General features: G+C 38.6%; 30 protein-coding genes, 2 long non-coding RNA genes, 1 other non-coding gene and 4 pseudogenes across 60 annotated transcripts; 20 read left to right on the top strand and 17 right to left on the bottom strand.

The window, feature by feature from the left end:
• The first annotated feature begins 11,712 nt into the window (after positions 1–11,712).
• On the top strand, positions 11,713–15,199 carry LOC133743512 (F-box/kelch-repeat protein At1g74510-like). Of its 9 annotated transcripts, none has more exons than XM_062171477.1 (3): positions 11,713–11,900; positions 12,040–12,283; positions 13,038–15,199. In XM_062171477.1, exon 3 carries the CDS (start codon positions 13,052–13,054, stop codon positions 14,693–14,695), a length of 1,644 nt encoding a protein of 547 aa, XP_062027461.1. In that variant the 5' UTR covers positions 11,713–11,900; positions 12,040–12,283; positions 13,038–13,051; the 3' UTR covers positions 14,696–15,199. The 9 variants fall into 9 exon arrangements, with proteins under 9 accessions (XP_062027461.1, XP_062027460.1, XP_062027459.1 ...); XM_062171476.1 differs by having other exon boundaries at positions 11,713–11,907; XM_062171475.1 differs by having other exon boundaries at positions 11,713–11,940.
• A 9,081-nt stretch (positions 15,200–24,280) lies between these two features.
• On the top strand, positions 24,281–27,840 carry LOC133743629 (RINT1-like protein MAG2). Its single transcript, XM_062171625.1, has 4 exons — positions 24,281–24,669; positions 24,781–24,873; positions 25,554–25,657; positions 25,728–27,840. Exons 1-4 carry the CDS (start codon positions 24,375–24,377, stop codon positions 27,624–27,626), a joined length of 2,391 nt encoding a protein of 796 aa, XP_062027609.1. The 5' UTR covers positions 24,281–24,374; the 3' UTR covers positions 27,627–27,840.
• Positions 27,841–32,446: 4,606 nt separating this feature from the next.
• On the top strand, positions 32,447–33,626 carry LOC133746096 (transcription factor ILI4-like). The gene is made up of 2 exons (XM_062174260.1): positions 32,447–32,736; positions 33,238–33,626. Exons 1-2 carry the CDS (start codon positions 32,626–32,628, stop codon positions 33,400–33,402), a joined length of 276 nt encoding a protein of 91 aa, XP_062030244.1. The 5' UTR covers positions 32,447–32,625; the 3' UTR covers positions 33,403–33,626.
• A 6,323-nt stretch (positions 33,627–39,949) lies between these two features.
• Positions 39,950–40,958, bottom strand: LOC133746235 (pectinesterase 3). The gene has a single exon (XM_062174413.1). The coding sequence runs from the start codon at positions 40,820–40,822 to the stop codon at positions 40,109–40,111; it is 714 nt and encodes a 237-aa protein (XP_062030397.1). The 5' UTR covers positions 40,823–40,958; the 3' UTR covers positions 39,950–40,108.
• A 58-nt stretch (positions 40,959–41,016) lies between these two features.
• LOC133746236 (small ribosomal subunit protein uS4y-like) lies at positions 41,017–42,847 on the bottom strand. Its single transcript, XM_062174414.1, has 3 exons — positions 42,746–42,847; positions 41,941–42,322; positions 41,017–41,404 (listed from the first exon to the last, which is right to left on the bottom strand). The coding sequence occupies exons 1-3, from the start codon at positions 42,771–42,773 to the stop codon at positions 41,221–41,223; spliced, it is 594 nt and encodes a 197-aa protein (XP_062030398.1). The 5' UTR covers positions 42,774–42,847; the 3' UTR covers positions 41,017–41,220.
• A 2,491-nt stretch (positions 42,848–45,338) lies between these two features.
• LOC133746164 (microtubule-associated protein RP/EB family member 1A) lies at positions 45,339–48,974 on the top strand. Of its 2 annotated transcripts, none has more exons than XM_062174322.1 (8): positions 45,339–45,782; positions 46,502–46,570; positions 46,689–46,775; positions 47,201–47,307; positions 47,410–47,507; positions 47,638–47,714; positions 47,974–48,087; positions 48,511–48,974. In XM_062174322.1, exons 1-8 carry the CDS (start codon positions 45,675–45,677, stop codon positions 48,661–48,663), a joined length of 813 nt encoding a protein of 270 aa, XP_062030306.1. In that variant the 5' UTR covers positions 45,339–45,674; the 3' UTR covers positions 48,664–48,974. The 2 variants fall into 2 exon arrangements, with proteins under 2 accessions (XP_062030306.1, XP_062030305.1); XM_062174321.1 differs by having other exon boundaries at positions 45,341–45,782; positions 47,410–47,537.
• A 242-nt stretch (positions 48,975–49,216) lies between these two features.
• LOC133745197 (HVA22-like protein a) lies at positions 49,217–50,823 on the bottom strand. The gene is made up of 5 exons (XM_062173218.1): positions 50,593–50,823; positions 50,471–50,497; positions 50,219–50,341; positions 49,590–49,824; positions 49,217–49,466 (listed from the first exon to the last, which is right to left on the bottom strand). Exons 1-5 carry the CDS (start codon positions 50,652–50,654, stop codon positions 49,407–49,409), a joined length of 507 nt encoding a protein of 168 aa, XP_062029202.1. The 5' UTR covers positions 50,655–50,823; the 3' UTR covers positions 49,217–49,406.
• A 1,017-nt stretch (positions 50,824–51,840) lies between these two features.
• Positions 51,841–54,441, bottom strand: LOC133743757 (transcription factor bHLH47). 3 transcript variants are annotated; one of them, XM_062171788.1, is made up of 5 exons: positions 54,144–54,441; positions 53,729–53,806; positions 52,759–52,877; positions 52,489–52,616; positions 51,841–52,409 (listed from the first exon to the last, which is right to left on the bottom strand). In XM_062171788.1, the coding sequence occupies exons 2-5, from the start codon at positions 53,791–53,793 to the stop codon at positions 51,972–51,974; spliced, it is 750 nt and encodes a 249-aa protein (XP_062027772.1). In that variant the 5' UTR covers positions 53,794–53,806; positions 54,144–54,441; the 3' UTR covers positions 51,841–51,971. The 3 variants fall into 3 exon arrangements, with proteins under 3 accessions (XP_062027772.1, XP_062027773.1, XP_062027774.1); XM_062171789.1 differs by lacking the exon at positions 54,144–54,441 and adding an exon at positions 53,975–54,102; XM_062171790.1 differs by lacking the exon at positions 53,729–53,806.
• Positions 54,442–57,746: 3,305 nt separating this feature from the next.
• Positions 57,747–61,260, bottom strand: LOC133743862 (uncharacterized). Its single transcript, XM_062171932.1, has 10 exons — positions 60,987–61,260; positions 60,754–60,914; positions 60,593–60,657; positions 60,271–60,311; positions 60,062–60,150; positions 59,862–59,975; positions 59,294–59,371; positions 58,651–58,716; positions 58,275–58,355; positions 57,747–58,120 (listed from the first exon to the last, which is right to left on the bottom strand). Exons 1-10 carry the CDS (start codon positions 61,105–61,107, stop codon positions 58,013–58,015), a joined length of 924 nt encoding a protein of 307 aa, XP_062027916.1. The 5' UTR covers positions 61,108–61,260; the 3' UTR covers positions 57,747–58,012.
• A 5,236-nt stretch (positions 61,261–66,496) lies between these two features.
• Positions 66,497–68,449, bottom strand: LOC133745998 (transcription factor TCP14). Its single transcript, XM_062174152.1, has one exon. The coding sequence runs from the start codon at positions 67,999–68,001 to the stop codon at positions 66,718–66,720; it is 1,284 nt and encodes a 427-aa protein (XP_062030136.1). The 5' UTR covers positions 68,002–68,449; the 3' UTR covers positions 66,497–66,717.
• Positions 68,450–76,833: 8,384 nt separating this feature from the next.
• On the top strand, positions 76,834–78,380 carry LOC133745859 (cytochrome P450 98A2-like). The gene has a single exon (XM_062174023.1). It carries the CDS (start codon positions 76,869–76,871, stop codon positions 78,366–78,368), a length of 1,500 nt encoding a protein of 499 aa, XP_062030007.1. The 5' UTR covers positions 76,834–76,868; the 3' UTR covers positions 78,369–78,380.
• A 145-nt stretch (positions 78,381–78,525) lies between these two features.
• LOC133745860 (NAP1-related protein 2) lies at positions 78,526–81,756 on the bottom strand. Its single transcript, XM_062174024.1, has 10 exons — positions 81,530–81,756; positions 80,983–81,105; positions 80,855–80,905; positions 80,353–80,424; positions 80,131–80,241; positions 79,989–80,050; positions 79,816–79,876; positions 79,682–79,738; positions 79,525–79,569; positions 78,526–78,935 (listed from the first exon to the last, which is right to left on the bottom strand). Exons 1-10 carry the CDS (start codon positions 81,656–81,658, stop codon positions 78,849–78,851), a joined length of 798 nt encoding a protein of 265 aa, XP_062030008.1. The 5' UTR covers positions 81,659–81,756; the 3' UTR covers positions 78,526–78,848.
• Positions 81,757–83,085: 1,329 nt separating this feature from the next.
• Positions 83,086–95,917, bottom strand: LOC133706786 (glutathione S-transferase U9-like). 2 transcript variants are annotated; one of them, XM_062132327.1, is made up of 2 exons: positions 95,572–95,917; positions 83,086–83,481 (listed from the first exon to the last, which is right to left on the bottom strand). In XM_062132327.1, exons 1-2 carry the CDS (start codon positions 95,887–95,889, stop codon positions 83,101–83,103), a joined length of 699 nt encoding a protein of 232 aa, XP_061988311.1. In that variant the 5' UTR covers positions 95,890–95,917; the 3' UTR covers positions 83,086–83,100. The 2 variants fall into 2 exon arrangements, with proteins under 2 accessions (XP_061988311.1, XP_061988312.1); XM_062132328.1 differs by lacking the exon at positions 83,086–83,481 and adding an exon at positions 94,731–95,198.
• A 1,671-nt stretch (positions 95,918–97,588) lies between these two features.
• On the top strand, positions 97,589–100,015 carry LOC133745072 (uncharacterized). The gene is made up of 2 exons (XM_062173066.1): positions 97,589–99,249; positions 99,418–100,015. The coding sequence occupies exons 1-2, from the start codon at positions 97,589–97,591 to the stop codon at positions 100,013–100,015; spliced, it is 2,259 nt and encodes a 752-aa protein (XP_062029050.1).
• A 1,545-nt stretch (positions 100,016–101,560) lies between these two features.
• LOC133745071 (uncharacterized mitochondrial protein AtMg00810-like) lies at positions 101,561–104,190 on the top strand. Its single transcript, XM_062173064.1, has 2 exons — positions 101,561–102,441; positions 103,953–104,190. The coding sequence occupies exons 1-2, from the start codon at positions 101,561–101,563 to the stop codon at positions 104,188–104,190; spliced, it is 1,119 nt and encodes a 372-aa protein (XP_062029048.1).
• A 2,475-nt stretch (positions 104,191–106,665) lies between these two features.
• LOC133745070 (glutathione S-transferase U10-like) lies at positions 106,666–107,932 on the bottom strand (annotated as a pseudogene).
• A 279-nt stretch (positions 107,933–108,211) lies between these two features.
• LOC133707412 (glutathione S-transferase U9-like) lies at positions 108,212–109,612 on the bottom strand (annotated as a pseudogene).
• A 2,290-nt stretch (positions 109,613–111,902) lies between these two features.
• LOC133745068 (uncharacterized) lies at positions 111,903–113,828 on the top strand. The gene has a single exon (XM_062173063.1). The coding sequence runs from the start codon at positions 111,903–111,905 to the stop codon at positions 113,826–113,828; it is 1,926 nt and encodes a 641-aa protein (XP_062029047.1).
• An 11,113-nt stretch (positions 113,829–124,941) lies between these two features.
• On the bottom strand, positions 124,942–126,471 carry LOC133743259 (protein PHYTOCHROME KINASE SUBSTRATE 3-like). Its single transcript, XM_062171127.1, has one exon. The coding sequence runs from the start codon at positions 126,302–126,304 to the stop codon at positions 125,081–125,083; it is 1,224 nt and encodes a 407-aa protein (XP_062027111.1). The 5' UTR covers positions 126,305–126,471; the 3' UTR covers positions 124,942–125,080.
• A 98-nt stretch (positions 126,472–126,569) lies between these two features.
• Positions 126,570–130,768, bottom strand: LOC133743257 (probable methyltransferase PMT2). Its single transcript, XM_062171126.1, has 7 exons — positions 130,471–130,768; positions 129,131–129,761; positions 128,771–128,981; positions 128,197–128,479; positions 127,398–127,787; positions 127,205–127,282; positions 126,570–127,125 (listed from the first exon to the last, which is right to left on the bottom strand). The coding sequence occupies exons 2-7, from the start codon at positions 129,752–129,754 to the stop codon at positions 126,894–126,896; spliced, it is 1,818 nt and encodes a 605-aa protein (XP_062027110.1). The 5' UTR covers positions 129,755–129,761; positions 130,471–130,768; the 3' UTR covers positions 126,570–126,893.
• Positions 130,769–131,915: 1,147 nt separating this feature from the next.
• On the top strand, positions 131,916–133,688 carry LOC133745067 (pentatricopeptide repeat-containing protein At4g39530-like). Its single transcript, XM_062173062.1, has one exon. The coding sequence runs from the start codon at positions 131,916–131,918 to the stop codon at positions 133,686–133,688; it is 1,773 nt and encodes a 590-aa protein (XP_062029046.1).
• A 283-nt stretch (positions 133,689–133,971) lies between these two features.
• On the bottom strand, positions 133,972–136,106 carry LOC133743156 (uncharacterized). The gene is made up of 4 exons (XM_062170984.1): positions 135,860–136,106; positions 134,806–135,474; positions 134,622–134,720; positions 133,972–134,415 (listed from the first exon to the last, which is right to left on the bottom strand). The coding sequence occupies exons 1-4, from the start codon at positions 136,007–136,009 to the stop codon at positions 134,050–134,052; spliced, it is 1,284 nt and encodes a 427-aa protein (XP_062026968.1). The 5' UTR covers positions 136,010–136,106; the 3' UTR covers positions 133,972–134,049.
• Positions 136,107–136,210: 104 nt separating this feature from the next.
• On the top strand, positions 136,211–140,283 carry LOC133743155 (putative pentatricopeptide repeat-containing protein At1g74580). 7 transcript variants are annotated; one of them, XM_062170980.1, is made up of 5 exons: positions 136,211–136,355; positions 136,587–138,944; positions 139,223–139,297; positions 139,380–139,461; positions 139,662–140,283. In XM_062170980.1, exons 2-4 carry the CDS (start codon positions 136,664–136,666, stop codon positions 139,406–139,408), a joined length of 2,385 nt encoding a protein of 794 aa, XP_062026964.1. In that variant the 5' UTR covers positions 136,211–136,355; positions 136,587–136,663; the 3' UTR covers positions 139,409–139,461; positions 139,662–140,283. The 7 variants fall into 7 exon arrangements, with proteins under 7 accessions (XP_062026964.1, XP_062026961.1, XP_062026965.1 ...); XM_062170977.1 differs by having other exon boundaries at positions 139,366–139,461; XM_062170979.1 differs by having other exon boundaries at positions 136,240–136,355; positions 136,649–138,944; positions 139,366–139,461.
• A 1,411-nt stretch (positions 140,284–141,694) lies between these two features.
• Positions 141,695–142,957, top strand: LOC133707314 (probable carboxylesterase 18). Its single transcript, XM_062132872.1, has one exon. The coding sequence runs from the start codon at positions 141,793–141,795 to the stop codon at positions 142,816–142,818; it is 1,026 nt and encodes a 341-aa protein (XP_061988856.1). The 5' UTR covers positions 141,695–141,792; the 3' UTR covers positions 142,819–142,957.
• A 223-nt stretch (positions 142,958–143,180) lies between these two features.
• LOC133707312 (pentatricopeptide repeat-containing protein At1g74600, chloroplastic) lies at positions 143,181–145,914 on the bottom strand. The gene has a single exon (XM_062132871.1). It carries the CDS (start codon positions 145,904–145,906, stop codon positions 143,210–143,212), a length of 2,697 nt encoding a protein of 898 aa, XP_061988855.1. The 5' UTR covers positions 145,907–145,914; the 3' UTR covers positions 143,181–143,209.
• Positions 145,915–146,010: 96 nt separating this feature from the next.
• TRNAL-CAG (transfer RNA leucine (anticodon CAG)) lies at positions 146,011–146,091 on the top strand. The gene has a single exon. It is a non-coding gene; the product is annotated as a tRNA-Leu (tRNA).
• A 168-nt stretch (positions 146,092–146,259) lies between these two features.
• LOC133743059 (uncharacterized) lies at positions 146,260–151,704 on the top strand. 8 transcript variants are annotated; one of them, XR_009862917.1, is made up of 8 exons: positions 146,260–146,792; positions 146,990–147,683; positions 147,784–147,934; positions 149,031–149,139; positions 149,217–149,504; positions 149,658–149,705; positions 150,609–150,676; positions 150,813–151,291. It is a non-coding gene; the product is annotated as an uncharacterized LOC133743059 (long non-coding RNA). The 8 variants fall into 8 exon arrangements; XR_009862918.1 differs by having other exon boundaries at positions 146,272–146,792; positions 146,990–147,206; XR_009862922.1 differs by lacking the exon at positions 146,990–147,683 and adding an exon at positions 151,393–151,704 and having other exon boundaries at positions 146,287–146,792; positions 150,813–150,950.
• Positions 151,705–152,084: 380 nt separating this feature from the next.
• LOC133743499 (uncharacterized) lies at positions 152,085–154,117 on the bottom strand. Of its 3 annotated transcripts, none has more exons than XR_009863146.1 (5): positions 153,601–154,117; positions 153,357–153,522; positions 153,040–153,113; positions 152,902–152,930; positions 152,085–152,508 (listed from the first exon to the last, which is right to left on the bottom strand). It is a non-coding gene; the product is annotated as an uncharacterized LOC133743499 (long non-coding RNA). The 3 variants fall into 3 exon arrangements; XR_009863144.1 differs by having other exon boundaries at positions 153,357–153,485; XR_009863145.1 differs by having other exon boundaries at positions 153,357–153,478.
• Positions 154,118–158,797: 4,680 nt separating this feature from the next.
• On the top strand, positions 158,798–160,188 carry LOC133746234 (glutathione S-transferase U9-like). The gene is made up of 2 exons (XM_062174412.1): positions 158,798–159,209; positions 159,607–160,188. The coding sequence occupies exons 1-2, from the start codon at positions 158,889–158,891 to the stop codon at positions 159,985–159,987; spliced, it is 702 nt and encodes a 233-aa protein (XP_062030396.1). The 5' UTR covers positions 158,798–158,888; the 3' UTR covers positions 159,988–160,188.
• Positions 160,189–160,365: 177 nt separating this feature from the next.
• LOC133745066 (glutathione S-transferase U9-like) lies at positions 160,366–163,043 on the bottom strand (annotated as a pseudogene).
• Positions 163,044–167,709: 4,666 nt separating this feature from the next.
• Positions 167,710–169,156, top strand: LOC133746233 (glutathione S-transferase U9-like). Its single transcript, XM_062174411.1, has 2 exons — positions 167,710–168,096; positions 168,485–169,156. Exons 1-2 carry the CDS (start codon positions 167,776–167,778, stop codon positions 168,866–168,868), a joined length of 705 nt encoding a protein of 234 aa, XP_062030395.1. The 5' UTR covers positions 167,710–167,775; the 3' UTR covers positions 168,869–169,156.
• Positions 169,157–176,445: 7,289 nt separating this feature from the next.
• Positions 176,446–177,599, top strand: LOC133707204 (glutathione S-transferase U9-like). The gene is made up of 2 exons (XM_062132764.1): positions 176,446–176,812; positions 176,898–177,599. Exons 1-2 carry the CDS (start codon positions 176,492–176,494, stop codon positions 177,216–177,218), a joined length of 642 nt encoding a protein of 213 aa, XP_061988748.1. The 5' UTR covers positions 176,446–176,491; the 3' UTR covers positions 177,219–177,599.
• Positions 177,600–184,949: 7,350 nt separating this feature from the next.
• On the top strand, positions 184,950–186,093 carry LOC133741779 (glutathione S-transferase U10-like; annotated as a pseudogene).
• Positions 186,094–186,240: 147 nt separating this feature from the next.
• LOC133741780 (large ribosomal subunit protein eL34-like) lies at positions 186,241–189,042 on the bottom strand. Its single transcript, XM_062169501.1, has 4 exons — positions 188,887–189,042; positions 187,334–187,413; positions 186,582–186,691; positions 186,241–186,462 (listed from the first exon to the last, which is right to left on the bottom strand). The coding sequence occupies exons 1-4, from the start codon at positions 188,963–188,965 to the stop codon at positions 186,369–186,371; spliced, it is 363 nt and encodes a 120-aa protein (XP_062025485.1). The 5' UTR covers positions 188,966–189,042; the 3' UTR covers positions 186,241–186,368.
• A 2,584-nt stretch (positions 189,043–191,626) lies between these two features.
• Positions 191,627–193,960, top strand: LOC133744134 (pentatricopeptide repeat-containing protein At1g74630). Its single transcript, XM_062172276.1, has one exon. It carries the CDS (start codon positions 191,879–191,881, stop codon positions 193,808–193,810), a length of 1,932 nt encoding a protein of 643 aa, XP_062028260.1. The 5' UTR covers positions 191,627–191,878; the 3' UTR covers positions 193,811–193,960.
• A 202-nt stretch (positions 193,961–194,162) lies between these two features.
• Positions 194,163–196,705, top strand: LOC133744135 (uncharacterized). The gene is made up of 4 exons (XM_062172277.1): positions 194,163–194,497; positions 195,003–195,318; positions 195,705–195,864; positions 196,089–196,705. The coding sequence occupies exons 1-4, from the start codon at positions 194,318–194,320 to the stop codon at positions 196,558–196,560; spliced, it is 1,128 nt and encodes a 375-aa protein (XP_062028261.1). The 5' UTR covers positions 194,163–194,317; the 3' UTR covers positions 196,561–196,705.
• A 22,972-nt stretch (positions 196,706–219,677) lies between these two features.
• On the top strand, positions 219,678–222,064 carry LOC133707124 (myb-related protein 306-like). Its single transcript, XM_062132662.1, has 3 exons — positions 219,678–220,098; positions 220,521–220,650; positions 220,994–222,064. Exons 1-3 carry the CDS (start codon positions 219,966–219,968, stop codon positions 221,793–221,795), a joined length of 1,065 nt encoding a protein of 354 aa, XP_061988646.1. The 5' UTR covers positions 219,678–219,965; the 3' UTR covers positions 221,796–222,064.
• The last annotated feature ends 11,003 nt before the right edge of the window (positions 222,065–233,067 follow it).

Raw genomic sequence — 233,067 nt, 5'->3', positions numbered from 1 at the left:
TTTCGTCTATACAACTCGTTTTTGGGGCTCTTTTGAAAGACCCCTGTGGATTAACACAAAGACTGCTCGGAAAGTCCTTGTCAATTGTTGAACATTGTTTGGCGAGACCTTGTACATCAAACTATAACAGTACGTGAAATGGAAAGACCTGCTAAAGGTCTGACATTGTTGATTGAGAAATCTGCTCCTTAATTCATCACATCAATTGTCGGCAGCGTCTAGAAAGACATATAATAGAGCAATGACATGGTTTTACAAAGACACAGTTAATAAGCCAGTACAGAATTTCGATTCTTAAGTTGTATGCAAAGCCTAAGACACTTCAATTCGCATAAGGACTCTATTTCCAAAAGAAAAATTTATAGATTGTTATGTTATTATATTCGGGTGAGGTTCTAATGAAGACCATTAAAATGAAGACTTTATGAGGACTTTCTAATCAATGATTGTGAGACTCATTTTAATCACATTTCGACAAATTAACCATTAGATATTATTTATGCAAATTTTCAACCAAATTGAAAATCGTTAAAGCATTCATAATCGCGATTTATCATTTATGAACATGAAAGGTTCAGGTTTGACATATTTAGTTCGCCTATTGATTTAATCTAATTCAGTACCTTTTTTTTTTTTTTTTTTTTTTTTTTTTTAGAAAAAGGGCGGTGCGGCAGCCCTCAAGCCTTGATGGCATTGATAAAAGAAACTGTCGAATACAAGGGGGGGACAATAAGCCTAAACCCCTGATTACAATAAGTAGCTAGAGAACATCCTGAAATACTATCCCGAGTCTCTACTAAACGTTTGTACTCAACAAAGCACCAACTAGCAAAGAGCGCTCTACTGGCGACTCTATTTGCTTTAACTGCTTTAACGCAGCGGTGACACAACGGAAAGATAACTTGATCTGCAACTCGATTACAGCAAAGCATAATACCATACGCACAGTTTTCCCATCATGATGCCCCTAGAAACAACATCCAGTGACACTTAGTTTCACTCTGCTACTAAGAGGCAGCGACCATTTGCAATTGCAAGGAACTCGCCGCCTACCTAGAGCAAAACAGGCACACAAGGTGCAAAGACTGGCACACAGGCCACTGCCTCCAACCAGAACACGGTTAGAGGTTATTACCGGCAAAGCAACAACAGAAAAAAAACAACCAACAAAAGCAAAAGCAACTAAAAACAAGAGCCCGTCCAAGCAGTAAGGCCCAAGCACAGAGGCCCGGCCCAACCTCCACCTCCCGCAAGGAACCAGTGCCGCCCTCCTCCAAACTTGCTGCCAGTGCCCTCCGTCGTCACTACATCGCCGGCTTGCACCGCCACATCGCCGCAACGCATCTCTACGTCACTGCATCGCCGCACCACAAAGCCGGCCTCCCTAACCTGGTTGATGTCAGAGACTGAAACCCAGAAAGGGGCGAGCCAGCAAACGAGCTCGTCACAGCCCTGGGAATGAAGGCCCATCCATCGCCGAGCACCCTGAACCACCCGTGACGCCACAACCTGCCGCCAGCGAGCACCCGGTCGATGTTCCTTGCCAGATCTACCCCATGACCGACGAGGAGGAGATCTAACTCGATCTGCCCTATCCGTCGTCAAACCTTCGTCTGCCATCCCTGAGCCAAGCCTCCGCCAGAGAACCATGCCGCAAGCCCGGGCTATCCTCCTCTCCCGGGCCGGAACGCAGCGGCAGGGAGCCGGCGGCGTTCGGCCGGGAGAGGACACACTCGAAGACTCTCTCTCTCTCCTTTTTGCCGCGCGTGAGGCACGTTCTGTTCTAATTCAGTACCTTAACGTTTAGCAATTTGGAAGAAAATTTTCAAAAGTGATATACTCATGCATACCTAAACATATAACAGTCTATTTTCTGAAATGTAATCGAAAAGTGAGTATCTCTCAAACGTTGATTAGAAAATCCTCATGAAGTCCTCATTTTTATAGTTCTCAATTCTCATTAGAGCCTCACCCTCTTCTAGTATATATTGTTTATAGATTAAATACTTGTTACTCCCAATACTTTTCTCCTAAAAACAGTTCAGTCCCTGACCTTTTAAATTAAATAGTTTAGTCATTATTCTCTCTAATTCTCACACAACAAGTCCAAAATGAGTCCAAAATGACTATTATACCATTCCATTCATCTTTTTATCATTTTTCTCTCATTTTTTATGTTTTTTTTATATTATTTCTCTCTCTCTCTTTTTTTTTTTTTTTTTTTCTGCCTCTCTCTCTCTCGCCAGAGCTGTTCTTGGCCTCGGGTCGAAACCTTATTCTTCGAAACCTTCTTTTTCTTCAACTCATCATCCATAATCTATCAAATTGATAGCAATTGAGCCAATAGCCCAGAAGTAACACTCCATAGACTACAACAATTCAAAAACCATAAGCCAAATCTATGCTTCTCATCTGCAACATAACAACCAGAGCCAAACATCCAATCATAACCTGCATTTTTCACATCAAATTTCAAGTCAAACTGATTCCCTATAACTACATCAAGTCTTCTACATCACAACATTTCCATCATTCCAATTGGGCATTGTTCAATTACTTGACTCACAATTAGAGAGAAAGAAGGCGAAATGCTAAAGAAGGCAAAAGAAATTCAAAATTTGAATCGAAAAAAAGGAGATGAAGAAGAAAGGTGCTCACGGTGTCAGTGGGCTGAACCTTAATTTTGAAATGGCTGCCTTTGAGGGCCTTCAAATGCCTCGGAGATATTTCCTCTGCCGCCGCCTTCACCTGTGGCCAAAGCTTGGCGAGATTCGACCCATCTAGAAAACCCTTTCCCTTGTTTTCCGTGGACCCTTTCTTCTTTTTTTTCCTTCCGATCTTTAATTTCTGTTTGCGGGTCGAGCTGGGGAGGTTGGGGTGGCGAGAGTATAGAACTGGGGAGGTTCGGGAGCAGCTTGTCGAGATTGGCGAGAGAGAGAGAGAGCAGAAAAAATAAATAAAAGAAAGAGAGAAAAAGGATAAAAATAGGGAGTGAAGGGTATAATAGTCATTTTAGACTCATTTTGGACCTGTTGTATGAGAATTAGAGAGAGCACGGACTAAACTGTTTAAGTTAAAAGGTGAGGGACCAAACTGTTTTCGGAAGAAAAGTACATGGAGTAACAAGTATTTAATCCATTGATTATATTATACAAACATGATTTTTATGAGTTGCTCCAAGTGACAGACTACAAAAGTTTCAAACTAAATTTCTTTAATTTTTTTTTATGATTTTCTCAAATTGTTTACTCTAAAAAATTGCAAAAAAAAAAAATCTATTCAAGATTTTAAAGATCCGTTAGTTATACAATTGCTTAAAAATCATGATTTAGAGGTTTAAAATTCTAGTAAAAAAAATAAGAACCTGTGAATTTAATTTGCTAAAAAACTGTATGCTATTCCACTCTTTTGAGTAGAAAATAACAATCTCAGATTTTAAAAAAAAAAAATTGGTAAGGAAGTTTAGGAATTGAGAAATGAGAACTCACAAGATTGGAAAAACATATAAACATCTTTTGTATTTTTCGCATTTTTTTTTTAGTTTGGATTTTTGTTTTTGTTTGCTCTGCTTTATGCAGGCTTATTTGTGCATCGAGATGTAATATGAGGGATTTTCGAATCCCTCTAACTTAATCTAGTAAGGTCGTTTTATTAATATAACTTGATTCCGTTCCCCTAAAAAAAAAAAAAAAAACTCACTACCGTAACCTGGCCTGCATGGTAGTGTAGATGGCACCATTAAGACTAGGGATCCGGATTCTCTGCTATAATTTTAGTTGCTATGATCTGCTATAATTCGCATAAGGTGCTTCCACATCATCACAACTCAATCTAAGGGTTAAACATTAGTGTTCACATGAGTCTAGTTATGCCTCACATACACCAAATTCTATCACCTATCACCCTCCATTTTTTCTGTGCCTGAAACTGGAGAAAAAAATTTTCCAGGCATCCTCATATTATCTTTACCATAACTAATTGAAATCAGAGGAGGATCGGAGGAGATGATGGAGGTGCAGAGGCGGAGGAGAGTCTTGGGAGTGTTGCTCGTAGAGCTCATGTGGGTCGGAGAAGAACGAAACGACGAGGCAGAGCGTCGTTAGGAATTGATTTTGAGGGAACAATGGTGAATTAGGGTTGGGGAAAGGTGGGGCTTTGGGTGTAAAGGTTGAGGCTTTGGGGGTTGAAGAAGAGAGAGCGAGTCTACAACGAGTAAGAATGAGTTTTGGAGGGAATGGGTGGAGAGGTGGAAGAGATAGCATTTTGGAGAAGAAGATTATGAAGAAAGAGAGGCCTGATCGATCAACTTTCTTTATGGGTTTCAAATCCATAACTGAGACTTCTTCAATCTGGGAATTTTGTGCAGTGAGGAAAAGATAGGATCTTCAGTATTGTTCTACTCCTTTTGTGGAGTTTTGGATTTGATCTCTCTCTCTCTCTCTCTCCCTCTCTCTGACCTGATCCATTGTCTCTCTCTCTCATCTGATTGGGATTTTCCATTTCTATTTGGAAGATCGGAAAAGAAAATGCAAAATCAAAAACGAAATCAATATATAAACTTCAAATTTGTTTGTTTTCATTCTTTTGTTTTCTGGGTTTTGTTCCAACCTATTTCGTTGTCATTTCATAAGCTACCAACTTTCACAAAGCAATGGCAGATCCATCTCTCTCTGTCTCTAGTTACAGAGAAGGGGAGAGGGAAGGGAAGAAGGAGAAGAGGACACGATATGGTGCTTCAAGTCCACCAATGTGATTTTGTTAACTCTTTATTATTAGCCATTGGATTGGCTGATGCTGATGTGGCAGCCTAATAGCAAATTATAGCAGATCATAGCAAAAGGCAATTATAGTAGAGAAGCCGAATCCTAACACTAGATGGCCCCACACACTATGTGTGTGAAAATTGAATTTTTTTTTTTAATAGGCAGTGGGTAGTTTTTCATGGAATGATAGAAGTAGGGGTGGGCGCGGGTCGGGCCGGCTCAGTTTTAGGCCCAACCCGAGTTCAACCAGCATTGATCGGTTGGGCTAAAATTTGGACCGACAACTATTTTATAATGGATTGGGCCGACGTATTCGGGTTACCTGAATTTTCAGTTCGGCCCGGTGCGGTTTCGGTGTTTGTTGGCGACCGTGGCACTGTGCAGAATTGCAGATCGAAGGCTGGTTGAAGGTCGGCGTTGTGCAGATCGAAGGTCGAAGGCTGAAGGTTGGGCTCGACGTTGTGCAGATCGAAGGCTTTGCGCAGAAGTGCAGATCGAAGTCGAAGGTTGGGCTCAACGTTGTGCAGGTCGGCGTCGTTGCTAGGCGGCTTGGTCGGCGGCTGTGAGAGGGTCGTTTGAGTCTAGACCTGAGAGAGATGAGAGGCTGATGAGAACCCGAGAGAGAGATTAGGGTTTTCTTGAGAGGAATCAGGTACAATAGATTTTATGTGCAACCTGATTGCATCTAATGAGAATTCGACAACTAATTTAAATAAAAATTAAATAATTAATTATTCGGCCGGTTCGGTTCAGAGGCTGAACCCGGTCCCGAACCGGAAAAATTCAGTCCGGTTCGGAATAGAGAGTTTTTCTGCCGTATTTCGTCCGGTTCGGTCCCCGATCCTGTTTTCCGGGCCGGTTTGGCCTGTTTTACACATCCAGATCGGTTTATGCCCAACCCTAGATAGAAGTGTGTAGTTTGATTATCTGTTTCTCATTTATCTTTTTTTTTTTTCTGTTTATTTTGTAATTTGACTATATTACCCCTATCTGTTTTATGAGTTGTATAGTTTTTTAATATTTCATGGTCATTTTGGTACATTTTTTCTGTTTTGGCTAACAAAGCCTTTTCTATAGATTCGCCTGCGGTATTAAAGTCATAATTACGTGACCAATATCTTAGTTGCTGTTGAACTTCTTTTTCCGGATCTCTTTTCTGGTGGGCCAGTTGGTGGGTTTCGTACATAATAGATCTTTTCACATGATTAGATCTAATCATCTTGAGCTAACTTCCTCGAGAGAAGGCCCAATATGATATTTGGGCTTAATCTTGACCTGGGCTTCACAAGTGTCAGTGACCAGCTCATTTATATATTGCACAAAACTGCTAACCCTAAGCAAAGAAAGTAACCCGATCGATTTCTTCCCAATTTTCGCCTTGATCCAACTATCTAAGAACCCATGGTGTCGATCGTAAGCAATTAACAATCTTGAAGTCAAAGCAGGTTCGTTTTTGTGTAGTAGATTATGCCAAGTAATTGGGCCTTTCAGGAGAAAGCAATATCATCTTCTGCGCAAATTTGAAATCATTTTCCTGAACTAATCATTCAAAATTAAACCTTTACAGGGGAGAGGGTATGAGTATATTAAAACGAACTGTTTAACTATATTTCTTTCACTACTTTAGCAGATGAAAAATGACTTCAGAAGAATTACTAGAGTTTGTTATTAATTGTTCATATATATGCTGTCAAAAGACTCAAATCCAACGCTGTTCCATATATATATAGATATGCTAATATTTATTCGTGTGTGTGTGTATGCATGCAAAATCAGCTACTGATGTTCTTAACTTTCTCCAGTGTTTGAGATGGATCACTTTTTACTGATGAATGCAAAACTACACTAATTTGGTTGCCCCGGCCGCCTGTTGCGAGTTCTTAGTCTGCTCGACAATGTTAGCTTCCCTGCTGCTGGGGAAACTGTATCATACATTATTCACTTCTCAATATGGGATTGAATGAAACAAAGCTAACTGACATCTTTTTTGTACACAGATCTTCAATTCAGGTCTCATTTTATGCAAATATTGGATTCATTTTTGTCTTGTATGGTACATCTGCAAGTGGTTTTCTGATATTTGTTTCAGGTTATTGATTCCCAACTGATTGAAAAAGTCACTTATTATTCCCAGTTGTTCTAAATAATTCCAACTCTTACTTGTACGTTTAAATATCAATGAAAGCATATAAAGTATGACTAGCTAAGTAGCTATATATGCAAGATGCTATGCTCAGAACCCAGCAGGCATCTGTGATCTGTTAATTCTTCATAACTTTGTTAATTTATGTATAATTTTGTAAATTAGTTGCCTATATCTTGCACTTCCACAGTAATTATCTGTTTTAAGTCATCGTTATTGGAAGAAAAAAGTTATTAAAGTCCTGCTAATTTTATTCTTGAAGCACTAGTTGTATATATCAACAGAGACCACATAGCATCTGATGCAGTTGCTGACATTTAAAAGGTTCTTTCATTGATGTGGCCTCAATTTGCTAAATACGATTGGATCAGCTAGCAAGCGATATTATTTCTGAGATTAACCCCCGCAGATCAACTTGAAGTGAGCTAAATTGAGAATACCCCAAATCGAGTATTCAAACAGATCGAAGCCAACAACCACCCGACCTACCGCTCTAGATTAAGAGTCTAACAACAGAATGTACGTGCTTCATTATTTGCGATCATTTACATATGCTTGAAAATGTCTTCAAGCTGTAAACTGTTGATTAAGTCCTCAAAACAAAATAACAGACCAGGGGTTAACCTTCTGTGAATGATCTTTCATTACAAACGTTTATACCCATTTAACTTCAATCCTTCATATATACAAATTAGTTGTCCTATTTTTATATTTTATTTATGCACAAGTGAAGATCGTACATATTTTCGTGCATGCTTGCTATTGCTGCCATTTTAATATATATATATAGACCTGCTTCCGGCAAGAGAAACATTAGGAATTTAAAAAAACACAAACAAAAGAGTAAACGCTGAGCTCAATTTCTTATATATATATATATATATATATATATATATATATATATATATATATATATATATATATATATATATATACGAAAATGTTCTGAAGAGGACGTCCGCAACCCAGAAAAAGTGCGGACGTCCCTCCTTTCTCGGCGATCAAGCTCCGACGGCGGCGGGCCTCTTGCCGGACGGAGGCTACATGCATCCCAGACCAGTTTGCAGTGAAGACGAAGGCCAAAGAGATCGAGGTCGGAGGTCTGGGCAACGTGGTCGACTGCAAAAATGATAGTCCGATCAAGGTCAATTGGAAAGTGGTTACCGGCGAGTCCACCCGACTGGAAAGTGGTCCGGGATGTTCAGAGGGTTCGTTCGGCAACCGCAGCGCAGCCATCGCCGCCTTCTCGACGCCGGAGGAGGGACGTCCGCACTTTTTCTGGGTTGCGGACGTCCTCTTCATAACGGTCCTCTATATATGTATATATATATATATATATATATGCGCAGAGAATGAGAACCTTTCAGAAGCGTGAAGCAGTAATATATACGTACACATGCCACACTCTGATTTAGAGGGTCCTTAATTTAGCTCCACAATCATATTTCTTTATCTGTTCTGTGGTAGCTCTTGCCCTTTATAATGACCTAAATAAAGCAATGTCATTATCATGAAAAATATTGTTAATGTTCTTTGTGTACGGTGATAATGCTCTTTGTGTCATTTAAACCAATCATGCATAACCCTTTTGCTAGCTAAGACTAATTCTGCTTCTTCTTCTTTCCCAATCTAGTTTGATCGAGTACTCGTGAAGATGATTATGAATAATTGTCTGTGTTTGAACAATTAAGATTAGAGAGAGTTTATATAAGAGAAAGGCTGTTAATGATACAAAAAGTAAGTAATTAAATTTCTTGTGCTCTTCGTGAATTTGTGATGTGTTTATTTATTGGAATAGAGAATGAATAATGTCTTTAGGGCAGGACTATATTACATACCCTGTCACGTAAAGATGAGATAACTACACAAACATTCAAAGCATTAATAAAAGCGATCATGAACGATAAAAACATGAGAAAACGACCAAAACAAAGATCATTAGGTGAATTTAACGAATCATGCACTAATTAGGCCAAACATCTTATTAGATATACGTGGCAAGTACGTGGCAAGTTCAAATCTTGTAAGTTGTAACGTTACATTTAGATGGAATCTCATATATATAGTCTGACACGTATGAAATCTCATATGCAAAATCTTTCAATGATGATATTCAATTCTTACTCAGCACTAATTACATAATCTTCAGCGCCCATAACGGACATGATGAACGCGTAGAGAAAGACTTGCGTGGGGCACCCGCACCACGTGGCAATGCGGCAAACCAATCACTGCCTAGCAGGGGGGTCTTTTGGGTATTGTACATTTAGGGAGCAGGGGCATTTTTGGAAAAGAAGAAAAAAATTCTTTGTTCTGATTGGGTGGCCCTAAAGCCACGTGGTGGGGAAACCCCCACCTAAGAATTTCTCGAACGCGTATTGTAATAGTCATGAACTAAATAAGAGACAATTGACACGTGGTTTAATACGCCTGCAACAACCTAGTAAGTTTGCACTTATATTGAAACTCTTATATATAAAATCTTGTAATGAATCGAATTTCGTAGCAAATTATGAATACCAGCAAAAGTGAGTGATAAATATATCGTGACAAAACTCCAGATAAAAGTGCTCAACTTTGACTTAAAATATTAACAATCAAATTGTAATTCTTAGTCCACATACATCTCGAGTTTCTTCTACACGAAAAAAAAAAAATTCAAAGCACACCGCAATCAAATTCTGATGTGTGTGTGATTTTAATGAAAGATAACGTGTTACAAGCAACAATCATAAATGATCATTTACCCAGTTTTGAAGTTAATTAACCCCACTTGCCCAAACACTCTAAGAGATTGCCCACTTACCCAAACACTTTAAGAGATTATTTTCCTAATACCCAATTAATTCTTTTTTTTTATTTATTTTTGGGACTTTTTTGCTCTCTCCTTCTTTCTCTCACTTAAAGAGAGAAGTCATTGGAGACTTTGACGGACTCTGGTGACCTGTGGCCGGCCGCCGACTCCGATGACCGGAATCCGGCAACCGTTCACCGGAAATACAGATTCCGGCTACCGGATTCCGGCTTCTGAATTTATTACCCCCTAATAATACCCAGTAACCATATTATTGCCCCCAAGTAATATAACTATTGCCCCCAGTAGAAACATTACTGCTCCCTAATAATATGATTATTGTCCCCTAGAAATAAGAATGAGAAAAATGGATTGGTCTAAGTCCTACATTTCTCGTAAAAATCCACAAGCCCATTGAGCACTGACACATCACACATCTTCCCCAAACCCACATTGCATTACAAACCCATGCAACTGTCTCCCAAGTTCCAAAGCCGACGTATCCGAACAAGCATTGAGAAATGCACAGAAGGTAATCGAATTCGGCCTCCCCTCCCGCACTGCATTCAACATGAAGGCCAGTTTTTCAGTACATATCAAAGACACTACACCCAACAAAGACATCACATATCTGCTCGACCTTGACGACAATGGCATGAATTTGTTTTCAGACCACCGGTATATAAAGCAAACGGGAGGTCTTGAAGGTGCAGGCTAACTCTAAAGGCGAGGATCCGACTTCAAACCTGGTTGAGGTGGTGGAGGGCTAAGAGAATCCGAATACGAAATTGGAGGATGTTGGCGCCGGAGCTGGAGAATCCAGCGCAGAGCCACCGGCGATGATGATTCCCGGTCGGCCTGCGACATCGTCCAAGAGCCTCACCGCCTAAGAGCTCGACCGGAGCTTCACTGCCTATTTCGACGGCGCGTGCAGCTTCTCTACCGAAGGATCCTTGAGGTCGACGACGACGACGGCCACTGAGCCAACACACTGATAGGAGATTAAGAGTGAGGTGCGTGTGTGTGTGTGAGAGAGAGAGAGAGAGAGAGATCTCTGAAAAAGTAAAGTCAATGAAGACGTGCTGTTGATAGGGGCTGGTGGCATGATTTGTAATTTATTTGTTTTTGCAGTCTAAAAGCGTCGTGTCACTGGTGGTTTGGGTAAGTGGGCACAAACAAAAGTAGGTGGAGTGTTTGGGGAAATGTTGGGTCATATTTGGGTAAGTGGTCACGGCCCCTTTCCCTCCAAAAAGGATTCTTACAACATATTCACTAAATTAAAAGTATCTTCAATGAGTGATCAATAATGAAATCATATGTTCAACGTATGAGTTAGTGACATAACTACTCCTGTAAGTCGAGTTAGAACATCACAGATATATAGCTCAAGTTTGTGGTACAAGATGAGAGGACACCAGTACATACAATCAAAAACTTGGTGAATACGTGAACCTCAAAATGGATATCTTATATTGGGAGATGTAAGCAGTTTTAGTAATAGAACTAATTATCAAAATAAAAAAGATCGAGGAGACCATCACGTAAATATTGAGTTTTCCATAAAGAACATGGGGTTCTTACATAACACATAGAAGTAGAAATATTTTGAGTGAGAGATCAAAAATGAAAGCTCATGTTGTGCATATATAGCTCGGATTTCTTGTACAGAAACATAGACTCTTTTACAGTACGTACTCACAAATTCAGTGCATAAGCAAACACCGAAAGTAGATGTTAGACACACTAATAAATCCTAGTAACAGTTGAGTTAATTCCATTGACTACATTTCCTAACTCATGAAATATTCAGATTTTTTTTTTTTTTTGGGTTTATGAGAATCATTAACCAACCGTTTCTTTTCATGCATAGATTTTCAAAAAACTCTGTATCCTCCAAGATTCCAATTTCCAACTCATTGCAATTAGCCAAATCCAACCAAAAGCAATTTAAATCGATCACATCTGTAAAATCGAAACCAAACAAAGAAACGCCCATTAATACCAGGTTGCCTTTTAAGGAAATGGGCAAAGCTGCAAAGTTCTAAAACCAAACACCATTTTCATGACCCAACTCTGCATGCAAGCTAGAGACTTGTCTTGTGATTCCCATGGCCAGAAGTGGTGGCTGTTCTGGCGCCAGTGGAGATAGAGTTTACATAAAGTTCGTTACACGTGCAGAAACGGCCGTTGGCGGTTTCAGGTCTCAGGTCCTCCTCTGCCTCACCCGGCGAGTCTAGCCCGTTGAGACCCCACTACCTCCTCCTCCTCTCTCTCTCTTTTTTATTTTTTTTTATTTTTTTAAAGAAATTAGAATTAATTAACTTTGCTTTCTTTTGTAGCACTATATATAATACCCCATTATTATATACATTGCTCTTCCACACCAGCGAATATAACCAGCAAGCAAGAGAGAGAATCTAACAGGGAGAGAGAGAGAGGGGAAGAAGTAGTAGAGCTGGGGCACTCAACGCCTTCTTCTGACCAAAATCGTAAGCTTTCTCTGGCTTCGGTTTCTTTATGAGTCTGATTGTTTTGCTGCTTCTGTAGCTTTTTGGGGTGAGCTACCATTTGTTGTGATTGAAGGTGAGAGAAAATTGAAAAAGGAGTTGATGGGTTGTTAGATATTGATATGGAATTGTGTATGGATCTCTGGTTTTTGTTAAAGCGAGGTTCTTTGTATTGGGATTTGCTGCTGCATTAATATTTTTTTTGATTACAGTCTGTCATGTGGATAATTCATTTTCAATTGCTTATCTGTTTCCTGGAATTTTTTATTTTTTATTTTTTTTCTGTGTTGGTCTTTAACCCGGAGATCTGAATTGGGTAAGTTTCATCTTTGAGGATGGGATTGGATTCATGCATGAAGGTTTATGTTTTGTATTAAAATTTAGCAATTTTAGCTGCTATGGATGAGTGATGAAGACTTTATAGTTGTGTATATGGTTTTGATCTAGAATGCATTGTTGCATGTGCTTTTCTTGCCGAGAAATTTGGATATGTAGAGATATGTGTTGATACCCCCAATATACAGAAATAATCAATGGAAAGTTTGATGTTTTGCTGTAGATTCTATGCTCTGTGAAATGGGTATTCATGGTTTCTTGATTTGAATCTTGTTTGTTGGTCTGGGGGTATGTGATTTCTTGATTCAGTTCAAACTTCAAAGATTGGGAGGGTTTTTTTTTTTTTTTTTTTTTTTGGGGGTGGGGGGATTGGGTTTCCGATAAGTCAATCATGGTTGGTGTTGCATGTTGATTAACTAAGGTGTAGATTTCATTTTGTTCTCTGATTTATGTTCTTTTGATGGATAACAAAGGAAAGGTTTCTTTTGCGGCAGCCGAATTCAACAGCATGTTGGAGGGTCCTTCCTATCTTGTTTCAAGGCAGCTTCCAAGTTCCTGTGAGCAAGAGAGTCAGTGGATGTACAACACTCAACGTGTTCTTGATTTCTCGAACAGTAAGCGCCCACTTGAAGATGGGGAAGATGTGGCATTGAGGAAGGCATGCAAGCACGCAGATGCTGTTGACCGAGTGGAAGCAGTGATGGATAATCTTGCTCTTTCCCATGCCAAATCTGATCAGCCAAATGACCAGAATCCTGCTCTTTCCCATGCCAACTGTGACCATCCAAACGACCAAAATCTTGCCCCTTCCCATGCCCAATCTGACCAGCCGAATGACCAGAGTCTTGCTGATTCCCAGGCCCAATCTGATCAGCCAAATGACCAGAATCCTGCTGTCTCCCATGCCAACTGTGACCAGCCAAACGACCAAAATCTTGCTCCTTTCCATGCCCAATCTGACCAGCCGAATGACCAGAGTCTTGCTCAGTCCCAGGCCGAATCTGACCAGCCAAATGCCCAGAATCTTGCTCTTTCCGATGCCAACTCTGACCAGCCAAATGACCAGAATCAGGACGGGAACAACAATGACCCGACTTCACTATTCCACCAACTTGGAAGGGATGTCTCAATAAACTGTCTCCTTCGTTGTTCAAGGGCTGATTACGGCTCAGTTGCCATGCTGTGTAGGAGTTTCCGTTCTCTAATTCGGACTGGGGAGCTGTACACTCTGAGGCGGAGAATGGGTATTGCAGAACATTGGGCTTACTTCTCTTGTGCTCTCTCTGAATGGTGGGCATTTAATCCAGATCGTGGACATTGGATGCCTTTGCCTAAAATGGAAATAAATGGATGTTTTATGTGTTCAGATAAGGAGTCTGTAGCCGTTGGCACCGAACTTCTTGTATTTGGAAAGGAAATAATGTCCCATGTGGTTTACAAATACAGCCTTTTGACACACAGTTGGTCATCCGGCCGTTTGATGAATACACCTAGGTGCTTGTTCGCTTCTGCTAGCAGTGGGGAAATTGCCATTCTAGCTGGCGGTTGCGATCCATGTGGCAATATCTTGAGCACTGCTGAGCTTTACAATTCAGAAACAGGAACTTGGTTGACTCTTCCGAGCATGAATAAACCTAGAAAAATGTGTTCTGGGGTATTTATGGATGGAAAACTTTATGTCATTGGCGGGATTGGAGTGGGCAGCTCAAATGCACTTAGCTGTGGGGAGGTTTATGATTTGGAGAGGGGGACTTGGACTGAGATACCTAACATGCATCCTAGAAAAAATGGAGGGGCTGGAGCAACTGATATGCCTGCTACAGCTGAGGCACCTCCGCTGCTTGCAGTTGTAAATAACAAACTGTATGCTGCAGATTATGCAGAACAGGAGGTGAGAAAATATGATAAGGAGAGGAACGTGTGGGTTACCATTGGGAGATTGCCTGAGCGGACATCCTCAATGAATGGTTGGGGAGTAGCATTTCGGGCATGTGGGAATCGGTTAATTGTAATCGGTGGACCTAGGGGTTCCAGCGTAGGGCAAATTGAAGTCAATTCTTGGGTCCCTGATGAAGGTCCGCCGCAGTGGAACCTGCTCGCTATAAAGGATCGGGGAGGCTTTGTCTATAATTGTGCAGTGATGGGATGCTGAGGTGTCCCGTTTCCGTGACACCATGTACTGGCTGGAAGGGTGGAATTTACAATCTTCGCCTTTCAAGGAGTTTGGGTTCCAGTTCCTGGTTCCTGGGTAATTTCTGCCCTCAACATGGGAAAATTCAGGTTAAATTTAGAGTCATAGATACATTTACAGAAAGGTGGCCTGGAGAGTTAGTTTCCTTTTTTAAAAGTTTTTAATTTTACCTTTAGTGTGTTGCATCTCTTTTCTTTACCCCTTTGTTACCTTGAGAGCTTTTCAAAGGTTGTATCATGTAGAAGTAGCAAAGATGAATAAGCTGAAGTTCTGGTACATTTGTAGGTTGTGATGTCCATTTCATAAGTTTCATTGAAACATTGCAGAATTATGTAATGGTTCAAGTTTTCATTTTCTCAAGTTAATATAACTCTAAGTTCTCTTTTCCCCTCCCAAATAGGAGGAAGACAGACAGACTTCTGTTTCTGTTGTAAATGTATAATGTATCTTGATCCTCGAAGCTCGTATATGGTGTTTTCTGTTGCTCACCTGGTTTTGCAGAATCCGAATGGACCCTAAAAGTAGTTTAGGTGATTGGTTATTTTTTAAGATCTGGCTGAAGAGTAAAATTTGAATTTTCCCTCTACTTTTTCTTCTGTACTTGATTTCAGTCTTTTTATCTCCTCCATGATTGAGACTCTGAAGTAAAAAGATTTGGAACACTTGACCTGCTCTGGTTATTGCTAAAGTTGAATGGTTTGTGCGGATTTCACTCTCTTTACGGCCTGTAAGTTGTGAATGTGGTATTTCAGAGTACGTAAAAACAGGAACTGCATGGTGAAAAAAATTCCAATTGGTTCTGCAGCTAGCTCAGATCAAGTTACTGATGGGGAATATGGATCAGGTTTTCCCTCTTTCCTGTCTAGATAATTGCCTGCATGAAGCTAATATCTCATTTGATCTCCTGTGTTTGCTTGCATGTAATTTTACCTTATCATTATTACTTGTACTTTCCATATCAACCTCAGCACTGATCGCATTAGCAAACTAAATACAACCAATTTCTTGTCATTCCGGTCGTTTGCCACTGCATGACACTATTTTGAAATCCTAGAGATCTAGTTAAATCACCACACCGAGATGCAAATCAAGTTACTGGTGAATTTCATTTGGTTTGATGACTGCATTACTGTCCTTGTTCTTTCTTTTGGTTTGATAACATTTGTTGTGATTTAATATGATCTTTGTTTCTTATTTTAGGCTTCTTTTTTTCCCCTTTTTCCATTGCATAAGTTTATTGCAGCTTTGTTAAAATCTTTAATTCTCTTTCCTTGAGTACTGATATCTTCAGTAATGATGGTGTTCAAATAAATATGATTAATTGACACCAGAGCAGGGTTGTTTCTGTAATCATAGAACAGAAAACTAATAAACAGTATGAAATACAATACCAGAAAATTAAAGAAATGGTACATATGCTAATGACTAGTACGAACTGCTTGCTCATTTTGAAAGAGCTGCGGAGTTGTAGTTTACTTCAATGGTAAGTGATTCTGCTTCTTGTTAATCCCTAGGTCATAAGCGTTGACACATCCATTAATTTCTCAGACATGTTTTCTACTGCCATGACATTTGTTGCCTGGAAGTAGGAAACTTGGTTTCAAATGATGCTATGAGAGAAGAGGAAATGCCCAAGGGGAGAGATTTTTAATTTATATATATAATATATATATATATATTTTTTTTTCAGGGAAGTTATGTTCTTCTATGACAGTTGTGTCTAAGCAGAACTGCATGTATGAAACTTGGCTTCCGGTGAGGAATGTGTGCATTAAGAACGAGTAAAGGAAATGCCAAAGGAGCTTAGTCTGTTTTTACATGGAAATCTATTGAGCCTGAAATTCTGTTTCTGCATATGCATCAGTTACTTTCTGGCTTCTTGCTAGGATTTTCAGGCCAGAAGAAGAAGTGGGAATTTATTAAACCTTTTGGCACAAACTGTTCTAGCAGCCTTAGCAATACTATAATCTGGCATTTCAGGTCCTGTGGGTATAAATGTAAAAGTACAAGCCTGCAATCATTCAGACCTGTAAATATTCTTTTCCCTTTCCTCTTTCCCTTTTTTATAATTGGGTCCTTTGTATTTATCTTATTTTTCTATTATTGGGAAGTTATAAATCACATGGTCATGTTCTTCTTTTTATTGTACCATGTTTTACTGCCCCAGAGAAGAAAAGCACTTACTTCCCCTGGCTCTCTGCTCCATGGTGTACTTTTACCTGCAAAGAAAAAATTGAGTATAAATCTTTGTTGAAGGAGGAGAGCCACTCCCACTCCCACTCCCAGTCCCAGTGGAATCAGAGAGCAAAAGTACAAAATAGTATCCTGTATGAGGAAAACTGAGTCTGCGTTTCTGACCCTCTTATTGTTATGCCCGCGGACCCCATGAAAGAAGTGTTGCAGAGGTAACGTGGCTTCTGCTAAGCCTTATTAACTCAGTGTCTAATGTTTCCATCTTCGACTCCTCCACCCTTGTCTGTTTCCTCTTTGGCTTTTTTCTCTTACTCTGCCACTACGGGTGTGAAAGTTTTTGGAATTTGCCACTGGCAAATTGGTGTTATCATCCTGGTGATGTCATCAAGGACTCCATGCATGGCAGGTTTTCAGGCTTGCCAGAAAAAGGGAAGAAAAGAAAGGGAGGATCCTCTCCCGAAAAGAAAAAGAAAAAAGGCAAAACCATTTTTGAGCTGAAACAGTTGCTGTTAATTGCTAAAGAAGTTACTGCTGGGATCAGCCTTTCCTTATTTTGGTGCGGCCCTGAAAGGGACATTTTTAGAAAAAAAAAAAAAAAAAAAAAAAAAAAGGTAAAAGGGTTCACTATGTGATGTGATAGTGTGTTAATGTCTTTGGTGGATTAATGCACTCATACATCAAATGTTAAACTAGACCGTTGTGGGGTAGATGAGCCCGATTGTAGTGGTAGACGACTAACTCTTCTTAATCTACAGGCATGTCTTAGATACAGTCGCCTTATCCCTTGTTTTTTTATCCTCATTAGCCCCCGCCCAATCATCTGCATGGCAAGCTGGCCGTACTACATACTCATAATCTACTATTACAAGAAGTTGATTTGCTATTGCGAGGGTGTAATTTAGCCAAGGGGATGACATTGACATTGACATAGACAAAGGTTTAGGTTCCAATCTCTGTCACAATTACCAAACAGTCAAAAACATATCCCTATCAAGAAGCCTTTGATTTAGGTAAATTGGGGTGAGAAGAGAAGAGAAGAGAAGAGGAGTACATCATCAAATTGTACTATGCAAATGGTCTCCACCAACCACCATGGGAGGTAGCTAAAGCCTAAAGGGAAGGGTCAAAAGGAAGCATTACTGTGTGCCATAATATTATAAAATGTGTTACCCTTTGGTGCCCAATTGACATGTTTTGAGTGGTCCAAAGTGTTAAAGCCTAACATTATGCTGCAAATTTAGGTGCGTTTATGGATGGTGGGTTGGTTTATCTTGCACTATATAAAGGTAACATCTCTGACATGGGATAGCGTTTAAAATTAAGACGACACAACAGAAAGGGAAGGAGATTATCAACTAAACCTCTATGTTCTTGGTTCCCAATTTGCATGCTCAAACATTTTATATATAACTTTCCTAGTTTCCTATAAATATAGCCAATTAGTACTACCACTTTGGAAAGCAACAAAAATAAAAATAAAAATACCAACTTTAAAGGAGAGATTCCGGGTTTAAATATTCAATCAAACAAAAACAGTCTTTCGGGTTGTCCTAGAAGTTTCCATCTGTAACCGTTCTTTTTTTCTTCTCAAAAAAAAAAAAAAACAAAAATCTTTTTGTTATAAAGTAGAGAAAAGATGAAGAGAGAATAGTCAAGGAGGAAGTAGAAGTGTTCTCATTCAGTCTCATTAGCCTCCTTTATATAGAGGTAGAGTTTACATCAAAGTACACAACTAATGAGTATTTACGTGGACAGCCATATAGATAATAATATTTACAACACTCCCCCTTGAATATCCACCAATGAATGATAATATTGGACGCGCTTATTGTTGCCTCGTTAAAAACCTTGCCAGGTAACAAAAACCCAGTGAGAGAAAAATAACCCTGGTCGAAGGACAAAAAGAGCACAACGCGCATATGTCCTAGGTAGCATGCTTTTGGATGCTCCTCCTGATGAGAATCTCCCCCTGATTGTTGCAAGTCTCATTCATGTATACGATAAGCTACATGTATCATGTATAGTAGTTTGATGTGTCTATCACTGAAGTGAGACCATGTGTGCTTTGCATATAGGGGCTCATCACAAATTTTCATACCTGCAAAGTTTAAGAAATACCAACAAAGCTAGACGATTTTCAATAAGCCTTACCTCATATGATAAGGTTAGAAAACAATCTCATATGCTTAAAATCATACACAAAGTAATAGCTAAACAATATAAAGAAATTGACACATTTAACTTTGTATAGTTTAAAACATTGAAAAATCATCATGGCATACCTAGCCATACACATCAATATCTTTTCGTATTGATATGTCTCATATAAGCTCTTCAAGAGCTCTAAGTAATTCATAACTTTGCGAAAGTTAGAATATGTTGCAACATTATAATCATAATTCGAATTCGATTTCGTAGTCTTGTCATAGTACTCATTAAGGCAATTTAGATCTCGTTGACTAGAACGAAATGAGTACATATGAGCTAACTTTAGACTCTTTGATTCCATGAGTGAGCTTCAGGCTCTTTCAACCTTTCATGGACTTGCATTTGAATTATTCATGTATTTGAGTCCCTTGAGGATTTGATAAGCAATACGCTTACAATGACACTTTACTTTTGAGATTTTGCTTTTAGCAATGTGTCTTTAAGATCTTCATAATATACGATGACAATGTGCCATAAATCTCTCGTCAATATAACAACTATATGTAACACTGTATTTATAGAAAATTGTCATTCGTATAAGAGAACTAGAGAAGATGTTCACAATCTCATGTCTCTATAAATAGACATTGTGTCATAGTGATTTATCTTCACTTTTGATAAATACCCTTTTGTACCATGTAGGGTTAAAGGTCCAAGTATTTCATCACGTTTCAAATATTCAATTTCATTGGAATTGCCTCTTTCCAATTTGGCCAATAATATACTTTGTCGATATTCATAATGAAATGTGGTATAGCATCAATACAACCCTTAATGATTTTTGGTAGCTACCAAATGTAAATTATCATCGATGATCATTAATCATAGATCCCACACATTCTTATATGCATGCATTAGCTATAATAAGCTTATTGATATTGGGTACCCATGTCACTTCTGGGGCATACATTGTCGCTTCTAGGACAATCATCTCTCATAGATGAATCACGTAGCGAATGTGGATCTTTTTACTTATAATCTCGTGTATGAGCATTTATAGGGCTTGTATAATCTTCCCTGTTTTAGGAGCTTAAAACTTTAGACCTGGTGGATATAATCCACACAAATTCACGCCGTTATTCAAATGACAGTAATCTTTCCTCCCCCTAACGGCGGGAAGACTGTCTTATTTTGACCATGCTCAAAAGATGCGTTCAAAAATCTATCATTTTCTTTGGAGTGAAGATGCTTATTGGTTGGTGGCGAACCCAAACCAAGATTTAGGTCAAAACATGCTTTATTCATCAGCATCAACCATATTGATTTATTATTGTATCACTAAGACACCATTTCCTAATGGTGTACCTACATCCTCTGTATGTGTAGCCATATTAGGAGCTGTGATATTGTTTAATGACATTCTCTTCAGGAGAACCATGTCAATTGGATACATTTGCATCCCACAAATCAAATGGAGTCTACATTGTTTGTATTAATATGGTCGGTCTCAAGGACTTTAACCCAAGCAGATGCCTTTGCATTTAGCATATAATTTTGTCACTTTCTTTTATCAATTCACTAGTTTTGATATTTCTCGAAGTCAAAATGAGACGATGGATAAATATCTCACACAAATTCATATAGTTCTTCAGGAATAATATTTCTCCCCCTCATTGCAGGAGGATTGTCTCATTAAAGTGACAACTCGCAAATACACGGTAAATAAACAATTTGCTTGTGAGTAAGGTTAGCAGTCATCAAAACTTGTAAGTGATTCCATGCAACATGGTATACAAAATATGATGTAACCAGTCATGCCAAAATAGTGTATTTGGTTCAAGGAACTTCAGGTTCATGACATCATATGACTGAGTTTATTGCAGAAAATTCAATACAGTATATATCTGATGGCATAAAGTCTTCTCCAACCATATAGGAGGTAATTAATGCAACAGTATTTCAAATTTGGTAACATGATAGTAGCTCATTCGGAGCCATAGATCAATATCTACGACTCTTGATATGGGTGTTACCTTAGCTTCAGTAAACATTAATTGTGAAATATTGATAATTGGAATGGACCAAATTCATTTTGAACTGTTGGCCAAAATGATATACTCGAAAATTTCAAGTTGAAGACTATAATCCATAATAATAGAGTAACATTATCACGTATCACGTGGAGAACCTCAAGTTCTCTGTCACGTATATATTTATAGTCATAAAGAGGAGGAACTTCAGGTCCTCATATAATTGGAGATCCAAGAAACTTGAGAATTCGATTTTTTCCATTTTGTAACAACTTCTTGAGGAACATGACGTTCTAAGATAATCAGATTAAGAAACATTTAGTTTCAATGGAAACTCAAGAGGTTACAAAAATTTTCTCAAAACATAAAGTTTGAAGAGGACACAAATCAAATTTGCAAGAATTGAATAGTGGATCTCATAGGATATACACGAAGCTTCTGGTTCATGTTATACAGGTAAAACATGACGTTCAATTATTGTATTGTTGTTTGATGTAGATTAATAACATCAAATGCATTTTGAACTTCTGGCCAAAATGATTATTCGAAATATCAAGTTTAAACTTTATGACCATAACTTATGAGTGAAGGACTTTAGATGGTCATCTAGTTAGTTTGATCATGGAGGAACTTCAAGTCCTCATGTAATTAAGGATCAATGAACTACAGGTTCTGATCTCTTTTAATTACAAAAATTCACGATCACAAATTTGGGGTATACTCATACTCATTCGTCATAAACCAACGGTTAAATATCTGCTTACTTTTAAATTGGTGTCAAAATAATCCCCTCAAAGCTTCAGGTTTGAGGTTGACCCAGATTAAAACTTTATGATAAATTGTCTTATGGCTCGAGTCTGCACAATTAGAACTTCAGGTTCCAAGGTGGAATGCTTTAAGCAGACACAAAAGAAAAATGTATCAATCGACATATGAAAATTTACTCGAAACTTCTAGTTCGAGTTGACATAAAGTCAAATAAACTATGAATGAATTATATGTGTAATCGAAGCTTCAGGTTCGAATTTTTTTCTATGAACTGCAAGTTCAAAGATTTTGTAATTTGAACTTCGGGTTCAAATAAATTTGGTGCTCGAAACTTCAGGCTCAAGGTGACTAAAGTGAAGTTTTACATTCACTTTTTAACTAATTTGTATTTTGTACTCGAAGCTTTGGGTTCGAGTTTTTACTGTTAGAACTTCGGGTTCTACTATGTGGTACTTTGAACTTCTGGTTCAAATAATGTACACTCAAAATTTGGAGGTTCGAGATATCAGACTGCTGGTCCGTATAAAAAAAAATTACTTTAATGAAAGAAAAGAAATTAATAGAATGCGAGCAAATAAATAAAACAATAATGGAAACTTTTGGTTCCATTAATGAAGAGAATACACAGAACTTCTAGTCTGGTTCATGATAATCTTCTATCTCTCTTCAAATTACACAAGAACGTAATATTGTCTTCTGGACAAATTCTCTTTATAAAAAAAATGTTTAGTCAAGAGGCTTCTGGCATTGACTTGGTGTCCATCCTCGAACTACAGCTTCTGGAGGTGCTTTGAACCCCATTATCGAAAAAAAATTAGAGGAACTTCAGGCCCTCTTATAATTGGGGATTAAGATGAGTTTATATATTCGATTGTATAGCTCTGAGGATCTTCTGGCCCTCGTAATTGTATAAACTCTGAAAAGCTTCATGTCACAATTTTCCAATTTACATTTCATGACCCTAGAGGAACTTCAGGTCCCCATATGATCAGGGATCAAGCAACATGCGATTTTGATCATTGTATAATTCTGAGGAACTTCTGGCCCTCGTTAAGCTTTGAGAAATTTGGGGGTTCATACGATAATCGGATCAAGAAACTTTAGGTTTCGATCTCGTTGGATTACAATATTCATAATCACAAATGTAAATTGAAGGATTTAGAAAACAAATAAAATCCCAATCATAATAATGAAACATACCTGAATATATTTCCTTTGATGAGAGATTGACCGATATTTACATCTCGTATTATCACAGGAAATGATTTTCATATATACAATGGAATAGTAACATAATTATCATGCTAGAAGACAAATCAGTCGTGGTTTATGTGCTCCTGGCCATTGATAGTGGAGAAGGAGATAACAAAAAAAAAAAACTATTCAAAGAGTCCATACATGACGATTGATAAACAAATAAGATAACGGCAGCTTTGTAACAAAACAATATAAACAAATGGAATATCGGCCCGTGTATTGAACGATTTATTAGGTATAATAAACTTCGTAGCATATTAGACACATAATTATGTAACTGATATCATCTTATCAAACCAAACAAGAATAGTCATGATCATATATATACGGGTTGCTATATATAGGCATATAAGTGCATGATCTCCTGATGCAAATTGCATATCTAGAAGCATAGACAGGTAAATACTTATCATTCAAACAAATTTGCCTAATCATGATGTATCTCAAACATAATAAAGAAAACCCATGAAATAAAGTGATTCGCAGAAAACATAATAAGAGATTAGTGTATGTATTGAAGATCCACATCGTACGCAAGAATTGAAATTGCGTACATGCTGTTGTAGCATTCAAAGTGTGTGCAGATGTATAATCAAATTACAAGTACAGAAATATGAGTACACTCATAGATCAAGAGTATTGGTCAAAGCAACAAAGTTGCACCATCGAACTCGTAGATCATCATGGAGTTATTAGAAAAAGAAGAAAAGCAAAGCGTGCTGATAACGTGTTTTATAAGATGAAGAGAGAATAGTCGGGAGGAAGTAGAAGTGTTCTCATTGAGTCTCATTAGCCTCCTTTATATAGAGGTAGAGTTTACATCAAAGTACACAACTAATGAGTATTTACGTGGACAGCCATATAGATAATCATATTTACAACACTTTTGGGTTTATTGAGGAAGGTGATGACTAATGAAAGCACACAGCCAACTTAGACTTCCCCCTCATATGGTTCAAGTCTGAGGCCCAAGTCCACTTGGGCTTCTATTATTGAAAGATGTGAGGCCCAGGTCTATAAATATGGGCCAGTACCCAATCACAGAAAATAGAAGACGAGGCCCACTAGCTAAGACAATGGAAGATCAAGCCCAACTGTAAACGGGTTGACCCGAGAAACTCAGGATCTGGAAGTCAATTTTGAGTCCCTGGAGAGAAAGCAAAGCATATTAAGCCCACATTACCCTCACGCGCTCCGTTCGAATTTCGCCACGCGCACCACCGAACCGGAAATGGCTTGAAACCATGGACTCGGTGGTCCAGTCTCCGCTGCCTCAGGCGTCGGTCCTCTCGCCCTCGATCCTCTCCTTCCTCAACAACAAGCTCCGGACTGATCAAAATCTCAGCCAGGCTCCGACTCTCCTCTCGGAGCTCCAGGCCCAGTGCGGCGACTTGGATCAAGCCCTAATCGACCTCAATCGGAGCCTCGGATCCTCGCTCCTAGCTTACGCTTCCGTCTCCGATCGCGCCCACGGCTTCTTGAGCCTCATCGATTCGCAATTGACCGGTCTCGAATCTTCTACTCGCTCCCGCAGCTCGGGTTCGCTTATCTCACTTTGCTTTTTTCTATCAGAAGCTCTTGAATTTCGTTCTAGTTTTCGATTTTGGAACTGATTATGATTTTTTTTTTTTTTTTTTGGTGATGGTGTAGATGGAGAAGGAGGAGTGGAGCAGATATTGGGGGAGGAGCTGCCGGCACTGGCGAAGGAAGTAGCTAGGGTTGAGTCGGTGAGAACATATGCAGGTAAGTTTTTTGGACAATGAAGTGAATGGACTAGTTTTTGTTGCAAGCATTGGATTTGTTATGTGCGTAATCATTTTCGTTTTGATAAGGATGGTTGTTCAAGCCCTTGTAACGTTGAGAATTAATATCTACATTATTAATGCTTCAATTCTGTGTTCGAGAAGAGAATGATGAATGATAAACTTAATTTGCTTAGTTCCATTCAACTTGTCATTTATCTTGTAAATGCCGTCTCCGGTGAAAGTGGCGTTTGAACTCTTTTATGCTTTGTTCTGTTTTTTTAATGTACTTGTATGATTTGCATTGTGAATGCCTCTACTGTTCTATAGGTTGTGTAACCACAAATTTATTTAGGTAGTGATAGAGGGCTAAACTTGAAGAAAATGCGTGGAAGAATATCTGATCTGCATGATATTACAAATTACAATACTGTATTTGTTTAACAGCAGGAAACCTTATCCAGCCTCATTGTCCATCTTGTTCTGAATTGCCACCAATTATATTGTGATATATCGTGTGCACTTACTATAGCTTAGCCTGTCTTCCTTGGTTTTTTTTTTTTTTTCTTCCTTTTCCTTTTCCTTTTGCACTAATTATCACAAAGCATGCTCAATGTATAAGCGAAGTTTCTGACAATTCTTGGTCTTTTGTTTTTTTTATTTTGCCATTTTTCCATTCAGAGACAGCATTGAAGCTTCAAACTATGATTGGTGATATTGAAGATGCTGTATCTTCCACCATGAAGAAAAACTCATGGAAGCATTCCTTGAAACAGAATTCTGAAGTGAGCACCCTTTGCTTTTGAAAAAAAGTTTCTTATATCAATATCTTATGTAAAATAATGTTGTCTGCAGGAACTGCGTCTGGTTGCTATTAAAACCCTTAAACTGACAGAAGACATGTTAACTTCAGTTACAAAGACGCACCCTCAATGGGCGCATCTTGTGTCAGCAGTTGATCATAGAGTAGATAGGGCTCTGGCCATTCTAAGGCCCCAGGCTATAGCAGATCACAGGGCACTTCTTACTTCCCTTGGATGGCCACCACCTCTTTCCTCAACTCCAGATTCAGGGAGATCAAATGATGTTCAAAATCCTCTTTTCACAATGCAAGGAGACCTTAAAGACCAGTACTGTGAAAACTTTCTTGCCCTCTGCAGCCTACAGGAGTTGCAAAGACGAAGAAAATCGCGACAACTTGAGGGATATAATCGCGAACTTGCTCTGTACCAGCCACTTTGGGTGATTGAAGAGCTTGTAAATCCCATAGCATTGGCATCCCAACGCCATTTCTCAAAATGGATCGACAAGCCAGAATTTATATTTACTCTTGTCTACAAGATCACCAGGGATTATGTTGACTCTATGGATGAGCTATTGCAACCATTGGTTGATGAAGCAATGTTAACCGGGTACAGTTGCAGAGAAGAATGGATTTCAGGAATGGTATCCTCCTTATCGACATACTTGGCAAAAGAGATATTCCCAAAATACGCTCAACCCGATGAGGATGGTGTAATGGGTACTCAGGAACAGGCTAAAATATCTTGGCTTCATCTTGTGGACTTGATGATATCTTTTGATAAACAAATCAAGTCTCTGATAGAACATTCTGGAATCTTACTTTCATTTGAGGACGACGGTAACTTCGTAAAGGCTTCTTCTCTTAATGTTTTCTGTGATCGACCAGACTGGCTTGATTTATGGGCAGAGATAGAATTAAGTGATATACTAGATAAGTTGAAACTTGAAACTGGCGATGAGAGAAATTGGACAGTGAAAGTCCAAGGAGCAGGTCTTTTGTCTGACGCTGAAGATCACAAAGCTCCTGCAATTTCCAGTGCTTATCTTCGATGCCTATCATCTGTGGTTGATCGTTGCCGATCATTGCCTAGAATCTCTATGAGGTCAAGGTTTCTCAGATTAACTGGGGGACCTGTTATACACAAATTTTTAGACTGCTTACTCCTTAGGTGTCAAGAAGCTGAAGGTCTGACTGCCTTGACGGACAATGATGCTTTGATCAAAGTTGCCAACTCCATTAATGCTGCTCGCTACTTCGAATCTGTTTTGAAGGAATGGTGTGAGGACGTCTTTTTCCTTGAAATTGGGTCAAATCAATACGACCAACCAGGAATGTCAGTAGGTGAGCAAGATGGTAATGTAGATCCAGTTGAAGGTCTTGAAAGTGGTATTTTCTACAAAGACATTGTAAAGTTGGAGGAGTTTAGAACAGAGTGGGCAGAAAAAATTTCTGTTGTTATATTGAGGGGATTCGATGCTGAATGTCGAGATTATGTGAAGAACAGAAAACAGTGGCAGGAAAAGGGTGAGGACGGTTGGACAGTATCTAAGTATTTAGTTGGTGCTCTTGATTATTTGCAAGGTAAAGTATCGGTGGTAGAAGTAAATTTGAATGCAGTAGACTTTGTTGGGGTATGGAGAAGTTTGGCAGGTGGGATAGATCGATTGTTTTTCAATGGTATTCTAATGAGCAATGCAAAGTTTCACGATGGAGGAGTTGAGAGGTTTGGTAGGGATTTAGAGGTTTTATTTGGGGCATTTGGGGCTTGGTGTTTGAGACCCGAGGGTTTCTTCCCTAGAGTAAGTGAGGGCTTGAAGCTGTTGAAAATTGGAGAAGAGGAAATTCAAAATAGTTTGGCTGGAGAGACATGGATGAAGGAAAAAGGGATCAGACATTTGAGCATGGCCGAGGCAGAGAAGATTGTGAAGAGTAGAGTATTTACAAGTTGAGGGGCTCCCCAGGGGTTTTGTGCTGTACATGAAGAGAAACAATCAGCCATTTTGAGGAAAATTATTCAGTTCTTTGTAGTTGCAGATTGAGAAAACTATTGCGTTTAGTTGTTAAATGTAATCAAAACTTCTCAAAGATTGCTCATACATTTAAATGATAAATGTTTTCTTGAGTTTACAAACATATGGTATATACTCTTGCTCTATTTTGTTGTATCATTTTTCAATACTTGTCTGCATCGATGATAATATTTCAGAACTGAAAATCTACTCGCACATACTGAACGCAACAAGAGTGGCTGGATGTGGATCAATCTTGTTAAGACTTAAAAAGAGTATACTTGGAATTGAAGGTAACTTGGTTACTTGACATAATGCTAGGATCTAGCTTACACCATGCTGATGGAAGCAAGCTAGTTAGAGGAAGAAGATCCACTGTTGGCATCTGAAAATAAATTGACGTTTCATCAATCGATCTCCGTACCCTGTTCCCCTTCCCCACACCAGTGTCCCTCTCTGCCTAGCTACGAGAGCCACTAGGTTCTAGCTGTGCTCGTGCCGGTGAGGCGGTGACAAAACAAATGAACAACACTGTTCAATCAGCAACGATTAAAGTTAATTAGGGCCACTTCCTTCCTAGCACGCGGAGTGGAAAGGAACTCGATCCGGTTTGGTTTTACATTTTAATATTTTATTTATTATTGAAATTAAATTTGGATAAATTTATTTTGTGTTTAAATTCAGAATTTATTTTGAATTTTATTTTGTAACTCATGGTGTTTTTTTTTGATTTATTTTGGGTTTTAATTCTTGTAACCTATGGCTTTTGGTTACTACCCTATTAATGGTGGGGAGTGTCCTAAGAGCCTATAAATAGCACCATTTGTTGCATGCTAAAATATATCAAACTTTTACTCAACTATTCACCCATCAACATTCTTTCCAAAATCCCCAAAAAGAGTCTTGTGTGTTTTTTTGGCCAGAGAAAGATGTTCTTTTGGTGGAGCTTTGAGTTCCTCCAATTTGTGCAGATTGGCGTGAGCCATACAACTTGTTGTTGGGCTGTTGTATCCTGGAGGGGACAAGTCAAGAGATTTCTGGTGCACCGGCATTGTTCCGCAGAGGGCTTGAATCTCCTTAAAGAGAGCGAGATACCCGCGCCTCAGCCTTTTGTCAACGAGTTTCTTATATAGAAATTATAATTTTATTGTAATTTCACCAACACAAGGTCTTTTGAGGCAATTCGGCCAACATCGGGTCGAGGAGGTGTTTAATTTCGAATGAGAGCGATTAGGTAACCCGGCCTGTACCAGTACTCGATCTGGTTGGAACCGCCCTGGCCTGCTCGTCAAGCGGCCATGCCCCAAACAAATAGATCGAGTTTCTTCTGACATGCATGTGTTTTCCATGCAACTAGTCCATCGATCGTCCTGAAGAACTTGAGTCACAGATCGATCTATATATTCATCATGCTATAGAAGGTAATAAGCTTGGTGCATGAGCTATGAAATATATTAAACGTGTCTACTATTAGCTAGACTGGTTGGAGGAATTCCCCAATCAAGATAATTAATCGACCTACCCTGCTGCTCGATCTCAGTCCAAAAGAAAGAGCCTAGCTAGCTACTATTCGATCCAGCAGAGCATGGACCACCTGGACAATGATATTATTGCTAGAATTTAAGTAATGGGTCAGAGATAAGAGCTAGGTAGTCATGCATCATACATAGGTACATGCAGTTCTATATAGGGTGACACTTTCACAGAAAAGGAGGTATAGCTTATTTTGCTAGCTAGGTCGGTAAATTTGATGAAAACAAGGTGGATTTGACGTTGGAACATCAGACTGTACGTGACATGAATATTGTCGAGTAAATACCGATCCAACAGCGTAACTAGCTAGTCTGCTGCCAAATTAAAAGTCGATCGATCAGTGAGAATTTTAGCAGAATGACATATATAAGAGGGTTCCGATGAAGGCCATCTCGATCTCCTGCTCAAACTTTATGTTCGATCGACCATTAAACTGTTCAACAAATTAAGTCCAAATATAATTATATATATATATGCTGTAAATAGAGGTTCCCTAGCTAAACCCTGATAAGTAATAAATGAATGAATGGGCAGGTACGTACGGTGTTCAATGATCAAATTGCATCAAAGAAATTAAAACCAACAACCAATTAACGGTCTAGGGACCGTGTCTTTGAATAGTAATTACTGAGCTAGATAGCTAGGGGACATGTTGCATCTTCCGCTTCGGCGCATGCTCGAAGGAAGAGAAGAGAAGAGAAGAGAAGGGAAGAGAAGATCGAGGTGCAAGGTTTGCCCTCGATCTACTCTAAGCTAGAAGATGCCTAGGATCGATCGATAACGGCAACAGCTTGAAGAAAACTGATCGAGCTTGGGGGTCCATGAACAGATAGACAAAGTTAATCAGTGCCCAGTACTGAGACACTGTACCAAAGTTTTATGAAGAAAGAAAGATACGTACACATCACAGTTCAATGAGTCATGACAAGCCAATTAAAATGGTGCGCACTGGAGTACTGCCACGCGCTAGCTGCAGAAAGTACCGGAAATTTAGGGGCCAAAATTGAGACTTGAGAGAGAGCTAGGTTTGGTTGGTAAATGAGGCCAAAACACTCATTTATTGGCCGTTTCCCAAACAATTCCTCACCGCCACAGATGGCGCCTTCATAACCATTGTCTGTTTAGTTTAGTCACTCAACCACTTGTCTATGTTTTGTCACATCAACTCTTCTGATGCCAAACTCAATTGTCCTGAGTATGTCATATCTCTCGATAACCAAATAGAGTAGCTCATTTAATTAGTTAGTGACTTGGTATTTGAGTCTTCTTCCATTCTTAAGATTGTAATCTTCAATTTGATGAATATTGTATCTCTTTCTGGGATTTTTATCTGTCTTCTTTATTTTACTTTTTTTTTTATCTAACAATAATAAAGGTGCAAGGACTTACAATGACGTCCTTAGTCTCCTAACTTAACTGGATTTTAAATCTCATCTCAAATAAATTACTTCAAAAGTAATATTCCGTTTGAGATTGCTTCTCCTTTTTAAAAGTCAACTTTTATTTAAATTTTAGATTTTATTGTATTTGGTAAATAAATAAAAAGCAACTTTAATTAAAAATTACAGGTCACTGAAAGTTGATTTTAGAAGCAGCTCAAATGTTACTTTTAAAAACTGTTTTCAATTAAAACACGCTCTAAAGTTGTTTTGTGTACTGACAACACTTTTAAAAAGTATTATTTATCAAATACGGTACTGTTTTAATTCAAAACTGATTATTCTTACAACACAGAAACAACAATTTTTTTTTTTTTTTTTTTTTTTTTTTACAAGTCACAGCAATCCCAAACTAAATATGACAGCCTACTCTAGTCTAACTATTATAAGAGCAAGTTCAGCGGTGTGAACTTGACTGGTCATAGTCAAGTTATTGCTGATGTGGTGACCGACTGAAGGAGAAATCAGTTTGCAGCGGAAGAAGTTTGACCGGGCAAAACCCAGCCCTTCATGACTACAGCCAAGGAAATAGTCATCTCCATGACTATTTTGATGACCGGCCAAGCTCACATGCCACACAAGCCAAGCCCTTCACGTGGCTGACATTAGCACTTCTCAGCAACCAACGACGCGCTGAGGGAGGGAAGTAGAGGACAACAAGCCGACGCGTGGCGCCGCAACCCACAGAAGGTGAAGCCAGTCGCTTGTCGCGTAGCGACAGAGAGAGGGGGGCCGGCATGCCACGTGGAATGTAGCCATTGGTCCTATTTGAAATCTGGGCCTAACGGTCAATTAATCTCAGCCCTTCATTTCAATTAAATGGGCAATCCTACGGCTTACAATTAACATGTATATAGTTAAAATTGATGAACAGTGAAAGATGAACAGTCTTGACCGGTCAAGAAAAACAACGGGTGCAAACCCATGTCCAGTGGCAGTGAACAATAACTTGACTGGTCGAATTCTTGACTTCTCGACTTTGCATTTTCTTGACTACGGGTGCACTTGCTCTAAGGCTCATCTTAATTGACAGTTTCATCTTCTAATATAAAACTGAGATTGAACAGTAGATGTAGCTGATGTGATTGTTCCGAGTTAAAAGACATAACTCATATAATTCAGTCATTGGGATTGGAGATGTAGACTGTTTATCTAGTCATTTACTTGTAGTAATTCAGTAACTAGGGTTCAATTGACTCAGAGGTTACATATGATTGTGTAGTCTAATCAAATCTTTTATTTTCAATGCTTTTGTTCGTCCCGAGACAAAAGAAAAAATACATGCATATATAACGTTTTAATCTCATCAAACATTTTCAGAAATCCATTCAGGCTCAAACAGAACCAAATTAAACAAAACGTTTTAACTGACAAAGAAGAAGAGGCAGAAACCCTAGAGAAAAGAAAGAAAAAAAACAAAACCATAACAAAAAGAATTCATAAAGATATATAGAAGAAGGCAATGCATGCACCAAACAACCTAATTGGTGATATGTATTGGTGCCAAGACAAAGTATATTTTTGGGAACATGTAACACCAACGTCTATTAACTATTAATATATACACAGTAATTAGCAATCTAGCAACCTAATTGGCCCGCGTGTCCGAATAGGGGCAGATGTGATTCCCTAATTAGAACCATCAAAGGGTGTTTGGCCATTTTGATGAAATTTCATAAGCCACAAGAAAAGGACCCCTTTTTTCTTTTGTACAAGAAGGGGGCTTGTTGTCCCAAATTGTTGTACAAATGGGTCCTCAAAAACATATCAATATTGTTGTTGTCCTTTTCTAATCAGACGATTTGTGTCTCAGCCTCATTTTCCCACTCTCTTTTTAAGCAGTGCTTGCCTCCTACTTTCAACTTCCCCCTTAGCCATTCTTTCCAGGAAGCTAGAAGCAAATTAAGCAAGAGAGTGATCAAGCAAAGCTAGTGCTTCCAGTTTCAGCTACGTACCTAGCTATAGCCATGTCAAGCCGAACAACAAGAGCTTCTCAACCCACAGAGGACGAGATTAAGGAGCTCATCTTAAAACTACAAGCACTGCTACCACGGCTTAATCATAGGCCAAACACAAAGGTACAGGCCAATTTTCCGTTTTACTCACCATTATTCTGTTGTTTCTATTTGAATTTCATTCATTAATTCTTTTTTCTTCTTTGCTCTTGACTACTAATCTTTAATAGCGATGTTCTAAGATTACTAATTTTCACTTCATCACGGACAAAACAACGGCACAAGATGGTTATATTGAGAGACTTTGGAAGAGAACATTTCCAATACATGACCAACTGCGAACACAATGAGAATGAGACGTGATGGAAAGGAAATTAAAACAGATGCCTTTATAATCTACTGAATTTCCTGCTTCAAAGCCAACAGATGCCCCATGCACTTTTAAGTAATTAAAATAAGGGGAGCTCAGATTATCTTGGTGAAAAGCTATATTTTCTAGCATGAAGCAGAAACGTTAATCAACATAGAAATTTTGAACAGTCATGCATGGTTTTTAATTTCTTAACTATTAGTTTTCCATAAAGAATATAATTACCAATATTTATGTGGTTTTATATTTTGCAGGCGTCAGCATCAACCATTTTGGAAGAAACTTGTTCTTACATCAAGAGGCTGCATAAAGAGGTAGGCGACCTGAGCCAAAGACTATCTCAACTACTGCATGATTCTGCAGAATTTGTTGAGGTTGATGAAGAGCTTATTACACGACTCCTCTCCAACATTAATTAATTAATAATGCAGCTAGCTCGATCTCTCTCTCCCCTACTTAGCTATATTACATCTATTATTAATTGTAATATATATGAGTTAATTTGGTTGTTCTTGTACTCCAAGTCTCCAACCAAGGAGAGATAATATATATAGAATGAGTGGAATATGTTTTTTATTTTATTTTTTTATTTTCCAGTGTACCCTTTTCTGATATATATGTCTCTCGATCTATATTGTTGAAATGCTAGGTACTAGCTATTTAGCATGTATTAATTATTGGTCCCCTGATACTAATCATGAATTAATATTGTGTAGCTATAGCTACTCAGAAGTCAGAACTGACCAGAAACATTTCTTAGCTTTTAGTATAGTATCACAAACATTCAATGATTAAACCAATTAGGACAAGGGAAAAAAAAAAAATTTGAAATTAACCAATTCTCCAAAAGGGTGAGTTGTCTGCTAAAACGGATTTTGTATGTATTTATGGAGATTCATGGTAAAATGGATGAGTCATTTCCCCAAGTATATTAATGGGGTTGAGTCATTTCCCCAACTATATTAATGGAATAAAACTGTTTCATTCACGGGAGTCTGGCATCGAAAAGAGTAGTAGTGGACTCGGCGGTGTGCATGCTGTGTGAGCTTCATGGGGAGACGACAATCCATTTGTGCAGGGACTGTCCCTTTACGAAAGAAGTTGGGCAATCCAGGGCCATTCTGAAGCAGGTGTGTTATAACCCATAGGTGGTACACTGGTACAGAGTGATTTACTTGTTTGGTTGAATTTCTGTGCCAAGGAATTATCTTTGAGTAATTTTGGGGAGTTTATGTTTCTCTTATGGGGAGTTTGGAAGGAGCGCAATGAAAGAGTGTGGAACCTGTGGGGTGGTCAATAAATTTGACCCTACAATCAAGGTAATTAAAGAGAAGTAATGGCAACAGTAAATGCAACGGTTAATGTAGCTGTAAATGCGACGATAAATGCGACATTCAGTATGATAATCATGGTCGCCAATAAGTGACGGTTATTGCAGAAATAAATATGGTCTTAATGGCGGTGTGCCGCTCAAGTTACCACAACTATAAATAGGCGGCTCGACGTCGAGGTAAAGCATCGAATTCCAATTCTCTCTACTTCACTATTGAGAAACGTACTGACTTAGGCATCGGAGGGTTTTCTGCAGGTACCCCCCCCCTTCTCCTCGAGTCGACGGTCAAACTCCAGGTCAACGCTCGAGGGAAGCTTCTAGATCATTCCCAGTCAGCTCCCGCTCCAGTCCTCATTCATTGGTGAGTCAAACTCCTCTACGGAATTTTTCGACACCAACAGAACTAGAAATGTACTGTTGCTTGTGATGTTAGTCTCCTTCTTGTATCGAGACTTCAGGAGTTCAGGTTTCATAATCTGAAACAAACTCAATCCACTACTGGCAGAGCTCGAGTAGTTCGGTGGTGTGCACCTGAAGTTAGTTTTTTGAAGATCAACGTCGACGGATCGTTTAACCATATTACCAGGAAGGGAGGTCTTGGTTTTGTGGTTCGGAATGCATTTGGTCATATGCTGGCGGGGGGGGGGGGCGTCCTCTCAGTGAGCTTATATCACCATAACATGCTGAAATTCTTGCTTGTAAGAGAGCTGCAGGGTTTGTAGCTGATCATGCTTTACTACCGGTTGTTTTGGAGACTGATGCGTCGGAAGTGAAGCGGCAACTTACACAACACATCGGTGTTGGGAAGACTCTATGATGATGTGGGCATTTTGTTGGAATCACTTATGGGTGTAAGTGTGTCCTATGTTGGCCGGAAAGGCAATCTAGTTGCGCATCTGTTAGCAGCACATGCCTGTACTCTTAGGCAGGATTCTTTTTATTTCTCTACTCCCGCTTTTCTTCAATCTGCTATTGCAGCAGAGATTTGTAATGTTTGAACATTTCTCTTATCAATAAAGGGCTATCGTACTTGATTCAAAAAAAAGAGTTGAAATTGTAAGGTCAATTGTTAACTAACCTATTATTATTTCATCCAACCTAATCAATCAAGCATGACTTTCAATTCCTATAATTAATTTTGTAGTACTGAAGATTGTCAAGCAACTTCAAAATTTCAAAGCGTTTTTTCATTGGGTCGGCAGAAAAATTCAAAGTCTTGACTCCGTACAAGTTCACCATAAGAGGATCGTTGAAGTGAATGTTATAAATGCACCCGCAAAAAAGTTGATTTATGTATAACATAGTTATCAAAATAAATGCTCAAAAAAAAAAAAAAAAAAAAAAAAAAACAACATATTCTTAATACGAATCATCGCTAAAGGGAGAAACATTTGTGTAAGGCAGCAAATGCCACTTGAGCTGCGCTGCGGCCTATTGACATGGTGCTCCATGTTATCGTTTTTTTTGTTTTTTGTTTTGTAAATAGAGAAGTAAACTTAGGCCCAATTTGACATAGCTTAGGGTTTTAAAGTTATGTAATGTATAATGTGTTTAACTTAGCTTAGTGTAAAATGTGTTTAACCCTATAGCTTATGTAATGTAAAATGTGTTTAACTTATAAGTTAAGTAGCAAAAGATGTTTGGTAAACTTTAATAAAGCAGCTCATTTCAAAGTTATACCATTAAGTTGTTGCTTACAAAAATTGATGAAATGCAGCTTTCATGAGCTAAAATTATTACACCCCGTACCCAAATTTACCTATTTACTAGTCATTTGGACGATAAACGATAATTATCCTTACTTTTTTACCTTCGTTTCAGATTTTTAAGGGTTTCAAGAGTTGACGTTTTGTTCGGGTCAGTTTTTGAGGAAACTTCCTTCTAGAAAGTTGTAGAGCATGTTAAACCAAATTTGTGGATAGGCGGCACGTTAAAATCGGAGTTGTAACAAAGAAGTTATAAGGGTTTAAATGCAGTGGCAATTTTGTAATTTTGGGAGGTCATTGTAGTATATTGGGGTGTTTCCCGAAGGGGAAACTTATTATTTTCAGGGGTTTCCATTTTGGGAAGTCGAAGAGAGAGAGAGAGAGAGGGCAGACCGACGCCGAACTTCTCGGACTCGCAGGCGTAGATTCTGACCACCTCCGGTCGTGAAACCGATCCCATCTGGACCCCCTCAACTTCCTCTTCCTCCCTGTGGCGGCGGTGTACGACTATTGTTGCGGTAGAAGGTGCAGCAAGCAAGAACTCTGACGATGTTATCTGCGGTTTTCCAACCAAATCTCATTATTCCGACCACCTCAAGCCGTGCCACCACCCATATCGTGAAGCTCTCTTTTTCGTGGTTTGAACCCAACCTGTGGGTAGCTCCAATTTTGCCGGAGAAAGGAGAATCGACGATCGGAGAAAAATCTAAGGTTTTTGAGCTTTCCAGGACGACCAAGTTCGAGGAGGAAATCGTTGGATGGCCATTGTAGTCGCAAATCTGTGAGTGGACATTTGTTTTTATAGAAAATTACACACAAGTGATCTTTTGAAACTTTAATTACTCACAAGGCCATCTTATATTTTTTGTCTTGATAAGGCCACTTAATGCTTCAATTTTTTCTCCAGTTGACAAATTTGCCCTTCCACCTTATCTAAACGAGCTGAAATGTTCTTCTCCACACATTCTCTCTCTCTGACTCTCTCTCTCTCTCTCTCTCTCTCTCTCTCTCTCTCTCTCTCTCTCTCTCTCTCTCTCTCTCTCTCTCTCTCTCTCTCTCTCTCTCTCTCTCTCCTTCCCAAACCCACACGACGCCGTTGCAGACCTCAGACCTCATAAGCTCGCCGACAAAACATCTAATCGTCGACGACAAGCAATTCAAGCCTAACCCAAAACATCTGGTTCTCCACAAGCAGGTAAACCTTCGGATCTTGGATCGCGGCTGCAGTGGATTGAGCTCAGATTGAGGTCGGGAGATCCGTTGTTTCGGTTAATGGCGAGAACGAGGTCGGTTGTACTCGTGGTCGAACGCGGTTGAACGCCAGCGAGTCCAAAGCGTAGCGCAGCTGTAGTCGAGAAGCTTCAGCGAGCTGAGGTCGTGGATCCGGACGATGACCTTCGACGACCAGAAGCCTGGAACCTTCGGTCTCCACTCTGTAACTTGATTCGGTGAATTCTGGCATTGTTATCCTTGATCTCGTATTAACAAATCACCAGATTAGTCATGTTGTGATTGAAATTGTGAAATTGTTCCAGTTTGAAATTGTTTCATAATTGTAGGATAGAATGAGAATTGTTGAAGTTTCTGTTAAGAAGGATTGTCATTTTGTTCTGGTATAGATGGATGAATGTGATGATTACTTTATCAAGTTCTTGAGTTGTGTTTGTTTGAAGTTGAAATCAGAGTAATTTGATTCAAGTAGTGGACATTTTCAATTTATATTTGTTTGATGTTTCATAGTAGCTTCTATATTGGTTGGGAACAGATTTCTTAGTCATTGTGAGTAGCATTATTAGTCTTAATTTAAGGGATTAGCTTTTGTGTTACTTGGTAGTAGATTTTGTTATTGGTGAGAATAGATTTTGTTGTTTGTTTGAGTAGCTTTTGACGTTATTGAGAGTAAATTTTGTTGTTGATTAGAGTAGCTTTTGACGTTATTGAGAGTAAATTTTGTTGTTGATTAGAGTAGCTTTTGTTGGTGGTGATCATAGTTTTTGTTGTTGGTAAGAGTAGTTTTTGGTGTTGGTAAGAGTAGTTTTAGTAGTTGGTGAGAGTAGATTTTGGTATTTGTGAGAGCAGCTTTCTGATGTTGGTGATAATAGTTTTTGTTGTTGGTAAGTGTAGCTTGTAGCTTTTATTCTTGGTAAGAGTATCTTTTGTTGTTGATAAGAGTAGTTTTTAGTGTTGATGACAATAGCTTTTCTTATCTCGTTGAAACTCTCACTACAGTAGCTTTTGTTGTTGTTAAGAGTATCTTTTGTGGTTAGTGAGAGTAGCTTATACTATTGATGACAGTAGCTTTTCTTACCTCGCCGGAAATCTCACTGGAGTAGTTTTTGTTGCTGGTGAGAGTAACTTTTGGTGTTGGTGACAGTAGATTTTATTATCTCACCGAAGGCTGTCAAAAATCTCAGGAGTAGCTTTTGTTGCCTGTGACAGTAGTTTTTATGACCTCTCTGGAGGTCACCGGAAATCTCACCAGAGTAGTTTTTGTTGCTAGTGACAGTACTTTTTGTTGCTAGTGATAGTAGCTTTTGTGACCTCGCCGGAGGTTGCCGGAAATCTCATCAGAGTAGCTTTTGTGGTCGCCGGAAGTTGGCCTGAGACCTGTCGGAGTTCGCCGGAAGTTGGTCGGAGACCCGCCGGAGTTGACCTCTGACCCGCCGGAGGAGAGAGAAAATGATTGTTGACTTTTTACTGTAGTGGCAATTATGTAAATATGTTAATTTTTATATCTAAAATATAACATCTTTTTTAATCAAGTGGCCTTATGAGGGAAAAAAACTAATTGGTGGCCTTATGGCTAAAAAAACATTTAAATATGCACTTATATGTAATTAACCCTTGTTTTTAAATTAAATATGCATGCAGTAATATAATTTTAAATATTGATTTACCATATTATTTTATTTTAGTTCGATATTTGAGTATTTTGAGATTATGAGATTTTCAAGAATTTTACGAAATGATTTCACTAATGATTTGAAGTTATTTTACGAGATTAGATTTACAGTATAATTTGAGCTATCAGTATATTTTGAGATTTCAGTATCAGAGATTAGTTAAGAGTACTTCTACGAGATTTTACTACATGCATGGTTTTTAAGAGAATAAATTTGGGAAAGCATTAAATATTCGTTTTATTTTGTTTATAATTATTTATTTTTGTCCACTCACTCTAACGGTTTTTCAAATGTTTTTTCCTGGGCTTTTCGGTTTCTCGTGCCCAGTCTGCAGAGTAGTTGAGGTCGAGCTTGCGTAGGAGTCGAGGCATTCCATCTTCTTAGTAGGTTACATGTTAACCTACTTGTACCTTATTCCTGTTCATTGTCTAGATTTGCTCTGATGACCGTCTTTCACTTAGTAGAAAGATAATTTGATTTTCAAACTTGAGTTTCAGAATTATCTTATATTACTTGTTGGGAAGTTGTTTATGAATTGTGGGGAGTAGGTAGGCTTCAGGAGTTGAGGATGAATTTGATTATTAAGGAGTGTTGTAATGTTTTTTTACAGGTTTTAGGTAGTCCACTTTTTTTTGAAGTTCTGCCAAATTTTCAGTGGAATTTCTTCTAAAATGGGTCCCGCAGGTCCTGTTTCGGGTTTCAGAGTAAAATTCGGTTCGGGTCCTGTTAAAAAGTTACAGCTGCTTATGATTTAAGTCAAGCTATCCCAAACTGGTTCTTAATAACCATAAAATGACAACCACTCAACATCCGCTGGATTGACAAAAGAAAATATTCATAGTGTTGAATCGAATTTATTGAGAGTTGGGAATAATAACGAGATTCAAGTATACGCAAGTGTTTTTCAATTGTACACTCATTCCATATTTTACTAACAATAATTTAAACATCAATTTAGTGGTCCATATATAAGGTCGTTTGCTTATCGAAAGTAAATCTAGATCATATTTTCATAAACAAACCAAAAACAAATGAGAATATAGGATTGGATGCGATTAAGTTATTTACACACCCCTTGAACTTACAATTGCAAACGAATCTATAAACCAACAACAAAACAGAGTTCAGATTTTCAAGAAGAAAATGAAACAACCCAAAATCTCACAAACAGTTTTTCCTTAATCTAATGGAGTGGAATGTGGCCAAACCTGTCAAGAATGGCCTTGAAATTAGCCACAATGGCTAAGCTGTTGCTGGTGAAGTCCATCGACTTCTTCATCTTCTTCTTCACATCATCAACACCCGCTGATCCCATCTCTTCCAAACCATCCAAGCACGTCTCTTGGTCCGTCACCGCACTACTTATCCACGTCTGGACGTCCTTGACCTTTGCCTCAGTCAACGCTTTGCCCACCACCATTGCCGACACCGAGTCATTGAGCTGACTCAACGCGTCCTCCACCTGGTCCAGGCAGTCACGGATGGCGGCATCGGAGTTCATGGTCTTCAACACCGAAGAGAGATGGGAAAGCTCGGAAATGGAGACTTGGAGAGAGAGCTTGAGGATGGACTCTGGGTCTGGTTTAGGAGAGCTGTTGAGGGAGGAAATGGAGGTGAAGCAAGACTCAGGGTACCTAGTCACGTTGCAGACGATTTTGATGGTTGACTCGGCAGAGCTGGAGAGGGATGGGGACTCGTCGATTGGCTCGGTAGTGGATTCATGGATGAGAGCTGCGAGCATGAGGCCGATCACAAAGGTCAAGCCGACTATTGCTGAGATGACCACAGTGGTGATGATTGGCCTTTTGGGTGGTTGGGGGATCTTCTGAGCTTGGACTTCTAGGTGGTGTTCTGGGTTTACCTTGCCGTAGCCTTTGAGGACGTTGATGGAATCCATTTCTGGTTTTGGGGGGTTTGTTCAGTTTTTGGGTTGATGACTTGTGGCGATTGAGTACAGGAGAAGCAAATTGATGGAGGTGTAAGACTTTTTCCAGAGAAATCAAAGAGTATTAAGGAATATAAGATAAAAGGAGGACCTAGACCTATTAGATACCAACAGCTCACAAAGGAAAACAATTGGGCGAAAACTCATAAAAGTCAGAACCGGGTAATTTAATCTCCATTAATATAATTAATCTTTAAATTATTTCAAAATTTCTCGCAAGCAAAGATTTCACTCACGAACTCAAAAACCAAGTTCAGAACCAGAAAAAGAATCAAGTGATGCACAAAACTACGCCCATGTAGGAGTTATTGAGAAGTAAGTCCTAGAAAAAAATGGTTTTATCTCATTGTTCATTCCTCATCCTCTTCATCATCTCCTCCACCAGAAGCCTTCTTGGCAGCTGCCTTCAAGTTCCTTCTCTTGACTCTACCTGGACCTCCGCCACCCAATGGACTTGTAATAGCAAAATCAATGTGCTTCTCGGAATCACATCTGACCATGAAGGATGGAATGTTCACCACTTGCCTTCCGACTCTGCAAAATAACCATCAGCATTGTCAAAATAATGTTCATCATCTGCTATCAACCACGTATTGCTCAATGTTTAATGTTTGGTAAATCTAAACAATCCACTGATTTTTCATTCAAATCAATATCAAATGAGTTCTTAGCAGGAATGACAATAAGAAAAGGGTAAACAACAGAAACCTTTCAAGAACATGAATATCTGAAAGCACTCTACTGCTTACATCAGTTACATGTGAACTGAGTAGATGACACTGATGTCAGAAGATAACTTCCATATGTAAGAAATGCAAGCTTTCTACAGTACAATACGTGAGCATCAAAACTCATAGATTCAACTTCACCAAACAGTAGGGTCCATGTCTATCCTTTCCCCAATAATTAACTGGCCAGTGCCACACCCATATACCAAGACAACAAGTATCTGATATTGTTCCTATGTTAACAGAGGCATTCATTTGAGATTGATCATATAATCAAATTCCATGATTGATATTGTCATCTACATTCTACTTCTAGAACAAAAAACAATAAGGTAAAATCACCTGATATGCCTCTGCCTGATGAGCACACGGGCATGATGAATGGACTTTGCCAAACCCTTCTTAAACACAACTGTCTGCAGGCGACGCTCAAGGAAGTTCTCCACGGTCAAAGCCAAAACATAATCAAGCTTGTTCTGCCCCTCGTCCAAAAGCCCATAACGGTTCATCCTCCGAAGAAGCGCCTCACCCTCAAAGATCCGACGAGGGTTCTTCTCGTCAAGGGTCAGAAGCATCCTTGCATTGTTACGGATTCGGCTGAGAGCATACTGAACCCTCCAGAGCTCTCTCTTGCAACGTAGCCCATACTCTCCCACCAGCTTCAGCTCAGCATCCAAACGCTCCTTCTCATAAGGCCTACGGGGCTTCTTAAACGTCTTGCCATCTAAAATTTTTCACAATTTCCTTTACAAAATCAGAATCCAACAGCAAACCACAAAAACACACCCAACTGAGCTAAAATTTCATCTTCTTCAAACCCCATCAGCCAACACAAATCACAATTGAACCTTTATAAATAATGTTTCACATATGAGGCACAATGATTAAGCCTATGTTCATCTCAGCTTTTCCTAAAGCTTACTGAAATTAAATACCACATACATTCTAGCAAAACATAAACCTTATCACTACCCAGAAAGCCAAAAGTGTGAAATCAAATGAAAAATTAAAAATTTGATCATAAAAATCAAAACTTTCTAACCAAAAAGATCAAAGTCAGCAACTTTGATCACATACTCAAATATCAGATACCATATGATATACACAGTACTTCATCAAATGTCAGGGAAATAGATAAAGAACTTACAGTTCCGATAGAACACGACGTGAACCATGGCTGCTCCACTCCGGCACGGCGGCGACTTGTGCCTCTCTCTCTCTCTCTGAAAAATAGCCGTAAATTCTAGCTCGCTCTACTTATATTAGCAGAGAGACCCTAAAACCCTAACCCTTCAATATTGAAGGGCCGGCCCAATTCTAAATTCTGGCCTATGCATCAGATCCAATTGAAATTGGGCCTACATATCTGACCCAATTCATTGTTTTCATTTTATTTTAATTTATAAAAATGAAACCGACAAAGGCTTGACTGCTTGAGTTATGAGGATGCAACCACCACGTTTTTTGCATTACAATGCCAAGGCACTGAAGGCACATCTTTGATATCAAATCTGGGTTTGGTCCATAGGGACACACATGTATGGTTCAATTAATAAGGTGTTCAAACCACTCACCATAGTTTAATTCTTCAAATATATTCACTAGAGAGCTAAATGATCCAATGTAATCTATTGGGTTGTAATTTATTTCAAATAAAAAATGCAAGAAAAAACATTACTATTTTCAGATAAAAAATGCATCGAGTTTATATCTCGTTTCAGGTTGTCGCTAAACAATAAATGTTATTTATTTAATTTCTTATAATTTATGCATCTAAGTTGTGCTTCTCCACTATTGCCTATTGGACGACTTTAAGACTCTAGTTTCTGCACGTATAAAAGATGTTAAATGTAAGGTTTTAGTCTTTGGCTCTCCACAATTCGACTGATCAAGACTCAAAAAATTGCTAAAATAGAAAGCTGGTCACACTTCTGCAGGCCTTCAATTTTGGACAAGTATAGATACAAGTATTTATAGGATCAAAATAGTAACAAAATTGATCCACAAATTACTAGTCACATAATGTATAGCAATGTGAGTCCTAGAAATTGTAAAGGGTAAATCTTAGGAATAAATTAGACCCGGTTTTGTGATGGTTGACAGCTACATACTAAGGACACAAAAACATCAAATTGAAAAGATAAATTGCACTCAAGTTGTCGCTCATAAATGACATTTAACTTTTTTTAACTAAAGAAATAACAAATGTTACACCATTACTCTTTAACTAAATAACATAACCACTGTTATTCTAATAAACGTTAATCAACTGACCAAGAAATGACACTTCGTATAGAAATATATCTCACATAACCGATTACTCTAATGCTCTGTTTAATTACAAATCCACGTTGCTAGACTTTGCGAGTGGTCTAAAGGTTCTTTTGTTTATATCTCTCTCTCTAGGGGAACGCACTCCACGTGGTAACCCTAACCTAGGTTTGTCGCTGTTTCCGTCTGCTCTTGATCAGTTGCGCCGAGGCATTGGTGTAGGTCGTTGGCCACATCGGCGTGCGTCGAGTGCGGCCGGACGGGATAGTGGTGTAGGTGATTGGGGATTCGGGCTAGGATGATTCTCTTTGCAGTGGTTTCAGTCGTAGGCAGTGGCTGCACGGGAGTCGGGTGAGGGGCAGTTGGTGGGAGTCGGTCGTGTAGCCGGGCGCAGCCGATCTGATTTTCGGGTTTGGGTCTCGATCTGCTTAGATCTTGTCGCAGATGGAGTGAAGATGGGGTGTGGCTGGGTTTCAAACCACACAGCAGAAGGAGGCGTGATTGTGCTCTCGAGATTGGGGGTTGTGGTGGTGGCGGTTCCAATCTGCAGGAGCTCAATCGGCGGCGAATTGACGGCTGTTGGGGTCTGAAAGCTGCGGCGCGACGGACTTAGTGGTGTGACGATGGTGGCTGACCTCCATGTGCCAGAGTAGTCTTAGGATGGACGCATTGCTTGGGCCCTTCTGACCTTGGTCCATTTGTGGACCAGTTTTTGGCTTGGCGGTACTGGGGCCTGGGGCTTCACCCTAGGTTAATTAGGGTTTCTTTATTTTCTTTTAATGTTGTCTTTTATTTATATTATTTAGTATGTTTGTGCTTTTTGCGAGCAATAAGTCCCTACAGTAGTACTGTAGGGTAGTCAGGCTATGTGCCTGTGTATGCACTTAGGTGCTCTAGTTAGGTGGCGAGTTCCTTGCTTAGTCAAATGGTCGCCACCGCTTAGTGGCATGGTGAAGGTAAGTGTCGTTAGATCTATCATCTGGCGACAACATAGTAGGAAAGCTGGGATTATAATAACTATGCTACGTTGTAATCGGGTTACATATCGAGTTATCTTTCTGTTATGTCAAAGCAAATGGAGTAGCCTGTAAAGCACTCTTTGCTAGTGGATGCTTGTTAGAATATACAAGTCTTATGTAGAGATTCCTGATATTATTTCGGGAAATACTCTAGATGCTTATTGTAATAAGGGGTTTAGGCCCGATGTCCTCCCTTATATTTGACAGTTTCATGTTTGACGGCAGCCGCACCGGCTCTTTATTAAAAAAAAAAAAAATAATAATAAAAAAAGACTTTGCGAGACTGCTCTAGTAATGTGTGGTGCATATTGGTGATTGTGCCGTCCCTCACAACAACTAATGATGCATCATGCATGTGAAGTTTTCCCACTTTAAAAAAGATTATCAACCAATAAAATCTTCAATAAAAGAAAAGAAAAAACAAAAACTAAAGCCTTCCTATTGACAAATGGAGTTACAAAACGTCTAGATTGCAAAATATATCAATAACAGACAACCCTTCATTTCGGTGCCATCCCTTCAGTTTCTCTCTCTTTATTTTCTCACCGTTCAATTCAATTCAATTCAATTCTCAATTCTCAATTCCTTGAGTTTCTGTTTCTCACTATCGTTTTTTTTCTTATTCAAAAACACAAAAACAAAGTTCTGTTTCAGCGAAGAGTATTCTTTTTTCAAAGCAGCAAAACCCCTAATCTTCTTCTTCCTCCTCTTCTGTTTCTCACTATCTGCATTTTCCATTCTGCTCTGCTTTCTTTGAATTGAAAGAGTTGGGAAATTTGGGCGGAAATGGCTTCCAATATAGGAATTATGGACAGTGCTTACTTTGTTGGGAGGAATGAGATTTTGACTTGGATCAACAATCGTCTTCAGCTCAATCTCTCTCGCATCGAAGAGGTTTGTTCTCTCTGTATTAGCAAAAAAGGAAGGAGCTTGATTCTGGGTTTCTTTGTTTCAGCATTGTTAACTAGTTCTTGTGACCCATTTGGGCACAAATCGTTTTGGGTTTCTATGTTTCTGCATTGTCCTTTTCTTGATTGCTTGCCAATGTTAGAAAGATTGGATTTTTATGTTTATAATGCTTCAAAGTTTGGTGCTTTTCTTGATTTTGAGTTGAAATGTTACCCACCAAAAGGTTAATTGTGTGCTGAAAAGTCGAATGTTTTATCATATTTGACATCTCTTCACTAGTTGTGATGTAAATGTTGCTTCTTTTCGTGCATTTTTGCTGACCCATTTGATCACAAGTACATGGGTATGTTCTGACTGATTAGGTAACTGAATTGTGGATTTTGATATTAGCTCGTCACTATACTTGAGGTAACTTTGAGTTTACACCTCAATGATTTGGAGCTATGGTCTTCCAGGAGTCTCTTAGCTAATTATCTGGTTTGGGTGTTGAAAGATTTGGAGAATGCAAAGAGTACGAGTGTTTGGAAAGAAAAATGCATGATCCTTGAATTAAGTTACTGGAAGTTGGATGTCTTCTAGATTTTTCTTAAGCAATCGTCATTAGGACTTTGGTCACATCATGATATTTTCATCTTGTAAACTTTATATTTAACCATGTAAATTTTTTTTTATATATTTCTAAACATCTGAGCAAATGTGGCTAGGCTGCATCTGGTGCTGTGCAATGCCAAATGATGGATATGACGTACCCGGGAGTTGTTCCAATGCACAAGGTATCACCATCTTCAATCTGCACATTACATTGAATTAACATTTTATTGGCTAGAATAGCTGCAGTGTCCCTTTTTTCTAACGGATTGGTTTGCCTGTCTTCTATTTTGCTTATTGTAGGTCAATTTTGATGCGAAGACAGAATATGATATGATCCAGAACTATAAGATTTTACAGGATGTGTTCAATAAGTTAAAAATTGAGAAGGTATTTTAATCATACTTTAGCTTTGTTTGCTCTAGGATAACATGCATTCATGTATAGGTACTTCAGGTTTAGCTTTACTAGTTGGTTGGTCTCAACTTTATCTAGACTATCAGGAAAAATGAAAGATCACTATGCAAGACCCATTGTATAGGGATACTCTGTTGGTTGTATGTAATTATACCTCAATTATTTATGTGTTAAGACTAGTGTATGATCTTTTGAGACTGAGGCTGAGATGTAATACCATAGCGATACACCATCCCAGTTTTGTTGGTTGGAACCAAAATCTGAATGCTGGTCTTCCATGTTGTAAGTTTTAACTTAAATGAGTTGGAAAACTGGATTAGTGAGAATTTTTCTTGACCAGCATATTTTATTTCTATTGATTGCTATTCTCTCTCATTTTTTCATTGGCTGTCTTGCAGCCTCTTGAAGTCAATAGGCTTGTTAAAGGCAGGCCTTTGGACAACTTGGAGTTCTTACAATGGCTGAAACGATACTGTGATTCTGTCAATGGTGGCATTATGAATGAGTATGGATCATCTTCTGTATTTGGCTTCCCTTTTCAGTGAATGTTTGTTTGTATTGAACTGATAATTCTTTTACTCCAATTCACTTTCTTTTCTCCTTGTAGAAATTATAATCCTGTTGAGCGAAGGTGCAAGGGAGGGAAGGAACGGTATGCCAAGGGTTCTCAAAAAATCCCAAAATCACTGCAAGCAAACAATTCAGGTGACCCAATTGGTCTTAGCAGAACCTCTGGTTAGATCCCCTCCCCAAAAAGAAATACAAATTTGTTTTAATGCTGCATTAATTATTTTTCTAACACCTCCTAGTGCTTGTTTGATGCTTGCTTCTTTAGGACCAAAGCAAGGGAAGACTTATGCAGGGGCAGGTGGTGCTAATTCTGCAGGAGAGGTCCTAGCTTTGTCTAAGGAGGTATCATTATAAGGCCAATGTCTGTTAGTTGTTGCTAAATGAACCTTTCTTCTTCTTGATGTGCTTTTTCGATTTGTCTTTCCCAAAAAAGTATTATATTCTTTGAACTGGTTTGCCCTGAGCAGTCAATGAACTATCAGTCGTGTGTTGCTCTTTTTGAACTCTGTTGACTCGTTAAAACCTACTGAAATAGTGAAGTTTGTCTAGCTTTGGTAATTTGGTCAATTCCTAAAATGTTGTTTATGCTTCTACTCTACAGATAACAGATCTCAAGGTCTCGGTGGACCTTTTGGAAAAAGAAAGAGACTTTTACTTTGGAAAACTGAGGGATATTGAAATTCTTTGTCAAACGTCCGGATTGGAGAGTATCCCGGTAGGATTTTCTGACAGATTTTTAATATGTATTGGTCTTATGGTTTCTCTTTTAATGTCCGCATATACTGTTGATTCAATGGATCAGCTTCCTACCATTTCTTGCCCTCTATTGTGCTGTATTGCCCCAGTTTTCGAAACTCACTTTGCATCTGGGTGACAATTGACAAATGAACATTTGTGATTGCTAGAGTTACAATCTTTTATCATCTTTGAAGAAAATTATTGAAATGGTCAATGAAACTTTGAGCTTATGACCTATGAATACTGTAGATCTGTGATACTGAGTATTCTTTTTCTTACGAGCTAGGATATCTCTTGCTTTTTCGCTTTTGGAACATCTCTCTTGACACTGATTTAGTAGGATGATACGCACAGTTGTTAACTGCTTGACTTATCATGCTTCTGATTAAATTTAATGCAGATGTCAGTAGCAATAAAGAAGATATTGTATGCTGCTGATGCAAAAGAATCAGCTCTTGCCAAAGCTCAAGAATATCTCCTTTCCGTGAAAGAAGATGAAATTGAAGCAGGAGCTGGAGATGGAGATGGAGCTGAAGCTGAAACAGATCCGTGAGTTTTAAAAATGGACATACTATTTGCCTGGGTAGCTAGATCTAAACAAACCCATGGATCAGTGATCTCTGTCAGTCAAGTGAAGAACTTCTTATTCCTCTTTGTATGTGCTGAACAGATTGTTGTGGATTGAAAAGAAATGACTTCTTGAATAATAGTGCCTCTCCAGTAGTTCTACTGAAAGCAGTGACATTTGTTTCACTCAGATCTTTCACTGCTTTGTTTGTGTAGTGTGCCCTAGCATCTTTCACTGCTCTGTTTGTGTGTGAAGCCCAGTATTATTGAATCTTGAATCTCTTATTTAGCTATTAACCCCCATCTCTCTGATAGTTAAATTAAGCATGCCAGTGTTTTAACTAACAGGGTTGCTCAATGTGAGGGAAGTTAATTCAACCTCAAGTCTATTTCCCCGGTCTACATATAGAATTTCTTTTGCAGGAACTTACCAGAGTTGCAGTATACTTTCCAAGCATGATACCCACAATAAATCAATCCAGAAGCTCAGAATTCACAGTTAAAGGCGAGGAAAATGAAAAAGATTGTGGAACAAATAATAATCTAATTAAGAAACATATTATCATCAAACCACCATTAATTACATAAAAGTAAGGATCGTTGAGTATCCTTTACAAACAAACAAACAAAGCAAAATCTAGGCATCAGCCATGAAAGGATCACGGCTAACATCTCTTTTACTCCACCAAGGAACTACATGACATTGAAAACGCGTTGCAAGTATGAGCCTCAGTAGTACTTATGATCATCATCAAAGATGAATCCTCCACTCCTTTGGGACTTGTCAGACTACAATACAGGACAATGTAAAAGTTAACACTCGTAAAGTGGCATTTGTGAAAAATCGCATGCATTACGTGTACTTGATGGGTATACATAATAAAAAGTATTTAGTTATCTCAATGGACATACCCTGTGAATGAGTTTCTCAAATGCTTCAGTACCATTCTCTTCAATGTACTTCTCTGCAGCTGTTAGAATATCATCCGGCTTGTCCTTCTTCTTTGGAACGTACCAAATGTTGATTGTCTGTGGGTTGAGGAAAAACGGCCTGACATAGTGTTCGTAGACATATGCAGCACCACTGAAGTATGGGATGACCAGCCAACAAGTCATGATCAGCTTGGCATATGACCAGACTGGGATCCTGCCACAAAAGATTAAGATCACTTTAGGCACAAAATTAAATAAAAGACAGCAACATCATCAGTTCATCACTGACTAGTATATCATAACCGCTTTGGATTAACTAGCACCTAATGCCACATCGAGATAAATTTTTATAAATCTTTCATTGACAAATCAATAAGCTTTTGTTCTGTTCAAAAACCAGAACAAGTATTCCTTTACACATCTTACTAGTCCAAATTCTATCACACTTGTGTCCAACTAATCAGAGATGGAAGCATCCCTCTTTATGCATCTTACACTGAAATTCAACAAATTATCATCTTATGCTACCCATATAAAGCACATTCAATTGGATTCACGAATCAATGAAATAAATCGAACAAGAAAAGAAAAACATAGTAGAAATTTACCACTCAATAAGTTTAGCAAAGGTGAGCTCAATGAGTGTAATCATAGAATAGAGAATCCAATACGTAAGCCATTGGCGGTCATCAGTTGGAGATTTGGTCTCTATAGCCCGAATTGAGGCATACCTACACAACAACCCAGAATCAATTAACCAAATTACAGAGGATTTAACATGAACACAGAACAATGCATAAGAAGAAAAAAAAAACAAGGATCATAATTCAGAAAGCTATAATCTTTGAACCAAAACTTACAGTGGGTAAACCAAACTAACCACAGGCCTGCAAGAAACAAACCCCCAAATCAGATTACAGAACCCAAAAAAAAGAAAGAAAAAAAAAGGGGTTTTGGTAAAGTGGGTTAGAGCAGTTGATACCCAGCAAGAACATCGAAGTTTTTAAGGAGAACTTTGAGGAAACTTCCAGCACCAGATCCCATCTCTGGTTTCTGAATGTCGGTAACTGAGAACTGAAACTGAAGCTTGGGGTTCTTTTTCTTTTGCTTTTGCCTTTGTCAGCTAATGAGTTGTGTGTGTAGCTACTAGTGCTTCTGCTCAGAAAAGAGAGAGAGAGAGTGACAAGTGTGGTTACCTACAGCGACACTAATGAACTTATATTTCCAAGGTATTTATGTTAAGCTCAAGAAAATAAACGGACTAGGTTTCTTCTCACCAAGGAAATCTAGGGACGGCGAAATTTCGTGCCAGAATATTTGACCCCATAGAAAATCGGGAGAAATCGGGCAACAACAGCGAGATTCTTGATGTTGATTCTCAAATTAATGGTCATTATGTAATACTTTAATAGTTTAATACACACATATTTTTTGCTGTGTTTAACCCGCTATTATATTTAGTCTGCTACGGAATACTAGGTTTTTTTTTGTTTCAATGATGGTGCGTGGATTTGGGTGTATTGGGGATTTGGGGATATAAAAATCAGATCTTATACTAAGAGCATCTCCAACAGTAGAATTTATTTTAGTTAAATTTAGCTAAAGTTAAGAAATATAGTTATTGATTTAACAATATTACTCCAGCAGTAGTAGCTATTTGTAAGTGATATACTATATTTTATCGAATTGTAAATTGACATGTGGACAAAAGATAAGAGAAAAATATAACTTGAGCAATTAGGCTCCTTAAGAATGCTCATCAAGGCAATTGAGCATTAGGCTCCTTAAGAATTGCTCAATCTTGTCGTAGCCCCTTTTTTTTTTTTTTTTTTTTTTTTAAGAGGATCAAAGTGTTTCACTCCTGCCCTCATGGTGACTCGAACCCATGACTTCGTACATAGGTAGTGGGTGCTCTAACCACTGAGCTAACACCACTTCGTCATCTTGTCGTAGCTCTCTTTAGGTGAGCTATTTTTTTTTTCTAGTTTTAATGGATTGACACTCAACTCTCTTAAAAAATAAAAAAAAAAGATCTTTATGACGACCTTTATTAGGGATGTATCGATTTTATACTGCTTGCTCAAATTATTAATCCAGATTGACCTTTTCAATGAAAAAAAAAACCTATTATATTTAGAAATTAGTCTATAATAATTTTCTCGACAATGACAAATGAGTTTTCAACTTGAATTCTCCATTCTCCCTTTTGTACTAATAAGCTCTTAATATATGCAGTCTCAACGCACTTGTATTTTACCTTCATCATGAAATATACAAAACTAGCACTAGGGGGCATTGTCAATTAACCCAAGAAACGGTAAACAACATTGCGCTTAAAATAATTTCAATTACAAAGATTGATTACACGTTATCATGGCCATTATATCCGCTGGTACTGTGACCATTCTGTCGAGAGTCTTTGCCTGCTGCTGGTTGCTCACTGAGAAGTTGAAATGGCCAAGAATCCACCGAGGTTGGATACCTAGGATGTGGTTTGCTCACATTTGAGTTGGTCTTAGATGTGAGGTGGGCGGAATCTGCCGGTGGATAAGTTTGGAGATCAGGGTGGAGGGGCATGACAAAGACAGCAGGTGCTTGTTGCAAAGCTGATTCTTGAGCAGGAAATCCGACACAATTTCCAGGAAAATGGGATGCCACTTCTTGTCTAACTTCTACAGGTGGTACATTAAGGTCAGGTTTAGACTGGCGAACCCGCTCTTGTAGCTCACTTTGCAATCTTTCAATCTGAGTTTCTAAGGCAGAAGTATCCTCTCGGAGCTCATTCTTCTCAACAGTCATCTGTTTAGATGAAAACACAACTGATAAGAAACCAGTACGCATATAATTGAAGGGGAAAGAAATCTGTTAAGTGCCTTACATAGTTAGATTCGGACAACAAGGATACATTTTCGTTTCTCAAGGATTCGATTTGACCAAGCAAATCCTTTAATAGTCGAGTAGCTTCACAAAGTATAGTGGCCTTTCCAGTGTTCTGCTGATTCAGTTCTGTGCAAAAGTTATCTCAATTAAGAACCACCCACCATCATATGGATAATGACTAAAGAAAAATATCGAAAGCTAATCATGAATATAAGATGAAATGAAGCAAAGTAAAATTATATGTTCTCGTAAAGGCAATAGAAGTTACCGAGAGCATCAGACAGATCGAGAAAAAGATCATTCAAATGCTCACGCTTCTGTTTCTCCCTCACAGCCTTGTGGATTCTCTTAGGCATTTTCCCCTGAATCTTTTTGCCAGGACAAGCCCTGCACACATCAAATAGCTTTCTAAACATCTAATTCACAGTTCGTATTCTTTCTTAACTTACACAAACTAATCATACACAACAATTGTGTAAACCATTTGAATCTGTTATATCCAAAAATCTAATCAAAGAACTTCAGACATATATGTGACCAGAGGATATGCTGTTGGGGAATCCTCCTAAAAGGCTAAAACTTTTATAGTGCATAAGCATATCAAGACCAGGGCACTCTGAAAGCATATGAACTTCAAATAAAGAAAGGGTTGCTGGTTCATTTTTTTTCTTCTTCATCTTATTATAACAGTGCTACATCACGCGGAAGTGATTCATCCAAAATTCACCAATCTATCAAGTGGGAATCAAATTATCTTAAGAAGAGAACCTAAGTGAACAGTCAAATCAAGAATTTAAAATGCTCATCAAGTACAAATTCCACAGTTGGGTATTCTTTCTTAACTAACACAACCCTTTATAACGCAATTTCTAATCCACAGTCTATTCATTGTATTGCTCCTTTTATGCAAAAGCAAATTCAAGACGGCTAAAACACATACACATCCAACAACTGCCCAAAAGTTGAGTACTTTTACGTATATAGGCTTTACTGGTGCCACAACACACTGTTTGCATATCCTGTTCCTTGAATGAATCCCTTCCTTCTGAAATCCCATTTCTAAATTTCCCCTTCTGGTCTAAAGGTTACACTATCTTAGATCAAGTTTTCAAAGTAAGACAAGCTCTACCATCCCTAATGACACATGAACAGTTTCACAACATGCAATTGACATTCCAAGCACTCACATAAACACTTGTGCATCTATCTATATCAAACTTAAGATCTGTAACACTAACCGATCCACCGCCTGCGTTGCCTCATTAACCTTGTCAACCACCGGAGCAGGATCCTTGGAACCCATGATCCCCAACACCCTAAAAATAACAAAGCAACACAGAATTCAGACCAATCCTACAAAGCACATGCTAATCAAAACCCCAAAAAATTGACTTTAAACTCCAACCCTATTTTTCTTTCCCACAAAAATCAAACTTCTGCATAAATCCCACTACACCCCTTAAGCAATTGAAACGAAACTTTACCTCAAAATAAAATAGACACCTTGGGTGTTTTGTCGAATGAAAACTACAACCCCAATAAACAGGTACTTAAACTTGTACAAAATCCAGAACTAACCACCAAACCCAGAAAAGATTTAAACTTTCTTGAATGAAATAAAAAACCAAAAATACATGCAGAGATCAAAACTACCTGAAGATCAAAATGCTGCTGGGTAGAGCAAATTCAAATTGGGTGTCAGATTGAGAAAAAAGATGAGAAATTTCGAAGGGAAATAGATGGGGGTTTGGCGTTTATACACAAAAGTGGTAATAAGAGATTAAAGAGAGAGAGATGGGCATGGAGAAACTGAAGATGGCGAGCGACGGTGGAGGAAGACAAAGAGTGTGTGGCGGGAGAGGGAAAGCGTGTGGCGGGCGCTCGCCGGTTTAGTGCAATGAACCCGGACACGTGAGCATGCCACGTGACCTGGCTTGTGGCTTCTCTCGCTTCTCACGTGCTTGGCGAGTCAAGTTAGATAATGGTGTTAATCAAGCTTTAATTACAACTTTTGTCGAGGTCAATAGTCTCATTAGACAACAACTCGTTGCGCAAGGTTTGGTGTTTTGGTTAATCGGCTACGTTCAGCGTTTTACGGATCGGACATGTAACTAAATTCTCCCTAAAGATAAATGCACAGTTTTAAGTTGTTATAATTTCAATATTTTTAGCGTTTTGGTAAAACTGTGCATTTATTGACGGTGTGTACCAAAAGTGGGTCGAGATTTATAGTCCAGGTACCAAAGTGTAATTAGTGTAAAGTTAGAAACGTTAATTCACAGTGACCTTTAGTTTATGTACTGTTTGAAAAATTCTCCCTTATCTTTAATTGTCAGAGCAACTCCAATAGCTTCTCCATATCTTGATTTTTCTCTATTTTAGAGAAAAATTTGGTTGTTTTGCTACAACAGATTCCCTATAATTATCCCTAAAATAGAGATAGTGATGAGAGAGAAAACAAAATTCCCTATATTTAAAGCAATATGTAAAATTTTAGGGAAGGATTTAGGAAAGAATTATGGAATCTGTAAAATAGAGAATCTGTTGGAGTTGGAGCAGAATTTTTTTTGGAGATTTTAATTTTTGCTTCCTTATAATAGAGAAATTATAGAGAAACTGTTGGAGATGCTCTCAGATGCACTTGTCCCTTGCAGTCCCTCAAAAACTATCGTTTTTTTTTTTTTTTGAGAAAATGATAACTTCATTACTAAAAGCCAGAAGACATGTACATTAGATGCTGTCTCATACCTAAAATCTAGATGGCACAAGCCGCCAAGCAAAAGACAAGTACCTTCACTGTTAACACATATGCTCACTTATTGAGCCTAAAACACAATAAACCAAATTCTCACTACTAACCCCCTTTGAGAAGAAAACCTAGTCGCCTAGAGACCTCAATTGGTGTACAACTAAGTAGACTGAGGAGAAAATAATAGAGAACTCAATTTCTTGTAGTAGGCAAAGGAACCAGGAAAGTCTAAAGCTTTCCTTTGCCCTTATCTCTAGGGCTAGAACCTGAAACACCCGCTGCAGGGTAGGTGAGTCTCAGAGGGGTAGCTCTTGCCTTCTTACCAGAGCGTTAGCTCTTATTCCTGCTGCCAAGCGGCCTACCCATCTTCTTCTTTAGAGTGACAAGAGGAGTATCATTTGTCATCTCCAACCAATCCCAAAGCATCGACCTGCAAAGTTGGAATTTTACCACCCAAAATGGTCTTGAACTTCTTTGGAGAGGGATCACAACCACCATTCCTATCCCTTTTCTTCGAAGCCACTACATCTTGTTGCATAGCCTGCGCTATGGCTGCAACTTCAGTTGTACCAGATCCAGTCGCAACCTTAGAGGCCAAAACCGAACACAAGGTCTACTCCAAATCATGCTCCGTCTCCGGAGCTATGTTCTCACCATTATCAACAGCCGGGTTCGATATAGGAGGCGACTCAGAAGGAGAAGCAGATGGGGGATTAGGACGTTCGACTGGACGGATGGTTGGTTTCTTCTTCTTGGGAATAGATGAGGAAGCAAAGAAGAACTCACACTTGTTCTGAGCCGAGAAAGAAAACGAACCTCCAGAGGTTGACGGACCCGAAAAATTCAAAACCCTAGATGTCGATATTGTAGTATTCGGCTCCTCACATGGAATCCCAGCACGCGTGACCAGTCCACACTGTGAACATCTCCCTTTCAGATGTTCAAATTGAAATTGAAGCACCGGTTCGACGTCAACATCCAAGAAAACCTTCCGCTCAAGCAAAAATGGTTTGGAGATATCATGGGTAAACAAGATCCGAATCACACCCTTCTTAAATTCCTTCTTGTCATAGTCTAAGAAACCACCCAAGAGATTGCCAATAAGAGTAAAATTCTCAAGTTCTTCATACAAAGGAGGAATCCCTGAAACCCTAACCCACACACGTAGATGCTTGAGTTGGGCTTCATGCAGAGGCTTTACGTCATCATATTCTTCAAAGCATACAGGAGCTCGATCAAAAGACCAAACCCCTCCCCGTAGTATCTTGTTCCGATCACGAATCGATTCAAAGGAGAACAGGAACACATCACCAGCCTTTTCCTGAACCCTAAAATCCTTACCCACCATCCAGGTACGGTGGAAGTGAGCCTTGAAAGCTTTGGAATTCACGGGCTTGCGGGTTAGAGGCTTGCCAAGTAGAAAGGACTGAGATGACTTGCGCACCGGACCACCACCAATCTTACCCAGATCCGGGGCGCTACCACCCGTAGCAAGAGCAAGAGAAGCAGCAAAACTTGCTGTGACAGCATCTATGGAGGCCATGGAGGGATGGAGAGGCAAGGAAATGATAGTGAGGCTAAGGAAGGAGGCTAGGGCGCCGTAGAGAAAAACTAGGTTGAGAGGAAAACTCTCCTAGGGTTTTTTTTTTTGTATGTAGCTCTTTCTTTCCGGTGATTAAACTTTCACACAACAGTCACCTCAAAAACTGTCGTTTAGGTGAACAACTAGTTTAGATATATCTTGTTTTTTCTTTTACTATTGCAGTTATAAATCCCACTCCATTTTTTTTTTGGGCAATGCTATCCCACTCCCTGACTCCTACCTCCCATGTTAGGTTTTGCTTTTCTTTTTTTTCTTTTTCATTTCTAATATTTTCAATTACCAACATATCCTTTATATGAATTATATGTTTTAGTGAACTGTGGGTAAAATAGGTAGTTCTAAAATTTAACTATTCTCCCTGAGAATTGACTTAGTTATATAAGATGTTTCGTCCCGTCGGTTTCTCTATGTCATAATCCCAACTTCTATAGCAAGTCAACTATCAACGGTGCATAACAGGGGTTGAATATGAGCAAAACATTGGTCTTCACTAATCGAATAGCGAATCCACCAAACTCTATCTGAATCGTAGGAACTCGGATCTTACGAAGATGGACAAAAGAAAACGAGAAGTTTTTAGTGTGTGGATCTTCAAGTACAATCACGATGTTTGGTGGAGTTCAGCACGTTTTAAGTGTACAATTTGCGTTGCGTTGCAAACTCCTCATATTTTAGTTCTTATCAATGTTTATACATAAATATAAGAGACTTGTGGTATCCGCAAACAGGCATGCAAGTCTTTGTTGAAAGTGAAAACAATATTCAATTTGCAGAAGAAGCTAGGCGTGTGCTGGCCATGAGATGATGCTTGCTCTCATCTCATCTAAAACGACAAGGTTGAAGATGATGAATGCAGCCACTTATCTTCACGTGTAGATTGAAGGTTTGCTAGTGGACCAAACTCTTCAATCAGAACATAATACTCCTTTTAAATTCAAGCATTGTTCATAAAGTCCAGTCCTCTATTCGAAAAACACACACCCTTTTCTTTGTTTCTATTGATTTCCAGTACAGATGAGTACTATATGCGAATTTGCAGGCCATAATAGAGGAACACATTAATAGACTAAGGGCAGGGGATGAACTAAAAATGCTACCATCTACACATCGTGTGAAATCTTGTATAAGCCTTGTGATATATGTTTGCCACTATTACTGTATTTCATACCATCAATGTCTTGAGCACCCAAGTTGGAACTTGCGCACCTTCATTCTTCCATTCAACGCAAGGGCCAAAACGTCGAATTCCTCCACATACCAGAGCTCGGTAACCACTGCCTGAATTGTATTCAAAAGCCATTGTCAGTTGAAGGATGCACAGACATTCTTAGAAGTGTAGCACAACGACTAGCCGTATAACAAAGCTTCCTCATTAAAATGTATTCTCAGCAAAATCTCTTGAAAGTGTTTCTCAAAACCAATGACAGCATACCTCAAATCCTTGAAGTTCTTTGTTTATACGATCAACAAGCTCATGAAAGAAGTGGATTTGATCCGAAGTACTAGAGAGGACCTGAACATGATAAAAATAAATAAATAAATAAATTAAAAAAAAAGATAACTCCTTCAACTCTAAATTGATGGAAGGCTCTTAATCTTATGAAAACTTATTGAACTACTTAAACTATGAAAAAAAATATATATATATGCCATCAGCAACTAGCCTAGTTTCAGTATAAGATCAAGAATATCATTTTGAAGCAGATCCCCTAGTAAATTGCAACTGCAACAATAATAGACCTATATATATCATGTCAAGAAGCGATATAGTTAACCATTTTCACTCAAAGAGTGTTGAGATGTACTACCATGGATGATGCCTTCGGCTCGCCCAAAAGCCTTGCAAATGATGTATGAAGAATACCAACATCATACTGCAGGAAACAATGGCAGCAGATTAGCAAGTGAAGAAGCATACAAAGTAGAGTTCCAGAAGCTATTTACTGTCAGTTTACATTAAAAATTTACCATGTATTTGAGTATTTCCTAGATTAACAAAATTATATGTTTTCTTCCTTGATAGCAGTTAACTAGCAAAAGATTTTACGATAGCAGTTAACTAGCAAAATATTTTACTTCAAAAGGCAATATGGCCAATAAGGAAAATACAAAAGACTTGCATTAGAGAAAAACGCATTAGCTCCTAAGTTTTAGGTATTCAATGATCTCAAGTCATTTGGAGTATTCTATCATTAACTAGACGAGTCTTAACTGTTCCAAAAGATTTTACTTCAAAAGGCAATATGGCCAATAAGGAAAATACAAAAGACTTGCATTAGAGAAAAACGCATTAGCTCCTAAGTTTTAGGTATTCGATGATCTCAAGTCATTTGGAGTATTCTATCATTAACTAGACAAGTCTTAACTGTTCCAAAAAACTAGATGAGTCTTAATCTAAATAGTCTTAGAGCTTATGCAGTAGTATTATAGGAACTATGATATGGTTCTCACAAGTTGCTTCTCAGGTGCATGTGGAAGTGCGGTCCTTAGTTTTGCTCGGACAGTCATAGGATCTGATCCAGACATTACCTACATTGGAACAAAAACATCACATAAGAGTTAGTGATTACAGTAATGTGAGACTACTATATGACAAATTTATAGCAAAATTCCTAACAGATGTCAATATAAAATACAAAGGTTTTCTCACCTGCTTAACCTTCCAAGACAAGAACCAACAAAATAATGTTGTACCAAGCGTTTTATCTTAGGGAAAAACTAAGTTTTACAAATGACAACACAAAAGGAAAAAGTAGCCTGAAGTGACAAACAAAAGTCACGAACACAATACATGGAAGTAAGGACAGTAGTTGCCATGATGATAATCGATCACTTATTCAACATATGCTATATAACAAGTCAAGATATCCTCAGATAATAAAGGGAGGGAGAGGAACAGAGGATTATATAACCTGGTTGAAGTTGAGAAATACACACTTTTTAGAAGCATGATTTCCAGTTCAAAAGAATAAATCACGAGAAGAGATGAAAGACAAAGTATGTGGATTACGAAAATAACCTGCCAGCATCCAAGAAGCACACCTGTTGAAGTTAAAACCACTCTTTCCAAGACAATCTTTAAAGGGCACAGGCCTTCTACAACAGCTCTAACAGCAGCTGCTTCAGCTTCAATCTGAGGACAATAGACAGTGTTCAAAACCTAAAACTGGCATCTAGGCATAAAGAAATACATAAATGGCTCCAAGTAGTCAATATCACCTCATCTTGGGTCGCAGGAACAGGTGAAATATGATGCGAGGCGTGGAACATACTAAAATGATACAAACTTGAGTTCTGAAACCAGATCACTACAAGACACACAGCAAAAAGTAAGTGATGATAGTTGAAAAACAAACAAACCATCCTAAACCTTATCATTTCTTCTGCCATGTCTAATCCACCAACTCAAAAACGATTTTTTTACTTACATTTATCAAAGTACGGATCCAGAATAGGTTTGAGCACCTCCCTGCAACAAGCCGAGCATGAATGCATGACTTTAATGAGAGCATATTAAACGAAAAATCGTACCTAATCATACAATTCTGCAGCTAAACTACCTTCCACAAGCAAAAATAAGCATCCGGAGTAACTAATGAAAAAAGATTGCTGAATCAAAACTCTCTCTAGTCTACCGTCAGATTTATAAACCGCCCTGAGCTACAACCTACTCTCCATTTCACATAATCAATCCAATGCTCCATTACTACATTATCTAAATTCAAACTCGATAATCTAAACCATACATACGAGATTCGAACCGAGTACTGTGTGCTGAGATACAACACATTAGCACGAACAGGAGGATTTGCTGCCTACAGACAACCAAATTGAACCCAAATTTAGCTAAAATTTCCGAAACACCAAACATTCGATTAATGCTATTGATAAAGAAAATGAATCAACCTCACCTTGAGCACAGGTGCCACGGATCCATCATCCTTCACCGTAAAAAGGTCGGAGAGCGACAGAGACTGAGAGGTGTGGCCGTGTTTCAGGAACAGCGGACCTTTCTCGTCCAAATCCCTAGCCATCTTCTCGTACAATGCCGACCTCCGATCCCTGACAGAATCTGAAACGGAAATTTTTTCCGATCAAAGCCCCAAATATACAGAAAACGAATTGATTGAGTTTGGTAATTTACCGGTGCCGGAGGGGTAATCATTGCGTGTCGTATCGGAGTCCCGGCGGGCCATTTGGAAGAGAGAGAAGAAGAGCAAGGCGGAGGCGAGCCAGAGCAGAGCTACCGTTTTCGAGTGATGCATGGCTGATGCGCCACCACGTCACCGCCACAGCATTTAACCGAAAGCCATGGGGTCTCTAGGTAAGACTGTAAATTCTGGAAAAAGTGATTAAGGTTAAGAGGTTAAAAGGGCGGTAACAGCAATCATCTTTCTGTAATTTTCTTTGACCAAAAGGAAGAAAAACACGGTCGATCTTTTAACTAAAGCATTCATCTTTCTTTCTGTAAAATTGAAAGGTAATAGATCTTTCAAGAATTAAATTATGAATTCGTTAAATTAATTCATTATCATGTGAACACACACTACAAACATTAAATATCTCGATAATAAAGTATTATAAAATCTTCACCAACAAACACAGCATAATTGGTCACAAAAGTTTGATCTAAGGTCAACAATTCTTGAAGAACACCTTTAAGATATGAGACAAGCTAGCTTCTTTATTACTAAGAAAGACTTGACTAACATCAGCGGTGTCACACAGAGTCTCTCTCTGAGTCTCTGTCATTAATCATATATAAAATGGATACATAGCATTTAGGGCTATACATACTAGGACAATGCATGTTAGACAGTAAAACTAGTTAATATTTTTGGTGCAAAATTCTACCAGAGAAATTAACTACTTTTGTTACCAATAAATTACTTGCAGTTGTCCATATATAACTTTGATGACTAATAACTTTTTTCACAGTGTAGTGTATTGGTGGGAACTTGAAAGAATATTTTTGAGACTCATTTGTAGTCTACCTCTTTTTGGGGACTATTTTTACATGTTTTTCATGTGATAAACAGAAAATAATATAAGTTTATTGTGAATTATACTTGCATGTAGATGGTTTTAGATTACGTAATGAGATAGATACATGGATCGAAAGTGTTTTATAGTGCTCCAAAGTATTGAAATTCTATAATCAAGAGTCAGTGGACATTGTACAAAACAAAATGCGACTAATTTAATGTAGGGGCTTCCGATTCCAGACTTTCAATACTCAGGAATATTATAGATCTTTCGAAAGAGGTATCGGGCTCCTGATTTCAGACTTTCAAAACTCACAAGTACTATAGATATTTTAATAGAGGTGTCTCGATCGATTCCAGACTTTCAATATTCAGGACTACTGTAGATATTTCGAGAGAGAGAGAGAGAGAGAGAGAGAGAGAGAGGTGTGGTGAACAAACCGTTGCACAGGGAAGTGTTTCTCTTTCACAAACATGACAGTTCAGTAGTTAAGGGGGTAGTGGATGTGCTAGCTGGTGGGTCTTTAGTCTTTACCCCTTAATTCACTTGCTTGCTTGCCAACGAACAATCCCATATAGGCTAAAAGCCAGTAGGCAGAGAGGCACATGTGACCTGCCCACTGTACCCATCTATTCACATCACAGAAAAAAAAAAAAAGCTAAGTGGGATCGACATATTCATACCCTAGCTAGCTCAGTTAGGGACTTAGGGTTCATCAGATTTCCCGGGGCCCAAATTAAAACCAAATTAGTGGGAATAATCTTGATTCTTTTCTTTGTGTACCTAATGCAGGGAGCTAGAGAGGGTTGCTGGTTCAGACTGGGAGATTACAGAGAACTGATTCAGGGGGTTTAGATTGTTCTAATCATGCTATTTTTGGCATACAAGATTGGATTTTAGGTCACTGGAAATGGGACCGTTGGATGGTGTTTGTCCACAGGGGTTTCAAATCCATGTGCATATACACGTACGGCCCAGACCGATTTATATTTTGCGATGATGATTTCCCACACAGCTAACATTAAAGAGAGTAAATGCCAAAACACACTTGTCATATATCATGAACCATGATCATGACAACCTAATAATAATGCATCATACACACGTATTTTTCATTTTCCCTCATGGCCATTTTAGTTCAGTTGTAAGGTTAAATACACAGAGTATATACGATTATACACGCGCATACAGTTAGCTAATGTTCTTGGATACTTTATATGGATGTGTGGAATGAATGTTTGTGAAAAGGTCCTAATGTCGACCAATGTATTATACAATACTTATGATTATGGATGCAGTTTTAGGAGGGTGTATTATATATGGAATTAGTGGAATTTTTTAAAAAATCTAAAAGTTTAGGTGTATTCAATATAGACTTTCAATGAAAGTTTTGGGGTATTCGATTAGGATTTTTAAAGACTTTATGAATTCCACCAAAATCTAGGGGTATTCAATTAGGACTTTTAAAAATGAATAAAAGTTCAGAGGTATTCAAAATTTCATTTATACTTATGGAATTAGAAAATCAAGGATAATCATGGACAAAATACATACCAAATTCCAATAATTTTCTAGCCACCAGACCAAAGATTTGAAAAAGTCTATCAAAGATTTTTTTTTTTTTTTTTTTTTTTTTTTTAAATCTATCAAAATTTTCTCTCTGCGCGCAAAGAGGTTGGTTATCTATCTCTTTCTTGTTTCTTTTTATCTTTTCTCTAATCTTTCATGATATCAATATTTTTTGATACCCAACATGTTCATTGTAGTTGTTGAATGTGATTTTTTTTTTTTTTTGTTCAATTGTGATACTTGGAACCCTAATAGCAATAAAAAATGATTTATGAAACCCTAAGACCCAAATATTGTGGTCTACCCCTAAAACCTTGAATAGTGTTGCTATGAAATACTGTGTTTTGTCTTATTAATTATTCTCATAGATTTGAATTTATATCATGGTTCAAGGAAAGCTTGAACAATTGAATTTCGATTGATTGATTATAGATCAAGACATTGATAAATATTTTTATGATATATGTTAATAGGTGAAAACAAAATTGATGAGAATAATTAACCATAAACATCAAGTGATCTATATTGTATCTTTAAGTTGATTGAGAGATTAGAAATGAGAACAAACTAGCTAGACAGAGTAATAATCATTCATTTGAGTCAAGTTCTACTAGAAGATACTTGACCATTGAAGAGGCAACGAGTTATTATCTTGCTTTGCATTTGGACTGCATTGGTTGTGTTTTTTGTTTTTTGCTTTTATTTACTAGAAAATCTATAGAAGTCATTCATAATAAAGTATATAGATTTTCAAGAATCAATAAAAAGTCTGTTGCTAAAATCAATGGTTTTAAGAAGTCAATAGCAGTCTATCAACTTTTTAAAGAGTCTGTGGACTTTTCAAAAAGTCTGTCATTTAAAAAAAGTCTACACAAATCCAAATACAATACACCCCCCTAAGGGGGTTTTAGGACAATCTCAGCCAAGAGTGATTGTTTGGTAGTTTTGATCATTATTGTTATCATTTTTAGTTTTATGACTTTTATCTATATCACAAACTATATGTATTTGCATATTTTTAGTAGCTTTTCGTTGGCTAATTTTTACAGAATAATTTTTGTAAAATACTTAAATAATGGTTAATAATTTCGATCATTGAAATGCATTAAGTTGCGCACATCGATCATCACCCGTCCTGCTTTATTGTACATGTTACATTCACAAAGTACTCTCTTTCTCTGTTTTAAAATACAGTTATACTATCTTATCAATAGTTAATTCGATCTGATGGAATAAATTATGGATATGACAGATTTAATCTGATAGTGTACATATATACAAATCACGAGCATATGTCTCTATAGTCTGTATGCATGTAGATATAATTAATGGAATTAGACTTTTGTAGTTGTCACAGCTTTATATTTAATACACGATAACAACAAGCAATCACTTTAGAATTGTTTTCTGCAGTAGTGCTTTATGTATAGCTAAGCTAGATCAAAAGGCTCAAAGAATTAGGATCCATCACTAGGAAAGGAAGAATATTATTAACAATACCACCCGTGATAATTATATTAGAGCACTATCACGATTAGCTTTGAATTCGTGAACTGATCCCACCAAGATCAAACTGACCACAATCATTTTTTACCGGCATAATTTTGCCATTCTTAATTGTAGTTTGCTCGACCGTGCGTTTAGAATTGACAAAACATACATACGTACGTTTTAGATATTCAAACACACTTCTTATGAACGCGTACGACAGAAATAAGCGAAACGTGCTTCTCTGTGAAATATTCATAGATGCTTCACCGGTGAAGCACAGCCAAACAAGCCTTCAATATCAACTGTCAACTGATGATGATGAGTAGAAACACAAAACCCTAGAGTGGTAATGTTTTCTGCAGTGTGTGAATATTCTTTTAAGATGAAATCAAATAAAACCCATAAAACCCCACACCCACTAGGCCGGCCACCCTTTCATGTTCCCTGCTTTGATAGGACATTACTAGATTTAGGTCATGTGCCCTTTGTCAATGTCATTGACAATGTCCCATTCCCTATGTGATTAAACAATATAATCCATGGGAGTAAGTATTTATATCAATATTATACAAATACCCAGAATCCAATCGGGTAGAAGAATTTTCGATATATCAATGTTTCTTCATTTAGGGTTTTACTTTCTGGAAGGTTTTTTGGCAACTAATATTCTTAATAACTAACCGCAAACACAAGACTTTGAGGTTAAAGAAGATCGAGGAGGAAGACACCAGATTCCTCGAGTTCCAGACCCAATCATTCAATTGTACTCCCATTCATCCGAACGGACGGCTCAGATTGACGGGACGGTGGGACCGTCCCCTCTTTTTTGGTCCACAGAGAGAGAGAGAGAGAGAGAGAAAAAAAAAAAAAAGATGGAGGGAGGAATGATCCACCTGTTTGTCAGTGACGTTGTAAATTGGTTCGGGCAATGTCCCAGCATGCGGGTCCCACCCACCTGAGCCAACACCTGGAACTTGATAAGGGTTCCGGGCCCCACTCCCCAGTCCTCTATTTAACCCTACCTCTCTGAAATCATTGATGCAGTAAACCCTCGAAGATTCATTCATGGCAGCTCAGAAACCTCAGAAGAATCAGAATCATAAAAAAAAAAAAAAAAAAAGCTAGGGCTAATGAGATCACAGCGTAAAATCGAATACTACATTGCGGTAACAAACGACGACAGTACTGTTTCATATCTCTCCCCCCGCTTTTGAAACTTGTGGCCCAAACTGAATCAAAGAATGAAAAGGGCAACCAGTACCAGTTGTTTGTTAGGTGGGAGACTTACCCTAGCTAGCTCAAGCAGTCATTTTCTGGGCACAGAAACAGAAAGCAATAAGTTTTACTTACACAAACAATCATGGAGATAGTATATAATTGACTTCACTAGGCGGTAAATAATAAAAACTCAGGGAGAACTGGAGAAGGAGAAAGAGGAAGAACTAATATGATGAAATAAGAGCAGCCAAAATACCCATGTTAAATAGTGTAAACTTTTTTTTTTTTTTTTTTTTTTTTTTTTTTTTTTGGGTTTCAGCTTCCAAACCCTAGAGAAACTTCCCTCCAAAGGGTGATGTAAAATATTAATCACACGAAAAAATTGAATAGTAAAAATAAAAAACCTCAGAGAGATGCAATCAATCAAACCTCACGTGTGTCGTTACACAGGCAAACTACTACACATGTGGGGACCGGCGACGACGATCGACCGACGACCGACGGCGACGACGATGAATTTTCATTCATTCGTTCGTTCATAATTCATGATGATTTGATGTCCAAAAATCCCAAAAAAAAAAAAAAAAAAAAACAAAAAACCATCCTTTCTTCTAAGAGTGGTGACTAGTACTATCGTGCCGGTCGTCGCCGCCGCCGCCGTGATGCGAGTGGGACCCACTGGCCTGCTGCTGCGGTGACTCCGAGGACATGTGCCGGTACGGGTTGAGCCCGGCCAGCATGTTCAGCTGCCCGTCGCTCATGTTGTGATGATCTCCACCACCACTACCGTCATTTCCGCCGTTATCTCCGCCTCCACCGCCGCCGGAGCCGCCCATCTGCTGCTGACTTGGCATCAGCGCTACCGGGGTCGGGAAGTTCATGAAATGCAAGCCGCCTGACATGGTGCCTCTGTACAACCCACTGTTATTGACCGAAGGAAATGTCCAAATTGGGTCTCCGCTCATCACTGCTGGATTATTGGAATTAGCCAGCATCCAAAAATTCGCCGGAATCTGGCTGTGGTGGCTCGCCGGGATTGCTCCGGAGCTGGACTGCAGTAAATACCCACTTCCCATTTGATTCAAGTCCTGTTCGGCTGGCCTTCTCTTCCTTCCCATGCTTCCCTCCGCCGCTGACGCCGCCTCGGATAAGTCCAACGACACCGTATCACGTAGTTCCTGCTTGGCCTGAAGCATAGAGTGCATGGTGTTGGTCTGGAAATTGAGCAGCGTCGACGAGCTGTCCGAGGAGGAAAGCCCCAAACCCTGAAACAGATTCCGCCGCTGGTTCTGACTACTCTGGTGTATGGACGACGAAAAATTGGGGCTGTAATAAGAAGATCTGAGCTGCGACGGCACCGACATGCTTGAACCTGAGCTTCGTAGCGAGATGTTTAGAGAAGTGAAGTTAGCTGGGATCGTGCCGGTTCCGGTGGCGGCGATCACGGCCGGTTCGGCCTGCTGGAGGAGCCACTCGATCGTTTCGCCGTCGGACTTGTGTCCCAGCTCGCGAGTGAGCTGGAACACCCTGGCCGCGCAGAGCGCCGGCATTCGAATGCGGCGCCCGCGGCCGTCGACTTTGGTGTGGCGGTCTTTAGTGGAGGTCCGCTTGGGCGGCGGCTTCTTGGAGGGCTCGGCTGCGACGGCGGTGGTGACTGCTGTCGATGCGGTGGCGTTGGTGTTTATTGGGTTGATCGGATCTACCGCGGAGGAGATAGCTAGAGAAGGATAAGCGCTGGCTGCGGCGGAGTTGTTGGAGCAGGAGGCGGCTTCGTCTTCTTTCTTCTGATCGAGGAGTTGGAATGGGAAGTTGGGGCGGTGGTGATGCTGCTGCTGCTGCTGTTGTTGTTGGTAGTGGTGGTGGTGGTGGTGGAAATGATCATCGCCGCCTTCCATGATCGCATGGAAAAGGAAAGAAAGAAGAAGTTGTATCACCACCACCGATCAGTCCTAGTACGAGTGAGTAGAACTGTGTGTAGGGTTTTATGAGAGAAACAAGTATAGTAAGACTAAGCGCTATAGTAGTACTGGTACTGGTGAGAGAGAGAGGAGCTTAGGTAAGAAAACAGACCAAACCCTTAATTTAGTATAAATTGGTTCTGGTGGGTCTCTTCTCTCTTTCAAGACTAGACTCAGTCACTCACTGAGAGAGAGAGAGAGAGAGCACTGATCTATTTTTTTACAGGACTATACTAGACTAGTCTGTCTGGTTTAAATTCAAGTTTATGTGTAGGACTGGGTTAAATGGAGCTGCAGTAGTAGTAGTACATAAACAGAGATAGAGAGAGCTATGTGACTGTGGTGATGTTAATGGTGGTAGTCCTGAGAGTTCTAGAGAGAGAGAGGGGGGGGGGGGGGGGGGGGGAGAGAGAGAGAGAGAAGATAAGGGAGGGAAGAGGGCAAGCTTTAAGCAACAAAGATAATGAGTGGGAATTATATGGGTGAGCTTTAAAAAGCAAAATTTTTTAGGAAAAGAAATTGCTTTCTTCTTGTGCTGAGCTTTTTCTAGCTAGCTTGCTTTCCTTTTTTAATTTTTTTTTTTTTGGGAGGGAAAATATCAAAAATCCAATCAAAAATCAGATGAATTATATCTGGATTTTTTGTAAATTTTAATTTAATTTTTTTTTTTTAAATTTTAAGGGAATTGGCTTTTTTGATTGTGGTTGGACAGCCCCTTTGGTTCAGACTCCACGTGAGGTGCTCTTTTTATCATTCAATCCATAAAGACAATGGTGGCCGAGGTGGGACCCGATCCCAAGTCAAAAAAAATTTAGAGACTTGGAAAAGGAAAGATTATATCGAGTGGGTCCCGGACTCATTCAAGTAATCATTTCCTTTTGCCTTTGGCCCCCTTTTCTTTTCTTTATTTGCCTTTTCTGCTCTGGTGCACCACCTAAGCTCAGGAGAGAGCCAGCTTTCTTCTAATTCTAATTCTAGCAGCAGCTGGATGGAGTTGGATCCTCTTCAATCTTTGCAAAAGAAGACGAAGGAAAACTCTGGGATTAATTCCTATGACCTAAATTCTACGGTGTTTGGGCTTTAATTAGGGTTTTTCGGTTAGCTAGGGTTCCGATCACCATCTTCCACTCCTTGGTTTTGGCTTAGAACCCTTATATATGTATAAGCTAGCTAGCCGGGCATGCTAGTGATCAATTCCGGCACTTATGTTTGGATATGAAGTAATTATTCAAGAAATAGAAAGCAATATATGTTATACGTGATAATTTTTTTGTTTTTTTTTTTTTATCAAAATATGATTGGAGAGAGCAGAGCCTCCAAACTTGATTCACTAAAAGAGCTGGATATTACAAACAGAAGAAGGGAGGACAACACCCATGTCCCTAGCCAAAAAACATAAGAACTATAGAGGTACTAACCGGCCTCTAGTCTCATAGATTAAAAGCAACAATAAAACTACTACTCAAATAAACCGAAAATTCGGAAAATCAAGTGAGTCTCGTCGACAAAGATCTAAAAGAAAAGGAGGAGCAAGAATTTGTTACTGTTAAAATGTACTAGATCATGAAACGCATATTTTATTTGTTCTCTTCAAACAAATGGTGCTCTCGATATTCTGCATATATTATAACCACACATGCATTTTGTAGTCACAAATCAAGAAGTCGGTCATTCTCTCAAATCTATATGTATCGTGTTTGTTGGAAGATAGATCATAATTTCAACTTTTTTATATTGTTCTAATCTTATTTTCTGCTCTGGAATACTGATGAGGGAAACATATCGATTGTTAGGGTGAAGTTTAGCGCGATACTTCACTTTGACTATAGATCACACTAGCAATTCGCTAAGAGAGTTATAATACAAGGCTGCAATTGGTGTGAGAAGTTATATCTTCACTATGGAGTAGTACCATGTCACTCGTAGTAAGAAGTCGACTCTCATTGATCTTCTCTAAATTATGAGAGGCATGGCAGATGGTATTAAAAGTTTAGGTTCTGGTGTTCCTTAATAGATGGTAATGTGGGTTACCATTTAGGACCTGTTGGAGCAGATGGCGTTGGATTCAGTACTAGCTCCAAATATTAAATTTACACAATGCTGATCATATGCAATCATGAACATATGGAGCTACTGGTTCTTTGTGTGCAGCAGCAGCAGGCCCATCTAAATCATTTTGGTTTTCTAAGGAATCTGTTGAGGTTTGTTTACATCTAATCCTGGTCCATACTTCCACTCATTCTAGCAATCTACTTAATTAATTAAGAAAACAAACAAACAAACTGGATTGGTTTTCTTTCGTTCATTTTCATTAGTTTTTCAACCCACAGTACTGAATGAAAAAACTGCCGTCTCGTATATTTATCTCTATGTAACTGTTAGTTACCGTTCTACGGTGTTACTAAGCCCTAGCTTGATTTATATTCGATCTATTAATTCTGTAACATATATACAATAATTGATCGAACTCTTTTATCATCGGACCACACGTTAATAACAATTTATCGATCACTGTTGCAGAGATAAGCAATTAATCTGAACAATTAACATCTAGAAAATTCCCAACTCCCTCCTACGTACCAGCTTTAATCTAAATTGATTAATATGGATGATGATAATAATAATACAGCTGGTCAGTAAAATTCAGATATTTTTCCAGTCATAACAGCGGGCATTCGACAATTACTCGATCAACCTTGATCATAACATTACTGTTCATTTTCTTTCTTATTATTATTATTATTTTCATTCGAGCAGTGTCTTAAATTTATCATCTTTAATTTGTTTGGATTGCTGACGTCTTAATAACCTTTTAATATGACCTTTATTATAACTTTAATTTCTTAGGTCATGATCGACTTTTGCCTGAGTTGATAATGTTGCAGAACCTAACAAATTTATAACTCTTTATTTACCTTCAAAATATACATATCAATGTCTTCCCTGGTATATCTACTTCAAGTAGAAGCTGCATCAAATTAATTCACTTCATGAAGCATCAAACTGATTTTATGAAGCTGATAGAACAAATCTAATGGGGCTCCATGCGGTGAACCATTGTAACATGTGGCCACATATATATATATATATATCTAGATATCTGAATATATAGATACACAGTTACACACACACTATATATATATATATATATATCTAGATATCTGAATATATAGATACACAGTTACACACACACACATCGATCTATCTAATGGGGGTGGCAATTAAGGTTCTGTTCATGACGGCAATGGTGGGGTTAGTGTCGAGAAATTTGAACCAGATATTAGCAAATTATGCTGCCTTTTCTGAGACCACATGCCTTGCCACTTATGTATGCCAATGCAAATGTGAACGAGACAGCTTACCCATCTTTTTCTGCTGTCTAGCTAGGACGACTAGCTAAGCTTGTTAATATCTTCGATCTCGTTGAAATTTAATGGACGTTCCACTCATCAATTTCTACATAGATAGATAACTATACATGATTACATTGATGACAGATTGGGCAAGGCTAATAAATAAATAATAGAGTAGTACTCGATCTTCATGCAAAAATGTCATCACTGGTGTATATATAGTCCATTTGTTTCGTTTTCATTGAGCTGAGCAAAGTTAAGTTTGATTTTGTAGGAAAATGTCTTTTAAGTGAGTATGATGTAACGGTCGTTGGAAATAGTTTGATTGGTAACGGGTTTATAATTAAAGATCATGTGTCTTCCACTCGTTAGTTTAACGGACAGTTTTAGGAACAAATTTTTTTGGTTTATTCGAGTACAAGCGATTCAAACACACCCTCGCTCTTGTACGTAAAACCAATCATCCATCACATATGTATAAAGTAGAGGTGGCAAACGGGCCACTAAGCACGAGCACGGCACGGGCCCGGCACGCTTAAAAGAGGCCCGGCACGGCCCAAGCCCGTTAGTGGCCCGGCACGACCCGAGCACGTTAGAATAACGGGCCGGGTTGGGCCTAGGAATATTGGCCAATTGGCCCGGCCTGAGCCCGTAATGGGCCCGACACGGCCCAAGCACGACATATTGTGGGCCGGCCCGTTACAAATACAAAATTTCATTTTGTTTTTAAAAATATTTAAAAACCACAATGATGAGATTTGAATATTAGACCTCTTTATTTAAAATCTCATGACAATTCAACCAATGCTATTTCTTTATATTGTCAAAATAGTGAAATAAAACATTATATCCTTGTTTTGACATAAAGTATTTTTTCTAATCTCATAACAATACAACTATAGAATGAAGGAAATAATAATATGATACTAAATCTTCATTATATTAATAAAGATTAATCTCACAATAATATACTACAAGCAATATATTTTGAGAAACAAATAGAAAAGTTTTTTCGATGCTCTCTCTCTCTCTACTAGGGTTGTGCTCCAGCCGCCCTTGGCCTCTCCTCCATCACAGATGGACGTCTATTCCGATCTCTTTTTCATCGGACTCATTGAGCATGCCTACTACTATCTCCTCCAAGAGGCCAAGGCCAAGGCTAGGCTTTCCACTTACCATGACCTCATTCTCTCAATCCCAATCTGCTTGTGGAGTCACGCTGCTCTGTGTTTCGCTGGGGAATGCAGATCGATCTATGGCGTGTTGGACCGAGACGTCATGGAAAGATTTAGGCTCAATGGAGGCTGGGCAGGTGAGCGGCTCCGCTTGGGCGCTGCCGGCGATGACGCAAGATGAGGCAAGCCTGCGATCTGTAGCTCTGGTGACGAGCGGCTGTGATTATAGCTGGACGAGTAAGGCGGCGGCAGCGGTGACGCTATTGGCGCTGGAGTTGCTAGTTTGGCAGATCAGAATCCTCATCCAACCTTTTTCGTTCATCTGGTTCCGACCAGATTCAATGTTCCATGGCGTGGGCTGGGGAGTCCAAATGATGCAACTGGCCCTGTGGTTGCACTTGAAGCTTTTCCATATGGTGGTCTTCGCAGCGTCTGGTGGCGGTGCAGTCCGTGGCATGGGGCTGCTGGATCATGGTTGCACGACGCCAGGATTGGCTGGGCCTTTTGGGCTTGCTTACTTCTTTTGGGGCTGGGTTGAGGTCTTTGGGCCTTATCTTGGGCCTCATGAGGAATGGGTCAGCCTTCTATGGCCGGGTCTCATTTAAGTTTTTCTGTACTTAGCCTATTTACTTGTCTTTGGTAACATAGTTTATAGGCTTTCTTGATAAGTGAGCATGGGTACCGTCAAATGATCGGATCTAATCTATGTATCGATGTGGTATACCACAAACTCTTTATCTACCCAGAGATGGTAGAGGGAGGATATGTAATGGTCCTTTCTGGCCTGAGTTTATTAATATATCGACATGATATTCTTAAAAAAAAAGCAATATATTTTGAGCTTTTTTTTTCTTTCTTTCTTTCTTGTAGACTACAAGTTGTAGTGGAATATAAAAAATATTAGAAAACTAATCTTAAAAAGCTAAGATTAAGAAAAATATTGTAGAACTTAATTTATTTTAATTTTCTAAATAGTTAAATAAAATTAATTTTTATTTATTCAAATTAAGATTTTAAAATCGTGCTTTATAGTGGGTAGGCACGAGCTCGGCCCGTTTATTGACCCGGCACGAGCACGGCCCGGCACGATATGGGCTCGGGCCATGGGCCGGACCGGGCTTAATGTTTAAGTAAATGGGCCGGCACGAGCCCGGCACGATAATAAATGGGCCGGCCCAAGCACGGCACGAAGCACAACTAGGCCCGCTTAAAATGGGTCGGGTCGGGCCGGGCCGGCCCATTTGCCACCTCTAATATAAAGGTTATTAGACCGTAGACCCTAAAAACCAACTTTATAATCCTAAACCTAAAAGTGAATCCAATTAATTTAGCTTTCTTCATCAACAAAAAGAAAATCATTGGGCTTGGACTTGATGATCAGGGCTAATATTTGGTTCATTCACCATTACAAGGCATTTTGGATCCTGAAAGAGTTAGGGCTAAGCTCTAGTAGCCATCAACCCTATATGCATCAGGGCTGGCTCCTCGTTCTGTGGTGCTAAAACTCATTGGACACTGAAAAGAGAGAACCCTAATTGAAAAGCTTCTTGATTTGGAAGCAAAGTATGCACTGTGGTGACATGGGTTTTAGAGCTTAGAGTAGTAGACAGTTGGAATCTTTGCCTTCATGTAGGGTTGGAAGTGGCACTACTGGAATATTTGGAAAACAGAGAGGATCGAGAGAGAGAGAGAGAGAGAGAGAGAGAGAGAGAGAGAGAGAGAGGAGTTGAGTCACATCACTTTCCTAACTTTTTGTCTGCCTCTATTAGTCCGGCCGACTCATCTCAGTCTGAGTCTGAGTAATGACTTCATCGTCTCCATTAAAAAGAAAAAAGAAAAGTAAACAACGGCCATTGGGATCCCTTAATTCTGTGATTCACGGTGATTCACACCTAATCCCTTTCCTTGGTCTACACTGCAGTTGCATGCATTACCCACTAGTATATATAGCCTTTTCTTTCCCTCCTCTGATTACTTGAGCTAGTCGTCACTATTCACCCTTTCTTTTAATAGAGAGACTTTTCTTTTTCATTTACTTTGTGGAATATCAATTTTCAAATTAGAAGTATCTGAAAATACAGAAAATATCATCGAATATATCAACGAGAAAACAGTATAAAGATAAAAAAATAAAAATCTTAATTTACAGCTCACGAGACTAAAATTAGAGTAGCTACCTATTTCTATATCAGGATCTCTCAGCTTATATATACACCTGGTGTTTTTATATCAGCATATATGATATCTGTACATGAAGGCGTGAAGCACTTGATAGAAGGACTCTTTCTCTCAGCTTTTCTTTTTGGGTGAGCTCAGTACATGAAGCATTTGATAGAAGGACTCTTTCTCTGTTGAACCAATAAGATATATCTTATTAATAGAGTTTTGTTTTTACCAGGTTTCCCCACCCTGGTTTTAAGACTTGGCTGTATATATCACTAGCTTTATGCTTGTGGCGTGTATATATATATATATATATATATATATATATGCATTCATTAAAGGTGTATCACTTTCCTAAGCATATATGAATCACTTTGATTAACCACTCACTATTACTATTAGCAAACAAATATAAAAAAGCATATCCACTTAATCTAAGGATAAGTATAGCACTCCCCAATTGAGCAATAGTGGTTGTTCTCTAACAAGAAAAGATGACAATTATATGGAACCAAAAAAGAAAAATGTGTACTAGGGATATTTTGAGATGTGGAGGTAACTTTTGCTGGATCAATGAGGAAAGTCAGTTTGGATGACTTTGTTGCTAAAATCCAGGAGAGGAAATATATTATCTTATCCACACAAGCTTGGAGAAGTCCAATCAGAAGGCAACAGCTAAGCATGAAATGACAATGAACCAATCCCCAGTACTACTCTGTGTGTGAGTGTGTATGTATCTTCCTTGGACAATGGGGACATGAGCTAGCTCATCAGTCACAGACTCTCAACAATACATGCTTGTCATTCATTTTGGCTTTTCAATCAATTTTTGTTTTTCTTTTTGTTATTTTTCATCTGAGATTCTGACTCTGTGATAGATGGGAAAAGAAAATTCCAAAAATTATTAAACTTTCATGGTTACCATCACTGATCCACTGGAGACAGTGACTAAGCTAATAATTCAGTGGTTTTTTTTTTTTGCCAGATTTATATTTGTTCTCAGGTTGATATAACTAGCAAGATGATGATGCTCATTGGAGTAGTGGTATGAGGACCACACATATGCACTTTGCTTAGATACGCTTAACAAGACTCCATTTTAATTTCCTTATTTCACTTCTAAGGGCCATAGGTATATAGCTTCAAAGTTGTTCTATTCTATATCTGAGACAACAACTGTAACCAACAGTTTAAGATATTAAGATTAAGACATTCACAACAATGAGTAGTCTCAACGTACATTGAGTGGGAGGAAAATTCAGATTCAAACAAAATTTTGATCCATGACAACTTATACAATCAATATACTCATCAGAACTTATAAATTTAAGAAAGACTTATTATCAACTACCAAGGGTTTGAAATGAAATGATTTTTGGCTTAAATCTCAACGTAATTTTTTTCATTAATATACGTTGTGTTGAATTTCATAACTAGAGCACAAAAGAATATGTTTTCTATTAAAGACTAACAAAATTTATTATCCTTTTTCATTAACTTTTATAGTGCAAGATCTAAGATTTGATTTGAAAACAATCCTACTTTTACACCTCAGATCTTTTACTTTTTCAGTAAAAAATAAAAGAAATCCATTCAACTTTTTATCCTTTATTCCAAGATCCCTTTTTCAGATAGAGACCACAGTATAAACCAAACCACAAGAATCATATAAGTAGGATTTTTTTGTGAAAAATCATATAGAGACCTTCCAAGAAATGATGATATCCATATTCAGCAAAGGGACACTATTGAATGCCATAGACATAGATGTTAGTTTTTTCAATTTTGCACCATTCCTCACCAAAATTAAAACAAATGCATGTGCTTTGTTGAAAAGGCATTTATCAACTCATTAATTTGTTGTCTATGAAAAAAAAAAAAAAAGGATCTTAATTCCTTTTTCTGAGGGTGCAAGGAAAGCATTGATCTCAACTGCACAACAGCATTGGGAGGCATGTTCCTTAATCTCTGATTAAGCCGATAAACAACCTGCTTTGATGGTCTCTTATCCTAACACATGCATTTCTTGTTCTAACGAATAGGCTTTGCAAAGCTTAACATATAATCTGAGAATCTTAACTTTACACATGCATTATTACACCCCTCTTCTACAATGGCTCTTGTTCTGTTGCCCATGTCAATGATTTTCATATTCCTTGCTTACAAACTTTATAACAAGCTGAGGTTCAAGCTTCCCCCAGGGCCATACCCATTGCCGATCATTGGAAACCTTTGCGCCATGGGTGCGGTTAAATCTCGGTGTTTTTTTGAGTGGGCACAAGTTTATGGTCCAATCATGTCTGTGTGGTTTGGTTCAAATTTGCACATAGTAGTCTCAAACCCAGAGTTGGCAAAGCAAGTGCTCAAAGACAATGATGAGCAATTAGCAAATAGGCACAAGAATTGGACACATTCTAGACTCAGCAGAAATGGCAAGGGTCTTATATGGGCTGATTATGGTCCTCACTACTCAAAGCTTAGGAAAGTTTGTGTGCTCGAGCTTTTCTCTACCAAGAGCCTTGAGACTTATAGACACATTAGGGAAGATGAAGTTAGAGCCATGGTCAAGTCAATTTTCAAAGATTGCACTAGTCCTTGTGACTATGGAAGAGGTTTAGTGGTCAAAAAGTATGTGGGAGCTGTGGCATTCAACAACATCACACGGCTACTGTTCGGACAGCGGTTCGGGAATGAAGATGGTGTGCTAAACAAGCTAGGGGCGGAGTTTGTGGCATGTCTGTCTAAAAAAGCAGAGCGTGGGGCATTTTTTGCTATTGTTCAAGAGATTTGGTGGCTTAGATGGGTTTTGTGGCCTCAACGTATAGGACTTGCTAAAATTTTGGCAGACGAAGACCAACTCAAACGAGCAATCATGGAGGAGCATATGCAAGGTAGCCAAGGTCAGGGCGAGAAGAAACATTTTCTGGGTGCATTGCTAAGTCTGGAGAAATATGATCTCACCCAGGATAATATTGGAGCATTACTTTGGGGAATGGTCAGTGCTGGCATGGATACAATTGCAATAACAGCTGAATGGGCCATGGCAGAGTTGATCAAGAACCCGACGGTGCAATGGAAGGCGCAAGAGGAGCTTGACCGCGTAATAGGGCTGGACCAGCCAGTGACAGAGGCGGATATTTCAAACCTTCCATACCTAGAATGTGTAGCCAAAGAGGCACTGAGGCTTCACCCTCCAACCCCATTAATGCTACCTCACAGAGCCAATGCCAATGTCAAGATTGGTGGCTACGACATTCCTAAGGGAACTGCTGTTCATGTAAACGTTTGGGCCATTGGGCGTGATCCGAAGGTGTGGCAAGACCCATACAGATTCCGACCTGAGAGATTCATCGAGACAAAGGAGCATGGTTTTGGCTTTCTGCCATTTGGTGCAGGAAGGCGTATGTGCCCAGCAGCACAAGTAGGCACCACCTTGGTCACACTTATGTTGGCTCACCTTTTGCATAGCTTTGCTTGGAGCTCGCCTGAAGGGCTCCAGCCGAAGGAGATCGACATGTCAGAGAGCCCGGGATTGGTATGCTATATGAAGACCCCTTTGATAGCAGTCCCTCGATTGAGATTGCCTGAGCACTTGTACAAGCATATGCTTTGAATGTGTCAACATGTTTTGAAGTTCAAACTTATGCAAAAGCACCGAATTAATAAACGAAAAATGCGGTTCCATAACCTGTGTTTACATCCTTTTGCCACGATGGACTGTCATGCAAAACACAATTAAAACACTATGGAATCACATTACCACTTCAATAGTACTATAATAGCATATATCCTCATTGATGGCATCAAAAAGAGAAGAAAATAACAGAGAACTGTGATATTGTCAGCTAGAGACCTGCATATCCCAAAAGAAGCTACAAAAATAACTGTAGAAACAGCAGAGTCGGGAAACCACTGACTGGCCATGAGAGGCGAGAGCAGTCAGGTGCCTACACAACCTGATCCTTTAAAGAAAAAGAGTTATAATGCCACCCCCCTAACACCTCAGACTTGACTTGACCAACTACTGTAAACCACTTTACACTGTCTTCCCAAACCAGCAAATGCAAAAGATTTGACGACCCAGATGAGTGTTTCACTTTCCATCATCCTCATCACCATCTTCATCATCGTCATCTTGATCATCCTCATCATCTTCGGAGTCGTCATCGTCCTCCTTTCCCTGTAAGGAGGCAAACAGGAAATATTAGAACAAGTCCTCATTCTTTTAACTCAATTCATTCAGTATTCTACTAATACAGTTCTGCTGTTCTAGAAACTTTTCACATCACAAGATTTTTGTATTTTAAAGCGCACACACACACACACACACACACACACACACACACACACTTATATATATATATCTCATGGGAGCAGGAGCCAGTATAAAGAGTATTGACTTCAATTTGAGTCATTACTCCCTGAACACTTCAAGTAAATCTGTAAATGTTAATCTGTGTTATATGGTACTAACTATTATAACCATCTAGGGGAGGGGATCAAGTGTAAAGGGAATCATTAGTTGTTTAACATCTCTGGTGTGGATAAATGTTCAGACAATGATTTTCTGTCAATCTTTTTTCTTGAGCTAAAATGCATGAGCTTTTACTCCCTATAATCTAATTTCTGCCATCGATATGAACATAAAGTTTGCCAAAAAATAAGACAGGCATGGAAAGCGAAAACAGGGTCTGGTAAATATTAATGTTAATGAGAACTGAAAAGCAGAACACCAGAATTCAATATAACCCTAAAAGGATCTGCATTACCTCTTCATCAACTTCGTCCTCGTCAAATTCCTCATCATCAGCATCCTGTGTCACAGAAGTCAATAACAAACATTAGAAATTGGGCAAGTAGTCAAAGTTTGTAAGCATTAATCAAATTTATTACTAAAAATAGAGAATAAGGTACAAGTGAAATTACATGGCTGAAGTAAGTAAGAGGATTGGGCCACAAGTCCTCCTTAATGACCTCTGCAATCTGTGGTACAAGTGAAAGTTCAGAAAACCTTTAATCTCGGCACAAAAAGAATTTGTCTATTTCCGACAGTAACAAACCTCATCATGAATCTCATCCATAATATCTTTCTCTTGACTATCACCAAACCAGCTAAAGAAGCTACAATGCAAAAGATAAAAATGAAGTAAGAACTGGAACCAGTATGAAACAAATCTAAGGAGTGATAAAAGTATATTCTGGAGATACACTCCAACAGGTTTGGATAATTAACCTTTCCTCAGAGGGAGGTCGTTTGTTCCCTTTCTTCTCATGATTAGTTCCATTGGGTATGCCCTTCACATATGAGGCATGTAGTTAGTATTGATACCATAACAATATTGATGATATTACAATTGATTAGAAAAATGTTATACCATTCCTTCTTTCCACTTTATTGATGTAGCAGTAACTTTTGTTCCTTCATCCAGGAAGGTAAAGGTCTTTGAAAGCTTTGTGTCTTCAAAGTAAGGATTGGGGCTGAAGAACTGTACAATTACATGTCATTAGTAATTATCCCAGTATATTTTTAAATTGAAAGACAAAAATTGACTGAATGCAACTCGGAAATAATTAGGGAAATGAAAGGGGAAACTCACGAGTGAAATGGTATAACCAGATTTCACGTCTTTGCAATCCTCCACTTCCAGAGAAGTTAGATGCTTGAAAATCTATAAAAGGAAAAGAAATGATGACCCGGGTTACTAGAAAAGACCAAGTAAGAAAAAGATAATATGAAAGATGAAATATGTGACATCCACCCGTGTCGCAAAGTGAGATGGTTTCATAGAATGGAATTTAAACACGTTACCAATATTAAAAACATAGGCACAGGACACATCTTAATTAACAACAGACGTCTCCTGTGCTTTAACATGGTAACATTTTTGAATTCTAGTTCAGCATGGCACGTGGTTTGACGGTCAAGCTCAGAAATATAGACAGAATTTTCATAATGACTTCATTGAGTATGGAAAACAGGAAGGATCAGCGAATACTGATTTTGCAATCGAAAACCAACATTTATTATTGTCAGAGCACCTAAAAAGTACAGCTGCAATGGTAATTGGTAAGAGTGGCTCATAAAAGATGAAACAAAACCTTTTGATCCTCATCCGTCAAAAGTTCACCAAGCGCGGGATGACTCATAAACTGCAGAGTAAGGAAAAAGTTAATCAATCTAAATAAACTGTTTCCTAAAATTTTTCTCACAAGGACAGATCACTGACCGCAGTTAACCAAAAGTCAGGAATGGCCTTGATGATATCATTTCGCTTATCGTAAACTGGCTTGCGAATTTCATTGTACTTTTGCTCCACTTCAAGGACCTTATCACTGGCTTCCTCATTGATCTTCATACCAAACACAGAAAAATCCAACAAAGGTAAGTCAATTTGCACTAGGGTAATCGATTATCAACACAAGTTCAGCAACCAAATCTAAGGTAAGAATACACAAACAACACCAGAGTTCAAACAAGTACAACAATGTGCCTCTAAATAAACTAAAGCTCGAATCTTTATCCTACTACAACTAAAATCCTTCATGGGTTTTTGTTTCCAGCAACCCCAGTATTAATTTCCCAATTCTGCACAGACCCTATATTACTTTTGCAATTCATGCACGAGATGAAACCAAAATCAGATTCAAAAGCAAACAAATTCAAAAACCCATATCCGAAACAGAGCAGAAACATCAAAATTCCTGAGCTGAATTGAAACAGAAACAGAAACAGAGATAGATAGAATTAGGGAAATTGGGGCATCAAGGTTTCACCTTTTCGAGCTCGTCTTGGACCTCCTGCAACTTCTCGATGGAGAGGACGAGCTTCTCGTCGATTTGGTCAGGGTTTTCATCTTCGGGCTTGTCTGAAAGCTTGGGCTTCTTTCCCTTGTCCGCCACCATCTTTGGTTTTTCAGTGAATCAAGCTTTTGGTTTTGGCTAAAACCCTAACGCTCGCTCTTCCACTTTGTTGGGTGAAATTGCGCGTGAGTGAGAGAGTACAAAGGGTAGGGTTTTGGGGGAATTTATAATTGCCTACGGTGGGACTCAAGGTGGAGTACAGACAGTAAACGAATCACAGCTCGACAGCTAATAAAAAGGAAAATGGGCGACGGCCCAGAAAAGCTTGGGCTAGGTTAGCAACATATATAAAGTTTAAGGGATTGTGAGAGACGGACAAGTGCATTTCAGTTACATGTATAAAGTTTAAATGCACGTTTGTTTATATTTAGCAGTCAAATAACTGTCTCGTAGGTGAGCAACCCTATAACTTATTTGTGATAAAGAAAAGTCAATAACTATGAGTAATGAAAAGCAATTCATTTACTAATTAATGAATAATAAAAAAAGCAATTCATTATATATGTTCGTCAATCATAATAAAAAGAGGTCAAATACCTATTCTTAGAGGATACGAAAAACAATTCATAACAGAAACATGTGTTCACAACTAGTTGACATAACACATTCCATTACCAATCATTGAAGGGGAATGTAATATGTACATGAGTGATCTTTTACTAGATCTTTAGCTTCGTAAGAAACATGATTAATAAATGTGGTATACAGAGTTTTATTCTAGAGTTAAATTTATTTTACTTCCTTCAATTTTATACCTAAAATCGTTTCTACCCCTGAATTTTCAGTTTAATTAATATGCCATTATTCTCTCTAATATGATCAATCATAATCATTAGTAAACTAATTCCTTAATCTCTTCATAAATTAGTGACAATGCATGGCCCACTTAGGGTCAATTGTAGCTTTAGCCATGTAAACAGTGTGTTTCTTGCATGATTGAAGGCTAAAAACTAGTTTGAGTGGAAAACAATATATGAAGAAATTGATGAATTAGTGAAGAATTGACTATATAATGGATCAAATTCTTTTTTTTTTTTTATTTGTCAATCACACGGTGTCCTCAAAGGCTTCCTAGGCCCAGAGACTAATCCGTGCTCGGGGGATCTTGTCAGAACGCTTCCTCCCCCCTGGCCACCAAGAATATATTGGGATTTAACTCCAATAAGCGTCGGCGGGATTCGAACCCGGGTGTGGGGGTTCCACACCTGGAGGCTCTTACCAACTTGACCACCTGTGGTGGTTATGGATCAAATTCTTAATACAACGGCAGATGCGATCAAATTGAAATTTAAGGACATAAACGATTTTAGATGTAAATTTAGGAAAATAAATTAAATTTAGCTCTTTATTCTATTACAAGATACAAAAACTTGCACCAAAACCCCAAGTAGCAGGGGTATTGCTGCCAGACACTAAAACACAAACACAAAGTTGACAATGATGAGAAGAAGCAAAATAGTACATGGTAATTGACTCAAAATTGGTCAAGCTGTAGCAGACTTGAGGGCATCTTCTCTATAGGACTTGAGGAAGGCCACCATCTTTTCATGAGGAATCCGCGACTTTTTCACCGCAGGGATCTCAATCAGAGCTGTTATGCAGGAAACTATCAGTGGAGTCTTATCGGTGTCGATAAGCTTTAGGCCAAGGACTTCTTCCTGAGCTTCATATTCGCCAAAGTGTGCGAGAACGAACAAATCTAGTAGTGTCACATTTTTGCTGAATTCATCTACTGAAGGAATGCCATCTGGGAACAAACCCTTGAGTCCGGTTTCAAGTAATTTTACCTTCTCAGACACTTCTTTGATGGCTTTCTCTTGTGCTTCTCCACTGCTTTTGATCACTAACACCAAGGACTCAAACACCTGCACCAAATTGAGAATAAGTTCTTTGGTTTGTTCGAGTACGCTTACTTTCGTAGGAATGATAAAGAAGTTTATGAAATTTGACTTTTGTTACTCAAATCTTCTTCACTTTGAGGGCAAATTCCACCCTCTTAACATAGGGACTAGCCCACATTCCGTATAGGATCACCTTGTCTTGCTCTGCCATTTCTCTGACTCACTTTTCTTCTCTCTCTCTCTCTCTCTTATGGTTTTTGCTTGGATGCTGAGTTCATGTGCTATTGGCAGCTCATATAGGGTTTTAGAGTGCAGGCCATTCCACTTTGCTTGGTCGAGAAGCCGATAGCAAAAACTATCTTTAAAGAAGCCTTAATTAAATAGAAACGGTGACAGAAGCTTCTTGGTCCAAACAATTTAACCATCCTATTGCAATTGAGTGTGTCATTGCATATGTATAGTTTCAAATGCTATTTTAACTTGTCTACATTCATTTCCAAAAGCATTCAAAGGCAAATTTCACTTGTCTACATTGCATTAACGAATACCGACAGCAGTCAAAAAATTCATCTATGGTAATTACTCGGTCAAGTAACACATTCCTTCAGCAAATCAGTTTAGTGTGACACTGGTTTTTGGAGATCAACAGACGGCATTTGAATAATGATCATAACAAGTAGCAAATACAATTTACTGTACTGATAGTTGTCAAGAATCTGTAAAGAGCTTGAGGGATGCCATCACTCTTTCATGAGGAATATGCATCTTATTCACCAACTGAAATACAAAATCAAATTTCACAACAAGAAGAAGCAAAGCGAATGACATTGCGTACTACATTGTCATCGACTCAATACTGGTCCAGCTGTATTTAGGGCGTTCTCTCTAAATACAATGAGGAATGCCATCTTTTCATGAGGGTGACACGCCTCTTTCACCACAGGTATCTCAACTGGAGCTGTTATGCAGGAAAATACTTCTTGCATAACATTTTTGCCAAGAACTTCTTGCAGAGCTTCATATGCGCCAAAGTATGAGAACATGACCAACTCTAGTAGTGTCACATTTTTGCTAAACTCATCACCTGATGAAGCAATGCCATCTGGGAACAAACCCTTGAGTCCCTCTTCAATTAACTTTAATTTCTCAAACATTTCCTTGATAGCTTTCTCTTGTGCTTCTCCACTGGTTTTAAGTTTTAACCACTAATGTCAAGGCCTCAAACACGCAACACATTAAGAACAAGTTCTTTACTTGGTTTGAGTACATCTATATCGGTGTACAATGATGAAATTGTTAGTGTGAGTCATAGTTCCCTATTAGGAATAGACTAACAAGGGAATATATTATTGTAACTACTTACCTTGTATATGTTGTGTAGTACAGTAGTACACAATAGTTGTAGTACGATTGTAATATTTTTATATACACCACAGAATGGGTGTAATATGATATCTGAAAATTCATTCTCTCAATCTCATTATATTTGACTTGGTATCAGAGTAAAGATCCAAAAGGGCTTTGTCTCTTTATTTTTAATTTCAGTTTTTCCAAATTTGAGGAGTTAGAACCCCATTGTTAGGGTTTTTTTTTTACCTCTTAACGACATTACTATTGTCGTCGTTTGTCTGCATCCTCAGCGTTCGTCAGAGAACGACCAACGTCTTCTTCTTTGACTTTGGCGGCATCATCTTCAGATTGGGTTCGCATCAGACGCGATCACCTTCATCTGCATCAGACATAATCCGGCATCAGACCAGATCACGTCGAGCCCCCGGTTTCCAGTCGGTTTCATCTGCATCACCCAGAGAGTCGCGCTCACAGACCCGTCGTCGCCCAGATCCGTCGTGGGCACAGACCAGATCGCCGTCTCCCGACCGGTCGCTCACGTATAAAGGAGAAGCTAGATGCCAAAATTATTAGTTTTCCTTTTGTTCCAACTGAAGAGCAACTTGCAGATGTACTTACCAAAGGAGTTTCCAGGAAGGCGTTTTATGACTCACTAAGCAAGTTGGGCATGGTTGATGTATATGCGCCAACTTGAGGGGGAGTGTTAGTGTGAGTCATAGTTCCCTATTAGGAATAGACTAACAAGGGAATATATTGTTGTAACTACTTACCTTGTATATGTTGTGTAGTATAGTAGTACACAATAGTTGTAGTACGTTGTAGTACGATTGTAATCTTTTTATATACACCACAGAATGGGTGTAATATGATATCTGAAAATTCATTCTCTCAATCTCATTATATTTGACTGAAATGTGAAGGGAGTTACTGGCGGAATTTGTGATAGGGCAGGCAGGATGAAGAAGTTCATGAATCTGGGACATGGGCAGATGAGTCTCTCACTTATATTCTTTCAACATTTCCTAAGCTTAAGCAATGTATGCCTCTCTAAAGCATTTTATCGATCAAACACTTTTTCACACTCGATTAATGAAAGAACGAAATGTCATATGTCACTCTAGACTATTGAAAGAACGAAAAAGTTGTTCTATCTACCATATGCGTCCACATGTGAGGAGATTGTATGTTGGAGAGGAAAGATCCCATATTGGAAAAGTGACAAATAAAATATAACTTATAAGTGGGTGACTCTTACCCAATTGTACCGAGGTCTTTTGTGATTAAAACCCAACACCTAATGGGTGGTTAAGTTAGGACAGTATCGGTATAATGGTGGGCCACAGGCCACACTTGTCGCTGTTTAACATGGTATCAGAGCGGGTCCCTCTCCAATTATCATGGGCCCGAATTTGGATTCCTTATATTGCCATCGGAAAAATTCCGATCGGATTGTTACCAAGTGTCCGATGTGGGCCTTGGATTGTATTGACCAAGTCTCTGATATGAGGCTTGTGTCCCAATTTCCAAAGTGGGAATTGGATTAATTAATTTCACGTGCTAACCTAGAGCTAGGTTGCACGTGAGGGGGCGTGTTGGAGAGGAAAGATCCCATATTGGAAAAGTGACAAATAAAATATAACTTATAAGTGGGTGACTCTTACCCAATTGTACCGAGGCATTTTGTGATTAAAACCCAACACCTAATGGGTGGTTAAGTTGGGACAATATCGGTATAATGGTGGGCCACAGGCCACACTTGTCGCTGTTTAACAATTGTGTGGCAATACAAAATAAACCACAAATACTGGTAAACTTGAGGATCTACTCACCTGCTGCATATAGCTGACCCAGAAGCGAATTTGGGATCTTTTATATGGATCTTCTGGTAAAAATTGAGGTTCAGTAGTCCTGATGTCATCAATATATTCAATGATCACAAGAGACTCAGCAATGGTTTTCCCATTATGAACAAGTACAGGAACCTTCTCATGAACAGAATTGAACTTAAGGAGCAATATTGGACTTTTGTTCCCAGATCTTCTTCCACATAATAAATAATTATGGTAAACAGAGTTTTAGGCCCCGTTTGGGATTGCTTCACTTTTAAAAAAATCAACTTTTGTTCAAAATTTTAGATTTTATTGTGTTTGGTAAATAAATAAAAAGCAGCTTTAATTAAAAGTTATAGGTCACTGGCAGCAGATTTTAGAAGCAGCCTAGAGAGATGATTGTAGCAGCTTAGGCTTTCATATTCACCAAGTCTTAATAAAAGTCCTGTTCCTTTTATGAAAATTCACTCTGATGTCTGGGGTCCTGCGAAAATTCCTTCTCTTTCTGGAGCACGATATTATGTAACGTTTATTGATGATTGTACTCGCATGACATGGGTATCATTACTGAAGAATAAGAGAGATGTATTTGGGATGTTTACCGAATTTCACAAAATGGTGGCAACTCAGTATCAAAAATCCATTAGAGTGTTTCAGTCTGACAATGGTGGGGAGTTTGTGAATGACCCTATGATTGAGTTTTGCCGGTCACATGGAATTCGTCATCAAACCTCCAATTCTTATACTCCTCAACAGAATGGTTTAGCAGAACGGAAGAACAGGCAGTTGATGGAAGTTGTTCGTGCTTCCTTGTTTGGTGTGAATGTACCTCGGTCCTATTGGGGAGAAGCAGTAAAATCAGCAGTATATCTTATCAACCGTACTCCTTCACGGGTGATTGAGTTTCAGAATCCTCATCAGAAGCTTCATACACTTTTGACCATCCCTTCTATGCCTAATTTGGAGCCCCGGGTGTTTGGGTGCACAGCCTATGTTCATATTCCCAAGCCTCAACACAGCAAGCTTGATCCCCGTGCCCGTAAGTGTATCTTTGTTAGTTATGCTGACTTCCAGAAGGGTTATCGATGTTATGATCCTCTTACTGGCACTATACATGTCTCTCTTGATGTTGCTTTTCGTGAATCCGAGCCTTATTACTCAGGGGGAGCTTCTCAGTCTTCCCTTCAGGGGGAGAGAGGTTGTGAAGGGAATCCTCGTTCTATTATTGATTTTGATGTCTTTGAAGACTTGGAAAATTTGGAGGATAGATTTGAAGATAGAAATTCGGAAACAGAAAATGCAGTTGCCGAACAGAGCATTGTGAATTCCGAAACAGACAATGCGACTGCCGAACGAAGTGTTGCGAATTCCGAAACAGAAAATGCGACTGCCGAACAGAATGCGACTGCCGAACGAATTGTTGTGAATTCCGAGACAGAAGAGACGACTTTTCTGGATAGTTTGAATCAAAATCAAGACGTATCTGAAGCTCACACACAAGATATTCCCTCTTCTGCATCACCAACTGAAGATCCCGGTCAGAATGATCCTCCTCAGGTACCCCTAAACTTTAATGAATCTTCTGGGTTAGAAAGTGTCGAACCTAGAAAATCACAAAGGGTTACCAAGGGAATTCCTAAAAAACAATATGATCGAACTAGATATCAAAGCCAAAGCTAAATACCCTATAGCTAATTTTATGTCTAACCATAGGATTTCTGGGTCACATGCACTTGTTGTTGATCAATTATCTACTGTATCTATTCCTAGTAACGTGCAGGATGCATTGACGGATCCAAAATGGACAAAGGCGATGAATGAAGAATTGGAAGCTCTTCAAAAGAATGCAACATGGGAGCTAGTATCTATGCCGGTTGGAAAGAAGACTGTAGGATGTCGTTGGGTATTTACTGTGAAGCTTAATGCGGATGGAACTATTAATAGATACAAGGCGAGGTTGGTTGCCAAAGGATATACACAACGCTATGGGATTGATTATGAGGAGACTTTTGCACCTGTGGCAAAGATTAATACAGTCCGGATTCTAATCTCACTTGCAGCAAACAAAGATTGGCCATTGCACCAATTTGATGTGAAGAATGCGTTTCTTAATGGGAATTTGGAGGAAGAAGTGTACATGGATGTGCCCCCAGGTGTTAAGAATTACCCAAGTGACGTTGGCAAAGTGTATAAATTGAAGAAGTCGTTGTATGGCCTGAAGCAGTCTCCAAGAGCTTGGTTTGGAAGATTTTCAAAGTCCATGAAAGTCATTGGATACAGACAGAGCAATTATGACCATACCTTGTTCATCAAGCGCAAGAATGGTAAGATTACAGCTCTTATTGTGTATGTTGATGACATGATTGTTACAGGGGATGATCCGAAGAGATAAATGAATTGCAAAAGTATTTGTCAAAGGAGTTTGAAATGAAGGATCTGGGACAACTGAAGTATTTTTTGGGTATTGAAGTTGCAAGGTCTAAGAAGGGGATTTCACTTTCACAGAGGAAATATGTTCTTGATTTACTTGCTGAAACGGGGATGTTGGACTGCCAACCCATCGAAACACCCATTGAGATGAATCACGGACTTGCTGTCTATCCTGATCAAGTTCCAACTGATAAAGGGAGGTATCAACGTCTTGTAGGAAGGTTGATTTATCTTTCACATACTAGACCTGATATTGCTTATGTGAGTGTTGTTAGTCAATTTATGCATTGTCCTAGTGAAGAGCATATGGATGCAGTCTTTCGTATTTTGAGGTACTTGAAGATGGCGCCAGGTAAAGGGTTATTGTTTCAGAAAAAAAGATGAATTGGAAGTTGTTGGGTACACAGATGCAGATTGGGTTGGTGATAAAACTGACAGATGTTCTACATCTGGGTATTTCACTTTTGTTGGAGGGAACCTTGTCACTTGGCGTAGCAAAAAGCAGAAAGTCGTTGCCAGATCAAGTGCAGAAGCTGAGTTCCGTGGTATGGCACATGGAGTCTGTGAAATGTTATGGATTCGTAATGTCTTGAAAGACCTAGGTTACAAGCTTAAAAAGCCTATGGATTTGCATTGTGATAATACAGCTGCCATTGAGATTGCACATAATCCGGTTCAGCATGATAGAACAAAGCATGTGGAGGTTGATTGTCATTTTATTAAAGAAAATCTTGACAGAAAGGTTATTCGCTTTCCATTTGTAAACTCAGAGGAGCAATTAGCTGATGTTCTTACTAAAGGAGTGTCCAGGAAGGTATTTGACCGCCCGGTTGACAAGTTGGGCATGACAAACATCTATGCACCAACTTGAAGGGGAGTGTAGAATCGCTGTAAATCTGTATGTAATTAGGATTTTATTTAATTAGGATATCATGCAATTATGGAAAGATTGTTTCCTATTAGAGTTAGACTACTCCTTTGTACTTGTATATATACCCCCATTGTGGGATGAATAGAATCATCGGATTAACCCTGAATTGAAGTATTCTTTTCTACTCTTTACCTTGAGGGCCAACTCCACCCTCTTAAGTCTTAACATAGGGACTGGTCCACGTTCCGTATAGGATCACCTTGTTTTGCTCTGCCATTTCTCTCAAAGTCATCCTATTAATTAGAAGAAACTGTAAAACTTAAAACCCTCTACAACCAATCAATTTAATCAGGCACAACAATACAGAATCCTGGAATGCAAATCAATGACTCAATTAGGATCAGAAGTCCAGAACCAAATCTTTGAGGTGTAGAACTATAAGGGCCTGATTCTCCTCCTCAATCTCAAAGCAGTAAATGGTAGAAATGTAGGGCTATGAAATTACACCACCTTACCTCTTTGGCTCTTCCGGTTCTAGAATCAAAGTCTGACGGACTGAGAATCTGAAATGCTGACTTCCAGTCTTCTTCTTGTTTTTTTCTTTTGAGAAGAAGAGCAAACGACGACAGTTATCAGTTACGTTAAAAAAGGAAAGCTTCCTACATTTAGGTTGGGTCTTTCTAAATGTACCAAACAAATTTCTATGTAGACCCAGCAAATTTATTTGTTTATAAATATTTCTAATTAAACCACCTAAATTCCCATACTAACCTTTTCTTGTACCCAGCTAAAGAAACAAGCCAACAAGGCGATAGAAAACTTCCCAGCTTCATACCAATCTTCTTCCCAACAAGATGAGCTGCAATGCCCCAGAGCATATCGAAACCCATTTGGCACCTGTATACACCATAACACCCAGAACAAGCCATTCTTTGGTCTAAGAATCAGGTTCGACTTCTTCAAAATTCATTTGCATGCATAAATGAATCTATGTTTTTCTCCTCTCTGTTTCTCAAAATATTGCTATTCTCCGTAGTTGCTTTTTGTTTGGCTACCGTGAATTGGCGGGAAACACAATCTGTGTCCAAGTGTAATGTGCATGTGGAATCATTCTTGTACAACTATTATTTGCGGCTGATCTCAATTTCTTGGTTTTATGCCATGATCCAACTGCAGATTTTTGTTTAATCACTCTAATTTTTTATTTTATTTTTTCCTTTGGATCAGACAACCCTTTCTACATTAAGATCTTGAGTTGCTTGCATAGTTCTCATCATTTTGGTGTGGAAGATCACGTTGATCATTTGGCACCTATTTGATTGATTCTCTTGTAAAAGTTTGAATAGGAGACAATGAGCTTAGCACTCGTCCAGGGCTATTCTTCCTCCGAAGAAGAAGAAGCAGAAGCAGAAGAAGGCCAAAATGGCCTCCATTACCATAACTCATCGGACGACGACGACGGCGACGGCGTGGAGCACAAAGTAGCATCCTCCCCCGTTTATGAGTCGTCCTGACCCACCTCCTCCAATACCTCTGCCCTCTCGTCTGCTTCGGACGCCTTCACCGAGGTACCTCTCTTCTTTTTTCTTCTTTCTCTGCAATTCAAAATTCAAAATTCAAAATTTGGTCTCAGAATTGAATTGTTTGTGTTTGTTGTGAAGCCCTTCTTCGCAAACCATCCAGTCCCTTCCTCAACCCTCTCTCTTCCTCTTTAATCAAACTGAGCTTGAAATTTATGTATCTGAATTAGCAGATAAGCAATCTGCAATTAGGGTTAAGCGAATCACAAGGAAGACGACGAGAAGTTTCCATCACTTCGTTTCTTTGCTGGGTACAAGATAAGATAAGGGCAGTTTGGGAAATTAGGTGGTTTAATTAAAAATATTTATAAACAAATAAATTTGCTGGGTCTACATAGAAATTTGCTGGGTACATTTAGAAAGACCCTTTAGGTTTTATCTTTTCCCCAAAATTTTGGGCTAGGTTAACGGCTTACAAATATCTAGCTGGCCCATTCTAAGCTCTTTTTTTTTTTAATTAAGAAAAAGACTTGTATTAGATGTGGAAGCCCTAAGAGCATCATGAATTTAGAAGAAGCCGTGACCACTTATCCAATTTTAGACTAAAAATTGTCTACTTACTCCACTAAGAGTTTTTTACTCCAATTTACCCAATCTAACATCGATTGACAGTATTGCCATCATTTTAATTAATAAATTACACTCATCTCTCTCTCTCTCTCCCCCTCCCCTCTTCGATCTATTCTCTCTCTCCTCCCCCCTCATCGATTTCTCTCTCTCTCTTCCTTCCCGGCCTAGTACTCAATTATTAAATTACAACTTCAATTAAATCTCTCTCCCTCTCAACTTCGACGATCCCAGAAGCGGATCTAGCTCCAGTCCCACTGGTAAAGCCTATTTCTCCCTCTATCTCTCACTTTCTCTCTCTCTCTCTCAGATCGCCTCCGCCTTCTCTTCCATCTCTTTCTCTCTCATATCGCCTCCACCTTCTCTTCCAGATCGGCCGGTGAACCGCCATTTCCGACTTCACAAGGTGGCTCGATGTTTTGACCTTGATGTAGGGGCTCTAGTTCGCAGCGAGTCCACACTCCTTGACGATTATGATGAACAAGTATGAAGACGGCGAGGGCAGTGATTGAGAGGTGTAAAACGGCGTTGTAGCCGCGGGCTGTGGCGGCGCGGAGGAGTTGATCGAGAAAGTGAGGAGCGAGGGCGTGGTGAATAGTGAGGAGAGAGGAGAGGTCGTTGGGTTTGCAAAATTGGGTGAGGAGGTCAAGGCTGGCGAGGCGCTGCTCGTCGGTCTGTCTCGGACTTCAATAGCTTCAAGCAGTCGTGAACCAGCGGCGGAGAAGAAGATGGATTCTGTTTTTTTTTTTTTTTTTGGGTAAATTTGGCAGAAGGCTTATAAGGAAAGAAGAAAGAAGAATGAAAAAAAAAGTTTTATTGAGTATTTATACATGTCTATTGCGGGGCAATAATATGATTATTGGGAGGCAATAATATGAGTATTGGAGGGCAATAATATGCATATAAATTGATTAATTGTGCCTGTAGTGTATTCATTTTGGTTTTGGGAGTTTATGCAATTCACTAGAGGGCAATAATATGATTATTGGAGGCAATAATATAATTATTGGGAGGCAATAATATGAGTATTGGGGGGCAATAATATAATTACTGGGGGGAAATAATATGGTTACTGAGTATTATTAAGGGGCAATAAATTCAGACGCCGAAATCCGGTCACCAGTCCGGTAGCCGGATTCCGATCACCGGTCGCCAGAGTTGGGTCACCAGTCGTCGGAGTCCGCCACCGGAGTCAAGCAAGGTCTCCAATGACTTCTTTCTCTAAGTGACAAAGAAGGAGAGGCCAAAATTGTCCCAAAAAAAAAAAATGAATTAAAAAATACTTAATTGGGTATTAGAGAAATAATCTCTTAGAGTGTTTGGGTAAGTGGGCAATCTCTTAGAGTGTTTGGGTAAGTGGGCAAATGATCATTTCCCCGAATTTAGAATATCAAACAAAAGGGCTCTAGAAGCCTCACAAGGGATTGAGTTGGTCCAAACACGACCATCTGCATGAGTGTGGCGGTGTGGCCTAAGCTAGCAACTGCATCTGCTACAAAATTTGTTTCTCTCAGTACATGTTTAAATGAAATGAATTCAAACTCAAGTGCTAGCTTTCGAATATCCTATACGATCTTCAAGTTTCTCCAAGGTACGGAAGAGGTTCCATTGACGCAGTCGACAATCAATTTGGAGTCACCTTCCACATAAATTCTTCTATAGCCTCTTTGTAGGGCATTAACGAGGTTATCTCGTAAAGCTATAGCTTCCGCAATTGCGTCAGTGGCATGGCTTTGCCCACCTTTTTGAAGCTACAACTAGAGGGGTTCCATAGCAGTTTCTGATAATGAAAGCTCTAGCTGCAGAGTTCTTTTGAATTGAACCATCAAAGTTTATCTTAAAAGTTTTTTTTGGTGAAGGTTGTCACTTAATAGTGTTTTGGTATTTGGAGATAGAGCTCTCCATATTTTGAATTTCCATAGAACTTGAGAAGACTTACTCTTTTTCTTTTTCTTTTTCTTCTTACTAGTTTTTTTTTAGTCTTCTTGACGATAACATCATTGTATGCTCAAAACTATAACCCTATAATATATTAGTGGAAGCCCCACAAGAAGGTTCAAATGTGGAAGCCCTATGTTTTGGATTCACTTAGTGAAATTGCTGAATTATAATCGCGATCAGGGAATGAGCTGCAATATCCTATTAGCTGTTCGGGCCCCAAGTGGATTAGTACTTGGGCCTAACAAGATTTGGGATACCGCGACCAATCTAAAAAAATTATAGGATTACTTTTGATACGCTTCTTTCGGATTGATTGCAGTGAGTCAATAACTATGAGATATGAAAAGCAATTCATTATATAAATTGTAATGATTACATATGTTCATAAATCATAATGAAAGGAAGTCATTTACCTGCTCTTATAGAATACAAAAAACAATCCATAATATATATTGGTACACAAATGTGTTCACAAATAGTAGAGATAACACATTCCACATTCCACATTCCACATTCCACATTCCATTAGGACCATTACTCACTTAGTAAAATTTCGGTAATCTATAAATAAGTAATCTTTTACAACATTTTATTTTTGTGAGAAACATAATTATAAAGGTGGTACACCGTACACGGAGTTTTGTAATAAGATACAAAAACTAAGTAACATCGGTCACCAAAACCCCAAAGTAGCAGGGTTATTGCTGTCAAACACTAAAACAGAAAAACAAAGTTGACAATGAGAAGAAGTAAACTCATCACAAAAGTACATGGTCATTGACTCAAAATTGGTCAAGCTGTAGCAGACTTGAGGGCATTTTCCCTAAGAAACTTGAGGAAGGCCACCATCTTTTCATGAGGAATCCGCGACTCTTTCAACGCAGGGATCTCAATCAGAGCTGTTATGCAGGAAACTACCAGCGGAGTCTTCTCGGAGTCGACAAACTTTAGGCCAAGGACTTCTTCCTGAGCTTCATATCCCCCGAAGTGTGCGAAAATGACCAAATCTAGCAGTGTCACATTTTTGCTGTACTCATCTACTGAAGGAATGCCATCCGGGAATAAACCCTTGAGTCCGGTTTCAAGTAATTTTACCTTCTCAGACACTTCTTTGATGGCTTTCTGTTGTGCTTCTCCAACGGTTTTGACCACTAATAACATGGCCTCAAACACCTGCACCAAATTCAGAATAAGTTATTTAATTTGTTCGAGTACGTACAATTACTTTTGCATGAATGATAAAGAAGTTTATGAAATTTGACATGGGTACAGTGAATATGTCTTATGTCCTTAACACCATCTCAACTATTCATGTCACGTCTCTTTTAGGACATCTTATCAAATGTGTTATCATTTTTAATATGTAAAATGAAAATGATTAAAAAACATTAAGGTCAAAGTTACGTGTCACTATAAATTAATGAAAAAATTACTAGGATCGATTGACTACAAACATGTTCGTCATGTGAGGATGAGTGTCATAAAATAAAATAAACCAGTAAAGTGATGGTGGGAAACTAACAAACTTTAAACTCTAAAGTCTCACCTGCTGCATATAGCTAGCCCAGAAACGAATTTGGGATCGTTTGTATGGATCTTCTGGTAAAAGTTGAGGGCCAGTTTTCCAGGTTTCATCAATATATTCAATGATCACAAGAGACTCAGCAATGGCTTTCCCATTGTGGACAAGCACAGGAACCTTCTTATGAACAGGGTTGAACTTGAGGAGCAATGGACTTTTGTTACTCAAATCTTCTTCCACATATTCATAGGGTATACCCTTCACTTTGAGGGCAAATTCCACCCTCTTTGTTAAGGGACTAGCCCACATTCCGTGTAGGATCACCTTGTCTTGCTCTGCCATTTCTCTCTGACTCAGTACTTTTCTTCTTTCTTTCTTGTGGTTTTCGCTTGGATGCTTAGTTCATGTGCTATTAGCAGCTTATATATATAGAGTTTTAGAGTGCAGGCCATTCCACTTTGCTTGGTCGAGAAGCCGATAGCAAAAACTATCTTTAAAGAAGCCTTAATTAAATAGAAACGGTGACAGAAGCTTCTTGGTCCAAACAATTTAACCATCCTATTGCAATTGAGTGTGTCATTGCATATGTATAGTTTCAAATGCTATTTTAACTTGTCTACATTCATTCCCAAAAGCATTCAAAGGCAAATTTCACTTGTCTACATTGCATTAACGAATACCGACAGCATTCAAAAAATTCATCTATGGTAATTACTCGGTCAAGTATGATGGAATTTTATATTTAGAAAGGGTTACACAAGTTTCTTGGTCCAAACAATTTTACTATCCTATTGTCGGCCCTATTGTAATGGAATTCTATGCTCCGATTACCAACTAGCTAACTACCGGGTTGATCAGTTCATGAATTCAGTGCGTCATTGCACATGTATATATAGTTCAAATGCTATTTTAACTCATCTACTTTCATTTCCAAAAGCTTTCAAAGGCAAATTTGACTTTTCTTCATTGCATTAACGAAAGCATTTGAATAATGATCATAACATTTTACTGTACTGATAGTTGTCAAGAATCTGTAAAGAGCTTGAGGAATGCCACCACTTTTTCATGAGGACCGGAATATGCGTCTTATTCACAAACAGAAATACAAAATCAAATTTCACAACAAGAAGAAGTGTAAGTATTTTGGGCTTTTTACCATTCAATACATGATTTCCCATTGTCACAAGGAAACCGGAGCTTCAAGGAAACAAAGAGAAAGATCACAGGATCGGATCTTGAAGATAAGATTAGGCCAAATCGAGTCACTGATCTTGAGTTTAATATGTATTCATTCCATATCATTTTGGATGCTTTTGAATTGATATGCATATCAGTTAAATTGATTCAATAATCTCTTATGCATTAAAGAGGTTTTCAACATGCATATCAATTTGAGATCTTGGTTAGGAAAATTTCGATTGCACATTCAAAAACAGTTTTAAACCTTTCCATATTTATCTTAATTAATTATTAAGAAAAGATTTGATTGAGGGGGAGTGTTTCTCCCTTATAAAAGGTTTCAAAACAAAAGTTAGGGTGAGGGGTTTTTGATTGCATAAAATCGTTCTCAATTGAACTACTTGCTCTGCTCATATTGTTTTCTGAAAAAAAACCCTCTTTACTTGTTTCATGTATTCCATTGCATAATCATTCATATTTACTCTCAAGATCGTGATTTGATTGAGAGCAAGAAAGGTTGAAGATTGATTATCTAGAATGTTGTATTAGGAGTTAGAACAGTTGTAAAACAAGTTAGCATGTGTTGCTAAGTGATAGTGTTTGTTAAGAACAACACTACTTGTATTCTGTAAACCCTAGTTATTCATATTGGATTGCCTTTTCGTGTTGGCTACGTTAAAAGCCACGCAATAAAGTTTCCTCAGTGGAGAGGTTTACATTGCGTTAGCAAATCTCCGTGTTATGAATCGTATTTCCTTTGAATAAATTTCTATACGTAAAGTTCCTTCTAATATTTGTTCCATCTGGTACTTTCACTTGGCATCAGAGCGGGTTCTAGAACTTTCTAGTGATCCCAGGAAAGATGGAACATTCACGTGATAGGGCTGCTGGCGGATCTATAAATAGTCCTCCATGGTTCGAGGGTGGATGTGAAAAATATACTCAGTGGAAAATCTACATGAAATCATATCTCTATGCTCAAGATGAACATGTGTGGAATATTGTAGAAAATGGTTGGACTATACCTATGGTAAAAGAAAAAGGAGAAAGCTCTTCCACTGCCACTCCCAAACCAAGGAAGGATTGGACTGAGGAAGAAGTTCGTGATTTGCAAGCAGATTTCAAGGCTAAGAACAGTATTTTCACAGCCCTATCTGAACGAGAAAAATTGAGAATCAGTCACTGTGACACTACCAAGCAAGCATGGGATCTTCTACAGACTACGTATGAAGGAAATAAGAAGGTACGTGCACAGAAACTGCAAGCACTGATATTTGAATTTGAAACCATGACTATGGGAGATGATGAAACCGTGGATGATTTTCATGGTAGAATTCTTAAAATCTCCGGTCAGTGTCGTAGTCTGGGAGCACCTTTTGATGAAGATAAGATAGTTAAAAAGATACTCAGGGCCCTGCCAGAAAAATTTCATTCAAAAGTCACTAGCATAGAGGACTCTTTTGACATTGACGAGTATCCACTTGATGAGCTCATTGGAAATCTTAAAACCTATGAGATGAGGTTAAAACCTGAGAAGAAAAACAATGGTGTAGCTTTCAAGGCAGTGAAAGGAACAGAAGAGGAAGAGGAAACACAAGATCTTGCTCTACTGACAAAGGAATTCAAAAGATTTCTCAAAAGCAAGAACTCTTCTAGAAATTCGAATGCTCCTAGAAAGAATACTTATACCGGCAGTGGTAACAACACTGACTACACCAACAAGAGTGGAAAAGGAAACTTCAAAGGAAATCACTCAGGAAAACCTAAGTGCTATGAATGTGGTGGCTACGGTCACATCTCTACCGAATGTGGAAATAGGAAGCATGAAAATAGCAACAACAAGTCTCTACTTTCAACTTGGAGTGATGATGAGTCTCAAGAAATTGAAAACGTGGCTCTTGTATCATCACTTCTACCTGATTCAGATAGTGACGAGTTTTTCTCTGATGATGAAACAAATATCCGCTGCAGACAACTCTACAAAGCTTCAAAGGCAACCCTGCTAAAAAACTTGAGTTTGGAAAAAGAAGTTGATTTTCTGAGAACCGAGAAAGAAAAAATGGAGCAATTATTGGAATCAACAGATTTACAAGGTGAAGCAGCAAATTTACAAGGTGACCAAGGAATAGTGACTTGGAAGACTGAAAGGAATGAGTATCTCAACAAGATAAAATTGCTGGAACTGGATGTTAAAGGACAACAAGCATTGAACTTGGAACTGTTGGCTAAAAACGAGGCATTGCAAGAGGAGTTAAAATCGACTCAAGAAAGGTTCACCAAGTTCGATGTCAGCTCTATTGCCATGTCCAAATTACTCGGATCAGGAAAAGCTCCTCATGACACTTGTGGGTTACGATACACTGGAGAGAATTCCAAATGTACCAAGTTCGTAAGAGCATCAAGACCACCTGTAGAAAAGAAAGAAGTCTCCATTGATGATTCTATCAAAAATGTGAAGGAAGGTCAACCAAATCAAAACTTCCAGGTAAAACTTGACCAAGAGTCTCACACTGGTCAGAACAGGTACACAAACTCTAGAACTTTTATTCCTACTTGTCATCACTGTGGTAAGATAGGCCATATCAGACCTAGATGTAATGGAAGATTTTCAAACTCACAGTCCTCTTAAGAAAAATGCACTATTGAATCTCTAAGTTTTGAACTTAAAGAACAAAAAAAACTCATCAATAGATTAACAGAAATTGTTTCAAAGAAAAACCTTCCAACTGAAAAAAGAAAAGTTGTCTGGACCAAGAAAAATGAAAGTAAATGTCTTCAGTCTTATATTGATAAAACTGATCATACATGTCTCTTTGCTTGTGCAAGCAAAACTCAACAAGGTTCTCACATTGAGGCATCTTGTTTAGTAGCCTTGACTGCATTAGCTGACAAGAAACGAGATTTCTGGTATGTCGACAGTGGCTGCTCTAGACACATGACTGGAGACAAAACCTGGTTTGGTTCTTTTGAAGATGAGAACACAACTGGATCAGTCACGTTTGGAGATGGAAGGAAAGCAAATATTCTAGCTCGAGGTACAGTGAACACCCCAGGTATACCTAATCTCAAAAATGTGCTATTCGTTGAAGGCTTAACTGCAAATCTGATTAGCGTAAGCCATTTGGCTGATGACTATGAAGATGTATGGTTTAACAAACAGAGATGTTTAGTCTTAAATCAGAAAGGAGAAGGTATCATGGGAGGTAAGAGATCTTTTGATAACTGTTATCATATTCAAGCTAATGAATCTTCCAGCTTGCAGCCCTGTTTGTCTGTAAAAACTACATAGGAGACCTTTGAACTCTGGCACAAAAAGATGGGACATGTAAACTATCAGGACTTGCTGAAATTATCTTCCAAGCAATGTGTCCGAGGCTTACCAAATTTAAAGGGAAAAATTGATAAGATATGTGGAGACTGCAAAATTGGAAAGCAAACAAAGGCTCCTCACAGGGTGGTGAATTCTGCAACAACCACAAAAGTCTTGGAACTATTACACATGGATCTCATGGGACCAGCTCAATCTGAAAGCATTGGAGGTAAGAGCTACATGCTAGTAGTTGTAGACGATTTCTCAAGATACACCTGGGTAAATTTCTTAAAAGACAAGACTGAAACGTTTGAATCTTTTAAAAACTTGAGTCAAAAATTGATCATTGAAAAGCAGTCATCAAATACTAGCATAGTGAGAGTAAGATCGGATAATGGTACTGAATTTAAAAATGCCTCTTTCTCTAACTATTTTCATGAGCTTGGTGTGTCGCATGAGTTCTCAGCTCCAATCACTCCACAGCAAAATGGCATTGTGGAAAGGAAAAATAGGGTATTGCTGGACATGGCTCGAGTAATGTTACATGCTGCAGGTTTAAGCACAAACTTTTGGGCTGAGGCTATCAGTACTGCTTGTTATACAATAAACAGAGTATTTTTCAGACCAGGTACTGATCAAACAGCTTATGAGCTGTGGAAAGGTAAAAAGCCAAATGTTGGACACTTTCATATTTTGGGCAGTCCTTGCTACATCTTACGAGATAGAGAACACCTTGGAAAATTTGATGCTAGAAGTGACGATGGTGTGTTCTTGGGATATTCTCTAAACAGTAGAGCTTATAGGGTTTACAATAAAAGAACCCGAGTTGTTATGGAATCCATTAATGTTTCTATTGATGATCAATGTGTAAAACAGGAAGAATCATATGCAGATCCATCACCCTCCTCTATCACACCACCACTAAGTGCAGAAGCCTCAACTGATGAAGAGGAAGAGGAGATCCCCGACAACATTTTTGAACCAGCTCCCATCCAAAGGAAAGGGTTCAAGCAAGTTCAAAAGGACCACTCCTCTCAAGATATCATCGGAAATCTGAAAGATGGACCGACAACAAGGAGAAAAGCTACAGCTCAGGTAAGTACTTCTGAGGTAAGTGAAGGAAATGTATTACTATGTTTTATTACTGAAAATCTGCTAAGCATGAACATTATATCTCATTTTGGTTTTGTGTCCATCGTTGAACCAAAAAATATTAAGGCAACATTATTGGATGATAACTGGATTAGTGCCATGCAGGATGAGCTAAATCAGTTTACTAGGAATGATGTGTGGTACTTGGTGCCTCGACCTAGTAAATGCAATGTTATAGGAACCAAGTGGATTTTCAGAAACAAAAGTGATGAAAGAGGGAATGTGATTAGAAACAAAGCTAGACTAGTTGCTCAAGGATACTCTCAGGTTGAAGGTCTTGACTTTGACGAGACATTTGCTCCTGTGGCTAGACTAGAATAAGTTAGATTACTCCTGTCTGTAGCATGTCATCTTAGGTTCAAATTGTTTCAAATGGATGTCAAAACTGCTTTTCTAAATGGGAACCTTCAGGAAGAAGTTTATGTGGAACAGCCACCAGGTTTCCAAGATCCAAATAACTTAGATCATGTCTACCGTCTCAAGAAAGCTCTGTATGGGCTAAAGCATGCTCCCCGAGCCTGGTATGAGAGGCTCTCCACTCATCTTGTAGGAAAAGGGTATGCTAGAGGGTCTATTGATAAAACACTGTTTGTAAAACCAACCAAAAATGACATTATCATTGCCCAAGTGTATGTTGATGACATTGTTTTTGGTTCCACTTCCAGATATCTTGTCAAAGAGTTCCAATCTGTCATAGAAAGTGAATTTGAAATGAGCATGTGTGGTGAACTAACTTTTTTTCTTGGACTGCAAGTAAAGCAGATGGACACAGGTTTGTTTCTCTCTCAAACAAAATACGCTGAAAATCTGATCAAGAAATTTGGTCTTGAATCTAAGAAGACAGTGAGCAATCCCATGAGTACCACTACTAAGCTGAGCGAAGACCAGGATGGGAAATCAGTTGATCACACAATGTATCGTAGTATGATAGGCAGCCTGCTCTATCTCACTGCCAGCAGACCCGACATATCTTACAGTGTAAGAGTGTGCACTCGCATTCAAGCTAACCCTAAAGAATCACACTTGGAAGCTGTCAAGAGAATCATTCGCTATATATCCGGAACAGTTAACTGTGGAATTTTCTATACCTTCGACACTAATGTGGAAATTGCAGGATATTCTGACGCTGACTGGGGAGGAAACTTAAAGGATAGAAAAAGTACTTCAGGGGGATGTTTCTTCATTGGCAACAATCTGGTTGCCTGGCATAGCAAGAAACAAAATTGCATCTCTTTATCTACTGCAGAAGCTGAGTATGTTGCACGCAAATGCTTTGGATGAAACAAATGCTTCATGATTATGGCATCCCTCAAGGTAAGTTGTCTATCTTTTGTGACAACACTAGTGCTATCAACATCACCAAGAATCCTGTTCAACACTCTTGAACAAAGCACATTGATATTCGATATCATTTTATTAGGGATTTGGTTGAACAAAACATACTTAGTTAAGCTTTTTGCCCACTGAAAATCAACTTGCTGATTTGTTTACTAAGCCTCTTGACACTGCTAGGTTTGAGATGTTGAGAAATGCACTAGGGATATGTTCTAAGCATTAAGGCACAGGAATGACTGTCCACTGTTGATTGAGAAAATTGTGATCTTAGTATCCATTGATCACAGTCACTAGTGAAACGTACATATTTTCCGCTTTGTATCCTTTGTTGCCATGCCTTATTCTGGACAAAAATTGTGTACTCATGTTTAGTATCTTATTCAGTTAATTGTCATATGCACTTTCACTTATAACATATGTGGTGGCATGCTCCTTGTTTACTGTCAAAAGAGATTCGGTGAAATAGGCGAACTACTTAAATGACTCATTCCCTCTTCTCAAAGTAATCAGGTCCTAGTTGTGGTGAACTTTCTAGGATTTGTAAGAAACGAGAATGGATAACTATATCCCATCTCTCTGAGTAATCAGGCCTTAGTTGTGGTGAACTTTCTAAGGTTTGCAAGAAATGAGTCGGTGAGTGATTTTTGCACGTAAAATAAAATAATGCAGACAACTACTCGAGACTCTCTCCATGGAGCATCCTTGTTATGTTTAGTACCCTAAGAACATCTGCTCTGGGAGTTGCTGAGAAGAGTCTTGTTACATGAGTTCTAATTGTCACTAAATAAAAGAGGTCCATGACTCAAATAAAATACGTGCTTAGGAACAATGTTTTCCTACTCCTTCTAAGGAGATATCATGAGCTTCGTTCACATGTTTAGTTCTCTTAATTCACTCCTTCTCTCTGTTACTAAACTTGTGTCTAAGCCCCACATACTGGTTATATTCACTTTTTTCACAGATTTACTCCCTAAGGTCTGAATATGAGTACCAACTCACTTTGTTGATAGAATACATCATGCTTCGTGCTCTGAACTATGTTCCTTTCACTACATGACTTGTTCTCTCTGTGATTAAACTATGCTATTTTCTCTCTCTTCGATATGACCTAAGCATTCATTGCCTTGATACTTAGAAAAGGAAACGATCATATGATATAATTGCAGATTATACGAATATTTGTCTCTTCGTTTCCTTCCTTGATGGCCATCTGGCTGCACTTAATTTCCATAATGATTATGCCTAAGTTGAGGGGGAGACGTTCTCTGCATGCGTATATCTAGGAAAAATAACTTGTCATAACTTCTCTCTCCATTTGAGATGCTATCCCAATCGGTGTGTTCTTTGGTTTTCCCTAAACCTAACTATTCAATATATATAGCCTCTCTTGTCTCCCTCGGATTTTACTCTTGGTTGTCTCTGTGTGCAGGTTCTTTCACAAACTGATTCTATCACCATGGTTCGCACCAAGACAACCACTCGCCTTGGTGGACCGGCGACTTCCTCCTCCAGAGGAAGGCCTCCAGGCTGCTGTGAGGGCCGGGATTCTCCATCCTGGCATGCACCGTGAACGAAGTCGTACTCCTCCTCCTCCTCCTCGTCGATCTCCATCCCCTGATCCCTCTCGCTACTCCTCTCTTCGGGATGCTATTCTCGTGGCTGATTAGAGAATCGCCTATCACACAACTGACATGGATGACATGCATTCTCTCCTTGTTCGCACCAACCATACTCTCCAAGAAGTCCTCAAGGAAATCCGCAACATGCAGCGCCACCCTCCCTGGTTTGACGCTCTCGGTCCATCCAACGCCATGCAGGAGCCTGTCGCACCAGAGGAGAGCTCGGATTCCATGGATGAAGAGGAATTTCTGGACAACGTCACCAAGCTTATTGAGGAATTCGATGTGCCTTCCCACTCAAAGGGGGAGAAGTAACGTACTCTTTTAATTTTTCTGTTATTTATGTTTTCTGAAGTTTAATTTCTATCAAACAATATTTCTTTTTGCTTGTTGGGTTGTAAGTGCATAAGCACAGATATTTTTGGATGCTTTTGGTTATTAAGTAATTTTATTTTGGCAACTTGGATCTGGAAAAGGATGGAAACTGATTCCTTAATCCAAGTAGCACCCCTTGTTTAGTGACTAGTGTTTATCTGTGAAAACTAACATGCAGGACAAAAAGATGGAAAAATCATGTGTTGAATGGGAATGCCCAAAGGGGGAGATTGTAAGTATTTTGGGCTTTTTACCATTCAATACATGATTTCCCATTGTCACAAGGAAACCGGAGCTTCAAGGAAACAAATAGAAAGATCACAGGATCGGATCTTGAAGAAAAGATTAGGCCAAATCGAGTCACTGATCTTGAGTTTAATATGTATTCATTCCATATCATTTTGGATGCTTTTGAATTGATATGCATATCAGTTAAATTGAGGGTCTTTCTAAATGTACCCAGCAAATTTCTATGTAGACCCAGCAAGTTTTTTACGCTCAATAAAAAAATAGAATTTATAATTGTACTCAGCAACTTTTCCAACAATACCCTTAGCAAATCTCACATAGAGCAAAACTTGGATTATCTCCACATCAATTCTCAGAGGTTGGGCTCCAATCGGTGGAGGTCGAAGCAATGCCTGAACCGGAAAGGAAGGGTCTTGGAGGGAGTGGTGGAGGCTGGGGCTTTGTCGACCTCGAGGGACTAAACTCTAGCTTGAATATCAAACACGAGTACATACCCCCATAACCCATAACCAAGCTCTTTGCTCAAGGATAATACCAAGAACAAAAACTGTTCTTCGCTATATCCTGCACCCAATACCATACTCTAACAGAAATACCCATCCTTGATTCCACTCCTGCACACCACTCACTACTTTGGTGTTAGCCAACCGAGCCCGAGCCTCTGAAAGTCCTCTTCGAATTGCATCTCCTTGGTACAACGGTGGACTTCTTCTACTCGAGTCAGACCAAGTGAAAGGGAGGAGAAGAAAAGAAAACTTGCTGTGAATCAAGAGAGTCAGACCGGGTGGAAGGGAGGAGTCTCGAAAGAAAATTGTTCCAATTGCTTGTTGCAGCTGCACTTTTCCACCTTGTCTCCCATTACTTTTCCTTCCCTTTCTTTTCTCTCACCCACCGTTTCCTTGTATCCCATTATTTCTTCCCTTTCCCTTTCTTTTCAGCTTTTCTACCCTTTTTATCTTTGTTTTCTACGCCTAAACCCACAATCAACATCAAAAATTGATGCGGAGATAATTCAAGTTTTGCTGGGTGTGAGATTTGCTGGGTATGACTTTTGCTGGGTGTGAGTTTTGCTAAGGGTATTGTTGGAAAAGTTGCTGAGTATAATTATAAATTCTATTTTTTTTATTTGGTGTAAAAAACTTGCTGGGTCTACATAGAAATTTGCTGGGTACATTTAGAAAGACCCTTAAATTGATTCAATAATCTCTTATGCATTAAAGAGGTTTTCAACATGCATATCAATTTGAGATATTGGTTAGGAAATTTTCGATTGCACATTCAAAAACAGTTTTAAACCTTTCCATATTTATCTTAATTAATTATTAAGAAAAGATTTGATTGAGGGGGAGTGTTTCTCCCTTATAAAAGGTTTCAAAACAAAAGTTAGGGTGAGGGGTTTTTGATTGCATAAAATCGTTCTCAATTGAACTACTTGCTCTGCTCATATTATTTTCTGAAAAAAAAACCCTCTTTACTTGTTTCATGTATTCCATTGCATAATCATTCATATTTACTCTCAAGATCGTGATTTGATTGAGAGCAAGAAAGGTTGAAGATTGATTATCTAGAATGTTGTATTAGGAGTTAGAACAGTTGTAAAACAAGTTAGCAAGTGTTGCTAAGTGATAGTGTTTGTTAAGAACAACACTACTTGTATTCTGTAAACCCTAGTGATTCATATTGGATTGCCTTTTCGTGTTGGCTACGTTAAAAGCCACGCAGTGAAGTTTCCTCAGTGGAGAGGTTTACACTGCGTTAGCAAATCTCCGTGTTATGAATCGTATTTCCTTTGAATAAATTTCTATACGTAAAGTTCCTTCTAATATTTGTTCCATCTGGTACTTTCAAGAAGAAAACCGAATGACATTACGTACTACATTGCTATCGACTCAATACCGGTCAAGCTGTAGTAGACTTTAGGACATTTTCTCTAAATGCAATGAGGAAGGCCACCATCTTTTCATGAGGGTGACACGCCTCTTTCACCGCAGGTTTATCAATGGGAGGTGTTATGCAGGAAAATATCAGTGGAGTCTTCTCAGGGTCTATAAAATTTATGCCAAGAACTTCTTGCAGAGCTTCATATGCGCCAAAGCATAAGAACATGACCAACTCTGGTAGTGTCACATTTTTTCTAAACTCATCAGCTGATGAAGCAATGCCATCTAGGAACAAACCCTTGGAGTCCCTCTTCAAGTAACTTTAATTTCTCAAACATTTCCTTAATTGATAACTTTCTCTTGTGCTTCTCCACTGGTTTAACCACTAATACCAAGGCCTCAAATACCTGCAACACATTAAGAACAAGTTCTTTACTTGGTTTGAGTACAGTGGACAACGATGAAATGTAAAGGGAGTTAGTGGCGGAATTAGGAATTTGCGATTGGGCAGGCACGATGAAGAAGTTCATGAATTTGGGACATGGGCAGATGTGTCTCATTTATGTCCTTTCAACATTTCCTTAACTTAAGAAATGTATGTCTCTTTGAAGCATTTTATCAAATACTTTTGTCACGCTTGATTAATGAAAAGATGAAATGTCACTCGTCATTTACACTACTGAAAGAACGAAAAAGTTGTTTGATCTACTCTATGCCTCTACATGTGAGGAGATTGTGTGACTATAAAATAAACTAATTAAGAATACTAGTACACTAATAAACTTGAGGATCTACTCACCTGCTACATATAGCTGACCCAATTGTACCGAGGCATTTTGTGATTAAAACCCAACACCTAATGGGTGGTTAAGTTGGGACAGTATCGGTATAATGGTGGGCCACAGGCCACACTTGTCGCTGTTTAACAATTGTGTGGCAATACAAAATAAACCACAAATACTGGTAAACTTGAGGATCTACTCACCTGCTGCATATAGCTGGCCAGAAGCGAATTTGGGATCTTTTATATGGATCTTCTGCTAAAAACTGAGGTCCAGATTTCATCAATATACTCGATGATCACAAGAGACTCAGCAATGGCTTTCCTATTATGAACAAGTACAGGAACCTTCTTATGAACAGGATTGAACTTGAGAAGCAATGGACTTTTGTTCTGCAAATCTTCTTCCACATATTCATAGGGTATACTCTTCAATTTGAGGGCCAATTCCACCATCTTAACATAGGGGCTAGCCCACATTCCATATAAGGTCACTTTGATTTGCTCTGCCATTTCACTCACTTCTTTCCTATCTTTCTCTCCTATGGCTTTTGCTTGGATGCTGAGCTCATGGTTTTGGTTTTGTTAGTCTTGCTGGATAGATTTTCTTAACTGTTCAATAGGATAAGATATCTACCCACAATGGGCCTGGTTGGAGTGAAATTAATCCACACTAGCAAACATCTGATAAGATCAGACTAGATGATTAGTCCACTGCTGCTCCTGAACATGGCCTACATATTTTCTTTACTCATTATTATTTTTTGTTTCTGCCAAAAAACGATTGAATTTTGAAGTAGGCAATAGCATTACAGCCTTATTTAACCAAATTTGGGATACACTAATTAACAAGTAGTAAAGATATTGAGTATTAATTCTCTACTTGGTCAAGTATCTGAAGAAGAATTCATGGCCAATTTTCTAAAAAGCTTGACAGATGCCACCACTTTTTCATGAGGAATATGCAGCTCTTTCACCACAGGTAGCTCATTTATAGCTTTAATCCAGGAAAATATTACTGGTGTCTTCTCAGGGTCTATCACCTTTATGCCAAGGACTTGTTCATGAGCCTCATATGAATCAAAGACAGAAAACATGAGCACATCTAGTAGACCTACATTGATCTTGTTGTCAACCGACGAAGGAATCCCATCTGGGAATAAATCCTTCATTCCGTCTTCGAATAACTTCAATTGGTTATACAGTTGTTTGATGGCTTTCTGTTGTGCTTCTCCGTTGGTTCTGATCACTAAGACCAGGGCCTCAAATAACTGCAATACCAGCAAACAACAGCCACAAGTTTTTCAATTTACTAGCTTGAGGAAAAATCTAACTTAATTCTTTGTTTGATCTGGTCTAGAACATAAGTCGAGGGTTTTCAGACAATCTACATAGTTTTTTTTTTTTTTTTGCCTCAAGTAGCACTGGTAATTATATTAAGGAGCAAATCAAACACTACTTTTGGATAATTAAATTAACTAAATACCAACATGATTATATGAACTTTACAACCTAAATGATTTATAACTGCAATATTGTTATTATACTTGTACTAGATCCTAAACTACTAGGAAATTTCCTCTAGAAATCCTAAACCAACTTTTTTCACAGTACTATCAAGCAGGAATTGCTAAAAACTACATATAAGTCTCACCTGTTGGTGCAGAAAGCTAGCCCAAAAGCAAACTCGGGCTCTTCTATATGGATCTTCTGGTAGAAGTTGAGGGCTAGTTTTCCAGGTTTCATCAATATATTCAAGGATGACAAGAGACTCAGCAAGAGGTTTTCCATTGTGGACAAGTACAGGAATCTTTTTGTGAACAGGGTTGTACTTGAGGAGCAATGGACTCTTGTTCTTCAAATCTTCTTGCACAAACCTATGCCTTTGATTTTGAGGGCCATTTCCACCCTCTTAACATAAGGGCTAAGTCTGCTTCCATGGAGGATCACTCTGGTTTCCTCTGCCATCTCTCTCTACTATTTGATGGTTAATCAGTTCATGCTAATTACCAGCTTAATTAATATATATATAGAGCTTAAACCATTATTTAATAAATTCCTTAACTTAATTGCTTGACCATTCTTCTAGTTAAAATTCTCTCAGTCAATGTTTTAGTAATTTAAAAACACAAGATAAGCAAGACTTCCAAAAATCTTCTAATATTTATTAGTTGCATATATATTCAAATTTTGACTTGTTTACATTGACTTCCTGAAGCACTGAAATAATCAATACACTTATCGTCACACTCAACAAATACTGATTAATAGATTAAAACTCGCAAATGTAGTATTTATTACTTGTAGACGTACTGTTCGGTCCCACTATGGGAGGATGCAATCTTGTAATCATGCACCGGATCTCATCACACCTCCGAAGTTAGGCTTGGTTGAGATGTAGTAGTACCAACTATAATGGTGACTTCTACGGAAGTTCTTGTCTTGCACCTTTCCATCTTTTACTAGACAAACCAAACTTTGATCCCCTAGAACCAGAAGGACAGTGGTCCCTCTCATGATTTCGATACGAGTACTGATCGATCAGGAGTACCGTTATCCCTACCTATACATAGCGGTCCCTACTTAGCTTCACAAGTTTACCTTCCTTCACCATTTTCTCTCATTTCAATTAGATGTCCATGCTTTTTTCCCTCCAGCTTTCATCTGCATTCAAGGCTTATCTACAGTTCCTTTGTTGCATCTGCCTTCCCATGCCAATTCTTTAAGATCTACCAGTTCCTTGATAATGAACTTTTAAGGTTATAGCCAAGTGAGAATTATATATTGTTGGCTTTCAATGAAAAATTTCATTACTAGCGACTGTGCTGGAGAGAAAGCATGCAGTTTTTGGCAATATATATAGTCCTTCAACTACGCAAACAGACAGTATTGAATGAGTAGCACTGCAGCAGTCACTTCTTAAATTAATTTTCGGTCCATATTTGCCTAAAAATCAAATATACATGACAACATACGAGTTCAAGAATTTCTGCATGGATATTTTTATTCTTCTCCATTAGAAGGTATTCCTAGTGAGACTAAATAAATACCATGAGGAAACCTATTAGAAATATTATTCGATTATATTGCCAAACTAGTTTGGTCACGAAGGCATCCAAACTCTCTTATGCAAATACATTCAGCAGTGTAGTTTCATGTTATGAACCGTTTGTCTTTTAAATTAACATATCACTGTAAAAAAAAAAAAAATCCAAATAAGAGTTAGTATAGGTTTGATGTATGTTGGCATTCCTAATACAAAAGCTAGAATCATAGGTCTACTAGAGTTATCAAGTGTAATCTGGAAGAGATATACGGTCATACAATGCTCCAGCTGACTCTTTGAAGCACTCCAGGTAAGAGCATATGCATTTGCATTTCATAAAGGTCAATCTACATGCATATGGGATTGCAATCTGTTCTGCAATCCCTGTCAGGTCAGGTTTCATTAAGGTCAATCTACATGATGGGATTGCAATCTGTTCTGCAATCCCTTTCAAGTCAGGTCGTTGGATGTTATTTATTCTTTTTCACGTTTTGTGCGTATACATTAGTTGGGTCGTAAAATGATATTTCTCTATATGATTTGATCTGTTAAGTCTTATCGTCTTTATTAAGAATAGAATCATGTTTATTTGTTGAATATCTTTTTATGATTTGTTCCTTCCATACTAGGAGTCAATTAGGTTTTGGAGTCTTTATTGTCCAAGGTTTTAGGGGGAGTCTGAGATATATATTCAACGTGTATGGTCATTCATTTGGTGACTTTGAGCCGAATAAGAATTGGTGCATCTATTGAGTCAAGATTTTTCATTTTGTTTTGTGAGAAACTGTGTGCTTCAGATTCGAGTCTATGAACTACTTGTTCCATGCTTAAGTAGATCATTGAGTCAAACACATCCATCATTCATTACATTCTTCACATCAAAGTGCTCTCGAGGTCAGTTGGAGTTGTTGATGTGCAAAGAAGATTGAAGGTCGAGGTCAGTGCCTATCAATCCTACCAGTGAGAGCAGTTCATCAGTGGAGAAGATTTACGAAGATGTGATCATACAGCCTTCTAGAATGTGTCTAGTAAGTATAGCCGAGGTCAGTGCTATTGGTTGTTTGTAAGAGAACTCGTATCTTTCCATTAAGTGAATTGGTTTTCACTAGGGCTTTAGAGAGTTAAGGCCCTGCAGTTGTTTTCCTCATTTTGAGGTTTTTACTGCGCAAACAATTCTGGTGTCTCTTGATCGCTGTGTGATTGTGTTTACCTTTCTTTTATGCACTTTATCTATACTGCTATATTCAGGGATTCATACCTGTGTTTATCCTTTAACGTTTCTTGCTGGAGTTTTTTGAATTAAGGAAAAGTTGTGGTTTCTATAGGGAAAGCCTATTTACCCCCCTCTAGGCTTTTTAGTTTCATCCCAATATTTTCAATTGGTATCAGAGCGGGTTACTAAGGTTTCTTAGTAAGATTCGTGGGAGGGATGGAACGAGATCGAGCCTTGGGTTCAATCAACAGTCCACCTTGGTTTGATGGGGAAGATTATTCCCAATGGAAAATTATGATGAGAGCATTTTTGTACTCTCAAGATGAAAATATGTGGAAGATTGTTGAGACAGGGTGGGTTCATCCAACCAAACCTGAAAATTCTAAGGCTACTGAGTCTTCGGGGGCCAAAATGATTCCTAAACCAAAGGAAGAGTGGAGTACGGAAGAGGTCCGTGATTGTAATCATGATTTTAAGGCTAGGAATAGTTTATTCACTGCCTTATCAAAAAAGGAAAGGGTTAGGATTAGTCATTGTGAGACTGCTAAGAAAGCTTGGGATCTTCTCCAGGTTACTTATGAGGGCAATAAGAGAGTTAGAGCACAAAAGCTTCAGAGGTTGGTCCTAGAATTTGAGAACATGACAATGGGGAATGATGAGTCAGTTGATGACTTTCATGCTAGACTTATCAATGTGACAAGTCAGTGTCATAGCTTAGGTGACCCATTTGAAGAACATCGTATTGTTAAGAAGTTCCTTAGATCTCTTCCACCTAGCTTTCAGTCCAAGCAAACAGCCATTGAGGAAGCTCAGGATATTGACACATATTCTCTAGATGAACTTGTAGGCAATCTCAAAACGTTTGAGATGAGAATTAAACCAGAAAAAAAGGAGAAAAATATAGCGTTTAACTCTGTCAAAAAGGAAGAAGATGCTAGCACTGAAGATTTGGATTACTTGACAAAACAGTTCAAGAAATTCTTTAAGTCTAGGAACTCCTCTGGTCAAGGGTCAAAAAGTGTTTCTGAGTCTAATTCAAAACAAGGTCAAGCTTCTGACAACTCCTATGGGAGGAACTCCAAAAATAGTAAATATCTCCAAAAGAAAAACTTTAGTGAAAAACCTAAATGTTTTGAGTGTGGTGGGATTGGTCATTTAGCGATTGATTGTGGAAACAAAAGGTACAACTCACGTGTGGGTAAAGCCTTAAGGTCCACTTGGAGTGATAGTGAGTTTGATACTCACTCTGAAAATGAAGAAGAGAACATTGCACTTACCTCAACTCTTCATAATGAATCATCTGATGAATCAGACGATGAGGAGCATTCAGATGAAGTGATGAATGGTAAGTACAAGGAGCTTTATGAAGCCTCTAGACAAATCCTTAAGAAAAATGAAAAATTGAGTGAAGAGATTGTTTTGATTAAGAGAGAGAAAACGGAGGTTGAAGAGAGATTGGAGTCTTGTGTAAAAAAATGGGAGGTTGAAAGGTCTGACTTCGTTAGTCAGATCAAGGTTTTAGAAGAAAATTTGAATGCTCAGGCCACTCTTGCTGGCTCACTTGCTTCTGAAAAATTAAACCTTGAGCTTGAGTTGAAAGAGTCTCAGCAAAAGTTTTCTAAATTCTCAATTGGGTCAGACAAAGTGTCTAGAATGATTGGGATGGGAAAATCTGAAGGTGACAAAAAAGGCATAGGTTTTAGTTCTGGTGAGAGCTCTAAATCTTTGAAATTTGTGAAGAGTTCAGGTTTCCTTCAACCTGAAAATGTCAATGATAGAAGAGGCAGAGAGTTCAGTTCTAGTGAGCATGATAGACGTTCAGATTTAGCAAAGAATTATGTTTTTCCTCAACTTGGATATCATTCTTTGTCTAGAAAGTTCACCCCTATTTGTCACCATTGTGGAACTCCAGGTCACATCAGACCTAAGTGTAACTATCTTCGGAGAAATGCACAAAGGGTCTGGACTCCTAGAAAGAGTAATCAAAACCTCTCTCTGCAGACAAAGTTGAAAGAACACTTGAGAGAAATTGGCAGGATTGCTCACTTGGTTTCAATCCCAGCGTCCTGTATGCCTCAGATGAAACAAATTTGGAAAAGAAAAGAATCTCATCACCCTACGTTTTCTCGTACAGGTGATTGAACTTCCCTCTGTGTTTTTGCATAGGTAACATGATCGATTTTTTTTTTTTTTGTGTCCATGTAGTGTAGATGCATAAGTAAGTGATTTGTTGTTTATTTATTTATTTATTTTAGGATTGCATATAGGACTTCAATCCTGAACAGGACTACATCATGTCTTTTAAGTTTTGTTTTTCTTAAAGAGTCTTTTCTAGCTAGCATGAGTTGTATGCATTCTATTTTTGAAAAAAAAAAAAAAAAGAAAAAAAAAAGTGTTGTTCATTAGTTCATCTTGCATTCATTTTTACTTTTTCTTGCATATTGCATTCGCATAGGGGGAGCTTGGTTCAAAGAAGTTTTAATGTTTCAATGGTGTATAATCCGCTGCACAATCTTGTTTCGTTATCCTTGTTTGATGGTCACTTGCTTGATGAAATTGGTTGCCATGATGTATTTTGTTGCTAACTAATTAGTTTTGTGTATCTTGGCTATGCTAATCTATACCATACTATGCTTCATGGGTGTTTTGTTTGTGAGTGTTGAAGTGATGCAGGTCCAACAAATGATAAATGACACTCAACTTGTAGATTAATCAGTCTCATGACCTTGTGAAGAAATCGATGATGAACAAGAGTTATAGAAATCAAGATCAAGAATGCCAGATAAGGGGACATGAAGAGGTCATAGATTACATGGTTATGAACAATTGGAGCAATGAGATATTTTGGAGGAAGCAAATGGTCAAAATTTATATGGTCATCCTCCAGGGAAGTAAACTATCTTATCATCTTGTGTGATAATCTGAGTCTCATTGATATAATGATGTCTCTAAGAATCCAGTTCAACATTCTTGCACAAAGCACATTGATATGAGAAAACATTTTATTTGTGACATGATTGAGAGAAATTTTCTGGAACTTGTGTTCGTGCCTTCTGAACATCAATTGATTGACCTTAGACAATGCTCGTGTTGAGTCACCTAGAAATGCTATTGGAGTGTCTTCTCAGGACTGATAGTCTGATACTCTCCCTCAATAGGTTCATCTGCATTTATAACTTCTGCATGTTCATTGTGTGCCTTCATTTAGATTAGACAAAAAAAAAAAAAAAATTAGTTTCAGTAGAATGCAATTGTCTCTACTAGGATTGCATGTGAGATTTCAATCCTGAAGTGCTTGGTGGAAAATTGATCTTAGATTGAGATCGTTGATTCTTGCTCTCCTTTTCGATCATGGGTCCAAGTTGCAGGGCACTATATGTTCTTCTTTCTACCTCAGGTTTTAGTCAAAGATTATGGCTGGTTCACTCTCCCACACTTTGCTATTCACTTGCACACTTAAGTCTTTTGTGGGGGTAACATCTTGTTCTAAGTGATCTGGGATTAGTCCTTCACCCACGGCGCATTTTTTGTTGTTAGTAATTCTATGCTCCTGTAATAAAATATATATATATATATATATATATACTCATTGCAATATGGAGCTTGGCCAGGCTATTTCTAAAGTAAACAGGCCTCGGTCGCGACGAACGATATGAGGATTGGGCAGAAACAGGAATGGCTTGGTCTCCCGGTGGTTTATCTTGTTGCTCTTAATCGACTCGAGTTGATGTGTCCTTTGGAGTGTCCTTGTTACACTTAGTGCCCTAAAACCAACTGGTTTGGGAGCCACTGACATAAGGCTCGCTACATGAGTCGCAGCACAAAAAAAAAAAAAAATGGTGTGGAAGGCTTCAAAAGAAAATATATGAGCCCACACGGTGATATAAGGAGGACTTGAGAAACGAAAAGTAGTGTTTGTCGGTGAACTCTAATTCTGGTTGATCCTAGGTTAAGTTGAAGCCCCATATTGACTTCTGATCACTTTACCACAAAGTTAAGAGGTGCTTTAGCCCCAGTTTGTGTCTAAATGCTTGTTGTTCAAGATTACTGTGTAGTGTTCCTTATGCTTGGCCCATTGTTGTCTTTGAGAAGTCATCAAATCACTTTCTCTAAATGCTATGCTTTTTCTTCCCTCTCACTTCTGCGACTAAAATTCTCACCTCATTGTGTGTTATCATGATCATGATCAATTTTTTTTTATTATTCATTATGTCCAGATGAATCGATTAAGGGGGAGTATGAGTACTACTTGTTACTTTTCACGTTTCTGGGTGATTCAAAATGAGTGTTGGATGAATGTTGATTGCATCTATATATGAATTGGGAGTTTTGGTATGGTTTCATGCCTCTTAATCAACATGTTCATGTTTCCTATGGCATCCTTCTCTCATGCGATAGTATTACATACGGTTCTTGTGGTTTATAGCTCAGAGTTTCCCATATGACCTCCACCTTGTTATTTTTTTTACCATCCATTGTTCATAGTCTTTCGCTGCATGAGGTGATGGTCATTCTATCATGTTGGTGCCCTTTGTCATTCCTAGACAAAAAGGGGGAGAAGTTGGGCTAATTTTATATGTTACATGCTTTTCACTGGTTTGTTTGTTAAAAGTGTTTCAGGAAGGATATATCATGCTTATGGAATAAGGAAGAATATCATGCCTTTGGAATTTGCTGTAACGATTGAGGGGGAGTATGACTCGTATAGGGTTGTTTTGTATAGGAATGCCAAAGGGGGAGATTGTTAGTATAGGTTTGATGTATGTTGGCATTCCTAATACAAAAGCTAGAATCATAGGTCTACTAGAGTTATCAAGTGTAATCTGGAAGAGATATACGGTCATACAATGCTCCAGCTGACTCTTTGAAGCACTCCAGGTAAGAGCATATGCATTTGCATTTCATAAAGGTCAATCTACATGCATATGGGATTGCAATCTGTTCTGCAATCCCTGTCAGGTCAGGTTTCATTAAGGTCAATCTACATGATGGGATTGCAATCTGTTCTGCAATCCCTTTCAAGTCAGGTCGTTGGATGTTATTTATTCTTTTTCACGTTTTGTGCGTATACATTAGTTGGGTCGTAAAAGGATATTTCTCTATATGATTTGATCTGTTAAGTCTTATCGTCTTTATTAAGAATAGAATCATGTTTATTTGTTGAATATCTTTTTATGATTTGTTCCTTCCATACTAGGAGTCAATTAGGTTTTGGAGTCTTTATTGTCCAAGGTTTTAGGGGGAGTCTGAGATATATATTCAACGTGTATGGTCATTCATTTGGTGACTTTGAGCCGAATAAGAATTGGTGCATCTATTGAGTCAAGATTTTTCATTTTGTTTTGTGAGAAACTGTGTGCTTCAGATTCGAGTCTATGAACTACTTGTTCCATGCTTAAGTAGATCATTGAGTCAAACACATCCATCATTCATTACATTCTTCACATCAAAGTGCTCTCGAGGTCAGTTGGAGTTGTTGATGTGCAAAGAAGATTGAAGGTCGAGGTCAGTGCCTATCAATCCTACCAGTGAGAGCAGTTCATCAGTGGAGAAGATTTACGAAGATGTGATCATACAGCCTTCTAGAATGTGTCTAGTAAGTATAGCCGAGGTCAGTGCTATTGGTTGTTTGTAAGAGAACTCGTATCTTTCCATTAAGTGAATTGGTTTTCACTAGGGCTTTAGAGAGTTAAGGCCCTGCAGTTGTTTTCCTCATTTTGAGGTTTTTACTGCGCAAACAATTCTGGTGTCTCTTGATCGCTGTGTGATTGTGTTTACCTTTCTTTTATGCACTTTATCTATACTGCTATATTCAGGGATTCATACCTGTGTTTATCCTTTAACGTTTCTTGCTGGAGTTTTTTGAATTAAGGAAAAGTTGTGGTTTCTATAGGGAAAGCCTATTTACCCCCCTCTAGGCTTTTTAGTTTCATCCCAATATTTTCAGATCTGTAATGGAAAATACAGGGAAGAGTTTGGAAGAGAGTATTTTCCGTCAATTTTTGCTGATATATAATCCGATACAACATTAATTCTTTTATTACGATAGATAGGAATGGGATTGCCAAAATTGAAACTGAAAGTGAGAGATAGGAATGTCCTCACAAGTTTCTGTTGCATGAAAGTGAGAGAAGAAAAGGAGTATGGGATCCACATCTCACAACCATGGTTAGGGAATTGAATATTGCCACCCAACTTGTTCATATCATATCCTAAAGGGTCATTATGATCACATTCCTTGGTGTGTTTCAATTCCACATATCATTTTAATAAAAATATCTTCTTCATTGAGACCTCCTACCTCTATATCAAAGAAAGGTGTCACCTTTACTTCTAAACGATGAAAAATTCATTGCCTTTAATGGAAAAACAACCCAGAATTGGTATTTTGGTTAAATGCAGGGGAGTTCTATATTTTGTTAATACCCTTTACACCTTTACCGTGTCAATAAAATGCTTTGCATTTTGATAAAGTCAAAGATGCACTCCCATGGTCGTCCGTAGTCTTGACCTTAAGAGGGATACGTTTCGTCCCAGGGATGATGACGAAGACGTGTTAATTGGCAGAAGTGTCTTACCTAAGTGCAATAGGCGCATTATTGTACTTAACACAATACAAGACCGGACACCTCATTTGTTATGAACTTGTTGGCTAGATGTAGCCCTGCGCCAACGCAACGTCATTGAACTGGTATAAAGACAATATTTCGTTACTTAAAATGTACGATAGATATGGGCTTGTTTTATCCCTACAGAGAGAAAAGAAATGACGGGAATTTGGGATCGGACCCCATAAGGCAAAACGCCAATTTCCTTAATGTAGCCGTCGTCGCCACTACCCATGGTGGTCGGCTTCCTACTCCTCCTCCCCTCCATCAAAATGACAACGATGTCTTGATGGGTTTTGCTGATGCAGGGTATCTCTCTGACCTTCACAAATGTCGCTCCCAAACGGGTTATGTCTTTACCATGGGAAGCACTGCGATATCTTGGAGGTTTACAAAATAGACCCTTGTTGCTACTTCATCAAATCATGTAGAGATTATTTCTCTACATGAAGCCGTGCGAGAATGCATATGGCTAAGGTCTGTAGTTAGACATATTCGAGGAACTTGTGGTTTGAAGTCTACCACAGATGAACCTATATGCATTTATGAAGATAATGCAGCTTGTATTGAGCAAATGAAATTAGGTTTCATCAAGGGCGACAACACCAAGCATATATCGCCTAAATTCTTTTACAATCAGCAACAACAAGCACTTCTAAATATTGAAGTGAATCAAATCCGATCAGAGGATAATGTAGCGGACTTATTTACTAAGTCGTTACCAAAATCTACCTTCGAGAAACATGTGAAGAGCATCGAATTAAGAAAGTTATCCGAACTCCCATGATTGTTGCAATCAGGGGGAGATATCGACATCAGGGGGAGGTATGATGTCTACATGTTCGATCTCGAAGAGTGAAGGACGTGTTGTGCTCTTTTTGTTCTTCGACCAGGGTTATTTTTGTCCCACTGGGTTTTTGTTACCTGGCAAGGTTTTTAGTGAGGCAACGATTAAAGCGTCATCACCAAGTTTGAGCGGCACAAGGGGGAGTGTTGAAGGATGTCGACATCATGTGTGCCTCTTCAAACTAGGGTTTAGTCTTAGAGTTGTAATAGGAGAAGGTTCTAGATCTAGACAAAACCGTGTTCTCCCAAGGTCCTTCATCTCAAACTCGGATTTCAGGTGTTCAGCGGTTTCCCTTAACTCTCAAGGGTTCCAATTATGTTTATCAACATAAACCGTGACAATTGCAAATCCAGAACTTGTCATGAAAACGCAGGGGCATAGTTCATCATATCCCTTCCCAATCAAGTAGTCACTTTAGTGAGCGTTTCACCCTCATTGCAAACGCGCTCCGTGGTCAAGAGCCACTTGATTTGGGTAAATGAAGTCCACAAGAACCTTCATTATATTCTGTATCTAGATCCCCATAGAGATACGTAGTGACCACATTCGTAAGCTGCATGTTCAGTTATTTGGAAACTACCAAACTGACAAGGTAGTGGAGTGCAATGACATCCATTACGAGAGAATATGTCTTCTCGTAGTCGATTCCAGGGCGTTTTGTGAGAAGCCTTACGCCATAAGGCGAGATTATCATCTATTTTTCTCATCACGCTATCTAACGAAGACCTATTAATGTCAACAGGTTTTATGTTAGGAGGTGTTGGCATCTCAGGCCCGAAATCCTTCCTCTTCGTTAGTGAATCCAATTCAACCTGGATCACATCTTTCCATTTAGGCCAATTTTCTCTATGTTGGCATTCTTCAACGGAGTAAGGTTCGATGTCATTGGTCTCAATAATTCTACGTCTTCATGTACACTAGTGTAATTCGTAGAGATCTCTATATTCTCAGGAGTTGGTTCTAACGTTGAGGCGTCCCCTAACGATGTCTCTTGGACATAACCACAATCCAGAATATTCTCATGAGACGGATTTTGAGTATCAATGATCAATGGATCAAGTTGTGCCAAAACTCGCTCTCTTCCTAGGGCGAGAATCCATCGAACCTATGGGTCTCCTACGCTCTCTAGCGGAACCCATGGCCTATGACGCCATTATGCCACCTTGTGGTGTCACCATACCACCATCCATGGTAGTGGTGCCGTACCCATCTCTTCTAGGTGGCGCCATGTCCTCTTGAGGGGACATCTATCCTTGCAGGCATGTTTGCAGCAGGTATATGTGATATCGTCATTTTTAGAGGATCAAGATGAGACATAGTGGGGACAGACCACGACAATTCCTGTCGTTCCTGTTGAACGTTGACGTTCTAATCTCCCCCTAACGACGGGAAGACTGTCTCATCAAAGTGACAATTCGCAAATCCAGCGAAAAAGAGATCGCATGTCAAGGGTTCTACATAGCGGACTTATAGTTGGAGACTTATGTCCAACACAAATATATATATGCATTCGTTGCAATGACTCATGTTGATGCGATGTGGCGGCGCAATTGGCACATAAACCGCACACTCAAATATGCATAAGTACGAGATTAGACTCGAACCCAGTCATAAGCTGTAACGCAAATAAAAGTTGAGTGGCTGCTATGAGTCGTAGACGAATTAGCATTGCTGCATGCGATATTGCATAACCCAAGAGGAAATATTGGTGCGCATTACCAAAGTCCGGACTACCATCGTAGTCTTTTAATGGTGGCTTTTCCGCGAGACCAATTGGGTGTGTACATGGGAATATGATACTTGATATCAATACCCAATGATATGCAATAGTCATCGAAAATTTGCGATGTAAACTCTCTAGCATTATCAAGTCAAATTGACTGAATGAGATGATCTGGGTAGTGAGCCCGTAGCCATATGTTCTGGGCTAGGAGTTCATCATAAGCAGCATTATGAGTGGATGATAGCGCGACACGTGACCAGCGTGTCCGCACATTAACCAACACCATAAAACATCTAAGCAGTCCGCAAGTTGGTTGAATCGATCCACAAAATCCCCTTGGATTCTATGTAAGAATGTAATTATTTCTTTAGTGTCCTTTGCATAGGATGGTCTTGATCCTAAAAAACAGGCTTTACAGAACGAAAGATTGGCCTTATAATCAACCAATGAAAGTTTTGGTTGAGCAAGAATGTCACAATTTACTTTGAGAAGTAGAGAGAGGAGCCAAGTCTCCATACATGGCGTCAATGCCATGTATTGGCCGCAGGGAGTAGGCAGTGCCGGCCATGTGTGGCCAGTCTTGCACAATCATGGCGCCATGAGGCGCATGTGCAGCTCCTCGAACCAATTATTGGTTCTTACTTCTTTTCGTTCTGAAAAATGGATGTCCGTGTGAAGTCTTTAATACACGGATCATCATGTCACGACCTGGGTGTCCCAAACGGTCATGCCAAAGCCTATATGTGTCAGAATCCCATAAGTCATCTCTCGTGACATGGTTGGATTCAATGACTCGAATAGTGGTTGCATACAACCCACTAGAGCGACACATAAGTTTCTCTAATACTCGTTTATGTCCGTAGTCATTAGAGGTGATGCAAAGGAACTCTTGTCCATTCTCACAATGTGTTTCCACATGAAAACCATTGGCTTTTATATCTTTCAAATAAAGTTCGAATTAAGGTATGTCCAAGACATTAAGTAAAAGAATCGACACTTTATTAATAGCCAATGATTACATCAAAGTTTCTTTAACCAAAGTCTAATCCAAAATGAAATCAAACTTAGACAGATTGTAGTCACTCAATCCGTTCTGTAACTCCAATCAAATATGACCAGGGAAGTAGAGAGAGATGTCGGTGGAGCGAGGCTCTCTTAAGTACCACTAATCTCAATCACTTTCCTAGACATCACACTTCATTGGATGCGCCACTTGAGAAAGAGTTAATACAAAATTGTCATTTATTGATTAAGGCATAATTGCCATTACATATTTCTTGGAAAAATAAAAGACTATTCGAAATAAAAATCTGCGGCATTGTGTCTTCATCGCCAGATTTAAAGTCTTTTTGAACTCGATGTCTTGATCACCATGATGCGGCTACCTTCTTATTAGGTACATTGCAAATTCGGGTCCATTGATCAGACGTTCCATATCAAATATAGACACCATAAAGAGGATTCTCCCTTGATTGAGGCGCATTGGCGCAATTTGCATGGTTCCTAGGACCAGTGGCGTTGGAAAGTGATGACCATGGCCAACATTCGCTCCATGGTTTCCAACCCTTCCTCCCTCAAAATCACAGCTCCTAAGGTCGCATGCTTGTCGCCTTGGGCGATTACCTTCCCGAGCATTTCGATCGTATATGACGTCGATGGCGACTTTCTCTAGCCATAGCCATGGGACGATGTTCTTGATGGCCATCTTGAGGCCTATCAATTTCTCTGTTCATAGCTTCAATAAGCTGTTGAAAACTTGTGATCCGTCTTGCATTTATATGAGTCTGAAATAAATCACAGGACCTCATAGCATAGATAGGGAAGGTATTGAGGGTTTTCTCAATCAATTGTTCTTCTGTGATCGTCTTGCCACAGAAGTGCATCATTGCTCTGATGCGGAGGGCTTCCGAATAGAATTGCATGACTGTGTCAAATTCAGAGAAGCGAAGATCTTTCCATTCTGCTTCTGTATTCGGAAGGATGGAGTCACGAACATTGCCATATCGTTCGCGAAGCGCTTGCCAAAGCTTTATAGCGCTATCCACATTTATGAACTCAAACTGGAGGTCACTATCCATGTGACGTTTCATGAAGGCAAGTGCCGTGGAAATATCTTTCTCAGTTTGAGGGTCTGGAGCTGTTTCTATAGGACAAAGCTCTTGGATTGTATGCAATAAGTCACGGGCAATAAGGTGGAGCTCAACATCCTGAGCCCACGTTAGGTATATTTTGCCTGCATAATCCAATGGAACAAAATCGAGTATGTTCGAGTTTGACATCCTGAAAAAGGGTGAAACAAGAACGAATTAGTTTCGGAGCTAAACTTCCATGAAAACTAATAATAATAAGATTTCCGAGCTATGCTACCAAGAAATCGATTTCCAAGAATATTTGGATTAGACCGAAACATTGATGTTTAATATGGTCACAATTTGATGCTTGCTGACGCTCTTAGTCCGAATATTATGAACACTCTTAGTTCATTGATTACGAATGCTCTTAGTTCGTTTATTATGAACACTCTTAGTTCATTGATTACGAACGCTCTTAGTTCGTTTAGCGTGAATCTCCACAATTCCGCTTATTAAATACTTGAACCCATGTTCGTTTATTTCAAATCCTACAGCAAATAAAGGAATTTAAAGACAAGAAAGCATGAACTTTAATCGTAAAAACTTACTTGTTGATTCGGGGTTTGGGTCACGCGCGTGTTGATGCAGGCGTGATGGAGCAAAGCTAACCGAGAAGATGATAAAGCGAGGTTTGCAGCGGGTCGGATGCGCGGGGCAGCAGGGGCTGCAGGTGCAAGGGCAGCAGCGAGGCTAGCTGCTGCGGGGCTGTTGCGCAAGGGTTGCAGGCGCACGGGCGTGCTGGGTGTGCGGCAGAAGCGTAGGGGCGCGTCGCTGGCGGGATGGCAGGAGCGCAAATTGCAGGGCAGCAGGCAGGGACTTGCTGCAGGGGCTGCAGGGCTTGCGGTAGGAAGCTACAGGGCTTGCGACAGGAAGCTGCAGGGCGGAAGGCAGGGCTGGGCGCAGGGTTGCGGGGTGTTGCGCGGTGGGGAGGTTGCAGAGGGGCTGCAGTGCTTGCGGGAGGAGGCTGCAGGGTTTTCGGCTAGGGTTAAAAGCTGCGGCAGTTTAGGGTTTTTTTCTTTTTTTTTTCTTAGGCTAGGGTTAGAGCTCGTGCTGATAACGTGTTTAAGGAAAATATGATTTGCAGAAAGAATTGATGGGAGAATTGTAGTAGTATTATTGATAATAGGAGCCCTATATATAGGGATTTACAGAGTACACAAAAGGTAATAGAATCCGAACATAATTAGGAAATCTCGAACCTTCTTCTATTACAACTCTAAGACTAAACCCTAATTTGAAGAGGCACACATGATGTCGACATCCTTCAACACCTTTAGATTTGTTTCTCTAATTTCATGCATTGTTAGGTATCATTATATAGCGTCATTGAAATGACAGAAGCTTTTTTTGTCGTAGTTTTTTAACCGACTCTAGTAAGTTCATCTGAGATTTCGAGCTCACAAGTAACGTGCCAATGTTGGGCTGAAAATACAGCAAAACTGCGATTAATTGGATTTGGACTGCTTGTTAGTACTTTGTGATGCATAAGCTCTCCTTGTAGGGCCTTTTGGTTTCTAGATTTGTATGCTCATAAAGATCATGAGGGAGGCAAAGGTGGCTTGTGAAAAACAGTTTCTGGTAAAGTCATTAGAAAGCTCCAAAACATGAAAGGCCACCCATTTGTAAGTCAAGAGAACAAAGATAAACTTTGAACTGGAAAAAGGTGAGAGACTTGTTGGATAAAGTATCTATTATTAATCTTTTGGTGGAAATGGCCTCAAAAGTCCGGAATCTCTTTCTAATGTTTTTCGGGCTGTTTTACCTTTACATAATTATAGATATTTTGTGGAGTGTTTTTCCGGAAATGAGTTTGTCATGTTATGTTGTTATATTGTCAATGACGTCATGCATGATCCAATAACAGTTCTAGTAAAATAACATACCAGATTGTGTAGCAAACGAAAGTAGGATCGAAATGAAAGACATAAACATGATAATCCGAAAGTAAAGCTGGTCTGATCAATTTTGGAACAATATATCATTCGCTGCAGATTAACCTACAGTTGGAAAAGTTTTACACATTTTCCCTACTTGCTTGTACAAGATAGCAACGCATGTGCACTCAAAACATTTTCACCTCAGTCTCAGATTGTAACTTTGCCTACTTCCATTGAAGAATTCAGGCTTTGATGTTGCAGTTGGTTGGCCGGCACTAATTTCTTCTCATCGTAATCTGAAACTGCAGCTGAGACAAAATTAGCTGTGACAACACTACAGTCAATGCTGGTCTCACTTGAGTCATACTTGGTGGGGGAAGCCATGGACAATCCATCAGATGCTTGCTTTGTGAACATTAATGGCTGACCGGTGCCGGTTAAGTTCTCAATCTCAAACAAATCAGAACTAGCATCACTCTCAATATCTTCATTGATCATTTCACTATTTCCAGTAGTAATTGAGTGGCTTTGAGCTTTTGGAATGGCATCCCAAGATAACATGGAAAGTCTCCTCTCTAGATTTATTGCCACTAAGTCTTCTCCTTCCTTCTTCATTTCGGATCCAAACACTTCCAGCGATTTTTGTGGCGGCTCTTCTTCTTCTAGTTTTGCCTTCTTCTCTTCTTTAGCTCCAAAATTTGTAAACTGAAAATGTTGTTTTTTGTTTGATCCTCCAAAGCTAGGGTAGCGGTGAAGAAGCTCGTGATCTTTGGCCTTAATTCTTGGTGGAGACTGCTTGACAGGATGGTGATCACTTCCAAAACTTAGTTTCCTGAAATCTCTAGCAACACGTACATTAACCTCATGAACATGAATGGATTTCTGATCTGAACAAGAACCATTGCAGCCAAAACCGGAAAATATCTTCTTTCCATTCACCTTTTTCTTCTTGTTCTGAGACTGGTTTCTTCTCCGAGAAGGCAAGAAAGCGGTTTGAATGTTCCAGCTTGCATTAGAACAAGTACTAGGAGTTCCTGGCCTACTAGTCTTTGGTTGCTTCTGTCGCTGCAGACCAGCTCTGGTGGTGTTGTTATAGTCCACAAGTACTCTTGGACTGTCATCTTCCAGCATCATGCTGAAATATCTTTCAGCGCCGAATACACTGATTTCGCCCTCCTGATCGGTCTTTTGGCTCAAGTTCAAGGCAGGAGACTTGAGCACCAAGTTCCCTTCTGCTCTGGTGAGGTAAGAAGAAAACGAGGCGTCGCGGGTATGATTAGTGTTGTTGTTAGCCTCTCTTTCCATGGTTTTTCGAGGCGCAAAAGAAAAACCGAAATTGAGCACAGAACTGGAAAATGCCAAGGGAGTGTGTGATTGTGAATGACAAGAAGCTTTTGGAGACTTTGGAGATGACTTGGTTTGTTCAGTCATAAGAACAGTAGGCCTTTGTGGCTTGTGTAGTCGCAACAGAGAAGGAACAAGGGTCCTACACTCTTAGACTTAATTGCCACCAAGCCTCCTCCTTTCCCTAAATCAAATCATGTCGTACTCTCCGTGTTTGAACTGTTTTTTACTCATTCTAGTAAGTTTGGAAAGAAAGAAACAATCCAGGTTTTGAATCTTCTTTACTTCTATAGTACATATTCTATAGCATTAGATAAATAATTAATGTATTAAATATTTAATGACAATAAGATTAAATGAAACCATTAACTTAAGCCACGAGCATTGTCAATCTACAAGTAAATGTTAAAATGAAAATGAAAACAAAACTATTAAATTAATTTGAAAGAAAATGCAGTAGAAATGTGATGCTAAGGCAAAAAAGAAAAGAAAAAGACATTCAATTAATTTAAAGGGAAGAAAGGGTGGGGGATGAACATGGCAATCAACAAAAATGCTGTAGAAGCCCTCGGCCTACGACTTGCTTGTTTGCTCAGGACAATGAAATTGTCCCCTTTTGTTTCTTTTATCTTTTCTGTTCTTTTGGTCTGTGTCTGTTTTGCTTCTTACTTCATCATTATGTGGATGTAGAATTGTTTTCACCAGCAACCCAGTACTGTTTAACCGCAAACAGCGCCTTTTCTGAAATAAGGGGGCCATCTTCATGATCCACAATTTTTGTTTTCCACCTCATTCCTCTCACTGTTCTGCTCACTTTGGCCAGCAGATCCATTTGGTCACGAATTATCACTGCTCCTTCAGGCCGTAGAATGCGATCCATCTCAAGAAGAATATCTTCAACATCACACCTGCATTGGTTTTTTCATCAGAGGAATTGCCAGAAACATTAAAATGTAGGAAAAGAGTAATCAGGGAATTGCAACTTACTTATCCTTATACAAGCTGAAAATACCATTTGCATGAATGAGGTCATATGTCCTTGGATACGTGGAGAAGGCTTCACACCTGGTGGAAGACAAAAAGATTATCAAACGAACAATATCATTACTGTTTTTCTGACTAAATGCATGCCAAACGCATCCATGGCACATTGAATAAGAACAGAATGATTGAGAATTACCAATCATGATAAATGCCTATTAATCCACGCTCAAATACGACTCCCAAAGTGTCTTTCTCAGCTATTGTGGGCATAACATTCATTACCCACAGTTTGGGAGAATCAAGAGCAGCAGCAAAACTTCCAAGACCAGCATTCATATCCATAATATTGCGATACCTTCCTGTATCCAACAATTTGTTGGTCCTCTTATATGCACTCACATGTTTCTTCCATGCCTTGTTGTCGTCCTCGAATGTATCTGCAGAGACTCCAGGGACAGATCCGGTGGATATTCTGGAAGGTAAAACCTTGAGCCTTTCGGGATATGGCTTCCATGCTGCACCACCATCCTCGTCATGACTAATAGTCTCCGGAGAAGGAGTTATGCACAATTCCATATTTTTGTACCTGGGAAACATCAAAAGTTAAATAGTAAAAATATGCATAAAAATAACTCATAACCCAAAATTTAAGAAAGAAAAAAAAAATCCTACAATAACATGAAGCAGTCTGAAATTATTTGTTATGATCTTTTAATTTTTTCTCAACTACTCAGACTGAATTCCAATGCTTCATATTGGTTACATGAATCTTATCTCATATTAATTTGGATCCACCAAATTAAGATTCTTTCTCTAGCCAACAAGACAGTCAATGCAATTCCTTTCTTACCCTTGAATGTTAAACAGACATTACACATTACATTCTCTAAGTCTAAATATCAAAGTTAAGGTGGGTGAATACAACTTTTCAGCCATGAACTAATTGGCTAACATAGTATTTGTAAAAGAGTCAGAAAATCAAATAAGTGACATACCAAACATCATCAGCATTCCTGGATTCACACATAGTAGGTTGAGGATCTTGGTCATGACGAAAGCCAGTTCGTTTTCTCCATATGGCAATTTCACCCTTCTCATGCTTCTTTTCCCAGCCAAGAAGCTTTGCAGTATCTTCGATCTTCCTCTGCTCTTCCTCAAGTTCTTCTTTAGGCCGCTGCCATGCAACAAAATTGTTCCTCCAGTTAATAGGAGGACCAGAAAGCACCCAGTAACCACCAGGTCTAAGAACTCGATCCACTTCCATCATGTACATTCCATCTGCAAAAGAAGTCCAACGATGATGTCATGTTCTAGATAATATCATCATCGTACTATTCTGATAATTATGAAGATCCTGAACTTTGTAAAATAAACGTGGCAGTGCTATATGCCATCAACATGGCAGTGTAAGTGGGGCCAAAGCTGGATTGGCAAAAGGCAAGGAGTCAAGGCAGCCTCAGCAAAGCAAAGGCAATTAACATATGTCATATGAACTTAAGGAGATACGATGGGTGTAGAGATTTTTATGTACATTAGACATCAATTTGGATTCTAATTTATTCACATTACCATTTCCACTCCATGGAATGAGGCAACGAGAACAGTGAGCCATGTCAAAGGCCCTAGAAGGATATGGCAGCTTTATAGTTCCAAGAACACCAATAACTGCCGGAACACCTCTTTCCAGAGCAAATTGAACCTGTGCTTCATGAGAGTCTCTTGGTGCGAATGACATGGCTATAACATTCTTTTTAAACAGGTAAGCACCCCAGCTGGCAACCTATGAAACATGAACCAATATGAGCATTAGATCAATTAGAAGAAAAGTATATTTATACTACAGAAATATGAAGATAAAATCAGATTGAGACAAGTATGAAAAGCCTAGCAGACTGAAAGGCGGAAAAAGAAGAAGAATATTTAAGTTACCCCACATCCAGTGTCTAATGCAGTTCTAACTATCCCATTGTCCATGGGAATCACAGCTGCAAGTTCATTGATATATGCATCTGCTCCATGAGGAAACTGTGTTCCACCACCCGGGAACCTAAAGACATTGCCCTCATATTGAATCCAGTTCTGAACAGCCTTCTCTACTGTCAGGCTCTTATAAGGCGCATTGGCATACGGTACATAGTCACGGCTTTGGGGCCACCGAAAAGGGGTCACATAACCTTTGGGTGCTGGGATAAGGCAATGCAACTTCTCTTCTTCACGAGGACAATGTCGTTCCCTGTAATTCATATTTTCTCGGGGGAAAGTCATGGCTCGCATTTGGTCATGACAAGGAGTGTAATCGATGTAGCGATCGGCGCACGGTTTGAACTCCTTGATCACTCCTTCATCAATTCCGTGATGGGTCTCATAATTCAGAGTGGAAAGGATACTGCAGTCTGTCTGCCTGGTAATCTCCACAGCTATGCTATCTCCCTTTCCAAAACCACTTCGCTGCCACGCACCCAATATGTAAAAGAAACAACAGAGACCAGCTACAATGAAAACTGATATCGAACTTCGACTTCTGTTGTCTCCTGAGTTCCCTTTTGTCGCCATGATGTGCCTGAATATCATTTTTACCAAACACCAATTAAGAAATCAAAGCAAATACAGCTGAGTAAAAAGATAAAAACAAAAGTAGGGTGGATCCTAAAATATCTTACAACATAAGTTATATGACATTTCATATTCAAACTCCACAACTACTCAACTCTGGGATATAGCCATGTGTGAGAACTAACAAATACAATAAGAAGCAGATACAAAGATCTGCAAGCCAAAGCCCATAAAACAGGTTGTGATAATAAATTGCTGATAGTGAATACTAAACTCAAATAAGAAAAGTAAACCATATAATAACAAACAAAAACAAAAAAAATCAAAAGATTGCAAATTTAACCTCAACACTAATCAAGACGATTCCTTCATTGCTTTTCTAGTAAACTTGGACAGTTATGAAACATGCCACTAGTGTAGAACCCACAATTCAAATCTTAAGAGATACAAGATTTTGTTACATGAACCTCCAAACCTACCTCTCAGCTAATCCTATCACAACTTTGTAAGCTCAATAAACACAGAATCCCAAAATTGAGTGAGAAACAAATCACCAATTGCTCAATTAACCCACACAGCATACCACAAATAAGATTCAAATCAACTAACACAACCTTTCTACCAAATCCCAGAAATAAAAGGATCAGAAAAATGCAGGGCAAACATAAAGATTGAAACTTTGAATGTAAAATCAAAAGGGGATTGAGAACCCTTACGGATCTTAGGGCCTGCAAGCTTCAATCTTTCTGGGTCCAATCAAATCAATGCTTCTTCATCCTTAATTTGAGAGAGAGAGAGAGAGAGAGAATGTGTTTGTTTGTGTTTGGGTGCAGGCGACTGAAAACAGAGGAGTACGATGAGTCCGAGGACGCGGAGTCGGTTTCTGGAAAACAGACATATGGGAATTAGTTAAGACTTAAGATCGCATGTTTTGAGGTGAATGGGGGGACGAAGACGATGATGTTGCATCCAATCACGTCCCGCCAGTTTAGTTAGTCGGGTCCCGCGGACAAGGGGAGGTTGGGGATATCCTTGAGATTTAAGCAAAGAATGAACATTGTTTCACTAATTTATTTATTTATTTCATGGAGACAAATATTTGTTTGAGAAATATGGCATGATTTGTTTAAAAGAAAATACTTGCATGTAATGAATCTAGAGTGGACTTTCTCAATTGTTGGATTTGATAATGTAGTTTAGTGTTTGAAACTTTGTATTTTTTCAGTTGGTCTATTGTGCATTTAGTACATTGGAACCATCTTTACAATAGTTTTCACCATTTTGTTAATTGTAATTGAAAAAAAAAACATAAATTGCTTCGTCAAAGTAAATGATTAAATAATTACAATTACAAAAATAGTAAATGATATTGTAAACTATAATATAGAGTTTTTATATATTCCTCAAGTACCGAGATGATCTTACAAATCCATTACAAATCTCATTTACCAAAAACTATTTTAGGGAGTCAGTTGAATATGATAGTTCAAAGTTGCTTAGTTTCAAATTTTCTAACATGCATTCTATCTCTATCTCTGAAGAGATATTTATGTTTATGTGTTACATATTTGTTCATAGACAAACTATAAACATAAAGTGTTTCTGAGCTTTGTTCTTTAATGAAGTATTTCATTAACCAAAAAATAAACATTAAGTGTCTCAATGCCAAGTCTTTTTTACTACACTTGCAAAATTTTGTAGTTCTTCCACCATCTATCCCCCTTACTTGATATGTTTAAATAAGAACAAAAACCTTTTTTTAGATCAATGAGGTGAACAACTCTTTCAAATCAGAGATTGAGAACATGGAATGATCAAGTTGGGTTGATCAAAAGCACAAAAAGTTAAGAGCCTTTATTTCACTCTCACACTCAATAAATAGCTTCACATGTTTTGAACCAAACACAGAAACCAAACCACCACTCTGCTTTGATTAATGAGACAAAGACTGACTCATCTTCTCCACCAAAACCCCAACCTCTTCTCCCCCCAAAACCTCCTTCAAATCCAAACCCAGCTCACCACCACAGGCCTACTCTCCTTAAACCCCTCATTCCTTATACCCTTCCTAAACCTCACCCTATCAAACCCTTCAACTCTTCACCACGCCACCGCCTTATTCACCCACACACAACACCTCAACGCGCCCACATGGCCCATCATGGTCCGCCGGCTCAACTTGGATGCCGACCCTTCTCGGGTCGTCTCTGTTTTCAAAGCCATGCAGAGGCTGAAACGTAATGGCCCTGTTCTTGATCCTTATGTATATGCTTCTTTGGTTAAAGCCTGTAACAAATTAATGGCTACCCGAGAAGGGAAAGCTGTACATTGTCATGTTGTTAGGATTGGTTTGGATTATAATGTGAATTTGTGGAACAGTATAATGAATTTGTATTCGTGTTCCGAGAGTTTGATTGGGTATGCGTGTAGGGTGTTTGATATAATGCCTCAGAGAACGGTTGTTACTGTTAATGGTATGGTATCTGGGTTTGTGAAGAATGATATGTTGGATGAGGGGGTTGGTTTGTTCAAGAAAATTTTGGATTGCTCTTTTGGTTTGGAGTTGAAGCCGAATTATGTTACTTTGGTTGTTTTGGTTTCCGGATGTGTGGAACTGGATGGGTTTATTGTGGGAAAGGTGCTTCATTCATACTGTTGTAAGACAGGTTTGGATTTGGTGAATGAGGTTTGTAATGCAGTGATTGATTTGTACTCGAAGTTTGGGCATATAAGTGAGGCAGCAAGGATGTTTAATGAGATGCCAGAGAGGGATTTGGTTTCGTGGAATTCGATGATTGCAGGGTATGCTGGGGTTGGTGATTGTAGAAAGGCTTTGTATTTGTTCAGGGAAATGAGAGCAGACAATGTTGGATTTGATAGAGTGTCGTTGATTAGTTTGATTTCGGCTGCTGCTAATGGGCGAGATCTTGGTATGGGGAAGGTGGTTCATGGGTATATGACAGCTACTGGAGCAGAGATCACTGTGGCTATTGGGACAGCACTGATTGATATGTATTCCAAATGTGGATCAACCAAGTGTGCTAAAAAGGTCTTGGATGAACTTCAAGACGAAAGCATTGTGCTGTGGAATTCTCTGATTCATGGATATGTCGAATGTGGTCATAATCCAGAGGCATTAGAGCTCTTCAATCAAATTCAATCAAGAAAGCTAAGGCCAGATGAAATAACAATGGTAGGATTAATCCTAGCTTGCCGCAACTCAGGGGACTTGTCTCATGGTATTGGCATTCATTCTTATATAGAGAATGACATACATCTTCAAGGGAGTATTGTACTGCAGAATGCTCTTATTGATATGTACGCAAAATGCGGGAGCATGAACCTAGCTAAAGTTGTGTTTGATAAGATGCCTAGCAAAGATGTTGTCTCATGGACTTCAATTATAGTGGGTCACGCCATCAATGGTGAAGGAAAGGAAGCGATTTTTGCTTTCAGGAAAATGTGTGCTGAGAAAGTTGAGCCGAACTCTGTTACCTTCATAGGTGTTCTATCAGCATGTGGCCATGCTGGCTTGGTTGAGGAAGGTCTGAACTTGTACGATGATATGTGCAGATTGTACCAAATCAAGCCCCGGATTGAGCACTGCGGATGCATCATTGATATGCTTGCGCGAGCAGGAAGGCTAGAGGAGGCTCACAAGTTTGTGAAGAGTATGCCTATAGAACTAAATGCAGTTGTGTGGAGGATGTTGGTTAATGCTTGTAGAGTTCATGGTGATTTTGCTAGAGGGTTGTGTTTGGTTAGTGGATTCACAGATCTAAACACACTGCATGGTGCTGAAGATCATGTTGCTTCATCCAATATTCTAGCTGATGCAGGAAGGTGGGATGATGTTCTTAACGAAAGGAGCTTGATGGCCACCAGGACAAATACAAAAGTTGCGGGTAAAAGCTCTATTAGAGACTTCCGATAGAAAATGTTAATCTATGCAGTAATGTGCATCTTTTTACCAAAGACATTATGAATTGCTCAGTTAACCGGTTCACTTCTGTTGTTAATATTGTTATTATTTCAATTGCATTGTCAATTTTCATTACCAAGTCTGACGGGAAAGAGAAAGAAAGGAGTCGAGAAAATAGTAGCCGAAAAGATTGCAACAAGTAAAATTTTAATAGCCACTGTTCTAATGTTACCAACCAAAATTGACCATGAGTCTGTTAAAGTCAGTTGAGGAATGTATATGCAAAGAAAAGATGTAGTAGGAAACTTGTATATTAATTCCATTCCTTTAATGTATCTCTTTTGAAAACAATAATGAAATCCCATAATCTCCCCTAACGGTAGTCTAAAGAACATTTTCCTCCATCATCGTCATCAGGCACAACTCCACTTATAGAAGGCCCTTGAGAAAAATTTTCATTTGAAGTTGTCTCCAATTGATCGTCAGCCACAAGATCTTTCATATCATTGTTGACATGCTGCACCCTCCCAGTTATCTCTAAGCACAAGCCTTTGGTTGGGCTCTTGTTTTCCTTCCTACCTTTCACAACAGGCTTCTTTCTGGGGCCTGGATCCACAAAGAGTGGTTGCACTTTAAGACTAGGATTCGGTTTAATACGGTTCACTTCTCTTTCATCTAGTGGCTTCAATGTTAAGCTTTCTGATTCCAGTTCAGAAACTTCATCTTCATTCAAAAGTACCTGCAGAACACGAAATGTTAAAAGGGAAAACGAGCAACCTCAGATAGTGCAGAATTCAAGCTGCACAAAGCAACAAGGAAGAAAAAGAAACTACTGTGACAAATGTACTGGAGCTAATGATGGGAAATAAGTATTTGTCCAAGATTTTTGTGCAGCATTAAATCCAACTCATTAAGCAGAGAAGTCCATTATCAAAGGTTTATTACCTTGCGCCCAAACAAATCAAAAGTCACAACTACTCTATTTCGTTTGGCCCGCTCAGCTTCTTCAATTTGCTCCTGCTTCTCTTTTAGACGTTCCTTTTCCTGTAAGTAACAATAAATGAGATGCAAGTGAATTTAATAAGTACACACAGGTATACACACACACACACAACAGAGAAATACCTACCTCCTTTGATAACCAGCTGTTCCCCTCAATTTCAAAGTAGTCACTTTGGTCATCAATCACTGTTGTACGGGCTGCAGAGTCTCGATCATACTCAACGAGTCTCTTTGCATAAGCTTCAGCTGCTGCCTCAGCATCTGACACCACAGGAGTGAAACTCTCATCCAGACCAGCATAAGTGCTCCCTTCCCTCAGCACAAGAGCTCCACAAAAATTGCAAGGTCCCTCTCCCTCTTGTTCACACACTATCTTCCCACATGATAAACAATTACTCACAAGCCGGTGGCGACGTGCTTGGCACGTGCATGGCTTCCCCTGCTGGAATACAATTGATCCTTTAGCAGCCTCCGCAAGCGAAACAACTTTTCCAGCCTTCTTCTTCTTAGAATTACTTTGGTTTGCATTATTTGTGGTCCTTGACTCACTGGCCTGAGCCGGAAGAGGCTTTCCCTGAGAGCTAGAAGCTTCCTGATGACTAGGTACTTTAGCCACTTTTGGCGTTTTCAGTTGTTTCTTGGTTCCACCTACAGAAAACTCATTCGATGGTGGCTTAACATATGCATGTAAACTCGAGGCTGGAACATCCGGGGTGCTGCTGCAAAGATCTGAACGACCTCTTTTCTGGAGATACTCCTCAATCACAGATTTCCCCACCTCCTGCCCTATTATGTTCTGCATACAAAAACAACACTAATCTTACAAACTACCATAAATCAAACTTCAGACAACTAAGTAGTACATTCTGATTCTTCTAGTAAAAGCAACATATAAGGGTACAGAAGCATTTCTAAATGTAAAGAAACTACAGAAACCAGTATCTTTATTCTATAGAGTCACTCAATATATATACATTCTAAAACAACAACCAACACTGCAAAAGGAAAACCCCAATTGCCCAAATCACATTGAACGGTTCCTCATCCAAACCCTAATTCAAGAACCAAGATCAAAATCCAATTGGTAAAATAAAAAGTTCATACAAACTGAAACCCAAAACCAAAAAGCACAAATCTTTAGCAGAAAAAGAAAGAATCAAAGACAAAGTTTGAGGCTTTACATCAAGGTATTCTTTAGCGTCTCTGGGATCAGCTAGCTCACAGTAGGAGACTAGACCCGAAATCATATCCCGATCCAAGCCCAAACCCGATTCCATCTTCTGGCATAGATCCACCAACGCCTTCTCTAGCCATTGACCCGACTGACCCATCTTCCCTTTCCGTTCTCAAAGTCTCAAACTTTCTCTGAAACCAAAAAATCCCAGCTTTGATTTTGGGGTTTTAGCCCCTGATATTCTGCAACGCAGGACCATGAGGCCTCATGTAGCCTATATAGGTGATCTTGCCACGTCAGAATGAGGAAAGTAAAATGTGGGTCCCACACTGATGACATGGCAATGTGATACTTACACTCCCTGCTACTTTCTTCTTCTTCACCTCAATTTCCCAGTTCAAAACCCTAATTGCCCCAATTTGAACCTTATTTCTCTGTTCTTGGAAAACCCATATTCAGCTACACGTAGCATTCCAACGAGTTGGGGAGCTTTTACTTTTCAGGTAAATACCCTTTATCTGGTGATTTTTCACTTTTTATCTATCTGTTAAAAACTATACAAAGTGAATTTTAGGGCTCTTTGGTTCTGAGAGAACACAAACAATGAAGCTTTTCTCTTATTTATGTTCAAAGATTGGAACTTTAACTTTCAAGAGTTTTGTTTTAGTTAGCAAAATAATGATGATTTTTTCTGTGTAAATTTAAAATGAGTGATAGTAGTATTGTGGTTTCAGGATAGCTAAACCCTGAAGCTAACTTCTTCTGGGTTATGGATTTTATTGCTAGAGTCTATCAGTTATAGAGCTTTGGGATGAGTCGGGCTTTACTTCCTAAGCATATTTCTGCTGTTGTGAAATGTCAAAAGGATCCTCTCAAAGCGCTTGAGATGTTTAATTCGGTGAAGAAGGAAGATGGGTTTAAGCACACATTGTCAACTTACAAGTGTATGATTGAGAAGCTTGGGTTTCATGGGGAGTTTGAAGCCATGGAGCATGTGCTTGCCGAGATGAGGATGAATATCGATAACAGGTTACTAGAGGGAGTGTACATTGGGGCCATGAGGCATTATGGAAGGAAAGGAAAGATTGAAGAAGCTGTGAATGTGTTTCACCGGATGGATTTTTATAATTGTGAGCCATCCGTTCAGTCTTATAATGCAATCATGAATATACTGGTTGAGTATGGGTATTTCAATCAATCCCATAAGGTGTATATGAGGATGAGAGATAACGGGATTACCCCAGATGTGTATACTTATACTATACGAATAAAGTGTTTCTGTAGGACTAGTAGGCCTCATGCTGCATTGAGGCTCCTTAATAACATGCCTTCACAGGGGTGTGAGTTCAATGCTGTTGCATATTGTACAGTCATTAGTGGATTTTATGAAGAGAATTATCGGATAGAGGCATATGAATTGTTTGAAGACATGCTTGGGCAAGGTATATGCCCTGATGTTACCACATTTAATAAGCTTATACATACCCTGTCCAAGAAGGGGGATGTCCAAGAAAGCAAAAAACTTCTCAACAAGGTTCTGAAGAGGGGAGTGTCTCCAAATTTGTTTACACTTAATATATTCATTCAAGGGCTGTGCAAAAGAGGTTCCATTGATGGGGCTGTCAGAATGTTAGATGGTTTTGTGAAGGAAGGTCTGACTCCAGATGTTGTCACGTATAATACATTGATCTTTGGTTTGTGTAAAAACTTCAGGGTTGAGGAAGCAGAGTCCTATCTGCGTAAAATGGTGAACAATGGATTTCAGCCTGATGCCTTTACCTACAACAGTATTGTTGATGGATATTGCAAATTGGGCATGATACAGAAAGCAGAAAAGATTCTCAGTGACGCCATCTTCAAGGGGTTTGTGCCTGATGAGTTCACGTATTGCTCTTTAATTAAGGGGTTTTGCCAGGATGGTGGCATAGAACGTGCCATAGCAGTGTTTAAGGAGGCATTGGGCAAGGGATTAAAGCATAATATTGTTCTCTTTAACACATTGGTAAAAGGGTTGTCACAGAATGGGCTTATCTTGCAAGCCTTACAATTAATGAATGAGATGTCGGAAAATGGTTGCAGTCCCAATATCTGGACTTACAATTTAGTTATAAATGGGTTGTGCAAGATGGGTTATGTTTCTGATGCCAGTAGACTTGTTGATGATGCTATTGCCAAAGGTTACCTTCCTGACATATTTACGTTTAATACAATAATTGATGGTTACTGTAAACAGTTGAATCTGAATAATGCTATTGAGTTAATAAATAGCATGTGGAATCATGGTGTTACTCCTGATGTGATCACATATAATACTGTGTTAAATGGCCTTTGCAAGTCTGCAAAATATGAGGATGTGATGTGCACTTTTCAAGCGATGATGGAGAAAGGGTGTGTTCCTAACATCATTACGTATAACATACTTGTAGAAAGCCTTTGCAAAGCTAGGAAAGTAAATGAGGCCCTGGACATGCTACAGGAAATTAGGAACAAGGGCTTGACTCCAGATATTGTTTGTTTTGGCACATTGATGAGTGGTTTGTGCAGCAATGGGGATTTGGGTGGAGCATACCATCTATTTAGAAGAATGAAAAGGGAATATGATATATCACCTACAACAGCAACATACAATATCATGATCAATGCTTTGTGTGAAAAACTAGAAATGAGTACTGCAGAAAAGCTTTGTTGTGAGATGTGTGACAGTGACAGTAACAGTGTGCCGGACTGTTTCACGTACCGTGTCATGATTGATGGTTTCTGCAAAGCAGGAAACACTGATTCAGGGTACAATTTCCTCCTGAAAAAGATTGAGAAAGGGTTCATTCCAGCATTGGTGACATTTGGAAGAGTCCTAAATTGTCTTTGCATGAAGCATAGAGTTCATGAAGCTGTTGGTATCATCCACCTGATGGTCCGCAAAGACATTGTTCCTGAGGTTGTCAATTCAATATTCGAGATTGATAAGAGGGAAATTGCAGCACCTAAGATTCTTGTAGAAGATTTATTGAAGAAGGGCCATGTAACTTATTCTGCTTATGAACTTCTATATGATGGAATTAGAGATAAAAAGCTGGTCAAGAAAACAAAGAAAGGTTCCACACCACTTACTGCAACTCGACAACAAACTTAGTGACTGTTGAAAAGATCCTTTTTTTCATTTAGGTAGCATACTTCTTGATATGGTGTAAAACCTAGTGACTCCAAAAGCTTAAGTAGCAAGCTTTTTTTAGTTTTTATCAGTGCTCTGGTAGCTTCTAAGAGTAAGTTACTCCTGAGCTATCGCTCTTGTTCATATTTTTATTCTTGAAGCTTAATTTTGTTTTGCATAGTTTGCTTAGATGACTGAAGAATTGCTATTTTCCATTTACAGCCTTATTTGTCATGGACTTTGCAGAGACATTGAGTATTGGCATTTATCTTGTTTTCACGACCAAATATACACCTGGTAACCTTTTATACTTCTTCTACGTAATCCCAAGTTAAATGATTTTGAAAATGACTAGATTCCTTTAGCTGGTATGTTACAGGAACTGCCCCAAGAGTGCCATGCTTATAATGACGATAATTTAGCTCCTTTTTTTGCCTCTGTATAACAGGAGGAAGCATGAGGTTGGTTATTCTGGCTTTAGTCTTCTTGTTCTGTTTCTTAATTTTCTGATTTTTATCTGTGCATAATTATTTTTCCATCATGATTTTCACATGTTTTTAATTGCTGAATCCTGGTTCTCTCATGGACGATCTTATGAAAGTATCATGATTCTCATATGTTATTTCAGGTTTTAATTCAGAATGTGTTGGCTGTCATGCAGGAAATTAATGACAGAAGAAAAATGAGAATATGTGAAATTATGTGGCCTTTGGTTTTGGTTCCAAATCTACTGTCTGGTTCTTTGAGCAAGCACATCATGCAGGATCTTTTTGGAGAGACTACTCTTTATTGGATCCACATGCTCTATCTTATTATGAATATGTCAGAGAAGTTATGATTATGTATATGAGCGTATTACAGAGTTCACAACAGGGAATACAATATTTGCTTAAAGCCTGCCATGCTAGCAGGAAGGTCCGAGAATATGGTGTCTGTGAGTTAATCATGTTTCTGGACAGAGGAGAAGTGCAGGAGGATCCAAAGACAAGCTTGTGATCATAAAGAATGATGAGTCAATTGTTAAAAAGGAAATCTCCTTGTGACAGGATATACAAAATAGTAGTTGAGAGTTGAGACTCGAGAGAAGTTCAATTATCATCAGAGTGAATGTTGATTCTCCAAATGAAGGAAAAAAAAAAAGACAGAGTGAATGTCGATTTTCATTCTAGGAGTTATATTTCTATTTATACTGGAGAAACAGAGGCTGTAGGAATCATGGGGATTGATTTTGTTAAAAACATCTGTATTTTAATACATGCCTTGCCAGAAGTTGAAAGGATCTATTATCAAATTTATCAAAATTGGCTGATCAGGGTATGGTAAAATCTTCGAGTATTGCAATTCAAAAGTTCCAATGTTTAAAATCGCAGCTTGATAAGTAAAAAGGAGCATGATATTTCTGTTCTATTCATCTTGTTAAACCACGTATCTAACAAATCGGAAGTTGGAATAGCTTGATGTTAGACCACCTTCTTCCAAGAGCCGGCTCTAGTGTTACACTTCTGCATGAAAGTGTAATGTTCCTTTAAATAATCAAATGTATGATCAATAAGAAAAAGTCTCCCGCGTTTCCTTCCAAAGTTTCTCAATAACTGGTCTGACTCCATGACTTCCTTCACTACCATAATTTTTCACCCAAAGCCTGTCCTTGCCAAAGTCGCATGTCGTTGTTTTTCACTTTTTCACCAAAATTTCTCCACCATCAAATAATGATTCTTAAGCACTTCTCGAACTGACGCAATTCAAAAATTATTACGCACATTTTTTTTACAAATTTCAAAGTCAGATTACAATAAAATTTATTCGAAGTTTCGTTATTCCGTCAATTGAAATAAGTTCTAAAAATCATGCTCTACTAATGGTGAGAATCGTGAGATTATTGTACCAGAATTTTTTTTTTTTTTTTTTTAAAGTGTTAATATGATTGAGAATGTTTAGAATTAAACCCTAGAATGTTCGGCATGCTTTGTAACATTCTAAATCTTGTTAACACCTTTTTTTGACATGACCTCTTTGGCTTAACCAGGTTTTCTTTTTTAACATATTTAAACATAGTGTCAGTGGCATCCAAAGAACTGTAAAGCTTGCCTGTAATTAATTAAAGAAAAATTAAAAGGAAATAAGTTAAATAAGATTCATTTAATCATTTCATCATCGATGCCTCAAAATGATCGGAATACAGAGAATGTAAAATGGAGGATATTTTCCTTGACACTACAGTAGATAGATCAATATCTGGACCACAATTGAAAAATGGGCCACTCTAAATGGGTTCAGTACTTATGGGCTCATGCATAACTATTGGGCTAGTACACTAAGGTAAGTTGAAGGAATGATCTCTATATGAGGGTTAAGGTTGATGTAAAATGTAGAACAGTAAGAGAGAAAAAGTTCTGAAACTCAAAGCACAATGTTGCTAGTTTTGTTCATCTGTTCTTGCTTCATTTGCTACTTGTAGCAAATTAATCAAATCATTTAAGTTGTGATTTTGATTGTATTTTGTTTAAATACAAAGTAGAAGCAATCAAAAATCTCAACACATTGCCGTCGACGCCTCTGCTCAAACTTCACCGTCAACCGTCGCCTAATTAATGAACTTGCTAGGCTACCAACCCCCAACCCACCCCCCCCCCCCCCACAACAAACAACAAAAAACAAAACATTAATTTTTTGCATAATAAAACGTAACCTTTCTGATCCAGTTAAGTTGTTTCCACAAATCTGATACACAACTTTGACGTGCAATCTCTTTCACTGAATCACTGGTGTCCACTGAAATCAATTAATTTTCAATGAACAAGATGGCCAAAATCCAAAGCTCACCAGATCTGCCATGGACCGTCAGCCTTTTCATCTCCGCCGTTTCCTTCGCAGTCGACACCTCTTGCCGCTCAAACTTCACCGTCAACCGTCGCCTCTGGAACTTGCTCGATTACAAACCCTCTCCCTTAACAAAACCTCACAGAAACCTCAAGAGCTCCGACGTCGTCGTCGTCGGCGACGGCCCTTCCCGCAACCTCTGGTTCCGCCTATACACTCCCACCGCCGCAACCACCAAGAAGCTCCCCATCATCGTCTTCTTTCACGGCGGCGGGTTCGCCTTCATGTCCGCCAGTTCAAAACTCTACGACGATTTTTGTCAACGCCTCGCTCGGGAGCTCCCCGCCGTCGTCGTCTCCGTCAACTACCGCCTCTCGCCGGAGCATCGATATCCCTGCCAGTACGACGACGGATTCGACGTCCTCAAGTTCATCGACGGCAGCGGCAGCAGCAGCAGCTGCTTGTTCGAGGGCGCCAATCTCGGACAGTGCTTTCTGGCCGGGGACAGCGCCGGCGGGAACATAGCGCACCACGTGGCGATCAGAGCCAGCGGGCACGAGTTCCGGCAGGTAAAGGTGGTGGGAATGTTGGCGATTCAGCCGTTTTTCGGCGGAGAAGAGCGGACGGAATCGGAGACGAGACTGAAAAATATGCCGCTGGTGAACATAGAGCGGACGGACTGGATGTGGAAGGCGTTTTTGCCGGAGGGGTCGGATCGGGACCATCCGGTGGCGAATGTGTTCGGGCCGAACGCGGTGGATATATCGGGGGTGGATTTTCCGGCGACGGTTGTGTTTGTTGGGGGCTTGGATCAGTTGCAAGATTGGCAGAAGAGGTACTACGAGGGATTGAAAAAACGCGGGAAACAAGCGGAGCTGGTGGTGTTTCCGAATGCCATTCACACTTTCTATGCTTATCCCGAGTTGGATGACTCTTCTGTGTTTATTCACAAAGTCAGGGATTTCGTACAAGCGCATGCAACTGAAACTCAACATTAATCAAATCTCACTCATCAAAATTATTCCATGCACGTCTTTTATTAGATAATCTCAATCATTGATATTATATTATCAATAATAAAAAAGTGTATTTAATGTTATCCAGCTGTTCATTCGTGTTGGTGCAAGTGTACGTCGGTGCTCTGAATCCTCTTATATTATTTTTTTATTTTCAATGGCAATACAACGTGAAATGAGGTGGGACGTATGTAATATTGATCAAAGAGAGTAAACAGTATGCAGAACAAAGTGAAAAATTTTGTGCATCTTATTGTTTGCGTTTCGACTTGCTGATTCTTACTTTGTTGTCCAAATTTCACTGTAATTTTGATATGAAGCTTCAAAGCTTTGAAGATCAAAATCATTCACCTGTGAGAATCACAATACAATTCTAGTTCACACTAATTAAGCTCCAACCAGGTTCCTTCCTCATACAATTTCCCCTCATCTGGTTTCTAATCTGCTCGGCTTCTTCCCACAGGCCCAAATCTGCACACATGTTTGAAAGGGAAACATATGTGCTAGCATCATATGGCTCCAAATCCATAATCTTTTTAGCTGTTAACTTTCCAAGCTCTACATATCTATGCATCACACAAGCAGCAAGCAGTGTTCCCCATATTAAACCGTTAGGTTCAATAGGCATATTGATAATGAACCTCTCAGCCTCTTTCAGCCTCCCTGATCGGCCAAGAACATCAACCATACAGGCATAGTGACGATAACCAGGCTTAAGTCCATAATCAGCAGCCATTGAATTGAAGTAGAAATAAGCTTCTTCAACCAATCCGTTATGGCTACAAGCAGATAAAACTGCAACAAAAGTCACTGAATCAGGTTTGATTCCTTCTTCCTTCAAAAGCTCGTAGCCTCTTAAAGCCTCTGCACCTTTCCCATGCTGAGCATAGCTTGCAATCATAGCTGTCCAGCAAATTAAGTCAGGGTTCTCGATTTGATCAAATGATTTCCGGCAATCTTCAATGCTTCCACATTTTGAGTACATTCTCACTAGTGAGCTCCCAACAGAAACATCTGAATTCAAACCAATTTTTGTGATGTGGGCATGCATTTGAGTTCCAATACTTGGATTATTCAAAAGTGCAATGACCCCAAGAATGGATGAAATTGTGAAGGAATCAATGGTCAAATCAGCCATCAGCATATAATGGAACAGCAAAAGTGCCTCTTCAATGCACCCATTTTGGGCATAACCTGAAACCAGTGAAGAACATGCAACTTCATCCTTTTGAGGAAGCATATCAAACACCCTCCTTGCCAATTCTAGAGCACTGCATTTTGAGTACATGTTCACAATTGCACCACCAACAACTACATCTCTTCCAACTCCAGCACGAAGAGCATGACCATGAATTTCCTTACCAATCAGTAAGGAACGAGAAGCAGAACATGCAGTTAGAATTGCAGCTAAAGTCATCTGATCAGGTATTATTTCTTTGTATGGCATCTCTCGATATAACTGAAGGGCTTGATCTGCAAAGCCATGTTCTGAAAAACCGGCAATCATTGAAGCCCATGAAACATTGTCTTTGTCACGAATTTGCTGAAATGCCTTGTAAGATTCCTCTAGACTATCGCATTTCGAATACATTGTGGAAAGTGAACTACCAACAGAAGCGTCAAAGGCCAACCCAACTTTAAGAGTGTAGCTATGTATCTGCCTCCCTACACCTAAATAGTCTATAATACTCAAGACACTAGAAGTAGAAAACTTATCTGGTCTCACACTTTCCTGTAACATTCTCTGGAAAACTCCAATTGCGCTTTCAGGACTTTGATTCTGCGCAAAAGAAGATATCATTGCAGCCCATGTACCCAGATCCTTTAAAGTTCTCATCTCCCTGAACACCATTTCAGATACATCAACTGCTCCTATTTTTGAATACGCATTAATTAAAGCGGATCCAACTTCTGCAGCTGAATAGAGCCCAGATTTTAATATCAGTGAATGGATTTGGATTGCCTCTTCACTCATGGATGGTTTAGCACATGCAGTGAGTACGCTAGTAATAGTAAACTTATTTATTTCCTCTCCCATTCTTCTCATTTCTCTGAAAAACTTGAGGCCAGAGATAGAATCGCCCTTCCCCACAAAACCAGAAATGATGGCAGTCCAAGACACCACATTACGTGTTGGCATACGGGAGAATTCCTTGACAGCTTCATTCATGTTTCCACATTTGGAATATAAGTCTACAATGGCAGTCCCAACAAACACATCTTCTGCACCACGCTTAATTACCCACCCTTGGACCTCCCTCCCAATCCCAATTTCACCAAGTGCAGCACAGGCAGTCAAAACACTAGAAAACGTAAAGCTATTCGGCAACAAAAACCCACAACACATTTGTCGAAAAAGGTCCAGCGCAACTCCGTTCTCTCCATTTCTCACAGCCGCAGAGATAACACCGTTCCAAATCACAACATTCCAACACGAAACATCACGAAACACCCTCAAAGCATCCTCAAAGCTGCCACTTTTGGCAAACAGGTCTATCATTCCAGACCGAACATAATCACTACTAAAGAACCCATTTTTCATTGCAAGCGAATAAACCTGCTCACCCAAACTAGAAGCTTGCAAGGCAGTGCAAGCCGAAAGAACACTCCCATAAGTAAACTCATCAGGCTCAAAACCCGAACAACGCATCCTGCAGAACACTCCCCATGAATTCTCAAACATCGAGCTCCTGTTATAACCCGAAACCATGAAATTCCAAGAGATCACATTTCTATCAGGAATTACATCGAACAGGTGGAGTGCATCTGCCATGGAACCAGATCTACAGTAGCAGTCAAGTAAAGAGTTCGCAATGGCGACATTGGATGGGAGTAAATCGATTCTGAGAGAGTGGGCATGTAAGATTCTAGTGTTTGTAATAGTGCAGTGAGTTGATTTTGTGTAATCATTGAGGAATTGGAAGGGGTCAAAAAGACTGGGGGAAAATGATGGGTTTTTAACGGCGGCAAGGGAGGATATGGATTTGAGAGTGGAGAGTGAGATTTTGGGATTGAGGAGAGATTTCATTCCGATTCGTGTAAGCATTTGGGATTTTGGGTAGATTATCATTTTGAAGAAAGGCGGGAAAGCAGGTATATATATATAAACTCTCCTTAATCTGAATCTTGTTTGATGACGTATAATAAGTCTCTAACCATATGAATTGACAACAAGTCAAGATGGCCGAGTTGGTCTAAGGCGCCAGTTTCAGGTACTGGTCCGAAAGGGCATGGGTTCGAATCCCATTCTTGACATGCATTTTTTCAATTTTCAATTTTTTTATTTTTTTGGTTTTTAATATTAATTTCCTAACTTATCATCTGTGGTTGTAACGTGCTAGCAACCCCATATTATTTTATGTTGCATCTATACATCTACATCTTCTTGCTTCTAGTATCAAGACTCGGAGCTTCTGCTATCCACCTAGGTGACCCTCACCTGCTGTCTGTTAACAGCGCGTGGGGTTCAAACGCTGACAGAACAGTGGCAAACCAAAAAAGGGGTGTTTGACTTGGTAATTTTTTTTTTACCAGTCTGGTTGCTTTTGACATGTATGGGTTTCAGATTTTCAGTTTTCACGTTCTCACTTACCTCGACGCCTCCAAACTCCAAACCGAAGCCGAGCAAAAAAAAACCGTAGATCTGCAACATCGCCGGTGAAATTGGATTCGAGTGTTGGTGTTGAAGAAGGAACAGCTATTTGGGCTTGACGAATGAGCATGGAAATGGAGAAAATTGATAGAAAAAAGGCGAGATTGTCTAGGGTCGGCCATCGGAAGACCGCAGATCTGCCACAGCCCCCTTCAATTTCTATCCGATTGTTTGTGTAGCAGGCGGCGCTGAAGAAGGAAAAGATACCGGGCTTGAGCCTTTGAGAACAAGTCCAAATCGAGGTCACTGAATACCAGAGGAGGGGAGGTTCTCCAAGTGAATTTTGTTATAAGTCCCCGGCAAGGTGACTACCTTTGCCCTTATTCTCTATTCAATTCAAATTCCAAACCTTTAAGCTTCTTGGGTCGTAGCAATTGTTGCTACTGTTATATATACACGATTTGTGTGTATGAAATGGGTAAAAAGAACCTTGCTTTGTTATGACGTTTAAATCAATCGCGTAATTTTGAAATCATTTTTCATATATATGCTGCCGATCAGCGGTTTTGGCGTGGCTAAAGTTTTGGAATCTGGGGATGCAAAGTTTAAGCAAGGCGACTTGGTTTGGGGAATGACTGGCTGGGAAGAGTATAGTCTCATCACTTCCATTCAGTATTTGCTTTAAGATTCCCACCACCGAATCTTAAGAGTATAGTCTCATCACTTGGGACTGGCACCGATGTGGATGTGCCCTTCTCTTATTATACTGGAATTCTTTGTATATATCCCTGCTGCCCCTATTATTTCAATTGCTATTACTACCACTTTCTAATTCTTCTTCTGCAAAATTGCCTCTGCTTGAAACAAAAAGTTGGTGCATTATCTTCGTATGTCACTCATTGTATTGGCTTCTTCTTATTTATGCTGAATGGTGAGACTGGTGAATCTAGGGTGAAACAGGATAAGTCGGTCAGCTATGAGTAGAGAAGAGGCAGTGACAAATAATTACATGAATGCTGTGAAATATGATGCAGTAAACATGTAAAATGTTTGTCATTAATGAATTCGATTTCTGATAGCTTTCAGTTCTCCTTACAGCTTTATGTCCATGCATCTTTTTGGTAGTCTCTGTATATAGAAATTTCTCCTAAAAAAAACATCGGTTTTCTTTTCTTTTCCTTAATTTCTTACCAACCTGAAAGTAGATATCTATTTGTTTTCTGTAAAGTTCAGAAATATAGAAGTGATCATACTGGTATGTGTTTTTGATAATGGCATATGTTTTTGATTCATGAACTGGTTTTCAGTATACTATAATGATGGAGTTTTAATTTTTTTTTTTTTTTTGACTGGAGGTGTTAAAGTTAGTTCCTTTAGATTGAGCGAGTGATCGAAGTTGTAGCAGAAAGAAGAACATGAGAGTTTGGTCTGGGTTTGCCCCCAAAACACGTATGGATCTCTCTGCCATTTCCCAAGTTTGAGACTTTGTATTCGCCTTGACTGCCGGTATGTCATCATTTAATTTTCTCTATTATTCTTTAGTTTCTGTATTCTGTTAGGATCGTTGCATCAATTATTGCTGTGCTTGATCTGGATTGCTGCAATTAGGGTTCGTTGCATCAATATGAAATTTATTGATTTTGATTTCTTCAATTGGAGTTTTAGATCAGTAGGGTTTGGATTTGAGTAATTGGGTTTTGGTTGCTAAAAAAGGGGAGAGAGGAGTGGGATACGCCTTCTTCTGCATTATTCATTCATTCTTCAATTGCAGTGGTCAAACTCAGATTGCTTAATTTTGTTTTGTAGAGAGATTGCTTATGAATTAATAATAATAACAAATTATATATAAGTTATTGACAAAAGATGACTTAACAGATACATCGTTTATTATTAAATTAAGACTTACTCTAAAAGATAGCTAGCTGCTAAAGGAATCAATATTGATGCTTCCTTTATGTATATATTCTCCTGTGTGTTTCTTTATTCCAAAACCTGAGGGAGATGGATCGACTTTAGCAGGACAGGACCGTTTTGGTTTTTTTTGGTCTCTTGCGTTCTTAATTCCTGAAACTTCTAGAGTGATATTATTCTCTTTGTATCTATATAGGATAGGTGGTTTTTTTTGGTCTCCTGCGTTCTTAATTCCTGAAACTTCTAGAGTGATATTATTCTCTTTGTATCCATATAGGATAGGATTAGTTGCTAACATTGCTTCTGGGTTTTGTATTTTTAGGCTACTTATAGAAGTTCTGTTGCATTTTTATTATTCTTAGGCTCTATAGTTTAAGAGGAGGAAAAATCACATTTGCTCTGGATTTGGTCTAATGGTTATTTGCATCTCAGGGTTTTGTTTTGTTTTGATTGCGCAAGAGTTTTTGTATTATTTTTTTAACAATAACGAGAAGCTCTCAGGGTTTTGTTTTGATTGCAGAAGAGTTTTGGTTTTTCTTATTTTATTTTTTTTCCGGAATCACAACCCGATTTGTTTGTAGGTTTTGGTATTTTTCCCCCCCTGGGGTTTCTGGGTTTGCTGTGTTTGCATGATTTTTGGGATCATTTGAACTATGGGTTTGATTGTATGAGCTTAATGTCTCTGTTCAAGGTGTGCAAAGCGGTGGATATATAGAATTTCAGATTAAATCTCCTCCAACACAGCAGAGTGCATAGTTTGTGTGAAACGATTAAAAATGGCCGATGAAGCCAACAGAGCTGTAAGCCCCTCTTTATCCTTTCTCAATTCTCCAATTTCTTTACTTGCTAGCAATTTACCACAGTCAATATTTTACAGGCATTCATGGAGTTTCAAGGTCGCATGATGAGCTCACCACCAAACTGAAGCAGTTTTTTTTTTTACCCACTTCAGTACAGATATATCAAATATGGTGAAATCGTGACTCATTAATGGAGAATTCAAATAGATTTAAGGTGCAGAACTATAAGTAGTATTAATCATTTCAAGATGCTAATGCTGGTGGTATTAATCAAATAAGCTGAAGAACTAGCCGCCGCTCTAGCAGCAAGAAAGTGTCATCCTGTAGAAAATGATACCGATGCGGTATGAATATCAATTTCTTGAGTAAGTGACAGCGCACCACCCCCCCTTAATCTTTTCTTATTGTTAAAACATACCGAAAAGAGAAATTCGTGGTAGTAGCTAGAGTATATTGTTTGAATGGTTATTGATGAATTGGATTCAGACCAGTTACTGATAAAGTATTTTTCGATGCAGGATGCTGATCAGCTTTTGGAATCTAAAAGGAAGGATTCATTGATATCGGTACTTATTGTTAAATTTGACTCCTTTACATCTGAGTATTCCTGTGAAATGTAGAAATCTAGCTAAAGTGTGGTCTTTTTTTTTTTCTTTTTTTTCCCCCTTTAATTATGGTGATGAACTTTCAGCTTTTATAGAAGTGTTAGATAGGTGTCTTCTGTCAAAGGAGTTTCTTGCTTCATGTAATTGCAATCCCAAAGTTCTTTTCTCTTGAATGCGTGTACTCAGGGTGTGTTCTGGTAATTGGTGCAAAAACTTGGTGATGCTTTGGTTTAATTTTTAGCCTGAAGTTGAGTTAATGCACGTTTGTTTTCATTTGGTTGGTATGTGTATGAGAGATTTCACCTGTGTGATGTAAATGCAGATGCAAATGTTCTTGTTCGACTAGATACAGTACAATATATATCTATATATCCCATATATACGTATGCATGATTCCTGCACTGTGTATATCAGGTTCATTGAATGACATATTTTAAAATGAAGAACCAAGCTTTGAATTAGCTATTCAGCTTCACCATTAATGGGTGCCATAAATCTTTAGGCAATTAGGATTTAAGTGTTTGTTAACTGAATGAAATTCTACACACTCACATGTTGCCACACACCTGTCTTGATGACTATAACACATAACCAGTATTATATGTTTTGAGACTTTGCATAGATACAGACTGAACTTTCAGCATTCTTGCCAACTTCATCTCTGTAGAGTTAACTCCTTTAGGTTCCATAATGCACTCGAGTGCTTATCTTTGTAAAGTTCTGTACAAGCCTATGCTGCACTAGCGTTTTTTGTTGCTAATATGTAGAATTTCATGTTTTTAAATTGAAGTGATTCTGAAGTTGCTGTGTGTTTTAGTTCCCCCCCCCCCCCAACATTTTTAATCCTTTCATTGTCTTATTTAGGTACTATCTGTCATGCGATCCAGATCAAGTATGCTTTGTTCTGTCAGTCTGGCATTCAATATGATTCAGTAAGAGTTGGTAACTTTCCTGATATATTCCATGTTTTTGTTTTTTGGTTTTGGGTGGCTTTCATGTGCATAACATATTGAAACATAACAAATTAACCATCTAACATTGTTTACATCCCAAATATATCTACTGCAGGGCTTTAATCTCCAGATTTGTAACACATAACGGTTGGTGGTACCAAGCATGTCCACACTGTTTTCGACAACTGAAACAAAAGAAGAACAACGATCTGCTAATCTGTCTGGAACACAATATGCAAGTGCCTCTTCCATGGTAACAACTTCATCCTAACTACATCATAATATGGGGGCTTTTGACCATTGGAGCAGTGCTCAATTTTCTTGGATGTGGATTGCTTTGGCTTATAGTCTCACAAAAGATTGCTGCTTTGCCTTTGTGGGTGATGAGTAGTTCAATCAAGTTTGAATCTTGATCATCAAGTCTGATTTTGGGTTGTTTCTGTGTATCGCTTCCCTTTTTTGTGGGTACCAATAGTTAGCCTTTTTTGTTTCATTCTGATATGTTTTGTCTGATAACCTTGATTACTGAGTTTAATTCATTACTGCATTTTATATTTATGCTTAGCGCTTCTGAAATGAAATTTTTGAGACTGAGATTACAAAGGCTTTCTGCTATCACAATTCTATTTGTTAAACTTGTATAAGTTAGGATTTATAAATTCTTGATCCATGTTCTATGTCCTTGAAAAGGATAGTGCTTGGTATCACACTTGAGTAAGGAGATTTACGAAGGCTGTCGTGGTTGTGAGTCCAAAGGAAAACTATTGTACTGCTTGCTTATACTGCTGTCATCAAAACAAGGTCGGAGTTGCTGCATAACACTGGATTGTAAAACTTCCTCACTATAGTTTCTTGCCGAACCAAAATTTGTACAACTAGTGTGGTTGTTGAGCAGCATTGTAAGCTCTGAGACCTACTTGTGTATATATATGTACAGACTATTTTTGTATGGTTGCACCATTTATCCCTTTTTGAATTATGGGCATTGTCGGATTGATTGATTTCCATTTTGAAATTTTTGGATCGCACATTCTTGTATTCCTCTTTGTGCCCCCCAAGTTCCTCTTCATTTTGATGAATCCTTGGCCAATTAAGGATAGCATCCTATGCATTGATACTGGGAAACCTAAACCAATTACCTTAATAGACCTTTTCTGGAACCCCGAGAACCCTAGCTGATATTACCATACCAAAACTCTTAATTATTTGCCGAGTTAATTATGATTTTATGACAAACAAAAACACAGATTTCTCAATCTTCCTCCTCACGGATTTCTCAATAAACATTGTTATATTTTGTAGCACCATTCAATTGTCGATATTTAACTCAGAATATACATCAACATAGCAAACCTAGAATTAAGACAGAATTATGGCGACTATCATATGTGAAACCCAAGAGCAATTCTTTACAATCAGAGTGGAACAACAATAATACAACTTAAACATGACAGAAATTTGGAGTTCGGGGTTTTGTTTAGAGTCAAACACATAACAAATTCGGAAACGTGACCGCCCTAGGCCAACAAATGAATCAAACTACAGTTTTTAACTGTAGTCTGATTACCATGTTTGCTGTTGTGATAGGTTATGCCTTTCATTCCAACCATCCATGCTTCAAAGTTAATGTCAACTGATTCTACACTTTCTGGAAAAAATACTAGGGTTTTGATAGTTTCATATACATTCAGAAAGTAGAAATAACGTCTTGAGCTGCATTTAAGTGCTCGTACAACATTTGATTGACGCTTGAGCATTTCTGATCTTTCCCCTCCAGTCTTCTGAATGTTTCATTGCACTTCCTACAAAGCCTGAAAATAGAAAAAGTTTTTGCATTAGCAACATGCAGCATGCATTTATCCACAGGAGAGACTCTGAAAAAAAGGAGGATTTGATGGCTTACAATTGAGTATTAATTAATAAATACAGCAAGTCTCTTCGAAACATAGAAGATGAACTTCATGCTAATCAATCTAACAACCCAAAATATGAGGAAAAGCCCAAAATGCAATACATCAAAGACCCAGATCAAATCCATACAACTGATTTAAGATTCAGCAGTAAGTAATTTCCAAAAGAAAAGCGAAGCTAAATGATTAAACTGTAATGAGTAAAGGGTTTCATTATCTGGTGCTGCATATCAGAAAAGTTCAAAACTTTAAGAGCCCAGATCGAGCAAACTTGAAAGAGAAATAGGGTCTAACCTCAAATGTGTTCTTCAGCAGCTCATCAACTGTAAAATTAAAAAGCCAAAAAAGATGAACAAAAAACAGAGATCAAATTTCAGATCAAACAAAAGGATGATCCATTTACATATTTGAAATGGGTTTTTCAAACTCTACCTTCCTCCATTGTCAATTGGAACTGCTTGATCAGTACTGGATTAGGAATACCCATCTTCTTTTCTGCCAGTTCCCTTTGCAGATATTTAAACATAAAGAAAGACTGCAAATTTTAGTTCAACTACCGTAAACCCGAAACAAATTGCAGAAGCATTTCAATTCCGTGTTAATAAAATTCATAGACATCCCAAATTCAATCAATCTAAGCTTTTATACATCAATTCCGTATATCCATCTCCACCACAAAATTACAGATTTAATTAATCTCAATATCCCAACAGAAACACATTCACAACTCAAAGGCTTGCAATTCTCACCTTGTACCATTTCTGCCAGAGACAATAGTCTCAGTAACCTGCTACTTCATGCAGTCCTCATCATCCCTTTAAAAATCAATCGAAATCAAGACCAGAAGCTCCCCTTTACATTTCAATTTCCCCTATTTCCTCCGAGTACGAAATTCAAGAACAACAATCAAAAGAACTGAACATTAATAACTCCATTAGAGTGAAATTGAAACTCAGCCTATTAACGAATAAGAGGCTTGGATGAATGGGTTACCAGAACGAAGAGGATAATCCGGGGGCGTCCGTGGCGGCTCTGGTTGAAATCAGAAGTCGGGCCCTTGGTTTTGATAAAAGGAGAGGCACTGACTCCATTCTTGGAGGTATTGGAGCTCGATTCGATTTGGAGAAGGAAGACCGGAGAAACCCAGGGTCTAGGATTCCGATGATGGAACATGCGGGGTCCTTCGAGGTACGGCAGGCGGCGAGGCTTCTGGATTTTGATGTCCGACTTCCTCTGAGCACGCTGATGGCGGGGGTGTGTTGAGGAGATGGCCGAAACTTGATGAGAGCTAGGGAGCAGCACCGTCGCGACTTTGATGGTCGCGTGATGAGGCTGGCGGCGGTGGATGGCAGTGATCCTCTTGGGTTTTGATCGGAATCGGGTCTAGAATCGATTGGCGGCGGCGTGTTTTGAATTGGTGGCCGGAAATGGTGGTCTCCGATCGAGAGAAGTGGAAAGGAGAGAGGAGAGAATTAGGTGTGCGGCCGAGGAAGAGAGAGAGATTGTGTTGAGTTTCGAGGGTTAGTTTCTATAAATACCAGTGGACATAAAGGTAAAATTGGTCCGGTGGAGGGAAAGAATGAAAATTGAAAATTGAAAATTAAAAAACGCCGCCGTTTTATTTATTTAATTTTTTTCTTTTTTTTTTAAAGAAATTAATATAAATTTTTTTTTAATTCATTAATCACTGTTAAACAGTGGACGGTTCAATCAAATAAAATAAAAATTGGACAATTTATTCATGTCATACCAATTTACTACTAACAATATAAATCAATAAAACTAAAAATAAAAACATGGTACATCTCAAATATTTTCAGCAATTTAAGTATAACTTATTTTTTAGGGTTATTCAAAAATAAAACCCTCCATAAGAAAAATGGGGGAGGAAATGGAATTTTTAAAAATTCCCTGCTGGATGTTGTCCACATACGAATATATGGTAGTGGTAAAAATTTAAGCGATTTCTGTCTTCGGTTGGGCCCCGATCTACCCGATCAACACGATACCCTAAATAGAACATAAAACAAATATGCTCGTAACCGGTGCTTGCCAATTCACTTTTTTCTATCTTTTAGCTCCCACACTCTCGTGGGTAGGGGGTCTACTTACGGATGTAAAAATTCCAGAATGTTTGTTCGCGCATGGTGCCGCTCCCCTTAGGGAAGTTTGCGTGTGCAAAGTGTTGACCGCTCCGTTGGGTGCCTTATTCACGGTAGATCGGCCTAATTTTTTTACACAATACCTATCACTGTTCTATAAACATATGAGAATTTTCAGATTGATCGATTTCCATTTCAAAATTTTTGGATCGCACATAATCCTTATATGCCTAGTAATGTAGTATAATTTGTTAATTAGGCTTGTTACCCTCCTCAAGCAAAATGGGGGAGGAAATGAAATTTTTTTAAATGCACCGTCAGATGTTGTCCGCATACGAATATATGGTAGTGGTAGGAATTTCGGCCATTTCCGCCTTCGGTTGGACCTCGATCTACCCGGTCAACTCGATACTCTAATTAGAACATAAAACAAATATGCTCGTAACCGGTGCTTGGCAATTCACTTTTTTCTATCTTTTAGCTCCCACACTCTCGTGGGTAGGGGGTCTACTTACGGATGTAAAAATTCTGGAATGTTTGTTCGCTCATGGTGCCGCTCCCCTTAGGGAAGTTTGCGTGTGCAAAGCGTCGACCGCTCCGTTTGGTGCCTTATTCACGGCGGATCGACCTATTTTTTTTACACAATACCTATCACTGTTCTATAAACATATGAGAATTTTCAGATTGATCGATTTCCACAATAAAAATTTTGGATCGCACATAATCCTTATATGCCTAGTAATGTAGTATAATTTGTTAATTAGGCTTGTTACCCTCCTAAAGCAAAATGGGAGAGGAAATGAATTTTTTTAAAATGCACCGTCAGATGTTGTCCGCATACGAATATATTGTAGTGGTAGGAATTTCGGCCATTTCTGCCTTTGGTTGGACCTCGATCTACCCGGTCAACTCGATACCCTAATTAGAACATAAAACAAATATGCTCGTAACCGGTGCTTGGCAATTCACTTTTTTCTATCTTTTAGCTCCCACACTCTCGTGGGTAGGGGGTCTACTTACGGATGTAAAAATTCCGGAATGTTTGTTCGCGCATGGTGCCGCTCCCCTTAGGGAAGTTTGCGTGTGCAAAGCGTTGACCGCTCCGTTGGGTGCCTTATTCACGGCGGATCGTCCTCATTTTCTAACTCAATACCTATCACTGTTTTATAAATATAAGGGAATTTTCGGATTGATCAATTTCCATTTCAAAATTTTTGGATCGCACATAATCCTTATATGCCTAGTAATGTAGTATAATTTGTTAATTAGGCTTGTTACCCTCCTAAAGCAAAATGGGGGAGGAAATGAAATTTTTTTAAATGCACCGTCGAATGTTGTCCGCATACGAATATTTGGTAGTGGTAGGAATTTCGGCCATTTCTGTCTTCGGTTGGACCTCGATCTACCCGGTCAACTCAATACCCTAATTAGAACATAAAACAAATATGCTCGCAACCGGTCCTTGCAATTTTTTTTTTAATTTTTTTTTTTATCTCTCAGCTCCCACACTCTCCTGGGTAGGGGGTCTACCTGCGGATGTAAAAATTCCGGGATTTATGTTCGCGAGGGGTGCCCCTCCCCTTGGGGAAGTTTGAGTGTGCAAAGCGTTGACCGCTCTGTTGGGTGCCTTATTCACGGCGGATCGGCCTAATTTTTTTACACAATACCTAACATTGTTGTATAAAGATATAGGAATTTTCGGATTGATCAATTTCCAGTTTAGAATTTTTTGATCGCACATAATCCTTATATGCCTAGTAATGTAGTATAATTTGTTTATTAGGATTGTTACCCTCCATAATCATAATGGAGGAGGAAATGGAATTTTTTTAAATGTACCTTCGGATATTGTCTGCATACGAATATATGGTAGTGGTAGAAATTTCAGTCATTTCCGCCTTTGGTTGGGCATCGATCTACACGGTCAACTCGATACCCTAGATAGAACATAAAACAAATATGCTCGCAACCGGTCCTTGCCAATTCATTTTTTTGATATTTGATCTCTCACACTCTCGTGTGTAGGGGGTCTTCTCACGGATGTAAAAATTCATGGATGTTTATTCGCGCATGGTGCCGTTCCCCTTAGGGAAGTTTGCGTGTTCAAAGCGTTGACCGCTCCATTGGGTGCCTTATTCAAGGCGGATCGGCCTAATTTTTTTGTACAATACCTATCACTGTTGTATAAACATATGAGAATTTTCATATTCATCGATTTCCATTTCCCAAATTATGGACCACACATAATCCTTATAAGCCTAGTAATGTAGTATTAAGTTATTAACTTCGTTTATTAGGCTTGTTACCCTCTATGAGCAAAATGGGGGACGAATTGGAATGCACCGCCGGATGTTGTCTGCATACGAATATATGGAAGTGGTAGATATTTCAGCCATTTTCGCCTTCGGTTGGGCCTCGATCTATCCGGTCAACTCGATACCCTAAATAGAACATAAAACAAATATGCTTGTAACCGGTCGTTGCCAATTCATTTTTTCTATCTTTCAGCTCCCACACTCTCGTGTGTAGGGGGGTCTACCAACTGTTGTTAAAATTTCGGGATGTTTGTCCACGCATGGTGCCGCTCCCCTTGGAGAAGTTGACTTGTACAAAGTGTGTTGACTCATAGTCAAAATATTAACCACTTTCGACTCTATTTCAAAATCGATCCACTCAATCAACCATACTAACTTCGATATAACTAACAATAAAACACAAGTTTCCAATCTATCTGCACCTTGTTCATGACCATCTCGCTTTGCGACTTATATACAAAATCTAGAAAAAATTAATTCCTACAACCGTTCAAGGGTCCAAGTAGAGAGCTTAATTTCATAATTCTTCCTTTTCTTTTTTTTTTACTATTTTAATTTTATGTCACTGACAAATTTCATATAATAAAATGTAGTTTATTAAAATAAATGATCACAAAACAATGCATACAAAATAAAAATACGTAAAAAAAAAAAAAAATACAAAAAAGACCCAAGGCCATGGCAAACGCCCAGGCCCAACTACCACCACGTACAGGCCCATTCCGACCTCTGATCTCAACCCACTCAACAAACCATTCAACCTGGCCCAACCCCACCACCTCCGACGAACCACTCGCTGCGCTGCACAGCCACCTTCGCGGGACCGCCGCCTTCATCCCACCACCATTCCCATCGAGCCGTCGACCATTTAACCATGGAGCAGCGACAACCTTTCCATCCCATCCCTTTCCCAGATCGGACTCATGCGACCCAGTCCAAACCAGATCAAATTGATCGGATCCAAGCCGCGCCGGCACCATCTCGTCCCCACCAGGCAGTCTCCGTTCATTCTACACCCAGCCAATTCTCCAATCTCCTCCTCCCTCAACTCCCACACCGCCACCGCGATGTCCCAATCACACTAATCGCCGACTCGCCGATGTCCCAAACCTCACCTCAAAGTCATCAGTGACTTACCAAAATGTCTCACCCAATCTGAGAGCGCTTCGTCGTTTTTCTCGAAGGCTGGCTACTCCGGCAGCAAGCCTTGCTCGACCAATTCCTGCTCTGCTCTGCTCTACTCTACCAGCAGTACTTCCACGAGAAATCCCGCACCGCCGAGGAGGACGTTTTTGTTTTTTACCCGTCCCCCCTCTCTCTCTCTCTCTCAATCCAACTAACTTTTTTTTTTTTGGTTTCCCAAACCTGTTCGTAAGAAGACGGTAACGGGGGGGGGGGAGACAGATTGGGTCAGAGCGGACCCTACAACTTTTCCTTCGGCCTATGATGTTCTGCCACGTCACCCTGTCCCTCTGCCACGTCACCAGGTGAGGGTCACCTAGGTGGATAGCACAGGAATGATTTATAATTGTAAGAAAGATGTCGGCCTTTGCTAAAATCCAAATAAATATTGCTGCCCTTTCACGAAAGTTTCCACACAAGATCCAAAGTTGAAATTTCATTGATATAGAAAATGCAAATTATTTCTTAGTTTCCATCTTCTTTTTGTTTGACTATTCAATACCAGCGAAGTTTCAACTTTCAAGACTTTGGATGCATTTTCTTATTAACAAATTGGAAACTATATATTAAAAAAGAAGAAGTTGGAAACTATATATTAAAAAAGAAGAAGTTGGAAACTATATAAAGAAGCATGCTAAACATGAACTGATGAACTCAGTAACCAAGCAAAGATCTGAGAGAGATGGCAGGGAAAGAGAGTGTGATAGTACATGGGATGTGGGCAAGCCCTTACTCTAAGAGGGTTGAACTAGCCTTCAAAGTGAAGGGCATACCCTATGAATATGTGGAGGAAGATTTCAAGAACAAAACCCCAGAGCTGCTCAAGTACAACCCAGTTCACAAGAAGATCCCTGTTCTTGTTCACAATGGAAAACCTATTGCTGAGTCTCTTGTCATCCTTGAATATATTGAAGAAGTTTGGAAAGATTGTCCTCAACTTCTCCCAAATGATCCCTACGAAAAGGCTCAAGTTCGATTCTGGGTTGACTTTATCAACCAAAAGGTGAGCCTCCATGCTAAGCTAGCTTTTGCTTCTCTATAAAAGGCATATTATATTTTGATTCTTGTCCATTAGAAAATAAGAAAATGCTATGTGTTCTGGTTCATTGAGATCAGGTAGCCGGACTTTTGTTAAAACTGTCCCTGGTACGTAGCATAACATGTCACACTTTTTGGTAGCACAACATCATGAACTTGATTCTTTACTCCATTAGAAACTGATAAACATGAGTCTCAAGGCATGTTATGTTGTCAAACCTGTTGATTTGAGTTATCAATGAAGCATTAATAGACTCTAATTGAAGTGTGTAGTTCAAATTCATAGTCCGATAATGTAACATTTTAGATCCGATAGGAAAACTCTTATCAAAGGACTAATGTTTGAGAGTTACTATGTGCAGTTCACTGACATCATGATGACAATAATTAAAACTAAGGGAGAAGTACAAGAGAAAGCCCTGAGTCAGGTGCATGAACTAATTAAGGTGCTTGATGAAGGAATCAAGATCTTTTTCCCAGATGGGAATCCAACTTTTGAGGTTAAGAATTTGGGGCTCCTAGACATTATAGCAAGTACAGTGTTTTGCTCATTTTCAGCTACAGAAGAAGTGATTGGTGCAAAGATCATAGACCCAGAGAAGACTCCATTGCTGTACTCCTGGGTGAAAGCTCTGGGAGAGCACCCTCTAGTGATGGAGATAATTATTCCTCATGAAAAGCTGGTGTCAATTCTTGGGCCTTGGAGACAGAGTTTCATCAATCCTCCTCCTTCTCAATCTTAATTAATGTTGCATCACTCGGCCTTTGCATGTTCTTGCTTTGCTTTGCTTCTGTATCTTTTATTATAATCTGAATAATTGGAAATAATTTAGTCCTCATCAACTTCTGAATTCAATATGCAGGCTTTCATTTCAACTACTTTGGCTTGTAATATATCAGTATATTCCATAATGTGATTGGAATATTTCAACAATTTATACTACTATTGTAAGAGCCACTTTCAGCTTCTAGCTCCATAACGAGTTGGTACTTTATTATAGGCAAACACAGCAGGACAAACAGTTTGAGAATAATAATTGGAGTTGTTGAAGACCCTAAAGAGAGATTACTACAATGGTTAAGAGAAGTTTCAACTTTCCTGTGTTATATATTGCAATGATCTGCTTCCATTGAAACTACAGTTTCAACTCATGTATGATGCATTTTTGTCCACAGTGAAATCGGTCACTGTCTTTAGGTTTAGATGGATAATGGAGGTAATGTAAATAGAAAAAAGAAAGTGACTTTGCTTGCAATATATATAGAATCTTAATACTGAGAACTTGTAGGAAGTTTAATACAGGGAAACTTGACCTATCCACCTTAAGCTAATAGCCAGAAATTAACTTGGCCAGAAAACTGAAAGAAAGCAGCTGGAATTCGTCGGCCTATATTAGAACAGAAGGGCCACATAGGAAAGGGACAAGATGGCTAAGGAAATAAGAGTACTGCTAGACAGACTAAAGGAAACCTAATCCAAATTTTGGATACATGTCATCTAGCTATGACACTAGCTATGGCATCATTTAGTATCCAAATTTTGAAATCTCATATGATAAGGTCAAGCAGCACTAGATTTGAGGGCATATCTGAAAAAGTGAAGAACTGCTACTAGCTTTTCATAAGGAGGGGTTAACTCTTTCACTAAAGGCAACTCATTCAGAGATTTCAGCCAAGTAAACAAAAGTGGGTTTTTCTCTGGGTCAATAGTTGTTATACCAAGCACTTCTTCCTGAACTTTATGAGGGCCAAACTGTGAACACAATACAATGTCCAGAAGCCCCAGATTGTTGCTGCAGTCAATAGAAGGCGCACCGTCTGGGAATAAGTCCTTGATTCCCTCTTCAAATGTCTTTAATTTCTCAAACAATTCTTTGATGGCCTTCTCTTGTACTTCTCCATCAGTTTTGCACAACAGGGACATATTCTCAAATACCTGCACTCAAAACGATTATTCATTTTAGCTAGAAAACTAACTTGTTTGACAAATTTAGAGGCAACTAATTAGCTCACGGATACGAAATGCATATGCAACTTACATGTTGCTGGAGAAAGCTAGCCCAGAAGCGAACTTGAGCCCTTTTGTAAGGATCCTCCGGCAGAAGCTTAGGACCAGTTTTTCATGTTTCATCAATGTATTCAAGAATAATTAGTGATTCAGCAATAGGCTTTCCATTGTGAACAAGTACAGGAACCTTTTTGTGAACAGGATTGTATTTGAGGAGTGATGGACTCCTGTTCCTCAAATCTTCGTCAACAAACTCAAAGGGAATGCCTTTGGTTTTCAGCGCCAGCTCTACACTCTTAGAGAAAGGACTAGCCCACATTCCATGTAGACTCACCACATTTTCCTCTGCCGTCTCTCTTTTACTCTATTTTTCAGTTTTCACTTGGATAATGACTCAACTCTTTCCAGTTTGCAGCTTTATATAGAGGTCAGGTTATCTTCTTAACTTCTTTTCCAAGTCTTTATGAAGAATTCACCTTAAAAAGGAATAAAAACAACCCACAGAAAAAAATATATATATATATACCTACTGTGGTCAATGGTGATATAACTATAGAGAAAACTAAAATAAAAACAAAATTTTTTGGTCAGAATGAAAAATAATTGAACTTAATATAGTATCTGTATAGTCATCTCTTCTGTCACGCGAAAAAGATATCACCAATAAAATGGATTGGTGATAAGGTCATTGACCAACTGATAGATCAGTTCTTTGTTCCCCAAGGAATTAAGCCATCATCAGCCGGTTTCAGAAGATGTTACCTTATTTAACTTTTGATGAATAGAGGACATACAATGTAAAATCAATTCAAAGATGAAAACATGTAAATGATTCATCAATGCACTGAAACAGATAAAGAAAAAGAGAAGATTAGAAGATTAGAACTGTTTTTTTCTGGCAGAAGTTTAGTACAATCTTTTTTTTGAGTTAAATATAATGGTTTCTGTTTAAGTAAAATAGATTCGAGAGAGAATTGTTGGGAGAATTGTGTTCATATTATTGAGAATAGGAGCCCTATATATAGAGATTACAAAGTACATATTCTAATGTTACAATGAATACTAATCCGAGTAGGATTAGGAACTCTAGAACCTTCTCTCCTATCACTACTCCTAGTTTGATAAGGCACACTAAGTCGATTTTCCTTCAACAGTTTCATTCATAGTGACAGAGGCACAGTACATAGTTCCCACTAGAGAGGATAGGTGTCAATTACACTTGAAACAATTATGCTCCTTTTCAGAAGCCTAGCAGAATAACATAATTAATTCTAAACTAAAAATAATAGCAGACAAAGTTCCCGGTGCCAATGCGCTCAATTGCGGTACACCAAAAAACTTTGCACCTAGATGTGTAGAACCAACGATCATTCTGTAGGCAAAGTACCAAAGCTATGGTCCGTAAAAACTTAGGGAATTATTGAAAGTAAACTAAGCTGCTAACTAACATAGGATCCCGAAAACACGAGAAATAATATGGGCCTAGGGCACAAAACCCCAACCCCAATCCCTAAGTCTCAGAAGCAGCCCAAAGAAACAGTGGGCTCAAAACCCAGCAGCCACACGTGCACAACCCAGCGCCGCCGAAACCAGCACAACCCGAACCATGTCGTCGCCGATCTCGGATACCATCAATGGAGCGTCTCCGACCATCAAGTGCTCCAAACTGGAAACCAAGCAAAAACCGACAAGGGTTCACCTAAAAACCAGATCGAAGCCACAAATAAAAGTCGGCAACACCACTTGGAAGGAAAGTAGATTGGGATCCAACCGCCTCCCATCCCAATCCATCGCCCACATCACCGAAACCGAACACCGACCACCGTGTGTGAAAAGAAAGAGGAAACAGAACACCACCGAACCATCTGCCAAAGCTTTGAGTAGCCACAGTCTCTCGGAAGCTGCCCCAAGCCTTAACATTCATCACCCGTCTGGCGGCGGAACAGACAGCAGGAAGGCCAGAGGCCAGTCCAGCCTCCGCACGCCACTGGACGAGCATGATCGAAACAGGAAGCGAAACCTCTGTGTTTAGGGGCACGTAGCGTCCTCCAAAAACCAAAATAAGTTTTTAGAGTCTTACAAGATTTTAGTACAATCTTTTTGAATCACAGCATCAGATGAAAAGTGTATTACTATTAATTTGATTCTTTAGGACCAAGAAAAGTGTAACCATTTGACTAGGGCGCCGCCCTCTTGAAAATTTGAAAAGCATTCTTAATTGAGAAAAATTCAGTCACCGTCTCCAAACTATGCTGCCAAGGCCAATTTGATACCCGAACTCTCAAAATTATCAATGTGATACCCAAAGACATATTTTGACATCAACGTGATACTTCCGTCCAAAATTTGTGACTGTTCCGTTAAAAGTATCACGTGTCATATATGTGACTAGATTTTTAAGGGCAAAGTCGTACTTTTACACCAATTTTGATATATATATATTAAAAAAAAAAAAAAAGAGTATGCTTTTCATCTCAACTTAGACCAGACAACGTGCCTGTCCCTTTCTTCTTTTCTTCTGTCAGCTGAAGCTAAAGTAGAAGTGCAGATCGGAGAAGTGCAGCGTGACGGGTATCGGTGGAGCTGCTGCTTGGATCAGCTCTGTTCGCCAAATCTGATGGCACCGGCGATGATTCTCCTCGGTGACAGGTCGTCCGGCGTCTGGATGGATGCAGGTCGAGCTTGCCCAAGCAACGGAGCCAGCTGCTGTTCGGTTCACGGCAATGGAAACAGTTGCAGGCAGAGGATCCGAGAGTCGGAGAAGGTCGGGGTTCAACAGGTCTGAGTCAGCGATCGAAATCTGGGTTTGGGTCGAAGGACGCCGGAGATTGATGTCAGCTTCTGTTCTGTCACGATCCTATTCGGATGTCTTGGTACTGAAGTTGGAATCAATCACTGCCAGAATGGTGAGAAAGGAATCAAGGTACTTTGATTGTCTTCCTAAGTATAGTATGGGTACTGGGTATATGGAAGAACAGAATTTGGGATTAGTAAGTTGGGTATTTTCTGGTATGGATTGGTATTTTCTGAGAGATATATTTTCTGGTATGGATTGGTATTTTCTGGGTAAAAATGAAGAAACACAGTTCTTCTTTGTTTGGTACTGGTATGGTTTAGAGTTTCTGGTGCTGGATATAGTGAAGAACAGAATTGGTTCTTGGTATTTTATGGTATGAGCTTCTGCTCAATCTTTGAGCAAAAAGCTTGGTTATGGGTAATGGGTAAGATGAAGAAACAAGGTTCTTCTCTTGATATTTCTGGCAGCGGAATATGGGTATGGGAGATTGAAATTTTGGATTAGAAGTTGAATTGTTTGTTCTTGTTTTCAGACCTTGTTTGTTCTTGTTTTCTCAATTTGAATTGGATTAGAAGTTGTCAAATTGTTGCATCTGCATGTAATGTGAGATTTTGATGTTGGGGACGGTAACTGTCGTCGGGGCCGAGCTCGCGTTCAAGGCCAAATCGGAATTCATTTTGGGCTGGGTGGTTGGTGGCCTTGTCAGGTAAGTAAGGAAATGTGGCGGCGGAGCTTGCTTCGGAGGTTGCGGCGGTTTAGCTAGTACAAAACCCAGAAGAAGAAGAAGAATAAGAAGAAGAGGAAGAAGAAGAAGAAATGAAAAGATAAAAGAAAAAAAAATGAATTAACAAAAATAAAAGGGTAAGTTGGTCATTTAACTTTTTTTTTTGTCTCCACGTGCTTGCCACGTCAGCATTTTAACCGAACCGTCACAAATTTTGGACGGAAGTATCACGTTGATGTCAAAATATGTCTTTGGGTATCACATTGATACTTTTGAGAGTTCGGGTATCAAATAGGCATTGGCAGCATAGTTTGGGGACGGTGACTGAATTTTTCTCTTCTTAATTTTTCTAGATAAACTTGTCAAAACATGTTAAGGATATGTTAATACAATATATTAATTAGGCAGCAAACAGAACCAACATTCAAGCAAAAACTCAGAGAAAGATGGCAGAGGAAAACAGATTATAAATGATAACTATCTTTCTGCACAAGCTAACATGCATGTAGATGAGTTTCTGTAAAAATCATCCCTATATCGTCGATCTTACCAATATTACTGGTTTTTTTTCAAGTGTAGCTGTCATATCTTTGACTATTTACTGGAAGCTCACACCAAATTACCGAGGTGCATAATAAAACCTATAGAGAGATACTCATTGGTATACTTTTCTCTTCTGCTGGTGAATTTGTAGAAGTTATACACTCTTTTCTCCTATTTCTTCTTCTGCAAAATGTGCTGCTCCCCATAGTGAGATTCATCCCGGTGGTGAAACATATATAGTTCCCCGTCATCATGCTTCACAAATGCACCAGCACAAATTATTGTAGTCAGGAACTGAGTAATATAGCTAGCTCAAGATTGCATAGGCAATACAATAAGCAGATACTGCTTTCTCATAAGAGAATTTAAATAGCATATTAAGTAATTAACTATGAGTGGATATATTATCATTTTATCCTTGCAGCGAAAATTTGTACAAGTACAGAGCAACATACTAGATTTGTGATAGGAGCATAATTATGCGATATTAATAGCGTTAATCTTTATACTTTCTTTGTTAGTTTAGTGTATTTTCTCGTTATTTACATTGTTTATTTGTTTTATAGGTATTTTGGAGCAAAGAAGGAGAAAAGAAGTAAAAGAGGGATTGAAAAACAAAATCGGGAAATCTGCCTGTGCAGATCAGTTAACTTCGAAAGAGCACTGAGACCATCTCAGAACGATCCAGAGGATTATCTTTATATTGATGGATAGCCTCGGATGTCTAGTTTCCGAATCTTTTTACGGCTCATCAATATCATTTTTCTAGAAGAAGTTATGGCCGATTTAGTACAAGAAGGTCAGGCTGCGCGTGAATCTGAGGTTGGACGGGAATTTATGTTTCGATGCCCAAATCACACCGAGAAGCCCGAGGACGAGTTTGTGCTTCATATTTCAGCTTAATATAGACAAATGGCATGATTTGAATGGTTGGAATGAGTCATCAAGTTCAAGAGCCAATAGAAAAACTCCACCTAAACACGTGAACCCTAATTCTTTTAGGTTTTGGATTTCCTAACCTCTAAGCATATAAAAGGAGATCAATCTGCAGCAGCTCTCTCTCTCTCTCTCTTCCTCCCCTTCTTTAGTTTGTTTTGTTTCTTCTATGTTTAACTAGTTTTTATTAGTTAGGGGGCTGCTCGAAGCCCCTAGACATGAACTACAAGATGATTTGACTTTTGATGTTATTTTCTTTTAATCCAAGATGAGACTTTTGTTTACTACTTTTCCATTGATGAATGCTTGCTTGTATGCTTTGAGTGCACGCTTAGTATGCATGTTTGGATTCTAATGCTTTGATTGTTTGATGCCTGGATCAATAGTTGGATTCCTCAAATCTTCTAGAGAAGCAATTGTTAGTTTTCACTATCAAGTAAACTAAGTCCTAGGTTTAGCAAGGCACTAAGTTTATTGCGATGCCTAGTGATGTCTCAAACTCTTTTAGACCTTAATGATCTCTGCATGTTAAATCTAATAAGCGTACCTTTAGGTTGCATTGCTTGGGAATAGTCTAGGTGTAGAGCACTTCCTGCCTAGCGTACGAAGTAAGAAAGGGTAATAGGTTGTGTTCAAGCGTACCGAGCCAACCTGAGCATCTTCATCTAGATTAATTGAATTAGGATTGAACAAATTATCTTGTGTGTGATTGTCGGGGGTGGATGCATCTTCCCTAACTATCTTTATCATATTGTTTTCAAACCATCTTAAAATCTGTTTTCGTTACTTTCTGTCCTCTATATTTTTGTAATTATTTTATATAGTAAACGATATCCGAATAATACCAAATTTTGTATGCAAGACTCCCTGAGTGTCTAGTGTATCTCTGTAAATTTTCGTAATTTTCTGAGTAGTTTAGATTAGGTTTTTAATTAGGTTTTCAACTGCTGTTCGCTAGGAACAGTGGTCACTTTTGTGACATTGTTTTGAGTAGTTATAACCTTAGTCCTCTGCGGGAAAGACCCTTGTTTACCCTTGCTATAATTGACAATCTTAAGTGTGAATAAGGAAAATCAATAGCTTATAAATTTAGCTATCAATTTGCTATCGATCACCTGAGAAACCTAGCTTGTCTGCTGCCTGCATGTATATCTACATCTTCTTGCTTCTAGTATTAAAAAGTTAAAAGTGTAATTAGATATACAAACTTCCTAGGAATAATTGTAAGAATGATGTCCTTTGCTAAAATCCAAAAAAATATTGATGCCTTTTCACAAAATTATCCACATAACATCCCAAGCTGAATTTTCATTGATCTAAAAAATGCCAATCATTTCTTAGTACTCATCGTCTTTTTTTTTTTGACTCATTCAGTGTCAGCAAAGTTCCAACTTTCAAGACTTTAAATGCATTTTCTTATTAACAAGTCGGAAACTATAGTTTACAAAAGAATGGAAACTATATAAAGAAGCATGCTAGACATGAACTGATGAACTCAGTAACCAAGCAAAGATCTGAGAGAGATGACAGGGAAAGACAGTGTGATATTACATGGGATGTGGGCAAGCCCTTACTCTACGAGGGTGGAACTAGCCCTCAAAGTGAAGGGCATATCCTATGAATATGTGGAAGAAGATTTCAAGAACAAAACCCCAGAGCTGCTCAAGTACAACCCAGTTCACAAGAAGATCCCTGTTCTTGTTCACAATGGAAAACCTGTTGCTGAGTCTCTTGTCATCCTTCAATATATTGAAGAAGTTTGGAAAGATGGTCCTCAACTTCTCCCACATGATCCCCACGAAAAGGCTCAAGTTCGATTCTGGGTCCATTTTATCAACACAAAGGTGAGCCTCCATGCTTAGCTAGCTTCTTTTCCTCTATCATTAAGGGCATTATTTACTTCATTCTTGAATAATAAGAAAATGCTATGTGTTAAACTATATATATATATATGGCTCATTGAGATTATATGGATCATTGAGATCAGGTAGTATCATAACAAGCAGTCACACTTTTTGGTATGCTTTTGCCCATTAAAAACTGATAAAGAAGGTAGTCGCTTCAGTCGCTTGGCATGTTATGTTGTCAAACTTGCTAATTTGAGTTATCAATCAAGTAATAGACATTTATTGAAGTGTGTGGTTCAAATTCATAGTCCGATAACGTAACATTTTAGATCCGACAGGAAAAACTCTTACCTAAGCACTAACGTATGAGAATTACTATATGCAGTACACTGAAATCATGACGACAGTAATTACAACTGAGGGAGAAGTACAAGAGAAAGCCCTCAGTCAGGTGTATGAACTAATGAAGTTACTAGATGAAGGAATCAAGACCTTTTTCCCAGATGGGAATCCAACTTTTGAGGCTAAGAATTTAGGGCTCCTAGACATTGTAGGAAGTTCAGTGTTTTGTGCATTTTCAGCTGTAGAAGAATTGATTGGTGTAAAGATCATAGACCCAGAGAAGACTCCAGTGCTATTCTCTTGGATAACAGCTCTGAGAGAGCAACCTATAGTGATGGAGACAATTACTCCTCCTGAAAAGCTGGTGTCACTTATCCTTAGGCCTTGGAGACAGGGTTTCATCAATCCTCATCTTTCTCAATCTTAATTAATGCTGCATCGCTTAATTGTGGCCTAGCTAGATTGATAGCTGCTTGCTCTTTCCATGGTTTTGTAGAAAAATAAGTGACGATGACAGGTCTGGCTTGGCTAACCTTTCTGGGTTTTTGCCAAGGCTCTCGCTATCTGTGTCTAGAGGTTGCTGTATTGTGCTTGCAATAATGCCACTAGGCACATTGTAAGCCAAGGCTCTCCCAATCTGTGACTAGAGGTTGCTGGATTGTGCTTGTAATAATGCCACTACGCACATTGTATGATTGTATGATTGTATCTGTAACAAGACGAGGCAGACTTAATTCTTGAAAAGATGAATGAAGATGTAGTATGTAATTATGTATTCATTGGAATGATAATGTGAACAAAGAAATTGAATTGATGGATCAAATTTAACAAAAGGTTGACAACAAATGTTGTTCCAACAACCATTGCTTCAAATAAAAGTCAAAATTTCTCGCATTGGTTTTTCTCCGAGTCTATATAATGTAGGACGAGAATGGGCCCAATTTAGTCGAAAAACCATAAAAGCAAAGAAGCAGCATAGAATCAAGAAGAGTGATTGGAAAATAGGTAACTCACACGTAATGAGGTTACTAGCCGTTGAAATATTGAAGAAGATTTGGTTTTGAACTTTTCGGGTTTCTCGTGCAAAAAGTCAGGTTTTGATTGTGAATCAAATTTAATCATCTTTTGACCAGAAAGTCCATTTGAAACGCATAATACCTTTACAGAATGGGAACGACGAGATATTCGAGACTCACTTTAGTGAGCCCGCCCTAACAGATTTAGGCCAAAATGTATCGTCTGTTCAAGTAAATCCTTATTTGTGTGTCTGGCCCAAACTCTAGGTTACTTGACCTAGTGGTAATAGGGTTACATTAGAAGGATCTAGATTCCTATTCAATGTATGATTACTTTCCTTGTATGATTTGGATTCTATGCATTGTAATCCTCTATATAAAGAAGCTCCTATTATCAATGAGAACACACAGCAAATTCTCTCCCAATTTCAGTTTTCCTACAACACGCTATCAGCACGAAGCCCTAACCCTGAAACTCTAAAATCGTAGCTTTCAAAACCCTAGAAACTACCGCCCGCAGCATCTCCGCAGCGGCCCCGCAGCAGCCCCCGTGTCGCAACTCAACGCTAACCCTACCAGGTTAGTCTCGCTGCCCCTGCAGCGCCCACGAACGCTCGCCTGCGACCCCGCGATAACGAAGACCTCGAGACCTCGCGACTCCGCGACCCCGCGACACCGCGACCCCGAGACACCGAGACCTCGCTACCTCGCGACCTCTCGACCCCGCGACCTGGCGACTTCTCGATTCTGCGACTCCACGACCACGTTGCAATCCTACAAGTCTACTTGCTTGCACTAGGACTGAAGCTCGTCTCCAATCCTACGATAAGGACCAAATACGTTCTGCAATCCTAAGAGGTATGTTTTACTAAAAGTTTCCGTTTTTGAGTTTTTCCTCTTTTTCTCTTCTTTTTCTCGAGGACTTGCAAACTCCTTTCTTCTACCCCCCCCCCTTTCTTCTTCATAGGGGAGACCAAAAGCCGAACTGTGGGGGTTCCTGCTCACTCCAAGCTTGGAGCTTGTAGAGTCCTCCAAACTTAGAGTTTGTAGAGAATTTACGATCGACCACTTACGTCATTGTTTCGATCTAATCCAATACCTCTTGGAATTGAATTTCTTGGAAGCGATTATGCTCAGAAATTTTATATGTTTTCGTGGTAGCCTTTTACGCTCCGAAACTAACCCTAATTTCTTGTTCTCTTTCAGGATGAGTAACCTGAACAAATTGGACTTTGATCCATTGGGAACAACTGGCTCTGGATATCACATGTGGGTTCGTGATGTCCACCAGCATCTCAAGGCCGATGGAATCCTGGAAACGATTCTCGAGCCTAGCCAGGACGTGCTAACTGTTGAGCAAGCTCAAGCTTTGGAAGCAAATAGAGCAAGCAGCCTTAGAGGAAAATAAGGCGAAAGCCATCATCCTAATGACTCGTCATATGGTTGATTCTCTCCAGTACGAGTGTATGAATGAAGAAGACCCCAGAAGGCTGTGGGTCTCACTCGAAGAAAGATTTGGCAACGTCCGTGACTCCCTGCTTCCTGACCTAGAAGTGAGATGGCATAGCATCCGCTTCTGTGATTTCAAGTCAGTTCTTGACTACAACTCGGAAGCACTTCGCATTAAATCCTTAATGGAATTTTGTGGTAAAGAGATCACAGATGCGATGTTGATTGAGAAGACTCTCTCTACCTTCCCCTTCTCTGCATTGATGGTTACTAAGAACTATCGAATCGATGTTACTGCAAGACGGATCACAAGGTTTCATAAGCTCATTGGAGCTATGAATGTCGTTGAAAAGCATGACAACATCCTTATGAAGAACTATCATTCGAGATCCGTGGAAATAGAGCATATTCCGGAATCCAATTATAGTTGCGCCCCTAAGAGAATGCGCCAAGAGCGAAACCCTAACCTTAGGGATACTTCTGGACGTTCTGGTCCATATAATCGCTCTACTTGGGAAGGTAACCGCCAAAATAGGAGAACACGGAACCGAAGAGGTCAACGTGGAAAGAGAGAGGGAGGCAACGCCTCTGGCCATGTTGGTGGCACCACCAACACTAAGAGCCATCTAAATGACGCTTTCAAAGCGCCTCAATCAATGGAGTCTGAGCAAAGAGATATATGTTCTCGATGTGGAGTATCCGATCATTGGGCACACATTTGTAGAGCTCGTGAAGAAATTGTCACCGCCTACAAAACATATTGTGAAGCAAGAGAAGCTCACTATGTGGAACAAGAAGATCAAGATGATGATCTAGAGTGAAGGGTTAAAGACTACAAATTTGGCTGGGATCAATAGATCGCCAATTCTGTTTAAGTCTTTATTTTTCCAAGAGATGTAATAGGCAATTGCTATATATTTTTGTAGTAGATGCCAATGGTTTAGTCTTTCTTCAAAGTAGGCTCACCCAAAGTAAGTATGATGTCTAGGAAGGTTTTGAGATTAGTGGTACTTAAGCGAGCCTTACTCCACCGACATCTCTCTACTCACCTGGTCACATTTATTTTGGAATTACCGAAAGAAGTTAGACGACTACCATTGTTTTGTATTAGCTAGCATTTTGGATTAGATTTTCTTTGGTCAAAGAGACAATGATGTAACTCCGTTGGCTTATGAATAAAATTTCGAGTTCTTTTAATTATGACTCCATTTTGATTCTAAGCACATTACTTTGTGATTACGATGGCTGGGCCATCAGTATTAATTCAAGGACATGGAATAGCCCAAGTTCCCCTTGCCAAATGGCACCTTGATTACTGTCACAGAAATTCTCTACACTCCTAGGGCAAATCGCACCTATAAATAGCCAACGGATTCCATGCGAAAATGCATGTAGAGAACAAAAATGAGTTCCTTTGCAATACCTCTAATGATTGCGAACAAATGCGCATCTTAGAGAAGTTTATGTGTCTCTCTAGTGGACTCTATGTCACTATTCGAGCTATTAAATCCAATAAAGTTATGAGAGAAGATCTCTTAGATTTAGACACATATTGGTTTTGTCACGACAGGATAGGTCATCCTAGTCATGATATGATGATCCGTCTACTAAAGACTTCACATGGACATCCTTTCTCTCGAGCGAAACGAAGCATGAATCAAAGGTTGATTTCTGGACTAAGTATGACCGCCGCCGCTGCCTTTGGCGCCGCCACCGTCCACCACCAGCCTAGGGCTGGCACAGTCCTTATCCATGACGCCATGGATAGCGTACATCATGGTGATGACACGCCAGGTGATATTGCAATCACCAACTTTGCTTCAAATAACGTTTCAAATGTTCAGGCCCAACCACAATCCTCATTGGTTGCTTCTAAAGCCTCTCGCTCGTTTACAAAGCCTGTTTCTTAGGGAAATTAGGACTGAGACCGTCCTCTGCAAAGGATATGAAAATACTCATTATGTTCTTACATAGAATCCGTGGGGATTCTGTGGACTAGTTCAACCAACTTGCGGACGTTTAAATATCTCATGATGTTGGTTGACAAGCAAACACGTTGGTCACGTGTTGTGTCATTGTCCACCTGTTAATGCTGCTTATGCTACACTCCTAGCACATATCATATGACAACAGGCTCACTCCCCGGATCATCATATTCAATCAATTGGATTTGACTATGCTAGAGAGTTTACATCGAAAACTTTCGATGGTTATTGCAATGGGACTGATGTTGGACATCATATTCCCATGTACACACCCAAATGGTCTCACGGAAACGACTACGATGGTAGTCCGGACATTGGTAATGGGCACCAATCTCCTTATATCCGCTTGGGGTGACGCAATATCGCATGCAGCTATGCTAATTCGTCTACGACCCACCGTCACTCAATCTACCTTTGCGTTACAGCTAGTGACTGGGTACAAGTATCGTACTTACGCATCTTTGAGTGTGTCATTTATGTGCCAATTGCGCCGCCACAACGCTCTATGATGGGTCCTTACAGACGAATGGGCAACTACGTTGGATTTAAGACTCCAACAATCGTCCGCCACTTAATGCCCTTGCAAGGCGATCTCCTTACCGCTAGATTTGCGGGTTGTCACTTTGATGAGACAGTCTTCCCGTCGTTAGGGGGAGATAAGAACACGGATGTTCAGCAGGAACGACAGGAATTGTCGTGGCATGTCCCCACTATGTCTCATCTCGATCCCTACTAAAGTGACGAGATCACACATCTGCTGCAAATATGCCTGCAAGGAAGTACGTTCCTACAAGAGGACGTAGATTCACCCTACACGGAGGTAGGCATGGCGCCAATGCCAAAGAGAGTGGCACTCTAGCGTTACAGGTCATGGCCCCAGCGAGGATGCGTGGGAGGCCCGTGGGTTCGAAGGATGCTTTGGCACAACCTAATCCTTGGATCATCGACACTCAAAATCCGTCTCATGAAAATCTTCCGGGTTATGGTTATCGTTGAGGGACGCCTCAACGTCAGAACTTATTCCTGAGAATATAGAGCTCTTTGAAAATTACACTAGTGTACATGAGACGTGGGATAGAAACTCCATCATAATTGATGATGTAGTTGCGCATTTCGTTGCGCATGAGTTTGTTGAGTCCGATGATATCGAACCACACTCCGTTGATGAATGAATGTCAACGTAGAGAAATTTGGCCTAAATGGAAAGATGCGATCCAGGTTAAGTTGGATTCTCTAACGAAGAGGAAGGTTTTTTGAGCCAGTGATGCCAACACCTCCTGACATAAAACCTGTTGACTAATGGATCTTCGTTAGAAAGCGTGTTGAGAAAAAGAGATGGCAATCTCGCCTTATGGCAAGGCTTCTCACAAAACGCCCTGGAATCGACTACGATGAGACATATTCTCTCGTAATGGATGTCAGTACACTCCACTACCCTGTCAGTTTGGTAGTTTCCGAATAACTGATCATGCAGCTTACGAATGTGGTCACTACGTATCTCTATGGGGATCTAGATACGGAATATACATGAAGGTTCATGGTGAACTTCATTTACCCAAGTCAAGTGGCTCTAGACCACGGAGCGCGTTTTACAAAGAGATTGAAACGCTCACTAAAGTGACTACTTGATTGGGAAGGGATATGCCTGCGCGTTTCCATAACAAGTTTCGGATTCTATCGCGGTTCATGTTGGACATGATCTCCATTGGAAGCTCTTAAAGAGTTAAGGGAAACCGCTGAACACTTGAAATCTGAGTTTGAGATGAAGGATTTTGGGAGAACACGATTATGTCTCGGTTTGGAACTTGAGCATCGTGTTGATAGATGTTTAGGCATTTTGACAAGGTCAAGCCTTCAAGTACCCCCATGATAGTCCATAGTCTTGATCCTGAAAAGGATTTTCTTCGTTCAAAGGATGATGACGAAGATGTGCTAAAGGCAAGAGTGCCTTACTTGAGTACAATACGAGCATTATTGTACTTAACTCAATGCACAAGACCTGACATCTCATTTGCAGTGAACTTGTTAGCTAAGGTATAGCTCTGCGCCAACGCGACGCCCATTGGATTGGTGTAAAAGATATCTTTCGATACTAGAGATGTACGACTGATATGGGCTTGTTTTATCCCTACAGAGAGATGATGGATTCGGACCCATCACACACCAGGAACGCCGCCAACACTGGTCTGCGTCCTCTATCCTCATCCCAAAACGACATGTGTTTTGGAAGGTTTTGCTGATATTGGGTATCTCTCTGACCCACACAAAGGTCATTCCCAAAATGGTTAAGTGTTCACCATGGGTAAAGACTGTGATATCTTGGAGGTCTACAGAACAGACCTTAGTCGCTATATCTTTGAACCATGCAGAGATTATTTCTCTTCACGAAATGGTTCGTGAATGTTTATGGATTGGATCCATAATTACGCATGTTCGAAACAATTGTGGTTTGAAGTCTACCACAGATGAGCCTACGAACATTTAGGATAATGCTGCTTGCTTTGAACAAATGAAGCAAAGGCTACATCAAAAGCAACAACACCAAGGGTAATCAGTAACAACAGACTTTCCTCAAGATCAAAGTGAACTAGGTTCAGTCTGAGGACAGTATGACAGACTTGCTCACTAAGTCATTGCCTAAATTCCACTTTCGAGAAACATGTTGGTAGCATCGTTTGCGGAAGTTATCCAAACTCCAACGACCGTAGTCATCAGGGGGAGATGCAGACATCAGGGGGAGGTGTCTACATGTATGGTCTCGAAACGTGAAGGGTGTGTTGTGCTCTTTTTCCCCTTCGACCGAGATTATTTTTATCTCACTGGGTTTTTGTTACTCGGCAAGGTTTTTAGCGAGGCAACGAGAGAAGCACCGTGTTTGGGCGACACAAGGGGGAGTGTTCAAGTAAATCCTTATTTGTGTGTCTGGCCCAAACTCTAGGTTACTTGACCTAGTGGTAATAGGGTTACATTAGAAGGATCTAGATTCCTATTCAATGTATGATTACTTTCCTTGTATGATTTGGATTCTATGCATTGTAATCCTCTATATAAAGAGACCCCTATTATCAATGAGAACACACAGCAAATTCTCTCCCAATTTCAGTTTTCCTACAACATCGTCTTAATTATTCGATTCGGGATTTAATATTTTTAGGCTAGTTTTACATTTGTTTTAGAGTTCTTTTTTTTTATACAAAAGACATGCTTCTTGGGCCGTAGATTCTCCCATTCAGGTTCCAAATAAATTGAGACATGCTTCTTGGGCGTAAGAAAAACCTAGCCAAATTTGAACGATGCTTTCGTGTCTAGCTGTACTCTGTAGAAGCAACCTTTTTTCCGTAAACTATATTATCCAAAGTACCTTTCAACCATCCTTTTGTATATTCATGATCTTAAAATATGGCTTGCTTAATTAACAAGGAAGCCTACCAGTAAGTTAATGGTTTCAAGTTTGTCTATTGACTAGCAACTCATAACAAGCTAAACATGAGAGAAGGTACATGATCAAATCTATATATATATATATATATATATATTAAGGATCATCACTCACCTCCCCTGAACCCAAAGAACTAAGCCAGTTCTTGTAGAGGAAGAGATATGGAGGGAAAAAACGAAGTAAAACTACATGGAATGTGGGTTAGTGCTTACTCTAAGAGAGTGGAACTGGCCCTCAGACTCAAAGGCATACCTTATGAGTACATAGAAGAGGATTTGATCAACAAGAGCCGGTTGCTCCTCAAGTACAATCCAGTTCACAAGAAGGTACATGTACTCATCCACAATGGAAAACCTATCTCCGAGTCACACATCATCCTAGAATACATCGACGAAACTTGGAAGACTGCTCCTAAGCTCCTGCCTGAAGATCCTTACGAAAGAGCCAAAGTTCGATTCTGGGCTAGTTTTATCCAGCAACAGGTCAGACAATGCTACTGTAATATATATAATCTAAGACATTAATTAATTTTTGTCAAATGATGCATATTTTTGTTAACATATATAGTTGTTTGAGAGCATACTCAAACTGGTGACAAGTCATGGGGAAGCACAAGAAAAAGCAGCCGCTGAAGTGATTGAGAGGCAGGGAGTCTTTGAAGAAGGAATGAAGGAGTATTTTGCAGGAGGTGATTCTTTCACTAATGAGAAGAATTGGGGGCTTCTAGACATATTGATGGGTTCAACATTTGGCGCTTACGAAGTTCATGAAGAAGTGTATGGTTTCAAACTGATGGACCCGGATAAGAATCCATTACTGTTCTCATGGATTACAAGATTGAAGGAGCATCCATTGATGAAGGGATTACTGCCTCCTCATGAGTCATGACAAGCTTGTCGAGTTCCTTCAACTTATTAGACGAACAAGTCATGCTAGAGGGGCTGAATCAAATTAGCTGATCACCTACCAATATTGATCAGCTAGTCTGATACCTTTCGCGTTACTAAAACATATTAGGGTTATATCATATTTGTTGCCTAGCTAGATTGACAGCTGCGTGCTTTTTCCATGGTTTTGTAGAAAAACAAGTGACGATGAAAGGGTCTGGCTTGGCTAACCTTTCTGGGTTTTTGCCAAGGCTCCCAATCTGTGTCTAGAGGTTGCTGGATTGTGCTTGCAATAATGCCATTAGGCACATTGTATGATTGTATCTGTAACAAGACAAGGCAAATGTAATTCTTGAAAAGATGAATGAAGATATGGTATGTTTTCAATGGAATGATAATGTGAACAAAGAAACTCGATCGATCAAATTTAACAAAAGATGACAACAAATATTGTTCCAACAATCATTGCTCCTCTAAAATAAAAGTCACAATTTCTCGCATGCGGATCTCAAGAAAATACTAGTTGGTTTTTCTCTGAGTCTGTAGGTTGTGGATTGTTCTACAATACATACATGTATATCATACATACATTTACAAATGATCGATGTCCTAAATTGTTGTTGTAGTCAATATAAGAACAGCATGTCATCTGTGAAATGTCATCGAGTCCCTGGCCTCCCTCTTCAAGTGTCTTTAATTTCTCAAACAATCCTTGATGGCTTTCTCTTGTCTTCTCCAGTAGATATGTATACCTCTTAAATATCAGTTCAAGTTGCTATGGTTGGACATAGCAACTTGGACGAAAAGAAAAGATGATAACAACTGCTCTTCCTGGTCAATGAGCTTATCACCAGCGTTTGGTAATTGGTACAATTCTTATTTTTAATCTTTTGGATCACAGCATCACTTGAAAATTGCATAACTAATATAGAAATTGATTGTTATGACCAAGAAAATTGTATAACCATCTATTTCTTAATCTTGAGTTCTTGACTAAAGCTCTGGTCTCTTGAAACGATGAAAGGTCCACAGCATTTTCTTTCTTAGACGGACTTGTCATGCAAGTAAAGGAAATGTGTTTAAGTAAAATAGATTTGAGAGAGAATGTAGAGAGAATTGTAGGGAGAATGTCAATCATATTATTGAGAATAGGAGCCCTTTATATAGGGATTTACAAAGTACTAGTTCTAATGTTACATGGGATATTACCGTATAGGATTGGGAAATCTAGAACCTTCTCTCCTATTGCTACTCCTAGTTTGATAAGGCACACATAAAACTGATTTTCCTTCAACACTCCCCCTTGTGCCGCTCAAACTTGGTGGTGACGCTTCATCCGTTGCCTCGTTAAAAACCTTGCTCGAGTGAAAAAACCCTGTGGGAAAAAATACGCTCGAGGAGGAGAAAAAGAGTACAACACGTCCTCTACTCTTCGAGATCGAACATGTAGACATCATAACTCCCCCTGATGTCGATATCTCCCCCTGATTGCTACAATCATGGAAGTTAGGATAACTTTCTCAATCCGATGCTTTTCACATGTTTCTCGAAGGTGGATTTAGGTAACGACTTAGTGAATAAGTCCGCTACATTATCCTCTGATCGGATTTGATTTACTTCAATCTTTAGAAGTGATTGTTGTTGCTGATTATAAAAGAACTTAGGCGATATATGCTTGGTGTTGTCGCCCTTGATGAAACCTAACTTCATTTGCTCAATACAAGCTGCATTATCCTCATAAATGCATGTAGGTTCATCCGTGGTAGACTTCAAACCACAACTTCCTTGTATATGTCTAATTATAGACCTTAGCCATATACATTCACGTACGGCTTCATGTAGAGCAATAATCTCTGCATGATTTGAGGAAGTAGCAACAACTGTCTGTTTTGTAGACCTCCAAGATATCGCAGTGCTTCCCATGGTAAAGACATAACCCGTTTGGGAGCGACCTTTGTGAGGGTCAAAGAGGTACCCTGCATCAGCAAAACCCATCAAAACATCACTCGTCGTTTTGATGGAGGGGGATAGGGTGAGGCTGGCCACCCTTGGTGGTGGTGGCGGCGTTGGCAGCAACATGGCCGGCCACTTTGTCATGGTGGACGGTGGCTCCATGCCTAATGGGGTCCGATCCCATTCTTCCGTCATTCCTCTTCTCTCTGTAGGGATAAAATAGGCCCATATCAATCGTACCTCTTAGGTATCGAAAGATTGTCTTTACGCCAATCCAATGGCGGCGTGTTGGCGCAGAGCTATGTCGAGCTAACAAGTTCACTGCGAATGAGATATCTGGTCTTGTGCATTGAGCTAAGTACAATAATGCGTCTATTGCACTTAAATAGGACACTTCGGCCTCTAATGATTCTTCGTCCTCATCCTTTGGACGAAACGGATCTTTTCCAGGCTCAAGACTACGACCGATCATGGGAGTACTCACAGGCTTTGCTTTATCTTCATTAAAGCGCCTTAGGATTTTCTGAGTATATGCAGACTGATGGATCAAAATCCCATCACTACTGTGCTCGAGTTCTAAACCGAGACAAAACCGTGTTTTCCCAAGATCTTTCATCTCAAATTCGGATTTCAACTATGTAGCAGTCTCCTTTAACTCATCTAGAGTTCCAATTAGGTTCATGTCATCGACATAAACTGCTACGATTGCAAATCCGGAACTTGTTCTCTTAATGAACACGCATGGGCATATTTCGTTATTAATATATCTCTTCCCAATCAAGTAGTCACTTAGACGGTTATACCACATCCGTCCGGATTGTTTTAATCCATATAGTGAGCGTTTTAATCTTATTGAAAACGCGCTCCGTGGTTTAGAGCCACTTGATTTGGGTAATTGAAGTCCATCTGGAACCTTCATGTATATCTCTGAATCTAGCCCATAGAGATATGCAGTAACCACATCCATAAGCTGCATGTCAAGTTTTTCGGAAACTACCAAACTGACAAGGTAGCGGAACGTTATAATGTCCATTACGGGAGAATATGTCTCCTCGTAGTCGATTCCAGGGCGTTGTGAGAAACCTTGCGCCACGAGACGGGCTTTATATCTAACCACCTCGTTTTTCTCATTACGCTTTCTAACAAAGACCCATTTGTGGCCAACAGGTTTTACATCTGGGGGTGTCTGCGTTATGGGCCCAAATACCTGTCTCTTTGCTAGTGAATCTAATTCAGCCTGGATCGCATCTTTCCATTTAGGCCAATCCGCTCTTCGTTCACATTCTTCGACAGAGCGAGGTTCGATATCATCATATTCTATGATTCCTTTTGCAACATGATATGCAAATGCATCATCAATTGCCATAGAATTTCTATCCATCATCTCATGTACACTAGTATAATTCATGGAGATCTCTCTATTCTCTGGAGTTGGTTCTGACATTGGAGCGTCCCCCAATGATGTCTCTTGGACATAACCATAATCCGGAATATTCTCATGAGATGGATTATTCACATCGATGATTAATGGATTATTTTGTGCCAAACTCGCTTTCTTTCTTGGGCGAGAATCCATCGAACCTATAGGCCTCCCGCGCTTCCTGGCAGGAGCCATGGGCCTAGCCACAACGTCACCATCACTGTGAGTGGGGGCGTTGGCGCCATGCTCTGGTAACCTTGAGATGGCGTCATGTCCTCTAATTTTAGGGACATCAATCCTTGCAGGCACGTTTGCAGCAGGTATGTGTGATCTCGTCACTTTAGCGATATCAGAAAACGCATCAGGCATCGATTCTGCTACGTTCTGAAGATCGAGAATTCTCCGCACTTCAATTTCAGACTGTGCGGTTTGGGGATCAAGATGAGACAGAGTGGGGACAGACCACGACAATTCCTGTCGTTCCTGTTGAACATTTATGTTCTTATCTCCCCCTAACGACGGGAAGACTGTCTCATCGAAGTGACAATCCGCAAATCTTGCGGTAAAGAGATCGCCTGTCAAGGGTTCTAAGTAGCGGACAATTGTTGGAGAATCATAACCAACGTAAACGCCTAATCGTCGTTGAGGACCCATTTTGGTGCGCTGTGGCGGCGCAATTGGCACATAAACTGCACACCCAAATATGCGTAAGTGTGAGACATTAGGCTCATACCCAGTCACCATCTGGGACGCAGAAAATGGTTGAGTGGCAGTGGGCCTCAGACGAATAAGCACAGCTGCATGCAATATTGCATAGCCCCAAGCAGAAATAGGGAGATTGGTGCGCATTACCAATGCCCTAGCGACCATTTGTAGTCGTTTAATGGCGGCTTCTGCGAGACCATTTTGGGTGTGAACATGAGGAACTGGATGTTCAACATCAATCCCAATGGACATGCAATAATCATCAAAAGTTTTTGATGTAAACTCCCCAGCATTGTCTAACCTTATAGACTTAATAGGATGATCAGGGTGGTGAGCCCTTAACTTAATAATTTGTGCTAGGAGTTTAGCAAATGCAGCGTTCCTAGTGGACAATAGCATGACATGTGACCAGCGTGTCGATGCATCAACCAACACCATAAAATATCTAAATGGTCCGCATGGTGGTTGAATAGGTCCACAAATATCACCTTGGATTCTTTGCAAGAATGGTATATTTTCTTTAGTGTCCTTTGCATAGGATGGTCTCGATACTAATTTTGCTAAAGAGCAGGCTTTGCAGAACGAATGATGGGCTTTAGAAACAACCAATGAGGATTTTGGTTGAGCCACGAAGTCACAATTGACTTTAGAAGTAAAAATTGGAGTCACAGGAGCCTTGGTGGCGTCAATGCCACCCTGAGGCCGCAGGGGGATGGCGGCGTCGGCCAAGGATGGCCGGATTTGGGGGTGAAAGGCGCTGTGAGGCGCAGGGGCTCCTTCGGTGTCCAAAAACCGAGTTTTACTTCTTTTCGTTCTGAAAAATGGATGTCCGTGTGAAGTCTTTAATATACGGATCATCATATCACGACCTGGATGTCCCAAACGGTCGTGCCAAAGCCTATATGTGTCAGAATCCCATAAATCATCTCTCATAACATGATTGGATTCAATTACTCGAATAGTGGTTGCATACAACCCACTAGATCGACACATAAGTTTCTCTAAGACTCTTTTATATCCGTAGTCATTAGAGGTAATGCAAATGAACTCTTGTCCATTCTCACAATGCGTTTCCGCATGAAAACCATTGGCTCTTATATCTTTAAAACTCAATAGGGTTCTTCCTGCCCTAGGAGCGTAAAGAGCTTCGGTGACATTTAAAATTGTGCCGTTTGGCAGCATAAATTGGGCTGGACCCCATTAGGCATGAAAACCATTGGCTCTTATATCTTTTAAGTAATAAAGTTCGAAAAATATGTCCAAGACATTGATTTAAAATAAATCGATACTTTATTAATAATAGCCAATGATTACATCAAAGTTTCGTGACCATAATCTAATCCAAAGTAAAATCAAACATTAGACAAATTGTAGTCACTTAATTCATTCGGTAATTCCAATTAAATATGACCAGGGAAGTAGAGAGAGATGTCGGTGGAGCAAAGCTCTCTTAAGTACCACTCATCTCAATTACTTTTCTAGACATCATACTTAATTGAGTACGCCTAGAGGAAAAGAGATAATCCAATAAGTCATTTTATTGATTAAGGCATAATTGCCATTACATAATTCTTGGAAATTAAAAGACTATTTTAAATAAAAAATCTGCGGCATTCTATCTTCATCGCCAGATTTAAAGTCTTTTATAGCTCGATATCTTGATTACCATTAATCAGGTACTCCATAAAATTCCATGAAGAGGATGCTCTCTTGATTGAGGTGTATTGACAAAATACATATGGTCCCTAGGACCAATGGCGTTGGAACAGTGCAATCATGGCCAAAGGTGGCGCCATGGTGTCCAACCCTATACCCTCAACGTCATGACTCCTACGGTCATGTTAGGGTTTCTCAATCAATTTGTTCTTTTGTGTTTTCCACAATCATGCATAAATAATATAATGCAGAGAGCCTCCGAACAATATTTCATAACTCTTTCAAAGTTTTAGTGAAGCAGATATTATTCCATCGTGCTTCCATGTTCGGAAAGTTGTGAATGTTACTAAAACGTTCACTAGGCGCAACCCAAAGGTTGTTAGCGTTATCCTCATTCATGTAATCAAACTGGAGGGCCATCTTCATGTGGCGCTTCATCAGGGTAAATGCCCTGGAATTTTCTATCTCAGTTTGTGAGTCTTGAGCGGTTCCTTTAGAACATGGCTCTTGGATTGTAGGCAAATAAATATCCCATGCCCGTAGAATCCAATGGAGTAAAATCGAGCTCGTTCAAGTTTGATATCCAAAAAGGAGAAACAAGAATGGATTAGTTTTGGAGTCAATGCTTCCACGAAAACTAGTATTAAGATTTCCGAGCCTTAATGCTACCAAGAAATCGATTTCCAAGAAATTTGGATTAGACCGAAACAATGATGTTTGAATGGTCAAAATAGGTGCTCACGAACACTCTTAGTTCGTAGCTTACGAACGCTCTTAGTTCGTTAAATCGATGCTTACGGACGCTCTTAGTCCGAAGTCTTACGAACGCTCTTAGTTCGTTAATTGCGTGAATCCCCACGATTCCGCTTTCTCATGAATCGAACCCACGTTATAAGAAAGGTGGGATGTAGAAGAAGGGAGGTTGCAAGTCCCCGAAGAAAAAGAAGGAGAAATTAAAATTCGGAAAGCTGGAACTTTAATTTAAAAACTTACTTGTTGAAATTCGGAACAGATTCTCTTCTGAACAGCTTGCACTTCGATTGGTGTACCGGTCTCAAAACAACTCCGATAAGGCTGAAATTCGAAGGTCAGATGGAAGAGACAGAGACGAACAACTTTGATGAAGAAAGTATTTTGATCTGAGGTTCTGAACTAGACGTTTCGGGGCTTGCAAGAAGACGGATGTGCACAGAAACGGAAAAAAGGATGCAGTGGTTGTGCGTTGGTGCTGCAGGGGCAGCAGACGTGCGGCGGTGTGCAGGGGCAGCAAGGATGCGTGCGCAGGGGCGCGTAGGGGAGGCTAGCGTGGGCTAGGAGCTGCAGTGATGAAGAAGATTTTTGGGTTTTTGGTTTTTGGTTTGTGGTTAGAACTCGTGCTGATAACGTGTTTAAGTAAAATAGATTCGAGAGAGAATGTAGAGAGAATTGTAGGGAGAATGTCAATCATATTATTGAGAATAGGAGCCCTTTATATAGGGATTTACAAAGTACTAGTTCTAATGTTACATGGGATACTAATCCGTGTAGGATTGGGAAATCTAGAACCTTCTCTCCTATTGCTACTCCTAGTTTGATAAGGCACACATAAAACTGATTTTCCTTCAACAAAATGGTTTATAACATGATATTGTAATGTTATAAACTTATAATGAGCTGAGCAGATGAACATCTGGGATGTGGCAAACAGGGGTGGAGCCACATATAGGCCAGCTTGGGCACTTGCCTAGACTGAGTTTTTCTTGTTTACCTTGATTTATATATGTTGGCTGAAGGAAGCTACCTAAAACATAGCAGAAAAGGGCAAAACCAGATGAATCTTGCCTTACCTAGGCTGGATTTTTCTTATTTGCCTTGAATCTTGCCTTACCTAAGAAACTTTTCTGGATCCGCCACTGGTGGCAAAGGAAACCAGACTACAATAGCTATCTTAGTGCGCAAGAAAAACATAGTCAAATTTGAAACCTTATCTTCATCTTTCTTATATTCACGAGGTTAAAATATTACCAGCTTGAAAAGGAAGCTACCAGTAAACTAATGGTGTATGTTTCAGGTCAAATTTTTCCAGATAACATGGTAAAATTTATATAAAGGCTTACCTCCATGAACCCGGAAAACTAAGCGATTCTTTTGAGAAGGAGAGATGGAAGGGGAGAGCAAAGTAAAACTACACGGAATGTGGTCTAGCACTTACTCCAAGAGAGTGGAACTGGCCCTCAAACTCAAAGGCATACCTTATGAGTACATAGAAGAAGATTTGAGAAACAAGAGCCAATTGCTTCTCAAATACAATCCAGTTCACAAAAAGATTCCCGTACTCGTCCACAATGGAAAACCTATAGCCGAGTCGTACATCATCCTAGAATATATTGACGAAACTTGGAAGAGTGCTCCTAAGCTGTTTCCTGAAGATCCTTATGAAAGAGCCAGAGTTCGATTCTGGGCTAGCTTTATCCAGCAACAGGTGAGTTGCTACTGCACTGATCAAAGGGTTTCAAAAGGTTTACCATAATTTGTCTGTCTTTTTCATACAGTTGTTTGAAAGCATGAGCCGAATAGTGACAAGTCAGGGAGAAGCACAAGAACAAGCAGTCAAGGACGCGTTTGAGAAACTGGGAGTGTTTGAAGAAGGAATGAAGGAATATCTTCCAGGAGGTGCTTCTTTCACTAATGGCGAGAATTTGGGACTCCTAGACATATTGATGGTTGCAACATTCGGCCCTCACAAGCGTTTGGTATCAAACTGATGGACCCAGAGAGGTATCCATTACTGAAACACAGCACTGAATGAGCATCCCTTGATGAAAGAAATACAGCCTCCTTATGACAAGCTTGTCGAGCTCCTTCAACATTTTAAACCAACAAATCAAGCTACAGGGACTGAATCACATTAACCAGTCACATTATGTGGTACGCGGCGGTGGTTGCACACCTACCAATATTGATCAGCTAGTCATTGTGGCTAACTGGTTTAGTAGCATGATCTTTTCATGGTTTTGTAGAAAAATAAGCAAAAGGTCTGGCCAGTGTTAACCTTCTTGGACCTTCACTGGTGCTAACCTTCTTGGACTTTCACCAGTGAAGGTCGCAGAATCACTCTATGATTGCAATAATGCGTTAAGGCACATTGTATTATATTGTATCTGTATTCATCAGAAACCAATTTCATTCGCCTTACTCCAATTTATTCATTTGGCACATTATTCATTCAGGCAAGAATCTTACGAAAGAAAACCAATATGCAGAAGCAATATATCACATAACAAAGAGAGCAAACACTTTTTGGGGCAAATAGTTCAAAAGATTTTGTGTGCATTTCATGAAAACAAATAATGTTCCAACAATCTTCATCCTCTCAATAAATGTCAAAATTTCTAGCATGCAGATCAATAAATATGAAAACAGGAACTCTATAGCATCTTAGCTCTTTGATGCTGCCCTTTCTTTGGCCTTCTGAATCTTCAAAACCTTCTTCACTATCTTCTGCTCTTCCACCAAAAAGGCTCTAATTATCCTGCAAGATCAAAAATTACCCGGGGAAACCATCAGTAATTAATACCAACTCAAATAGGTTGCATCTGTAACTCCACCAAACAAAAGTGCCCCAAAACATAAATTTCTAGAACTACAAACCTCTCTCTGACAGCTCCACCAGACAGAACACCACCATAGGCACGATTCACAGTCCTCCTGTTCCTTGATAGTCTAGACCTCTTATATTCAGCAGGTCTCAAGTGAGGAATCTGTTGATAGCAATAAGTAAGAATAACAAGTAACGAAAGGCAGGGACTCCCAAAACACAGGGAATATAACTTTGCATAGAGTTTCTCATGACATGATATTGCTAGAGTAAGACACAAATGGTACAACAGCCACCGAATAAAGATCCAGTGTCACAGAACTATACATAAATGAACCCTAGAGTGACTAGTAAGTGCTGCATATACTACTACTATTGTAGAATTAACCCAATCCTAACCGCAATCTAAATCACAAATTACATGAACCTAATCAGGAAACGCAGAAAAGCACATATAGGTAGGTACATTCATGATTCATCAAAATTACATAGAAGACTATAATTAGTGAGGAAAGAAGACAATGGTACTTCATATCAGCATGGTAGCATATAACTATATAAGGTCCTATAAATGAAAACTATAGGCCATTGCTTAGAAAAATTTTACCAATCAACCATTTGTAGTAAACCAAAAAGCTTAATTTGAAAACAGTGGCTTGCCCTTATAAGTGAATCTGAGAATGTCATCTCATATACACTTCTACTTCTAGAGAAACAACAGTGAAATCCACAATAACAACACAGATAAACATACATGAGAAGAAAACAATCATGAAAACAAGTCAGCTCTAAGGAATCGGCATACCCCTTGGATTCTCTTTCCAGTCACAGGACACTTGGGTCCACTTGCTCGCTTCTTAGTAGTCTGATACACAAGCTTCCCACCTACATATCAATTATAGCCAAGGAATAAGCACAAAACAATGGAACACAAACTTACCGTGCAGGATTAAAATGCAACTACAAGAATGAATACATTCTAACTGAAAATAAAATTACTTTCTACGAGGGAAAAAATAACACATTAGGTTCAACATTAACTTCAAGAACATTATCATACCAACTAGAAACATCAAATCTAATAAATAGAATCTAACAACGATGGATAGAAGCAATTGCACATCGCAAGTCAAAAACCGATTAAAAGCTGTAAATTTTGGTAGATTCAACATTAACTTCAAGAAAATTATCATTCCAACTAGAAACATCAAATCTAATAAAATAGAATCTAACGACGATGGATAGAAGCAATTGCACATCGCAAGTCAAAAACCAATTAAAAGCTGCAAATTTTATAAACCAATCACATTAGGTTCAACATTATCTTCAATAACATTATCATTCCAATCAGAAACATCAAATCTAATAAATAGAATCTAACAACGATGGATAGAAGCAATTGCACATCGCAAGTCAAAAACCGATTAAAAGCTGTAAATTTTGGTAGGTTCAACATTAACTTCAAGAAAATTATCATTCCAACTAGAAACATCAAATCTAATAAAATAGAATCTAACGACGATGGATAGAAGCAATTGCACATCGCAAGTCAAAAACCAATTAAAAGCTGCAAATTTTATAAACCAATCACATTAGGTTCAACATTATCTTCAAGAACATTATCATTCCAATCAGAAACATCAAATCTAATAAATAGAATCTAACAACAATGGATAGAAGCAATTGCACATCGCAAGTCAAAAACCGATAAAAAGCTGTAAACTTTGATAGTTTCAACATTGACTTCAAGAAGATTATCATTCCAACTAGAAACATCAAATCTAATAAATAGAATCTAACCACGGTGGATAGAAGCAATTGCACATCACAAGTCAAAAACAATTAAAAGCTGTAAATTTTTTAACCCAATCACATTAGGTTCAACAGCATCTTCAAGAATATTATCATTCCAGCTAGAAACATCAAATCTACTAAATAGTATCTAACAATGATGGATAGATGCAATTGCACATAGCAAGTCAAAAACTGATTAAAAGCTGTAAAATTTTTAAACCAATCACATTTTAACCAAACCACTTCCAGAAATAAAAGATTCAAACTGCAAACCAAGCAACCTCTCTTTTACATTAACTAATTGCACAATGCAGCCTCTAATTTCTCTCATCATAGTTTTCCCAATATTACAAATTCAGAACTTCATAGCACACAACATAGAACACGCACACTTCAACCAAATTATCATACAACTAAGCCCTAATCCAGACTAGACTAGCCTATGCCCATGAAAGATTGGATTTTTATTACAAAAGATGCAAAATTTTTACTTGTGATCACAAATTTACAGCGACCAAGACACAGGCTTTAGTTCTATAAATGAAATTGGAAGCAAAAAAGTACCGGGGGTTTTGACGATCCGGTGCTGATTGGACTTGGTAGCATAGCTATGGCGCGAACGGTATGTGAGCCTCTGCACCATTTTTGACCTCACTCTCTCTCTCTCTCTCTCTCTCTGCTACTACTCTGTTATGGCGGTAGAGTGAGAAAGATAAATACCCTAGATGGTAGTAGAGGAGGAGGCTCAGTTGCCCTAGGATCCAACGGCTGTCACGTGATTTTCTTAAACGGGTCAGATTAAACCACGTGTTCTTTACTAAAGGGCTGGGATAGGTTGTGTAAATCGAAATGATTTCGAACCGAACCGAATTTGATTTTCGGCTCGGGTTTTGGCATTTCTAGATTTGGTTCTGTTTTGTTTTTCTTTTTCGGTTTCAATATTTGCATTTTTTTTAATGACGCAAGACTGCTAAATTTCCTTTTTATTGTTAGCTTTTAAAAGTTTTTTTTTTAAAACAGAACCTTAAGCTGGCTTGAACCCATGTAGCCAGCCACTATAATAAAAATAACATATTAGCCATTATGCTCGGCATGGCTAGTAAATTCATTAATAGATGTGAGGATGTGAAGAGTGCGGAGAAAGTGAGACTAAACACACTAAAATATGTCTTTTTCAATAGGGTCCTTGACCCAAAACACCAAAATTGACAAAAAGTATCCCACTTGCCCGAGCAACAAATTTTTATTCTCACTTACCCTTTTTAATGCAAAATGACAATTTTGCCCTCAGCTAAATTAAATAATTACATCGATCTCTCTGCTCTCTCTCTCTCTCTCCTCCCCTCCCCTCCCCTCTCTCTCTCTCCCCAACGAGGCCGGCATCTCTCCTCGAGGAGGTCCGACGCCGGTGACCCGTGGACGGAGGTTTGTGGTTAAGAACGAGGATAGCGACGGGGATTGGGCGAAGTTGGAGTCGACGACCGCCGGCGACATCACCCCTCACGCCGGTGTTATCTTCCTCACTCCGTCGCCGTCGACGTCGACCGCACCTCCAATTCCGAGCACCGCCGCCACGTGAAGAACACCTCCGAAGCTCCGCCGCCACGCCAGGATCGTCATCAAACCTCTGAAGCTCCAAGCGCCAGGATCGATTCCGGCTTTGTTCTCAGCCAAAGGTCACCGTCGCTCTCCTCTTGCTCAGACCGATTTCCGGCTTCGTCTTCAGCCAAAGACCGCCGTCGCTCCTCTTGCCAAGATCGGTTTCACCATTCGTCCGAGAACGACCTTCGTAGCCTTCATCTCGCCCACAGACCGGTGACCGGATTCTTCAGTCGCCTTCGGTCCGGGTCGGGCTCTGACGCAGACGTTCAATTTTTTTTTTTTGGGTAAAATGGTTTTCTGGGTGCACAAATCAGGTTTTTTTTTTTTTTTTTTTTTTTTAAGTATTGGGACAGAAGGAAAGAAAAAAAAATTTGAATGTCTATTGGGGGGCAATAGACGTTTTAAAATTGATATAATCTCTTCATTTTTTTTTTAATCAAAGTTTTATTTGTCTAAATTTGGGGAGATTAGTTTATATTCTCGCAACCGAAAGTTCTATTGGGGGGCAATAGACGTCTATTGGGGGACAATAGATGTTTATTGCCCTCTATTGGGGGGTAATAGACATCTATTGGGGGGCAATAGACCGAAAGTTCTATTGGGAGGCAATAGACGTCTATTGGGGGGCAATAGACATCTATTGGGGGAAATAGATGTCTATTGGGGGCAATAGAGGTTTTCAGCAAATTCCGGTGGGCGGCGGCCGGTGACCGGATTCCGGCGAAAGTTGGCCGGATTCCGGCGACCGGTGACCGGAATCCGGCGGCCATTGACTGGATTCCGGCGACCGGTGACCGGAATCCGGCGGCCGGTGACGGGCTCCGGTGAAGTCTCCTATGGTCTCTCTCTCTTCCATTTTCTCTCTCTCTCTAAGTAACAAAGGAGTGAGGGGTAAAATTGTATTAAAAAAAATTAAAAACAAAAAAAAAATCTTAATGGGGTATTAGGGAAGACTCCCTTAGAGTGTATTGAGTAAGAGGGAATTAAAAAAACTTAATGGGGTAAGTGGGAAAAAAATCCCTAGAAATGGGGTAAATGGACAAAACCTCTTTTCAATATTTGCATTTCTTATTTCCATCGAATTTCAGTTTTGTCTCTTCGACTCGGTTCTGTTTTTGTATTTTTAATTTTGATTAGTTTTACAAGATGAGGCTCTAATGAGGATCATTAAAATGAAGATTTCATAAGAACTTTCTAATCAACTGTTGTGATTAGAAATAACATCTCGACAAATTAACTGTCAGATGTTTAGATATTCATTAATAGATGTGAGGATGTGAAGGGTGCGGAGAAAGTGAGACTAAACACACTAAAAATGTCTTTTGCTTTTACAAACTTGTGCGAATTAACACCAAAACTTTATCCAAAAAAGTCAAAGACTCTGATTTTCCACCCATAACAGGACTATTGCGCACAATTTTTTTGCCAAAGTCGCTTATTCATATTTTTGCACCAAACTTTTTCCACCCTAAATCATGATTTTAAAACAATCTCATAACTAACAGAACTCAAAAATCTCGACACGAATTTTATATACGATTTTTCAAAATTTAAAAATCATAAAAAAAAAAAAAAAAAAAATCGGGTTACCATTTTTGCGTAACGTATATTCAAGCAACTCCCAAAAATCATATTATACATTATTACATATTGTGAAAATATGAAACGAGAGAGTAATTGATGTTTATGGTGAAATTCATATACAAGAGAATTGCAATATTATGGTTTGGTTTCTTCGGTTCGACTTTGAGGGGTGGATTCAATTCGGTTTCGTCAGTTCGGTTTCGATCTATTACAGTTCGGTGTCGGTTTTACATCGCGGTCCGGTTTTACTTTTCGGTCTTGTACGCAATCGGCCCGGTTTTTTTTCGTTTTCCTTCGGTTTTCGGTGTCGAAGCCTTTTCTCCTGTAAAAGAAACGGCGCGAAAGCTTTGGGCTTTTGAACTAATGGAGAATGAACACCTGTTCACACCTTTGCTCTTCTTTGTTAAACAAATGCAAGACCCTCAAAACGGTGAAGCAAGTCCACGCCTTTGTGCACAAGACCGGGCTCGACACCAACCCCTTGGTCTTCGGCAAGCTCCTCCTCCACTGCGCCGTCACAATCTCCGACGCACTCGACTACGCTCGCCGCCTCTTTCTTCATTTTCCATACCCAGATGCGTTCATGTACAACACCCTTATCCGCGGACTCGCCGACTCCGATAACCCACACAATGCACTTCTCCTGTTCCATGACATGCGTCGCAAATATGTAAGACCCATCGATAGCTTCTCTTTCGCTTTCACACTCAAGGCGGCGGCGAATTGCGGGTCGCTGAGGGAAGGGATACAACTGCATTGTCAGGGTTTGTTGCATGGGCTACATACTCATGTTTTCGTTGGTACAACTCTGGTTAGTATGTATGGTGAATGTGGGTGTATTGGTCTTGCACGGAAGGTGTTCGATGAAATGCCTGAACCAAATGTGGTCGCGTGGAACGCGTTGCTTACGGCGTGTTTTAAGTGTGGGGATGTGGAGGGTGCGGAGGAAGTGTTTGGATCAATGCCTTGGAAAGATTTGACCTCCTGGAATATTGTGGTTGCGGGATACGTGAAGGCGGATGAGCTTGAGCTGGCGAAGGAGGCGTTTTGGAGGATGCCGGTGAAGGATGATGTGTCTTGGAGTACTATGATTGTTGGGTTTGCGCAGAGCGGTTGTTTTGATGAGGCATTTGGGTTTTTCGGGGACCTACAGCGGAAGGGTGTTAGGCCAAATGAGGCTAGCTTGAGTGGGGTGCTGTCTGCGTGTGCGCAGGCTGGAGCGGTTGAGTTTGGTAGAATTTTGCATGGTTTGGTGGAGAAGGCTGGATTCCTTTCGATGATTTCAGTCAATAATGCACTCCTGGATATGTACTCTAAGTCTGGAAATGTGGAGATGGCTCGGTTGGTCTTTGAAAGAATGCCGGAGAGAAAGAGTGTTGTTTCTTGGACTTCGATGATAGCAGCACTTGCAATGCATGGTTATGGCAAAGAAGCAATACAAGGTTTCTGCAGGATGGAAGCGTCTGGAGTTAGGCCTGATGGGATCGCATTCATTTCTGTTTTGTATGCTTGTAGTCATGCTGGGTTGGTTAACGAAGGATGTGAATATTTCTCTAAGATGAGAGATTTGTATGGTATAGAACCAGCTATTGACCATTATGGTTGTATGGTAGACCTGTATGGTCGAGCTGGAAAACTGCAGAAAGCCTATGATTTTGTATGTCAGTTGCCAATATCTCCTAATGCTATTATTTGGCGAACTCTTCTTGGGGCTTGTAGCATTCATGGTAATGTAGAGTTGGCAGAACAAGTGAAGGAAATGCTTTCCAAACTTGACCCTGACAATGCAGGCGACCATGTTCTCTTGTCAAATGTGTATGCTGCTGCAGGGAAGTGGAAAGACGTCGCTGCTGTAAGAAGATCAATGGCTGACCAGAAGATTAAGAAAACTCCAGGTTGGAGCGTGATTGAAGTTGACAAGGTCATGTATAGCTTTGTGGCGGGCGATAAATCAAACAAGATCACAGAAGAGGCTTATGAGAAGTTAAGGGAGATAATGCTGAAACTTCGTGTTGGTGGAGGTTATTTGCCAGAGGTTGGGAGTGTTCTGCATGACTTAGAAGCGGAGGACAAAGAAGATTCAGTGTTCATGCACAGTGAGAAACTTGCAGTAGCTTTTGGGTTGGCAAGATTGCCTGAGGGAAGGATGATAAGGATAGTGAAGAATTTGCGGGTTTGTAGAGACTGTCATACAGTGATGAAGCTGATTTCTAAGGTCTATAGATCGGAGATAGTGGTGAGGGATAGAAGCCGCTTTCACTCCTTCAAAGATGGCTGTTGTTCATGCAACGATTACTGGTGACTGGGGACTAACAAATTACTCGAATTAGTATTGCTTCGATCTGGAAGTTAAGAGAGCACAAAAGTCATAGCAGGAATATACTGGTCCTCAAAACCAAGAGAAGAAAGAATACCAACAATTTGGCCTTGGCTTATGTCATTCATCCAAAAATGAAAAATCTTCGAAGGAAGCCGTTGAATCTCCGGAGGGAATGAGGAAATCTGAAAACTTACTTCTAAATCAGAAACATACAAACTTCAAGTTACTTGCTTTTACTTTTTACCATTGCCAATTTACCGTTTTTTACCAAGTCTCATAGGCTAAAGACATGATATGGAAAAGTCAACAAACTATGAGCTTCTGAGCTGACTGATATTGCTGGAACTATTATGGACACATATCTCATCTGGTTCTCAGAATCCCAGCAGAAAAATCTCAGTAAAAACCAGTGGTTAGCATCTTCCTCCACAACTCCAAGCTCACAAAGTCCCTGATACTATTTTCTCTCTCCATTTCTGCACCATATCCATGGCGTTCTCTGCTGCATTCTATACATGTTCACGACCTTCCCTTATTCTTTCCTGCAGAACCCATAAACCCAATTTCTCTCAGACTTCTTGCTTCCACAGAACCCTAACGGTTAGGGCTTCAACCACTTTGGACTACTCCAAGCTCTCTGTGGACGATAAAGCTTCAGCTCCATCAAAGGTCAGAAACCCAATTGTTCCTTTTCTTACTTAGAATTCTGAAAATCCTTTCTTGTTTTCATTTCAGTTTATTCATGTAATTGTTATTCGTTCTGCATATGGATTTTAAAGGTTAGGTTTTGATTGTGGCTTCAATACCCCTACATAAGTTGAATAATGATGTGTTAGAAATTTGAGAAAATTTAATGAAATTGACAGTGATTTAGGCGGAATTGTCAAGACTAAGAAATAAGATGATATGCAAAAACCTAGATATATGCATAGCAAGATGAGACATAACATACGCAAGTTACATATTATATTAAATTCTGTGAAAACCTAGATGGAAAACTTCCATCCTAATTGATATCGATGGCGCATTTACCAAAAGAAAATTTGGAAACTGTAATTACCAAGTGCATGGGCATAGGGGATCGGTGTGTAAAGAGATGCTATGTAAATTTGAGAGTTTAGTACTACATGTTTGTTACTTTGCCTCACAAATGAATGATGGTAGTTTGTTGCAGACCAATAGTTGGCAATGGAAATTCAAGGATAATTCTATTAACATATACTATGAGGAGTATGAAAAGGAGAGAAAGGGTCCTTGTAAGAATATCCTTATGATACCGACGATTTCTGATGTTAGCACAGTTGAAGAATGGAGAGCAGTAGCAAGTAATATTGTTCAGCAAGTTGGTAATGTTAATTGGCGAGCTACTATCGTAGATTGGCCTGGTCTAGGGTACTCTGATAGGCCAAAGATGGACTACACTGCTGATGTGATGGAGAAATTTCTGGTCGACTTCATCAATTCAGTTGATGGTCCTCTAAGTGGCTCAGGTTAATGAGTAACTACTCTCTTTTGGTCAATGGTCAATTACTATACTACTATCATTTAATCTGCATTGCATTCTATCTTCTATATCTTTTTAGCAAGAAGTATAGTAGCACAGTTCTTTGAGCATGCATATGTTGTACTCGAGCTTCTTAACTAAATATAATTACTATAAAATTGAAACTGTCTTCATGCTTCCCTCCCCCTTCTAGTGGTGGAAAAAGTATATGAAAAAATAAATTCACAGGATCTTTGTTTACTTCCTTTGTGGAGTTTCTTTCTTTCTTATGATGAAAGCCATGCTATTGCTTCCGTCTGGAATTTTTTGAATACAAGTCTTTTATTTTTTTTATCTTGAAGTTCAGTTGCTAATACTTGTGCTATCAACCAGAAAATGATCTTGTGGTATTTGGAGGAGGACATGCTGCCACTTTAACTATCCGTGCTGCAAAGCGGGGCGCAGTAAAACCTAAAGCGATAGCTGCTATTGCACCCACCTGGGCAGGTCCCCTTCCTATTGTGTTTGGTCGAGATTCTAGCATGGAAACAAGGTATCTAAATGAAAACCTCAAAATAATGATGGAAAACTTTTAGTCATTGATTGGTAATTGGGAACCCAAATTGAAGATAATTATTCTGCAGGATCGCAGAGAAAGATCAATTAATCCATATAATTCATTTTCCTATTCGTAGACTCGTACACAATAATTCATTCCTTTGCTTCTATCTATTACGTGAAACTGATTGATCTCTCCATTTTGTTCACAACCAATAGGTATGGACTGCTTAGAGGCACCTTAAGAGCCCCTGCTTTAGGCTGGATGATGTATAACATGCTTGTCAGCAATGAGAAATCAATTGAATCTCAATACAAATCCCACGTCTATTCAAATCCTGACAATGTGACTCCTGGAATTATTGAAAGTAGATATGCCCTAACCAAAAGGAAAGGTGCTCGCTACGCGCCTGCTGCTTTCTTGACCGGTCTTCTTGATGCTGTACAATCTCGAGAGGAATTTCTTGAACTCTTTGCTGATATGGCAAACAAAAAGATACCGGTAGTTGTGGTGTCCACTAAAGGATCTCCAAAGAGGTCAAAAGCAGAGATGGAGGCTCTCAGGGAAGCCAAGGGAGTTAGTAAGTTTGTTGAGGTACCAGGCGCTCTTCTTCCGCAAGAGGAGTATCCTGCTATGGTTGCTGAGGAGCTTTACCAGTTCTTGCAAGAAAACTTTGAATCCAAAGATTAGAGTTTGTTTCACTTTGCTAGATATATGGGTTTCCTTATACAACAGTTTTTTGATCAGAAAAGTAGCGGTACTACAGATCATATGACATTATGGTTTATGCTCCTAGAATTGCATACAAATGTGCATCTGCACAAGCGTTTTTTTCTATCCTTTTGCTGATACTCTGACAGTGTTGTTCAAATTTATACACGCTTTTCTCTGGTCTTGCATGTCCAGAATCCTCATTTGTGTTTTTAGCATACATGAGCTAGCCTAACTCGGGAGACATTATAAAGAAATGGGATTCGGATAGGGCTTGTTCGATCCCTTCTAGTGTAAAGAGAAATCTCGTCTCTGTTTAAAGGATTTGTTTCATATGCATCCGAGCTTCCCCATTATTTGGAATTGGACAAAACTTTGTAAATCCCCAAGACTGCAAGTGCAAGCAACATCTTTTGAATCCAATTCTATAGTGCTCTGGAGTTGGGCCGGTTCTAAGAATCCGGAGGCCCGGTGTAAAATTAAAGTGAGGCCTTACTAACCATAGCCTTGTATAATGGAATTTCCTACCATGATCAAATTGATTTTGTATACATGAAATTTTGGAGAACAATTTCGTTGCTTGACAATTTGTTGGGTCTTTGATTCATTAATCGGAGTACGGTATTGAACTATTGAAGTGTTAAACATGTCAAAATTTCAATTCAACAATCAGATACAACAAAAAGACAAAATCTTATAAAAACAAAAAAAACATTATTGTTTGTCACTAATTGAACAAAAGTTAAAAGACAAAGATCAGAAATTTTAGTTAGTAGGAGCAAAGATTCTGAAGCACAGTCAGTGTGTGTTTGTCACCAACTACTCCTACCTCTCTGGTCTCTACCAAGCACCAACTGAACCAAATATTGCATCTTCTCTTACATAGTTACATGTTATTCATTTTACATTTACTATTCATAATGTCATAATAAACAAGTTAAAAAATCGGAAACTCGGTGCAGCCGCATTGAACTAATCGAACGGCTTACTTGTCTCTGGCGTCTGAATAGTCTGGCTCAGAACTCCGATCTCTTAATGGCATTACACAGCTGAGTTTGGTGTTTGGTGTTTTTGTTGCAGGGTCATTTTACTATAAAATGTCCCCATCACAACTCACACGTCCCCATGTTTTTCCAAAAGGCCATGAAACCAAGTACGAATACCATAATTGAAGTAATGATACATTACGTGGAGCTAGCTTGTCCAAACCTAGCCTGCCAGAATACTGTGATACCATGTACTATTTTTTTTTTTTTTGAAGGATGTGATACCATGTACTATGATTTCTGTATTTATGTGCGTATCCCATCACATCAAATCAGTAAAAACTGTAGCTAGCACAATTTGTTAATGCATTTATGTGAGAAAAGACCTTCGGCCATAAGCAAAATAGACTACTAATGTGAATCGACCCCCTTCATTATCGTGGGGTTTCGTATATGCTGTCCATAAGTTGTACCTAATTAATCCATAGGATTTCTGTATAGTTCAAATACCTTTTCCATAGCAATGTGGTTCACATTCTCTAATTTCTAGAATTTTTGTGATAATGAGGCAGAAAGGTATCCAATGTTCGTACATACTTTTTTTTTTTTTTTTTGGCGAAACAAGAAACAACGGAAGCAAGGAATCAGCTCCTCAGACGGAGGAGGAGGGATTCCATCATACAACAAAATATAGAATAGGAAGGAAGGAGGCTGTTGAACCCAACTAGCCGGACACATGTTCCTTCAAGCCAAGGAAGCTCCTAGGTCTTTAGCTTTGTTAGCATCTGTACTAGTCCGACGTACGCAAGCTGACCGTCGGAGTGCGTGGCTTGCGCAAAAAAGCATAGGTCCGAAACTAATGGTTGGGTATGCCAATCCATTAGGTGGCCGTGATCAGAAATTGCTTGGATTTAATGAGATTTTCATATATACTTGTGATAGTCACAACTTCAAACGAGTTAATTAATAAAATTCATTGTTTGGAAGATGATTTAAGAAGCAACTGATCAAAATCATCTGTGCCAAAAAAATAATCAAATTTTGAAGATCTCTAAAGATCACTTGCATGAAATGAAAACATAAAACCTACCCACACTTCGGAGCTTGTCATGCGAGAGTTCTTGTATTATACTAGTTGAAAGGGTATATTTATTTAATACATTTCATTAGCCAAACGATTTCTGACCTAGTTAAATTTTTTATAGAGATATCTTTAACAATAGTATGGAGAATTTAGGGTTAGGATCAGATAATTACTCGACGATTTGAGCTAAATTTTGGGAAAGGTAGGAGGTCAGTGTTGGTCTGAAAGGCAGCATATCTTGAATGATAACTACTTCTGTCTAAATCAGTTTAGATGATTAGTTACATATATACTACGTTGTAATCACTTAAGAAACACATCGACTAGCAATCACTTCTAATGTCAAACATGTTTCTAGGTAATCAAAGTAGTTTTGTAGCTACGTGCGCATTCTTATGATAGCAGTTAGCAACTAAAGTAATTGAAAGCTGTTCTTCAATTGTACGCTAACATTAAAGCCTATGCCTATATGCTATGTTTTATAGTTTTTATAGTTATATATAGGTTCCCGTTTTTTTTTTTTAAATAAGGGGTTAGACGAAATTAGTTCGTCGGAGGTAGACAATATAGGAAACAAATTTCACCCTCAATTCCGAAGGAGAATGGTCAACCACACTCTGCAAAGTGCAAACCCACCCCTCATCCCCCTATTTTATTAAGAGAAGAACAGTTGACAAATACAAAAAAGTTGGGGGTGCTAAACCAAAACCCAACAACCGAGAACAAGTTTAGGAAGAGACTCACTTTAATAAGTGAATGATTAGTTCGAATATAGTCTAGATTTTATGCTAAAAATTCTTGTACACAAGCCTTATTGATCTCGGATATATGCCAAAGTTACTCTAATCTATGAATTCTAACTTATTGCCATGTAAAATTCAAAGTAGCCAAACTATGATATACTTCACTTAGTGATATCCCTATGTACCACAGTGGTTCTCACCACAACTAGACAGATCTTATAGAAGGCAATGGAAGGGTGTGTATCTTGGCATGCGTTTAATGAAATTCACATTTATTCAGTAAAAGCCTAGGCGTGTAATAACAAAATCAAGGTCTAAATATTGACGATATCCTTGATATCCAAATTTCAGGTCTTTTACAAATGCCGATATAAAATTTGACATGTTTTCAATATTTTATTTTAGTACATTTTTAGCCCATTCTACATCTAATACCAATATTATACAACTATACAATTTTCAATCGATACCTAATATCTCTCAAATTTTCTATTTTTCACACTCAGTTTCATACAAAATTCTCCTATTATACATTCTCAAAAAAAAAAAAAAAAAAAATTCTCCTATTATAACAATTTAACTAATAAATACAGCATTAATAATAGATGGGCCAGGTCACTGTAATATAGCTAAGCTACAGTAGTCCGGTCTCTACTAACATTCAATCAGTTGTCGGGAGATGGGGTTTTCTGCAAGTAGCTATGCGTCACGACTTCACGTGGGTAGGGTAATGTCGTCCCCACAGTTACCTCTTTCCTCCGCCTTTTTCTTTTCATTTCGCAAATTCACTAATTTTGGGAAAGTTTTGACGTGGTCAATCTTCTACTGGGCCCATTATTTTCTGTTAATCTACATTTTCGACACGTAAGTCCATGGAATATGACCCCCATGAGAGATTAGCAGGGCCCAACCTTTAATAACGAAAATTTAAATTTTCCCTTTTCGCCGGTGGGCTCCAAGTTCTACCTACCAAGGCCCAATGTTAAAAGTAAGTAAACGTGTGAGATTATGTATTCTGCTTCTTTATTTTTTTTTTTTTACTTTTCTTTTCCTGGTATATATTAAATGGAATTATCTTCCTGTTCAAATTCCTTGACAGATGAATTTGGCCACCATCTTTAAGTCTAGTTGGATAAAGTTTGTTGGGCAATTCATACGAGGTGCAATTGGATCGACAGAGTCCTGTAGATTCGGCTGTTATTTCGCAATAACTTGCAGGGTACGTGTGTCAGCTCTGATTCTTAATAATTTTAGAGATAGTTTAGACTCGTAGGTTGTTTTATAGTTTTGTTTGTTTTAAGAGATATGGGCATTGGTTGAGAATTATGCTTAATTTTTGTAATCTGGGTTGAGCAATTATTAGTGTCAACTTAGTTTCCTTTTATGGCATTTTGTCCATTTACTCTAATTCTAGGGATTTTTTTCCCACTTACCCATGAAGACTCCAATAAAGTATTCCCTTAATACCCAATTATGTTTTTTATTATTATTATTATTTTAGACTATTTTACCATCACCCCTTTATTACATAGAGAGAGAAGCCAAACTACGAGTTCTCAATGACCTAACGTGCTCTGCTAGGGTTTGGTAGATTGCTCGACCTGTCTACTATACCTGGTCGTCATCTGATGGCTGCTTTGAAGTCATTCCGACTGGCTTTGTTTCTTGCCACCTCCTTTTGGGTAGTGCTCTCTGTCGTTGGGGAGGCTCTGGGGGTGGAGTTTGTTCGATCTGAAGGTGTGATGGGAGTCTCAGATTTAGTCTGGGAGAGGGAGATGGCTGGCTGTGTGCGGGTCGGAGATATAGCGGCGATGTTGACGGCGTCAGGATCTCTATCGTTGAAGGCTCGACTCGGTGGGATTGGAATGGGCGAACCCAACCCTTAGATGATCCGTTCTTCGGTGGCGGCGGCTCTCAAAGGGTGCATGGGATTTGATTTTGACGATCGTGGTGGAGTAAGTGTTCGCTTGCCCCTGCCGAAGTTGGAACCGATTCTGCTTTACTCTGGGTACTTGTGCGCTGGTTATATCAGGTGTGGCGGCAACAATGGCAATTGGGGTGGATTTGGTTGCGACAACGATGGTTTTCTGACGGCAGCGGCGGCGAGGGGTGCTCATGGTACAGGTGTTAGTGGCGGCAAAGTTGATGGCTCTGTTGGGATGGCTGCAATGGCAAACCCTAATTGGGGTTGGGCTTTGCTTTGGTTTTCTATTTTGGGCTTGGGACCTAGGAGTGGTTGGGCCTCGACCTGGATGATTTGGCTGCTTCATGGGCCTTTGTTTTGCTCTACCCTTTTCGTGTGGGGTTGGTTGGATAGGGCCTCTAGGGCCCTTAGTATTGTTTAACTTTCCCTTGGGTCGCAAGATCTAGTTGCTCCGTTGTACATTTATTTACTCTGCTTCTGAGTTTCTAGGTTTTGTTAGAATAAAGGTGCTTAATTGTCCTTAAAAGGTGGGTGTACCCGGGAGTGCGAGGTTCTATTTTTCTTAGAATAAGTCTTTTGTATGTCCTAAAGGACGGTTCTTTCTGTCAGCCCTTCAGGGGTGTGTCGTTTCTGGTACTGTTTGCTGAATTATAAATTTGACTGACCTCATTCGATTCAAAATAGAGAGAGAAGCCATAGGAGACTTCACCGGAGTCCCGCCACCGGTTGCCGGATTCTGGTCACCCGTCGCTGGATTTCGATCACCAGCCGCCGGATTCCTGCCACCGATCGCGGGAATCCGGTCACCAATCGCCGAAATCCGATCACCGGTCGCCACCCACCGGACTTCTCTGAAAACCTCGCCGGAGATCCTCAAAGAGGTCGTCGGAGATCTCATAGGTCGCCGGAAAAGTTTATTGCCCCAAAATATACGTATATTGCCCCCCAATAGAAGGGCAATAAACCTTTATTGCCCCCCAATAAACATCTATTGGGGGCAATAGAGGTTTATGAAACCTCGCCGGAAGTCACCAAAGAGGTTGTCGGAGATCTTAAATGGAGTCGGAGAGGTTTATTGCCCCCTAAATAAACCTGTATTGCCCCCCAATAGAACTTTCAGTCGCCGGAATGGGAACTAATCTCCTTAAAATTAGACAAATAAAACTTTGATTAAGGAAAAAAATGAGGAGACTACATCAATTCAAAACATTATTACCCCCCAATAGACGTCTATTGCTACCATTTTACCAAAAAAAAAAAAACAGATTGTATAATGAAAACAAGACCAAATTAGATGATGGAAGTCTTTTTAAAGCTGTGCGTGTATAAAACAAGACCAAATTGTATAAATTTTTTTTTCATTTTTCTTTCATTCTCGGAGCCCACAAAAAAAATTAAATAAATGATTTGGGCACTCGACTGGACGCCTCGCCAGTGCTTCGGAGCTCCACGCCTACCAGGTCTAATTTCGAAGGCATGTTGAAGGCAGTGGTGAGGTTCGAGGTGACGTACCGGAGCTGCACGACTCCGAGCTCGCTCAGGCTTCTCGGCTGCAACGATTTACCGGGGAAGCTCCTCCACAGCTTCACGGAACCGAAATCGGATTTTGGAGGGGAGATGCGTCGTTCTGGAGAGAGACGACGACGTTCAGATCGACCGGCTTGGCTACTGGAATCGAAGAAACGACGACATGAATCCAACGAGAAACGACGACCGGCTCGGCTACCGGAATCCAGCGCTTTCTTGAGACCAGAAACGCCGCCACCTTGGGAATCCACCGGTGCTGGAGAGAGAGGGAGAGAGAGAGTGTGTGTGTGCCGGCGACGGGGTCGTGCTGGAGAGAGAGAGGGAGAGAGAGAGGCTTCAGCCAAAGGTATGGGATAGAGTGAGAGAGAGTGTGTGTGGCAGTGGGCTGTAATTCATTAATTGAGTTTAGGGTAAAATGGTCATTTTTTGTTAAATTGTGTAGGTGATAACAAAAATCTGTTGCTGGGGTAAGTGGGATAATTTTTGTTCATTTTAGTGCTTTCGGTCAAGGACCCTTGTTTTATTTGTAAAGTCCATATGTTTCGACTAACGTTGATGATAATAATTATTTTTGGAGCTAAAATCATTTTACCTTTTTGAACTTTAAACCTAAAATATTTTGTTTCTCGAAAGTTCTAATTTGATCACATGTGTCATTGTACACTCTAATCTGATCTTTTGCATCTCCTTCACTAATCCATCAATTTCTTCATATAGTATTATCCACTTAAACTAATTTTTGGTCTTCAATCATGCAAGAAACACACAATTTACATGACCAAGGCTAAAAATTCACCTTAAGTGGACGCGCATGTCACCACTTTATGATGAAATTAACATATTAATTTAGTAAAAGCTATGGCACACCTGTAGTGCCTTGTACCCGTATTTGCTATATTGTACTTCAAAGATAGATCGCTTGACATTACTATTGAATGATCTCCAGGATATGGGGAGTAGACCAGTGCTCCCACGAGTTAGAACTTACCATGACATTGCAGTTTAATCTCTACATTGAAAACAAAAGTATATATCAATTAGGTTAGGTGTTCTTTTTCATTTTCGAAAGAAGGGACTTGAATATAAAACCTAATCTATTACGAGAAACATTATTCAGGTATGCCCTAGCTACTTTCTGAAAAGGAGACCAAATAGTGGACAAAACCCTCAGAGCCAGGATGGAAATGAAGTCAACATCAATCTAATTATTGAAGGAAAAGACACTTACTTACTTTCCAAGGGTAGACCCCCGTGTGTGTTCTGGCTTAGTCGGTGTATCCACTATCCACTGTACATAATATACACAAAAATTCACGAATTGAGATATTTTCTTTCTTCTCATACTCATTAGTCATTACAAGTATTTTCATAAGGATTTTAGTTTGTTAAATTTGTGGTATACAACTATACTTGGTAAGTACCCAAAGTGGCCGAGTGAGTTCACACTAGTTTTCCAGAACTGAAAGGATTATCAATTACATGATCACACACATATTATGATATTAATGCATTATTGATTTCATCCCAACGCATTGTTTATAAGTGCGAGTGGCACTGCTTGATCGAGATTAATTTGAGACGAGGAGCGTACGTGCGTTGTGCTTGTTTGATCGCAATCAACAAAAAGTTGGATCCATGGCTGAAATTGTCTTGTCTAAATGATATTGGACAAAATAAGAGTCAATTTAGTCGGAATTAAAAGAGCGATCAGAATAATATTGTTATAGGCTCATCAAGAAGGTCACAAACTCTTGGATTATTCAAAAGGTTGTCATTTTAGATGTTTCGAGTAGCTCGAATAAAAAAGTTGATGCAAAATATGAAATAAGATTGTCGTAACTTTAATTTGGGTGTCCTTTTGGACACAAAATGTCGAAAAGCTATTCACGAAATCTAGAACACTCACTTTGTTAGCTAATCGCATCATATTTATGCCAAATATATTCGTTTTATTAGTTTTTTTTTAATCTAAATTTGGTTCTGTATATGAGCACAATTCATGCTTTGTATATGTAGTCCAATAAATACTACCATAATACAATTTTCTCTACTGTGTTGCTTTTTTTTTACAGTATTAATTTATTTTTCTAAATTTTGACACCTGATTTACTTAGTTAATTTTAAAGCATTTTTAACACTTTTTATTTTGACTCCTTAGCTATTTTGAAGAGTATGTTTATTTATTTTTATTTATTTTAACAACTGTAGTAGACTTCTAATAACACGACCCGGCTGCCGCCTCACTGACATGGAGCTAGGGCTCCGATGCATAGAAATGAATGAAAATCAAACATGAATGGACGTAATCTTACATTATTGTCAAACCAATATACACAATGGGGCCGTAATTAAGACATATTACCTGCACATATTGTGACAAGTTCGTTAATTGCAAACATACAAGTACTCCCGTTGAGTTGAGAGGTTGATATGGATCGATGCATTGCATCGATAATAACGATATATGTGAGTCCATCATGTTCGGACTAATTGTTTTTAGACCCTAAACCCTAATAACAATGAGTTTTTCCAAACTGATTAACTCATTGTTCAAAAAAAAAAAAATCAGTTTGGAAAAACTTGATAATTGGGTAATTGGTAGGACATGAAAATTAAAGCTAGCACGCACGGTACGTCGGTGGATCTTCTTATTAAGGTTGCACTTGCAGGTGGATTTGACTGAGGAATCCTAAATAAGATCAATGTACATGTATTACAGAAAAATGGAAAATGAGTAACTCGTATGTGTCTACAGTCTATTAGTAATTACCCATAATTTTGATCCAGAAAAAAAGAAAGAAAAAAAGAGAGAGAGAGAGAAAAGATCATATAATTAACTAATTAAGCCTGGTTCGCACCTCAACTTTTGGTGTAATTTCCACATATACTCTTGTTTTTGTATTTCTTTGGGAAGAATCTTGGTTTGATCCCCTTATTCTTTTTATATTTTGCTAAATTTTAATAAAAAACAGACGGTGAGTTTCAAGAAGTGGCAGCTCTCTATCTTTCGGAATTTTGAATAGGCGTTTGACGTCTAAAATCAATTATTGCTAATAGTATTGTGTAATCGGTAATCTTGTATTTGTTTTATATAATAGATCGAAATGGGAGAAACAGAATTAATGGACCGAAAGAAATATTGCAAGAATTTCAATTACATGACGTATGGTTTTAGTGCATCACACATGTAATAGTTTGTTGCACACTTGTATCACACAACTAGTATTATTGCACCACTTGATGCTGTTCAATCCTATTCAACAAGGGACGAATACAATGTGGCTTTTTATGTTGTCTTAGTTATTTCCATTTAATTAGGTAGCAACATGGGAGCTGGAATCAAAAACATGAAAACAACGTCCTCGTGTTGCATTACTATCACATATAGTTACGGCCTAGTCAGGATACATACATGTATAGCTGGAAATAAAATTGTGACAAATAAGTTCTAACAATAATAAGAGTACTACATAGTAACAGTTGTAGTTGAGCTGAGAATTGAGGTTGTTCAGATTCATAATAACTAACCTTATAGTGATCCATCAAGGAGCTACTAACTAAAATAAGCTAATAAATGCGGGTTTCATACTAAAATTTCATATTTTTGGAGACAAATATTTCTTAAAATTGTTGATGTTAGTTGTGGCCTTTACTAGCTAGTAGGACATGAAATTAAAGCTAACATGGAATTGCTCAATCAAGTATTCTAGCGTCTTAAGCAACTCCAACAATTTCCCCCATATTTTGATTTTTATCTATTTTAGGAAAAAATGAGGTTTTTTTGCTCCAACGGATTTCCTATAACTATCCCCCCATTTTAGGGATAGTGAGGAAAGAGAAACCAAAATTTCCTAAATTTACAGTAATTTCTAAAATTTTAAAGAAGAATATGGAGATTTTAGAGATTGCTGTAAAATAGAGAATCTATTGGAGTTGGAGAATAAAATGAGGCTAAATTTTAGACTTTTGCTTCCCTATAATACAAAAATTATAGGGAAGCTTTGGAGTTGCTCTAAGAGCATCTTTAGCAATGCTAGCCATTTTTGTGTTAAGTTTTAGCCAAAAATAGCTAAAAAATCATTTTAGCTAGTCACTTTAGGAATATGTTTGCATCAATGCTCTCTATTTTAGCTAGTTTTGAATTTATATTATTTTTTAAATAAAGATTAAATAGTTTAAATGTATTTATAAATTACATAAAATAACTTAAAATGAATGTTTTAAATTATAGAGAGCCTCATATCGCTCTCTATATTTAGGAGCGAGATAGCTAAAAGTTATTATAGAGAGTCGCTTAAGAGTCTGGTGCAGCTGTTAAAATAGATTAAAAAAACTAAACATGCTCTCCAAAATAGAGAGCCTGCTAAAGATGCTCTAAGATTTTGTTTTCCTTCATTGTTTTCTTTGATGAAGATGGAACCAATCAGTAGAATCAATGGTTTAGATTAAAGCTTCTGGAATTCTACATTACAAAAAGTGAATAGTCATTTTTGAGTTATAAGAAATTATACCACACACAATAATGCCGAAATTTTTTGTATGTATTAAAATTCCATTCTCATTATAGACCGATCTAAAATAGGAAGAATATTAACATTAATGGACCCGTGTGTCGAATTCGCCGCTTCTGCACAACACCAACAATATCATTGATTAGTACATATGAAAGATCACTGAGAGGGCTAAAGCAACTCAATAACCACATAACAATGACAATAACGAATTAATAATGACGCTGTTTGTGTCTAATAATCTGAAGTAAAACGACCTAAGTTACTAAATATAGAAAGAAAACCAAGATTTTGCTCAATCATTGTATCTTTCTTCTACTTCTTTGGGCCATATTATAGTTTTCTATCTTAAAGTCTGGAAATGGACGTCTATTATAGTTTTTGTTCGATTATGCAGCACTCATAGATGACACAACTAATAACTAATATCTCTTTGCATGTGTTTGTTTCAAATCGTTTTCTCCCCAACTTTAATCATAACACCTTATGGTGTTAGTGGTTGGAACACTTGTGTAGGATAAAAATCGATCTCATACCAAAAAAAAAAAAAAAACACTTCTGTAAATCCTAATGAAAGGTGCAAAAAGATATTAGAAACCAATGAACCAAAAAATCAAACGAAGAATAAAAAGAAGAAGAGAAGAATGGAGCAACTTATATGTAACTAATCTATGGCGGCTGATAAAGTAATTTTGGGTTTACATCCAAAATCAATTGGCAATGGATCGAGTCACCTAAACTCTTATAAACTCATAGGCAATGTCCCATTTTTCACATATGAGATGTATATATTCTCAACACGCCCCTACACGTGTGGCGAATTTTCAAGCCATACACGTGGACAACTTTGGGTAACGTGGAGCATGTGTGTGTGGCCATGAGGCATGCACACGTGGAATAACCCGCTATGATACCATGATAAAATAATATGGGGTTCACATCCAAAATCAATTGGCAATGGATGACATGGCCCAAACATTTATAAACCCATAAGCAAAGTCTCTTTTTTTCCATGTGAGATGTATATATTCTCAACAGCGGGTACATCACGTGAAAGTATTGAGAGATGTAGTTCATGAATTGCATAGTTTCTTTTCTTAAGACCCCAATATGCTAAATAATTATTTAAACTCACACTATAGTAATTACAAAAAAGATTATGAATTATCATCATTAACTACAAGTTAAGCAACAATCCATTAGACCGATAAACCAGGTGTGAATGTATAGTGGGTACTTGAATCTAAAATCTCAATGTACCTCAAAAAAAAAATATATATATATATCGCAATGACATTCTTGAAACTCTCTTCGTACGTAATTGTCGTTTTGGACGAGTGTCGCTACTAAATACAACATTATCCTCATATGTTGTTGCAATATAGTTTTATTCAATTTTACATAAAAATTTATTCTCTTTTTCTGTTGGTATTTCGATCTCAAGACTCTTGACATTTTCATGGTCTTTGATCTTTTAGTCCTTCATTTGTCCGAGTTGTTTACGTAGTACGAATGGTTGAACAACTAAATGAAAGGAACAAACAAACGAGCGGTCTCTTGTTGGACCCCCGGCCTTTTCAAATTCTATGTCATATTGAATGAAAACGTAATCGCTCCAACAACGAACAGTACGTTGGAGACCCCTTCTTGAACAACTCTATAGGCAAACTTAACAAACTCTATACCTGATTACACTGTTTGATTGTTCAGTTTGGACCTTATAAATCCAATAAAGAAGAAAGCAAGGGCAGCTTTCTAACCTCTTTTGGCTCTGTGTGTCGATTCATTATTAGCATAATGGCTTGGACTTGGTTTCGTGCGTCCATGTGGCTCTGCAGATTTCTTGTCTACCATCATCAAGAAACCAAACAAACTCGTTCGATAATCCAGTCATTGATATCATCGATGATCAATATCTTGATCGCTTTTTCTATCACAGACATGGTCAAGGTGAAAGTACGTTGTTATATTCAACCCTATGATCAATATCTCGATCTCTTTTTCTAAGTAAGACATGGTCATGGCTAGAGTTTATACGTACCAGTCAATTTCTGAGTCTTGATTCAGTCCTGCTTATGTATGCAGTGTATATATATACGGCGGTCAATATACAGATCTTTTGTCATATTAGCCAGCATTGATCGATTCCAAAATAAGTTACCATACTTAGAGCTATAGATAATTAAGCATGCATCAGATTTACGTATGGATAGCGATGATGACTAACAATTATCTGGAACCCATTACACACATCACACAATTCAAACTAGACTCTAGTCTAAATAGAAATTACCCGCTCCGGTCATTTTTTTTTTTAAATTAAAATAGAGGATTATGAGATATTAACCCCTCGTTAGCGGTCATTGCGCAAGGCGCCTACCCTCCCTATAATAGAGGGGACCACTACACCCGGGAACCCACCCCCCGTCCCTCTATTTTATTTTATTAAAATAATAAAAAACAAAATAATTTAAAACTCACTTAATTCAAATATAATTTAAAACAAAATAAGTATGTCGGGGCAGGTTAGGATTAGGGCATGAATATGGGTTTGTTATATATACTTGATACCCAATCCAAATGAGTTCAACTTAGATCCCATCCCGATCTGGGAGCATTATTGCCATATTTGCCTAGCTTTGTTTGTATTTGCATGCACTGAAAACAAAATGCCCGGGCTCGATCATTATCTTTGTTTGTTTGGGTGATACCGTGATAGACTGAACTGTTTAAATGTCGAGAAGGTTTTCATAATCACTTATTTAAGCGGTGCTTGTCTGAATGGATAGACTGATAACCACATATTAGTCACTCGAGTACCAAGGAGTTAATTCATGAGTTCCCGATTGATTAGAAAAGCCAACTACGACATTGACCATAAAAAGTACACTCTAATGTCTCATATTTAATTTCCACGACTTTTAATAATGTTATTTGAGCGTCCTTTTTTGACGGTTATTGATCTCTAATATGATCGAAAAAAATTAAGTGAAACAGTGTATCACATTATTCCAATTCAATTATCATGTAGCAAGCTGCCATGCTAATAGTTTACAAATAAGCAACGCAGTAACGCACCATCAAGTACTAAAGTCAAATTTTTTTTTTTCTTTGAGTATGTGATTTTATTCATTTGATTCGAGTTTCATTTTATTGATCACAAATTCACAACTAGATCTTAATAAATAGCTGCTAATGATCAGAGCTTTCAGGGATGAAATCACATATATTCTCTCACTTTCATATTCAATGTCTAGTAGCCCAGGCCCAATAACAGTAACTTGTTGATAATATCCATATTCAATAGAAGTCTAACAAAATCGTATGTCTTTTGTCTTTTTCATGCCACTAAAGGCTACAAATTTGACCCATGTTTTAGTTGAAGGTACGTGATTCTAAATTTAACTTCTTCGACTTTACAACATCAATGGTGAGTCATGAGTGTGCAATTGGTTGGAGGTTGGAAGTGATTCTGTTGCGTGATATACAAATCCTAAGTTCTTAACTGCTGAATTGATCATATATATTTCATTTAAGCATATGTTTAGGGAACTTAATCTTGTGCTATAGACATTCTCTCCAATCTTCATCCTGTTGGCATCGTTATTCACCGGTCTTTGTTTTTACTGCTTTTAATTTTGATGTGTCAGGTTCTTATGGTTGTTGTGGGTGTTTTTGCTTGTATCTTACTTGGATTTCAATAAATATTATGTATAATATATATGGACAAGAATGTCATTGTTGGTCCAAATTTATATCAATCTGCCCTTAACATGAGTTGGATGTCAAAACCAAAAATGTAAATTGGATGTAGATCTGTATTAGCAGTCCAGCTCATATTCAACCTTAGCTCTACAGTATGTACAAGCAGTTTTGGAAAACAAAAATAAGAAGAAAAGAAGGTAAACCCAATTGCTAGAGCTAGTCAATATATGATCCTGGCTAGGTACGTATAATTAGATTGATCGATCTTTTTCATTGATTGGGATTTTGAGGATTTTGAAAGTTACTAGTGTGCACGATTAATTAGTTTAGTCAAATCATCATTACTAAACATAGTCCAGATTAGTCAAGATATATATTACAATGAAATTTGCAGTGTCCGTTCTGCACTTTCTTCTGTGCGTGTATGGAAGGGTGTGAACAACCCTTACGTATTTATCTGACTTAGCCTAGGGTTTCCTTCAACGATGATCCAGATGGCATGAACTATTCATATTTGGAAAAGAATGGGGTGGGTACATAGTAGTCTTATCATACCTTACAAGAATACACCATTGATGTACTATGGTCTTTTTGCTCTTAAACGAAAAGAATATTGACAAAATAGCAATTTATTTGGTGACTTCTACACTCGAATTTATTTATTGTGAGTTTGTATTATATATCAATTAGATTTAAAATGAGTGGTTCTAGTTAGACCTCTTAATTTGCTTGTTGGACCTCTCATCCCAATTTTTTTCAACAAACTTCCTATTTTGCCCTTGTTTGTATTTTACTTTTTATACCTCATGTGATCTGATCTATCCAGTTCCTATTCCATGGATCTGTGACCAAAAAGAAAAAAACAATTTATGAACAACGTTTATATTTGCTAATTGTCCATGTTGGAGAACTAAACACCTATTTGTGCAAGAGCCATCGCATAAGGCATTAGTTGTTTATCCGGGAAACAGGAAGAAAACTGATCATCATCATTAACTTTGAGTTCGTAAATAAGTGAAGTTCATATCCGATCAAGTATGTGCAGAAATACAGAATGTTACATTGATCCATTTCACACTAAGAATGATAGATCTACCGATGGCGAAGCACTGGTAGTCTGGTAGCGAGGAGAAGACAGAGAGTATCATGAGACTTTTGAAAGAACTTATCAGGATACTTGTCTACAACTAGAATGCTATATAAGCACTTGATAACAAAACAAGGTAACTGATTCTCAAGCGGCAAAAGATTATGGCAAAGATATTGAAATGGACAGTTTAAGTTGAATACGATATCATGTGAAATACTCAATTCATGATCACTCTCATCAGTAATAGTACTAGCATACTCAAAATTGTGCTTCATGCTGTATATGGGATCATTCCTATCATGCATCTTATAGTAAGCCTTTTTGAACAGTCACACTAGGAAGTGCATTCACGACGATTATATTTGTCAATTGGCTAAGAAACAATTGAAAAGGGAGAGTGTTCTTAGAAGATAACTCTTGCGTTTCGATGGATTCATTCTATTTAATTTTTTTTTTCAAATTATAAAAGAGGGGTAAAATAGAAATTAAATTTTGACAAAAATTTAGATAGGTCCAAAGAGCAAATTAGGAGGTCTGAATAGAACCACCCATTTAAAATACTTTTATAATAAGTAAATATATTATACATATCAAATCTCAAATCCATGATCAAAATTGTTTTTTTTTTAATTAAAAAAATTAAAGGTGGTCTGGCTGGACATCTAAATTTGATATTTAGACCTTCATATTTTTTCAATTGTTATTATACTTTGTCAACTCATATGAAAAGACGAGTAAGGATAAAGAGAGAAAAAAAATTTAAAATACTTTTATAATAAGTAAATATATTATACATATCAAATCTCAAATCCATGATCAAAATTGTTTTTTTTTTAATTAAAAAAATTAAAGGTGGTCTAGCTGGACATCTAAATTTGATATTTAGACCTTCATATTTTTTCAATTGTTATTATACTTTGTCAACTCATATGAAAAGACGAGTAAGGATAAAGAGAGAAAAAAATAAGAAGAGTCTTACCTCCCCCATTAATGGAAGTTACCTAAAACAAGTAAGTAAAAATAATTAATTTCTATACATGGCCCGCTCATTTGATACAAACTAATTGACAATGGATGAAGTGACTCAAACCCTTATTAGCTCATAGGCAATGTTATATTTTTCCAATGTGGGAGTTATATTTTTACACATTCTCAACACGCCCCTGCACGTGTGGTGATTTCTTAAGCTATGCACATGGACAAGTTACATTGGGTGATAGTGAGAGAGTGTAGCCATCGTTCATATATGTGGGTAACCCGCTGATATCATGATAAAGTAATCTGGGGTTCACATCCAAAATCAATTGGTAAATGATGGAGTGACCCAAACCCTTATATGCTCATAAGTAAGGTTATATTTTTCTAATTTTTACACATTCTCAACACCAATGTCGACTGCAATATATTATATATTATTTATTTGAGAACCAAAGTCTTTTTCACAACCATCCATATTGTACAAAAAAAAAAACAAAAAAAATTACTATGATTTGGATTAACAAAAAGTTCTTTAATTGTCTCCTTGTTCGGCCCTTCCAATAATCAATTTTTTGTTCCACCACTAGATGAAAGTACGCAAAAAATGTAGGCAGCTTCTTTTCGTGGTTGAATTGATAGAGATAAAAAAAAAACACACACACACACACACACAAATTATTAAATATACAGATTTAATTGTACGTTCAAGGAATCAAGGGTGTTTTGGTATTAAGGATGTGTACTTAGCTTTTTAAGTATTAAAAAAAGTGAATTAAAGGGTTAATAAGTATGACTGTATGAGAGATCCAAATATCAAATTTGGATGTCCAACTAGAACGACCTTTTAAGTTATAATTATGAAAATGCATGTATTTTCTAATTTAACACGATATGCTCTATATGGAATATTGTATTGTATATGTAGCAGCATATCATTATACATTTATACATGTTTGAAGAAGACTGTACCTAGCAAATATATGTATTAAATACATTGACATTCAAGAGCAAGTATATGTGGTACCCTGCAATCTGAAGATGATGGCCCTACCTAATATAGAACACCCATTATCTGGCCAAATCTCAGAAATGAAAAATAAACCAATCAGTTTTATTATGGAGTATTTATTGGTCCTGGATATATGATCCCCACACACATAATTAAACTTATTCATCGAATTAATTAAGTAATTAAAGTTAAAGGCCTGCTTATGATCCTCCCACAAATCTAAACTTATTCATCGGATTATGATATTACTTTGCAGTTGGTATTAGCTATATCGAACCTCTAACTCGATCATCTTCATTTCAATTTTTTTCAGCCTTCCTAGTCACTTGACCTAGCCTAATTCTAAAAACTTAATTAGCCAGCCCGGCTAATCCATCATAGTCTTCTAGTTCTAACATGCGGTAAGTGATAAACCTCGATTTGTATCCAAAATTTCACTGAATATTCAATGAGGATAGAAATCAAGGGTTACTATCGAAATATCGATCGAAGTGTACACGTATATAGGCACTGCCTGATCATCCCACCAAATGATTCGTAGGAACGAAAAGATTTCTTTGATCAATCAGCACAAAGGCCTCGTTTGGTTCACGGAAAGGAAAGTAATTCCTTTGTTCTTCCCATGGAAAGATAAATGAAATTTCCCAAGAACTTTCCATTCCGATGTTTGATAACATTAGAAAAGTTATTAGGAAAGTTGTTAATAAGTTTGTATATAATACAATAAAATAATATTTTGTGAGTAATAAATGTAATGAAAAAATGAGGGAAAGTGATTCCTTTGGTGTTTAGGGGAGCGTATTCCATGCTCCAGCAGTGCATTTGCACTGTCAAAAACTAACAGCTTGTGCAAACCACGAGCCGTTTGTCTAACGAATTTACTGAGCAAAATTTACTAACCTCAGTTTTCTTACTCTCTCCTCCTCTCAATTCTTTCTATTATCCCAGAAAATCACAGTGAAGAAGTTATAAGATTAAAACTCAATAACCAAAATTCACAAACCACCAAAGAACAAAACTGATTTGGGGTTTTATAACATCAAAAATGGAGAAACCCAATTTCAGCTTCAAACCCGAAGATCAAAGAAACCAACTCTAACTTTCAATTCAAAGATAGAGTATGGAAGCAATTGATGATATCCAGAGAGGGAAGGTGATGCTGCCACAAGAAACGTGGTCACCGGAGTACGAAAGCACCGCCAATTGGGTCGAAGAATCACCGGAGCTGCCAAACTTTCAACCTTCGATTCTCCCCTTTCACTCGACCAATGGATACACCAAGACCACAAGGACGTCGGGGATGCAAATGCGAGTCAGATTGGACTTGTGCGTCGCCGGGACGTAGCCGATGGAAGAGATACGGTAGGGTCACCGTCTGCGCTTCGCGGGTCTAAAAAACGGGTCGAGTGGCTCAATGCTTATGAGATCTTGGATCTGAATAGAGTATTTATATCCCATAATTAAATTTTAGTCACTGCCTCATATCAAGTGGTGGGTATATGGACGGCTCAGATTGTACCATGTTAATTTCTTTATCTTTAAATAATTTTTCATAATTTTGAAACTTCAAAAAATAGTAATTAATAGCTCGGGTGTTCGAAAAAATTCTCACAGACTCGTCTCGTTGCGTATTTTATTATGGAGCTTATAAATTTGAGATTTCGCATCAACAAAAATTCAGGAAATATTCCCAAGGTCCCAAAATAATCACCGAGACTATTACGTGCGTGTTCGAATACATTGTAGTTGTAGAGCCTCCTGTTATTATTCGGGAGGTCTTCTTGAGGTGTATTGTAATATGGGGTTTAGGCATTATGCCCCCCCCCCTTTGTATTCATCGGTTTCATCAATGAAGGCCTAAGGGCAGCCGCACCAACCCTTATTTAAAAAAAAATATATAATCACCGAAACTATAAACTCAATTTCTAATAATTATTACTTTCATTTCATAAAATTTTCCAACTAGTAATATATACTTGTGTATTTGACATTATCTTAGTAGTAGTATTTGACATTACCTTACTCCATGTATTCCACTTTAATTTCTAAAAATTTTGGAGTAATAATTAAATTTTCGTTTAATTTATCAAATTTCAATTTCATTCTAAAAAAAATGAAAGTGAAAATCGAAAAACCTTGACATTACTCAAAAATTCAATCAATTTTGTTCTCGTTTAGACTTCGATCTATTAACTTAACCATATATTTATCAATTATATTTTTCAAATAGCAACCCCATCAAGACATGAGAAACTAGGGAAACCGACCGTTGGATGAGATGATCGGAATATTATATATATGTTTTTAAAAAATCATTTTTTTGTCGTAGTTTCGACTTTGATCCACTCAGTCAACCGAAGTAACATATATAACTTCTTGGTTGACCGATGACATAATGGCCATGAATCGTGCCAATTTTTTCACACGACGTATATAACTATGTCTTGGATACGTGTGAATGTCGAAAATAAAAAATTTCAAATTCGATTTAGCAGACCAAAAGTAATACCAATATGCCTACTAATGTTGTATAATTTATACATTGCATATGAAGTTATGTGTACCTTTCAAAAGCGACAACAAGGTAGAAAATGAATTTGGAGAAAACCGACCTTTGATTGGGAAGATTGAAATGTTTCATGGTTGTTGTAAAAAACTAAACCAGTTTCGTATTCGTTTCGACTTCGATCCACTAGGTCAATTATATTTACCTTTATAACCCCATATATATATATATATATCAAATTTGTCAAAGGGCAACCCCATTGAGACATACAAAATTGGGAAAATAGAGCGTTGGATGAGAGGATTGAAATATTTTATGCATATTGTAAAAAAATTCAGCCAATTTCGTTTCCGTTTCGACTTCAATCCATTTGGTCAACCGAGTTTACCATTATAACCATATATTTATTAATTAAATTATTTAAAAAGCAACTCCATCAAGTCATGAGAAACTGGAGAAAACGACCGTTGGATGAGATGATTGGAATATTTTATGCGTGTTGTAAAAAATTCAGCCAATTTCGTCGCAGTTTCGATTTCAATCCTCTTAGTCAACCAAAATAATCTATATAACCTCTTAGTTGACCAATGACATAACGACTACGAATGTGCCAATTTTTTCACAAGACGTATATAATTATGTCATCTATACATGTGAATGGTTGAGGGATGGAGAAAAGAAGTTATGAATGAGTAGTTACGGAATTTTAGTTTGATAGGTATTTAGTGTTTAGGGTTGATCACGTTGATCGAGGCCTAAATGATGACGAAAGTAGGATTTTTTTTTTTACCATAATCTTTTCTTCTTGTCGCGAGAATATCCAACGGTTTAATTTGTGAAATTAAATTTCCTCCACGTTGTTGATTTTAGAGAGTATAATTTTCCATATAACCAATAAACAAGTTAAACTACATAAGTAGACATATAAGTTTTTTGCGGAATTCAAAAAAAAGAAAATTGAAAATCAATAAATTTGATATTTTTTTGCTAAAAAATATCTATATCAAAGTAAAATTATTTGAGATTAGCTTTTTGGTCTCGGTAGTTAGTAAGTATGCTTGAAAATAATCTCCTAAATTTTTCTTGAAGTGAATCTTTAATTTGTGGACTCGATAATTAAGCACATGACGCGTCAAGTTTATGAAAATTTTTCCTACAGGCAAGCTATTTATTAAGATTTTCGGAAGTTTCAGAAGTATAAAAATTACTAAGGGTGCGGCTATTGCCACCCTACCATTTTCTTTGTTCACCTTACTTGCTCATTATACCCTACATTTTAATTTCAATTATTTAATTTACTTATTTAACCCATTTCTCTTTCCAAGAATATCCTTATATGACATATCCAATTAGAAGATAAATATTTTTAACGAAAATCTCTCATTTAATATATACTCATAAAAAAATTAAAATTTATTAAAGTTTCCTAATAAAATCATAATCTGATTTACTCCCATTTTTTTTTTAATTTTTTCTTTCAATTTCAATGTTTTTTTTTATCAAGAATTTCAATATTCTCTATTTCAATATATGTAAAAAGATTAGTAAATTTACAACTATGATAAATGAAGAAGAGATTGATTTTTTCTTCTTCGTGTTTTAAATTTTTACTTTCGGTGTTCACAAAAAATATTGCAAAGATTTTGATGAAATTAAAGGTAATGGTTTTGTGAATTGAATAACGAATTAACAACGAGGAGGCAACAAAAAGAAAAAGAATAGTAATAAATTCAAATTTGGGTTGAGAAGATAAAGATTAATGTTATCCAATGAGAAATTAAGTAGTCTTTGTATTTAATTAATTACTTGAATATTTATTTTTTCTTACATATTTGGATTTTAGAAAATCAGTGTACTTATTAGTCATTTTGCACTTGGGTAATATAGTCTTTCAATAATTCAAATATTTGTAGGGTGAACTAAGAAAATGATAGGGTGGCAATAGCCGCACCCAATTACTAAATGTAAAAGAATTTTAAAGTAATGTAATCTAGGTCGTAAATCTCTCCACCGATTCATCTTAGATTAAGTGGAGTATCCAGTTTTTTTTTTTTGAACGACAAACATTAAAGGGAATACATAAATATTAATTACATTAATTAATAAACATCGATTACATAAACATTATTTACCTCACTTTAATAGCTTGCGTTTTTACCTCACTCAACAACTTTTTTTTTAGATTAGTCCAACTTAACATTTATGTGTTGACCGTCAATAAAAAAGTTAGCATGAATAGATGGCTAGTTGGTATGAATGGCTGAGATTGAACTTTAATATTAAAATAATATTATTTTATGTCAGTGTTGTTGCACCGCCAGTGTATAGAATCCGTTTTCGGTGTTTGGAATGAACCACTTTCCCCCTTATTTTTCCTCATTCAGAAAAGTATTTCATTTTCTTTTGTATTCCAAATGCAAGAAAGAAACAAGTTTCCTTTCCTGATACTTACTTTCTACGAAACAAACGTGGCCAGAGAGCATGAAAACAACCGAATGTCAAACTGTCATAAAAAAAAAAAAAGGAAAAAAAAGAACCGAATGTCAAAATTATGCACTCATCATGAGGATTAGGGTTTAAATTTGAAAACAACTACCCAAAGTGTAATACAGAGTAGTAATTAATAAATACACCGTTGTTTGGGGGGAGGGGATTCACAATTATACGTACATTTATACATCCCCATTTAAGAGAGACAGTAAATTAGATTCTCAAAAAAAAAAAAAAAAAAAAAAAAAAAAAGAGAGAGAGAGAGAGAGTAATTTAGGGTTTGTATTCGTTGCTGCTGCCACCACAATAGCCCCAATGAATGCCACGCGGTTTTTCAATTGGCAGAGAGAGAGAGAGAGAGATGAAGTTAGCGATGAGTCTAAGCATAGCTGACTTTTTGCAATAGCTGCAGGAAAATGCGAGTAAATGCTGTTTTGCTGTCCCGTTTTGACTCTTTTTGAAGCTATTTAGTACACTTCTGCACAAAACCCTTTTACCTCCTTCATTGTCAGGGCAGTCTTCTCTTCTCTATAAATACCCACAAGACAAGGCCAAACCACTGCCTTGGACGTTTGCTTCTTCCTTCCAATACATAAGATCATCCTTCACCAGATAGATTCTGGAGATCGTTATAGAGAGAGAGAGAGAGAGAGAGAGAGAGAGATCGCACCTCTTCATTCTCATCCTCATCCTCATAGCTACATAGCTCAGCTCGAGTTTGATTTGAGTTTCGAACTTATATATATATATATATATATATATATATATATATATATATATATATATATATATATATACTTAGCCTTGACTAGATCAGAGAGATTAGGTTAAATGGGAAGACCACCTTGCTGTGACAAAGTTGGAGTGAAAAAAGGGCCATGGACGCCGGAGGAAGACATCATCTTGGTGTCGTACATTCAAGAACACGGCCCTGGGAATTGGAGATCAGTTCCTACCAACACAGGTGCTGTACTTGATTTTTGATCTACCTAGCTGCCTACTTTAATTTCAAGTCAGTTCGTTATGTCAATTACTTTTTATTTATTTGGACAAGTGTGTTAGTTTATATCATCATCTTCTTCTGGGGTTGGGGGTACTTTTTTCACTTTGTCTTGGTTTTGGTAAGGTTTTAATGAGAGTTGGTTTAAACATTAAAGTCATCTATACCTTCTGGCCATGGACAGTCTTGTTAAATTAATTATTATTTCCTTTCTAGCTCATCCTTTACTCTATCTTGAACTTTGTTCCAGATCATGCCTGTGGCTACTTTTTCTTGAGCTAGTTTTTTTCTTTTTTGGTCTAATATCTTGAGCAAGTATATTAACAGCAGTATTGTTAACTAATTAAATATTTCTAGTAATTAATAGTGACGGTTTTGATGATCAGGTTTGATGAGATGCAGTAAGAGCTGCCGGCTTAGATGGACTAATTATCTCCGGCCGGGCATCAAACGCGGTAACTTCACCGACCATGAGGAGAAGATGATCATCCACCTCCAAGCTCTTCTAGGCAATAGGTAATATTTTCATTTCTCTGAAAAGTTCAAATCCTCTATAACTTAAAACTCAAACACCGTGTCTTTTCAAAACTTGGATGTGCCTTGATTTCCATATATTTTTTAGCTGTGAATTTCATGTGTTTTGACTTGATTAGATTATTAGTATTAATTAACCTATGTTTTTGGATATGGGGGTTAGATACTCCCAAATCCCAGTAGTCAGATTCTCTATATTGTTCTTTTGATTATTATATTCCACAGCGATGGGATTTTTGAAACAAAAAATGGAAGTAAATTAATCTTCTGGTTAATTGAAACTTAATTTGATATTGATGAAAAAATAAATTGAATATGGACGCAGATGGGCTGCCATAGCTTCCTACCTTCCTCAGAGAACAGACAATGATATAAAGAATTACTGGAACACCCACCTGAAGAAGAAACTCAGAAAGCTCCAGACAGGTACTGCTGAAGACGGTATTTCAGGTAATTCACAGCAGCCAATTTCAAAGGGTCAGTGGGAGAGAAGGCTCCAAACAGACATTCACATGGCCAAACAAGCCCTTTGTGAGGCTCTCTCCCTTGACAAACCAAGTCATGATCATCACCATGTGCCAGACTTAAAGCCCTCACTCTCCAATATTAATGGCACTACTAGTACTACTACTAGACCTCACCAAGCATCCACATACGCGTCCAACACCGAAAACATTGCTCGATTGCTCGAAAACTGGATGAAAAGTTCACCAAAAGTTCGAACAAACTCCTCGGATGATCATCAAACCCAGATTCATCATCAGAATATGCTCAACAATGGTTCCAGTTCTAGTACTACCGACGGGGCACACAGTGGGACAACATCTACACCGGACCATCATGAACACCATGGTTTTGATTCCTTGTTTAGTAGCTTCAACTCATCCACATTATCCGATAATGCGTCGACTCATTTATCAGCAGAAAATAATCATCGTCAAACTAGTACTACTACTACTAATAATAATACTGGTCTCATGATGTTCCAAGACGAAAGCAAGCCTGATTTAGAGGCGGCCGCGGGAGCAGCAGCAGCAGTAGATCAAGTGCCTCTCACATTGCTGGAGAAGTGGCTCTTTGATGACGCTACTGCACATCAAGCTCATGATCAAGACATGCTGTTTTAAAATTAATCAATCAGATTAAAGCCGCTCATCGATCCCCATCTCGATTAATTATGGTTTCTTTACTTTGTTTTAATTTTATGAAGTTAGGCTTTTGTAGCCTTGTAACAATGTTTTTGTTATTTTTTTTTCCCTCTCTCTTTTTTTTCCTCTTGCGTGAGATGCAGAAAGATAACAGCTCCGGAGTGAAGGAACAAAAAATGTAAATTAAAAGAATATATCCATATTTAAATATGCTTTGTCTGGAAAATAATGAAAAGTAGCTTTGTTTCTTTTTTCTTTTTCTTTTTATGTTCGCCCCCTGATCGAATTGGAAATAATTAATGGCGTAGTTATAATTATACAAGACAAAAGTTAAATAAGCTTTCGAAGACGGGGATGAAATCACCTGTCCCAGATTTCTGTGTTTCAATTTTGTCCCCTCAACATGATTAATCCACAGAGATTAAAAAATGAAACAAAAGATTAAAAAATATTTTTTTAATCTCTGTGGACAAATTATGTTAAAGGGATAGAATAAAGATAGAATAATGGAGACATGTGATTTCATCCCTCGAAGACGGTGACGGTGGATAAGGAATTTATGGTAGGGATTAATTAGTAGGGTTACACTTTTAATTAGTCTATTATATTATGAGTTACTACGGAGAAATTCTTATATAGAGCAAACATACTATGTGGCGGTGGGCAGCCCAATTAAAATCTAGAAAATTTTAAATGTGTTTCAAAACTGTTCTTATTTATTAAAATGAAATACTCAAAACACCTCATTTTATGTTCACTGATTGAACAGCCCTACTAGCGTGGTACGTTTGCTTTACATAAGAATCGTCCGTTACTACAAAATACTGTCGGTAGGAGAAGTTGAAGTTGGCTTCTTGATTGGTAGGTTCAGTATTAATAATCGCATTGATTTGGCTTAAATATAGTCTTCCACATACTACAGATCGAAGTATAACTATAGAGACTAGAGCACTATAGCTTACTGCTTTATTGACTTTATACAGTAGTAATTACTAGATCCTGTGTTGATTTTTGTAACACCTCAACCTTTTTTTGTTTTTTTGTTTTCTCGCGTCTCTTAGAGTCTTAGTACTCTGTGTGTGATGACGATCACTAGTCCTAGTAGGGACCACTACTTCTAACAAAGCGACAGCATAAGATTGGCGAGATATGAGTGTGACTCCGTCTCTAATGATCCAATTGAGCACATTAGCGATTTGTTTAGTATCCTTCTAAACCTATTAGAATATGGATATGATGAAGATGCATGGGCAAAAATATTTGGACAAATAATTATTTGTTTTCAACTTGAGGAGAGAACTAAATCTAGGAGGGAGAAATCTTAGAAAATGAGTTGTATGGGAGAAATTTAATTGAAGAAAAGGTTAAAAATAGGTGATGGCGTATTTCGATATGAGCATTACTTAAATCACATCACCCTTAGAGGCTTATTATTCACCACAAGGAACTAAAACAAGAAGAAACTTTAACAAAACAAAAAGAAAATAGGAGAAGAGGAGAGAAATCCTCCTTGTGATGGTGGTTAGGGTTTTTTCTTTTTTCCTTGAAAAAAGAGGTTATTCTTTTTTTCCTTGAAAAAAGAGGTTTTTCTTTTTTTCCTTGAAAAAAGAGAGGAATATGAATTTGATATATTTGGCGAGATATCTTTAATTATATGTAGCTTCAAGTGATCGAAACTCAATATACCTCTTTCACACGTTGATAAATAATTCATCAATATTTGAATCTTAATTTAAAGAGACGAATGTATCGTCGTATTCCTAATTTATATATAGATAGAGATCAAAACCAATCATATATGTCGAATTTGAGATATTTTCACCTCAAACTGGACTACTGTAAAAAGCAAGCTAGCAATCAAAGGACCCAGACAAATGGGATAGAATAGTCGTGTGATTCCTAATTTAGGCCTCGTTTGGTTAGCGGAAAGAAAAGTAATTCCTTTGTCTTTTCCATAGAAAGGGAAACGAAATTTCCGGAGACTTTCCATTTCGATGTTTAGTAACATAAGGAAAGTTATATGGAAAGGTTTTTTTTGTTATTAATGCAACAGTGAGTAATAAATGCAAGGAAAAAATGGGGGAAAGTGATTCATTTGGAGTACCGTATGAACCATTTCCCCCCCATTTTCCTTTACTTCAGTAAAGTACTTCATTTTCTTTTGCATCTCAAACGCAAGAAATGAACAACTTTCTTTTTTCGATACTTATTTTTCTCAACCAAACAAAGCCTTAGTGTAATTTTCTCTTAATTAATGATAATACTCGTTTGATATTAGTGCATGTACTAAGTGGATGTACTAATTTGCATTAATTTCTTCTCAACGTCGAGTACTAGCTAGGTTGACTTCACTACTAGTGGAAGATTCAAGATTACATTAATCGGTTTCATCTTTCATTTTCAATATCTCATTCTGATAATTAATTTGGTTTTAGTAAGACTATGAGACGACAAAAGAAAATCCAAAGCCATCAGGAGTTGCCTTGGGAATATGCAAATAGGGGTCTTAATTAATTACATGACATGCATGTGAATGTTTTGACTTTAAGCTATATTTTTCTGTAGGAAATCATTGACCAATTCCTTCTCCAAGTAAACCTAAATCGTAAGAAATGGGAAAATGAAAATGATTCAATTTTTCTAAGAAATTGTGAAGCAAATGGAAAGAGCTAGCTAGGGATCAGAGATGTAATTTCTTCTGTTCTGTATATATGGGGCAAATAAAATAAAATATATATCTTAGATCAAGCTCAATTATAGAAGTTGGATCTTCAAACTCGAAATTATTTGACAATGAATAATGCCTCCATTGCTTCTAGAATTATCTCACCTCAGCAACATGGGTTTGTACTAGGGGTGGGTTCGGTTCCGATCGGTTCGGTTTTAGGCCGAAACCGAAAATTGAACCGAATTGTCGGTTCGGTTCGGTTTGGTTTGTGTATTTTTTTTTATTCGGTTCGGTTTTTTTTTCGGTTTTTTTTTCTTTCAATAAAACAGTTTTTTTTTTTTTTCAATAAAACAATTTTTTTTTGTTTTTTGGCAAGACAATAATCTTGCTTCGTAGTTCATAATCAAATTTCAAAGCTTCATTATATGAAATGGTTGGCTTTGGTTCTTGTTTTGAATTCGATCAACTAGGTCAAACTTAGTTACTCTTATAAACCTATATTTATATATCATACACTCCAAAGAGAAACCTCTATAAATTCAAAGAAAATAAAAAAACCGACCGTTGGATGCGATTATTACAATAAATTATTCGTGTGGTTAAAAATTTAGCAAATTTCACAATAGTTTCGAACCCGATCGGATTGGTCAACCGTAGTCACTTGTATGTTTTCTTGGTTGACCAATAAAGTGACGACCGCGAAACGTGCTTATTTTTTTACATCATGTTTGTAAATATTTCATTGATGGATGTGCGTTGACATAAGATAAAAATTTCAATTTTAATTACCAATACATTGGCCTATACCAATTTGTCTCCTAAAGTAGTATGACTTATATATTGTATTTAAATTATTGAGGTTCATTCTAAAGCAACCATGAAGAGAAAAATGAATTTGGAGAAACCAACCACTCGATGGAGAGATTGTAATGTTTTATAGCGGTTGTAAAAAATCCAGCCAATTTGGTTCTCGTTTCGAATTCGATCAACTAGGTCAAACTTAGTTACTCTTATAAACCTATATTTATATATCATACACTCTAAAGAGAAACCTCTATAAATTCAAAGAAAATAAAAAAACCGACCGTTGGATGCGATTATTACAATAAATTATGCGTGTGGTTAAAAATTTAGCAAATTTCACAATAGTTTCGAACCCGATCAGATTGGTCAACCGTAGTCGCTTGTATGTTTTCTTGGTTGACCAATGAAGTGACGACCGCGAAACGTGCTTATTTTTTTACATCATGTTTGTAAATATTTCATTGATGGATGTGCGTTGACATAAAATAAAAATTTCAATTTTAATTACCAATACATTGGCGTATACCAATTTGTCTCCTAAAGTAGTATGACTTATATATTGTATTTAAATTATTGAGGTTCATTCTAAAGCAACCATGAAGAGAAAAATAAATTTGGAGAAACCAACCACTCAATGGAGAGATTGTAATGTTTTATGGTGGTTGTAAAAAATCTGGCCAATTCGGTTCTCGTTTCGAATTCGATCAACTAGGTCAAACTTAGTTACTCTTATAAACCTATATTTATATATCATACACTCCAAAGAGAAACCTGTATAAATTCAAAGAAAATAAAAAAAACTGACCGTTGGATGCGATGATTACAATAAATTATGCGTGTGGTTAAAAATTTAGCAAATTTCACAATAGTTTCGAACCCGATCGGATTGGTAAACCGTGGTCATAAAATTTCGGTTCGGTTCGGTTCGGTTCGGTTTTCACCTAGCCAAAACCGAACCGAACATAATCGGTTCGGCTCGGTTTTTTTTGTTTCAGTTCGGTTTTTTTCGGCTACGGTTCGGTTTTCAGTGCAGTTTTTTTCGGTTTTCGGTTTCGTTTGGCCACCCCTAGTTTGTACCTGGGCGGTAGATTTCAGATTGTATTTTAGCTACTTCTGAGTGTTTCAATCTCCTTGATAATAAATGTTATGGAGGGAATATGGCTATTAAGGCAGACATCACGAAAGCTTTCGACACTATTTCTTGGGATTTTCTCCTCCGTGTTCTTCAAGCTTTTGGTTTCGACCCGGTGTTCATCAATTGGATTCGTACTCTCCTCCATTCTGCAAAGCTCTCATTATTAGTGAATGGCAGATTAGTCGGTTATTTTTCTTGTGGTAGGGGTGTGCGCCAAGGTGATACACTGTCTCCCTTACTTTTTTGTTTGGCTGAAGAGGTGTTAAGTAGGGGTATCACTACTCTTGTCAATACAAGGCAGTTGCACTCTATATCTTCCCCTCATGGTATCCGCGCTCCATCTCATGTCTTATTTGCAGACGATGTGATTGTTTTTTGCCTGGGTGATAAGCGTAATTTGAAGGAAATGATGAATCTTTTTTAGGAGTATGGGCTTAATTCAGGGCAAGTCATTAATCGTGTTAAATCAAGTATTTTTATTAGCTAGCAAGCACATTCACCGAAGACAGCACTCTATTGTTTCGACTCTGGGCATTCCGTTAGGATCGGCTCCTTTTACATATTTGGGTGTGCCTATATTTCGTGGTAAACCTCACACATCTCATTTTCAAGTAATCGTTGACAAGATTTGCCTTCGGTTTTCTAGTTGGATGGGTTCTCTTCTTTCAATGGCCGGGCGTTTACAATTAAATGAATTAATCAAGTCTGTGATTTATAGTATGCTGACTTACAGCTTTCAAGTTTATGAATGGCCAATTACTTTACTTAGAAGGCTGGAAGTTTGGTGCTGAAATTTCTTATGGTCAGGTTCCATTGATTCACGTGGAGTTCCCTTAATTGCTTGGAAGAATTGTTGTTATCTCGTGGAAGATCGAAGGTGGTTTGGGTCTTAAGCAATTGGTGGTTCTAAATCACTCTTTGCTTCTCAAAAAAGCATGGGATATTTTTACTTCTACCTCTGACCGTTGTACTCTTCTTCATGCTCGTTTTTGGCGTGATGGGAGGTTGCGGAGCTCCTATGCTATCTCTTCTATTTGGCTTGGGGTGAGGGGTTTTTGGCCAAGAATAATTGAGAATAGCAGGTGGTTAATTGGGGATGGTTTAAAGATTTATTTTTGGAGAGATAATTTAGTTGATTTAATTGGATTGCACGTGGGAAACGTTAATCATCTTAATGGTACTGTTGGTGAGTATATTGAAGATGGAGCTTGAAATTTTCCACATTTGCTTCAACTACACCTCCCAGGCTTATGTGATTTTTTGCAGCAACAAATCCCTATATCAAGGGATGCTCATGCAGTAGATACTTTAGTTTGGATGCCTTCTTCATCAGGTACGCTTAGTGCTAAAGAAGCATTTAATTTCTTAAGGCCTAAACTTGCTTCAATTGAGTGGTGTAAATTAATTTGGTGCAAGTATGTTGCTCCACGTATGTCTCTTTTGGTCTGGAAAGTATTGCGAGGCCAGGTCCTTTGTGATGATTTTTTGCAAAAATGTGGAGTCTCTCTTGGTTCAATTTGCTTGCTTTGTAGGAAGCATGTTGAGTCATTAGAGCACATATTTCTTAATTGTCCTTTTGCTGCATCAATATGGACTTGCATGATGGAAAGATTTGAATTGGGTGGTCTCCCTGGCACATTATTGGAGCTTTTGTTTAAAGGCCATAGAGTTGGTCGCAGCCCTCAACTAAAAGAGTTATGGATAGATTGTTTTTGCTCATCTTTGTGGTTCATCTGGCGAACGAGAAATAGGTGCAAGTTTGAAGGTATTGTGCCCAATGCTATGCATGCTTGTAGGATGATCTTAGGTTATGTAAATACTTCTGGCTGCATAGCCATTGGTTGCATGTTCAACTCTATCCAGGATCTTTGTGTAGTTAAGAGATTTGGGGTTCCTTGTAAACCTCGTCGTGCACCCCGTATCATAGAGGTAAATTGGTTGGGTTAAAATTAATACGGATGGGGCATGAAAAATGAACTCACCAAGTGCGGGTTATGGTGGGGTTTTTCGAGACTATAAGGGTGAGGTTCTTGGTGCTTTCTCCTCCAATTTAGATATCCCAAGCTCAGTTGCAGCTGAAGTAATGACGGTAATTAATCAAAGCTATTGAGTTGGCTTGGGTTCGTGATTGGAAGCATGTTTGGTTAGAAGTTGATTCATATATCTATTGTTCTCACATTCCTTCACTCTCCTCATATGGTGCCTTGACAGCTTCGAGTGGAGTGGGGTAATTGTCTTCATTGGGTTTCTCAGATGCACTTTCATTCTTCACACATTTATAGAGAGGGTAATCAAGTTGCTGATGCTTTATCTAATTTTGGTAATTCTTTGTCTGATATGATTTGGTGGGATTCGATTCCACAATTTGCAATTTCTTTTTGTGCACGAGACCGTTTAGGTTTTCCTAATTTTCGTTTTAACTAGTTTGTAGTTCTTTAGTTGTTCTTGAAGAGGCATGTCTCTTCCATCTTTCGAGGGGTAAGGTTGTTGTCTTCCCCTTGCCCGTCTTGATGTACTCGTTTTTCTTTTTCTTTCAATAAATTTCCCTCGTTCTGCTGAGGTTTCCCCAAAAAAAAAAAAAAAAAAATGAATGAGGATGTGTTTCTAAACTCTCTTATAATTACTCATTATATATACATGACTTTACATGAAATAATTGTTGAGTGAACAAATAATGATTAAAACATTATTTAAATAAATTAGAATAATTTAAAATGGACATGGGAGAGACTAAAACCTTATGAATTATTGTAAATGATTCCGATACTAGATACATTGATCAGTAGTCCTCATTATCATAACTGATGCCCTAAAGATGATGAACAATGCTTGCCCTAACTAGCTGTTACAGAGTACATTTTTCTCCGACTCACAGACACAGCACTGTGGCACAGGCCACAGGCTGCTCAAAGCAGAAATTACTAGCCCTAGTTTTCACAGAGAAAGTCCATGGTCGACATAATAAATCGAAATCCCACCTTTTAAGCTCGAAGGAAGTATCCACTTCCAGTTAGCCAAAAAGCTATGAGAGACAACAGGTATTAAAGTGCTATAGAAATATATAGATGCCGTGGACTGTGGTAGAGTAGTAAGCCAAAGTCTGAGTCTGAGAGCCCATGTTCCTCGCCAGAGTGACAACCTAGCTAACCTTTGCTTTTTTTCTTTCCAATATTCATTAATTATTCATTACTCTCATTTAGTCATGGATGAACTCTTTTAGTGGCTCAAAGAACTAAGGCAGTGAAAGCTAGCTTAGGTTTTACATTAAGCAACAAATGGATCATGAGGAGCCTCAAATTCTAGAACATAATAACTTTAAGAGTTTTCTCAATATGCGATCAATTTGATTTAAACATGAACAAAAAAATTCAAAAACACCAAGGGGAGAGAAAAAAAAAATTAAAAACCTAAAAGAAAAAAACTTTGAATTTAGGAAAAAAAGTGACGTAACTTTTTAAAATTTTACTTGCAATTTTGAAGCCATAAATTTGCTTAATTAGGTTATGACGTGCGTAATGATAAGTATTTATAAAAATACAGACAATTCTTAGGTTCACCCCTTGGGTGAATGAGCATATTCACTCCCTTTTTAAATTAACGCATAATAACTTTATAATTTTCTAATCCAACCATTTATGTTGTATAACATAATACAAAGATTAGTTATGTAAAAAATCAATCAAATTGAAGATCTTTTAGTTATTCATTTCTATGAAACACATGGACGATTCATCATAATAGTAGTGAGTAATGATAGAACCATCCATTTGTTTGATTCAATTAGATAATTAAACGATTTCAGATTCGATTGATTTTTTACATAGATGATCTTTAAAGGCTAATTTAAGATATGCACCGTTGGATTATAAATTTGTTAAGTAAAAGTAGTTAATCGACAATAAGGGTGGATAAGCCCGTTCACCTTAGAGGTGTACCTAAGAATTGTCCTAAAAACACATGCATGTTGTACGCCATTACCGGCCAGACTCAAAAGCTACAGAATTTCTAAGTTCATCATTTCAAGAACCCTCAAGCTTTTTATATAACTGTTGCATATGCTCTACATCACCAGCAAATAATCAATCACCAGCTAACTGGAGACTTATCTACCAGTTCCAATAATTTTCCAACAGATGGAAAACAAAGACAAGGTTAACAAAACTTCCCTATCTCATAATCAATTAGGAAAAAAGGAGTGGGGACGTCTTAAAAAACAATTTATACACTAACCAATAATCAAACTGGACAGAAGCATGTGCGATTTAGACAGGAGGATTGCGGGTTTGCTATATATCAAACCTAAAAACTAAAAACTTGAATATTAAGTAAATCATGTGGTGATGGAGATCGTAGGGGTTTCACAAGCACAAAGACAGCACAGCAGTGACTTAATTGGTCCCGTTGAGACCTCAGGGACCATAGCTTATCTCCCTCTTTCTTCTCGATGTCACAGAATTCTTATGTATTCGTTGGGTCGAACTGAGCTTTCGAATTGTTCTGTTCATTATCACGTAATGAAATATATATATATATATATATATATATATATATAGGATTTTTCTCAGGTGCGGACGTCCGTACCGAAAATTCGGTACGGATTTCCAGTTTTCACCAACTTTTCGATCACATTTTCACATCTTAACCGTTCAGTTTTTAGGTCCTAATGTATAGATCACCTCTGCAAAATTTCAGCCAATTTGGTGATCATTAAGGCATCCAAAACTGCAATTTACACGAACGAACCGAATCTGTCGAACCGGAACCGTTCGTGTACATTGTTGTAATTTGCAGTTTTGGATGCCTTAATGATCACCAAATTGGCTGAAATTTTGCAGAGGTGATCTATACATTAGGACCTAAAAACTGAACGGTTAAGATGTGAAAATGTGATCGGAAAGTGGGGGAAAACCGAAAATCCGTACCGTTCGCACGATACGGACGTCCGCACCGTAGTCGGACTGTATATATATATAGCCAACAGACTTAAAAATCATCTTTCACTGATGAAAATCATGAAATGCAGCTAGCATATACTTGCTTGTGGGCATAATTAATTCCATCACTCATCGAAGAATAAAAATCAAACTTATGTATACACTTTTAGTGCGTGTGGCTGTGTGCTTTAAATCTTAGATTCAATTCCATATATATTGTTTATTAAAATAAATTTGAAGAAAAATAAAATAAATGACAAATAATATAGTTATTGTTGGGCCAATGATATAGTTATTGTTGGGCCAATGACATATGTATATGCCTCAATTAACTCCAGCATCTCCATGAACTCTTTAGATGAGTTGGTCATATTGTTTATAGCCAATATAAGCACATATATGCTTAGCCCATTTATAATTGACCAGTGACCAGTCTGACCACCCTCTTCTAGAGCTTCTTAACAATAACAATAACAAATAAATAAATCTTGCATAATCCCAGAGAGTGGTAGTTTCCACTTCTTCGGGTTTGAAGGTGGATCTTGTAACCTACAACGATGGTCTCCAAAGAACCTATCTTGTATTCGGACGCGGCAGTCTTTGTTCTAGTGTTAATTTATATCTATATCTATATCTATATTTATCTGTGTATATACTATTATTAAGAGAAGATGCTTTGTTACCTAAAATTGAAAATTTTGACAGATTTAACCCTAAAAGATTAAAAAACTTTGAGAATAAATTAAATTACAAGGATAAATAGGACAATTATAAAATAGATTTTTATTAAGAAAATTAAAAAGAAATGATTCCACAACCTAGAGATGTCAAAAATCCCCAACGGGGCGGAGCTCAATTGGATACCCGCCCCTAATAAGGGGAGAATTCGGGGACAAATGGGGAATGGGGATGGGGATCCCCAATCCCCGCTATCTAAGATTGGGGATGGGGCGGGGATGGTATTGTGATCCCCATCCCCAAACCCACCCCAATAATATATAGATACGTACCTAAGTAAGAGATATATGTTTACGTATTAATGTTCTTTTTTTTAAAACAGGATATTGATTGCATTATATTCAATAGCCATAATGGGCTAGAGTCTACTATGTATTTGAATAGGATATGGACAAATCCCGAACTCTATCAAGCAAATGCAAACTCATTACAAGTCTATTTTGAGCTCACTATAAAGCGAGCTTATAAAACAAAGAACTACTCCGTATCTCCTAGGGCAAAATCATAAACTAGCCATTAGCCAGGCACGTAATTGTGGTACCAACAGAAAACCACTTCCCAGCAAATAAATAGGAGCAACTCCTCATCCATAAGCCGCTTGACAACCAAACTTATTCTAGATAACTCCCGTAAAAGTCATGATCCGAAACGATTAGTCCTGGACCATAAGTCGACCTGAAATCCCAAGAAGGTCCACATCTCAGGCCAGGCCCACCTTCATCACTAAGTACCAAAAGAGGGTGGCAAGGCACCCTCCATACTGGCCTACAAAATTGGGCCCAACAACCCAAATTTGAGCCCAGGCCCAAACCCAAACCTGAGCAAGAATAGCAGCAGCCCTAATCAGCCTCTGCCATACCATTGCCGCCACCGGGCAATTTTTCGGCGGCCGACCCTTCCTGCCAGACATCAGGCCGTCCCCGCCTCTCTGCTTACCGACCAGCGAAGCCACCGACCTAATCCTACCTGCAA

The sequence above is a fragment of the Rosa rugosa genome, chromosome 4, assembly GCF_958449725.1.
Source record: "Rosa rugosa chromosome 4, drRosRugo1.1, whole genome shotgun sequence".
Classification (NCBI taxonomy): Eukaryota; Viridiplantae; Streptophyta; class Magnoliopsida; order Rosales; family Rosaceae; genus Rosa; species Rosa rugosa.
This window is presented reverse-complemented; position numbering and strand designations above follow the sequence as displayed.

Excerpts from the sequence above, each read along its gene's own strand:
- LOC133743757 (XM_062171788.1), bottom strand. The coding sequence starts at position 53,793 with ATGGGTTCCAAGGATCCTGCTCCGGTGGTTGACAAGGTTAATGAGGCA. Across the intron at positions 52,878-53,728 it reads GCAACGCAGGCGGTGGATCG|GGCTTGTCCTGGCAAAAAGA; the intron begins GTTAGTGTTACA and ends TGATGTGTGCAG. Across the intron at positions 52,410-52,488 it reads TGTTGTCCGAATCTAACTAT|ATGACTGTTGAGAAGAATGA; the intron begins GTAAGGCACTTA and ends TCATCTAAACAG.
- LOC133707204 (XM_062132764.1), top strand. The coding sequence starts at position 176,492 with ATGGAGGGAAAAAACGAAGTAAAACTACATGGAATGTGGGTTAGTGCT. Across the intron at positions 176,813-176,897 it reads CTAGTTTTATCCAGCAACAG|TTGTTTGAGAGCATACTCAA; the intron begins GTCAGACAATGC and ends TAACATATATAG.
- LOC133741780 (XM_062169501.1), bottom strand. The coding sequence starts at position 188,965 with ATGGTGCAGAGGCTCACATACCGTTCGCGCCATAGCTATGCTACCAAG. Across the intron at positions 187,414-188,886 it reads CCGGATCGTCAAAACCCCCG|GTGGGAAGCTTGTGTATCAG; the intron begins GTACTTTTTTGC and ends ATTGATATGTAG. Across the intron at positions 186,463-186,581 it reads GGTGGAGCTGTCAGAGAGAG|GATAATTAGAGCCTTTTTGG; the intron begins GTTTGTAGTTCT and ends TTGATCTTGCAG.
- LOC133746164 (XM_062174321.1), top strand. The coding sequence starts at position 45,675 with ATGGCTTCCAATATAGGAATTATGGACAGTGCTTACTTTGTTGGGAGG. Across the intron at positions 45,783-46,501 it reads ATCTCTCTCGCATCGAAGAG|GCTGCATCTGGTGCTGTGCA; the intron begins GTTTGTTCTCTC and ends AAATGTGGCTAG. Across the intron at positions 47,715-47,973 it reads TCCTAGCTTTGTCTAAGGAG|ATAACAGATCTCAAGGTCTC; the intron begins GTATCATTATAA and ends TCTACTCTACAG.
- LOC133745860 (XM_062174024.1), bottom strand. The coding sequence starts at position 81,658 with ATGGTGGCGGACAAGGGAAAGAAGCCCAAGCTTTCAGACAAGCCCGAA. Across the intron at positions 79,739-79,815 it reads TGGATGAGATTCATGATGAG|ATTGCAGAGGTCATTAAGGA; the intron begins GTTTGTTACTGT and ends CTTGTACCACAG. Across the intron at positions 79,570-79,681 it reads CTCTTACTTACTTCAGCCAT|GATGCTGATGATGAGGAATT; the intron begins GTAATTTCACTT and ends TCTGTGACACAG.
- LOC133746234 (XM_062174412.1), top strand. The coding sequence starts at position 158,889 with ATGGCAGGGAAAGAGAGTGTGATAGTACATGGGATGTGGGCAAGCCCT. Across the intron at positions 159,210-159,606 it reads TTGACTTTATCAACCAAAAG|TTCACTGACATCATGATGAC; the intron begins GTGAGCCTCCAT and ends TACTATGTGCAG.
- LOC133707124 (XM_062132662.1), top strand. The coding sequence starts at position 219,966 with ATGGGAAGACCACCTTGCTGTGACAAAGTTGGAGTGAAAAAAGGGCCA. Across the intron at positions 220,099-220,520 it reads ATCAGTTCCTACCAACACAG|GTTTGATGAGATGCAGTAAG; the intron begins GTGCTGTACTTG and ends TTTGATGATCAG. Across the intron at positions 220,651-220,993 it reads CAAGCTCTTCTAGGCAATAG|ATGGGCTGCCATAGCTTCCT; the intron begins GTAATATTTTCA and ends ATATGGACGCAG.
- LOC133707312 (XM_062132871.1), bottom strand. The coding sequence starts at position 145,906 with ATGATAATCTACCCAAAATCCCAAATGCTTACACGAATCGGAATGAAA.
- LOC133746233 (XM_062174411.1), top strand. The coding sequence starts at position 167,776 with ATGACAGGGAAAGACAGTGTGATATTACATGGGATGTGGGCAAGCCCT. Across the intron at positions 168,097-168,484 it reads TCCATTTTATCAACACAAAG|TACACTGAAATCATGACGAC; the intron begins GTGAGCCTCCAT and ends TACTATATGCAG.
- LOC133743629 (XM_062171625.1), top strand. The coding sequence starts at position 24,375 with ATGGACTCGGTGGTCCAGTCTCCGCTGCCTCAGGCGTCGGTCCTCTCG. Across the intron at positions 24,874-25,553 it reads GTCGGTGAGAACATATGCAG|AGACAGCATTGAAGCTTCAA; the intron begins GTAAGTTTTTTG and ends TTTTCCATTCAG. Across the intron at positions 25,658-25,727 it reads CCTTGAAACAGAATTCTGAA|GAACTGCGTCTGGTTGCTAT; the intron begins GTGAGCACCCTT and ends TGTTGTCTGCAG.
- LOC133706786 (XM_062132327.1), bottom strand. The coding sequence starts at position 95,889 with ATGGCAGAGCAAGACAAGGTGATCCTACACGGAATGTGGGCTAGTCCC. Across the intron at positions 83,482-95,571 it reads GGGCTAGCTATATGCAGCAG|GTGTTTGAGTCCTTGGTGTT; the intron begins GTGAGACTTTAG and ends AATTTGGTGCAG.
- LOC133745067 (XM_062173062.1), top strand. The coding sequence starts at position 131,916 with ATGGTCCGCCGGCTCAACTTGGATGCCGACCCTTCTCGGGTCGTCTCT.
- LOC133743155 (XM_062170977.1), top strand. The coding sequence starts at position 136,664 with ATGAGTCGGGCTTTACTTCCTAAGCATATTTCTGCTGTTGTGAAATGT. Across the intron at positions 138,945-139,222 it reads GGTCAAGAAAACAAAGAAAG|CCTTATTTGTCATGGACTTT; the intron begins GTTCCACACCAC and ends TTCCATTTACAG. Across the intron at positions 139,298-139,365 it reads CACGACCAAATATACACCTG|CTGGTATGTTACAGGAACTG; the intron begins GTAACCTTTTAT and ends AGATTCCTTTAG.
- LOC133745197 (XM_062173218.1), bottom strand. The coding sequence starts at position 50,654 with ATGGGATCTGGTGCTGGAAGTTTCCTCAAAGTTCTCCTTAAAAACTTC. Across the intron at positions 50,342-50,470 it reads GTTAGTTTGGTTTACCCACT|GTATGCCTCAATTCGGGCTA; the intron begins GTAAGTTTTGGT and ends GTTGTTGTGTAG. Across the intron at positions 49,825-50,218 it reads TTTGCTAAACTTATTGAGTG|GATCCCAGTCTGGTCATATG; the intron begins GTAAATTTCTAC and ends CTTTTGTGGCAG.
- LOC133745859 (XM_062174023.1), top strand. The coding sequence starts at position 76,869 with ATGGCTCTTGTTCTGTTGCCCATGTCAATGATTTTCATATTCCTTGCT.
- LOC133743257 (XM_062171126.1), bottom strand. The coding sequence starts at position 129,754 with ATGGCGACAAAAGGGAACTCAGGAGACAACAGAAGTCGAAGTTCGATA. Across the intron at positions 127,788-128,196 it reads AGGAATGCTGATGATGTTTG|GTACAAAAATATGGAATTGT; the intron begins GTATGTCACTTA and ends GATGTTTCCCAG. Across the intron at positions 127,283-127,397 it reads ATAGGCATTTATCATGATTG|GTGTGAAGCCTTCTCCACGT; the intron begins GTAATTCTCAAT and ends GTCTTCCACCAG.
- LOC133745998 (XM_062174152.1), bottom strand. The coding sequence starts at position 68,001 with ATGGAAGGCGGCGATGATCATTTCCACCACCACCACCACCACTACCAA.
- LOC133744135 (XM_062172277.1), top strand. The coding sequence starts at position 194,318 with ATGGCGTTCTCTGCTGCATTCTATACATGTTCACGACCTTCCCTTATT. Across the intron at positions 195,319-195,704 it reads TGGTCCTCTAAGTGGCTCAG|AAAATGATCTTGTGGTATTT; the intron begins GTTAATGAGTAA and ends GCTATCAACCAG. Across the intron at positions 195,865-196,088 it reads GATTCTAGCATGGAAACAAG|GTATGGACTGCTTAGAGGCA; the intron begins GTATCTAAATGA and ends CACAACCAATAG.
- LOC133746235 (XM_062174413.1), bottom strand. The coding sequence starts at position 40,822 with ATGGATTCCATCAACGTCCTCAAAGGCTACGGCAAGGTAAACCCAGAA.
- LOC133743512 (XM_062171477.1), top strand. The coding sequence starts at position 13,052 with ATGTTGGAGGGTCCTTCCTATCTTGTTTCAAGGCAGCTTCCAAGTTCC.
- LOC133743259 (XM_062171127.1), bottom strand. The coding sequence starts at position 126,304 with ATGACTGAACAAACCAAGTCATCTCCAAAGTCTCCAAAAGCTTCTTGT.
- LOC133745068 (XM_062173063.1), top strand. The coding sequence starts at position 111,903 with ATGGAACGAGATCGAGCCTTGGGTTCAATCAACAGTCCACCTTGGTTT.
- LOC133743156 (XM_062170984.1), bottom strand. The coding sequence starts at position 136,009 with ATGGGTCAGTCGGGTCAATGGCTAGAGAAGGCGTTGGTGGATCTATGC. Across the intron at positions 135,475-135,859 it reads ACGCTAAAGAATACCTTGAT|AACATAATAGGGCAGGAGGT; the intron begins GTAAAGCCTCAA and ends TTTTGTATGCAG. Across the intron at positions 134,416-134,621 it reads TTGATTTGTTTGGGCGCAAG|GTACTTTTGAATGAAGATGA; the intron begins GTAATAAACCTT and ends CGTGTTCTGCAG.
- LOC133744134 (XM_062172276.1), top strand. The coding sequence starts at position 191,879 with ATGAACACCTGTTCACACCTTTGCTCTTCTTTGTTAAACAAATGCAAG.
- LOC133745072 (XM_062173066.1), top strand. The coding sequence starts at position 97,589 with ATGGAACATTCACGTGATAGGGCTGCTGGCGGATCTATAAATAGTCCT. Across the intron at positions 99,250-99,417 it reads TCTCACACTGGTCAGAACAG|ATTAACAGAAATTGTTTCAA; the intron begins GTACACAAACTC and ends ACTCATCAATAG.
- LOC133745071 (XM_062173064.1), top strand. The coding sequence starts at position 101,561 with ATGGATGTCAAAACTGCTTTTCTAAATGGGAACCTTCAGGAAGAAGTT. Across the intron at positions 102,442-103,952 it reads TTATCTACTGCAGAAGCTGA|GTTCTTTCACAAACTGATTC; the intron begins GTATGTTGCACG and ends CTCTGTGTGCAG.
- LOC133746096 (XM_062174260.1), top strand. The coding sequence starts at position 32,626 with ATGTCAAGCCGAACAACAAGAGCTTCTCAACCCACAGAGGACGAGATT. Across the intron at positions 32,737-33,237 it reads ATCATAGGCCAAACACAAAG|GCGTCAGCATCAACCATTTT; the intron begins GTACAGGCCAAT and ends TATATTTTGCAG.
- LOC133707314 (XM_062132872.1), top strand. The coding sequence starts at position 141,793 with ATGAACAAGATGGCCAAAATCCAAAGCTCACCAGATCTGCCATGGACC.
- LOC133746236 (XM_062174414.1), bottom strand. The coding sequence starts at position 42,773 with ATGGTTCACGTCGTGTTCTATCGGAACT. Across the intron at positions 42,323-42,745 it reads CGTCGTGTTCTATCGGAACT|ATGGCAAGACGTTTAAGAAG; the intron begins GTAAGTTCTTTA and ends GAAAAATTTTAG. Across the intron at positions 41,405-41,940 it reads ATCAGGCAGAGGCATATCAG|AGTCGGAAGGCAAGTGGTGA; the intron begins GTGATTTTACCT and ends GTTATTTTGCAG.
- LOC133743862 (XM_062171932.1), bottom strand. The coding sequence starts at position 61,107 with ATGCATCACTCGAAAACGGTAGCTCTGCTCTGGCTCGCCTCCGCCTTG. Across the intron at positions 60,658-60,753 it reads CCGTGGCACCTGTGCTCAAG|GCAGCAAATCCTCCTGTTCG; the intron begins GTGAGGTTGATT and ends GGTTGTCTGTAG. Across the intron at positions 60,312-60,592 it reads CAGTACTCGGTTCGAATCTC|GGAGGTGCTCAAACCTATTC; the intron begins GTATGTATGGTT and ends GGCTTGTTGCAG.